We start from the raw sequence: 249,848 nt of genomic DNA on the forward strand, positions 1-249,848 counted from the left end.
ACACAATAGACTTTAACATAAAGAATGTTACAAGAGGCAAAGAAGGACACTACATAATGATCAAGGGATCAATCCAAGGAGAAGATATAATAATTGTAAATATTTGTGCACCTAACATAGGAGCACCTCAATATATAAGGCAAATACTTACAGCCATAAAAGGGGAAATCGACAGTAATACAATCATAATAGGCGACTTTAATACCCCACTTTCACCAACAGACAGATCATCCAAAAGGAAAATTAATAAGGGAACACAAACATTAAATGATACATTACACAAGATGGACTGAATTGATATTTATAGGACATTCCATCCAAAAACAACAGCATACACTTTCTTCTCAAGTGCTCATGGAACATTTCCCAGGATAGATCATATCTTGGGTCACAAATCAAGCTTTGGTAAATTTAAGAAAATTTGAATCATATCAAGTATCTTTTCTGACCACAATGCTATGAGACTAGCTATCAATTGCAGGAAAAATTTTGTAAAAAATACAAACAAATGCAGCCTAAAAAATACACTACTAAATAACCAAGAGATCACTGAAGAAATCAAAAAATACCTAGAAACAAATGACAATGAAAACATGACAACACAAAACCTATAGGATGCAGCAAAAGCAGTTCTAAGAGGGAAGTTTATAGCAATACAGTCCTATCTCAAGAAACAAGAAATCTCAAATAAACAACCTAACCTTACACCTAAAGCAATTAGAGAAAGAAGAACAAAAAAAACCTAAAGCTAGCAGAAGGAAAGAAATCATAAAGATCAAATGAAAAATAAATGAAAAATAAATGAAGGAAACAACACCAAAGATCAATAAAACTAAAAGCTGGTTCTTTGAGAAGATAAAAAAATTTGGTAAACCATTAGCCAAACTCATGAAGAAAAAAAGGGAGAAGACCCAAATCAGTAAAATTAGAAATGAAAAAGGAGAAGTAACAACTGACACCACAGAAATACAAAGGATCATGAGAGATTAGCACAAGCAGCTATATGCCAATAAAATGGACTACCTGGAAGAAATGGACAAATTCTTAAAAATGCACAACCTGCCAAGACTGAACCAGAAAGAAATAGAAAATATAAACAATCACAAGCACTAAAATTGAGACTGTGATTACAAATCTTCCAACAAGCAAAAGCCCAGAACCAGATGGCTTCACAGGCGAATTTTATCAAACATTTAGAGAAGAGCTAAAACCTATCCTTCTCAAACTCTTCCAAAATATAGCAGAGGGAGGAACACTGCCAAAATCATTCTATGAGGCCACCATCACCCTGATACCAAAACCAGACAAGGATGTCACAAAGAAAGAAAACTACAGGCCAATATCACTGATGAACATAGATGCAAAAATCCTCGACAAAATACTAGCAAGCTAAATCCAACAGCATATTAAAAGTATCATGCACCATGATCAACTGTGGTTTATCCCAGGAATGCAAGGGTTCTTCAATATAGGCAAATCAATCAATGTGATAACCATATTAACAAACTGAAGGAGAAAAACCATTTGATCATCTCAATAGTTGCAGGAAAAGGTTTCACCACAATTCAACACCAATTTATGATAAAAACCCTCCCGAAAGTAGGTATAGAGGGATCTCACCTCAATATAATAAGGGCCATATATGAGAAACCCACAGCCAACGTTGTTCTCAATGGTGAAAAACTGAAACCAGTTTCACTAAGATCAGGAACAAGACAAGGTTGCCCACTCTCACCACTATTATTCAACAGAGTTTTGGAAGTTTTAGCCACATCAGTCAGAGAAGAAAAAGAAATAAAAGGAATCCAAATTGGAAAAGAAGAAGTGAAACGGTCACTGTTTGCAGATGACATGATACTATACATAGAGAACCCTATAGATGCTACCAGAAAACTACTAGGAGTAATCAATGAATGTGCTAAAGTAGCAGGATACAAAATTAATGCACAGAAATCGATTGCATTCCTATACACTAATGATGAAAAATCTGAAAGAGAAATTCAGGAAGCACTTCCATTTATCATTGCAAGGAAAAGAATAATATAGCTAGGAATAAACCTACCTAAGGAGACAAAAGATCTGTATGCAGAAAACTATAAGACCCTGATTAAAGAAATTAAAGATGATACAAACAGATGGAGATATACCATGTTCCTGGATTGGAAGAATCAACATTGTGAAAATGACAATACTACCCAAAGCAATCTACAGATTCAATGCAATCCCTATCAAAGTACCAAGGCATTTTCACAGAACTAGAACAAAATATTTCACAATTTGTATGGAAACACAAAAGACCCCAAATAGCCAAAGCAATCTTGAGAAAGAAAAACGGAGCTGGCGGAATCAGGCTCCCTGACTTCAGACTATACTACAAAGCTACAGTAATGAAGACAGTGTGGTACTGGCACAAAAATAGAAATGTAGGTCAATGGAACAGGCTAGAAAGCCCAGAGATAAACCCACACACATATGGTCATGTTCTCATTCCAACTCTGTTGAATAATAGTGGTGAGAGTGGGCAACCTTGTCTTGTTCCTGATCTTAGTGAAACTGGTTTCAGTTTTTCACCATTGAGAACATATATGGCCCTTATTATATTGAGGTAAGATCCCTCTATACATACTTTCGGGAGGGTTTTTATCATATAAATATGCAATGGAGAAATATGCAATGGAGAAAAGGCAGCCTCTTCAATTAGTGGTGCTGGGAAAACTGGACAGCTACATGGAAAAGAATGAAATTTGAACACTCCATAACACCATGCAAAAAAATAAACTCAAAATGGATTAAAGACCTAAATGTAAGACCAGGCACTATATTACTCTCAGAGGAAAACATAGGCATGACACTGACATAAATCACATCAAGATCCTTTTTGATCAACCTCCTAGAGAAATGGAAATAAAAACAAAAGTAAACAAATGGGACCTAATGAATCTTAAAAGCTTTTGCACAGCAAAGGAAACCATAAACAAGACGAAAAGACAACCCTCAGAATGGGAGAAAATATTTGCAAATGAAGCAACTGACAAAGGATTAATCTGCAAGATTTACAAGCAGCTCATGCAGCTCAATATCAAAAAACAAACAACCCAATCCAAAAGTGGGCGTAAGACCTAAATAGACATTTCTCCAAAGAAGATATACAGATTGCCAACAAACACATGAAAGGATGCTCAACATCACTAATCATGAGAGAAATTCAAATCAAAACTACAATGAGGTATCACCTCACACCAGTCAGAATGGCCATCATCAAAAAATCTACAAAAATTAAATGCTGGAAAGGGTGTGGAGAAAAGGGTACCCTCTTGCACTGTTGGTAGGAATGTAAATTGATACAGCCACTATGGAGAACAGTATGCCAGTTCCTTAAAAATCTAAAAATAGAACTACCATACGACTCAGCATTCCCACTACTGGGCATATACCCTGAGAAAACCATAATTCAAAAAGAGTCATGTACCACAATGTTCATTGCAGCACTATTTACAATAGCCAGGACATGGAAGCAACCTCAGTGTCCATTAACAGATGAATGGATAAAGATGTGGCACATATATACAATGGAATATTTCTCAGCCATAAAAAGAAATGAAATTGAGTTATTTGTAGTGTGGTGGATGGACCTAGAGTGTGTCATACAGAATGCAGTATGTCAGAAAGCAAAAAACAAATACCGTATGCTAACACATATATAATGGAATCTTAAAAAAAAAAAAACTGATTTTAAAAACCTAGGGGCAGGACAGGAATAAAGACGCAGACATAGAGAATGGACTTGAGGACATGGGGAGGAGGAAGGGTAAGCTGGGACGAAGTGAGAGAGTGGCATGGACGTATACACACTACCAAATGTAAAATAGATAGCTAGTGGGAAGCAGCCTCATAGCACAGGGAGATCAGCTCGGTGCTTTGTGACCACCAAGAGGGAGGGTGGAAGGGAGACGCAAGAGAGAGGAGATATAGGGATATAAGTATATGTACAGGTGATTCACTTTGTTGTACAGCAGAAACTAACAGAACAATATAAAGCCATTATACTCCAATAAAGATGTTAGAAAAAAAAAGCTAGATCAATACTTGACATCAACAGGTGAATCTTTTAATGTGAAAATTTCAGGAAAATAACAAAACAGGATTGAAGAATAGATATTTTTTGAAAGAGGACTTTTCTGGTACTTATCTATAAATGTTGCATTGAAGACAATCTTTTTTAACCTATAGGAAACATTGGGGCTGCTCTTACATTAAGGAAAGACACACGAACCAAAAGAATAAAAATAATAATTTTAGATTTTGGTATGACTTCATCATTCCTGTTTTCCAAAGTTCCAATACTACCCTTTCCTTAGTTTTTGGATTAAAAAAAGAGAATGTGAATAAATATGTCTGGACATGGGATAAGAATAGAATTCATTTGGACAGAGCAAATTGACAGCTTACCTCTTCTTTTCCTCACTCAGTCACTTACAACTGTTTAAGCACTATGGAAAGATAGCCAATTTAAAAAATGCTCTGAATTTATGAAATGAATATTTTATTATTATTTTTCTGTCCAGTTTTAGAGAGGGTAATCATCATAATCACTATACTCAATTACTTATTATCTAAATGATATGACATTAGTTAGATTCCAAACTCTAATCATGACAAATCATCAAACATTAGAAGACAATTACCTGATAATGAGTCAATCTAAATAGTTTGGATCATAAATCCTTCTATCTCACCCCCTCTCTGCTTCTATATTTCCTCGAATCCATTATTCTCACTCAAAAGAGTGACCTTTCCGAAATGCATTTGATCGTGGCATTTTTGGGAAAACACTTTTGAACTGTTCTCCCATCCATTCAAGATAAATTTCAATCTCTTGAGCATGGCGCAAAGGGTCTATGGTAACTTGATGACTGCTGCCTTTTCAACCTCCCTCCCATCGCCCTCAACTAGTGCTCTGCAGTCCAGCTCCCCAACCTGCTGTGTTCCTGGGTTTTCTCACCTGTTTGTCATTTCACCTGCTTCTCTCTTTGTTTACTCTTTCTTAACCACACCATGTTTGACAAATGAGTGTAGTGGCTAAGATGAGGGACTCTGATGTTAGACTTTGTACGTTCAAATCCCAGTTCTGTCACTAATTACCTGTATGACCTGTCTCTGCTTTAGGTTTCTCATCTGTATGTATCTGCATGATAAAATTCATATCAACATTAACATCCTAGGATTGTTATACTTAATAAGTTAATATATGAAAAGAGAACATTATTTGACTCATTATAAGCCTTCAATACGTTTTAGTTATCAAGATTTAGCATAGGATCTCCTCCTCTGGGGAACTGTTCCTGACTGGGGTAGCTGCCCTCCATGTTTTTCCATGTTATCAAGTCCATACTGCACTCTATTTTAATTGACTATTACAGTAGCATCTGTGATACAAACTAGAAACATCTTGAGGATAAGAATAAGGTCTAGTTTTCATTGCATTCCCAGAGCACATCTTTGCACCAGATATACAGTAAGTGCTCTATAAATATTCAGTGGATAAGTGAATAAAAAAATGAAAGAGCTGTGTTCGACTCAAAGATTAAAAATGCTTCAAATAAATCTGAGAGAGATGTTGTTCTTATACATAAGTCAATTTGTCTGTAGTGACAATTTCCATTTCTTCTACCAACAAGTGTTTTTAAATATTGAATCAATCAGAAGCAATTTTTCATTATGAAGCCATCAAGTTTATTAATAAAAATTTTGAAAATATGAAAAGGAAAAATAAACGTTAAAAACACCCATAATTGTATTATCCAAAGACCAGTGTTATTAATATTTTAGTATATTTTTCGTCCTTTTACTCAACAATAAAACTAATGTAAATATTTTCTGTGTCATTCCAATATCTTAGTGAACATAGTCCATCCAATAGATACACCATTTTTTACTTAGATATTTCTTATTTTAGGTCACTGGGTTTGACCAGTTTTGTTAGGTTGTAAGCAGTATAAGCAATGAACATGTTTGTATATGAACCTTGTTTCTGCTGCAGAATTACTCCTTGGAATGCTATCTGAGTAACTGAACTTCCAGTTTAAAGTCTGCAGACACCCTTAAGATACTTGAAATCTACTCATAGATCGGTTTTCAAAAGATTTATATTAACATATGTTTTGTGAATTTTTCTAGTATTTCAAATTACTATTATAACTGTGGAAATTTTTACTTATCAAATATCTTCCTTTGAATTATTATCTGCACTTTCCTAGTCTCCTTTGCTGCTTACTCACATCTTGCTAGAAAATAATAATTTTCTTTAGTTATTGTGAATTAGCAAATATGACAAAACCATCCTTAATGATCATTTTTCCTTTGGTAAATGGGAGGGAAGAGTAAAGAAAGTCAGAAAACCAAAGGCACAGAGGAAGAGAATGGGATGCTACTTGGGAAGGATGTCTTGATGCTAGATGGGTCTCCTCATTGCAAGGTCTGTTCCTCCTTCTCTCAGGATTAGAAATTAAATTAAATTTAGAGATCACAGGATTGTGGGGGACAGTTTCCTGTTAAATACGCTAAAAGGAGCTGATGCATAAAAACCTGAATGTCAAATGACTAATAATCAATGATAACAATAATTTTATCTACTGCTCAAGAAATTTTACATGAGGCCAAATTATTCTAAAAAATTACTGGGTGACCATGAAGTTAGAAAACAGAGAGTTAGTTGCAATATCTATGGCCAGTGTTATCAAGCCAGGAATAGAATACAGCCTTCCCTCCTCTTGGATGTATCTGTTATATAGAACCTGTGATCCTATTATGGAGCATTGTTGGCATGTCAACAGTTGCCCATTTGGCTTATTGTTCCTCTACCTTCACAGCAAAGAAATCTACCTCGTGATAACATTGTCTCACATTAGGTATGTTAATATTTACAAGTTACAGAATCTAGTTCAGCGTCTGATAGTCATTTTGTCTTATGATGATGACAGTGCTGATCCTGATAATGATGATGATGTTGAAGCTAAAATGATGACGTAAAACTGCTTTGTGTTTTTCTGCTTTAGTCCTCTATAAATTGCATCTATAGTTTAACTCAATAATCACAATCTTTTGTGTGTGTTTTTTATTTATAAATACGTGGCTAGGATGAAGAGGGAGATACCTCATTCCCATGTACTACAAACCCCCCGTGAATATTATACAATTTCTTTGATTGTCAATATACAATTGACATGATAGTATAAAATATGGTGTAATAAGTTCCTATTTTTTTTTAAATTATAGGAAGTCAGGACAGTATAGGTAAGACCATTTATTCCCTTGCTTAGTTATAGAGTAAGCACAACTTCTCTCTTTAGAACTCTTTCATACCCAGCACCGATTTCGAATTTGTTCTTGACTGTCCTTGAAATCTCTCAGATTCTGCTGAATTTCAGAATTCAGTTGATAACTCAATTTTATATGTCTGCCACTGAAGTCACCCAAATCGCCTGAACCGTCACTGACCTTTGTCTTTCTGCCTTTCTCTTTGGCTCCTGTGGCTGCGATGGATTTATCTTTCTATTGTGTCATAATTCCTGTTTCCCAGTTGCTGTCAAGGATGAGCCTGTCAGTCGGACCCACACATCTCAGCAGAATGCACAGTGCTTGGCGTAAGCCATTACTCTGGCAGCATGTGTGAGCACTTTTAGGAACAGCCTCGCTGCAGTTGTTCTGACTACAAGGCAAGGCTAATGAAGCAGCTCCGAGAATTTTTGTAGCGAAAGCAATTACCTCGATGTGGGCTCTGAATGACAGCAACACGACCTTCCATCGTGACACTCTCTTTATTAATATTTTAATTACTTCTATGCAGATACCCAGTAATATTGGCAACATTTTATCTGGTGAATGTGTCTTTCTGCAACCCCTGGGTCATAGGTCAAAGAAACTGTTGTAGCAAAATTTGGGAGGAAAGATTCATTATATATTTATACTTACCATCATATTCCAAAAAAAGACAGCATTTTTTTTCACTTCATTAATTTTGCTGACTGCTGACTTCTTTTTGCCCTTCGTTCTAACATATACAAGAAAATGGTTATTACTTAAAGAATATAACAAAGAAATACCTATAAAGGACATAAGCCTCTTCTGAATATTTCAAAATATTGACAACGATGGCTTGCCATTTTGAGTAATACGATTATATAAAGATAAGTCTCATTTATGGCATTTGATTTATTTTCATTCATTGATAATGCCGTTTGTGGCTATCTTTCTTCTAATAAAAATTTGTATACTTCTTTGTACAAAAAGATTTAATTTACCTCTTAAGCACAAAAGCATAAGTTACTAGAACTTTTGAGGCTGAATATCCCAATATCTGAGATATTTCCGCTTTCATACAGGCTGTCCTCCCAGGATCAAGTGAATCTTAACTCATAACATAGACGTTAGTTTTGTCTTCTTGTCATGTATTCTGTGAAAATATACAGCTCGAATGAATTAAAATATAGCAGATAACATAGATTGGTGGCATGTGTGTGTGTGTTTGTGCGTGTGTGGAGAGAGAAGTGAATGTGTGTATTGACTTGTGATTATCTGTGGTGGAATTCTGCTTTATATTCATTGGCAACATTTATATTTTAACATAATTGACAGTTCCTAATCAGCTTAATTACCTGTTTGTTGACTTACTGTTTTAATTAGAAGGCCTGGAATTGCAAATAACAGAAAACTCCACTTTAATTGGCTTAATAAATAAAGGAACATTTTAGTTGAGTAGATTTATTGCTGGAAGGGGAAGGGCAGGCTCAGGATTGCCTTTATCCTGAGGTTTGTAATGTCATGAGGGATCCAGCTCTGTGTCTTTCAGCTCTGTCCATCTTTATATATTGGTTTTTCCTCATGATGACTTTATTAAAATGACTGCAGCAGATTTAGGCCTCACATCTATACACGAAATCATCTAAGGAAGGGAGCCCAGTTGCAACACTTCAACAATCCTGAGGTTTACCATTATTGTGTCAGTTTAGAATGAATATTCAGGTCTGAACCCCATGACTGTGGCGAAGAGAATGGGATGTACTGTGTCAAGGTCACATTTCCGCGCCTGAAGCTTGGAGGATGCCCAGGTCCCATTACCCATACCTGAAGCTGGGAGGGGAGCCAATTTCCCTGGAAACACTGGGATCTCTAAGTAAGAACCAGAGACTGTTGGAAAGAATTAGGATAAAAAGAAAATGCATACTGAAGACATAATCCACAAATATAGTTATTTTTTTTTTTAAATCTGCATTACCTGCTGCAAAAAAAAGTCTGTGGTACTCACACGCTCATCTCTCCTTTCTATATGGACTGACATGATTCTAACCGACATTTGAGCTATTCCTTGTGGTGTCAGAGAGTGGGAGTCAAAGAGGAATTCGGCAGGGAAGCAGAGTGAAGAGAAAGCTGGACCATTTCCCGGCTCTCTTGAGTCAGGTCTTCACAGTATGGCTTCATTAATCTCTTTGAAGTCATTTCTCAGAACATCAGAGACACATTCAAATGTTAGTACAAAAATACATTTCAAAGCCAAATAGGAATGCTTTTCACACCACATATCATTTTGGATTAACCATGTCTCTTTGATTAGGTGTAGCTATTCCTCTAGGTTTTAGCAAATAGTGGCTTCAGGTAGGCCCAGGAGAGGTAGTCAAAATATTTAACAAATGCTATGTCATGGGCTTCTGCCAATCACTGCACCCCCAGCCGATAAGATGGGCTGCCACCTACTGTCCCTAACCTGTGAGTCCTGGTTAAATGACAGCCTGATTAGCTTCTTCCGCAGGGAACCCTTGAGTAGTTGCAGTGGATTTTTAAGATTTAAGAAAGATTTATTATTTAAACCATGCAACTCTAGCGGTAAAACGGATGTCAAACGGCTTGCTATTTGTGAGTGTGAGGTCTCTTCCATCTCCTTCACTGCTGGTCTTTCACTATTGGTCTGAACTTTTCTACTACAATCAGTAAGTATAAGTTGCTGTTTTTTAAATAGATGGTTTATCAAACACACTTAAGCTTTATCATCACGAAGAACAAATAAATCCATCTACTAATTATAAATTATTTCTCCTATACCTATATAACCAACTTATTTTGTTTTTCATCTGTTGCTTCAATGTCAATGATCTGTCAATTATCTTTCATCGTTTGCGAGAATGTTTGCTGAAAAAAACCCATCATGTCTTTGACTGCCATCCACCAATTGTTTGTCTGCATTCACAGCTCTGCCAGTTTTAGAGATGAGTAATTACAGGGCCCACACTTGAGATCTGCCAAGCCTTAAGAGAAGGATCATTTTGTTAGAAAACTCAATTTTTCTCAGAGAGGCACTGCTGGTAACTTCTGGAAAAATTTTAGTAAGTACTTTTCTCTAGTCACCTATAGTTTCCTGAGGCCATAGTCACTGTTTTCAGATTCACCGTGGAAGTAAAACCCTGGAACCAAGAAAATCAATCCCCTTCGTAGGTCAGACAACATTTAGACATATTTCTCTAACATCAAGAATAAATAATATTGGCATATGTAGATCTGTTAATAGCTAAAATAAAAATCAAAGAAAGATTTATTGAAATGATTAGAACTGGATTTCCATTGACTTTAACTGCTACTAGAAACTGCTTCTTAACTGAGTCTTCCCTTAAGTTCTAAGCCAGAGAACAGAAAAATAAAACTGCTTTAAAGGATCATTTGGAAACTATTGGTCTCTTTTTTTTTTTCTCCTTCTCAGAACAGGCAATGCAGTATCTTAAGCATAGTTAAAGGAAGCACATATTGACCATACTTTAAATAAGTTTAAAAAATTCTTACTGCAAACTTTTATACTTTCTAATTCAGCCCCTTTCTCATCTCTGTAATAATTCATAGTCCCTAGAACCAATGTGTTGTCAAAAAAGAGAGAGTGCTGAGCTTGTCAGTATGACAATTATTCCCAAATTTATTTCTGTATTCTAGATATACATACTCAACTTTTTGCATTTAAAACTCAAATGCCCAAGATGGAATTAAAAACTTGATCCTCTTACATTGTTTCCTATTTAGTAAATGGCAGAATCTTGTTGCCATCTATTGCCTGTAGAAACCCAGGAGTCACCCCTCACTCCCTCACTCTTCACCCACACCCAGACAATCAATTGATAATTTCCTGTCAGTTTTATCTCTTAATGTACCTTGAATCCATCAACTTTTTATTCTTCACTGGTATTTTCCTCACCCAAGTCACTTAATCTTCTTACATTCACACTTTTCCCTCCCTACCCAATTCATTCTGTCCCAGCTGTCAGCATGAGTGTATAAAGAAAAAACGCTCAAACCTGATAAGGACACCCTCTTATTTAAAAGCATTGAGTGGCTTCCATGACTCCTAGAATGAAAAACAAATAAAACCACTGGCCTTGACATTGCACATAAGACTTATATCAGTGGTTCTCAGTCCTGGCTTCATATTATAAATATCTGGGACGGATTCTTTTAGAATATTTCAGGTACCCCTAGGGAGATTGATTTCACTCTCTCAATTTTATTTCTGATGTCCTAGGGACAGAGTTCGGTTGGTTTAACCAGACATGCTGGCTGGAGTAGACAGGTAGAGGAATAAATGGGGTGGAAGTTCCCAGAAGATTACAGAGTTCTGGCAAACCAATCAACAGGAATTCTATCACCCAGCTTGGGAAATGTTGGGAGTAGAGTTATTGGACAAATGCTGACATGGTTTCCCCTGTGTATTAGTCAGAGTTCTTCTGAAAAACAGAACCAAGAGGATTGGATCTATCTATCTATCTATCTATCTATCGGAGCTATCTCAGCTATCTCCTGTAATTGTGGAGACTTAAGTCCAAAATTTGATGGGAGAGGCTAGCAGGTTAAAGACCAAGGAGACCTGTAGTTCAAGTCCAAAGGCAGCCTTCTGGTGACCCAGGAAGAGGTGTTGTTGCAGATGAAGTCTGAAGGCAGTGTGCTGGAGGATTTCCTCTTGCTCAGTTGGGAGTGGGGAGGTCAGACTTTTGTTCTAGGCAAGTCATCAGCTGATTGGATAAGGTCACCCACATTATAGCAGGCAATCTGCTTTACTTAGAGTCCACTGATTTAAATGTAAATCTCAGTCAGAAACATCCTCACAGAAACATTCAGAATAATGTTGGACCAACTATCTGAGCACCGTGGCCCAGCCAATTTGACCCATAAAACTAACCATCACACCCTGTTTGTTCACTTTCTTTTGTGTAGCCTTTTCATAGATTGTTATGAGTGAAGGCAGGGTATGTAAAAGTATTATCTGTTAATTCTGGACTATTTGCATGAGAATTACGAGGAAAACTTGTTGAAGGGCAGATTCCTGAGTGCCAGTACAGGTTGATGGAGTCAGAAGTTGCCTCTTTTACTAACTCAGCAAATCATTTTCTACCTAGTAAAATTTGAGAATAATTTGTGTTTCTTCTGTAATACCCTAATCAAAAAGTATTTCTTACTCTTTCCTTGGGTTGTTTGCTTTGCTATGTACACAGTAATGATCAATGTGCTTGCTTTCCATTGTCAGCATTACCCTGAGCTCTCAAGGGCCTGAGCCAACAATTTTGTGAAGGATATGAATACAATCCAAGAAAAAAATATGACTTTATTACCGTTGTTGTTCTCAGGAATAGGAAATCATACATAATATTTGCTTGGAATGGCATTGGAAAAGTAACCTTGCCCTAAGTTGCTTTTACGTGCCTTGCAGAATAGTTTAAATTTAAAGAAAACTGTATAACCTTTGGGTCATACTATATATTCTTCCAATGAATAACGATGTACATGAGATGAACCTGTCTTTATTATATTCTTACAATGAATTAGTGAACCTGCCTATAAAAGCATTTTCAAAATAATTTCCTTAGAAGGCAACTCATTTCAAAAATTGGTTTGGTAGCAAAAAGTGCAGTGAATATTTTTATACTACATTGCTTTTTAAGATTTATTATGTACATTAAAGAATATTAGTGATTGTGAGAACCAGTCCAGTTAAAAAAATTATTTCATTTGTTTTTCTAAAATGTCCCAAACTGGTTTATCTACAAAAGCATATTTTTATATACCAGTATTTAACATACTTCTGAAACGTATTTTGGAAGATGCTAATTTATCAGTTCCTGTCTTTAAGTATTCATTCAATAATAACCATTTTTGAGATCCTACTCTGTTCTAGGCAATAGCTTATGCTCTAGGGCATACAAATATGAATGATATCGAGTTCTTATTCTGAGGGAAGGCACATTTTAGAATTTCCAGAAACATAAATGGATAAATTGCAAAACTATGATGTAGATGTTTAATAGATGCCTGAACAGTGAGGTACAAGGAGTTGAGGATTATATATTTGTCTTCTAGGTAAACGAGGTTAAAAATATTGTTTTAAAAAAACATAATCCTTCTGTGAGAAGTGGGAACAAGGGAGGTTTTAAAACAGGATAGGGACATGATCAATTAAAAATGCTTTCAGGAAGATCACTTGGCAGGAATTTGGTGGAGGTACTATAGTAAGAGAGCCTAGTGAGAGAAAGAACAGATGGGAAGCTATTGCAATATTTCAGATGAGTGATTCTAAATTTCTGAATTAAGGCAGTTGCAGTGGAATTAGACAAGACAAGCCAGACCCAAGAGACATTCTGAGAAAGAACTGACAAGAGAAGCTGATGTGTTGAATATGGGGAAGAAAGGAGTCAATGATGACTCTAAGATTTCCATCTTAGGGCATGGCAGGGATGGTACTCAAAACAGAAGAAGGAGCACTGATGCATCCTGGGAAAGGGGTACTGATTTCAGATTTGAACCCACAAAGTTTGATGTACTTGTAAAACAACAACGTGGCAGAGGTGTTCATATGGAACTCAAAAGAGATCAGGGTTGACAGAGTAGATCTGGAAGTCATCGACCTACAGATAATTGCATTTGAGAATGTCGACAAGAACATTTAGAGAGCACAGAGTGAGGGAGAAACAGAAACAAGACAGGGATCTGGCAAACCTAACATGTATAGTACAAACTAATGGGTGAAAGCTCTCGGAGAAGACCAAGAGAATGCAATTCAATGACACTGAAGGAGAACAAGGAATGGGTAGTATTTTGAATTACAGGGAAGGAAAGGGCTTTGAAAAATACATCAATGCATCCCTCAGTGCTGCACAGAATTTGGACTTCCCTTAACATTCTTTTCTTTGCAGCCTCCTCCATTCCCAGTGTGCTAAGAAGCTCTTCTTTAGAGATGAATATGCATCAACATCACCTTCTATTTGATATTTTCATTTTCTATATTCTTCAATCTACTGGCATTTATTTTGGGGTAAAATGTGGCATATAGGTGTAAGTTGATATCTGCCTTCCACACAAAAGTAATTTTTTTTTGGTTTCAGGTATGCACTACATCAAAATAGTTCTGCCTCAACCTTTCTGTCTCACCTGTTTCACTTGTTCCAGCCCCAGTATCTATAGCCAGGACTAACTGGGGGTAAACTATGACCAACTTCACAACACAGGCCTTCTGCCTCTTGCCCTAAGACTTCCTTATTGAAGAGTAGTGATGTAGAGGCATTTTTATTTGATGTCAAAATATGTGTAAACAGGCTGTGTGTGTGTGTGTGTGCACGCGCACACATGTGGGCATGTTGGGGGAACAGGAGTAATTAATCTCTTTGGGGCACATCCTTGACTAACCAATAATGGATGGGAGGAGGGGGCAGCTAGAGATCAATTTTTCTGCCTCATGAGAAGCCATTGTCCATACTGCCTCTTAGAAAATGGGCTTTAAAGGTGGAGCAGTTAGTCAACTCATCCTTGCATCCTCTATTGGCTTTCCCTCTTCCTGGCCTCATCCTCCTTTCCTTCACTCTTGCTATCTGGGATTAGATTCCCTTATGTAGGGGTATCGCATAAGCCTTTGCCTCTGAATCTACTTTCCACTGACCCTGAGCTAAGACATTCCTCAACAATAACAACAACAAGAGCCTGTTGCTGCTTCACTGGTTTGGAATTCTTTTATGATATAATAGATTTTTAGGTGGCTTCTGGGTATATAATGTGTCCAGTTGGTATCTCTGTAGCTTATTTATTATAGTTATGTAGCGTATTTTGGTATGAGATTTACCAGTTATCTTCACAATATCCTTTATTTTCCAAATGTTTTTACTTCTTTCCATTGATGCCTAATGTTATCAGTGTATAATGTGATCACTGTGCCATGTGATCCGTGTGAAATGTTATCAAAGTTACAGCTGTGCATCATTTGTCAGGAGCCTGGAAAGTCATGAACAACGCAGTAGTTACCAGGTCTCTACATTTCTGAAATAAAGTGCCAGACCTCTTTGAGACATGCTCAGAGATTATGAAACTGATTCAGTCAACAGTATTTCACCTGCCGTTTAAAGGGCTGTAGCGAGACAGCTTTTTAAAGAGTTGACAGGTTATTGTGTGTCCTCCTCACAATTTCCCATGAGGGAAAAAAGTAAAAGATAAAGCCAGATGGTAGGATTTTCAAGAGAATATTTTGTAAAGCTTGACATAGATTCCCTGGAGCTTGAGGGACCCTGGAACAAGAACCCGAGTCACATCTGGAAAGTGGAACGAACAGCTTTGCTTGGATAAGGCAGCTGAGGCAACGAGGTAAGAGGCCTCTCCCTAGGAGCGAGCTGCAAAGTATCTGTGGGGAGTGGAACTGGCTGTGGACCATTTTGAAAAGTCTCCCAAGGGTGCTCCTGCTTGGAAAGCAAAAGAGAAAAGAGATGTACTCCCGAGGCAGGAAGCTGAGGAAGGAACTCAAGGCAGCCAGCACAGTCCATCTGCAATCGGGGGGCATCAGCAGGGAAATTCTGAAGATTCTCAAAAGGAACACTCAGAACATCTTTAAAGGAGGACGTCTTCAATCAAAGAGGCTAATGGCCCGAGGTTCAAGCCCTTTTAGTTCTCTGTCACTTCATGAACAAGACAGTGAGGCTCAGACTGTGGTGGATGCCAGTAGTAGGGCACCTTAGAGCTGCTGAGGGGGACCAAGGTGGCTCAAGGTGAGGCACTGCTTGCCTGAACCAGCACCTGAGAGTTGCCTCTGGAGCACACCTAGGAGACTGTTTTCTCTACCCAAGGTTCCAGTTCTGGTGACTAAGATTTTCTAATCCTATATCTGTCTACCTCTGAGGAAGACAAATCTATAGTCCCATGAGCACTGGATCAGGGTAGAAATCAGCTTCCTGCCACCTCGTGGACACAGAACACGTGGCTTCTGTTGCATTATCTCTCAACCACATGGGACCACAATCTTTACCAAACTAAGGCTATGGCCTCCTCTGTGCATAAGGAAAGCAATTCCCAGTGATTCCAAGATGGGTTACCTTTCCCAGCAACGTTATCCTCAGTGATGCCACAGTAACTTCCTGTCTTGTAATGTAGCACTGGCTTTTCACACTAAAGAAGAAAGAAGGGAAATCCACACGTCTGATCTCTTGTAAGGCAATCACACTGAAATGTACCTATTACATGTGAGCTCCAGAGGGCCGCTGAGCTCTACTTAGCACAATGATTGGAATATTCCAATCAGAATGATTGGAATACTCCAGGAGGGGCAAAGACAGAGTGTATAAATGAGTAGAGAAAGAATTTGACCAATTATTTTCTTAAAACTTGAAAGAGTAAAGGTTATGCAATCTCCTTGTCTGTAGATAACCTCTTTTTTGTTGCTACTTGATCCTAGCATTTTCTTTTCCAACTAATGCAACTTCCACCATCCATCACATTTTTGATGGGAATCTTCTGGTGGTCACTTGCTGTTGTTGAGGTATAAGTCTAGGTCTGGTCAAGTAATATAGGCTTATTTTTGTTTTATTTTTCCTGCTCTGTCTCCTCTCAGGAAATGGAAGGTTCCATACAGAGGAGGAACCTGTGTGTGCTATCAACTTGTCACTTCTTGGGTCCCGCCTGAGGAATGGCACATGGAACTGCCTCTATTGGGCATTTTACTCTCCAGCTGTGACAACCTCTATTCTGAAACTGAGATCAAGATTACTCCATCTCACAGCAGCCGGGCTAGGCATTTTTTGGATACCCTAATGTTCAGAAACCAAGCTTTTTCATATTAGCTCTCTCCTGCAGTGTTAAGACTGTTCCACAAGGGTACCAAAACATGCTGTTTATACTCAACATTTTTTTTTCCCCACAGAGTTCTTAATGAAACAGCTTATTCTTTTAAATTTAGAATCCCATCAGTCCTTCCCCACACCTGCATATTTGTAAGACTCATGCATTATATTAGACCATTAGTGCCTGGATAAGAGATATTTTGTGTGACAGATAACCTACAGCAGAATTGCTCATCCCACTATGACTAAGGCTTTGTTACAGTACTAACTTCTCAGCCTCATTCCTTCTTCCCTTGGAAGGAAAGAACTTCCTTTCATGAGGCTTTTAAGTCCTTCAAGGAATTCACTTTCATCAGCTCAGCCTCCTCATTCCAAAAACGTCAGAGAATCCCAGAAGTGGACACAGCTTGGGGTGAAGTTGGCATCTCTCCTTCCCCTTGCCTCCCTTCCATTCCGTCTCTTAAATTCCAGAGTCAAGGAGGATGGACTACACCTCTCAGAGTGCTGTAGTTTCTCAGCTTTCCTGCGGACCACCATGAGAAAGGAGGAAAGGTCTGTGTTGATGAGGTTCTGTGCCCCGACCCAGCTTCAACAGGAGTAGCTCTGCTTTTACCTCTTTTATTTTTCCTTCCTCGTAAGTTTTCTTTTAAGAAGGAGTTCTAAGACTTTTTTTCTTCCCCACCTTCAATTACAGTTCTAGACGGTACATAGGGTCATGAGTTATTTAGCGTTAGAAACTATTCAGAGTAACCGTGGTGTTAGTGCAGCCAATCGTACCTTATTGCAAATAGATGATGAATACTATGCAATTTTAGAAAACAATATAAATTTTTCTTCTTTCCACAAACTCATTGTGACAGTTTCATGAAACTAATTTATTACTTACAGGTGTCCTGGCTTTTGAAAATAAAATTCCCTTGCGTTATGTCTGTATTAAGATGTTTCTTAGGAAATCGTATATATATATATTTTAATCACTGCTACAAGTTTTTGCTTTTATTTGGGGTAGACCCTGAAGTTACAGCTTTTCATACTGTTTGAAAGACATGTAGAATTGAAGTATCAGTGTCACTTTTTATAGTACAGCTATTTTGCCTTTAAATAGCACCAATTTGTTCATTCTTATGTTGGGTGGGTTTACTTTCTAAAGTCATTATTTGAAATACTCTTCTAGCGTTTCTAGATATTTTCAGTCATTTTATTTACTTATTTATTTTTTAAGGATTTATTTACTTTTGGCCGCGTTGGGTCTTTGTTGCTGTGCGCGGGTTTTCTCTAGTTGAGGCAAGGGGAGGCTACTCTTCCTTGAGATGCGTGGGCTTCTCATTGCGGTGGCTTCTCTTGTTGCAGAGCATGGGCTCTAGGTGTGCGGGCTTCAGTAGTTGTGGCACGCGAGCTCAGTAGTTGTGGCTCGCAGGCTCTAGAGCGCAGGCCCAGTAGTTGTGGCACACAGGCTTAGCTACTCCATGGCATGTGGGATCTTCCCGGACCAGGGCTCGAATCTGTGTCCCCTTCATTGGCAGGAGGATTCTTAACCACTGCACCACCAGGGAAGCCCCTGCACAATTATTTTAATAGCCTAGCCCCCCCTACCCAGCTCCAATCTCTGAATTTCAAAATGCTCTCTTCTCACTTGTGTCATTTTGTAACCCACACAGAACACAATGAAAGGTTAATGGTGATAAAGCTGATTTGGTGCAGCCGCCGATCTCTTTGACTTAGTGAGGAAAATGTTTTCAATAAACCTGAAAAACAAAATCAGGATTATAAACCGAGGGTCATTTTGGAGCCTCGTTACCCTTCACAGAACTATTCCAACTTGATTTGAACCTTATGGTTTTACCCAATCCAAAGCCCTCAAAGAGATTTCTCTGATTTTAGGGGTTGTTTCTTCCTGCATCTTTTCGCCTTTCAGCTCTTGCAACTGCAAGGACCACCTTGGTTTTGCCTTATATCAAGGGGAGTATGAATTCCAGGCACTTCATTGGCTTCAAAAACTATCATCATCCCGGTGAACTTTGTGAAGTTTGAAGACTGTCATGGGGAGGAATGATACCTCCTAGAGTGACAGGTCCCCCATCCCAGTGCTGAGGCCTCTCTCAACTCTTTCTTTCTTTCTCTTGTCCTCCTTCCTGCCTCTCAGGACTAACAACCACCTCTTGAGGCCTGACCTTGAAACAGTTCCATCTACTTTCACATGTCTCACAGGCTGCTCAAACACTTTCACTTCACAAAAAGTGTTCTGGTAAATAATTCTTTCACCATTTTGTTACAGGAATAATTTAAGGAAGGTTTTCATTTGCTTTGCTTCCAGCAGGAGTTTTGTTGTTGTGGAGAGTGAGTGGGGGCTATATTTTTGTTGGATTGTTAAGAAGCCAATTCTTTTCTTATATAGAGGCAAGGACTTGGGAAGTGGTGGTGGTGGAATGAGATGGTCGGTGGATTTTTCCTCCCATCAGTAGGCAAAGGTATCCTGAATAAGAGTGAATGAAAGCACCTGTTAGAACACAAATAGCAGAGCCAGTGTAGGGTAACTTCAGATACAGCCAACATTGACAGAGAAGCAAGAAAATGGGAGCGAGTAGGGAATGAAAGTAGGCACACTCATTTTTGTTGAGTTGAGAAAACAGAGTTTGTAACTTGTGACCCACAATGTTATTATAAAGGAGGGTCAATATATTAGAAATCTTTTGAGTTTAGTTATTGCTTTAATTTCATAATATTTCTGTTGTGGCACGCGGCCTCAGTGGTGGCTCGTGGGCTCTAGAGCACAGGTTCAGTAGTTGTGGTGCACAGGCTTAGTTGCTCCGCAGCATGTGGAATCTTCCCGGACCAGGGCTCGAACCCATGTTCCCTACATTGGCAAGCAGATTCTTAACCACTGAGCCACCAGGGAAGGGCTGTAAAATCATCTGTAAGCTAATAGCAAATTAGAAGTTCTCCATGTCGATTTTTTTTTCATTTAAAGACAATCTTTGAATTTGTTTTTCACTGAATTTGAAAATATTTTGTGCCAGATATTAGACTCTTTGCTTTATGTAGATTGTCATTTAATTCTCACATCACAGTACCTCAGTGAGGTAGAAGCTATATCTATTTCATTTTAACAATGAGAAAAGCCAAGAACAGGGAGGTTAGTAACTTGCCAAGGTCACAAAGCCAGAAATTTCAAAGTGAAGATTCATATTCCAACAATTAGGAGCAAGGGCAGAGGTCTTAGTCAGGACCCTGAAAAGCCTAGCGATTTAGGTAACTTTGAATTGTCTTTTGAGCATCCAATGTATCAGTAAGTATCAGGATGCTTAATAGAGGGAAACGTTAGTAGTTTGGTATCCCTAATAAAACAATACCTTTTAATTATTTTTTAATATTTAAAATGTATGATGACAGATTTATAATCACCTACTGATTGATTTAATAAAATATTTTCACAGTATATGTTTTTGTCCCACTGATCTACCTTTTATCTCGCTGAGTAGAGTTGGAACAGGAGACAATATGGGGATTCAGGAACAAAGGGGCTGGATATCTTAGTCACTTTGTGTATATATTGCAAAGACTTTATCACTGTGTCATTTGGGTTTGTTTTGTGTTATCCAAACTTCATTAGTGATTGCAGTCTCCTCTAAATATGTGGGCTTCATATTCAATTTCAGAAGAAGAAACATTTTGAAACAATGTGCAAATAAAGGAGAAAAATAAAATGACACTTCTCTTTCAGTATGACTATCTACTTGATAGTAGGGGTTCAGAAAGGCATTTTAATTATTAAATGCTTTGCATTAAGATGTTTAGTCGATATTTTTCTTTCAGGAGAATCACAGTAGTGTGTGCTGTGTTGGCCACTGGTAACATAGCTAATTTAATGGCACAGTTTAAATGAATTCTGCTGACTACATTGTCCTTCATCTATGTTACCTCTAACAGCTGGTATGCAAACTTTCACAGCTATAGAGGCAGCCTTGTCATTCATTGGTATTGTCAAGAAGCATAAATAATCACTATGTGACATTTTGACACAAGGGTTTATTTAGTGATGTTTGCATACTGACATTGACAGAATATGTGAGGACATTTCATCAGCAGCAACTTTAGCCTCACAGAATGCAAAAAATAATATGCACTTTACTGATGGCTAGAACTGGGCTGTGACCTCCCTCTTCCATCTTCTCTTTCTCCCCTTCTCTAATTGTTAATCCTTATTATTTGATTTTGCTAAAAACTACTGCTGAAAGAACTTTATTTCTATGTGCATGGGAAGTTAATTCATTATTTGGTCATTTCACAGCATGTTTAATTTCTTTCTTTGATTTTTCACCTTGATGCAAACCAAAAACAATACAGAGATGTAACTGTTGAACAGCAGGCATCTTCTTTATATTATATGCACAATAGATTGCTAATACCCATCCACTCTCCCTATAGAGAAATCTACTAATTAAAAAATTTTGTCAATCACCTAAGCTCTTTTTTTGGAGAAGAGACTTTCCAATTAGCAGCTAGAGATGAGAGAGGGGAAAAAAGAGTAGCTTTGGTGAATCATTACATTTAATTATTACTTCAATGCCAAGATGTTTCTAGAGCCACAGTATAATCTGTGAGTTCACAATAAATAGGTAGCAGCTCTCTATGAATAAATTAGGTACAACTTTTACTTTCAGATCAGTTTTGAACAATAATTGCTACCTTAACCGGAAATTTGAATTGCTGAAGCACCCACTTTGTAAGTTGAAAGAGGAACCACATAACAGGGAAATGGAGAGTTTTAATGCAACCCTAATCTACCCCTGGACTTTACTAATCCCCAGGGCCTCTTCTGTTATCTTATGGGGAATATGAAGATGATCTCTGCAAGACTGGGTCATCACTAACATGGGTGAGTTTATGCTGTCATTTTATTGAGTGAACACAAAGCTAAATGAAAAGTATTGAGAGTTTTCCCTGAGTAGAAACTGGGAGGGATTCTAGAAATAAGTGTGTATAAAAAGGACATTCTAGTTTCTAGCAGTTGTTGTCTTTATTTCTGTAATTCTTCTTCACTCGCTCCTCTCCAAATAATCACATAATATAAAGCAGATGTCCAGCTCTGCCTATCCCAGCTTGGCTGTCAGCCGACGTGGCCACACAGGTTCATGGGTGATGTGCTCTGCCACTGGTTAATCAGTAATCTTTGTGAGAGTTTTAATTTTTGTGCTCTTTCTTCTTCCCTCCTTTTCTTTCTTCCTCCCTCCCTCCCTTTCCCAGTTTCATTTTTAATTCATGAAAGTATGATAAATAGTGGCGAAGGAAGATTTTAAAGACAGAATTTTTACATTCACACCCACATTCGCAGAAAGCTGTAGAAACATTATTAATGAAAAAACTTAAAACATTAATGGGCTTAAGACCATTTGGCCCCAGACCCTTCCATTCATGTTCATTATTTATGAGTGTGGGTGGTAGGATTGGATGAAACCGCAGTCAACCCACACTGCCTCCTGCTTTGCCCAGGTGCTTTTCCAAGGAGGGCAAGATCCTCCTGTCTGCTTGCATTCAGATCTACACGTGTTGGGCTCTGGAGATTTGTGAGAGTATAGGGGACAAGGGGGTCCTAATCTCAACTGTCTCTCTTTGGTGCCAAAGAATGGGGCCTCTGAGTGGGGGAGAAAGATTGATGATACTTACATGCGTGACATTTCCCAGGGACGCTCCTGCACTAATAGGTATGCAGTTCCCAAAATTAGTGTTTCCCAATCCTAGCTGTGTTGTCAGAACCACTAAGGGAGTTTTTGAAAAATACTGATGCCTGGGCCCTATGCCCAGAGAATCTGATAAAATTATGGGGGTGGAGTCCCGAGGTGATTCTAATGCACAACTGAAAAACTATAAACAGGACAATCGGAGTTCAGAAAATTCTGTATGTTGTTCTACTCTTCTTTCTAACCTGGGACTCCTGCTGTGAAAAGTTGCTTGATTTCTGTTCTCAATCTCTTGATCATCTAGGATCTTTCATAACTTCTCTTCTACTCTCTTCTCCTGTCCTATGCCCAACTGTTCCATGACTCCTGTCTCTCTCTCTCTCTCTGTCAAGCCGCCTCAGTCTTGGCAGATGCTAAAAGAAGTTTTATATGTATATATATACACACACACATATATATATATATTTCTACCCTCTAGAAGACTATAAATGAAGCCAAGATCAACATGGCCATGGGCTATTACTACCCACCCCCTGCCCCCGCAAAAAAGAGAGATTCGTGTCATTGTACCAGGACAAAACTGAAGATTTACGCACACAGTTAGTTAGATTATACTAGTATTTCTGGATATTTGTAACAAAACTTCTGAAAAGACCCTGATAAAGTCCACTTCTCTGACTGGCAGCCTTGGATGTTTGCCATTTGATCTCCCTTCAAGAAAAACCTGCCTTCGGCTGGAAGGAGTGCATGGCATGGGTTGGCTTCCAGCTACGGCACCTTTCCCAGTCTGATACAGATTTCAGCCAAAGTCATGTTTTCCTGAGGGCAGCCCTCAGCCAATGACAGCTCAGCAAGCCTAGGAGGACACAGCCAGCTATGCTCAACACTGTACTGTTCCAATGGCCAACTTTTGCTCCCCATTGGCAAATTTGCATAAAGTCTGAGTGTCTCTCTATTCAATTCTGTTTTCTCTCCTTTCTTTTCATTAGTGTCAGATCAGCATCACAGCCTAAAAGCTCCTTCTGCTTCATCCTGTCCCTTCCCGTTTTATCTTAGGTGTTACCCCTAAGAAACCTTCTGCCTTCCTAGCTTTGTCTTGGTATCTGCGTCCCAGATAAACTGTACTGGCACAATCTGTCCTTCTAACATTTTAATGAAAATTACAAAAGTTGCATTTTTATTTTCCAGTAGTGAAAAATAATTACAATCTTTTTTGTATCCACTAGCACAGAAGGTTCGTGTGAAAAATTTACTCTATCACCTTCAAAATGCTACTGTTTGTATTTTTTCTTACAATATTTTAGTGTTTGTAACTTTCTATGAATATAATTTATTTCTTATCTTATTCCAATTATGTAGAAATGTTACCTCCTAGAAATCTTATTAAAATTCTATCTTCAGATTTCTAAAATAAAGTCATTTGGACAGAGGGAATTTAATGCTTTAAAAATGTTAAGTGATTCCAGTTTGATAGGTTTGGAAAATTCACCTTCGCTGGAACAATACTTCTTAAAGAGACTTGTTCTTCTGAACGTTAATAAAACAATCTTCTTCCTTTAGATGCTTACCACATTGTATTACTTATTATTACTGTTGCTGTTAACATATTTGTTGGCATTATGTTGTCATCATTTCTGACCTGCACAACCCTTGGCATGGCACCAGGCACATGGTTTATGCACATTAAATGTGTATTGTGTTGAACTAAGTAGGATTCTTGTACATATTTTGACATCTGGGACTTCATCCGTATTCTCAGGGGAGAAATCCTCAGAAGTAGTGATATAACTTCAACTGACACAATAAAGAAAGGAAATTATTTTTTCCTTCACACCCTTCCAACAAATCTTTGAGTCTGTTAAACAATTATTTCTTTTCTAACAGACCTCGAGTTCTGGAGGACTTTTTTAAAGTCCTTATTCTTTCATAAACCAGAGTATTCCCATGTATAGCTTTGGAGTAAAGAGAGGGTTTAAGTCAGGAAAACCTTGCTAAATAAATGGTCTCCAAGTGACAATGGCATTTTGCCTTTCTCTGAATCCTCGGGCGGAGGCCAGAGTTTGGAGCCAAGATGAAGGGCTGGATGAGTCATCTGCTATGGTATGGCAATGCCTCTGTTCTCAAATCTGCGCAATCAAATCTCAAACTGATTTCTCCCTTTCATTTCTTTTCCTTCTTTTTTTGGCAAGAGAGAAAATAACTTCGGTATCTTTTTTTAGGAGGGTTGAAAAAAAAAAAGGAACACCATTCTATTGCCCAAAATTGCATACAGAATTTCAAAGAGTGACCTCTTCCCAGATATAGCAGAGCTTATGGTGGTAATGGGAATGTGTCACCTTTTGAAGCGTAAGACCTTCAGATCCCAAGCCTGCCCATCTCTTCACCGGACTTTGGAGAATGGTAGGATTAGGAGTAAAGGAGTATTAAATATAATACCATTTTCACCCGGGAGTAATTAATATTTCTGGCCATGTGGACTATTTCATGGTGGGAGTCACAGTGGCAATAAGTGAATGACGAGGAGATGGACTCCAGGTATGCTGAGATGTTCAAAGGTTTGCTTTTTTCACTGTTGGCAGATTAAGTCATTTTTAGAATTTGGACTTCTCAGGGGCAGAGGTTTTTTTCTTTTACATTAAGTCTACTCTTTTCTGCACACTGTTCTGTTATATAATAGGGTGAGTGTATGTGCAAAGTCATGCTTTTTCAGTATTAAAACACAGAATCATATCCTTCATTTTTAAAGTTACAGTTATTTGTGTTATTACTAATTTTGGACACAGCAAATAAGACATTGCCAGAAACATTTCTGGGAAGAATAAATATGCAGCTTGTTTAGAACTGAGTTTGTTGTTAAATATAGCTTTGATCTCCCCTCCACCCTGCCACCACCCCAGCCAAGAACTGCTTGGTAGTTTGTTTACAATCTACCACCCTATCTTTAAATGTTGGACTCCAAATGTGTATTGTGTATTCTGTAGTTCTATTTTCCAGGTTGTTCTGGCTTTGTGGCCTTGGCTGAAATTGTGTGCCTCTCCTCCCTTTGACCCATTCTCTTCACAGTGTTTCACTTCAGTTCATCAGACAGCACCTGATTAGGTGGCCTTCTGTCATCCATTCCCTACACATCCCGCCTGGCCTCAGCACCATGGGGCTGGCTGCCATCCAGAACCTCATCATGGAAGCAGCTGTCCTGACAGAGGAAGATGCGTTTGGTTCATCTTTAAACATTTTCAAGGAGTTGGACTCAAGGTCACAAATAGGCCAAAGGCTCAGTCACGTTTAAAGTGTGACATGATGGCATCCTGAAAAATCTTTTATCAGGCAATACTCTTTCTCTCAAAGAACAGAGACCTTGAAAATGGGCAGACATGTTTTGGAATCCCTGCTCTACCATCTTGCTAGCTATGTCATGGAAATACTAACTGCAAAGCTCCAAGTAAGTTGCCTGGCACGTTAAAGTAGGCTCAGTAAATTTTAGTTCTCTCTAAAAACGTATTAAATATTTATCATGTGCAAGGCAAGGTTGGGTAGCTGGAGTGCTAGATGGTATCAAAATAGTAATAGGTGGATGCTCAGGGTGCTTACTATTTTATAGGGGAAATCTTGGTAAATTCTGAGCTCAAATACAGGCTAGAAAGTAAAAACCACATTGCAAATCTAGGGGAATGAGAATTCAGAGAAGGGATGGATTACGGCTAGTGGGAGGATAAGGTAAAGGTGGGGGAGATAGCACTTGAAGTAAAAGCTGAAGGAATTTTTCCCTTCTCTTGTGTGTACATTAGAGATGGTAATTTGGACTTTGTAGGGATAGAGAAAGAATCCTTAAGTGACAGGACTGCAGTCGAGCAAATGCAGTTAATGTTTGGGGAATTGTTAACAATCAAAGTTGGCTGGATCAGAGCCCACATTAAAGGGAAGGTAGGAGATAATTTTGGAAAGATAGGTTAGGCTATATTCTGGTGGACCTTAGATCTCAACCTGTATGAGAAACGTGGTGGAGTGGAGGGAGACCCTGGCTACGGAGCAAGAATCCTAGACTCCTTTCTAGGCACCTGGGAAGAGATAGCAGAACAACTAGGTTCTGGAGATTCATTATTTTGGGTTCAAATCTCAGAGTTTCCACTTATTAAGTCTGTGACAGTCAGCAAGTTATTTCCCCCTTCTAGCCTCTAGACCAGACCATGTCTCTTGAAGTATAAAATTATTTGTTTATAAATTTAGTTGTTGGAAAATGGCAAAGGTTTTCAATAGAAAAGTGTTTTTTTAAAAAGTGGGAATGTTTAAAAGCTTGGAAATGAAATAATTAAATGAAACTATCAGAGAGCTCTTCAGTTTCCATGCCACTGCTAAACATATACGATTCTAAGGAGACAGATCTAGTAATACTACCTAGGACAGTTTGAAGGAGTAGAAGACTAAACGCAAGAACATCATCTGACTTTGGGTCTAAAATGAAATGGGGATTTGAAGAAAGTTAGTACCATTTTTAAAAGAGAGATATTGCAGTGGGGCAGTCAAAAGGATTTGGCACCTGATAGAATATCAGTTCTAAAGCTAACAAGCACAGGAAGGATTACTTTGTTTTAATTTATATGCTCTTTTATATTAAATTATTTAAGTGACCTGATTTAGTGATGACTTTTAATTCTGCATTACTCAATGCATGTGGAGTTTCTAGTGACATATGTATATGGGTATGTGTGATTGATCCAGCAAATACTTATTGTGGACCTGGTATGTGACAGGTAGTGTTCTAGGTGTTGGAGACAAGGTCCTTGCTCTTATATTCCAGGACTCTGTTGAAGAAAATAGTGGCTAGAAAAAGAAGTGTCATGAAGATGAACTAAGATGATATGGTAGGGGGTACCTGGAAAGCTAGTGAAGGGGCTCCTTTAGGAGGACGCATTCAGGCTGAGCTGAATGACTGAAGAAGCCAGCAACGTGGAGTGCCAGGGCAAGAACGTTCCAGAAAGAGAACACAGATAGGCAAAGGTCCAAGGATGGCGAGTATGCCTCAGTGGGTTTCAGGAATTAAAAGAAGCCAGCCTGACAAAGGCATCATGATTAGGGGGAGAGTAGTCAGAGATAAGAGGAGAATATGTGTTAGTTCCCAACTTGGGGCCAACTCCAAACACTCATTCCTCATCTCTTGGCCTTGTTGCAATTTTACAGCCCAGTCTATGACATCCTTTGCAGCAAAAGGAGTTAATAAAACCACATTCATTCTCTTTTTCATGTACCAACTTTGGCAAAATGTTCAAACCCCAATTTTTCAGAGTAGAAAGCTGGGGGTCAAAGATGTTTAGCAACTTGCTCAGGGTCACACAGTTTGTAAATGGCAGGGCCAGAACTCAACCAGGTCTTATGATCCAGGCCCAGAGCAGTTTCTGCTTCCCACAGTGTCACTTTCCCTTCTTATGTAATCCTAAAGAATCACAGTCACTGACCTCTTATCAGAGAGCCCGCAGGAGATGTCTGTAACCCAGGATAGGCGTTTTAACCAAAGTGAAAGAGTCCTCTATTTATGGCTGACAAGGTACAGGGCTTACCTGCACTAAGGTTTAGAGATAGAGAATTAGAAGGGAGCACCTATTGGCAGCGAATTGGCAGAATGATTATGTGCTTATTTTCCTTTGCTTGGGAGTCCTGCAGCAGCCCCTTGCTTTCATAACCCCATGATTTGATAATTTTCCAACAAATTCAATTTTATGTGTTTGGACTGAATGGAATATTCCATAAGAGACCATAGCATCTTAGAACAAACATGAAATGTGGTAAATACACTGATGTTTATGCATGGGCACTGTATTAGCTGTTTCTGCACTTTGCCCCTCCATTAAGTTAACTGCCAGGCCTGGGCCATTACAATCCAGCCTTGTTCCCTCAATTACAGCCACACATTAACTCCGGACATTCCAAGTCTTTCCAATAGCCATTTTCAGGGAGGACCGTGAGCTTTCCTAGGAGTGCCTCCCCTCCTTTCTGTTCCCATCTTGAGCCCCCTCTGCTACTTGCAACTCTGAGTTCTGAACAGGCTTATCTCGAAGCCAGTCGGGATCCCTGTTTATGATGCATCCTCAAACCCAGGCATCCGTTTACACGAGAGCCCTAGTTAGAGAGGCATATCGTACTTCTCTCCTTTCAAAGAGCACATTTGCTGCTTGCTGGGGGCTTTCTGCCTGAGGCAGGGGGGCGAGGAAGGAGAGTTCCTTTGGGAGCAGATTTAGAGTCTCTTCTCATTGGAGGGGCTCGCTTTTTCCTGAGCTGCCAGACACTGCAGGCTCAACTGAGGCGCGGAGGTGCAATTCAGGCTGGTGAAACAGTGGAGGAAGGCAGGGACAGGCGGGGCTAGCGCGGCTCTGCAGCGGATCACAAGCACCAACACACACACCGCTCTCCCGCCGCCCCCTGCTCGAGCCTCGCTTCATCTAACCGGGGCCACAGAGACGCGGACAGGGAGCGGGGGACCGAGGAGGGGAGAGGACAAGGCAGGAACCGTGAAGCAGAGGAAAAGCTGGAGCGGAGCTGGTATTTCACCTGAGAGTCTGACCCGCATCCCGAGGCTCAAACCCCCTACAGCTGCACCGTTGTCGCCTGCTGGGAGAGCACGGCGCCAAGGAACCCCCGAGTCCCGCTCCCAAGTCGTTCTGTGCCCGGCGCGCCAGGATCCTTCTGGTGGGGGGCAGCGCGGTGCCCTCAGGAAGGTGCGGAGCTTGGGGGACCGGCGTTGGCGCCCGTCGTGGTGCCCCAGGAAAAGTAGGGGCGAGGAAAACCGCCTTCAGGGCAGAGTGCGAGGCCAGGGTGCCGCTGCCGCCGGCCGCGCCGCCTCCTGCGCTCTCGCCTTGGGTGAGTGCTCGGCTTTAGCGCACCGCCGCGTCTCTGCAGCGCTCGGGGGCGGCCTGAGGGCCCCGGTGGCGCCCGCGGAAACTCAGCGGCCCGCGGACGGCAGGCGGACGCGTCTCCGGAGTCCGGAGCGGGGACTCTGAGCCCGGAGGGCGTGGGTAGGGGCTGCTGTACCCGTGCCCGGCAGACATGCCTTTGGGCGGGATTTGGGCCAAAAGATAGGAGGCGGGAGCGCCGGAGGGAGCCGGGAGCCGTCCCGCAGGGCGGGCGATCGGGAAGCGGCGGGGAGGGGGGGAGGGTCTGGTCCGAGCAGGTAGCGCCGCTTCGGCAGCCCGGCGAGTTGGCCATCAGTCTTAAAACTGTCAGTTTGGGAGCGCTGCAGGAGAGTCAGGAGGGCTGTGGGAAGGCAAGAGGGGGCCCCCGGGATGCCGGTGGTGAGGGAAGAAAAGAGAGGCCTCGAAAAGCTTGGGGGCACATTTGCGCTCGGGTTCCTGGTCCTTGCAGCCCTCCTGCCTTGAGTGTGGGAGAACACTTTTTTTGTTTTAAGACTCAGCGTGGAGAGAAAGCCTCCGTCCCAGGGGAGGAGAGGCGTCTGCGGGGGGCAGAGACCGCAGCTACCTGCCGGGTGCGCCCCCCGCCCCGGGCACGCAGGCGTTCGTCCCCCCTTTCTCTCCCGCTCCCACCTCCTCATTGGTGCTGGTTTGCAGCGCTCGGCTCCTGCGCCTTCGCTTCGCGTTTGAATCTGGCTCGCCCCTCCGTATTATGTCTGCACTCCGAAGGAAATTTGGGGACGATTACCAGGTAGTGACCACCTCGTCCAGCGGCTCGGGCTTGCAGCCCCAGGGGCCGGGCCAGGGCCCGCAGCAGCAGCTTGTGCCCAAGAAGAAGCGACAGCGGTTCGTGGACAAGAACGGCCGGTGCAATGTCCAGCACGGCAACCTGGGCAGTGAGACGAGCCGCTACCTCTCGGACCTCTTCACCACCCTGGTGGACCTCAAGTGGCGCTGGAACCTCTTCATCTTCATTCTCACCTACACCGTGGCCTGGCTCTTCATGGCGTCCATGTGGTGGGTGATTGCCTACACTCGGGGCGACCTGAACAAAGCCCACGTCGGCAACTACACGCCCTGCGTGGCCAACGTCTATAACTTCCCTTCGGCCTTCCTCTTCTTCATCGAGACCGAGGCCACCATCGGCTATGGCTACCGCTACATCACCGACAAGTGCCCCGAGGGCATCATCCTCTTCCTCTTCCAGTCCATTCTCGGCTCCATCGTGGACGCCTTCCTCATAGGCTGCATGTTCATCAAGATGTCCCAGCCCAAGAAGCGCGCGGAGACCCTGATGTTTAGCGAGCACGCGGTGATCTCTATGAGGGACGGAAAACTCACGCTCATGTTCCGAGTGGGCAACCTGCGCAACAGCCATATGGTCTCCGCGCAGATACGCTGTAAGCTGCTCAAAGTAAGTGCTACCCGCCCCCTCCCCACCTGGCGACCGCCAGCCCTCAAACCTGGGAATTAACTCACCTGAGAGCCACCCTCAGGCTCCTAGGCTTGCCTAAAGCCACAGGTAAACTTCCTTGTTTGGGAGCTGGGGAGGGCGTGGAGGACTGGGCAAAGAGAGTACAACTGACAGTTCTGTTCTTTTCCCACCCACTCTCGTGCTCTTATTTATTTTATTTTATTCTTATTTATATTCGTCGGATGTATTTGTGTCACTTTCTGGACTAGTAACGCCAGCGGAGTGGTGTTGGCTCCTGGACCGCTGAGGTACACGAGTGCCCTATTCTCCTTCCTACCCTTGCTGCTTTGCTCTTTGGAGAGCTTTTGAGTTGTTGTCAATAGGCTACTCCAGTAAACTTGAAGTATTAAAACTGAACAGCTTTTAGTTTGAAGAAAAAGGTGCTGAAATTGCTTTAATTTTCACTTAGGGCTTTTCTTTCTTTTTTTTTTAATTTCTTTTTTTCCCCCTAGTAGTATTTAGCAGGTGGATTATTCCTTCAGACCCAAGAACATTTATTCTAACTCTATCTGTGGTCATCTTTTTTAACAAGTACACAGACCAGAGAAGCAGTTTATAAAGTGGAAAAACAACACCTGGTTGTTTTCAAGTTTTATTTTTACCAAATATTTTCCTAGAGAAATATTCTGTGAAAGCGTGAGTGCTTTTCCTGTAGAGTCTCTTATTAATTTTATTCTTAATTGCCGGTTTGTATGAAGCCTTTGTCAATTACAGATTTCACTTGAAGCTTTTCAGCATCCATTAAATAAGATTGCTTCCTACCATCAGCAGTGTAAATGCTAAAAGAAATTGCTCATGGAGTGATTATTAAAGCAAGGTCCATCTAGTCGTTAGAGGGCACCACTACAAACAAGAAGAGAAGCCCACTCTAATCACTCATCCAATTAGAGTCTAGGAATGAGGGATATGAGCCCAGTTCTCTATGTGTTCTTTACAATCCATCTTTTTGAGGGATTTGCCTTAGTTTTCAAATGTTCATAAATTGAAAAGATGACCTCAATACAGTCTTAAAAATTTATCTGAGATTGCATGGAAGAACCATAGCCCCATTCAGAACTTAGCATTAATAAAATGAAAACCTGAAATATTTAAGTTGAGATTTTGCCTTTGAGATTTCAATTTTACTCTACAGGTCCTCTATCGTTTTACACAGCCTCAGTTTATATGGTAGTTAAAAGTGGTCCAATGTGCTTTAAAAAAAATTTGTCTCTTGTGTCATTTTCATTACTCATTTACAAGGTCTTACCCTAATTATTCTTGACCATCTTGCTCAGTATAGTGTTGGACTTAAAGCAGCTCAGTTGTCCTGTCACTCCACATCATATGCATATTTACTATGCTACAGACAGTAAACAAACTAATTGTGTATAGCTTACTGGAAAATTTTCAACCTGGTTCTGCTGTATATGTTAATTAAGATAATGGTGAATACATAATTTGAGTAGATCATATTCTTTATAATTAACTCCAATGGGCTGCATGTAATTTTTTTTTAATTTAACTTAGTATCATGCTATGGACCACATTTGAACTGAGTTGTTTGGATCAGGCTAAACATGTTGTAGACATGTTTGTTGCAGGGGTGTTTGTTGTATGTGCCTATTTCTATGAATAGAACAAGATATATAACTCTCTTTTTAGGTTAGGCCTACCAGCAACACTTTGTAAATGTAGTGCAAAAGTCTCTGTCGTGGAATCCATGTTCATGTGTCACTTTGAGATTGTTACTGAAGAGTAGTTTATCATCTTGATTGGTGTATTGGAAACTTAAAATTAGACTTTAAAGGTCAGTTATTGCTGTTCTCTAGTTTTTCAAACATATAAATACGTTTATTAAAACAAATATCTTTTTGAGGAAACATATTTAGATGTTTTTAGACTATCAAATTTTATTTTAACAAAATCAGAAATAATTAGAATTAATCTACACAGTAGGTTCTTGTTTTTGTTTTTGTTTTTTTACAAAGTTGTAGTGAATCTGAAGCACCCAGTGTCTACAGTGGTTCAGGACACTGATAGTGATTTTTATGCAAGTATCACATATACCACAAGGAGTGTCCTGATCAAACAAAAAAAAAGATTTCTACTGTTGGCAAACTTGGAGCAAGGTGCTATATTAACACAAGGTGATAAAAACATCTAATTAAAGCAATATGTATAATGTTCTTATAAAATTTTTTACTTTTGATTTGTTGGGAAGATGTCAGTGCTAAAAGTAAAAATAATTGGCATGTGGAGTCAATTTATATTTAAACAAAATTATGGTGAAATTCTGTCCTGCTTTTTTTGTGAGGGGAGAGGGTTGATCAGTGGCAGCTCTTCATCCAACCAGTTACTGTAGTTTGCTTGAAGTTGATTTGTCCTGTAGCCATGGTGATTAAAATGAATTCTCATAGCTCTTGTCATTTCCTTAGACTTCATTTAAAAGGAGCCATGTTTTATTAGGAAACTAATAACATTCGGCAAAATCAGAGGGAAGATTTGCCTTTAATAAGTGACTCTCATTTTCTTTTAGGGACTGAGATGAAGTGATCCAAAACAGCCAGTTATATTTTTAAAGAGAAGCTATACCAAGATCTTAAAGTAGTAATATTTTGATATTGGTCTTATACATCCTTACTAAATATTATTACACATATTCAGTTTCTTCTCTTAACTCATGTTTGACATTTTAAATGTAAAATTTATGTATCTTTAATACAGAGAAATACATAGAATTTTAAGGCAACAAAACCATAATATTTAATAATAGTAATTACAGTCTATATGAGTTCTTCCTATTACCTAATTTAATTTCATTTATATTTTTCTATTGCTGTTTTCTTATTTGCTGACTAAAAGCTTATTTATCAGTATTACTATAAGAATTATATTTGATGATTTAAAGCACTTCTATTCTTGTAAAGAATAGAAAAATAAGAACATGCATATGACTTTCTAATCCTGGCTACTGTGAAGTTTTCTGTGCATTTTTTTTTTTTTGAATTCTGTGTCTTGATGGAAGTTTTTCTCTTATAACTTCTCTAATTTTTAATTGTTGTTAACTTATATGAAAGCAAATTTTATTTCAACTCTATTCCCATCTTCCAAGCTTGCAAATACTGAAATTTATTTCAATATTTAATTATAGATCTTCCAACTTTATGCTTGGATCAATCAGTCCTTTTTAACTTAGAAAAAAGAAAGCAGATTAAATAAAAATTTAAGAATATAATTGGAAGTTATTCTTTAAAATTTATAATGTTATTATGAATATAGCTCTAGAAAGCTCTTTTAAGATGAATGTTCTTTCTCTTTTCCTCTTTTCATCCCCATGAAGACGTTTTATTTGAATTTAATTTTTTTAACCTAAAATATAGGAACTAATGAATAGCAAGGTCATGTTAAGTTAATATGACATCCAGTTTAAAATTTTAATAAAAATGCTTGGATTAAGGAGTTGAGACTAATGGTTGATACATTGGACCCTGTAATTCAGTGTTGGGTTTAAAGGATTTGGAAATCTCACTCTCTCCTACAAATCTAATACTAATGGTTGACTGGCCTAGACTTCCATCTTATTAGGGAAAGATTTAAACTTTTTGATGCATTATTCAAGAATTTGCACACTTATTATCCAAAAACCATCCCAGTTACATGTATACATATGTGTGTGTATATATATATGTAGACACTCAGTCAAACCTTATTTACATAAAGTAAACATAAAATCAGTTATTGTTAGACATATATTTTGAAATTAAGAGGTAAGGTTAAATTTTTCTTATGGAAGTATAATTTTATATCTTCATATTTTTATTCATGGCATATAGTCATCATCTTCCTTTCCTAGGATGTCAGCTATGCAACCCTTAACTTTCACCTAATGAAAGGTAATGATGCCCAGTTATCTTCTAATATATCACATACATTATTTTTATACTCATCTTTTCTATTCTCCATTTATATGGATACTCAGAATTGAATGCTATCTAGTTTCCTCATATGAATGTGATCCAGTGCAGATGCAATAAAAAACAAAATTGCATCTGCAAAACTAACAAGCTCATCATTTTTTTCATATATCTTAATATTTTGTTAATCTTTTAACCGCAGTGATTCCTGGACCACTTGATTCCTGATTTTTTTCATATATTTATTAGTTTGCCTTCATTCCATACCTTGCACTTTAATGCAATTATGGTTTTGACTCTATATGACCCTATTCTGTATGACTGACTCTTTTCTCCAATTGGTCTTGGTCAATTTGCACTTTAGTTTTAATCTTGAGATCATTAGTTATCTCCTTTAAAAAATTAATTCACAAGTGAATATCTATTAAAAAACTTTTCTTCTGAACATCGTACAAGTGGTTAGTAAAAAGATTCAAGGAGTCTAAGACTGAGTACCCCAGAACTCTTGGGGCTAGATCTTATAATGGTCAGTGAGTGTTTTTAGGTGGGTTTATTATGTCTTTAAAAAAGAAAGTACAGTTTCTATGGAGTCTAGCTTTGCCTTCTCTGACACAAGTACAGTAATTCTGTAATAGGTATAGAACTTGGGTTCTTTTTAAAGACTATAATTACTATTCTTCTTTTAAATAGTAGTAATATGTTGTTTTGTTTGTTTTTTTATTTTTAATATGGTTCCTGAAAAGGACAGGGTGGCTTGTGCTCAGGGGAATACAGTGTGAACAGAAATAGGGACATAAAGACCCAAAAATAAACAGTAGTAGGTAAGAACAAATGATGAAGAGAAGCAGGAAAAAGCACTTGATGGATTTGAGGGTGTTTGTTTGCTGAGTAGGAGGGGAATGTGCAAGTAGGGTTACAAATCCTGTCCACAGTTATTATTATAAATTCCATAAAAAGTCCTCAAGGAATTATAAAGCTGTTCTTTCATTTAAATAGTATAGAAGCCTCACAAAATTTATTACAGGATAAATTACATTCCATCTATAAGTTACTTTCTTTTCATAAAAGTGAACATATTTTTATGGGATAATTGGCTTAGCATTAAAAATCTTTATTTTAGCCTTGATCTTGGTCATATTTTTTTCCACCTGTGTATTGATGGAATTTCAAACTTAAGGAGTCAAAAGAGGGGAGTTCCCTGGTGGCGCAGTGGTTAAGAATCCTCTTGCCAATGCAGGGGACACAGGTTCAAGCCCTGGTCCAGGACGATCCCACATGCCGTAGAGCAACTAAGCCCATGCACCACAACTACTGAGCCTGCACTCTAGAGCCCATGAGCCACAATTACTGAGCCTGCGTGCCACAACTACTGAAGCCTGCGTGTCTAGAGCTCATGCTCTGCAACAAGAGAAGCCACTGCAACGAGAAGTCCATGCACCGCACCGAGGAGTAGCCCCCGCTCGCCGCAACTAGAGAAAGCCCGTGCACAGCAACGAAGACCCAAAGCAGCCAAAAATAAATAAATAAAATAAATAAATTTATAAGAAGTCAAAAGAAATGTACAACTGTAGACAGTCCAGATGAAATTCTAGGTCCACACTTTCTTCTACCTGACTTTAATTTTGGTCTGAGTCCCAAAATCATTGCCAGAAATGCTTTGAGTCACAAGGCATTGTTGTTCTTTATACTGGTACCTGCTTTTGGCTCATTTCCAAATTTTAGATTCCATGTAGTACTCTGACCTCATTGCATGTAATTTTATTTCTGACTTCAGCATATATTCAACACACACACACACTGCACATTTAAAGAGGAGAAGTGACATTACAGATAAAATGGTGGGGAGGTGGTAGGCAAGAAGGGCTGCCCTCTCTGTCTTCAACTATGTTTTCCTTTCTGGACCACTGGCCCTCATTACCTTTTCCAGTAGGTACGTGTGAAAAGTGGTGGTGGTGGGGGGGGGGGGTGGATCAAGCCTTAGAATATTATAGAAGTACATCTCAAGAGTCAGATGTTAGAGATTAAATTTTTTTTTTTTTTAAATTCCCCTAGCTTCCCTTCGAGCTAGGAAAGAGCACAATGGCTATAATTAGAACACAATAATGGGTTGGAGAGATGGGAGAAAGGCAGCAAAGAGATTGATTGTATTGGTGAAGTGTGTCCCTGCTGAATGAATGTGGGCAACTGATCACAAATATCCCAGAAGGAGGATGGCGAAATGTGGATCTCCTTATGCCAAGGGCAGTTCTAAATGTGTATCCAGAGCGGGGTGTGTGTGTGTGTGTGTGTGTGTGTGTGTGTGTGTGTGTGTCTTTGTCTTTGGATACATACGCTACAGTCCTTTATTTGTAATAAGAAAGCTGTCTGTCTGTAAAGTACATGATGATAATAATCCCTTCTAGGCATCTGTGACTTTTGATTCCCTTTCCACCTGTAGTCAGAAGTTGTAATTTATTATCTTGCAGGCCTTTTTGGACTCTCAGGGAGTTCAAAGTCATTTGACATTAGCTGCTTCTTTGAAATTAGTACATGTAACTATAAAATGAGGCACAAACCTTAAGTTCTAGACATATATCCATGTGGCATATAATTAAAGTGTGTGTAATAGAAATACTACATTTCAATAGCAATATTTTTATTACAAAGAATAACTTAGAAATTATTGCCAAAATCTAAATTGCACACAATCATTTCAAAAAATCCAGGAGGTTCTACTTATAATGTTTTTGGACACTAAATTTAAACAAACTTTATGCCTTAGAGTTCCTTGAGTTTTGTCTTAACTCTCAGAATTTCCTATAATGCAACCAACCAGAAAGTCTTTAAAATGGCAGAAAAATCTTTATTTCCTTCCCCAAAATATTTCATACAATTGATAATAAAAGTTGTATGTTAAGTTATTCTCAAGTGCTAGTGTTTTCAAATTATGTTCTAAATTTTTAAGAATTACCAATTTTCCATGAACTGTTTTCCCTTCCACCTTTTCCCCACTTATTTATTCAATAGTTTCAAGATTTTAAATGATTATTTCATCAAGTAAAGTCAACCTTAGAAATTTTAATAATTTATTGTAGCACTCTTCACCTTAAGCAATTGTTTAGAATTGTTGTTGATCTCGACTGTATCTATTTACATATTATCCAGGAAAAGGTCATGGTTCTGTGTTCCCTTTTGGAATTAGGAGGCTTATAGAACAAGAGGAGATAATGTAGACCAGGGACAAACTGCTCTACTAATGAAAGATTTCTTCTTTTATCATAATTCTTAAGATGACATAATAAATAAAGGTTAAATTGGTTTTTACCTACATTTTTTATGCCTATTATCAAAATTTCTGGGTGAAATATGGTAATTGGTATCTAAATAAGAGAACTAGAAATGGATGAAATATCATTGCTACTGATTTATTACATACTCAAGGTACAGATCACAGTTTAATTTTATAAAGGCACATCCATAACTCCTCTTTTTCCTTTGTATCTTTTATGTATGTGTTACAGTTCCTTGAACAAAAGTTCTCTAACTCCACTTATACCAGTTGAGAGAGTATAACTTACATATGCTTCTTTTCCCCCCTTGCTCCAGAAAAATCTCTGGAATTGCCCCAGAATTAGAAAAGCCTAGATTAGAATTCCTTGTAAACCTAGAGTAGAATGTGCATGCTTCTGCAAATGTATTTGGTAGAGATATGTCAGGTTCTGGGACATCCTATTTGCCTGAGTATTGATAAGATAACCTTGCTCTGCCCAGGAGCTCAGACTTCAAACAATTCCAGTGCTCCAGGCACCTGCCAAACACCCTTTCTTCCTCTAAACAGAAAAGCTTTCTCTTTAATTCACAGTGAGTAATAGGCTTCCCAGTCTATTACAGAGTCAGAGAAACAAACAAAAATCAGGGAGGTAAGCATATTGATAGTTGAAATATCTGTTGGCCTAACAAAAAGGAAGAAGACGTGAAAGATAAAATTGTGGATGTATGTAGTACCTCAGTGTCATTTAAAGTAAGATTAAATTTATCCACTGGAAAATAATTTTTAGTGAATAAGTAGGGAATTTCACTTATCGGAAAAAAGATGTAAGTGTGGAAAACATCTTTCAAAGAAATGAAGTATTATTTTCCCCATAGTATCACAAAATAGGTGCAGTTGTCAACTTTGTTTCTGCCAAGACTTGGATAGGATATAAAGCATTTGGGAAGGGGTATAGGCATAATTTTGAGTATATGGAACACATTTTTAAAATCGAAAGATAACGTGGAATCTGGAACGTTATGGACGTTAATGGAACAGATTCATGCATATTTAAGTCTCAATTACCTACATATGAATTAACTGCTTTGCTAAAAATAAAATATTTCTTATTCTAGGTTGGCATTCTCCTGATAGCCTATCTGTTTCTAGGCCACTTCTTTTTCATGGGTTATTGAATGAGCAGAGAATATAGAAGCTAATGGCTACTCTAAGAATGAGGTGCAAGTATAAATAACAAATATATAAGTAAGGGAGATGAATTTTAGCCTTGGCGTACGTATATAAAAATTAGAAAAATATATCTTCTTTGGGGGAAATTATTTTAAAATAAATGGGAAACTGAGTTTAAAAATTATGTTTGTGAATATTTTTATTTCATGCAGAAAAAGCAGAGCTTAGAATAGTTGGTAAAATGACCCAAATTCTGATCATTAATTATAAATGTCAGAATACCACCTTGTGTTTATATAGCACCTGTTTCTTAGTAGGTGAGAGAACAATGACCCAGGATTTTTTGTTTTTATTTATTTTTGTTTTGTGTTTGACTTTTATTTTGTTACATTAATCAATACATGTTATACAACTGTGTATTTGCAAAGATGCTGGTCTCATCTGTATTTTACCAATTTGAGAATATATATAGAAAGCTAAATGAATTCTACTGGCTTAGAAATGACTAGTTTTCTCCAACATTGGTTGTTAGAGCTGCTGTTTTTATTTTTGCACCATCAGGTTTTTCCATGTTTTTTTTTTTTCTTGTCAGTAATCATTTTCTTCTTCTTTTTAAATTTTTAATCAACTAGTCATAAGGCAGAGAAGAAAAATAGTCTCAATATTTTCATTGGACTTTTTTTCTACACAAATAAAACTCCTGAGTATCACTAATTACAAAGTAGCCTCTCTAATTGACTAGTTCTGCTTTTGAGACTCTGCAATTGCTGCGGTAACAATTTGCCACCAACTTGGAACTCCTGGTTTTGTTTTGCTGTGGAGAACAGCTTACTAAACCATATTTTTCAGTATTTTCAGGCTCGTTTACAAAGCCAGTGTCTTTCCGGGAACTCTGAAAGTAAGGATTTTGTCTTCAGTCTACCGATTCATTGGACAGACCAGTGTTGCAGAGTCTGTTTTGTTTATTAAATTTGCTTTGCAAAGAGTCTCTTAAAATATATTGGATTCTTCCAAACCCCATTCAACCAGCAGCAAGCCTCCCTCCACCCTGATTTTTTTAACCCAGCTTTTATTTTATCAACATCATCATATAAATATTTGCTTATCATGATCCTTATAAGCAACATATATGAAAAATGAATAGAAAAGAAAGATAAGTTTATTTTCATGGTTTGCTAATTGTTAATAATCGTATTTAATTTTTTTTAGCATGCAAGCAGTTTGTTGAATTAAGCTTTACAGTGATTTATACTGATACTGAGTGCCACTGCCATGTGAAAGTTTTAGTAAACTACAAGTTTGTCTAATACAGAGTTTTTAAACTGCATTTTGATTTAAAGAAATTCAGTTGAGCACAAAGTTTGACTAATTTTACAATTTATAAAATAAATAGAGAAATAACTTTAATGCAGTTTATTACTAGTAGTTCGAAAGCCACTAGTTAACAGCATCTGCCTTTATTTTTATTATGTGAGCTGTTGTGTACATAACATTATTCAATATGATAACATCTTCACTATTCTATTCTAGTTTCTATCTATTTGTTACTTTTCAAAGGTCCTGGAAAAATAAATTATTATGTTTGCTTTGTAATAATGCAATAAATCTGTTTTTAAATTATGATCAACCTTTTTTAGCTTTAACAAACTCCGTAAGAATTGCCTACTTATTTGCTTTGGGAGGAAAAAACATCTGGCGTGTAGTGCATTATCATTTAGTGATTTATGTCAAGCAGTAGCACATATACACTTAGTTCCACAGTTTGTGTTAACAGCCATTGTTGGACCAGGCATTTCTCCAAAGCTCATGAGTTAGGGACTGGTAATTATAGTAAGTCGTGTATTATAAATAATGCATGTATGTTCCGCATGAGCTATGTGGGATTTCGGCCCATTTGCTAGAACATAGCTGCATAATGATTTGTTTGGATTTTGTTGCAGATGATTGATAGTGCAGAATGTTGGCAATGATGTAAATTACTGTTGGGCTGCCTTGCAAATTTCAGTACAAGTGGTGATTTCTTCTCTTTTTCTGTGTGCTTGTCTAGTCTCGGCAGACACCTGAGGGTGAGTTCCTTCCCCTTGATCAACTTGAACTGGATGTAGGTTTTAGTACAGGGGCAGATCAACTTTTTCTTGTTTCCCCCCTCACGATTTGCCACGTGATTGATGCCAAAAGCCCCTTTTATGACCTATCCCAGCGAAGCATGCAAACTGAACAGTTCGAGATTGTCGTCATCCTAGAAGGCATTGTGGAAACAACTGGTGAGTAAAAACATAGATATATCATGACGTTTCTTTATTCCATAATAACATTATATTATATGCACAATACCTATCATGGTTTGGGCTAAACGTCTCAGCTCGCAATAATGAAAGTAATGACTTGTCTGTTATTTCTTTGTAACATTAAGTTGATACTGCTTTGAAAATGAAGATTTACTGTTGTGATGATTGCATTTGTAATGTTAACTCAGAAATACTTACTGCAAAAAAAGAAAGAAAAGGAAACTGAGATGACTCCTAGAAATGATTATGATGTTCTAGTTTAACTGCAGACTTGGATTTCCTATAATCATATATTTTTTAGAAGATTTAAGGTTAAAATAAATTCAGGGTAATTAGTGAGCAACCTGAACTCAGCATGCGTATTCTTGCCTTAGGGATGGTGATTCGGGTGTCATTGACAGAGCTTTAATATGCTACTATATGCAACCTCAGTGGAAAATTCCGTGTGTGTGTGTGTGTGTGTGCGCGCGCGCGCCCGCGGGTGGGCGCGAACCACACTAAAGTAACATTTTAATTTCAAAGTGGGTCAGTAGATTTCCCCAGCTGAACCTTGACCAAAAATTTTTTGAAAAGAAATTTTCCTTTTCGGCTTTGGTATAGCTATGTGCTGTATGTTACTTCTTAAGATGTGATATAGCGTTGCTATGCTGCAATACCCACAGTTTGCTACTGTCTGAGGAGAATAAGGTTGGCAAAGGAAAGAAACAATAAATCAGAGTATATTATTTGGGGCCTAAGCATTGCCAGTTGGTTTGGAACCTGCTGGATGCTTGAGACTAATAATGGAATATTTACATAATTATATCTATCTATCTTGAGTTTTACCCTTGCTACAAGTAGTGAGAGAGCAAGAAATAATTTAGCTTTTAATTTTTTTCTACCAATATCATTCTAATAATCTTAAAGTGCTAGTTATTATGTATAAACTATAGCATTGAAAGTAACATCGGCAATAGCATAGATACAGTCAAGCCTTATATCAAGCCTTACATAATGAAAGAATCTCCCATCTTGATATAAAGCTTTGTCCAAGGGGCAGGGGGAGGCAAGCCACTGTAATCTTATACATCTGTTACATAACACCGATTTGAAATTTGGGCAAGATACTTAATCTCCGTAAACTTTTTTTCTCATCTCTCTAAAAGGAGAATGATATAATAATCACTTTGAAGCGACCTGTTGTATTACTATTATTTTATTATCATTAGTGCTTCAGTTTAAATTTAAGGTTTTTGAGAACAGTGAGTAAAGACTTAATTCATCAATCTATATCTGGGATTTGATTTCTGTGGACAATTTCATGGTTTAAATTCTCCAGTTTTTGAACTTAAAATTGAATTGATGTCATAGTATATTTCTAAAATATCATATATTGATAAATAATGAAACCAATTTATAAAGGCTTCTAGTTCAAGAAATCTTTACATTTAAATTTTAGTTTTTATTTGTCTCGTTTATTGAAGTAAAAATACATTGTTAGAGCTTAAACAGCAGATTTTTTACTGATTTATTTTTAAAGCATATGGTTCTATCTTTGACACAGCTGGTTATAGTTTATTAATTGCTTATTATTATTCTAATCACTGTCATGAGTAAAGTTTCTGTTTCACTTGACAGTCTTAGAAATCTTTCACTAGTTCTATCTATCTATCTATCTATCTATCTATCCATCCATCCATCCATCCAACCATTTTTCCTACTTATCTCTGGTTAGTGTGTATTTCTTAAGAATGAGAACATTTTTCTACAAAATCACAGTGCAATTAAGAAAAAAATCAGGATATTAAACAATGATACAGTACTATTATTTAGCTCATAGTCTACCTTCTCATTTTATCAGTTGTCCTAGTAGTTTCCATCATAGCCCTTTTTCCCTGGCTCATCAATTTAAGGATTATGCCCTCATTTGTTTACTTGTATTCTCAGTAATTTCCATCATAGCCCTTTTTTCCTGGTTCAACATCAGTTTTAGGATTATGCCCTCACTTGTTTACTTGTCTTCTCAGTCTCATGATGAAATAGTTCCTCAACCTTACTTTGTGTTCTTGACCTTGATGTACTTGAAGAGTACAGGCCAGGTATTTTGTAGAATGTCTCTCAATTTGGATTTGTCTGAGGCTTCCTTATTCATTATATATTTTGTTGATTTTTGACTTCTACATAGGCATCTTAAGGGAATATTGAATCAGGTTGTTTTTAAAATACACCTATGTATTCTTGACTTAATTGATGTGTCTTCATCAGATTTCAGAGGATCATGGTTAGTAAATGATATTCTACATAAAGTCATTTGGAGTTTTGTAACATTAAATTATTCATTAGGACTGTAGATTTCATTTTACCATTTTCTGCCCTCTCCCTTTTTTTTTTTTTTTTAATTATGAACTGGCAGAGACTACTTTCCACAGAAAATGTGAAAACTTGACTGGAGACTGAATTTCTTATTTAGAGATTGCCTTTTATGGAGAAAAGATTAAAGCCTGCCTCCTCTTAACCTCTTAACTAAGCCTGTTTTCTAGATTTAGTATAGCAAGAATAACAGCAAAAACATTATGAATAATTTTTAGAATTTATTTTGTGGAAAATGTATCTGACATTTTGTTTGTGTATATGCCCTAACTGATTAAATCACACATTATTCAAACTCTGAAAAATCTGTCTATATTTTCAGACCTCCCTGAGTCTGGTAAAAATAACATAAACATTCTTATGTCCATATGATCATTTAAAGTTATACTGAGATTTATTTAGATTCATTTTTCAGGATGTTTCCTCCTTTATCCTCCCATTCACAATACTTTCTCACAATATTTATTGCTTGGAATAAGACAAATATGATCTTTTGTGATGTTTTGAGACATCAATAATACTATTTTGGCTCCAGTGTTTTTTGTTATACAGGCTTGTGACTAAATGTTAACAATGTAACTTTCCATCATATTTAACATTAAAACACCAAGTTTTTAAATCATTCATTCATTCACTAGACAAATAACTGAATGTATGCTGTGTGCTTGGAAATATTTGAAATACTGGCAATATAGTGGTGACCAAGACAGGCAGAATCCCTTTCCTTATGAAAGTTATATTCTAACTGGAGGAGGAAGACTGCGAAACAAAACAAAAAAATAAATAAGCAAGGTATTATCACATAGTAATGTGTCAGGAATAAAAACCAAAACAAAACAAGGTTATGGAAAAAAGAGTGCATCCCAGGGTTAGGTTGACGGTTAGGAAAGGTCTCTCTGAGAAGGTGACACCTAAGCAGAGACCTGCCTGTCAAGAAGGACCTCCTGGGCCTGTCTGGAGGGAGAACACAGCAGAGGCTGAGAAACAGCTGGTACAAGGGTCCTGAGTCAGGAACCAGCCTGATTGATTCCAGGAACTAAAAGAAGGTGGTGGTGGTTAGAGCAGAGTGAACAATGTGGAGAGTGGGGTGAGGAGAAGTCTGAGAGGTCAGGGGTGGGGTGTGGGTGCACCTCTGCACTACAGATGATTGCATCGCGTCAACAGCGAGTGCTGGGATTCGATTCAAAAGCAAAGCCTGCATTTAAATGCTAGAGTAATAATTTAGTAATCTCAGACTCTATATAACAAAATAAAACACACATTTTTTTCCCCTAGTGGATTGCATGTAGTTTATTTAAAACCCAGTGACCCCAATGCCTAGGGAATGCATAAAACTTTAGACCGTTACCACTTTTCCGTTATTAACAGTACTACCTACACAGTCCCCAGCCCCCAAGACAGGCACATAATTGCTCACTTTGCTGCGGTCCTCTGATGAGAATCTTCTGATCTCATTTAGTTTTTGCTTCTTCCCTTCCTGTAGTCTCAGCAGGAGTGGTAGTGGTGGTGAGGAGAGAGATGAAAAATTAGAAGATTTCTCATTTCCTTGAAAGTTTCAGCTTCCAGCTCAGGACTCACAATAATTACTTTCCCCACTTCCTTGGAAATACTCCTCAGTGATCACGTTCAGGGATTGTTGCCTTCTTTGCTTCCAATGAGTTGGACTTTCACTTCCAACAAGGAACACAACATTTGCCTCTTCATGAATAACCTTTGCTTCTCGGCTCACGTAGCAAATTTCTAAACATAGGTTACCTCTAACTGTTGCTCTCTTTGCTGATTCTCCCGGGAGGGAGAACACTGCTAGAGGCAAACAGCATTGCAGATTTGGCTCATTAGAACCCGATGCTTTCAAACTTCAATCTGCTCTCTGCTGCTATTTGGCAGTCTTCTTAATTGTCTTTTCTGCACTCCCAGGCTCTCTCCCCATGGGATCTATTTTAGACCTTTTCTCTCCTTCCATGCCCCCAGTCCCAGCTGTCCTATCCCTTCCTAGGCCTACTACTCTCCACCTAGTTTATCGAAAAGAATGTGACACTTCAATTTGTATACATTTTTTTTACTCTCCTTATCCTTTTCTCATGGTTATATCCCCTTTTTCTTTGCTGGTGTCTGTGAGGAAAATGTCTTTATTCTTCTCCAAATGCACCTGCTTTATCGTCATGTTTATTACCTGTGACTCAAGCGCCAATACTTACTATACCTAATACCTAAAATCTCTTTGACTCTCTTTGTTCTCAAACGTGTCCAGGTCTTTCTTCATGAAAAACGTAATCCGGTTATTTATTCCTTTATACTCAAGGTTCATTCTGGGATTCAGAGACACCACATTTTCCCTCTCCCTCTTTTTCTGTTTCTTCTAATTTTTATTTTCCAGGTGTTCCTTATACCCTGCATGGCTCCCTCTTCTTGTAAATTTTTCCTGGATCTCTGCCCTTGACTTCTTTCTTCTTGAATCTAGATACTCGATTTTAAAAAATGAACCCACAAAGTATGCACAAGTTCATTATTTCTTTTATCTCAAGCTATGAAATCTCTCACCTGCTGTGGCTTTATATATGCCATCAATTTCCAGGACATTTGTCCACTCGGATGTCACTATTTTAATTCAGAGTCAACTTGTGTAAATACCAAGTAATCATCTTACCCTCAAATTACATCCTCATCTGGAACGTTTGTCCCTATTAATCATGGCTCTTTTGTCGAAGGCCTCCTCCCCTTTCCTTTCTTTTTTATACCCAATTAAGTTGTTCATTCCACAATATTTGTTGAGCACCTATTACAGGCTAAACAGTATTCTAGACCCTGGGGACACATTAGTTAACAAGACACAATTCCTGTTCTTGTGGGTATTTATAATCATATATGGAAATCAGACAGCAAAATGACGAAGTGCCTCATTTAGAGTGTTAGAAAATAAGTGCTATGGAAAAAAAGTAAAGCAAGGCAAGAGGGTTTGGGAGTGTAGGGAAGTCAGAGTAGGCTGCAATGAGAAGGTGACATTTAAGCCCAAGCACAGTATCTTGAGTAAAACAAATCCCTTTGCTTTGAAGGGGATTTCAGGTAGAGGTTGAGCAATTGTAAATGCTCCAAGGGAGCAGGTACCTGGCTTCTGCTCTCTGTTAGTGGTGTCTCTGTAATTCAACTCTTCCTCTGAGAGTTCACATAATAGTACTTCTAAATCACAGTAGTTGTCTCAGGAATGGATTTAGTATCTGCTTACATGCAGATTGTGCACTATTGAATGTTTGCCTGGTGAATGTGCTTACAACACTACTATCATGATATACCTGTGCTCAAAAATCCCTAATGACTGCCAGTCAAAATGCATGTGTTTCTTCCTGAGACAATTAGGTTGCCCTGCTTACTGTAATGTCCATACACTCGTGCTCACTGTTGATTCCCATGTCTGCAATAATACCATTTTCACTACCTAGGATTCACTACCTAGGATAGCATTTCTGTCTTCTCTTACATGGCATAAGAACTGCCATATTTGTTCAGTCTTCCCTGGGCACTTTAGTCCATGTGCTTTCCTTTAATCACTTATTTAAAATACTGTGTTTTACTATGAAGGGGCTATTAAATACATGCTTATTATAGAAAAAATACAAATATGCAAAATAAAAACCTTACTCTTATTTTCAGCTACTATACAGTTAATGTATTGGTCATTAACCTTTCAGGTGTCTGTATTCAGATATATTGTTATATTATGCTACACGTACTGTTTTATAACTTGCTTTATTGTATAATATGTTTTAACATCTTTCGTGTCAAATTACAGTTCTACACCATTCATCTTAATGGCTTTATTGTATGCCAATTATGTATCTATCTTAATTTTTATTACCTATCTCCTGTCTGGAATTTTTAGGCATTTCCTTTTTAATGAGATAAATACTCTATAGTCCATAGTTTTAATTTATTTACCACCAACTTTACTATTTTATATAAATTCCTAAAGATGGAATTCCTAGGTAAAGGGACATATACATCTGTTGGTTTTTAATATCTATTTCAGGGTTGTTATACAGAAAGTTGGTACCAATTGACAACTGGCTATGAAGGTGCCTATTTCCTCATACCCTTGCCAACAATGGATATTATAATTGGTTTCATTTTTGTCTATTTGACATTATTTTATTCTTTTTGATTACTAGCAATGTTGAAATTATGGTATCTATTGGCTATGAATTTTATTTCCTGAATTCTCAGTCACTAGTGCTCATTTTGCTTCCAATTTATTGCTGGCATAAATTGCTTGTATAATTAGCACACTATTTTGAAAAACCCTGTCCCTAGTAGTCTGTCTACTATTATTAAAATAATTTCTTTATATATACATGTATAATTTTTCACATTCATCTCTTATGTGCTTTATTACATCTCCAGATAAACTGTAAACTGCCAAGATTGACTGAGGACTTTGTTTTGAGGCTGTATTTTTTTTTTAATGTATATCCTAGGTTGCAGAAAGTAGTAGATACCAGTAAACACTTCTGATCTGTTTGTTGTTATTTTTAACTGATTTTAATAGAGTTGCTCTCTTTTTATAAGCTCGATTTCTGAGTCATAAATTGTTTTCTTATAGGAAATTGATCAACAAATGCTTGTTGATTATCCATATTATAGTAGGTGTAAGACAGTACAAAGATGATTAAGGAGGAAGTCCACAGTCCAAAGGGAGAAAGAAGTTGAGCTAAATTGAGTGTTAGCAATATGTGGTCAAACAGATGTTATGTCACGCTACAGTATAGGCCCAGAGTAGTGGTCCCGGATGGATTTGTTCTTAAGGAGTCTGAGAAAGCCCCCTGCCCCCCGGCAGAGGACACAGCATGAGGTGAGACAGGAAGGTGAAGGAGAAGGTCATACAGAGGGTAAGGAGAGCTGGGCATTCTGGCCCAAGGAACGGCAAATGAGAATTCATTTTGTTAGAGGAGTCAAACCATTTGGTATGGTCTGAGTAGAGGACAGGCGGAGGGGAATTGGCTGGAGATGAGCCTATCCTTGAGGCATGGTTTGAACCTAATCCTATAAGCGATAAAGCCCTTGAAGGACTTGAAGCAGGAGAATGCCATGATTGTATTTGTAAGATTCAGAGATCCCTCTGGCTGCAGGTGGAGGATGGATTGAGTGGGGCTGAGACTGGAGACAGACCAGGTGTTAGCTGTTACGGTAGGCCAGACCAGAGATAACTGGGTCCTGCATGAAATCGTCTGACTCAGGCAACTATGTGACTGTTGAAAATAATGAAAAAGGCCTCTGGTTCCAAAATAGTTGCTTATAATTAAACAAGAATGGGAAAAGTGCTCCGAGATCCTTCCCATTGAAGTTCCGCTCCCTACTTAGAAGAAGCTGAGACACCCAGAGAAACAAAAAGATAAATTGGGAAAAATAAATAAAACAGCACGAACAAGCCACTAACTCTTCTCCTGACTAGTGAAAAAAACAGTTGGAAATTTCCTAATGAGTAAATCACAGAGCAGAAGCTCAGCTTGTGAATAATTGAGATGTGCCTACAATTTTCCTCTATGAATGATTCTACAATATTTGGCTTTATGAGCTGTAATTAATCATTACACTTTAATGATCCTTCAGAAGATAGTGATCTGGCAAACCCCTAGTGTTACTGCAAATGAGCTAGCTCTCTCCTGACCATTGGAAATTTTATTCATCCTTCCTTATTGCAGGTTCTGAATCATTAGCCTGTGAGCTCCTTGTATCTGTTGTAGTCAGGACCTAAATCAGGGATGTCTTGTTTACTTCTCTGGTTTCCCTATTCCTGCCCAGATTGCTATTACCTTTTAAAGTAATTGCTGGTGTTTCAGAAAACTTACCTTATCAAGTAAAAGTCCATGACCCGTGGATCACTATATATTGGAACCCAAACTACCCTCCTCCAAGTAACTTCTATGATTATATATATTTTTAAATATTTATTATTTCTTAATTGTGTTTTCTTTTCTCTTTTAGAGATACCTTTTCAATAATTTGAGTCAAAATAAAACTCAAATTTTTGAGAAACATAGTTTTTCTATATAAGGCAATTTTTAATGAACAATTCCTAAATAAAATCCTAGTTTATCATTTTCTTTTGATAGCTGTTATAGACGTTTTTCCAGGGACTTTAAAAAATGAATGCCTAAATATTGAGGCATGAAGTAGGATGACCAACTATCTCCATTGACCTGAAACTGAAAGGTTTTCTGGGGCATGAGTCTTTCAGTGTTAAACCAGGAACTCTGAGCAAACTGGGATGGTTAGTCACCCAATTTAGCAGTCAGGAATGTTAGTTAAGCCTTCCTAGATATCTACTTCAATTTAATGGAGAAGTTTGCTTCATTGGTAATGGAATAGGTCTTTTCAAACTGATGATTGGAGTTACTCCACTGTTTTCCACTTTCCACATTCAACATTGAAGCCTCAAAAATACATAAAAAGAATATTTTCACATGTTATTTTCTCTATTATTTTCACTGCTATCTTGTATAGAATATTTAATTCATACAGTCCTTAGCATTTTAGAATGAAGTTTCTCATTTGTTGTGCCGGAGGGTGGTATGGGTAAATTACTGGGGATGAGGTGAGTTGGGGAGGGTTGACACTATATTTGTCACAATCTTGCCTATGGCAGATATGATAAAAGAAGTCAGCAAACCTTGTAGATAATCAAGCTAATTGTTAAATGTAAGCAAGGGGGATTGTAATTGGGGAAAGCAGTTTTGGTTAAGATGTGGCATGATCCAGTGACACAGAACTTCATAGTTTAGACATTAACTAAGTAATTTTCAGAGATTTTCAAGGTGAAGTCCTGGTACTACCTGCATTGGAATCCCATGGGAAGCTTATTAAAATGCTGACTTTGGAGCCTTTGCCTAGACTTACAGTGTTCAAATATCTGATGTTTGTGAATCAGGAAATTTGCATTTGTGATAGGCACCCAGATGATTCTTATTAAGAACATTAAAGTTTGAGAACTACTCAATTTCAGCTAGTGAAGCCACTAATATTTATTGAATTAACTACTCAGCAGAAATATTTTGGACCAATTTAGCATATTGGCATGTGGTAAAAATGAAAGAGAACATAGCTCTTTAAATTTCTGAAGTCTTCAGAGATGAAGCTTGTTTTTTTTTTTAGAATGTGTATGTATTTATTATAAATAATTGGCCTATACAATTATGGAGGCTGGTGAGTCCAAAATCTGTAGTGTGGGCCAGCAGGCTTGATACGCAGGAGAGCTGATGGTGCAGATGAAGTCCGAAGGCATTCTTCTGGAGAATTCTCTGTTGTTCAGCAAGGACACTCTTTTGTTCTATTCAGGCTTCGAATGAGTGGATGAAGCCCACCCACATTATGGAGAGCAATCTGCTTTACCCCAAATTCACTGATTTAACTGTTAAAGAGATAAAGCTTTGTGTCGATTCAGACTGTGCTGATCAATGTAGCCAAATGCAAATTAATGTGGGTGGAAAACGGTGAAAATCAAGAGTATGGATTAGAATGCATTGCTATTCATCATGATAAGGAAGAACAAGATGTGATAGCTATTGTGGAACATTGTGTGAAGATGTAATATAAATACCAAACAAGGATGTTAGTGCCACTCACTGCTGGAGAGAATTCTGATCATTGAAATCACTACACATGGATTTGACCAGAACACTGCATGCATGTATTTACCGTTTCATAGAGGGATTATCATTATGCTTAGTGCAAAGTTCAGAAGGACAATTTTTTTCATAATTTTACACTAAGACTACTGCTGGCTATTAGTCATTAAAGCTAAACTATTTGAGGGCTTTGTTTTCTGGGGTAAGTATTGTGGAGATTGCAGAGATTAAAGAGAAATATGCTTTTAATAGGAAATGGATAATGAGTAAGATTTGAGATCCAGATAGAGTGAGTTTATCTTGACAAGTAAGGATTCTAGACCCACTTTGCATTGCTTCACTTTGATTAGTTACTACTTTGTTCTAGGCTCTATTTGAAAAAGAGCTAAGATCAGTGACCCATTCAGCTCATAGAGGAGAGCTCAGAACTGCAATTCAAGTGGGAAGTCATGGCTGCCATTGTTATTGTTGCAGTTGAAAATGAATGTTGAATAAAATAAAAATATATGAAGTTATTTTATAAACTGTGGCATTTTAATATTTATTAATGATGGTAACAAAGTGCCATTACAAGATTGAGAAGCTCTCAGCATGGGGCAGGGGAGGAAGGAAGACGATTAATTCTTTGTTGTCCAAGGATGACTTACCTTTGTAACCTACATTGTGTTGGTTATAGGTGGGGTGTATTTGCTGAATGTCTTGTGCCAACAATATACTCATGAGCCTGAAAGTAGCTCTAGTTATGATCATTCCTGCTGCCTAGTTCAAAGAAGAGTGATGTCTAGACTATTTCAGAGGGATGATTAAGATCTTAAAGGCTTTTGACGAAAGAGCATCTTAGTCTTCCTAAATTACTGTCAAGCAAACTTTTCGTACACCTGTAAATAATTTTTAATTTAATTTAGGCCTTTTATTTTATTTTGTTTAATTTTATTTTTATTTTAGATTTCTTGTCATTTAAGTTGGAAAATGTCCTGATGTTAGTTTTCAAAGCCCTATTTAGGCACATGTAGCATATCTACAACTCTGTAGCATATCTCAACATTTAGATACAGGTAAAATCCGAGTCCATGAGAGGAGAACTTTCTTCCAAATACACATAATATGAGGGGATAACTTTGGGAAGTGAAGAGCGCAGGGTGCTTTGATGATTATAGAACGTTTCGACCTTAGGAACTGAGTGTATGTCTGTGTATAAGCTCCCAGCACTTTTTTTTAGTACTTTTTCGGTGCTAAGGGTTTACTTTCTGACTCATGCTCCTGATTCAGCAGTTCCCCAGAAATGGCTCCAATCCTTCCGTATTTGGCAGCACTACTTAGAGAATACAGAGAGAAAATGATGTAGCCTCTTTGTATGTGTGTATTTATTCAGATTAGCATTATCGGTTCCAAAAATGTTTTAACATGTGTTATCTGTTTCTTTCTGGTTTTGCTTTGCACTACATTTCTCCCAGTGGCTCTTTTCAAATATGCTTCATTACCCTCCATTTTAATTTGTATACATTAAATGCAAAGGTTTGTTAAGCTTATTTGGATTATTCTCTTCATTTAGTTAAGGGTTTAACATTTTATAGCCTGTAAATTACAAAATGGTAGTGACTCACCATAATCCCTTATCAAAACGTTTCAGAGCCTTAAGTTTTTAAGGCCAATTTGCTGAAATCGAGGACAGACTTTGGTCTTGAACTTTCAATGTCTCTCTTATGCAATACACTGATGGTCTATTGCTTTTTATTCAGTTATTTACTATTGTTTAAATTCAGTCTAACAAGCTGAATTTTGCTTATCTTTTAAATGTGTCTAAAACCTTACTAAAGAAGGGACCTAACATTTACAGAGTGCCCTCCTATACTCCAGGTTCTACTAGACCAGTACTACAGATATCAGTTAAAATACTGTACCTTATTTGAACTGATCATTTAATCATATCTGCCCAATATGATGTCTTCCCTGGCTTGGATATGCTTGGTTAAATCTAATATGCTATTTTCAGCTTCAAAGAAACATATTTCTTCCTTTTCTTTACACAAGAAGCCATAATATTATCAGAACCAGAGAAAGTTGAGAGGAAGAAAAAAAAGGCACATTTATGATTTTTAAAACTTAGCTGTCACCTAATTAAATAGTAGAATTGGAATGATAGTATTATAAAGATAAAGTGCACCTTAGTGATAATCTAGTTAAATCGGAAATGGAAACTCTGATTCAGTGAGGTAAAACAACTTGCCCATCTTTTCAGAACCAGTTGGTGGAAGAGTCTGGAATATATTTTTGCACTTTGACTCACTGTGGCATTCTTCTCATCACCAACAATGATTCACTTATCTAAATGCAATTCTTGCTTACCTTCTTCAAAATAATTTATAATGATGGAGATTATATTTTTTTGAAACATGTCAAGGATTTTCTCCCTATTACCAGAGTTTAAATTTTAGATCAGATCAGCTAGTTGCCTAGCTGAGTAGAGGGGAAGGCCAGTCAAGAGATATATGCCTGGGCTTCCCTGGTGGCGCAGTGGTTGAGAGTCCGCCTGCCGATGCAGGGTACATGGGTTCGTGCCCTGGTCCGGGAAGATCCCACATGCCGCAGAGCGGCTGGGCCCGTGAGCCACGGCCGCTGAGCCTGCGCGTCCGGAGCCTGTGCTCCGCAACGGGAGAGGCCACAACAGTGAGAGGCCCGCGTACCGCAAAAAAAAAAAAAAGAGAGATATGCCTTATAAATAGGCCTGGTCTTAAACAACATTGCAAAGTCCTTTTTTTGGCTAAATACGATACAGCTGGTAGTTATTGAGATCATCATATTTTTTGACAACTATATATTAAGCAACCTCTGTATTTCAAGCAGTGTTCCAGGCACTGGGTACACAGTGATGAATAAGAAAGTCTGAGGGCCGCAGCCAGCAAAACTCATGATCCAGTGAGAGATAACACTTACCCAGGCAGTGGGAGTAATGTAAATTGGGAAATAAACCATGTTAGTGGGAGATGTGTAAAGACCACAACCTATGGTTAGAAAGGATAAGGGAGTTAGCTAGGCCAAGAGGGGTGGAAAGAGTATTATTGGAAGAGTGAACAAAGTTGGAAGAGACCTCAAGTGTAACAGAAACAGAAAACTTGCTTTGTTTAAGGTACTGAATGATATTCACATGGTTAGAGATAGAATATATGTAGGGTAATGGAGAAATAAAGGAGTTTCAGGAGATAGCAGCGGAAGAATAAAGGCTGGAAAATGTAGCAGTTTTAGTCATTTATGTTTTTGCACTGAATTGTTATGAGTAATGAGGAGCCACAGATGACTTTTAAGCAGAAGGATGACATGATCATAACTGCATTTTAAGGAAAAATAAATCACTCTGGCTGACCTTATAAAAAATATTTAACAGGAAAAACTAGAGATGGGTTGATCAATTAGGGTGTTAGAGCAGTAATTCAGATGAAAAGTGATAATCTGTTGCTAGGGGAAGTTTGAAGAAGCATCCACTTTTGGCTAGGATGTTGGAAAAGATTTGTTGAAAACTTGAAGTATGTAAAATTTCATGTTGTCCTTGATGAAATTTGGTGCCTGAAGATGAAGGAGAAGACACAAGATGAAGCAGCTGCAGACCTGGGGGTGCAGAATGCAGGGACTATATAGCAGAAGAGTTTCTAAATTCAGATTTTGACTAAAGAGTGAGATGTACGAAGTGGAATAAGCCCAAAAGGTAAGGCTGGAAATGTATTGGGAGATCGTGGATAGGCCTGAGGGACAGAGCTTCAATTTATTGGGCAAAAAAGAAGGTATAACAGGTTTTAGAGCAGGAGAGCGCTATGGTCAGATTTGTACCTAAGGTCTCTGGATAATAGTATGTAAAGTAAATAACAGTAGTGTATATAACATTGTCTTTCTCATTTCATTGTTTTCTGTGTTCATTTTGTACCTCCTGGGAGAAGAAAGATAAGTAAAATGGATATGGTTTGGATTTCTTTAGCTTTTGAAAAATGCTTTACATCAATACGATATGTAAATTTTGTAAATCAGATGAGATATGCTCAATACTTTAGTTAAAATAAACGGTCCTAAATTATTATTTTCAATCAAAATTTGTTGCAAAAATTTATTCTTTAAAAAAATTTAGATACATAGAATGAGTTTGTCTTCAACATGATCTTTTAAAGATCCACTACAGTGTGGTATAAAAAATAAAGTGTCAAATTAGAATTGGAATTTAAAAACCTTTTTTAGAAGAAATCTGTGAAGATATTGAATTCATTCAGTTATATATTTGTACTCTATAATTTAAAATTAAGTTCTAGAGAGTGCTTTTGAATAACACCCCAACTGTCTTTCAGAATTCCTTAAGAAATAAAATTATGACTCTGTGAAGAAAAATAAAATCTCAGAAATTTGATATATGTTAAAATTAGATGAAAGCTTTGTGTGAAGATAAAAATGACAATTTTTATAGTTATGGAGATTAGTCTATTAGTGACAATATCTAACTAAGAAGATACTATGAGTACCTGAACTTACAAAATGTTGATGTGTGTGTTTGTATAAATGTGCTTTCTGATGAGAACACTTAAGATTAACCAAAAGCTGCTATTATTATTATAATATTTTGATCTTTGCTATTATAAGGATAACTTAGTTCAGTGAGTGCTAGGTATAGATAAATTCTGCCCTATTTTTTGAGTAAAATACATTTTAAATTGATCTAAGGGAAAATAGGTATAGATAAGTCCATTTTTCCTTGGGGTCAAGGATTTTCTTTCATTGTGTTGCCACACTGAACTTCAAGTTGTTATACATTTCCTGCTCATGCAGTGGTTTTTACTCTGCAAGCAAAAGTGAGAGTAGAAAATAACCTGTTGAAAAATGCCTTCACTGACACCTTTCATTTCTTGGAATTGTACCAGCAGTCATGTGCCCTAGGAATGGGTTTTTGCCTGTACGTGGTAACTTTGCCATGCCTCAATACAGTGTAGTTTCAAATTGGAAAATGATCTTAACTGTCTGGGCAAATAAAGTCTGATGTAATGGGTGAAAGTAAATTCTGTTCTAGTGTTATAAATGTAATGTTTCACTTTACATTATTTGTAAAGTAAAATGTTACATTTTATTTTTATCCTACATATCTACCTTTAATGTAGAGCTGAGATGTGAAGAAGTATTACTTAACTCTGAAAGAGTTTTTATGACTCATCTGGACTTTTAGTGTTTCCCTTGGGAGATTATCCTGCAACTTAATGGTTCATATTTCAAAAATAATTTTCTTAGACATTCAAAAAATCTCCTTCAAGAAATAAAACTTCACTGATAATATCAACTAAAGCCTTTTGATTTTTTAAAAAATGAAATCTTTAAGATTTTTACTGTGGTTTTTTTTGAATTTTATTTAATTAATTGTTTTATACAGCAGGTTCTTATTAGTCGTCAATTTTATACACATCAGTGTATACATGTCAATCCCAGTCTCCCAATTCATCACACCACCACGACCACCCCATGCCGCTTCCCCCCTTGGTGTCCATACGTTTGTTCTCTACATCTGTGTCTCAATTTCTGCCCTGCTAACTGGTTCATCTGTTCCATTTTTCTAGGTTCCACATATATGCGTTAATATACGATATTTGTTTTTCTCTTTCTGACTTACTTCACTCTGTATGACAGTCTCTAGGTCCATCCATGTCTCAACAAAAGACCCAATTTCGTTCCTTTTCATGGCTGACTAATATTCCATTGTATGTATCTACCATATCTTCCATTCATCTGTCGACGGGCATTTAGGTTGCTTCCATGACCTGGCTATTGTAAATAGTGCTGCAATGAACATTGGGGTACATGTGTCTTTTTGAATTATGTTTTTTTTTCTGGATATATGTCCAGTAGTGGGATTGCTGGATCATATGGTAATTCTATTTTTAGCTTTTTAAAGAACCTCCATACTGTTCTCCATAGTGGCTGTATCAATTTACATTCTCACCAACAGTACAAGAGGGTTCCCTTTTCTCCACACCCTCTCCAGCATTTGTTGTTTGTAGATTTTCTGATGATGCCCATTCTAACTGGTGTGAGGTGATACCTCATGGTAGTATTGATTTGCATTTCTCTAATAATTAGTGGTGTTGAGCAGCTTTTCATGTGCTTCTTGGCCATCTGTATGTCTTCCTTGGAGAAATGTCTATTTAGCTCTTCTGCCCAGTTTTGGATTGGGTTGTTTGATTTTTTAATATTGAGCTGCATGAGCTGTTTATATATTTTGGAGATTAATCCTTTGTCCACTGATTAGTTTGCAAATATTTTCTCCCATTCTGAGGGTTGTGTTTTCATCTTGTGTATGGTTTCCTTTGCTGTGCAAAAGCTTTGAAGTTTCATTAGGTCCTATTTGTTTATTTTTGTTTTTATTTCCATTACTCTAGGAGGTGGATCAAAAAATACCTTGCTGTGATTTATGTCAAAGAATGTTCTTCCTATGTTTTCCTCTAAGAAGTTTATAGTGTCTGGTCTTACATTTAGGTCTCTAATCCATTTTGAGTTTACTTTTGTGTATGGTGTTAGGGAGTGTTCTAATTTCATTCTTTTACATGTAGCTGTCCAGTTTTCCCAGCACCACTTATTGAAGAGGCTGTCTTTTCTCCATTGTATATCCTTGCCTCCTTTGTCATAGATTAGCTGACCATAGGTGAATGGGTTTATCTCTGGGCTTTCTATCTTGTTCCATTGATCTATATTTCTGTTCTTGTGCCAGTACCATACCATCTTGATAACTGTAGCTTTGTAGTATAGTCTGAAGTCAGGGAGCCTGATTCCTCCAGTTCCGCTTTTTTTCCTCAAGACTGCTTTGGCTATTCGGGATCTTTTGTGTCTCCATACAAATTTTAAGATTTTTTGTTCTAGTTCTGTAAAAAATGCCATTGGTAATTTGATAGAGATTGCATTGAATCTGTAGATTGCTTTGAGTAGTATAGTCATTTTCACAATATTGATTCTTCCAATCCAAGAACATGGTATATCTCTCCATCTGTTTGTATTATCTTTAATTTCTTTCACCAGTGTCTTATAGTTTTCTGCACACAGGTCTTTTTTCTCCCTAGGTAGGTTTATTCCTAGGTAATTTATTCTTTTTGTTGCAATGATAAATGGGAGTGTTTCCTTAATTTATCTTTCAGATTTTTCATCATTAGTGTATAGGAATGCAAGAGATTTCTGTGCATTAATTTTGTATCCTGCAACTTTACCAAATTCATTGATTAGCTCTAGTAGTTTTCTGGTAGCATCTTTAGGATTCTCTATGTATAATATCATGTCATCTGCAAACAGTGACAGTTTTACTTCTTCTTTTACAATTTGTATTCATTTTATTTCTTTTTCTTCTCTGATTGCCATGGCTAGGACTTCTAAAACTCTGTTGAATAATAGAGTGAGAGTGGACATCCTTGTCTTTTTCCTGATCTTAGAGCAAATGCCTTCAGTTTTTCACCATTGAGAATGATGTTTGCTGAGAGTTTGTCATATATGGCCTTTACTATGTTGAGGTAGGTTCCCTCTATGCCCACTTTCCAGAGAGTTTTTATCATAAATGGGTGTTGAATTTTGTCAAAAGCTTTTTCTGTATCTATTGAGATGATCATATGGTTTTTCTTCTTCAATTTGTTAATATGGTGTATCACATTGATTGATTTGTGTATATTGAAAAATCCTTGCATCCCTGGGATAAACCCCACTTGATCATGGTGTATGATCCTTTTAATGTCTTGTTGGATTCTGTTTGCTAGTGTTTTGTTGAGAATTTTTGCATCTGTATTCATCAGTGATATTGGTCTATAATTGTCTTTTTCTGTAGTATCTTTGTCTGGCTTTGGTATCAGGGTGATGGTGGCCTCATAGATTGAGTTTGGGAGTGTTCCTTCCTCCTAAATATTTTGGAAGAGTTTGAGAAGGATGGGTGTTAGCTCTTCTCTAAATGTTTGATACAATTCAAACATTCAAACATGTGAAGCCATCTGGTCCTGGACTTTTGTTTGTTGGAAGATTTTTAATCATAGTTTCAATTTCATTACTTGTGAATGGTCTGTTCATATTTTCTATTTCTTCGTGGTTCAGTCTTGGGAGGTTATATTTTTCTAAGAACTTGTCCATTTCTTCCAGGTTGTCCATTTTATTGGCATAGAATTTCTTGTAGTAGTCTCTTAGGATGCTTTGTATTTCTGAGGTGTCCATTGTCCTTTTTCATTTCTAATTTTATTGATTTGAGTCCTCTCCCTCTTTTTCTTGATGAGTCTGTCTAATGGTTTATCAATTTTGTTTATCTTCTCAAAGATCCAGCTTTTAGTTTTATGATCTTTGCTATTGCTTTCTTTGTTTCTATTTCATTTATCTCTGCTCTGATCTTTATGATTTCTTTCCTTCTGCTAACTTTGGGTTTTGTTTTTTCTTCTTCCTCTGTTTCCTTTAGGTGTAAGGTTAGATTGTTTATTTGAGATTTTTCTTGTTTCTTGAGGTAGGCTTGTATAGCTATAAACTTCCCTCTTAGAATTGCTTTTGCTGCATCCCATAGGTTTTGGATCATCGTGTTTTCATTGTCATTTGTCTCTAGGTATGTTTTGATTTCCTCTTTGATTTTTTAAGTGATCTCTTCATTTTTTAGTAACGTATTGTTTAGCCTCCATGTGTTCGTGTTTTTTTTTTTTTACCTGTAATTGATTTCTAATCTCCTAGTGTTGTGGTCAAAAAAGATGCTTGATATGATTTTAATTTTCTTAAATTTACTGAGGCTTGACTTGTGACCCAAGATATGATCTATCCTGAAGAATGTTCCATGTGCACTTGAGAAGAAAGTGTAATCTGCTGTTTTTGGATGGAATGTCCTATAAATATCAATTAAATCTATCTGGTCTGTTGTGTCATTTAAAGCTTGTGTTTCCTTATTTATTTTCATTTTGGATGATCTGTCCATTGGTGTAAGTGAGGTGTTAACATCCCCCAGTATTATTGTGTTTTGTCGATTTCCTCTTTTATAGCTGTTAGCAGTTACCTTATGCATTGTGGTGCTCCTATATTGGGTGCATATATATTTATAATTGTTATAACTTCTTCGTGGATTGATCCCTTGATCATTTATACTGTCCTTCCTTGTCTCTTGTAACATTCTTTATTTTAAAGTCTGTTTTATCTGATATGAGTATTGCTCCTCTAGCTTTCTTTTGATTTCCATTTGCATGAAATATCTTTTTCCATCCCCTCACTTTCAGTCTGTATGTGTCCCTAGGTCTGAAGTGGGTCTCTTGTAGACAGCATATATATGGGTCTTGTTCTTGTATCCATTCAGCGAGCCTGTGTCTTTTGGTTGGAGCATTTAATCCATTCACGTTTAAGGTAATTATCGGTATGTATGTTCCTGTGACCATTTTCTTAATTGTTTTGGGTTTGTTTTTGTAGGTCCTTTTCTTCTCTTGTGTTTCCCACTTAGAGAAGTTCCTTTAGCATTTTTTGTAGAGCTGGTTTGGTGGTGTTGAATTCTCTTAGCTTTTGCTTGTCTGTAAAGCTTTTGATTTCTCCATCAAATCTGAATGAGATCCTTGCCAGGTAGAGTAATCTTGGTTGTTGGTTCTTCCCTTTCATCACTTTAAGTATATCATGCCACTCCCTTCTGGCTTGTAGAATTTCTGCTGAGAAATCAGCTCTTAACCTTATGGGAGTTCTCTTGTAGGTTATTTGTCATTTTTCCCTTGCTGCTTTCAATAATTTTTCTTTGTCTTTAATTTTTGTGAATTTGATTATTATGTGTCTTGGTGTGTTTCTCCTTGGGTTTATCTTGCCTGGGACTCTCTGATTTCCTGGACTTGGGTAGATATTTCCTTTCCCATGTTAGGGAAGTTCTTGAGTATAATCTCTTCAGATATTTTCTCAGGTCCTTTTTCTCTCTCTTCTTCTTCTGGGACCCCTATAACATGAGTTTTTGGTGCATTTAATGTTGTCCCAGAGGTCTCTTAGGCTGTCTTCATTTCTTTTCATTCTTTATTCTGTTTTGTGACAGTGAATTTCACCATTCTGTGTTCCAGGTCACTTATCCGTTCTTCTGCCTCAGTTATTCTGCTATTGATTCCTTCTAGTGTATTTTTTATTTCAGTTATTGTATTGTTCATCTCTGTTTGTTTGTCCTTTAATTCTTCTAGGTTTTGTTCTTTAATTCTTCTAGGTCTTTGTTAAACATTTCTTGCATCTTCTCCATCTTTGCCTCCATTCTTTTTCTGAGGTCCTGGATCATCTTCACTATCATTATTTTGAATTCTTTTTCTGGAAGGTTGCCTATCTCCACTTCATTTAGTTGTTTTTCTGGGGTTTTATCTTGTTCCTTCATCTGGTACATGGTCCTCTGTCTTTTCATTTTGTCTGTCTTTCTGTGAATGTGGTTTTTATTCCACACTCTGCAAGATTGTAGTTCTTCTTGCTTCTGCTGTCTGCCCTCTGGTGGATGAGGCTTTCTAAGAGGCTTGTGCAAGTTTTCTGATGGGAGAGACTGGTGGTAGTTAGAGCTGGGTGTTGCTCTTGTGGGCAGAGCTCAGTAACACTTTAATCCGCTTGTCTGCTGATGGGTGGGGCTGAATTCCCTCCCTGTTGGTTGTTTGGCCTGAGGCAACTCAGCACTGGAGGCCACAGGCTCCCTGGTGGGGCCAATGGCAGACTCTGGGAAGGATAACCCAGAGAATCCAAAGAGCACCCTCCAGAACCCCCGCTGCCAGTGTCCCTGTCCATGTGGTGAGCCACAGCCACCCCCTGCCTCTGCAGGAGACCCCCCCTATCACTAGCAGGTAGGTCTGGTTCACTCTCCTGTGGGGTCACTGCCCCTTCCCCTGGGTGCTGATGCACACACTACTTTGCGTGTGCCCTCCAAGAGTGGAGTCTCTATTTTCCCCAGTCCTGTAGAAGTCCTGCAATCAAATCCCACTAGGCTTCAAAGTCTCATTCTCTGGGAATTCCTCCTCCCATTGCCGGATCCCCAGGTTGGGAAGCCTGATGTGGGGCTCAGAACCTTCACTCCAGTGGGTGGACTTCTGTGGTATAAGTGTTCTCCAGTTTGTGAGCCACCCACCCAGAGCTTATGGGATTTGATTTTATTGTGATTGCGCCCCTCCTACCATCTCACTGAGGCTTCTCCTTTGTCTTTGCATATGGGGTATATTTTCTGGTGTGTTCCAGTGTCTTCCTGTCAATGACTCTTCGGCAGTTAGTTGTGATTCTGGTGCTCTTGCAAGAGGGAGTGAGCCCACGTCCTTCTACTCTGCCATCTTGAACCAATCTCCTGGCTGCCTCATTTTTTACACATTATTTCAGCGTTAAAAGGAGAAAGAGGAGGGAAGAGGGAAGGATAACAGAGCTTTCTCCTAGAGAGACTTTTACATTGTTTTTAGGAAAAGACATTTCCTAGGAGATTCTCTCTCCATTGCATTGGTCAAAACCTCCTCCAACTCTCTTGTCCCAACTGGAAGAATTTTAGAAATTGAATATTTTGAGCAGTGCATAATTTCTTCGATGAAATAAATTTTTAAAAGTTAGAATGAAAATCTTGCCCTTTACATGTCAAAGTCTCCACTTAAACCCTGTGAGGTAAGCCAGGATACCTACTTAATAGGTTAAAAGGGGCTAGTACTGCACTTTGTGTTTATTTTTTTTTCCTGCCATTATGAGACTGCTTGTAGAGATAAAGCTTGGTAGAAAGTGAATTTTTCTGCCGTGTCTTATTCTGCATTTGTTTGTATTTGACATTTTGAAATGTCCTAGATATCCCAGGACAATTTTGTTGCTATGGAATTTGTCATTGTTTCTGAATTAACATAGTATTTGTGGACTTTCTCTTTCTCAACCCTTACTTCCTTTTCTTCATGGCAGGCCGTACATTTCTTAGCCACTGGTGTTTAGATAAATGAAAGACAATTGCAGACTTCAGTGGACTCTTTAGAAACATAAAAGCATCTTACAGGGTCATATTTTGGAACAGGATTCAAAAAGATTTGTGGCTCTAATCATTTTTTTCCCTTTTGTATCACCACTTGGTTTGAAGTTTTCCTTGGACGCAGTGCCAGTCTGGCAACTCAAGTAGCTCATTAGCTGTTCATTTCTGCCTCCTTTGCATTATTTCACTAACTCCCATCAAAATTCAGTGTGTAGCTCTGAGCCTGCTAAGAACAGTCTGGCCAGATATCATTCAAAAGCATGTATTATTTACAGATCACTTGAAAGTACCAGGGATTAATCAAGGATGGAAAGTACAGAATCACATTTAGCTTTTATCAGTGATTTATTTTAAAAGTGGAAAATAATTCAGATGTTTAGTGCATTTCTAGGAAACAGAGGCCAAGTCTGCCCGCCACAACATTAGAAAAAGCAAACAAATAAAAGCTTTAGTATTGATTTTTGGTTTAACCTATTGATATGTAGACATTTTGTTTCTCAAAATCTACTTTCCTTGTACAGAGTTAGAGACTAAACCAGCCAGTTAACCTATGGTAAGAACCCACTGAGTATTGAAACAGATTCTGACCCTAGCAGATTCCATTTTTTTTACCTTTTTTTAAGTTACTGTAGTATAACTGTCACTGAATTGGCTGTGTATGCTTAAACCTAATTCTCAAATGATTCTTTCTTACTCTATATTAGTTATACATTTAAATTTAAAAAGCATAGATTCTTACCTTCTATAAAATTAATCTTCAGTATTCTGCTTTTCATTGAGATATGCTACACATTTCAGTGAAGGGTCAGCTTTCTTTCCATTTTCCCTTACAGAGAAAAAAATGTCGTCCCCCGCAGGAAAATAAAATAAAATAGAAACTAAATGTGTCCTCCTGAATATTTTCACCAGTTTTAAGTTGAGACTGTCTTTTGGATGACAGAAACAGCCTGAGTAAGGGATGCAATGCAAGCCTGCATTGTCTCAGGTACATGCTTACAATAATAGAGAATTACATGAAATTTCCATATTGCCTTGCATTTTAAGGCCAAAGTTCCAAAGCTGAAATTCCTAAGTGATAAGTGCCTTACATTATAAGGTAGTGCTAGATATGCTTATGTAGGACTTTTAAAAAGATAGCAAAATTGGTGACTATTAACCCTTATTCCCAACTTTCATTTGGTAGGCTATTGTTGAGATGTGTTAATGTAGAGTATGTCAGTCTACTGGAGAGTTTTTTGTCCTGGGGCGCTTCTTCATCCCTATGGCATAGAAGATTAGAGGAGAGATCCTAGTGAGAGTTCCTATTAGAAGCTGACGTGAGTTTGTCTTCAAGTTTGGTGAGCATAAGTGAACACAGAGAGTGCTTGGAGAAGATCAAAATTTTGTGCAAATTTACTTTTGCAAAATTTACAAACTATTTGACTACATGACTATATTGCTAAAGCCCTTTTCAGAGATTTGGAAGGATCCCATCCAAAGGGCCCTGAGCTTAAACTACCTTATGTTTATGATAAATCCACCTCTTATATAAACTAATATTTGCTTCCCATTTTCTAAATTCATGGAAATTCATGAAAATTTATTGGCGATGCTTGAGATGACAGAGTTCTGCATGACTGAAAAAGGCTAATGTATCTTGAATTTTGCCTGGCAAGCATGCCTTAGTTTGCCAAAAGCTCACTGCATACCAAAGGAAGTGGCTGGGCTTCATCTCCCCTGAGGGAATCCTGCCCAAGAGGGCTTTTTGCTGGAGGGAGTTAAGAAAATCTGGGATGATTGATTCCCCATGGTCTGGAATTACAGTCCCCTTCACCGCCCCTGACCCCACACAAAGGCAGTGTGAATTAGTGAAACACCAATTATAAGAAATTGTGAAGTGCCTACACACACACACACACACACACACACACACACACACTCACACACCTCCTATGAAAGAACCAGCAACTAATGATTGCTAGAATGGAGAACAGGACAACCAGCTTGTGTTAAACGAGACGGAGCTAGAGAGGTGTCAGTGTTTCAGTCCTCTGCTTCTAAGCACTACTCCCACTGGCCTTTCCAATTTTGCAGAACCAGCGGATGGAAAGAGGGTGAGGGAGGCGATGGAGAGAGTGAAGGACCAGACCACATGCCCCTGCTGATTTGGAGTAACAAAAATTAAATTTGACATTGAAGTTTGATTTTAGACAAGACTGAGCCATTTAGTAGTAAAAGTGAATTGTAATGATCAATAAAGGGACTGTTCTCTCCCTGAAAGTTGAGATGTTGTCATTCTTTGAAGAATCAGGATCCAACAGAGTGAACTAAAAGGCAGAAAATAGAGAAAAAGGAAGCTTTTTTCTCCTGTTCACATCAAATTCAGGTTGTTCAATAAGCAGGTTCCGTTTATGTTCAGTCAAGTAATAGCATTGGCTTTAGCTCTCTGGACTTTGCACCCCATTGTGGGCCTGTCTCCAGGTCACGGGAATGAATATCTTAATCTGTGTTCCTATTGACACAAACCACCAGAGACTGTAAGGCAATCAGCCTTACAGGGTAAGAGGAGACATAATTATGTGGCAGCTTTTCTCCAAGCATGAAGGGAAACCCTGGAAATATGCTTAGTAAAATCCTACATTATTTTGTTTCCATCGGGGATATAGTTAATTAAATTTGCTTGAATTATTGATGTAAGTACAAAATATCTTTGAATGTTAAGAAATCCATTTTAAAAGCAGAACTTGGCATATGTAGACACATTGCTAATTGCTCTGAGAATTTAGTTTGTCTTTATATATTATCATAGATGGCTTCATTTATTTATCATTTTAATATTTATTTCCTTCAGAATAGTCAAACTTTCTGAAAAAAGTCACTGTTTGTGTATCTTTCACATTTTCCTCCATAATATCTTTTAAGAGAAGCAAAAGAAAACTGAGAAATTTTGATTTTGAGTGACAGTTCCTGGACTGTTTCACAGAAGGGTATTCTGGTTAGAATTTTAGCTCTATCCTTTTAATTTGATACAATAAAATATATAATAAGCTCAATTATGAATTTTAAGTTATAATTCTTGACTGTTAGGAGAAGGCTACTGTGTCCCCATAAATGTCCTAGGGCAGTGTGTACAATGTACGTGGCATTATTTTTTGGAAATTTGCAGTGTCTTCTGAATCATTCTTGCAGTTTCTCTTTCCTATGTGCCTTTCTCTTTCTCTCTTGTTGCTGTAAACTATATAGAGTTTTCCTGAACTTGTCATTCATTTGTTGGTATAATAACTCATAAAGTTAATTATTGCAGCTCTTGATGCAGGTCATTTTAATGTCTAGAACCAGAGCCTGTTTCAAAACTAAGAGACACTCAAAGCCATTACCTTCCTGCCAGCGTATCTTGCCTTTTTAGAGTGGGAGAAAGTGGCAGGGAGTCACTGGTCCTAAGTAAAAAGCAACAAAACAGGGCTTCCCTGGTGGCGCAGTGGTTGAGAGTCCGCCTGCCGATGCAGGGGACACGGGTTCGTGCCCTGGTCTGGGAAGATCCCACATGCCGTGGAGCGGCTGGGCCCGTGAGCCATGGCCGCTTAGCCTGTGCGTCCGGAGCCTGTGCTCTGCAACGGGAGAGGCCACAGCAGTGAGAGGCCCGTGTACAGCAAAAAAAAAAAAAAAAAAAAGCAACAGAACAAAACAGAAAGACCTAACATTGGATTCTGCTTGTAGCCATGCTTGTTTAACTTATGCTAGTACCACTTACTAATTCTGAGGGTTTACAATGCATGTATTTAACAAGGGAATAGAAACTGTAAAGAGTAATGAATGTGGGGAGGAAAGATCAGACTCTTACTCTTAAAATTATACATGTGAAAGAAAAAACCCCCAAAATTTCTATGCAAACAGAGTGACAGAGACAAAGTATACTATCCTGCCTGAATCATCTAAAAAGGGAATGCACTGTATTAGACAACAGTTGTCAGGACATTGGATATCAGACAAGGAAAGGCAGTGATCCCTGAGAGACAAAAAACAAATGAGGTGAGCCCACGACTGCCCCTGCTTAATGCCTGCACAGCTTCCAGACTGCAGTGCAGGGAGAGGGCACCAGGTGGGGCCTGGGGGTTTCCCTGAGGGAAGGGAAGGAACTGGGAGCCCAGACAGATGAAAGTGGAAGAGTATTCCAGAGGAGAGAGCTGCACAGAGACAGACCTTTGGAGATCTGCTGAGGTCTACAGTCTTCAGGCTCATGTGCATGGGGAGACTACCCCAGGTGAGGGAAAGAACCACTGAAAAAGATTAGAGGGACCAGTAACCAGAAATCACAAATGGCCAGGGAGAGTTCTTGTTCTCACCGGCCAGAGTGGAAAACCTCTTAATTCATGGGACCTCGTATTTCAGTCTTAGGGGAGAATGCGCATAAAAATATACTGAAGAGTACTCAGGCTAATACTTCAAGATATAATCTTCAATGTATCCTTTGACAAATATGTTCTTTCTGCCTTTATCTTGACATTGGGGAAATAATTCAGTATTTTCATTTGCGTTTGGCAACTGACTAATATGGTATTGTGTCTTATAGGCATGTATGTGAGTTTTCTTCTCTGTAAATAGAAATGAGAAGCAGTGAAGTGTAGAAATGGAAAGACTGACTGATGGGAAGAAAATCTCCTTATCAATTTGCCTTAGAATGAAATGAAATAAAAGTGGATACTAAGGGTTTCCTGGAGGGAAGTAAAATTTGAAGTTGACAAAATGTTCACCTATGGTACTTCTTTTATTAACTCTTTTCTTTGGATTATTTTTATTGGTGGTGTTTGTTTTTACTCATATATTTAAAGAGAAAAGAGGATTTATTTATTTGAGTCTTTTATAGAGCTGTCTTTAGTAGCTCCTATCTCCTTAAAACACAGTCCTTATTAATGATTTTATTTTCCTCTGAAACACTGAATAAGCTAATAACCGGTCTGGGTTACTTTAGTGCTTCTTGTCACCTAAAACACAAGTAGAAATCTATATTGTTCTTTTACCTTTTAGAAATAAAATAAGAGCTAGATTTTTGTCATTTTTCCTTTCATTTCTAGAGAATCTAGAATTACTTCTGATATTGGGGTGCTGAATAAAGCTTTATAATCCAGTTTTTCTTACCCAGTTTAGATCTTTTACTTACAAAAACTGAACAGAATTTGCAAATCACAGGGCTTTATCTTCATGTAAAAAGTCATATGATTTTCAGCTTGCATGGCTATATCGTCATACTTCCCAAACAAAGCAAAACAAACAAAACAGTTTTCTTTACATTTATGAGGTTTACTTAAAATGGAGACCTTTCTAGAGATTACCATCTGGCAATCTGTGTGCTGGATTTAGTTTATTGATGTATATGATGCCCATAGTTTTAAAATAATGCTTGATATTTCTTTTTTTTTTTTTTTAAAAAAAGAACACTTATATAACTTGGAGATTCAAATAGAAGTATGGATTTTCAAAATTTTTCTTGAAAAATGAGATTCAACAATACCAGGCTTGCTTTATTGTGCCAAGCTGAATAGCAGCCATTCTCTGTCCCTGGGTCACTCTCTCTCCAGTTTCCCACAGTCCTCCGACTGTTGACCTCACTCATTCGTGTTACCTGCTTGACACTCTTTGAGTTTGCGAGCTCTGCTTTAGAAACTAAAGCCCCAGTCAGCAAGTACAGTTTCAGATTCAGCCTGGTTGTCAAACAGCTGAAGATTATGAAATCTTAAAAGCCAAATTCCTCCTCTGATAGAAGTGAAAATCTAAAGGGACTAAAAATCCAGGTTCAACAATACTTGAGTAAGCTTGAAATAGGTTTTACTGAAGGCTTTCTGTGTTTCTGGATCATAAATTCCCCATGTAATGGTATTAATTATAGATTGTTTTTCATTTTTAATTCTGACTGCTGTCTTTGAGTTATCAGTTTTCATTATCAGGTCTCTGTCTCTGTATTGTTAAAACAGCAGGAGAGATTTCTTTATTGTTTTTCTTCAACTCTGCACTGTCACTGGAAACTATTTTTAGCATGGCTTCTGCTATTATTATTTTCCTGATTGATCATATGTTCCCTGTTGTTGCCAATGATTAAAAAAATACCTCCTGGTCTCTTGGAAACTAGTTCAATACAGATTTTACTTCCCATCCCACAAACCAATATGTTCATTTTTGTTAATAGAATTTTAGTAGTATAACTATTTAATGGAAGCCATTCTTCATTAGGGAGGGTGCTTTTGTTTTCTCCTTAATACTTTGATGCCGTTGTGATTACTGATGCTTTTTTAGAGAGAAATTGTAGAGCTCTGATGTCATGCCCTAGATGAGACTTTCCAATTTTAGCATCTGTCCCCTTGGCGTAATTCCTGGTGTTGACAGTTGGGTAAGAAGACACCCCTGGGTTTTAAGAAGTCCTCCTGCTACAGATGGTGAGTTTTTGCTTGAGTCTGCTTTAGCACTGACTCTTTAATCTCCTTCATAGTTTTTTTTTTTTTTTTTGGTTTAAGTTTTATGTAATCAAAAACTGAGAAGTTTCTCATATAAAATCAGTATAAAATCATTTTACTGTGGCATAAGATATGAAATCAACAACAAATTTTGAACTGACCAAATCTACCAGTTCTGGCTCTGCTTTTTACCAGACAGAAAGTAAGACAAATTGCAAATAAGACCAAGACAAAGAGTTCAGTCATTTTTCTTGAGCTTTTGTACTGAGTACCTAATAACAATATTTTACTCACTATGACATAGCTTTCCAGAGAATCTTATAACTGGAATAATTAAAGTTGAGAGGATATATGGTCTGTATTTCTGGTCAGTGCTACCTCTATACTTTTTGAGAAACATATTTTAATAATCTTAAGAAATATTTATTGAGCACTTATTATAGCCTAGTTCTTATTTTACGTGTTTCATATATTATTTAAACCTCTTATCTTATTAGGGAGACACTGTTTTCACATTTTACAGATGATGAAAGTAATTGTCAGAGAGGTTAACCCTAAAGCCACACAGCTAACCAATGGTGCCTTTGAGATAGGAGCCCTTGCGGTCTGCCTCTAGACCATGTGCTGGTGACCAGTATGCTGCACTGCTTAATTATCTCCAGGTTACTGTATAAACCCCTTTTGTGCCACATTTGTTTGATAAGTTTAATTCAAACTATCCTGTATAGAAATAAAAATATATTCTGTTTAACTTTGCTATAACATTGTTCAGTATTGTATTTTAATGGAAAGTTTTGCTCACCTACAACCTTAGACTTTTTTTTTTTTTTTGGTCTTCTTTAAATGGGTGACAAGGAATTGATTGTGTTACAAATTATAAGAATTGTTTTATTGATATTGGGACATGCTCATTTCTTCATTCAAATCTGTGGAAGCAGGTAGAACTGGATGAAAATTTGAGCAAAAAATATTCCCAATATCTATGTGGAAAATCATAGCTGGAAACAAAACTTAGAATATTGACTTGAGGTTTCAGATGGCAGGTTTAACATGAGTTTAGTCCAAATTTCATGGAAATGACAGAAAAATGTATGTGCAAAAAAGTGAGTCCATATAAGAATCCTGGGAAGCAGGAAAGGATACAATCAGTAAATAAGCCATTTTGATGTATTTCTAAAGTGCGTAAAACAAATGAAATGGAGTAAGGGAGGAATCAGAGGAGAGAAATTCAGAACAGAAATATCGAAACTGAAATTTGTTTCAGAGCAAAGAGACATTGCTGCCTATGGACCTCACAAAAATCTTCCCCTTAGGGAGGCTGATAGACAGGGATACTTGAAGACAGTTTGCTGAAGAGGTGGTCCATGTGGGCCCCTCTGCCCCTCTGCTTGGCTTCAGTGTTTGTAACCTCAATAAATCTGGGAGAACAGTTGTTTAGGTTAAGTGAGAATTTTCTCCTGTGGGGCTGAGGGAAAGATGATGTGGGTATGGACTGAGAGAAGAGCCAGGCAAAGCCCATCAAAGCCTCAGGACTCCACACTGCTAAACCAGAGGTGCTTTTCCTGTTTGAAAGGGGCTCTTAAATTTAGATGACACAGCTCTGAGATGCTTAAAATGACAAAGAGAAGTCAGTTAGGGAGATGAAGCTATTATAGCAAATGAATAGACAAAGATGTACCAGGTAAAATGAACTCAATGATTTTTAAAAAATCAAGTAATATATTATTTAGAGACTAATGCACCAAATAGAAAAACAATTGTTAAACGTAGCAGTCCATCAGAAGATAGGGCTTAAACCTTTTGGGTAATACATATAAGAGACTCAAAAACAAATACAAAATAATAAAAATGAATTATAAAATACAAGGGCAATTTGACAAATCTACAATGATACCATATTTCTGTCAAAAGTAATACATCAAACAACAGCAAAACTAAGTAATATATAGAAGATATTATTCAAGAAGATTAGCAAATTCAGTTTATTATATGTATTGTAAAGTGACCACGGTACCCTACTGAGAATAACTTTTATTTTTTTTTTTTTGCGGTACGCGGACCTCTCACTGTTGTGGCCTCTCCCATTGCAGAGCACAGGCTCCGGACACGCAGCCTCAGCGGCCATAGCTGACGGGCCTAGCCGCTCCGTGGCATGTGGGATCTTCCCGGACCGGAGCACGAACCCGTGTCCCCTGCATCGGCAGGCGTACTCTCAACCACTGCGCCACCAGGGAAGCCCAAGAGAATAACTTTTATAGATTTATAGAATATTTGCAAACATTAAACATACATTAGGCTATGGAGAAAGTTGCAAAATATTTCCAAAATTGATGCTCATTTGGCCACATTTCTTGCTACCATGAAATAAAAATAAAAATTCATAGCAAAAGATATATTCTTTACCTGACTAACCCCAATCTATAGCTGAGGAAATTTAAAAAGTTTAGAAAATGTAAAAATCAAACAAGCAACAATTTACTTTATGAAATTTGAGTTCAAATAATTCAAGCTAAATTTACAGACTATTTGATTCAAAATGACCAAGAATTCCACAAATTAAATCCTGTGTGGTGTGCAAATTTATAGTCTTAATAGTACCTATTAGCAAATAAAAAAAGGCATAATGAATTCAACTTAAAATAGAAAAGAACAGGGCTTTCCTGGTGGCGCAGTGGTTGAGAGTCCGCCTGCCAATTCAGGGGACACTGGTTCGTGCCCCGGTGTGGGAGGATCCCACGTGCTGTGGAGCGGCTGGGCCCGTGAGCCATGGCTGCTGGGTCTGCGCGTCAGGAACCTGTGCACCGCAGAGGGAGAGGCCACAACAGTGAGAGGCCCACACACCCCAGGAAAAAAAAAAAAAAAAAAGAAAAGAACAATGAAATAAAGCTACAGAGGTAAATCAAATGGTTAGAGAGTAAAACAGAAATTTGTTAATTAAACCTCTCCAGTCCCAAAGTAGAAGAGAACACTGAACCCCCAACCTGATTGTTTAAATGGGCAAGAAAATTGACAAATAATTGGCACAGTAGAGAGACAGAGAGAGACAGAGTGAGGGATGGGAGGGAGATAACATGCTATGCAAATGACTCTTTGAGAATAATGGTGAATAGCTATCTTGATATCAACAACAAATAAAATAAAGATGAATACATAATATAATTGTGGAATTGAGATTTGCTACTCATAAGACATGCTGCATATATGTCACCTGTGGGTTCTATTTAACTTACTTTAAAGTTTTTTAAAATTAAAATCACAAAAGGCTGGCTTTGAATTACTGATTTCAGATTATGTAGGTTTCTAAGGAAAAAATAAAGACATCTACGTATATATTGCAAGATAGTGTATTTAGATGTCTTATGTTTTCTAAAATAACCTTGCTTTGATGAAAAGTATCTGATTATATTCACATTACAGATTGGAATATTTTATTTGTATTGTTTTGTCATGAAACAAACTTTCTGTGTGCACTAAATATTTATAATTATACCTTACAGGGTTTTTTTAACTTTTTATTTTATATTGGAGTATAGCTGATTAACAATGTTGTTATAGTTTCAGGTGCACAGCAAAGCTATTCAGCCATACATATGCATGTATCCATTCTGTCCCAGACTCCCCTCCCATCCAGGCTGCCACTTAACAGTTATTTATATATATATTTTTAGAATAGTTTCACTTTTGCTAAAGTGATCTATAAAATATATATATCTACAAATATAGGCTTTTGTATACGACAATAAAAGTATCTTGACTTTTTAACAATGAATCTAAATACCATAAATAAATATATAATAGAGTAAGTGTGCCAATAAAAGGGCTTAGAAATTAACATGAATACCTCTTTGGTTCTTTATAGTATTGAGCTTAGAGTTAGGAAAAATCAAGGACTCAGTCAATTGCCCTACAATTATGACATGCCTCATAAGGATCATCTTCTCCATAAATTTCTTGTTCAAATTTGTAATGGAGTTCTATTTGATATTTCCATTAGGAAGTCCAGTATATATTTCAGGTTCAATCAGGATGAGTCTAAAAGATGTGGATCTGGGCAAACTCCTGCCTTTCATAGGTACAGAAAAAAAAGAAAGCAGATTTACTGGTTTCAAAAAGCACACCATTATATTTTAAGATGGAAATGTGATGAATGTAGTTGTTTATTTTTTAAGATTGTAAGGCAATTTAAATTGCAGAATACAAGAAGATAAGCTTTAGTCAAATATCTTCTAACCTGATGATCTTTTCCTTCTATAATGTAGACTTGGGACATGAGATTTACATGTAGACTTGATTTTTATTGACTTTTGTACAAGTAATCAACGTCTGTCACCTCATTTGATCCTTATAAAACCACTGTATATTTAAAATATTCTAATTTTATTAATGGAGAAGCTGAGAACCTCAAAGAAATTCAAAAGTTTGTGCAAAGGTACATAGCTCATAAGTGGTGGAACAACTCAATGTGCTATCCTGCAAACCTATTTACTCTTGAACTTAATGTTCATTAATGGTATTACTTATAATAAACTATTTTGCACTTGTATTGTTATTACATTTTTAAATCCTTCAGGACAGATTTTATGCAATGACTTTCCCAAGTGCTAAATATTTCTGGTAGGCTCTGCATAAATGTTCATTAATTGATTTTTTTTTTTTTTTTTTTTTTTGGCTACACTGGGTCTTCGTTGCTGCCTGCAGCCTTTCTCTAGTTGTGGTGAGCGGGGGCTACTCTTTGTTGCAGTCTGTGGGCTTCTCATTATGGTGGCTTCTCTTTGTTGCGGAGCATGGGCTCTGGGTGCACAGGCTTTTGTAGTTGTGGCTTGCAGGCTGTAGAGCACAGGCTCAGTGGTTGTGGCACATGGGCTTAGTTGCTCTGCGGCATGTGGGATCCTCCTGGATCAGGGCTCAAACCTGTGTCCCCTGCATTGGCAGGTGGATTCTTAACCACTACGCCACCAGGGAAGTCCCTCTTAATTGATTTCTGAACCAGACTGGTCCCTGGAGGGAGAGAGGTAGTTGTTACGTAGGAATTAACCTTTGAACCAGTGAAAAGTGAAGTAAGTTATGTACCATCAAGAGCAAGGTAGCCAAGTATTTGAAACTCCCAGGCAATTTTCTGTTTCCAAATGTTCTGCTTTCTGGCTTTCCCATAGTCTAGGCAGGAAACAACATTTTGCTTTTACTTTTTGACTGAGATCTCCTATTCTTGATCTTGCTTCTGACTTGACTTTTTCTCTTGATTGATCTGCCGGTTTTAGAACCATCAGCCCTTCTTCCTGATTACTTCTCTCATTTCAAGCTTTTGTTTAGGTTCTGTGCTATACAGTTGGCCCACCATATCCACAGGTTCCACATCTACAGATTCAACCATGGATTGAAAATATTAAAAGAAAATTTCAGAAAGTTCCAAAAAGCAAAATGTTGCCACTCACTGGCAACTATTTCCATGGCATTTACATTGTATTTATAACTATTTACATAACATTTACACTGTATCAGGTATTATAGGTACTCTAGAGATGATTTAAAGTATATGGGAGGATGTAGGTAAGTTATATGCAAATACTACCCATTTTATAAAAGGGAATTGAGAAACCTCTCAAATTTTGGTATCTACAGAGGTCCTGGAACCAATTACCTGTGGATACTGAGGAATGACTATATTCTAAGTCTGATTAACTCAGGCAGAGTGACTCAGAAGAAACAGCTAGGGCATCTTTCTTGCCAATTTCAGAACCAGTTAACATTTTTGAGCCTTAATTTTTTAAATTAAACTTTTTATTTTGAGATCATTGTAGATTCACATGTACTTGTTAAGAAGTAACACAGATCCCCATGTACCATTTTACCTCATTTCCCCTAATGGTAGCCTTTTGTAAAACTACAGTACAGTATCACAACCAAGATAGTGACATTGGAACAGTCAAGATACAGAATATTTCCATCACTACTACATGGATTGCTCATGTTGAAATTTGAAAGTTCTTTATATATTCTAGACGTTAGTCTTTTGTTGATTATGTGGTTTGCAAAAATTCTCACCCAGTCTGTAGACTTTTTATCATCTTCACAGGATCTTTCAGAGGGAAAAAATTTTTAATTTGAATGAGGTCCAACTTATCAACTTTCCCCTTTAAGAACTGTGCTTTTGGAGTGAAGTATAAGAACTGTTTCCCCGGCCCTAGGTCCCAAAGAATGTCTCCTATTTTTTTCTAATAGTTTTTAATTTTACATTTTACATGTAAGTCTGTGATCAATTTCGAGTTAATTTTTATATAAGGTGTAAGATCAAGGTTCATTTTTCCATGTATGCCAATGAATGTTGAATTGCTCTAGCACTATTTGTTGCAAGTGCCATCTTTCCTCCATTTAATTGCTTTTGTACCTTTATCAAAAACCTAGAGGGATAGGATAGGGAGGTTGGGAGGGAGGCGCAAGAAGGAGGGGATATGGGGATATATGTATACATATAGCTGATTCACTTTGTTATACAGCAGAAACTAACACGACATTGTAAAGCAATTATACTCCAATAAAGATGTTAAAAAAAATCAGTTAGGCATACTTGTGTGGATCTGTTTTTTGATTCTCTAATCAATTCCGATGATATATGTGTCTATTCCTTTGACAAAACCAAATAGTCTTATTTCTATAGCTTTATAATAAGTCACAAAATCAGGTAGATAGATTCTTCCCATCCTATTCTTTTTCAAAGTTGCTTAACTATTCTAGTTCCTTTGCCTTTCCATATAAATTTTAGAGTAATCTTATGTCTATAAAACATCTTGCTGAGATTTTGATACAAATTGCTTTAAACCTATAGATCAATTTGGGGAGAATTGGCATCTTTACTATCTGCCAACTCAGGAACAATATATGTCTCCCCATTATGTAGATATTCTTTGATTTATACACTCAGCATTTTATAGCTTTTCAGGACACAAATCCTGTATGTGTTTTGTTAGATTTACTCCTAAGTATTTCCTTTTTTATTGATTGTGAATGGCATTATACTTTTTAAATTGTGTCTATGTGTTCATTTCTAGTATATAGAAATAAAATAGATTTTTAAAATATTTATATTCTACCTTGATATAGACTGAATATTTGATGTCCTCCCCCTCCCCCTCAACTCATATATTGAAATCTAATCCTCAGTGTGATGGTATTTGGAGAGAGAGCCTTTGATTTGATTCAGTCATGAAGGTGGAACCTTCATGAACAGAAATCGTGTTCATATAAAAGAGACCCTAGAGAGCTCCCTTGTGAAGACACAGGTAAAATGGCCATCTTTGAGCCAGGAAGACGACACTCACCAGACAACAAATTTGCTGGTGCCTTAATCTTGGACTTCCCAGCTTCTAGAACTGTTTGTTTATAAGCCACCCATTCTAAGATAATTCTGTTATAGCAGCCTGAATGGACTAAGACATACCTATAACCTTGCTGAACTCACTTATTAATTCTAGGAGAATTTTTATTGATATGTTTTTTGTAGAGTTTCTGAAATTTTCTACATAGAAAATCATGTCATCTATGAAAAAGCACAGTTTTATTTATAAATTTCTTTCTGATGTGAATGCCATTTATTTTCTTTTCTTGTATAATTGCACAGGCTTGAACTTCCAGCGCTATGTTGATTATGAGTTATTGGTATGGACATTCTTGCCATATTCTCTATTTTAAAGAGCAGCATTCAGTTATTAACATTAAATATAGTATTACCTATAATATTTGCAGATATTCTTTATAAAGGTGAAGAATTTCCCCCTTTAGTTCCTATTTTCTGAGTGTTTTTATTATGAATGAGTGTTAAACTTTGTCAAGTATTTTTTGGCATCAATTGATATGATGCAGTGATTTTTCTCTTTTAATGGGCTAATGTGGTAGATTATATTAACTGATTTTTAAATATTGAACCAGCTATGCATCTCTGGAATAAACCTCACTTGGTCATGGTTTATAATTATTTTTATATGTTGCTGAACTCTATTTGCTTATATTTGTTAGAGATTTTGGCATCTATGTTCATGAGGGATATTGACCTGTGGCTTTTATTTTTTGTACTGTTTTTGTTTTGGTATAGAGTAATACTTGCTTCATAAAATGAATTTGAGAGTCCTTCCTTCCTCTTCTATTTTTTTGGAAGGGATTATGTAGAATTGGTGTTAATTCCTCTTAAATGTTTGGTAGAATTCTCCAGTGAAACCAGCCTGAAGATTTCTATTTTGAGAATTTTTAATTAGGAATTAAATTCTTCATAGTTACAAGGCTATTCATATTTTCCATTTCATACTGTATTTTGCTAGTTTGTGTTTTTTTAAGGAATTAGTTCATTTTATCCAAGTTGTCAAACTTTTGTGTGTAGAATTGTTCATAATATTTTCTTATTAAACTTCTAATGTCTACAGGGTCTGTAGTGATAGCTCTTGTTTCATTACTGATGTTTGTTATGTTTACCTTCCTTCTTTTTTTGTTAGACCTTTGATAAAGGTTTGTTGATTTTGTTGATTGTTTCAAAAAAACAGCTGTTTGCAACATTGATTTTTTTTTAGCTGTTTTTATTTTCATTGTTTATGCTCTTATCTTTATTATTTCCTTCCTTTTGGCTTCTTTGCACTTATTTTGCTTTTCTTTTTCTAGGTTCTTGAGGTAAGGTTTTAGAGTATTCATTGGAGGCCTTTCCTCTATGCTAATGTATGCATTTAGTGCTATACATTTCCCGCTAGTGTTGCTTTGTCTGTATTGAGCTAATTTAGATATGTTGTATTTTCGTTTTCATGCAGTTCAGTGTGCTTTTTTGATTTCCCCTGAGATTTCTTCTTGACCCATGAATTATTTAGAAGTGTGTTGTTTGGTTGTCAAGTGTTTGGACATATCTTGTTACAGGTTCAGTGGGTACTGGAAATGAATGAATATTCTGTTGTTCATTAGTGGAATATCTTATAAATGTTGATTAGCTCCTGTTGGTGGCTGATGTCTCAACTTGTTCTATATCCTTTCTAGTTTTCTGTGTAATTGTTCTATCAATGGTACAAAAAGGGACTTTTGAGTTTCCAACTATAGTTGCCAATTTGTGTACTTCTCCTTTCATTTCTGTCAAATTTTGTTTCACATATTTTTCATCTATGCTGTTTGGGTACATACACATTTAGGGTTGTTATAACTTCTTGGTGGATTGGTTCTTTTATCATTAATTAATGTCCTTCTCTGTCCCTGGTAATTTTCATTTTAGTTGTTGTGTTTTATACTTCTAAAATTTCCATTTTGTTCATCTTTATGTCTTCTACTTGTTTGCTGAGACTGTCTTTTCAATTTGTTTCAAGTGTCTTTACACTTGCTCACTAAAGCATTTTTAGGATGTCTGCTCTCAGTGTTTTCTCAGATAATTCCAACATCTTTGTCATCTTGGTTTGATATCTATTGGTTGCCTTTTGTCATTCAGTTTGAGACCTTTCTGTTTCTTGTAGTGACAAATAGACATTTTACGGGTCTCTGAACCTCTAGTTTAGGTGGCTTCCTCTGACACTGCTTGGATGGGGGAAGGTAAAGTATGAGTAGAAATCTAGGTTCTCACTAAGCCTCCATTGACATTGGAGTCTCCTCCTTACTGATGGGCAGGAGTGGGAATTCTGGCCCCCTACTAGGCCTCCACTGATACCTTGCAGGCTGGGAGGTGCAGCAAAGCCACCTTACTTCTCCCCAGGTGGCCTCCACTGACTGTATAGGTGGAGGGGTGTGACATGGTTACTGGTAAAAGTTCTGTCTCTCTAATAGGCCTCCTCTTACACTACCATAACAGCATGGGGGTGAGGGGGATACTTTGTTACTGCCAGCTGGGTATAGAAGTCCAGGCTCCCATGTGGTCTCCACTGACAGAACAGGGGTGAAGGTAGTGCTAAAGTTTTTTCTGTGGTGTTTGACTGGAGTAAGATTATTGCCTAACAGCTTTCCATCTTGCTGGGCTATCCTTTTTCTTTTCCTTTGGCTAGAGGGAGCTAGCTTTTGTTGGGGCTTTTCATATCTGTGCCCATTGGTGTTTCTTGGTTGTGAGTTCTTTTGTTCCAAGTCTGGGATATATATGAAGTAAAAAGGAAACCCAGTGAATTAATTACCTTGTCTTTCCTTGGGCCCTGAGATCCACTGCCATTTTGCCTTTTTCTTTTTCAGTTGTCTTGTGTTTGCTTTATATATAATGTCCATGGAGTTTACTTGTACTTAACTGGAGAAACAGGGATAAGTATATTCACTATATCTTCCCGGAAGTGGAAGTCCCTCTGAACTTTAATTACTTTATTTATAAAATGTATATCATATAATCTATTAGCTGGTTCCCTCCTAGAGAAATTTATGAAATTTTTGATTCTTAGACAAACATATACTAAAATTATAAAAACATGTAATGATATTATCCTCATTATCATACTGGTGGTAAGGATATACATACACACATATAATATATATTTATTTGAAATTTATTTATTTTGAAAAGGAATGACAGTGAGCACAAAAAGTTCATAAAGATGGCTGAAGTGACATAGGAAATTCATAAGCACCAAACTCTTCTCTCAGATATTTCTTGTTATAACTTCCTGGAAAATCATTTGTGAAATGTATTTCCTAACTTATTACATCATAATTATATGGACAGTGTTTTTTTGTTTTGTTTTGCAGTACCTGGACCTCTCACCGTTATGGCCTCTCCCGTTGCGGAGCACAGGCTCTGGATGTGCAGGCTCAGCGGCCATGGCTCACGGGCCTAGCTGCTCCGCGGCATGTGGGATCTTCCCGGACCAGGGCACGAACCCGTGTCCCCTGCATCGGCAGGCGGACTCTCAACCACTGCGCCACCAGGGAAGCCCTGGACAGTGTTTTTATCTAAATGAGAATAACAGCACACTACTCAGATCATAGAAATAAAATCTAGTCTGCCTGTTGTAAAATGACAGTAAGAGCTTCTAGCAAGGAAACTACTTCCGGCTGTTGCTATTGAAAGATCAGGGAAGCCCCAGAACATTACTCTTGTGCAGCAGGCGGTACATACCAAACTTGCAGTACTTTTTCATTGCATAAACCACTTTAGAGTTGTACTTTATAGTCTATTAAGTAAGAAGTGAATTGAAAATAATGCCTCTCTTGGGCTTCCCTGGTGGCACAGTGGTTAAGAATGTGCCTGCCAACGCAGGGGACATGGGTTTGAGCCCTGATCCGGGAAGATCCCACATGCTGTGGAGCAACTAAGCCCGTGCGCCACAACTACTGAGCCTGTGCTCTAGAGCCCGCAAGCCACAGCTACTGAGTCCACGTGCCTAGAGTCCGTGCTCTGCAACAGGAGAAGCCACCGCAGTGAGAAGCCCACACGCTGCAACAAAGAGTAGCCCCTGCTCGCCGCAACTAGAGAAAGTCCGCACACAGCAACGAAGACCCAATGCAGCCAAAAATAAATTAATAAAATAAATAAATTAAAAAAAAATGCCTCTCTTGAGAAGTCAGTATTACACTTGTCATAAAATGTATACCTTTTGAGCTGTTAACAATTATTCCTTTTACTCATTTATCATTGTGATTAAGGCTATATTCTCTAGTTCTTTTAGAATGATTTGCAAAATAGAAGAGTTGTAAGGCTAAAGAATTATTGAGGGGGAAATTGAGAAAATTCAATTAGAGTTCTACTTCACTTTTTATCTTTTTGATTTTTTTAAATAAAATTTATGCAACAAGGTATATTCATAAGAAGAAAATTAGTGTCCAGGATTTTTTTTATTGTTGTTGCTGTGGTCCCATTAGGGAAGAATTAATCTAATCTGTTTTCTATCCCTATTGTGGGAAAGTGGGGGGTGAAGTAGGGGGGTAAAGTGGGGTGGTAAGTCACCACATTAATGTTCTTAAAAGTCTGAGCTCTCCTTACACTACCCCCCATCTACCCTCACTACAAGTAAACAGTCTTACAATCTCATGCCTGTTCCAGATACAAGATAGAAGAGACTGTTGCTTGAATTTGAAAAGGATAAATAACCCAACATGAAGGTAATTTCTCAAGAGAAATGGGCTTAAAGCTATAGGTCTTAGAAATGGTAAAACTTTGATTGAGCCCAGAACCCTATGGAACCCCAGAGGAAGGCCAGATGTTTGATGGAGTGATATTTGGCTACTGGGAGCCAAATACCAAGGACTGTGACTTTGGGAAATAAGGTGAGAGATTCCAGTGCCCAAGGTAGGAAAGCAGCTCATCTTCAATGAACACACGAGCTTGATCAGGGAACATCCCCACAGTGACCAGTTCACACTAAACTTAAAGTTCTTCTTCAAGTTTTCTGGATAAAATATGCCTCCCTGGGACTCTAGTAAATCCCTAGAGATCATTAAGGGTCCTTGCCTCTACCACGTCCCACCCCAAAATATAATACAGAAGTAAGTTAGAATTTTCTGTCACTCTTTTGTGACAAGAAGAAATAAACCATATAAGATTGTTTTGATTTAAAAAAATAATATCTTGACTTTTCTTCCACTTGAGTTCATGAACCAAATTCACACCTATTGCACATATGCCTATTTAAACAATATTTTTTAAAAAGTGACTACTATTTTAAAATCAAATTAAAATTGATTGATTGCCTGTTTTCTTTTTTCTCTTTCATGTGCTAGAGATACAGTAGCCTTTCAAATAAAACTTCTGTAAAAATTAAAAATGTGTTGGCCTCTTAGAGGTGTGATAGCTCACCTTGATAGTCCCCTTTAAGAACTGAAAAGTCGAAAATTATACGTGGGTTCTATGGTAGAGGCTGGTTTTTCCTTTCCAGTTGTTGAGGTGTATGATATTATCCAGTGAGAGCAAGTGAGGAAGCAATTCTATGTGACATTTCTAGGATGACTGGTGCCCTTTGTCTTATATATTGGAACCAAACTCATTCAGTGGTAAGATCTAGTTTAGAAGAAATATGAGTACATTGAAAACTACATTGATTAACAAATTTCTTAGAAACCTATACTTTTCTTTATTCAGATGAAAATAGAATAAGTAATGATTTACGTGCTCAGGAAACAGTGATCAAATTCAAATTTTTCTTTTAACTATAACTTTCAGTGAGAAGACTGCTATACTGGGAAACACAAATTGTTTCATATGATTTTAGGAGATTAGACATTTGGTAAGTATACTACAGATATGGACGTATTAACAATTCTCTGTTAGCTGCTTGACTTTTCCGTAGCTCAGTGTTGAAAAATGAAGTAGCTTGCAAAGCACTGCACAGGTTTCAGCTAACCAGACTCATTGCAAGGAGAACTATTAATATTTTCATTATTCAACATTAGCAGGAGTCATTTTCATTTCATTTTTAAAAGTTACCAGATGCACTACATAAAGGGAATCACTGCTTGTATTTTGGGTTGGAATGGGCAATGGTGGGATAAATTCATGTTAGCATACAAGTCAATCTGTTCTTATAGAAGCTATTAATTTTGTATAAATTATCGTTTAGGAATTTAGCCACTCACCACTAAATAACAGATTCACCGACAAGTAAAAGACCTTTTAAATCCGTTTAGTTGATACCAAATGACCCCCCCAAAATTAAAGTTTTCTCAGATATCTGCATTTGTAGCAGGCTCATCTGTACATCCATGGAAAAGTTGGACTTGCTCAAAAGTTTCAGGAGATCTACTTTATCATGGTTCATGAAGGTAGTTAGCTTGCCAACTCTCAGGATGGTTCCCCAGTTTTCTGTCAGTGTCAATGTTCTGCGAGTATGCTGTGGACAAACAAGTAAAATAATCTTTGGTTGCATCTGATTGTCATAATGTTGCATAAACATAACCCCAAACTGTTGAACTCTACAAGAATGTAACTCATCTCAGAGGGTTGTAACCCGAGATATTTTATCATTTGCTTTTCTGTATTTTAAACTGTCGTTGAGTACTGTTTTTGTTTGTTTGGTTTTGGTTTTTTTGCGTAGTGTTATGATCGTGGTAAAGAAACATAACTTCTCTAATACTTATTTCTCTCATCTAAAATGGGAACAGATTATTTCTGAGAGTACGGTGATGAGTATACGTTAGCCACTAAATAAATATTCACTCAACTACCTTTTTATAGACTCAAAACTCTTAACATCCAATTAAGATGCTACATTTTCAGAAGTTATCTTTTTCTCATATTTCTCCCTTTGAATAATGTTTAACAGTAGACCTATATAAATATGTTCAGCATATAAATGGAAAAGAGCCATGTAAAGACCTTCTTTATATTTTATTTGAGCACAATTATATTATGCTGCTATAATTAATCAGGTGATTAATTAACAAAGCCTCTTAGCTTCAATATCTATAGGGTTTGGTTATAAGCTTTGCTAATTCATAATAGTATTGTAATACTAATTATTGCTAATATAATTAAAATATCTATACTGAACAAACTTTCAGACAAAACAAATGTGTAAATTATGGAACTTTAAAAAACTTAACCTTTTGTTTTCACTTCATACAATGGTGACATATTCCAAAACTGATTAGAATTCCTTATATGTGACGTTCTGGGAATTCTTACCTTGAAATTATACCATTTATTGGAATAGGTTCTGAACTGTGGTCTAATTCCATTGTTTCATGTCAGCCTGACATAAATAAATAGACAAACAAACACGTAAGCAACAATGGTGAAAACACTACATTATCAATTTATCCTCAATCCCGTGGATGCTTCTGCCTCTTATACAACTTTATCACAAGATAGAACTAATTAAAGACATGGCTTTGATTTACCTTTGTGGATTTGTTATTAGTCATAGGCCTTTGCTAGTTTCCTCTTCATTGCAACTCTTCATAGATCATGAGTAGAATGCTAAGATATATAAGCTGTGTAGCTAGAATGACAAAAAAATCTTCATAATTGCCTATATTTTCTAGCGAGAAATGAGTGTTTTTCACTTTTGCCTTCAGTGATAAGGAATTATTTTTCTTCAAATAAACTTTGAAAATTCGTATTTGGAACTTGGCAAATTGAGCTTGATATACGATCATTATAATGGCACAAACTCTTTACCATCCATATTGCTTTAAAATTATAAGACTCTGATGAATTTTTATTTTTCTGTTTTTTTGAGATAGAAGTTTAGCCTGCTGACTTCCAGTCATTTTTCTTTTGAGATATATGTTACACCTTTCCCTCTAAGATACAAATTCCTCTCTAAGGAAAGCTTTAGCTTTATTTCACAAATTTGGATAAGGTAGTTTTTCATTAAATATAAAAATATTTTCTAACCATTTTTAAGCTAGGATATTTAGAATTCATTTCATAATTTTCCCAAATATGTGGCATTTCAATTTAAACTTTGTTATTAATATCTATCTTAATTGCTTTCCATACAAAGAGCATACCTTATGTGATTTGCATCCATTGAGCTACAGTGTACAGTAAGTCCCCTACATATGAACCTTCAAGTTGCTAACTTTCAAAGATGTGAACATGCGTTCACATGTCCAGGTGTGTCTGGCGTACATTGTTACGTGCAGGTGTTCAGGTGTTCAGGTGTCTGGCGTACATTGTTACGTGCAGCTTGCCCTCCGGTCTCCTATTGCTGACGATCCTTCAGCTCTACTGTCTCCCACCTCCTTTCCCTCCAGTCAGTAATTCTTCTTGCCTGTTCACTCGATGCCAGCCCCTGTATGCCAGCTGTTGTACTGTCCTACTGTACTTTTCAAGGTACTGTACAGTAAGATTAAAAATGTTTTCTTTATTTTTGTGTTTGTTTTTTATGTATTATTTGTGTGAAAAGTATTATAAACCTATTACAGTACAGTACTACATAATCGATTGTGTTAGTTGGGTACCTAAGCTAACTTTGTTGGACTTACGAACAAATTGGACTTAACGAGTGTGCTCTCAGAATGGAACCCGTTCGTATGTAGGGTACTTACTGTACATCTTTATTGTGTACTCCTTTCTATGTATTTGTTACATTTCACTGTAAAAGGTTGAAAGACTAAAATGAGTTCTCATAATATGTAATAAAATCATAGAATTATATTTTCCAGAAAAAAATAAAAGACTTAATTGTTTGCTTCTATTTCATTAGTTTGCTAGAGCTGCCTCAGAAAGTACCGCAGACTGGGTGGCTGAAACAACAGAAATTTATTTTCTCATACTTCTAGTGGCTAGAAGACCAAGATCAAGGTCTCAGCTGGGTTAGACCTTGGCTTGTAGATGGGCGTCTTCTCCCTGTGTCTTTACATGGTTTCCTTCCGTGTCTGCCTCTAGTATCTCTTCTTTCTATGACATAAGTCATATTGGAGCAGGGCCCATATGTGATCTCTTTTCAATGTAATTACTCATTTAAAAGCTATCTGAAAATATAGTCACATTCTGAAGTGTTGGGAGTTAATTAGGGCTTCAACGTATGAATTTTGGGGGGACACAGTTCAGCCTGTAACATCTATTAAAATTGCTTTTAATACATTTAAAGAAATATAATTTCTTTCATTTCAATTAATTCCCTCTTATAACTATCCATGCAAACAAAATTGCATGGTGTTATCTTGAGTGCAGAATAAAATATAATCTTGAATACAGAAACAACATATTGGTGTACTCAAACTGAGATTACTTTTCTTTTAAAATATACATTATCATTAAAAAATTAATACAACAAAAAACGTCGTTTTCCTTTACAACACCAATGACCAATTAAGAAATGTGATGGAAAATCAAATCCATTCATAATAACAATATAAACTACCACACACACTACAAAATACATATGAATAAATTTAAGAAAGGTGGAAGATACACAAAAAGTATGAAGCTTTATAGAAAGATATAAAAAACTTAAAGAAATGGAGAGAGATGTTTCTAGTTAAAACTAAACTCTATGATGTAAAATATTAGTTTACTAAAAATTATCTATTTGGTGTATCCTTAACTGCAGGAATAGGAAATATTATGAAACTTCATTTGATGATAATAATGGTGATCATGGTAATGACTAACCAGTAGCCTTTCCTGAATACTTACTCTTTGTAAGTTCCTAAAGTTCTTCAAACACATATTGCTTGTTAGGTCCAAACATTTCTGAAATAGTTACTCTTTGTAAGATCCTGTATAAACCTTTGTACCTCTAAATACCTTGGTCTCCTCAACTGTAAAATTGGGATACTAATTGTTCTAGTAAGACATGAAGTGTTAGGAAGTTTGGGATTCTATTGAAACTATTGGATGTAAGGATATAGAAGTGTAATAAGTAAAGGAAGCTGTTGTAAATGTGACTAGATGCATATTAAAACTTTTGTAACAAAAAACATCATGAATAGAGTTAAAAGATGAATGGCAGTCGTAAAGAAAACATACATGAAATATGACAAATTATAATGTCTAAAACATTTAATAGATGTAACTAATCAGTATATGAGACAGTTTAATAGAAGTAATATTAAACAGTTCTTATGTACCAGTTATTGTCCTAAAACAGCAATCCTATTTGATTAGTACTATTATTGACCTCAGATGAAATCCTTAATCCTGTCTGATTGCACACAAATTTTGTCTAGTGAATTATAATATAATGACCATTGTTTTTGTAGCAAGCCTTTTTGAGCTATTGAAATATTCTTTGTAATGGTCTGCTAAAACTATAATTTTGAGGTCAAAGGCCAATAATATGACAGCTCCCCATGCTTTCAATACAGGTTATATTAGTTATACTGCCCCATAAATGTTTATTTATGTAATGTTTATTAATAGCAGAATTTCTGATTGACTTGAAGCCACTTAGAAATAGCAAGCTGGCTTATTAAAATTTTGTTGACACTAACATTAGTGAAAATGTCTCCTTTATTTCATTTGTTATTTATTTATTGTTGCCTTTACTTGGATTTAGGATGGTAAGATATCATCTTCATTGTAGTATTAGTTCTGAATCTCAGCACTGGAGCATAAATACCTTGTCCTCCACCCAAATTTTAATTTCCAGGGAGACATTTTTTTTTCTTTGTTTTGTTTTAACCATGTGAATGCCTTTTACTCACAATTTTAAAATGGCATTTTGAAAACATAGTGTATCTGAAAACCTTGAAAAAATGGAGGTGGAAAAGGCTTCCAGAGACTACTGAAAGGGTGGGGTGGGGGAGAGGAAAAATTTTGGCATTAATATATTGACAGATTTTAAACATCGTTCAGATGATATTTCGAAAAAAATTTTAATATATTTATGTCAATACTATGATACATAGCTGCTTATTTATCCATGAAATTTGTTTTATCCTTTCTTTTAAGAAACATTATTTTGAGATAATTTTATATTTACAGAAAAGTTACATAAATAATATAGGGAATTCCCACTTACACATCATCTAGCTTCTCTTTATGTTAATATCTTTTATAACTATAGTATAATTGTGAGAACCAGAAAAAACATTAACTCAATAATTCCTTACTACATACCTAATTTGAATTTTACTAGTCTTTCCACTAATATATTTTTTAAACAAACTTTTTATTTTAGAATAGTGTTAGATTAATAGAAAAATTGCAAAGTTTCCTTCTATTTCTAGTTTGTGTCAAGAATAAGTGTTGACTTCTATCAAATACTATTTCTGCATCTACTGAATAGTCATTGTTTTCATTTACTCCATTGATGTCTAAGTCACATTGATTATTGGGTGTTTAATCAGCCTAGCATTCCTTCAGTAAACCTTGAATAAAACTTTCCTTCAATAAATACTTCAATATGTGATATACTATCCTTTTTATATAATGACAAATTTGATTTAGAATTTACTTAGGACTTTTCATGTATATATATAGTATATATATATATATTTAATATCCATCCATCCCTTGGCAAGTTGGTTATGGGGTTATACCAGCTTTATGAAACCAGTTGGGAAGACCTTTTCTCTATCTGAAAGAATTTGTTTAACATTGATATTATTTCTGCCTTAAATGTTCAATATAATTCACTAGTGAAGTTATCTGGGTCTGGAGTTTTTATTGAAGCAGTGTTGCTATCTTAATCTTTTGAGGAATAATTCACAAATATAATTGGATGTATTTAAATTGTACACTGTGTTGATTTGATATATGTATACATTGTAGAATGTTTACCAGGACCAAGATAATTAACACACCCATCACCTCACATAGTTAACATAGTTATTAACCTTTTTTTCATGGTTGGAATGCTTAAGATCTACTCTCAGAAACTCTCAGGTGTACAATACCATATTATTAACTATGGTCACCATGCTGTACATTAGATCCTTAGGATTTATTCCTCTTGTAATTAAAAATGTATACCCTTTGACCTATATCACCCTATTTCCTCCTTCTCCAGCCCCTGGCAACCACTGTTCTATTCTCTGTTTCTGTGAAATCAGCTTATTTCACTCAGCATAATGCCCTCCAGGTTCATTCATGTTGTTGCAAATGGCAGGGTTTTCTTCTTTTTTAAAGCTGACTAGTATTCCATTATATCTTTTTCTCAGCGGCCATGGCTCACGGGCCTAGCTGCTCCGCGGCATGTGGGATCTTCCCAGACCGGGGCACGAACCTGTGTCCCCTCCATCAGCAGGTGGACTCTCAACCAATGCGCCACCAGGGAAGCCCTTCCTTTTCTTTTTTAATTTATTTTTTATTGAAGTATTATTGATTTAAAATATTGTGTTAATTTTTTCTGTACAGTAAAGTGACTCAGTTATACACATATATACATTTTTTAATTATTCTTTTCCATTATGGTTTATCCCAGGATATTGAATATATTCAATAGTTCCCTGTGCTATGCAGTAGGACTTTGTTGTTTATCCATTCTATATGTAATAGTTTGCATCTACTAACCCCAAACTCCCAGTCTGTCCTTCCCCACCTCTCCTCTCTCTTGGCAACCATAAGTCTTGTCCTCTATGTCTGTGAGTCTGTTTCTGCTTTGTAGATACGTTCATTTGTGCCATATTTTAGATTCCACATATAAGTGATATCATACGGTATTTGTCTTTCTCTTTCTGACTAACTTCACTTAGTATGATTATCTCTAGTTGTATCTATGTTGCTGCAAATGGCATTATTTCATTCTTTTTTATGACTGAGTAGTATTCCATTGTATATATGTACCACATCTTCTTTATCCATTCATCTGTCAATGGACATTTAGGTTGTTTCCATGTCTTGGCTATCATGAATAGTGCTGCTATGAATATAGTGGTGCATGTATCTTCTTGAATTATAGTTTTGTCTGGATATATGTCTAGGAGTAGGATTGCTGGATCATATGGTAATTCTATTTTTAGTTTTCTGAGGAACCTCCATACTGTTTTCCATAGTGGCTGCACCAACTTACATTTCCACCAACAGTGTAGGGAGTGTTCCCTTTTCTCCACACCCTCTCCAGCATTTGTTATTTGTAGATTTTTTAATGATGGCCATTCTGACTGGTGTGAGGTGGTACCTCACTGTAGTTTTGATTTGCATTTCTCTAATAGTTAGCGATGTTGAGCATCTTTTCATGTGCTTTTTGGCGATCTGTATGTCTTCTTTGGAAAAAGTTCTATTTAGATCTTCTGCCCATTTTTCGATCGGGTTGCTTGTTTTTTTGTTGAGTTGTATGAGCTGTTTGTATATTTTGGAAATTAAGCCCTTGTTGGTTGCATCATTTCTTTCTTCCTATCTCTCTCTCTCTCTCTCTCTCTCTCTCTCGATATCTATCTATCTATCTATCTACCACATTTTCTTAATCCCTTTATCCATTGAAGGAAACTTAGGTTGCAAGTGTAATTTCTTTATCAGGTATAGCACTATTCAGACTTTCTACTTTTTCTTGTAGCAATTTTGTCAATTATTTGTTTATTTAGTCTAAGTTGTCAAATTTATTGATGCAAGTATTACAAGCATTATCTTTGTAATATCTGCAAGATCTATAATGATGCCTCTCTTTTCATTCCTATAACTGATAATATGTATTTTCTCCATTTTTAATTCATCAGTCTTGCATGAGATTTATCAACACTTTAAAAGACTTTCAAAAGATAAACTTTTGACTTTATTGAGGTTCCCTCAATAAAGGTCTGCCACTTTTGTCATTGACTTCTTATTAACATTTGCCACTTTTGTCATTGACTTCTTATTAACATTCTTTTTTCCTTTTTTCTATTTCTTGTTGAGTTGGGTTACCATATTTTCCTAGCTTTTTGAGATGAAAGCTTAGATTATTGATTCTGGATTTTTCATTTAATTCAAAATGTTACCTAGTTTTCGTATGACAAATTTTGTCACATAGGTTTTCTTTTTAGAGTTTTGATGCTAAATATTATTTGAATATTTTATTTAATCTGATATTTTATGCATTTACAAACATTATTCTGCCTAAGCAATTCATACCAAAAAAGATTAAGACTCCCTGTGAATATTTGTGTCCACAAAAATTACTCAAATTCAAATAATTTTGATTTTTGGTGGAGTATATTAGATTGTTTCTCTCCGTAGTCAACATTTTATGTTCATAAAACCTGAAGGCAGAGGTAGACATTTCATCCTAATGTTCTCACTCGTGTTATTTTTCCACAGAAAACTGCTTTCCCTTATAGTTTGGTATTGAATCCAGACTAACATGTTCTTTATTGCTTTTAAGTTTACATAGAAATGAAATTACACAAAAGAAATGTAAAAAATATAACATAATTTAATCTAAAGGTTAGTGAGATAGATTGGACAGTTTGGGTTTGGAGTTTGCCTCTGGCTTCTACTAGCTTTTTGATATCAGATAAGTTAATTAAACTTTCCTAGAGTTTCTTCATCTGTGAATTGGGGATAATTAATATAGCTGTAGATATCTGGAAGATTCTGTCACCAATTCTGTTATGTTTTAAGTGTGCTATTGTTCTTCTACACCATCTGCCTCTAAAGATGTCACTTTGAGGACCTTCACTTTTTACTTTTATTCTGATGGTCTTCAGCAGTTTTACATTATGGTTCCTGGATTTCCAGACAGTTTATATCTTTATATAAATAGCATACATGCTACATGCCTCCTTATTATCAGTATTTGATCAATCCTAGAATCTAATCTCTGTCTTCCTCACTTCAGGTCAATGAGAATTTCATGTTTAGATATAGATGGTGCTTCTGTTCTACAAGTTTCTTATATTCTTCATTTTGTGTACATATAATGGGACTTGATACCAGTACCAAAGGGAGTTAGCTATTATCTATGAATATAAATAATAATGATGGTGATTGTAGCAATTATCATATATTTTAGTCACCTCCTATATTTAAAGTTCTATCTTAAGCATTTTATATTCATGTTATTTTATTTGTCAAAACAACACTGTACTGTGTACTCAGGAGCTGATATCCTCTAGTGTAGTTGTGACTCATGTTTGATAATTCAGTGAATATTGAATAAATTCATATTTTTATGTATTAGAAATCCATACATTAGATTTCTATAAACCTGCTTCTGTAGAAGGTTCTATGTTCATAGTGCCATTTTTTATTAAATATGCTATGTGGTATAAGAGAACAAATACCTTTATTTTCATTTTAATTTAATATTTAGGACAAAAGAATTTGTTAAAATTTGTAAATTCTAAGAAATTTATAGTAGAAAGAGCCCAAGATATATGTGAGAGGATTTTCTCTGAGATTTACTGGGGAACTATATGATCTTGGAAAAGTTATAAAACTTAACAATTCTAGGCTTCTCTATCCTTGAAAATTAAATAAGTAAAAAGAAAAATGATCGGCCACTAGAAACACATTAATAATGAATTTAAAAGGTACTTTTAAATGACAAGGCATTATATAAATATTTTCACAGCAAGTATGAGTTTTTTTAGAGTGAAATACAACATATTAATAGATAAAATATTACAAATGAAGAATATAAGTCAACATATTTGAATGCAACAGAATGTTCTTTCCATTCCTCATTTTTTTTTCTTTTTGGCTCTTACTTTCTGGATGAGCAACTAAGGAAAGCTGCTGATTTTGTATTTGTGAGCAGCAGAGCGGTATAATAAGTGAAGTGAATATTTTGAGGGAAGAAGGTTTAGTATTGCGACATCTGGTTCAGGCTGTTCCCTTTATCAGAAATAGTGCCTCTAAACTATCAAAAGTAGGAATAGGAGCTTAAAATACAATTTTCACCCAACCAAGTAAACTCTGCCCTTTTTCTCTTCTTATATTCGTCTCTGTATCTCCCAACTTACAAATGTGCACATTTTGGCTTTTTTTTCCCCCTTCACATGAGATCTTATTAAGTAGTATGAAATAGAAGAAAGATTTGGATACTTCACTCTATTTTGCAAGCTTAGTTTTAATCTCCAATTTTGATGGTATCCTTAAAAATTCTCCCCTTAAAGTTGGAGAAATGCTCAACATTTCAAGCTTATTGAATATAATCTTGACTAAGTAAGTTTCCTTAATTTGAGGCATTTTTGTAAATCTCTTGACAATAGAGAATCTTTTGACAGTTATTCCCTACATCTAAGTAGAGTGCTTTTGCAGGGATGTTGGTGGGGAATCCTTCAGAATTTCAGAATTATTTTAGTGTGGGGAGGATGGCACTTGGTCAGCAACATTGTTCAGAATTTATATCAAGTTTGACTTCCAGAGAAGTGGTAGTATTTGAAATGCAATTGAATACAAATTAAAGACATAAAGCACACAAGTTAGTGATGTCCGAGCTATTTCTAACCAAGTACATTTGCTTAGTACTGTTGGGTGTCCCTGGAGGGATTGCAATCTTGGACAACAGGTGAGATGTGACAAAGGGAAAAGCTTCTTTTTTGCCATGAAACAAATGCTGATTCTCTTAATTGGATTAAATAATAAGCTGAATATATAAGAGGACAGTTTAACTACTCAAAAATCCAGTTTTAAAGAAAAGGGTACTTCTAGATTGTCTTGACAGCTCTTTTTTTAGCCTTTCTTCAGGGCATTATGCTAAGTGATTTTAAGTTTGCAGCTTACACTGTTGATTGGACTCGAGTTTGTCTAGAGGCCTCTGACAGCAGTAAAACAAGGCTCATAAGCAAAGAATTAAAATAGATGATGGAAATTCCCTGGTTTTGCTGACTCACGAACAGATGGTGCTCCTCATCCTTCCATTAAATGCTTTTATAACATTCTTGTCTGTAGCCAACCCAGAGTGAGTCTCGTGGCTGTAAAGCCCAGGTTTGTGTGGAATTAGGCTGAATTTTGGAACAAACTCACAGTGCTGGGACACTAATGTCAATTTTAGTCCTTTGTACAGTTGAACTGCACCCCAGTCTAGTGTTTGGACTAAGATGACTGACTTTCAGAGGTACCAGAAGGATGTTGCACTTCTGATATCAATGTGGTTCTAAAAGTCCATTGATTTGCCATTTGAGCTGGTTCCTTTTGCAATATACTTTAAGGGCCTTCTTCATATTGGTTCTATTTCAATTTAATTTTATTTATAAAATATTTCAAACATATGGGTAAGAAGAAATATTTGTGTGTCCACTATCCAATCTTAACAATTGTTTACATTTTGAAATGTTTGTTCGAAATTTTGTGTTTTAAAAACACAAATCGCTAAGACCTAACTACATTTTTCTTTCCACATTCTCCTTTCCCCAAGGAAATTACTATTCTGAAATGACAAATATCAATACCATGCACAGGTTTTTATTTTCATCTTATCTGTATGCATCCATAAAAACAAATTTTGATTATTCTGTTGATATTTAAAATGCAAGTAAATTTGCTACTTGCTTTTTTTTTTAACTTCACTGTATGTGTTGAAAACTTACATCAGCTTATCAGTTTCTGGAAAAAAGACTCTCTGGAATGCTGATTGGAATTTCATTGAACTTTTAGATTTATTTGGGGATATTTGAAATTTTCATAATATTTATTTGGAGAGACTCATAATCTTCATAATATTCCCATCCTTATATGTTTTCAATATTTTTTCTTGTTTTATTATGCTTTTTAGGACACTCATGTATACTGAATAAAATAGATGATATCCTTTGACTTTATTACTATTCTGTACTTTGAAAGGAGTGCTTCTAGATTTTACCATTAAATATGAATCAGATTAGGTTTTTTTAAACTTCTTAAAATAACTGCCTCAGAGCTTGTGAGAATTATGTAAAATGTGGTTATTTATTCTACTTGCTTTTTAAAATTTACCTTTTGTGGTAGGCAGAAAAGTGGCCCCTCAAATATGTCCATGTCATAATCCCCCAAACATGTGAATATATTACCTTACACATCAAAAGGGGCTTTGCAGATGTATAAATTAATGATTTTGAGATGGGAAGATGATCATGGATTAGCCAGATGGACCCAATGTCACTTCAAGGGTTCTTATAGTTTAAAGAGGAAGGTAGGAGGTAGAGAAAGAGTTGTACTGACGGAAGGAGACTAGGTTGATGTGGCCACAAACCAAGGCATGTGGGCAGCTTCTGGAGGCTGGAAAAGGCAAAGAATGGATTCTCTCCTAGAGCCTCTAGAAGGAACTCAGTCCTACCAATTCCTTGGTTTTATATTTCTGACCTCCAGACATGTAACATAATAAATTTGTGTTTAAACCACTAAGTTAGTGGTAATTTTTTACAGCAGAAATAGGAAACAAATATGCCTTCTGCAGAAATTGCTTTGCAAGGCTCTGATCTGATTCAGTGTGAGGAAGAAAATACCTTTAATATTATGTATCAAGTAACAAATGCTGTATCTACTTTTAAAAGTTTTTTATTGGGCTTCCCTGGTGGCGCAGTGGCTGAGAGTCCGCCTGCCGATGCAGAGGACACGGGTTCGTGCCCCGGTCTGGGAAGATCCCACATGCCGCGGAGCGGCTGGGCCCGTGAGCCATGGCCGCTGAGCCTGCGCGTCTGGAGCCTGTGCTCCGCAAAGGGAGAGGCCACAGCAGTGAGAGGCCCGCGTACCGGAAAAAAAAAAAAAAAAAAGTTTTTTATTTTGGTGAGATTGATCTAGAGGTTCATTCAGTCTTACCAAGTGTATATAGGTGATGTATCCACGTGCCCCCCAGAGAGTGGGCCAGCATTTTAAGACTGGTTGAAGGTGAGGGAAGCAGTTACTTGTTGTAAGTGAGATCCGGACTAGATGTTTGAAGACCTGACAGTTATTTATTTACAAAAGTGTCCCCAGCAAAACCAGTTCACCTCCTGGGAACTTGGTTTCCATTTTTTTGTGCAGCAGGATTGATAATATTTCCTATTTCCAAGGGTTGTTGGCAGAAACGAATAGGATTTTGTATATAAACAGTCAAGAGATAACACAGAGGGATATGGTAAGAGGGTCTCTAATCCTGGAGGCCTGCACATTGGGAAATAGTATCAAAAAGAGAAAACAAATTGAAAATCAAAATGGATGAGATCCTTTCTAACTGTGGCTGTCATATTAAACTTCATATTGACTTGAAAAATATTGTAGGTAACCTCCACTGGTTATTGAGAAGGCTGGGAAGCTTTGGAGGAAATGGGTTGGGGAGGGGTGGGAAAGGGTTCCCTGCAGATGGTCTGCTGAAAGTGCAGAGAATTCCCCATTCTACCTTGAATTATCTGCTCAGGCAGGTTATTTAATTCTCCAAGCCTCAGTTTCTTCATCTGTAACACGAGGACAATTCCAAAGCTTTCCAAAACTGTTGTGATGATAAAATAAAGTAATGAAAATACCTAGTCCAGTACATTTATATTAGTAACTTTGGGATTTACACTTCTGGCAATCAATTTTGTGAGATTTTCACTTGGTTATTAAAAGGTTAAATATGTTATACAGTGCCTTTCTAATTTCTTTTTTATGCCATGACCAGAATGAATCTAGTCTGATTTGGACGGGTGACTTCTTGTATGGCCTCAGTTTTCTCTGCCTTAACATGAGGATGTTTGAGAAGCTGAATATAAACAAGTGAGAAGATGTAGCTCTAAACCTATCACATACAAACTAGATGTTTAATAGGAAACCACATCCTTTCTCTTTCTCTTCGCTGTTGTGCAGCTGCTCGTATTAGGAGGACTTTTTAAAGAGTGTATTCTGCTTATCATAGCCTCTGTCTGACGGTTTATAGCTGGTGTATGGGGATCCCACCTGGATTATCCAAAGCTGTCGTTTAAACAACGAGTCTCTCTGTATTCAGTTGTGGCATCAGTTTCTGTTGTCAGCTTACTACATCACCAAATTAAGTATGAAAATACTGTAACTATATCAATTATATTCTGGGATAAAAGAAATACCAGTGTTAAAAGTAATGGAAGTAATCATTTAAAATGGAAGCTAAAGGGTGAAAGCATTTCTGATCATAAAATGCCCTCCTTTCTTTGTCCCTTTAGGTTTTTTGGTTTGACCAAGTTATGCTTGATCAACTGTAGAATCTCACAGCTGCTCAGAGACCAACACAAGCCATGATACAGCCATTTAATCACTGTGTAGGCCTTTGTGTAGATAACTTATTTTCCTCACTGTGTCACATTTTACAGCAGAAGGAAAAGTTGAATACCACATACATGTAGCCTGGCATTTCCTTGAATAATTAAAATTACAGCCACTAATCTCTTCTTCCTTTTACCCTAAGGATTATTCAGACAGAATAGCCTTTTGATCACATTTTCCCCTACCTTTCTTGAGCGAATTTTGAGAATTTGCAATTGTTTACACTAGCCTCCATCTATACGAGCCCTCTCTTGGTTCAGTGGATGCACTATATTCTTACTATTTAGGAGTCTGCACGTGCTGTTCCCTTTTCCTGGGATGCCCACTGATCCCCGCTGACCCCAAACACACACCCACATGCATACCTATTTAAAAGCTTCTCAGCATCGTCAACATTTTGGGTCAGATAATTCTTTGTCAGGGTGGTGGTGCATGCAGGCTGTGCTATGCATTGTAGGATGTTTGCGGCATCTCTGGCATCTACCCACTAGAGCGCCTGCAGCGTCCCTCCCAGTCATGACAGCCAAAATGTTTTCAAGCTTTGCCAGATGTCCCGTGGGGAGCAAACTCACGTTCCGTTGAGACTCACTGCTTTAGTGCTTACTGCAACTGTTACTTCTTTTAAGGAGGACTTCTTGGACCCCTTAAAGTAACATGACTCCCTCCACCCTTATCTATTCTCAAATCAGCCTATGCTATTTGTCAGTTTCCTTTGTAGCACTTACCACAAATAAAATGACATCATGAATATTTATTTAGATATTTTGCATTAGTTGTTTTTGCTAGAATGGAAACTCCAGGAAGGAAGTGACTTTTTCTGCCTGGTTCTGCACCATATTCCTAGTGCCTCATGCTGCTGCCCACATATGGCAGGCACTCAATATGCATTTGTCACCTTAATGATCTTTGATGTTCATTTCTTACTGCATAAAATTAATAGTTTTTAAATGAATGATTCTTTTTTTGTTGTTTGTTTGTTTTCAGTGTTTTTTTTTTTTTTTGGGCCGCATGGCTTATAGGATATTAGTTCCCCGACCGGGGATTGAACCCCGGGCCCATGGCAGTGAAAGTGCGAAATCTTAACCACTGGACCGCCAGGGAATCCCCTGAAATGAATGATTCTTTGTGATCCCTAGAGTGCCAACATTGAGTTTTGTTATTGTGATTATATTCATCCTTAGCCCTGTGGTTCCCCAAACCATGTGCCAAGGTACCCCACTGAACTCACAGGGGCTGTGGAATATTTTACATTTTCAAGGAAAATACAGTAACATTTGCCATAAACCCTGCAAACGACTAGCTCAGCTTAGTTCAGTTTTAACGTTAGACTGCATTACATTACTTTTGATGATGTCATATCTTTGTGAAGGGTAGGTTTTCGACAGTGCTGTGATATAAAGCTATTACCAGAAGGAAGGTTAGTGTGGAACAGAAAATGGAGGTAGTGATGTTCAAAGTGATTACAGGATTTGAGATATGGTGCCAAACAGGTGTGCACGTGCCAAGAGTAAGTACCTGTGGTTATTTAGGAATGAAATAAAATGCTATTTTTCTTTTGATTTATGTTACTAGTTTTTCAAATGCCTACCAAGTTATTAAGGACGTAAATAATGAGTAAGTTGTTTGTATTTAACTATTTAATGAACAGCATAAGTAGATATTTCTTTTGGATAAAAGGGTAATGGAAAAATTACTGAAACAGGAAGGGAACAATGAAGAAAGAAAGTGTGGAAATCTCTGCATTTGCCAATTTAACCATTTTCATTCTAAACACTTTTTTAAAAAATTGACACCAGTTTCTAGTTCCTTATATAAACAGTAACGTACTCTAAAGGGTCAGACTATAATATATTTCTGACATGATACATCATTATGACTTGTAAAAGAATATGTGGTAAGAAACTTAAGATGGATATGAACTGCAAATTTTCTTCTGCCATTATGCTAAAGCTCAATCCTCAAAGAAAATGAGATTGGTTTTAGAGGATTTTCTAAGTTACTCAAAGTAGAAATTTTAGTGAAAATAATCCATTCTTATTTATAGTTTTCATTTTCATAGGGAGTGTCTGTTAATGCTGAAACTGAGCTATTATCTTAAGTATGTGTTAGACCTTATCATTGTATCTACCAGAGGGTTACTAAGCTGCTCGTAGGTTATTAATATCTTGGCTGTACTAGGTAAGGTTCTTGTAGGAAGTTATTTGGAATGGGCCTTAACTGTCACTTTTAATTAAACTCCAAATCTCCTTGCTTTTGCTTTTTCAATAACTTTTACTAAATTGTGCCATAGATTGCATAAATGCCATTATAATTAAAGCAAATTTATTTTAGCTGAAAATCCAAATCCTATTTAATTGCTTGGACATTCTTTCCATTTGTAATAGATTCTATATACCAATCCCAACATTCTGTGGTTATATGAATTACTGCAGATATGGGTGGAAGGGAAGCTTTATGAATCCTGAAACTATTAATCAACTTTGCTTAGTCATATTATTCCTCTATTGGTAGTTTTAATGCCAGTAAAGGAATAATATGAAATAATAATATATACATTTTCAGTAATAAATTGAAGTCTTTTAAAAGAAATTTTTAATTGTGATTATGTCTACAGACTTGTATTATCACCAGCTCTGGAAAAGTACTACAATGAGAGATGAAATTTTGAATTGAGTTCCATACTTCGAGGAAATTCAATAATTTACAATTCTCAGTATTAAACATATTTACAAAAATATAATATTTTTACGCTTTCACATGTACTTTCCATTAGTTCATATCTTTGCATTTCACAGCTGTCTCAACAGTCTTCTTTGAAATTCTAGATATTGTGCACCAAACAAATTAGTTAAGAATTTGTGTCACTGAGACTTCTTGGAAAGATGAGTAGAATTCATGTTGGTGAAATCTTCCTAGTCCTATATTCTGCTCCAGCACAGCTCTTGGAAACTGGAAGCAATGTATATAGCAGATTGAAGGAACTGAGAAATAGGATTTTTTTTGCCTCTGTTTTTAATTTTTTTTTCTTTATCTCTTTCTTGCCTGCAGTGTTTTAAGGATGAATTATTGTATCGTGATTATTTTGTACCATTTCTAATTAGATGATTTTCTGATTTAAGGGGGTTGTGTTTTGTTACTTTATTCATTTCACGACTGATTAATTTTAAAATATTGTTCTTGTTATTGTTTTGAAATATTGGGGAGGTAGTTAATTAGGGTTAGGTTAGGAATCATAAAGATCCTGTAATTTTCATTATCTAGTTTATTAGAAGGAGTTTTGCTTTTCCCTACTCTAGTGTCTGTATGACAGCTCCCTTAGAGCAAAATACTGAAACCATACTTTTGAAGGTGTCAGCAGAATTTAGTTGATGTGATAAATTTGTGATAAAATAAATGTTAAATTTCCTTTCATAAACAATAAGCCTCATGAAGATAAATTTTAAAAGTTATTCGTTAAAAGTAATTTGTTCAGAAGATGAAAAAAGAAAAAAAAAGCATTTAGTCTATTACACACACACACACACAAACAGGGCTTTTTAATAAATGATACAGGGCTTTTGATAAATGATGCTGGGACAAGTAAATGGTCGTCTGGAAAAAAAATAAATTTGAATCTATAGCTCACATACATGAGGTAAATTGCAAACATATCAAATATAAGAAATGAAGTTATGAAAGTACTAGATAAAAATATTGAGAGATTGCTTGATGAATGTGGAATGAGGCTGTGGAAAGCTAACTTGATAGCAATAAGAAGGAATCTATATGAAAGTTTAAAATTACTGGGGTCAGATAGCTGGAAAGATAAAGGTAAGGAGGCAGAATAGGACAGACCTAACTTTGGGAATTGAGAGGTAGTGTATTCCAAAAGGTAGAACCCGTTATACCTTGGGCCATTTATCAAGCCGTTGTTCTCCATTACAGTTGGTGTCAGCTGTATCCATCATGGTCACAGTGTTCTGAGAGTCCAGTGGAAAAGAAACAAACACTTTTCAAGAGGAAAGTAGACTCTAGGTACTAGACAATGCCATTGATTGATGGCAAGACCATAGCCTTACACTGAGGTCAGGTGGTGGATTCCTCTAATCATTACGGGATAAATTGATACTAGCAAGGTGGGTTATACAAGTTACGAAATAAAGAACTTGGAGCACAAAATTAGTGGTGGCTTCACACAAAGGGTGACTTGTTACAAAGTATCAGGAATAATATGCTAGTTTGAATGACTTTTGTTTATGTTTGGGATTAATAAGAGAAACCACATAGGGTCGTGGACATTTAGCCCATGTGTGCTGGGAAACAGATACCAAGATGGAAATGAAAGAAAATCTGTGTCAGGATGCTGGAAATACATAAACTGACACTGAGAAAGATGACTGGTTTTGAGTGAGGTCATAAGCCAACATTGACATTAACCAATCGTCTGTAATGAAAACTTGAATTTAGGGAGAAATCTAAACAGAGATAAAGGATTTTAAAATTGTTTGCAAAGATGCAGGAATGTTTTCGTATTTTATATACCAAATAGTATACTCAGTGGATCAGTCTCATTCCCCTATCCCCATCTCCTTACATTTATTTTCTCCCTGGGATAGTACATCAAAAAAAGAGAGAGAACAGAGATAAAAGCTGAGAATGACTATGGTAACAATTTCTTTCTTATCTCAGTTATTTTTTAATTTGTTGCATACTCCTGGAATAAAGAAAACTGTAAAGTACAATTCATGGGTATTAAAAATGCATCATGGAATTTGGAATGGTTGAAACACGGTAATATAAAATCTACGTTAACAGTTGCTTTTGTTCTTGAAATATGGTTTTTGACGGTATGATGATGAATGGTAATCTTAACCTTTTACTTTCCTTGTTACTTTCCCTTAATTGGTGGAAAAGAAAGTGTACTTTGGCAAGTAAAAACACGTCTAAAATATTTGATTGATTTTAAACTTTACCTCAGAAAATCAGAGCAATGCGAAAGCTGAGAATCATTCTGAATTATTATCCTTAAATTTCTGCTTTCAGAGGCCATTTCTTGTAGTTCGGATCAGAAATGGCAGTGGCAGTCTTTTCAAGCCTTCTTGCCTTTACCAATCTCGGTGTCTAAAAAAGCTCAGAAAGTTATAATTATTCGACTGTGCAGTTAACCAAATGTGTTGAAATTTCTTTTTCGAAAACACTTATACTAACTCAGTATTGTGTTAAAATAATATTTCCAAGTTTAAATTTACTTTATTATCATTCCTGTGAAAATCATTGGATAGTTAGTGCTTTTTGATGTACAGATCATCGGCCTTTAGGAAGTCCGGTGGCAAATTCCATTGAACAGATTGGGACAAAGCAGTAAAGTGAAGTAAACATGGGGACTAAGAGGTTCTGGGTTCAAAGTTATATTCAATATGGGGTAAATGACATATTTCAACAATTGCAATTAACTTTTAATTTATATTAATTGATTTATACTTATTTTAATGTAGTCTTTGCTTTCAATACATAAGCACCTCCTTGAATAATTTACTGAATTTCTTCTAAGCATGACACCATGGGATTGCTTTCTGTTTTGATAACTGCTGAGATTAGCACCAAAAGATGAATTTTAAGAGTGTGTCTGAGGGATGGTGTCTTAAATCTGGCATATTTTTGGACCATGGGCCATTGTACTAGGTAGTTAGCTTAAGTGTGATTCTTAAAATAGGAATTCGGGAGTAGTCTAATGGAAGCATTAGAATATTAGGTACCTAGAGTTTGGGGAGAGATTTTGTGCTCCAGAGTCTCTTTGGAATACTTTTTGGTTTTGAGCAGATCCGTGGTGCTGCCAAATTCATTTCTCTCCCACATGTCAAGAACTGTTGAGCTAAGAGTTATGTGAAGTCGTGTTTCAGTTAACACCTTTTGTTTCTGATGTGGTATCACTAGTATTTTCATGTTATTTTAATAATTCAGACCTTGCCCTTTGGGGTTGCATATTTTTCTTTTATGCACTTTTAAAAGTTTTAAAGGGTTATTAAAGTGACTGAATGTCTAATATTCATACTTGAGAGCATATCCTAATATGTAAATTATGCCTGCTAAAAACATTTGTGTAGTCATTATGAGATGTTACATTATTTCTTTAATACTTTGTCAGAGAATAATTTTTAGATACCAATTCATTAGTCTTCAGCTATTTTTATACTTACTATACAACTGTTAATACCACCAATGCATAATTGCTAGAGGGTTTTCTTTAACTCTGTCCTTTCCTAAGAGTTCATATTTCCAATTATGGCATCCCAGTGAGCTGCAAAAAACGTCATCAAATGTAGTTTTGTCACATTAAGTTGGCCAAGGATGGATATTGGTCTCCGATTTTATTAAATTAAAAAATTTTGGACACTAAACTTTAATATTCTAATTATTTCCAAGTATACCTTCTATCATTTGCCAATCATAATTTGCTTTCAAGCACATAATTTCTGGAATGACACATATCCTCAAAAAAACCAAAAAAAACTCACTGGTCCAGGACAAATGCTTTAAAGGAAATGTTTTAGAGTAGAACTAGTTCCCTCAGATGGAAACTAATATCCATGTCTGTAAACTCTGCTTCATTTCATCTCCAACACTGACTTAACAGCACTTGGATAAAGAAGGCTATACTTATCCATTTGCATTTCTTCAGTGTTTTAACTTGAAGTAGTTTATGGTCAGATGAGTAAATTTAATATTTTGTATCAAATATTTATATACAGTACAATCATTATTATACCCCAATAATATAAACATTCAAAGTAAGAGAACTGATTGGTTTAGAGTTTTTTATTCACAAATGACTAATATTATAACTCCCTGCAACATCTTTGACTTATTTTAGGATTTAATTATTTAAATTAATCATTCATGGAGAAATATTTATTTTTTAAAGCATTATGTGCTTCCATTATTATAAAAAACTAACTGTAGTAATAAAGGGGCAAATATTTTGATGAAATGGTGAAATCAGGTGGGAACACTATAATTAACAGTTGATGGAAACCAAGTACCCTGCTTAAAATTACCAATTTTATAAGTAATGTGTTGAAGCAATTCTGTAATTAGAACTTAGAATTCTAAACATGTTAGCAAAAGCAAATGCAAAGTAATTTTTCGAAACCATGATTAGCTTTTAAGGATGTCACTTATTTTTAGCATTTATAATGACAATATAATAATCAGGCACTTTTTTGTTATTAAATTCAAATGAACATCCCATGCAGCTATTACTCTTTTTTAACCTCTCTCATTGAATTTTATTTTTGCTAAATTTTATTTCTTCTAAGATAAAAGAATTGCCTTCTTTATAATACTTATTGAATATCACAGAACAGTGTCTTTCCTGTTGGGTGAAATTTTAAAAAATAATTTCAAAAAAGCTTGGTCAGTTTATTTTGTTATTCAGCAACCAGTATTTTGTAGAAGAGTTTTTGCTAAACCACTCATCTATGTTATTTGTATCATATTCCTGTATTACAGGGCTGTTTGCTTCACAGAATTGGGTGTCTATCTTTTTCTATGTTGGATGTTTCCTAAATACATAAATTCTTCATTTTTTTTCTTTCCTAAAAGTTACTACTGCTAAAAAATTCAAGATTGAATTTATAGCATATTTTATAAGTAAACATTAAAAATAATCACATAATAAGATTTTATTAAATATACTAATTGAATTAAAATACATTTTATTAATGTCATTATGTAACACAACATTCATTTTAGAATCAAGGGAATTCAGTATGTGTCCCTTTGGAATTGTATAGAACTTTTCTGCTAAATGACTGGGCATAAGTAATTGCATAGCATTGAAAGGAGAAGACTTTAAACCAGGGCAACCTGGGGAGATGGGAAAAGTACCAGGAGGGAGGGAGACAATGGAGTTTAGGTACACTTGACTTGTCTATGAGATAGACGAAAATTCTCTTCAAAATGCTGAGCTTGCTTTTTTCTTATTTTGTTTTGCAGTTCATAGCAAACTGCAAACTGAAAAAAAATTTCTATGAGCATTTTTAAATGGAACAGGAGAAAGGAATTCTTAGGCCTTCTTCCCTTCAACTCTCTCATGTTTTTCTTTCTCATCCTCCCTCTCTGCCTGGAAGTTTAGAGAATAGATGGGGAAGGAACTTGAATAAAGGCAGTTGCTCACTGTTGGTCATGATAAAGAAGTGCACAGAATATATTGACATACATATAATTAAGGAATTAATTTATAAACTATTTAATTAAATTTAGTGTATTTGAAACTGAAGATTTCAGACATTTCATGGTAATTTTCAACCATAATATTTAGTAAAACATGTTTTTTCCATACCTAATACAGGAAACATTCTTTCAATTAGGTGATCATATCTCTACAATATGATTCAGTAAGGACAGATAAGTACTTTATAAAATTATTCTTGATTATATTGAATTAATATCCTAGTCTCACTGAAGATATAGTTCAATGCTGATAATACTGGAAAGAGATGACAGTATTAAATGTTTAACAATGTTCCACAAGATTATTAAACTTTTATTATTTTTTGTCTTGTATATTTTTGTTTTGTAGTAATCCATTGGCAATAAATAGGAGAAAATCCTTCCACATTAAAAAAATTAGATTTTCAGAAGAGTGGAATTATGTTCTGATGTTTTATTTTAAAATGACATCACACATACCAATCACTCAGTTTCTAAATGTTCCAAAGAAATTTTTCCAGAAGTCTTTTCAACCAATTTTCACACGCACACACACACACACAAGCACCATCATCATCATCAAATTGGAAAGATGCAGTTGGGGCATGAGTTGACTTTGTCTGCCGTCAAAAATTACTGACCCAGTGCAAGCCAGACAACTGTCAACAATCCTGTGAAAGTCATAAGTTATCTTCCTCTTTTCTGTCACTTTGACAAATTCTCTTTATCTTTTGTTTCTATTTCACTATGCCCCACTTTCCCATTCACTGCCAGTGACCTGATACTTTTTATAGCTCTGCATGGTGAAGGATGTTGGAAAGTGATAGTTATTATTATAATGTTACTTTTATTTCATCAATATTTATTAAGTGCCACCAAAAGCTCCAGTTACATGTTGAATAGATTGAAAAGTGATAGTTGTACCATTCTTGCTCTTGAAGGGATCAAATTCCAGAGAGGAAGAGAAATGAGAGAGAGGGGAAGAGAGGAGAAGAGGCAAGAGGAATGCGTGTGTGTGCATGTGTGTGTGTGTATGAGAGAGAGAGAGAGAGAGAAATGTGGGAACACATATTCCAGCGTAATGTGATAATCTCACTAATAGAGTAATATATGCTGTTATATAAGGGGATACAGAAAAGGAAAATCCTACTTGGAAAGGCCAGGGAGGAATTTACTCACGAGGAAATATTTGAACCGAATTACTAAAAGGAGTTTTTGAGGCACACAAAGAAGGGATTTTTATGAAAGGGAAAAAAGGTACAAAGGTAGGAGACGGTCTGGCAAATGTGCACAATAAGTATTTCAATATGGAAAGGTGTGTGCACGTGCGCGCGTGTGTGTGTGCGCATGTGCACATGTGTATGTGTATATGTTGTGAGAGAGAGGGTTGTGTGTCAAGTGATTTGACTGCTGGATACTGAGGCAGATTACTTTCTCAAATGACTTAGTTTTATCCCGTAGGTGATGGAGAACTATTTTAGTCAGAGGGGATGTAATAGGATTAACGTCATAGGAACTGACTGTCATCAGTGGGAAGGATGTTAGAAGAGGAAAAGACTGGTAACAGTGAACAGGGAGAGCAAAAAGAAGATGGGCTTCAGATCAAGGCAACAGAAGTGGGGACGGAGTAGAAGAACCTGATTATTGCTGAAGTGGGTTAGCTGGAGGGAGAGGGGATGGGTCCAGTGAGAGACACCTGAGTTCCAGCTTGCACAGTCTCTCAGGTGTGGGCTACAGGAGGTTTGTGGTTGTGATGTTCTTGATTTATCCATAAGTATTATTCATATATGTTATGCACATCTATTTAGAAGCTATCCCCAGGATTGCCGGCTTCCTCAATAAAGCTATCCTTCCTTTTACCCTCCCCCCAAATAAATAAATAAATTAGGGAGAGTATCTTGAGTTATTTGAGGCGGTCCAGTGTATTCACAGAGGTCCTTAAATGTGGAGAAGAAAATCAGAAGAGTCAGTGTCAGGGTGATGAAATGTGAGAAGGACTCAAATAACCATTGCTGGCTTTGAAGACGGAAGGGGGCCATGAGCCCAGGAATTAAGGTAGTTTTTAGAAGATGGAAAAAATCAAGGAAATTAATTTCCTCTACGGCTTCCAGAAAGGCATGCAGCCCAGACAATACCTTGATTTTATCCCAGAGAGACCCATTTCAGATTTCTGGTTTATATAACTGTAAGGTAATAAATTTGTTTTAGACTACTAAATTTGTGGTAAATTGTTATAGCAGCACTAAGAAATTAATTCACCCTGGAAAATCAATGAGCCTTATGACTGTAACTTTTTCCCTACAATCTTGTGCTCAGTTATTTACATGCAGATTACAAGTGTTACATTAGTAGTAAAACATCAAAAACCTTTGAATTTTAGTCTTTTGTTGACAGTAAAAACAGTCTAGAGAAAAAAAGAAGCAACACAATAATAAAACAAAGATACAGATGCAAGAATTAGCCAAGAGGACTCTGTTTAGAAATTTGTACTTAAGTAATATGCATTTTAATTACTGAAATGATAGAATTCCATAGCATTCAAGGTCTTGGCTTCTGATTGGCTTGCTTCTTGGCTACTGAAGATATAATAAGATAAAAATAGATCTTAAAGGAAAAAATAGATATTTGGATACTTCTTACTTGTCTGAACTGTATCATAATTTATTTACTGTAGCTATATCTACATATAGAGATGAATGATCTAAGTGTGCAACTCATCTGTGACTGTTTATTTCTCCCACTTTGCCTACCTTATACTTAGTGGTAGCTCAGTAGAGACTTAATGAATTCAATTGCTTTTATTCAGTGTTTTATTGGGTCAGGCTCACAATGGTGAACCGGTGTGTACTGCTGGGCAGAACGTTCAGTGGTTTCGAGTTCTGTGAAATGTTCTCAAATGGATACATAATTCTTTGTGCCTTTTAAGCTGTTCTTGTGATTATTTGGCCTGTCAGTGAAATTGAATTAAGCAAATTATTGTTTAATTTGTGATATCTTAGGAGCTTCTTCTTGCTCATGTGCATAGTGATTATTGGTTAGTGTTATCTGATGAGGTAGTTTAAAGAAGCACCATAGTGCTTGAGAAGAAGAACTATGGGGCCAGAATACCTGGTTAAATGTGGTTCTGCTATCTGCTTACCATGTAATTCTGGGCAAGTTCCTTATCCTTTCTATGCCTCAGTTTCCTTATGTGTAAAATAGCGATAGTAACAGTGCTTATCTGAGAAGGATGTTGAAAGGATTAAATGAATTAATATATTTAAGATACTCAGGACAGTGATTGGCTCATGGTAAGTGCTAGACAAATGTTAGCCATAATTATTTACTCTCCATGCGATTGAAAATGGGTGAAACATCCATTTTAAACTGTTGTGAAACATAGCATAAGTATTCATATGTCTACAAAGCCCGTGCACACACACCACACACACACACACACACACACACACACACACACACACACACACACACACACATACTTTCACCTCCAGCATGCATTTTACAGATCTGAAAATGGAGGCAAAATGACATGATAAACTATCTGCTAATAAAACTATGTCCCCAACTGCCTGTCTGGTGCCATGCATGGGAACTAATAAAATGTTCCCTTGCAATCTGCCTCAGTGAAAGATTTGGAAGAGAGATAGTTTCTTACAGTCTTCTACTCAGATCAGTCACTACAAGGTATTTCCGTTTATTTTGTTTCCTTTCTCAGTTGACCAGGGTGTGTGAAAATACAAAATGAGAATAAGGGTTAAACTTACATTACTTCAGCCAAAATTTCATATGCCTTTTGAATGAAGAGCTCCACATTTAAATCATGAAAGAGTACTTTCAGCATGTTTTGGTGAAGAAACACTCGGAGGCGACTTTGGAGCAACAAAAATGGCTTGGATTTCAAGAGCGTTGGAATAGGCACAGACGTTAAAAGATTTTTATCTGCATCCCCCAGTGCATTTTGCATGATTTCAGGATTTCTTTTAAGTAATGTTCACAGATCTGTTCCTTGTTTTTTGGACTTTTTGTTTCACTTGGAATCAGACAGAAACAAGGAAACATAGGAATACGGTTTTTCATGACACAGTAAGAGAACAGCTCTCAGTACATGTGTTTCTGCCACCACTAACTTCCTGTATTAACCACAAAATTATAATATTTCTATGTCTTTAAAAAACATATAGAAGATACCATGACTAAATCACAGTTTTAAGTGACTTATAAATGTTAACTTGTTAAATCATCATAAAAACTCTGTAGACACTAGATTATCCCTATAGAGCAGAGGAAAATGAGGCACAAAGAGGTTAAATAACTTGCCCAAGATCTCACAGCTACAAAGTGGTGGAGTCATATTTGAACTCAGGTAAGCTTATACTCTAGGTTTCTTTTCTTTTTCTTTTTTTTTTTTTTTTTTTTGCGGTACGTGGGCCTCTCACTGTTGTGGCCTCTCTCTTTGCGGAGCACAGGCTCTGGACCCGCAGACTCAGCGGCCATGGCTCACGGGCCCAGCCGCTCCGCGGCATGTGGGATCTTCCCGGACCGGGGCATGAACCCGTGTCCCCTGCATCGGCAGGTGGACTGTCAACCACTGTGCCACCAGGGAAGCCCCTACTCTAGGTTTCTGAACTATAAGACACAGTGTTTCTTTTCCATACAAGAAACTCATTAGTAATTATTTCAATTATTCTATTTTTTAAATGCCTAGTTTAAATTCTATGTATGCTACAGCCTGGGAGTGTATTTGGATTACTACTCTTTTATTGGATTTGGTGCAGTAAACTATTTCTCAAACACATATCATAATGAAATTCAACTTGGATATATGAACAAATGATGTAAGAGTTTGGTACTCTTTCCATTTTATAAACTTTAAATTAAAATCCATTTTTAAAAATTTTTTTCTTTATGGGAGATAAAGTTGGAAGTTCATAATATACCTCATTAAATTTTAAGGTATTTTAAGGTATTACTTTAATCATATAGCAATAACTGTGGCAAGGGTAATTTGGTTTTCCAATTGGTAATGTTACCAAGGATTTTCAAACAATGTTTAATATTTACAAGTTCTCACTTATCACACAAATATTATTTATGACCACTTCTAAACTGGACAAAATTTATATTTAGCTTATCTATCTGAACCAAAAAGTTATTGACATTATATAAAAGAAAAAAAAAGAACTTTTGAGTAGAAAACAGATATGACTTTTATAAAAGATTTGGCTTTTATAATAAAGCCAAAATGGAAGACAACTTCACTTTCTAAAAGGCAGAGTGCTATTTTTAAACCCTATGGTGTCAAAAATAGTCCCAGTCCGGCTTCCCTGGCGGCACAGTGGTTGAGAGTCCGCCTGCCAATGCAGGGGACGCGGGTTCGTGCCCCGGTCCGGGAAGATCCCACATGCCGCGGAGCAGCTGGGCCGGTGAGCCATGGCCGCTGAGCCTGCGGGTCCGGGGCCTGTACTCCGCCGAGGGAGAGGCCACAACAGTGAGAGGCCCGCATACCGCAAAAAAAAAAAACAAAAAAAAGTCCCAGTTGGGCTGCCTGGATTTGTGCCTTTGACCAAGTTACCTACCACCCTGTGTCCATTTCCCAGTTAATAAAATGATCACAGTAACTGTGGAACCACAAGAATGAAGTGATTCAGTATGTAAAGCATTTAGAATAGTGCCTACAACATACTAGTGAGATTTTGTTGCCGTTGGAATAGTTGCTGGTGGTGGGGAGGAGGGAGAAGAGGAGGACTAGGTGTGGGAGAGCTTTCCTGGACTGTGACCCAAGTGTGCTAAGAGCAGATAATACAAGTCAACGTTATGTAAGTGAAACCTACTCCAAATGTTGCTATCAACTGTTCTCTCATAGAGAATATTTGATGATTAAATAAAATGTGCAGTTTCATGTATAAAGATGTGTGGTAAAATCATTGTATTCGTTTACTACGGCTGCCATAACAAAATACCACAGACTGGGTAGCTTAAACAAAAGGACTTTATTTTCTAACCGTTCTGTAGACTAGACGTCCAAGATCCAGCTGTTGGCAGGTTTAGTTTCTTCTGAGGTCTTTCTCCTTGGTTTGCAGATGGCCACTTTCTCACTGTGTCCTCACATAGTATTTCATCTGTCTGTGCTCATCCTTGGTCTCTGTGTCTGAATTTCCTCTTCAGTCGGATTGGAGTAGGGCCCACCCTAATGGCCTCATTTTACTTAATTACGTATTTAAAGTGCCTATCTCCATATGTAGTCACATCCTGAGGTACTGGGAGTTAGGGCTTCAGCACATGAATTATTTATATAAAAAAATGCAATTCAGCCTTTAAGAGTCATATTTAGGGCGAATGAATTTAAGACTAATGACTAAATGTCTGGACCAACTTTGAAATGTCACCATCTCCTTTCAAAGTTTCAATCTTGAAATTGATGGGTATCTGTCTTTTAGGATTACCTGTTGTGATATGAATGTCATCTTCTAAGGAAATGGATTGACTATAATATAATCGCTGTGCTCACTCAGAATGAACTTATTTTAAAAATATGATGGAAACTTTTGAAATAGAGTTTTGACTCCATATATTTAGAACTGAAATGACCACTAGTTAGAAAATTGTGTTTACTTTTTATCCCCTCACTTTAAGAACTGATGTGAGAAAGTTATAAAATTTTCCTTCTATAGACCCTTGGGAACTTAGGGACACTAAAGGCCCTTTCTGAAAAAAAATTACTCAAAGTTATAGATATTTTACTCATTTATGGGGTATTAGACAATAGACATGAGGAATGTTTTTTGGATCAATGATGTTATCCACCAAAGCTACAAAACTAACAATTGGTTATTGGACACCATTTATATGAGGAATGAAATGTCATTCCCCGTGTTACTTCCAGTCAGTCAAATTGTTTCTTAGTACTCAATGCTATTGTATTTTGTACCATTGAGGTGCAGATATATTTTCAAGATTCCTCTGTTATTTATCACACCGGCCCAAACAAAACAAATCAAAACCTTTTCTGATGGCATCAAGATTGCTGTGCATCATTAATAAAGGTATTATCATAAAAAGAGTTTCATTTTAGTCAAGTGAATAAAACGGGAAAATATATATACTCCTTTGTTTAGCACAGTATTTTCTAAAAGCTGAATTATAAAGTGTATTATTATTATTATTTACATCTTTATTGGAGTATAATTGCTTTACAATGGTGTGTTAGTTTCTGCTTTACAACAAAGTGAATCAGTCATACATATACATATGTTCCCATATCTCTTTCCTCTTGCGTCTCCCTCCCACCCTCCCTATCCCAGCCCTCCAGGCGGTCACAAAGCAGCGAGCTGATCTCCCTGTGCTGTGCGGCTGCTTCCCACTAGCTATCTACCTTACGTTTGGTGGTGTATATATGTCCGTGCCACTCTCTCACTTTGTCCCAGCTTACCCTTCCCCCTCCCCATATCCTCAAGTCCATTCTTTTGCACTGCTGGTGGGAAAGTGTATTATTTTTAATGAAGAGCAAACCAAGGATGAATTAGCCATGTTATATCAGTATAATGCGTATGTTACAAGGGAAGCAGAAGATTTAATAGTTATGTTTGCAAATATAAACCAGAGAATATTCATTTGTTATTTTCAAATTTAGTTTACTATACAACTTAGAGGACTCGAGATATCAAGTGGGAACAACTGGTGATATTGCTTGGCTTTTTTTTTTTGAGTCTTCAAATAAATGTCTTTTCTGCCACTCTAGAGAATGTATGTCAATTTAAAAACAGTTAAAAAATATATTGAGATGAAAAAAATTTCCATACTTGGAACATGAAGGAAACATTTTTTTGTATTCTGTTTCGGAATTAAGGTTCCATTTCATTCTCCTTGCATTTTCTGTAACATGAAATATTGCTGACATTGCATTGTCTTCCTCTTGTTGTTTTTCCAGCTCCTCCATTCACTAATGGCTCTTTCTCCCAGCATTCTTTCTGAAAAAAAATTGATTTTCAAAATAGTTTTTTCTCTTATTTGCCCTTTTCACTGTCTTTTTGAATAAAACTTCAGTAGAATTTCAACATATCTTTATGGAACTGCTCCGCACCAGGGATTGAGTCAACCTTGTTTGTTCTTCTCTCCTTTTGCCTTTCCCCTTTCCCCACCACAGCAACCATTGGATGCTGCTTAGAAACCCTAGGGAACTAGGAGCAAGATATGAATGTGACTGCTCCAAGCATTACAGAGGTGTTTATTTACCTCTTCTTTTTTTTATATATAAATTTATTTGTTTTATTTTATTTATTTTTGGCTGCGTTGGGTCTTCGTTTCTGTGCACAGGCTTTCTCTAGTTGTGGTGAACGGGGGCTACTCTCCCTTGAGGTGCGCGGGCTTCTCATTGCAGTGGCTTCTCTTGTTGCGTAGCACGGGCTCTAGGCGCACAGGCTTCAGTAGTTGTGGCATGCAGGCTCAGTAATTGTGGCTCAGGGGCTCTAGAGCACCAGCTCAGTAGTTGCGGCACGTGAGCTTAGTTGCTCTGCGGCACGTGGGACCTTCCCGGACCAGGGATCGAACCCATGTCCCCTGCATTGGCAGGCTGATTCTTAACCATTTTGCCACCAGGGAAGTCCCTATTTACCTCTTCTTATTCTTTCAGTTTTCTCAAACTTCCCCAAGTCCAATTCTCATGACGAGCAATTTAATAGATACAAAAGCCATATCTGGGTGGATTTAGATGTAGATAAGTGTGGCATAGTTTCCCCACTATTCAACCTGTATTTCTCAGGTTCCTTGAACTTACACTGTGTCCTTCTGCATTCATATTTTTTTCCCCATGATTTTCCCTCTAAGTGGAAAACAACTTCTTCTATCTGCCTTTTGAGAAGCCGTATATCCTTTGGTGGTCATCTCAAGTATTCCAACTATCATTCCATGGTGCTTTCCAACTAAATGAGATTCAAAGATGTTCATGACTGTAATCTTACCCTTCCTTGTAATATAATCCAAAGTATACTTGTGTTAATTGGTCAAAAAACTCCTTGAGTAGAGGGAAGAATGTTCAGGAAAAGACTTAGGCATTTGTCCACACCATTTCTTCAGTTTGGAAAGTTAAGAAATTTAAAAAAGAGAGTGGCTGATATTGCCATGAAATGCATGAAAAGTGAGATGAGAAGAGCCTTGAAGATAACCAATATTTAAGATACAGTAAAGGAGGCCAATCAGAGAGAGTAAGAAGAAACACACACATACCACATATCTATATTCTTCACTGATAAATAAGGTAAGTACAATCTACATGAATATAGTTCATACAAAATGTGTACCAGGCAGAACAGAAATATTGAGAAGATATAATAAAGAAACTACAAATTATTGTATTCAGTTGCTTTTGGGTGGATAGGGGTTACTTAAATATGAACTCATGAGTGGTCCTGGTGTACACCACAGACTGCTGGTATTCTAGAATTTGAATTGTGGTGCTGTACTGCTACAATTGAGAAAAATGGCAGTCTTCTCATTTTACAGAAGCAGCAATGTACTGTATAAATTCTTCTTGCATCTAAATGGATGTTTTGCCATTTTCTCTTATTCCTTTGATACCACAGCTTGTCTGCTAACAAATGTAGTCTTTTATATAAATATTGATGGGAAAATTTGAGGAGGCTGGTGACATTTATAATAGACAGGTGTTTTGCATGGCTACGTGTTCTTCTTATTTTTAAAATATTAATTTAAAATATATTTATGTTTTCTGATATTAGTATTGCTATAGTCTGTAAGATTGAGGAAAAGATATCTCTAGATGAGTTTGAGATATTTTTTAACTCAAGTAGGAGAACAACTAGTCAAACATATTTGAAAGGATAATTTTCAAAAAGTGAGGTGGCATGCTCCGTGAAAAATGGGGAAATCCTGGAGAAAACATGTTATCCAAAATTTGCCTTGGTGTGAATAAGAGGGTTTTAAACAAAACTATGTTATCGTCTCTTGATTTAGAGTGATTCGTGATTCGTCAAATATTTGTTGATGTGAATTTTAACTTTTGCTATTATTGGTTGTCCTGTGTTATATTGTTTTCATAACCCTTAATTAGCTGAAGGCTCAGAGATTATTTTACATTTTGTAAAATATATTACTTATGTGGAAAATGGTACATTTTTGTCTTTGGTTTCAATTCAATTTTTAAAATGTTTATTAAGTACTCATTATGTGAAAAAGTACTGTGTTTGCAGCTCTAGGAAATGCAAAGATACAATTTCAGACTATCTCCTGGAGTAGATACACTCAAATACCCTTAACTCTGATAAAATCAGACTGGGAAGTATACTCTATATGAGTAAAAACAGCAAGTTAAGACATGCTAGGAGCATTCTTCAGTTGAAGTGATCCTCTCAAGTGTGAAAGTGATAAATAATTTTGGAGAAGGTAACCTGCTATATTCTTGAAATCTTTATACTTTAAGCACATCATTATTCATTTCAACATTGTTAGAGAATAAGGATTTGTGCATACATAAATTTTCCAGACAACTGTTGCTTACCTCCTCAAACACCAATTCTTTTTTCAAGCATGATTTTTAAAATTTACTTAAAAAGTAAAATAGAACAATATAAAAAATGAAAACAAAATTGTTAAAATCTCACTGCTGGGACTTCTAGCTTTAGCTTTGACATAAAGAGCTTGAGACTTTTTCTTAGTTGTATAATATTGCAATAAGAAAAAGCACAAGGATTTCTGAGTATTAGATTTATTTCTAACCAGCAAGCCCAGAAGTTACCGTGTACCTAGGGCCTAATAGTAATCAGGCTAAAGTGAAGAACTCATTGGCCCCAGAGGAAATTAAACCCACTATTTCTTTGAATTTACTTTGTTTGTTGGAATATCATGGGGCTCTTATATGAGGAAAACACTAAGGATACATATTTACTTTATCTAGGAATCTGAATTGTGTGAGTTTGCTTCACGAAAGCCTTTATTGGAAAAGAGGAGCAAAGGGATCTTGGAAACTAGAATTACTTTCTTTGGAAAATACTAACTCTATGTGTTATGATCGTAATAGACTTGAATAGGGATAGAAGTCTGCTCTGATTGTTGAGATAATGCATTCAAAAAAGCCTTGAAATATACAAAACACCATTCAAAGGTTAGATATCATTATTTTATTAAAACATAAACTCTTCCTGACAAAATGAAGAATTAGCCATAAAACATACATAAAGAAAATAATTTTCTTTATCCTCTCTTCTCAGCATTATGGATATGTATATTTACCCAGGTATTCCACATTGTCCTCTAGAATCTAATATCTTTGTTGAAATTCTGTGCAGAAATGTGTAATTTTGACATGGAAGAGCCCAAACAGGAAAGGCTTTGGATATTCAAAATAAATAGGTAGATAGAAGAAAAAAGTTTAAAGGCAGTGTGATGGAGAGAATAAAGATTTGTGACAGAGAGCATTTGAAGCAAAATTTAAGTAAATAAAATGAATACTAATGTGATCAGAATTCTCTAGTAAGAATATTATTAATAATACATCCTAATATTTTAGAAATTCAGAGAAATCAAGTTCCATCCAGTCTGTTCAATAACAAGCAGCTGTTTTACTATATGTAGGAAAAGGGGAAGGCAACTGATCTGTTTCATAAATACCACTGATATCATGGGGCATGATCTTGGCTCCCTTTCATGAACAGATAGATACCAGATAGTATTCTGACAAAAGTCCAAAAATAGCACAACTTTCAAGACAGGTTGACCAAATCACACAAAGTAATACAAAGAACTAAAAAGATATCCTATTTTGCCTTCACAGGTAATACAGTCATGTATGGAACAAACCTGAACTTTAGTGAATCTAACTTTGACAACCAAATTACTAGGGAAATAGAGCAACAGACACCAAACATAACTTGTACCTTCTTCTGACACTTTTAATGTTTTCCTAATTATATTGTTGCATGAACTTCAATTATCTCCTCCACTTACTAGGGAAATAGAGCAACAGACACCAAACATAACTTGTACCTTCTTCTGACACTTTTGATGTTTTCCTAATTATATTGTTGGATGAACTTCAATTATCTCCTCCACTTGCTTTCATTATTCCTGTTACTACTCGTCCTGAAATGGACACTCTTAAATTACTCTGAGGCTTCTCAAATGAATGATTAGCGAGGCAGGATGATAGATACACTAACATTTAGCTATTTCGTTTATCTTTCATTTCTCACTGTAATTTTGTTGTGAGGTTATGTACTTTGCAGAAAGTTGCCCCCCGTTCAAAAAACTCAAACAGCTTTATAAGGGTAATCATAAAATTTAAGAGTGTTTCCTTCTTTTTGATTACTAAGATTCTGGGGTTTGAGGGGATGAGTTTCCAATTAGAAGGCATATGTTTTCAAATCTATATGCCTCCAAAGGTGGTGGTCCTAGCAGAGAAAAGCTCTCTGGAATGTACAGCAGGAGTTGAGTAAGAGTCCGGAGGGTTCTGCTAGGGAGTTTTTGCTCCTTCTGCCTAGGAATGGGATAGTGGGAGGACCCCAGCAAGGTAAGAGGGTGATCTTTGAATAAATCAGAAAAGTACCCCAATAGAGATGACTAGTATTTGGATTTCGACAGCCTTAGTTAAATAAGACTTTGAACTTATCCTCTTGTTTCTCCTCACCTTCTTCAGTCTGGGGAGTCAGAAGATGTCAAGTGATAAGAGGCTAGGAGGAGGTGGAACTTAAAGGAGGAGGGGAAAACAGGGAAGAATACCAAAAAAAAAGGGAAGTCCCGCCTCCACTGTCAGCCTCTGGAAATTATTAGTTGTGCCTGATCTAGGGCAGTATTGCAGTTTCAATTGGTTAAGATTAAAGTTTTAGTAGTTTAAAATATGTAATATAAGAACTGCTTGTTAATTAACTTCTGAAAGTGGTTAAAAATCAAAAGTGTGTGCCCCAATTTCTGTCCAGGGAAGAGGAGGAAAGGGGCATACAAAGTTCATTTTGGAAAGCTATAATGTTAAAAACATAAAGTTTCTTATTGCTCGTTGAACTTTCTGAGTCCATCCTGTTCAGCGAACTGTTGACACATGCTTTACCTCATTTAATTTTCATGAGGTGGATTATATTATTATCATTTTAAATAATGTGAGTCGAGGAGAGATTACAAGGCCTGTCTGAGTTCATACAGCTAGTGATTAACTAAATCAGATTTTGAAACTAGACTCTGACAAGAAATCTGCTCTTTTAACCAATATGGACAGGTGTCAGAGCTGGTAGAATAGGAAGTAAGGAAGTACAACTGTAGAGAACAGAAATAAACTCCTGATCTAAAAGCTCTGAGGGAGATAAAGGCAGGAGAGTTAAAGCAGGGGTCTGGGAACCAGGGCATCCAAGCAGAGACCAGAAAGCCTTTAGTATTATTTGACAAGAACAAGTCACATTTTTTCACAGCCAAGGATGGTGATTCAAGCCGAAAGTACACCAGATCAAAATGGTTAATCAGCAAGATGCCTAATAGAATGGGACAAATGCACTGGCAAACAGAATTTATTTATTCATTCGAGAAAAATACATTAAAAATATCTAAACCTGCAATTACGGGCCAGGTTCTGTGTTACTCCCTGAGATTAAATTAATCTAAAAAGCAAATAAAAGCTCCAGTCCTTATGCAGCTTCTTCAGAAGGCAAAGTGGAATTAGAAGTGGACAGGTTTTTCTTGAACTTTTTTTTTTGGTATTGGCTTGTTATGTATTTTAGATTTCTCAATCTAAGATATTTTCTTTCTTTTTCCTCTATTTTATTGAGGTGTATTTGACATTTGGCACCCTATAAGTGTAAGGTGTGCAGCATAATGATTTGATTTACAAAACTTCATGAAGTGATTTTTTACAGTGAGTTTAGAGAACATCATCTTGTATAGATACAAAATAAAAAAATAGAAAACCCTTTTTTCCTTGTGATGAGAACTCTTAGGACTTCCTCTCTTCACAACTTTCATGTATAACATACAGCAGTGTTAATAATATTTACCATGTTACACATTACATCCCTAGTACTTATTTATCTTATAGCTAGAAGTTTGTACCTTTTGATTACCTTTCTCCACTTCCCCTCCCTTCACCCCCCACCTTTCGTAACCTCTTTTTCTATGAGTTTGTTTGTTTTTCATTTTTAGTTTATAGGGTTTCCCAACTGTAGGTACATACAAATCAATTTTCAGATCTGTTGCACAGCAGTCCACTGTGGTCCACTTGACGTCTTACATGTGTTGCAGAATGTGCCAAACCGTCCTTTACCTATGCCCCTTCTCAGGATTGTTTATGCAGCTGCTGATTCTGAAAAGTAGGGAAATGCATCCTAGGAGTGCATCACTTAGTCCTGAACTAGACTTGGTCTCCCTGTGGGCAGAGCAGAAACTCACCTCCTGCTTGCATGTAAGAGCAGAGGATTCCCTGAGCTCAGAGTTCCTCTCTGATGGCATGTCCCACTGCACTTACAACTCCACATAGACCTTTCGGTTACCTTGTGGAATTTAGGGCTCAGGGAACTAGAGCACCGATGCTCAAACTTTGGCTACTGACTTTGCTGTGAGTAATAAAGTTAATTGTCCTCGATCCAGGAGTCCTGTGTCTTCTGTGAGAATCCATGGAGCTGTGACAGGCTAACTTATGAGCTCATATAGTTATTTCAATGTGAATTCTCCTGCTTCTAGCACTTAATCACACTTATTTAAGTAGTGTAAAATTCTATTTGGAGCAATGCAGATTTTGTTTAAATCAGTCTATCACAGGTAAGTGATTGTATTGGCCTGAAAAACCATTCTGTATTTTGATCATAGCCGAGGGCAAAGATAGAGGTCTTGTGGCCTCACAGAATGATTGACCTTGTTTATTTATTTCTCCTTTAGTTATTTGTGTGTTTTTAGACGTGACTGTTCTATCTTAAAATATTAACTTAGTTTATCGTGCTGTCAACCATACTTCAACCCATTTGAATAGAGAAAGGTCTTCTGAACAAAGTTGCCATTTATGATTTTAAACAAAATCACGGAATAGGAAAAAGATAAAGGAACTCTTTATCACAAACTCCTAGCATAATTTTTCAGAAGGGAATTAAAAATAAAATGAAATTTTATTGGAAATGAAAACCCGGAGTTGTACTAAATAGAGCATTGGAAAGTGCTTCTTAAAATGGTCAGTTTAAACTTAGGCACCGGGCTGACTCAATTTTTTCTTTCCTAAGAATATAGTATAGTTTCTAAGGATTCATATCATGGCTGTTGAAAGTAAAAGACTGCAAGTTCTTGGGGAAATAAGTGAGCTAATGAAAAATGCAAGTCACATCATAAGAATTATATTGGTGAGCTTGCGTTGTGTTTTCCCCTCTCTTTGAGGCAGTTCAATACCTGCAGTCTGCTTTTCACCACTTCTTTTTGCTCCGTGGAAAACATCCACTGATGACATTGAATCGTTTTGAGTAATCAAAGGCAACTGCATAAAATCCATCAGGATTGTGCCTTCCAGGCACACGCTCATCAATTTATGGTGAAAGCTGGAAACCGTACGCATATATCTGAGCAGATGAAAAAGAGGAACACTGCGGTGCTCGAGTGCTCTGCCTTTTCACATCTTTTTAAAATCATGATTTCTAGGACTATACTATACCACAAAAATTCAGAAAAATGTGATTGCGAGACTTTACCATGACTACACGATCCTCAATCTTTATTATAATCCTTACATGCATAAAGTTTTCTAAAGTTATTTCAAAAAGCAGTATGTGTCATTTAAAACCTATAAACAGAAATCTTCTGAATGAGAACATTGCATCATACAATATTTATCATCTTAAGCTTCTCAAATTTTAGGTTTGCCAAGTATTGGCTATTGGATAGTTCTTTTAAATACACACACACACACACACACACACACACACACACACACACACACACACACACACACACACACACACACACACACACAGAAGCTGGGCTGGGATTTAAGTTTCCAGAAACTGGTGACTAACCTTTAGTACATATGTCTGTAAGCTCAGCAGCTAGTACAAGGAGCCTGGCATTTAACAAATATTTGTTGGTTGAATGAATAAATGAGTGAATAGTACCACAAGAAATGGCCATAATTTGAACATAGGTAATTGGATTTAATGCCTCTAGGCACTCATACTGCAGATTCTGAGCCTTGACATTATGGTAATTCTTTTTTTTTTTTTTTTTCATGAAGCAAGTGCCTTGCTATTTTCAGGGACTGTTGTGTGTTCTCTTCCAGCAGTGTAAGGTGGAGGTGTCTGGAAATGCCTCCAAGCTTATCTATGAGGAAAGTTTGGTTTTGCTGAATTGGGAGCTGACAGTTCAAATCTAATTGGGAGAATCAGATTATATATAAATTTATATCTTGGGCCACTAAGTAAGAACTTCTGTTGCTTTATTGATAGGAAGCTATTGTTCAGATTGAGTTGTTTTTGTCAGATAGGAGAGAATATATATTTTGTTGTCATTTCTCTTTGATGTTTTTATTTCCTTTAAGAGAACTGATTTTACTTTAGAAACTTTTGTTCTTATTCAGTATTTCCTTTCAATGTTCTTTAAAACATATCTGCCAAGAAAAATAATTCACCTTCTTGCAAAATGTTAACATTTTCAATTTTAAGTAAAAGCCACCTTGCCAACAGTGTTATTTCAAAACGTTTGATTTGTCATGATATGTTCAGTCTATTTTTAAGGTTCTCCAAATTGAATTTTGAAGTTGGTGCTTGTTCCAAGTTAAAGCAGTGTGCAATATGTTGCAGTACAACTGAGTGGAGGAAAAAAAGTGATCCAGGAATAAATATATCTAGAAGAGCACTCACAGCTACATTCTCTTTTTTCATTTCCCCAGCAAAGGGGATTAACCTGCCAAGTGGTATCTTGCCCTCAAAGTCATACTGGATCTCATTTATGAACAAGTGTAATCATTACTTTTGATGAATATTTCCACTTATGTGAAGCACTAAATATTGTTGAATAATAAATAAATCTTCTGAATTCTCATTCTTTTCAATCAAAGGTAATTTTGTGCCTAGTTCTGTTGACATAAATTTGTAAACAATACTCAGCATGTAGTAGATGTTCAGGAAATATAAATGAATGATGCAGTGTTGATATCCATTTTAAAAAGCCTAGCACTTTCCCTATCAAAGAATGATTGCAATGTATTGTTTTCTTTCCTAATTCCCAAACTGCATGCTAGCCACTGTGTAATGGGATATAAAAATGAGTATAAAACAATGTTGCAGCCATCAGGAAACTCACAGTAAGCCAGGGATACAGGTCTGTAATACTAAGGGAGAAATGTTACACAGGACACTTCATCAAGGAAGGCTATCATTTTAGTAACATTTGCAAGTATTTGGGAATAATCTGATTGAAACTACCATTTTGAAGAATCTACTTTTCGAACAACCATAATTTTCTTTTCTCTATGAAGCCTATATTTTAACTTTAGCAAATGAGTATGCATAGTTGAACAGAAACATGCATGTCCCTTGTCACAAATCAATGCTCTACAGTAAGTAACTTTGGTTGACATCGTGTAACTTTACTAGATTATATTCAGATTTATAATATTGAAAAATATATGCTGATTTCATCTATGCATAACCTGTTTCAATTTTGTTAATTTTTTTCTTCACATGTTCTATGCCTAAGGAAGCCTATTATGTTGACTTTCTCGTTCCTCCTTTAATTGGCTTGGTGTACAATTATATATTTTCTACAGTTTTAGAGGAAAATGAGTGTTTTATAAAATTGGAGATCATAAATCTATCATCTCAAATTAGGAAAATAAAAATCAAGTCAAACTGTCTCTTTGAAGCTGAAATTATATTTTACTGCCTATTGTATATATGAATATTACATACTAGGTGTTCATATATACATGTATGTGTATAGTGAGTGTGTGTATAGTGAGTATGTGTGTATGTGTGTGTGTATATATATATATATATATATATATATATATATATATGTATTGCTTCTCGTTTAGTGGGCAATCAACACTTAAAATTAATTCCCTATGGCTATTTCACTATTCTAATATAATAATATTCTTTATTATACTTCTTTTTATAAATGTTTCAGAAACTTTAAATGCCAAAACTCAATTTGTTTCTTTTTTTTATTATCTTCATGTATAACTTTTTTCCTATTTAAAAATTTTCAAGTCTTATAGCTTCTTAAGGGCATTTTTATTTAGTATTCCAGAGCCAATCTAGTAGGCTAAAAGTCTTTCTTTTAAGTGCTTTATAATATTGATTTGCTACCTGTCTAGATGAAATAGGTTATGATTGGTATTTTTGTTCTTTAGACTCTTGAAAAGCAGACCTTTTTTTGGAGTAATAAAAGAAACCCTGGTGTTTTATTTTTGCATTTCTTTGTGAGGTGATTTTCTTTTTATCCTCCCTGTTAAATCAGTGTGGAGCCCAAAGCATCATTACAGAGTAAGGAAAGACTTAAATAATTGGATTTCTACCTGGGAAATTGGATTTTGAGGAATTAGATTTCCCCATTGGAGTGTGAATGTCAGTAACTCAAATTCTAGGGGAAGGGCATCCTTTGGAATATCCTTGCAGACTAATTCACAAAACCCTGGACCATTGTTATTTTCTACTAAACTGCAGAATTTTTCATTGGCATTTCTCCTACTATCACTTGCATACCATGGGTTATGGATTAAACAGCAAACTATGCTGAGTGTCTGAACAAAGATTGTGACATAGTGCTGAATTACATAATCGTGTGAGGTTATCTGAAGTAATTGAAGTCTATCTTCTAGGTAGAAGATTTACAAAAAAGAGACTCATTTTAGGAATGACACTCAGGATATACAGTAAGAAAAGAAAAGATGCCAAACCAGGTAGATACTCAATAGAACTTCTGTGGATTTCTGTGGATATAAAATATCCTGCAGAGTATCTTCATGCAAAAGGGAAAAAATGCAATTTTTCCAATTATGTTGTCTAGACAATGTTTAAGTATCCCAGTTAGCTGCCTTTATTATTTTCTCCCAGTGATTCACTGATACGTTGACATAATTACTTGTTTTGTGTCTTTTAAACAGTAGCCACCTTGTTCAATGAAGTGACACCTTTTGGTCCTTACTCAGTTGCTGTTCCTGGGTCGTGTTTTTCCATCAAATGCAGGCAAAGTATTTAATATTTGAAAAGCTAATATGGAAGTCTGTGTTGCTCACTCATTTTTGAGTCACTGAATTAAAATCATGTGTTAAAAGATTATAATAATAATTATGAAATAATAATTTGTGATAGTAATTATGAAAAAAGATACTATATAGCAGAGTTGAATGGCTCTGTGCAGACACCATTTAAAGTAGGTTACCTGGGTTATCAACTGAATACTTTGTTAGTTTTTTTGCTGTTACTACTTAAAATTTGGAAGGGTACTTAAGAGTCATCAAATATATTTATTAGGAGGAACAATAAATTCAATTGTGTAAACTATTCCTTTAAAGATAGAAAAGTCTTGGGCTTCCCTGGTGGCGCAGTGGTTGAGAGTCTGCCTGCCGATGCAGGGGACACGGGTTCGTGCCCCAGTCCGGGAGGATCCCACATGCCGTGGAGCAGCTGGGCCCGTGAGCCATGGCCGCTGAGCCTGCGCGTCCGGAGCCTGTGCTCCGCAACGGGAGGGGCCACAACGTTGAGAGGCCCGCGTACCGCAAAAAAAAAAAAAAAAAAAAAAGATAGAAAAGTCTTTTCAGAATACTTCTTCTGGATCTGTGGCTATAGCTGGCTGAGTCTACTCTAGACCCATTCTCGAACCAGATTTACACTGATGACCAAAAGGCACATAGCCTGTTCTGGAGTGTCTAGAAAGGGCTCACCTGCTCAGGGTGTAGGAGAAGGAAAAGCCTCATCTAAAGCCTCAAACTAGATGTTTAGACTACTGGCCTATAAATATAATCCGTCTCTTATTTGTGTCATTGAGCACCTACTGAGACATACTATGCATCACCTAATGTTCTAGCTGCTTGGCATATACAGGCAGCTGTCACCTTTCCGGTGCCTAAGCATTCCCATTACACCCTAGGAGCATCTTCTGACTTCTTCACTCATTTTGTAAAATTGAATATTAACATGTGTGATTGTGTTTCACAAAGTTGATGTGAGACTTAAATTAGATAATGGATATTCTTCAAAAAGCCTGAAATTTGATACCATGATACATGTACAGATATACATTTAATTACAAAAGTAAAACATGAAATATGTCCTTTGTTTAAAATTTCCAGTAACACAGAACTCTGTAAAATAAAAAGTGAAGTCGCTCTTTCCCAAACCTCATTGTTCACAGTTTAGTGTGTTCTCTGGTGTTTTTAGCCATGTCCATGCATACAATGCAAATACATTTATTTTTGTTATTGTTCCTGTTTTAGTGTTACTATTTTATAAAAATGGGAACATATTTTATATGTATGTATCTATGTATATATATATATGCACATGCATACATATATACATGTCCATTAATATCATACTATAACTTGCTTTTTTTTCCTGAAAGATATATTGTGGGCATTCTTCCCTATATACCATATTTTATGGTATGTATGATGATTTATTTAACCATCTCCCTTAGGTTGAACATTTAGGTTGTCTCTACTTTTTTTTAACATTAAATGAAGTTGCAACAAATGTCATAGTTCATTTATGTTAATGCTCAGCTTCCAATATTCATGGGCTTTATTGTTTTTCATTGACTTATTTCTGCACTGAAACCACACTATATTAGTCACTGCAACCTTTTGTATGTTTTGATATCAAGAAAGGCTAGCCTTCCTTATTACTCTACTTTTTCCAGAAATATCTTGGCTGTTCTTACACAGTTTTTTCTTCCAGATGGACTTTAGAATCAACTTGAAAAGTTCTACAAAAAAGAAAAAAAAAACCCCACAAAAACAAAAAAAACCTTGTTGAGATTGCCCTGAATTTTAGATGTATTTGGGAAGAGTTCACATAATTAAAGTGTTGGAACTTTTGTCTAGGAACCTTCAAAGTTTAACCATGTGTCTTAAATTTGGTGTGTGGTGAGCAGGATTGCTGTGGCTGAGAAACAGACTGTGTGTGTGGTGAATGCGTGTGTGCATGCATAAGTGTACGCTGGGCTGGGAAAAAAAGAGGGCTGAATACATAAGATTGGCGTCTTTGAGGATTCTATGTATGATTTTACAAATTTGTGGGAGGGTGGCATAGAAGAAGGGGATGGATAGAGAAGCCAATAATGTGGTCAGGTCCTAGATGTTTCCCAGGCTCTGCTTGTTGGATTCAAACATCCACTCTTCTTTTACCTTGGACAACTCAACATGTAAATCCTATTGTCTCTAGAACTGTCTCCAGAATTCTTAGAATAAAATCCTCTTCCTCATTATTTGACTCCCATCTACCATGCCAGCCACTTTTCTGGTTCTTCTCCAAGTGTAGGTTCTTGGAACCTGATATTTCTGTGTATGTGTCCTGCCCTCTGACCCCTTCCTGGGCATTTTACTCCTTAATAAAGCTAACACTTAACTGATACATAATATGTGTCAGGCACTGTTCTCTGTTCTTGGGACTTATCACTGAATAGCACAAAAAATTCCAATCCCTCATGAAGCCTATATTCTAGTCATAATATATAAGAAATTATATTGTACATTAGTATGTGCTAAGCACTAAGCATAAATAAAAACAGAGCAGAGTGGGATCATGTAGGAAGTAGGTTGTAATTTTCAATAGGATAGTCAAGACAGAGTCAACAAAAAGGTGACATTTGTACCAAGTCTTGAAAGTGGCAGGGGGATTAGCAGTGCAAATATCTGGGCTCTACAGTAAAAAGCTTGCTTTCATTGAAACTCAAAAACAGGTCAAGAAAATATATACATATTCCTTCATTTGTGTTATGTTTGTCTAGTGTTCAGTGACTTATTTTGATCTATAGGTTCAGGTTGGCCCCCCCGCCACCATTCTACTTCCCTCATATCTATTATATTTACTATAGCTTTTTTTTCAGTGACTTTCTTCTTTATGTTCAGCATACTTATGTTTTTCCTCTACATCACTAATTTTCAGTTTTTATTTCTGCTCTTTTTAAAAATTTAGGTTTTTTTAAATTTGTTTTTATTTTTAAAATTAATTTTTTAAACAGCTTTATTGGAGTATAATTGCTTTACAATGTTGTGTTAGTTTCTGCTGTATATGAAAGTGAATCAAATATACGTATACATATATCCCCTCTTTTTTGAATTTCCTTCCCATTAGGTCACCGCAGAGCACTGAGTAGAGTTCCCTGTGCTATACAGTAGGTTCTCCTAATTCTGCTTTTTATTGCCTTCGATATGGATTTTAATTGAGCTTTAGTATTTAGGATATTTTGCATTTTCCCCTTATTTCTGCCAACTTCTTTTATAATATCTTGCTCAACTTAGCTTGTCTTCTCCTTGTGGCCCATTTTCTTGTTTCATAGAGCTTGATGCTCTTTGATAATACCAAACAATTATTTTCAAAAGTATATTTGAATCCTATTTAAAAACTATTTTTTTGTTTTACTGTAGTGCTTTTCCATAGTGCCTTTAGAGGAAGTTTTGGCTTGTTGTGTAGATTATGTTTTAAGTTTAAAAAAATATAAAAGCCTAATTAAAAGATGGCTGTGCAAAGCAGGACACTTGGTATCATCCCCGTCAGAGGAGCAAGCTCCCATGACCTTCCTGTCCCCAAGAGCCTCCTGCCTATCTGTATCCCACATGACTTGGAGGAGGCAGCCAGTAGTGTTTTTAGAATCTGTTGTAGACATTCTCACTTTCTTTAAAGCCTCAGATGTAGAAGATAAAGTGAATGTTAAGCCTGTGTACTCTGCCACATGCCTGAGTTTAAATCCCACTTTTGCCCACTTGTGTTCACTGCATGACCAAGGACAAGTCACTTACCTTAACTTGGTAACTTACTTGGCTTCATTATACTGATCTATAAGATAGAAATAGAATGCCACTGACTATAGAGGGTTGTCGTTAGGATTAAATGAATGGATATATGTTAAATATTTTAAAGAATAATTAGCACATAGTGAGAATTTAGTAAGAGGAACACTAACTCTAAGTGTTAGCAAATTTATTCTTAATTTTAACGATTATGTATAGATAACAGAGTTTTTACTTATTGTTTCTGTTTACTCAGCTTTAAAAGAGAACAACACATGTATCAGTCGTTAGCTTTTGTGTTTACCTATCTCAGTTTTCCCAGGCTCCTGCAATATTCCCCCTTTCGTATTATACCTAGAATTAAAACAAAGCAGAACCTCGAAAATTAAACTTAGCCCCATCTTCTTAGTATGTGTGAATGTGGTTTGGATGTGTATGCTGCTGCTTTGGAATTTGATCCTGCTCTGACTATTTGATTCTGACTGTATTTCAGTCAGGGCCAATGTGTAAATGTTTATATGTGTCTTTGAAGAAAGAACCTGCTACCCATTATGTGATGTTATCAGGGTTTTAAAAGGGGTTTTGTTTTTTGTTTTTGACAACAACTCTTCAGCTGTACTGTGCCTGTAGTCTTTTTGTCTATAGAAAGTTCTGGTGGGGACAGAAGAAGAGTCGCCATGTGGGGAGGCATGATTCAGTATGGCCAGGGGGAGGGAGCAGAGTTGTGCTGCCTGGTGTTCTGGTCCCTGCTGTGACTTGGTTCTGTTATCTCATACATACTTTCAGTTACTATTGCCAGTTTGGAGCTGTGTATCTCCAAAGTGTTTTTGAACAGAGAGCTTCAGAGAAAAACTTAGAAGATCTGGATCACAGGTTCTTAATCATGATTTTATCCTTCATTCTTGAACTAAATTATTGTATCTCCTTAATCATAACTTCAAAAACCTAGGATTTAAATTCTGGCTACTAAAATGCATACTTTCACATGGGGGTGTGCTGACTTTTTTTTATCCTCTGTCATGTATTTGAAATCAGAGTGAAAATAGTTAATTAGAGCATCTCGTTAACAAGATGCCTATAGAAACAGATGTATTGTGGCATGAAAAGGAAATGTAGTCAAATTAATAGTGACATTTGAGCTGAAGTATAATACAAAATTAGTAAATAATGCTGATTACCTTGTAGATGAATAATAATGCTGTTCTTATTATGAAAATTATTCTATTTTAAATATTATTTTTGAATTGCAGGAAAAATTAAAAAGAACACAAGAAAGATTACAAAATCTAAAAGTTGTGATAGTATCTTAGTATTTCAATGCATTCTATATTAAAGTATTTTTTAAAGCTTTTATATTTCTAAGAAAGATTTATTTCAGGGTTATTAGGGCTATTTAAAAATTTAGAGGGCTAGAATTTTATTAGCTAGGATTTTTCTCAAAACATTTTATTTTTTGAGCATTGGTTTTATTTATAAAATAATGAAAATAATACCTACTCCAAAGAATAGTTTTTCAGATGCAGTGAACGATGATACATGAAAAATAGCACAACACATCATGTGGCACTAAAGATAGTGAACATTAAATTTGATTCTGACTGTATACAGGCTTGTGGGATACCTTTAAGAAAATAGTTATAAGGGTTTCAACTTAACAGACAAGTGCAAGTTTTAGCTAAAAATCTAATCAGTAAATTTACTGCAGAGCTATTTCTGATATCATGTCATGTGCTTTGCTCATCAGTCACACAGGCCTTTCTTTATTTCCTCCATTGTCCTTATTTGCAAAAATTCTGTATTTCCAGATTTTCTAGCAGATATTTCACATTATTGTAACGTAGAGAAGTGGTCAAGTAACTGAGGATGAAGGAGAAATCATATCCCACCATATTCTCATGATAAATTTTCTGCTGAATTTCTCATGAGATAATAATAGCTCAAATATACTCCGCTGTGACGAGTAAGTGCCAGGTACCATGCAAGGTGCTATTTACGTAGCATCCAACCCTGTAAAGTAGATGTTATCCACATTTTACTGATGAATAATTCCAGAGGGAGAGAATGGAAGAGTTTATCCATGTGCACATACTAAACAACAATGGTGTTGAGGTTGAAATCTGGATAAGTTACACTCAAAACCATGTTCCCAATTGGAGGAATGCTTGCCAACGTTTGACATGTTCTTAACGTGTTGTTGTTTTTTTTTATTGGAGTATAGTTGATTTATAATGGTGTGTTAGTTTCAGGTGTACAGCAAGGTGAATCAGTTATACATATACATATATCCACTCTTTTTGTAGATTATTTTCCCATATAGGTCATTACAGAGTATTGAGTAGAGTTCCCTGTACTGTACAGTAGCTTCTTATTAGTTATATACTTTATATATAGTAGTGTATATATGTCAATCCCAATATCCTAATTTATCGCTCCCCCCCCTTATTCCCTGGTAACCATAAGTTTGTCTTCTACATCTGTGATTCTATTTCTGTTCTGTAAACAAGTTCATTTGTACCCTTTTTGTAGATTCCACATAAAAGCGATATCATGATATTTGCCTTTCTGTGTCTGACTTACTTCACTCAGTATGACAATCTCTAGGTCCATCCATGTTGCTATAAATGGCATTATTTTGTTCTTTTTATGGCTGAATAATATTCTATTGTATATATGTACCACATCTTCTTTACCCATTCCTCTGTTGATGGATATTTAGGTTGCTTCCATGTCCTGGATATTTTAAATAGTGCTGAAATGAATATTGGGGTGCATGTATCTTTTCAAATTTTGGTTTTCTCCAGGTATATGCCAAGGAGTGGGATTGCTAGGTCATATGGTAGCTCTATTTTTAACTTTTTAAAGAATGCTCCATACTGTTCTCCATAGTGGTGGTACCAATTTAAATGTTTGAGGTTCCCTTTTCTCCACTCCCTCTCCAGCATTTATTGTTTCTAGATTTTTTGATGATGGCCATTTTGACCGGTGTGAGGTGATACCTTATTGTAGTTTTGATTTGCATTTCTCTAATAATTAGTGATGTTGAGCATCTTTTCATGTGTTTGTTGGCCATCTGTATGTCTTCTTTGGAGAAATGTCTATTTAGGTCTTCTGCCCATTTTTTGATTGGGTTGTTTGTTTTTTTGATATTGAGCTGCATGAGCTGCTTGTATATTTTGGAGATTAATCCCTTGTCAGTTGCTTCATTTGCAAATATTTTCTCCCATTCTGAGGGTTGTCTTTTTGTTTTGTTTATGGTTTCCTTTGCCATGCAAAAGCTTTTAAGTTTAGTTAATCCCATTTGTTTATTTTCGTTTTTATTTTCATTACTCTAGGAGGTGGATCAAAAAATATCCTGCTATAATTTATGTTATAGAGTGTTCTGCCTATGTTTCCCTCTAACAATTTTATAGTATCCAGCCTTATATTTAGGTCTTTAATCCATTTTGAGTTTGTTTTTGTGTACGGTGTTAGAGAGTGTTCTAATTTCATTCTTTTACGTGTAGCTGTCCAGTTTCCCTAGCACCACATATTGAAGAGACTGTCTTTTCTCCATTGTGTATTCTTGCCTCCTTTGTCATAGATTAGGTGACCACAGGTGCATGGGCTTATCTCTGGACTTTCTATCTTGTTCCATTGATCTATATTTCTGTTTTGGTGCCAGTACCATACTGTTTTGATGACTGTACCTTTGTAGTATAGTCTGAAGTCAGGGAGTCTGATTCCTCCAGCTCCATTTTTTTCCCTCAAGACTGCTTTGGCTATTCAGGATCTTTTGTGTTTCCATACAAATTGTAAAATTTTTTGTTCTAGTTCTGTGAAAAATGCCATTGGTAATTTGATAGGGATTGCATTGAATATGTAGATTGCTTTGGGTAGTATAGTCATTTTCACAATATTGATTCTTCCAATACAAGAACATGTTATATCTCTCCATATGTTTGTGTCATCTTTCAGTTCTTTCATCAGTATCATAGTTTTCTGAGTACAGGTCTTTTGCCTCCTTAGGTAGGTTTATTCCTAGGTATTTTATTCTTTTTGTTGCGATGGTAAATGGGATTGTTTCCTTAATTTCTCTTACAGATCTTTCGTTGCTAGTGTAGAAGAATACAAGAGATTTCTGTGCATTAACTTTGCATCCTGCAACTTTACCAAATTCTTTGATGAGCTCTAGAGTTTTCTGGGAACATCTTTAGGATTTTCTATGTATAGTATCATGTCACATGCAAACAGTGACATTTTACTTCTTTTCTACTTTGGATTCCTTTTATTTCTTTTTCTTCTCCAATTGCTTTGGCTAGGACTTCCAAAACTGTGTTGAATAATAGTGGCAAGAGGGGACATCCTTGTCTTGTTCCTGATCTTAGAGGAAATGCTTTCAGTTTTTCACCATTGAGAATGATGTTTTCTGTGGGTTTGTCATACATGGTCTTTATCATGTTGGGGTAGGTTCCCTCTATGCCCACTTTCTGGAGAGTTTTTATAAGTGGGTGTTGAATTTCATCAAAAAACTTTTTCTGCATCTATTGAGATGATCATATGTTTTTTATTCTTCAGTTTGTTAATATGGTGTATCACATTGATTGATTTGGATAGATTGAAGAATCCTTGCATTCCTTGATCATGGTGTATGATCCTTTTAATGTGTTGTTGGATCCTATTTGCTAGTATTTTGTTTAGGATTTTTGCATCTATATTCATCAGTGATATTGGCCTGTAATTTTTTGTGATATCTTTGTCTGGTTTTGGTATCAGGGTGATGGTGGCCTTGTAGAATGAAATTGGGAGTGTTCCTTCCTCTACAATATTTTGGAAGAGTTTGAGAAGGATAGGTGTTAGCTCTTCTTTAAATGTTTGATCAAATTTGCCTGTGAAGCCATCTGGTCCTGGCCTAACCTGTTTTAACATTAAGCATAAATAGGCTATAATAAAAAATAATCACGCATTATCAGTTTTCCATTATTACATCATTTGAGTTTTTCTATATTTTAATATAAAATTTTAGGCAGTTCCCAAATTGCAAATGGATTCTCTTCCAAAAGTTCATTTCCAAATCAGACTTCAAAACATGAGGATAAGAAATAACTTTTATTTAAATTTGACAAAAAGCAACTATTGACAGAGGAAATAAAGAGTTAGATGGAGCTATATAAAACTCCAAAGAGGGACTTTTTTTTTTTTTTTTTTGCGGTACGCGGGCCTCTCACTGTTGTGGCCTCTCCTGTTGCAGAGCACAGGCTCCAGATGCGCAGGCTCAGTGGCCATGGCTCACGGGCCCAGCTGCTCCGCGGCATGTGGGATCTTCCCGGACCGGGGCATGAACCCGCATCCCCTGCATCAGCAGCTGGACTCTCAACCACTGCGCCGCCAGGGAAGCCCCAAAGCGGGACCTTTTTTGACGTACTAATGAAAGGAATCCTGAGAAGAACAAACAATTTTCTTAGGAAGTCCCTTCAGCAATTGGAATATGCATGCATGTGAAAAGTCATAATCTATAGGTATGTGTACAAAAGAGGTGGGTTTAATACCTGGGAAAAGACTTTTAAATATAGGGCTGAATGTGCAGTATTTTGTACAAACCCTGACATAACAGGCTAAAGAGAGGACTGAAAGGAAGTGATGGACATTTGGGGCAAAATAATTTCCTCCTGCGTTCCTGAGGTGGTGCCATCAGTCTGTGGTGGCTCTGTTGTTGAAATGGTGTAAGTGGCTGGATAGGAGCAGAAACCTGGAAGGATTAGAAGAACCTTGGGCTAAGATGAAGTAGAAGTCTTATGAAGATGACTTATTTTGTACTCAAAATAGGGTATCTGTAAGTATCTGTATTTTTTTCTTTTTCTGCTTCAGAAAACATATCAATAACACTTTGAAATGATTTTAAATTTGTCTTTTTCTCCTCTTGATTAATTTGTCAATGGTAGTACAGGGATAATTTCAAAGTGGCCTCATCCTATGAATTACAAATTGTAAGAAGTAACTGAAAGAGTGTATTTTTACTTTGTAAACTCTTGGTATCTAGATTTCCGGAGCTTTGCAATGAAAGGACTGTAATATAAATATTTTTAATAGTGAATCAAACTCCTTTTAACTGTTTGCTTTATTCAAATGACAGAATGTGATATGAAACATGGGCATGTTGCAGTTACATAGTGTGTTTTAAAAAAGTTTATATATCATATACAAATTAAAGAGAATGATGATAATATTTGTCAAATTTAAATAAAGTGATTACCAGTTTAGAAAATAGGACTTTGAAAAAGTTGATGTTTAATGAGCTATAAACAGGATTACATAATGCAGACATGGGAAATTTACTAAATAAAATGCAAAATATTCCAATGTTTTTAAACTACATTAACATACAAGGAAATACAGGAAAGTAGTTAAAAATGTGTTCTGTGTCCATATTTGTGGCTCAAATTCTAGTCCAGCTACCTTATAGCTAGTGTGCCTTTTATGAATTATAAGGACGTATTCAGGTTATTTTTTTGGAAGACAATGAAGAGATGTTTAAATAGAATACAGTTATATCCCATTCAAAATAATGTTGTTTCTCTCAAGAACTGTGAAGGTTCTGAAACTTGATTTTACCCTATTTGCAAGCTAACAAGCCAGCTGACCACCATTACATGCATGCTGGCAGAAGGCACAAGACTCCTCAATTGGAGACAATGGACCTTATTACACATGGCACAGAAAGCAGCATGAGCATCAGCATATTTGTCTGTCCCCCATGCCTCCCATGTCCCATTAGGGCCATGCAATGGGCCCAGAGAGATGCTGCACATGCAGTGGGTTTGTTTCACAGCTGAGGAACCCAGGGACAAGTACTTTTTGAGCAAGCAGAAAATATCACAGCACATGGAAGAAAAGCAGATCCCTCTTCCACTGGAGAGCAAGCAGCTACGTGGTTGTCACAGTCTGGTGGACTTGGCCTACTTAGTTGCTTCTGTGACTAACTAGAAAAACTGCTCCCTATCAGGAGATGGATAAATTCTGCATTTGGCACACTCAGCAAGAACATGCAGGGATGCTCAGAGTCCTGGCACACTGCCTCTCCCCTCAAAATACCCTTTAACCCTACACTTTCTTATCTGTATTCAAATTTTTACATGAATATTTCACCCTGTGGGCCACTCTGGTTAATCTGATCAAGAGACTAGACCTATATTAGTTCCATTTGTCTCATAGAACATTTAATTAAAGCCAGGACTCCAAGCAGCGGCATGGAGCCAACCTGCAGTATTGACCTCAAACCTGACCCCCAGGGTCGTCCCAGACTCAGCCAGCTGAACAAATTCCATAAAAACCAGAGTATATATATACTTTAGAAAGGCACACAACTTTCTCTTTAAGTCTCTGCATTAACCTTTCTTTTTTTCAGAGGAATTACTCCAGGTACAGAGGTGTATTAAGGATTTCACCCGTTCCACCTTGGTCTGAAAGAAGGATTTGTAGAACAATCTTCTGTAACAGTCTTGGCCAGTGAGTTGAAACTGACCTAAATACCTTCTATGTTCAAAGTAGTATCATTGATGACTTCATCTAAAGTTAGGGACACATTTCTTACCACTTTTCCTAATTGGATGGCTCCTATTGTAGGGATAACTACCCAATGAGTAAATATACCAGACGTCAGTCATTCATCCCTCCTGGGAGCTTCCCATGTAACTAAGGGTGTCCCATTCCCAATAAATCTCCACAGTCATCTGAGAACTACGTGATCCACTGGTAGTGTTTCCTTAAACACTTGAAGGGCTCTTATGACCACTCCTAAGGTACAAGTCAAAGCAATTTACAGACAAGTTAATGTCTGGCTTCCACAGAACTAGTACAGTCCCAGAGGCAAACATGGTGCCCCTGGAAGGAAGGTGTTAATTGCAATGCTTGTTCACCCCAAGTATGATCTACGTCAGTCAGGGGACACAGGGTAACAGTATTTCCAACGTGGCCTCCTGGCCAGCTGGTAAATCTTAAGTTCCCCAATTCTAGTTCAGCCTGTGTCTTCAGAAGGATTGTCTGAAGGCAGTCAGTCTGACCTATAGTATTTTTCTAAACCACATACCAGGTAGGTGGCACTCATCCATCCCGTGGAATAACCTAGTGAGAGAGATGGGAATGGAGGTGGGGAGACACTTAGAGGTGCTGAAAGGCATTTTGCCTGGGAGCTGCAGGAGCTGGGACCACCTTCTCATGCTTCTGATTGACTTCTCTCTAAAGTTATAGAACCTGGAGATCAAGTCAGGGTCACCACCATTTCATGGGGAATGGCAGATCTAGGAGTCATTTACATGTAAGCAGTTTACTACCCTTTGGAAGAGTGTAAGGCTGTTTTTCTTTTTTTGTGACGAAGCCTCCAGAATGGCTTGTAAAGGCGAAAGATCATTAATGTCCCTCCCTGCTCTGAACCTCCTGAGTTCTAACGTGATCCCTCCCCAGATGTTGGCATTGTTACTCTCCCTGTACTCCTATAAAATCAGCATATCTTGTTCCAGTAACTATAAATTCACCTTTCCTCTAACCATCCTCTCCATGCATCCAGACCTTTCATCCAGAGTGTCAGATGGAAGAGGGTTTCAGATGCATTAATAACACCCCCCCTTGCCTCACTTGGGTCTCTGTCATGGACTCAGACATCAGTGTATTCAACCTAGTGATTATTATCTTTATGACCTGAGGACCGTAGCAACCCAAAAATAGAATTCAGGTGGCTGAACCAGAATTAAGTTTGAATTCCATAGGCCACATTTTGGCCAGGCTGCCACTCAGAAATTACCTGCCAAGCTGGCCTGAGGCTGTTATTAGAGGAGAAAAAGAAGCACTGTGGGCAGGAATGGTACGACGGGATCTGAAAGTTTCAAAAAGAGGTCTATATAACTCCTCAACCCTGTGGTCCTCATCGTTACCCAAGAGATGACCAAGAAAAGATGAACTATTTGGGAAAACTGCCATATTTAGTAAACTGCCTTTACTAAGGTGTGTGGATCAGAAGAAGGTGAGGGAGGTGCAATCAAAAATCTTTTTCAGGGGCTTCCGTGGTGGTGCAGTGGTTGAGAGTCCGCCTGCCGATGCAGGGGACACGGGCTCGTGCCCCGGTCCGGGAAGATACCACATGCCGTGGAGCGGCTGGGCCCGTGAGCCATGGCCACTGAGCCTGCACGTCCGGAGCCTGTACTCCACAACGGGAGAGACCACAGCAGTGAGAGGCCCGCGTACCGCAAAAAAAGAAAAAACAAACCAAAAAAAAACAACCTTTTTCAGAGTAGTTTTTCAAAATCCACGCCACTTCTTAATGACAATAGCATTTAAGGATGACGAGAAGCGTGAAATGTCCACCAAATACCTGGACTGCTGGCTTAATGCTGGGCAGTTTTTGTGGCAAATGTTGTATCATTGTCAGAAGTAGGTAGATAAGTTGTCTGGAAAACTAAACACATGACACAGTTTAGTTTCATAGGTCACAGTGATGTAGCTGGGGTTGTCTAAGCAGATTGGAATAGTAGTTGCTTCATGCTCCCCCATCAGCTTATTTCACCATCTCTAGGCACTGCAGGTAACCCTGCCCAGAGTGGGCATCTTACCACATAGCAGAGGAAGGGCAGCAGGACGAAAACCTTCAACTCCTGATAAGTCACCCGGTTCTTTCTTCTGATCTTCCCAGTCAGATAAGTAAGACCGGGTGAGAGGGATTTCCCCAATATCTCAGATCGATGAGGACTTCATTTCAATAGGCAGAAAACTGGGAAAAGGGGGGAATGATATCGCCTAAACAACGCTAGACTACACAGTAAGCAAATTACATAAGATAATCAGGTTAATTGCCAAATTGAGAGGCAAAGTGAATTGTCTACAAAAGCAATTATCAGAAACATGCATACAAGGCTGAGAATAAGTAACATTGGATCGACAGAGTACTCAGGTTTTTGTTTCAGCAACATCTACCATAGAAAGCTTTGGCTTGGGGTTTTTCTTTTATTCGCCACTTTTCTGTCAGAAGCAGAGAGGTCAATGGTGTCTTTCTTTTTTTTCTTTTAAATCTTTATTGGAGTATAATTGCTTTACAATACTGTGTTAATTTCTGCTGTATAACAAAGTGAATCAGCTATATGTATACATACATCCCCATATATCCTCCCTCTTGCGTCTCCCTCCCACCCTCCCTATCCCAGCCCTCTAGGTGGTCACAGAGCACCGAGCTGATCTCCCTGTGCTATGCGGCTGCTTCCCACTAGCTATCTATTTTACATTTGGTAGTGTATATATGTCAATGCCACTCTCTCACTTTGTCCCAGCTTACCCTTCCCCCTCCCTGTGTCCTCAAGTCCACTCGCTACCTCTGTGTCTTTATTCCTGTCCTGCCCCCAGGTTCTTCAGAACCTTTTTTTTTTAGATTCCATATATATATGTTAGCATACAGTATTTGTTTTTCTCTTTCGGACTTACTTCACTCTGTATGACAGATTCTAGGTCCATCCACCTCACTACAAATAACTCAATTTCGTTTCTTTTTATGGCTGAGTAATATTCCATTGTATATATGTGCCACAGCTTCTTTATCCATTCATCTGTTGATGGACACTTAGGTTGCTTCCGTGTCCTGGCTATTGTAAATAGAGCTGCAATGAACACTGTGGTACATGACTCTTTTTGAATTATGGTTTTCTCAGGGTATATGTTCAGTAGTGGAATTGCTGGGTCATATGGTAGTTCTATTTTTAGTTTTTAAGGAACCTCCGTACTGTTCTCCATAGTGGCTGTATCAATTTATATTCCCACCAACAGTGCAAGAAGGTTCCCTTTTCTCCACACCCTCTCCAGCATTTACTGTTTGTAGATTTTTTGATGATGGCCATTCTGACCTGTGTGAGGTGATACCTCATTGCAGTTTTGATTTGCATTTCCCTAATATTAGTGATGTTGAGCATCCTTTCATGTGTTTCTTGGCAATCTGTATATCTTCTTTGGGGAAATGTCTACTTAGGTCTTCTGCCCATTTTTGGATTGGGTTGTTTGTTCTTTTGATATCGAGCTGCATGAGCTGCTTGTATATTTTGGAGATAATCCTTTGTCAGTTGCTTCGTTTGTGAATATTTTCTCCCATTCTAAGGGTTGGCTTTTCGTCTTATTTATGGTTTCTTTTGCTGTGCAAAACTGTTAGTTTCATTAGGTCCATTTGTTTGTTTTTATTTCCATTTCTCCAAGAGGTGGGTCAAAAAGGATCTTGTTGTGATTTATGTCATAGAGTGTTCTGCCTATGTTTTCCTCTAAGAGTAATATAGTGCCTGGCCTTACATTTAGGTCTTTAATCCATTTTGAGTTTATTTATTTGCATGGTGTTAGGGAGTGTTCAAGTTTCATTCTTCTACAGTAGCTTTCCAGTTTTCCCAGCACCACTTACTGAAGAGGCTGTCTTTTCTCCATTGTATATTCTTGCCTCCTTTATCAAAGATAAGGTGACCAGATGTGTGTGGGTTTATCTATGGGCTTCCTATCCTGTTCCATTGATCTACATTTCTGTTTTTTTGCCAGTACCGTACTGTCTTCATTACTGTAGCTTTAGTATAGTCTGAAATCAGGGAGCCTGATTCCTCCAGCTCTGTTTTCCTTTCTCATGATGGCTTTGGGTATTTGGGGTCTTTTGTGTTTCCATACAAATAGTGAAAATTTTTGTTCTAGTTCTGTGAAAAATGTCATTGGTAGTTTGATAGGGATTGAATTGAACCTGTAGATTGCATTGGGTAGTATAGTCATTTTCACAAGGTTGATTCTTCCAATCCAAGAACATGGTATATCTCTCCATCTGTTTGTGTCATCTTTCATTTCTTTCATCAGTGTCTTATAGTTTTCTGCATACAGGTCTTTTGTCTCCTTAGGTAGGTTTATTCCTAGGTATTTTATTTTTTTTGTTGCAATGGTAAATGGGAGTGCTTCCTTAATTTCTATTACAGATTTTTCATAATTAGTGTATAGGAATACAAGAGATTTCTGTGCATTAACTTTGTATCCTGCTACTTTATCAAATTCATTGATTAGCCTAGTAGTTTTCTGGTAGGATCTTTAGGATTCTCTATGTATAGTATCATGTCATCTACAAACACTGACAGTTTTACTTCTTCTTTTCCGTCTTGGATTCCTTTTATTTCTTTTTCTTCTGTGATTGCTGTGGCTAAAATTCCAAAACTATGTTGAATAATAGTGGTGAGAGTTGGCAACCTTGTCTTGTTTTTGATATTAGTGGAAATGGTTTCAGTTTTTCACCATTGAGAATGATGTTGGCTGTGGGCTTGTCATATATGGCCTTTACTATATTTAGGTAGGTTCCCTCTATGCCTACTTTCTGGATAGTTTTTATCATAAATGGGTGTTGAATTTTATTGAAAGCTTTTTCTGCATCGATTGAGATGATCATATGGTTTTCCTCCTTCAATTTGTTAATATGGTGTATCACATTGATTGATTTGGATAGATTGAAGAATCCTTGCATTCCTGGGATAAACCCCACTTGATCATGGTGTATGCTCCTTTTAATGTGCCATTGGATTCTGTTTGCTAGTATTTTGTTGAGGATTTTTGCATCTATGTTCATCAGTGACATTGGCCTGTAGTTTTCTTTTTTGGTGTCATGTCTGTCTGGTTTTGGTATCAGGGTGATGGTGGTCTCATAGATTGAGTTTGGGAGTGTTCCTCCCTCTGCTCTATTTTAGAAGAGTTTGAGAAGGATAGGTGTTAGCTCTTCTCTAAATGTTTGAGAGAATTTGCCTGTGAAACCATCTGCCTAGGCTTTTGTTTGTTGGAAGATTTTTAATCACAGTTTCAATTTCAGTGCTTGTTATTGGTCTGTTCAAATTTTCTATTTCTTCCTGGTTCAGTCTTGGAAGGTTATGCTTTTCTAAGAATTTCTCCATTTCTTCCAGGTTGTCCATGTTATTGACATATAGTTGCTTGTAGTAATCTCTCATGATCCTTTGTATTTCTGCAGTGTCAGTTGTTACTTCTGCTTTTTCATTTCTAATTCTATTGATTTGAGTCTTCTCCCTTTTTTTCATGATGAGTCTGGATTGTGGTTTATCAATTTTGTTTACCTTCTCAAAGAACCAGCTTTTAATTTTATTGATCTTTGCTATCATTTTCTTCATGTCTTTGTCATTTATTCCTGATCTGATCTTTATGACTTCTTTCCTTCTGTTAACTTGTGTTTTTTTTTTTTTTCTTCTTTCTCTAATTGTTTTAGGTGTAAGATTAGGTTGCTTATTTGAGGTGTTTCTTGTTTCTTGAGGTAGGATTGTATTGCTCTAACTTCCCTCTTAGACCGGCTTTTGCTGCATCCCATAGGTTTTGGGTTGTTGTGTTTTCATTGCTATTTGATCTAGGTGTTTTTTGATTTTCCTTTTGATTTCTTCAGTCATCTCTTGATTATTTAGTAACATATTGTTTAGCCTCCATGTGTTTGTGTTTTTTACAGATTTTTTTCCTCCTGAAATTGATATCTAGTCTCATAATATTGTAGTTGGAAAAGACACTTGATATGATTTCAATTTTCTTAAATTTACCAAGGCTTGTTTCATGACTGAAGATATGTTCTATCCTGGAGAATGTTCCATGAGCACTTCAGAAGAAAGTGTATTCTGTTGTTTTTGGATGGAATGTGCTATAAAAATCAATTAAGTTCATCTTGTTTAATGTGTCATTTAAAGCTCGTGTTTCCTTATTTATTTTCATTTTGGATGATATAGCCATTGGTGAACATGGGGTGTTAAAGTCTCCTACTATTATTGTGTTACTGTCAGTTTCCCCTTTTATAGCTGTTAGCATTGGCCTTATGTATTGAGGTGCTCCTATGTTGGGTGCATAAATATTTACAGTTATTATATCTTCTTCTTGAATTGATCCCTTGATCATTATATAGTGTCCTTCTTCGTCTGTTGTAATAGTGTATTTTAAAGTCTATTTTGTCTGATATGAGAATTGCTACTCCAGCTTTCTTTTGATTTCCATTTGCATGGAATATCTTTTTCCATCCCCTCACTTTCAGTCTGTATGTGTCCCTAAGTCTGAAGTGGGTCTCTTGTAGACATCATATATATGGATCTTGATTTTGTATCCACTCAGCCAGTCTATGTCTTTTGTTTGGAGCATTTAATCCATTTACGTTTAAGATAATTATCAATATGTATATTCCTATTATAATTTTCTTAATTGTTTTGGGTTTGTTATTGTAGGTCTTTTCCTTCTCTTATGTTTCCTACCTAGAGAAGTTCCTTTAGTGTTGGTTGTAAAGCTGGTTTGTTGGTTCTGAATTCTCTTAGCTTTTGCTTGTCTGTAAAGGTTTTAATTTCTCCGTCGAATCTGAATGAGATCGTTGTTGGGTAGAGTAATCTTGGTTGTAGGTTCTTCCCTTTCATCACTTTAAATATGTCCTGCCAGTCCCTTCTGGCTTGCAGAGTTTCTGCTGAAAGATCAGCTCTTATCCTTATGGGGATGCCCCTGTGTGTTATTTGTTGCTTTTCCTTTGTTGCTTTTAATATTTTTTCTTTGTATTTAATTTTTGATTGTTTGATTAATATATGTCTTGGCATGTTTCTCCTTGGATTTATTCTGTATTGGACTCTCTGCGCTTCCTGGACTTGACTATTTCCTTTCCCATAATAGGGGAGTTTTCAACTATAATCTCTTCAAATATTTTCTCAGACCCTTTCTTTTTCTCTTCTTCTGGGACCCATATAATTCAAATGTTGGTGCATTTAATGTTTTCCCAGAGCTCTCTGAGACTGTCCTCAAGTCTTTTCATTCTTTTTTCTTTATTCTGCTCTGCAGTAGTTATTTCCACTATTTTATCTTCCAGGTCACTTATCTGTTCTTGTGCCTCAGTTATTGTGCTATTGATTCCTTCTTGAGAAATTTACATTTCATTTATTTTGTTGTTCATCATTGTTTGTTTGCTCTCTAGTTCTTCCAGGTCCTTGTTAAACGTTTCTTGTATTTTCCCCATTCTATTTCCAAGATTTTGGATCATCTCTTCTATCGTTACTCTGAATTCTTTTTCAGGTAGACTGCCTATTTCCTCTTCATTTGTTTGGTCTGGTGGGTTTTTACCTTGCTCCTTCATTTGCAGTGTATTTCTCTGTCTTCTCATTTTGCTTAACTTACTGTGTTTGGAATTTCCTTTTCACAGGCTGCAGGTTCGTATTCCCATTGTTTTTGGGAATTGTTTTTGTCCCCAGTGGGTAAGGTTGGTTCAGTGGGTTGCGTAGGCTTCCTGGTGGAGGGGACTGGTGCCTGTGTTCTGGTGGATGAGGCTGGATATTCTCTTTTTGGTTGCAGGACCATGTCTGGCAGTGTGTTTTGCGGTGTCTGTGAACTTATTATGATTTTAGGCAGCCCCTCTGCTAATTGGTGTGGCTGTGTCCCTGTCTTGCTAGTTGTTTGGCATGGGTTGTCCAGCACTGGAGCCCACTGGTCATTGAATGTAGCTGGGTCTTAGCGTTGAGACAGAGATCTCTGGGAGAACTCTCACTGATTGATATTATGTGGGGTTGGGAGGTCTCTGGTGGTCCACTGTCCTGAACTCAGCTCTCCCACCTCAGAGGCTCAGGCCTAACACCCGGCCAGAGCACCAAGACCCTGTCAGCCACATGACTCAGAAGAAAAGGGAGAAAAAGAAAGAAAGAATAAATAAAATAAAATAAAATAAAGTTTTTAAATGAAAGATTAAAAAAATTATTAAAATTTAAAAAGTAATAAAAAAGAATGAAATAAGAGAGCAAGGAAACGAATAAACAAATCCAGCGATAATATCAATTACTAAAAACTATACTAAGAAAATAAATAAAATAAAATAAAATAAAAGCGGGCAGACAGAAACCTAGGACAAGTGGTAAAAGCAAACCTATACAGACAAAATCACACGAAGAAGCATACACATACACACTCACAAAAAGAGAAAAAGGAAAAAATATATATATATATTAAAAATAAAGGAAGAGAGCAACCAAATCAAGCAAATCAACCAATGACAATAAGCTCTAAATACTAAACTATGATAAACATAATACCAGAAACAAATTAGATACAGAAAGCAAACCCCAATTCTACAGTTGCTCCCAAAGTCCACCGCCTCATTTTTGGGATGATTTGTTGTATATTCAGGTATTCCACAGATGCAGGGTACATCAAGTTGATTGTGGAGATTTAATCTGCTGCTCCTGAGGCTGCTGGGAGAAATATCCCTTTCTTTCTTTGTTTGCACAGCTCCTGGGGTTCTGCTTTGGTGTTAGCCCTGCCTCTACATGTAGGTCGCCCTCTGGCGTCTGTTGTTCACTCAGACAGGAGGGGTTTAAAGAAGCGGCTGATTAGGGGGCTCTGGCTCAGGTCGCGGGGAGTGATGGGTACGAAATGTGGGGCAAGCCTGCAGAGGCAGAGGCCGGCGTGACGTTGCAACAGCCTGAGGTGTGCCATGTGTTCTCCCAGGGAAGTTGTCCCTGGATCACGGGACGCTGGCAGTGGTGGGCTGCACAGACTCCTGGGTGAGGAGGTGTGGATAGTGACCTGTACTTGCACACAGGCCTCTTGGTGGCTGCAGCAGCAGTTTTAGTGTTTCATGCCACTCTCTGGTCTCCCGCACTGATAGCCGCGGCTCATGCGCGTCTCTGGAGCTCGTTTAGGTGGTGCTCTGAATCCTCTCCTCGCGAAACATTGGTCTCTTGCCTCTTCGGTAGCTCCAGACTTTTCCCCAGACTCCCTCCTGGCTAGCTCTGGCACACTAGCCCCCTTCAGCCTGTGTTCACGCAGCCAACCCCAGTCCACTCCCTGGGGTCTGACCCCCAAAGCCCGAGCCTCAGCTCCCAGCTCCCGCCTGCCCCGGCGGGTGAGCAGAGAAGCCTCTCGGGCTGGTGAGTGCTGGTCGGCCCTGATCCTCTGTGCAGGAATCTCTCTGCTTTGCCCTCTGCACCCCTGTTGCTGTGCTCTCCTCCGCAGCTCCAAAGCTTCCCCCCACCTCCCACCCCTGTCTCCACCAGTGAAGGGGCTCCCTAGTGTGTGCAAACTTTTCCTCCTTCACAGCTCCCTCCCAGAGGTGCAGGTTCCATCCCTATTCTTTTGTCTCTGTTTTTTCTTTTGCCCTACCCAGGTACGTGGGGAGTTTCTTGCCTTTTGGGAAGTCTGAGGTCTTCTGCCAGCATTCAGTAGATGTTCTGTAAGAGTTGTTCCACATGCAGATGTAGTTTTGATGTATTTGTGGGGAGGAAGGTGATCTCCACGTCTTACTCCTCCGCCATCTTGAAAGTCCCCCACTGTCTTTTTTAAAAATTAACTTTAAACTGAAACCCATAGCCTTCTTGACTGTGTGCTAATATAGATCAATAATAAACATACTTCCTAGAATAAAATATTTTTATTTTATTTTTACCTGATATTCAAAGAACTAGTATTACATACCTAGTTTATACAAGTTTTTATACCTTTGTATGACTCTTCATAAAGAAATAACATTACCTATTTCACATAATGAATATGAAATTTCACATCATTGAAAAAATGTGTATTATATATATGCATATTTATTTAACTTACATTTTTATGTTATTTACTTATATTTTTCCAAAATTTAGTTCCGTACCACATATATATGTACAGGGCACTAAATATGGTTAAAGGTGATTAAGACTTGTTTTCTACATTAAGGTTAAAGAGTAAGAAAAACTGGCAAGACAAGAGCACATTTAAAAACATGTCCTACTGGATAGGCCAAATTAAGGGCTAATTATTAAAGCAACTTATGAAATTAAGAGATTATGTTCTTAAAATAATACTATCATAGGAACAGAAAGAAAAGTTAATCAGAGCAGAAGACCCAGAAATAGATTCAGCATATCTTAAACTTAGCATTTCAAATCAATATTTATTTTTAAAAAATCATTAAATGGTACTGTAACAGTTGGTTTACTATTTGAAAAATGTTCAAAAATATAAAGTTCACGTGAAGAAAAAAATAAAAATCAAACCAAAATTAACTAGATGGAAATGTAATTTAAATATTAATTTGAGCTCAGTTGTGAGTAAGCTATTAATTAGATCTGTAAAAAGAAACTATAATAGATAAATACATAAAACTTACTTTCCTGGCAAGTGCTCTGGTACTCACTCTCTTATAAAATTTTATCAGAATAAAGGCATTTTATTTGCCAGTCGTCATGTGTGGTCCTTCCGCTATTCCAAGTTAAAGCTTATTTTAGAGTTTATTATTATGATGTCTCTTGCATTCTCTTGTCCAGAGCAGAAATAGGATGACTAGGTTTTTTCCTGTGTGGAATAAAGCCTGGATAACTTCCTTTCAACCTTTATGTATTTATTAATTTAACTGTATATTTACTATGTTCCAAGCAGTACTCTAAGCACAGTGTAAAAGACTCACTTAAACCCAGTATACTCTGATTGACACCTGGATTCAGATGAGGGACCTGAGTGGGGAAAGGCCGTGGGGAAAGACAAAGAGTCTTTTGGGGACACCTAAATCTGAAATTCATGGTCAAAAGAAAGATAGGAGACATGGCAGGTGTTAAATGATAGGTTGTGGACTTTTTGATGATGGGCATTCTGACCTGTGTGAGGTGATACATCATTGTAGTTTGATTTGAATTTCTCTCATAATTAGCGAAGTTGAGCATCTTTTCATGTGCCTTTTGGCCAACTGTATGTCTTCTTTGGAGAAATGTCTATTTAGATCTTCTGCCCAGCTTTTTGATTGGGCTGACTTTTTTCTTTTTTCTTTCTTCCTTTTTTGTTTGTTTGATATTGAGCTGTATGAGCTATTTGTATATATTTGTACATACATTTTGGAGATTAATCCCTTGTCAGTCGCATTGTTTGCAAATATTTTCTCCCATTCTGTAGGTTGTCTTTTCGTTTTGTTTAGTTTCCTTTACCGTGCAAAAGTTTTAAATTTAATTAGGTCCCTAATACAACATTGTAAATCAACTATACGTCTATTAAAATATATATTAAAGCAAGAAAATATCAAATGAACCTGAAAAAAAAAGAAAAGACAGCTTGTATGAAATGTGATAGGGATGAGAGAGTGATGCCTCTAAAGTGGTTCCTTATGCTTTTATGCTTTGGGAGCCTCTGCTAATGAAGTAGTTCCTCAGGAAAGATAGGAGTGTTTGGGAATAGTTTTCAACATTGTTTCAAGCCCCAGCATCACTTCCTTGGAGAGCAGTAGCTTGGCCCCTATCAGCTAACCATGACATCCCCCCCACACACATTTTGTCCCTTCTTGTCCCATCACCATGAGTTGCTCCAGCAAGACTTCAAGTTTCAGAAATGTCCAGGAAAGAAGCAATTTTCAGTGTGCTTTGAGCTGTCAGTGAAAAAGGATAGGAGAAGGAGAATTGCAGGTGTGCAACATAAACTGGTGGTATTTCATCCAATTCTGCCACACTTAATAAGCCTGGAGGAAGGGTTTGGTCCCTGTTGCTTGAAATTCTCTTTAAAATAAAAATTTAAAAAAATGCTAAAAACCTCCTTGGGTTTTAGATTGTTCCCTAGGTGTCAATTGATGGGCAAAGGGAAAAGTCTCACTTAGCAGCATTTCCTGCTGGTGACAACTAGATAGAAAATTCTGTAAGAGGAAAACGATTTACTTTACGAAAAATACAAAATACCTTGAATCAACTTGAAAAAAAAATTTAGGACCTATTCTAAGAGCATTACAAAAATAATTGAGTAGCATTTATTTATTCCTTAGACTGATTATTAAACAAAAGAAAATTTGAATGTCATCACCCTCGATGAGAAGAACCAATATTAGAATTTAAGTAAAACTTTACTTAAATTGATCTCTAAAATGAATGCAGTTGTAATCAAAAGCTCAGTAGAATCAAACAGGCACTTATATAATCAAGGAAATTTTGACAGACTGCCTTGCCACAGTGTGGAGGATAATGAAAGTATCCTATTTGTTAGTTGAAAAAGAAACATAAGGACAAAAATTAATATATATATACATATATATGTGTTTCTATATATGCATATGTATTTTTTTAATTTTAAAGAAATCTTAAAAAAAAATCTCGATCCAAGCTTTCCTAGTGTATTATGACCATTCTATTGTAAAAGCTGCAGAATATTTTGAGTTCTGTTAAGGAAAATTAGAAACTTTCTAAAGCTGTTTCATATTTCTTGTAGGATATTGGTTTCATGGTAAGACAGTGATTCTGAGTCTCCAGGGTAACCCCCTTTTTTCAGACTAAAGAATCTTTTTAAACATTGACAGATCTTTCTATTTTCTCGTTCTTATAGGCACAGTACAATTCTGGGAGTTGATGTGGGCTCTACAAAAGTTTGTTTTGATTAATTTGGTTCTCCCAAACCCAGGTGAAGAGACGTTAGCTTGTCTACACTTTAGTTCGCTATGTCATATGTCAGATTGCCTAACATATGACATAGTCAGTGAATGAAGCTGGAGAAGGGGCAATAAAAGCTTCATTACACATATTATGGACATTATCAATAATAATGATCAAAACTAACATTTACTGAGCACTTCCTGTGTATCTCATATATGTTACTGCTTTTCACTCAATGTCTCCGTTAATTCGGGCAGTATCCACAAGCTAAATATTATTACCGACATTCCTGTTTTTCAGATGCAGGAATTGACATTAGTAAGGAATTGAAGTTAACTTACTAACCCAGGTTACACAGAGAGCAAGTAGCTGGATTTCACACCCCTAAGCATTGTTTCAGATGGCTAGAGTTTCTTTTGTATACTTAGTCATCAGCAGGGGCTGCTGTCCCATGTTTTTTGTTTTGTGTTTTTACTAGCCTATGTGCCCTCATTAGTAACCAGCTTTCAGCCATGCCCCAGTTTCTCTCTGCCTGGCACAGCGGTCTTTTCCAAGTGCAAACCACAAGCCTTACTTGAAGAGTAGCTGACATGAAGTTTCTTCTTGGAGAGCATGGTATTCATGGTTCTCTAAGAGCGGCTCCACTTGTTTCTGGAATCATGAATCAGAGTCACCTTTCCATTGTCTGATTCTTTCCACAGTCTATTTGCCAGAATTTACTTCTATTAGGATCTGGATTTAAGTCATTTTTTTCCCCTTTTTCTTACATGTGTTTGCTTACTTTGGTGAATTCTGATAAAGCATAACTTTAGATAGATATGGTAATATGCCACTGTTGAAGATACATTTGTTATTATTTGGGGTCAGTTTTATAATTTTCTCAGCAAAATATGAAATAACATGTATTAGATGTTGACATCATCCAGTAAGTTGAAACAAATTTCACTATAGAAACTGAAATGCGTAACTCTTGTGATTGATCTTATAAATGCAACTTTTTGCCCTAAGGACAAAATGTTAAGAGTGGAGGAGATTTTGAGTTACAAACTCTGATGGTGTCAACTGGTATCTTCCTCACATATAAAGAACTACGCATTATACCCCGACTGTGTCAGAGACAAATGCATTATCCTTATAATAGTGTGTTTCAAAATTGGGTTTACATGCCCCAGATAAATAGTCACAACTTGTAGCTTTAAAGATGTGTATACTGATCAACTGGTTGTGCTGTCTACACAGTTGCCACTCACTGTGCAGTTACTACATTTCTCTTTAACTAAATGGTGTCACTGATTCCAGTCTTCACACATTCTCTTCTATCCTGTCATTACTTCCTCAAAACATCTGCCAATATTATTACCTGATGCACACATTTTTTAAAGAGTAGCTTTTCTTTTTTAACTAAATTGAGTGATTTCTCTTGGTTTTTACTTAATTGTGTGACTTTTGACATAGATGACATAGCTCCATTCCTAGGGGACAAATGTCATTTTATGAATTACAAAGCTTTCGAATATATCATGCTTAATATAATGTACAGGGGTAATAATTGTGTAAGCCATGGTGATTTGTAGAATATAAAAATAAAGTATGTTAAAGGAGGAAATCAATATAGTAAGCTGATAAAATTATTTTTGCTCACTTTTCGGTCTATTTCTTTTATAATTATCTCAGTAGAAATGCCTTCCAGGGCCTTTGGGTGAAAATATACAATCAGTGATGTTAGGTGCATTATTGTGAAAGGTGACCACCCAGGACCATTTTAAGATCTTTGTAAATCCTAGGAATACAGTGGTAACAAAAGGATTTATTGTAAACTGGCAATTTAACAAAATACTTTTAGAACCAGAAAGCAATTCTGGAAAAGATTACAGCCATAAATAGGTAAGACAGTTGAAGTAAGCACCATGACTTCTACAGAAGCAAGGCTGGTGTATTTATGGCATGTTGAAAGTGCAGGAATAGCTGCTGTGGCCCCCAGGAGTTAGGCAGATAGGAGAGTAGAGTTGCCTAATTTGTTTGACTTGTATTCAACATAAACATTTCCTTTAAAGCTATATTTCAATATAATTAGTTTTCTGTATCCTTCTTTTTTCTCCTTAAGGAAGAAGTTCTTCTTAGCTTCTTCAATATATGTTTTGAATTAAACTCAGTCCTAATAAGGTAAACATATATGGTTATTAATTCTGCTATAGAGAGTACTCAGGAATTTTTAAAATATCAACAGCTAATTCTGTTCCAAAGACCTGTATTAATAATTGAATAGCAAATAGGTTCTCCTGCATTTTATTCAGTTCTTTATGTCCTCTTTTTGCTTTCTAAAACTGCATTAGACATTAATATTGATTGTAGAGTCAGCTTTCAACAGTGTCCTTCTTTGTAATTGATTTATAGGTTTATTATACATGCCCTTGTTCACCAGAAAGAGTCAATGCTGAATAGGTGGAAAATGTATAAGTCAACCCAGTTTTGACCTTATGTGTACTTACATGTAGGCATATTTGAAGCACTCATGTGGTTTGACTGGGGACAGATCCCCTTCCTGTCTTCCTCATATCCTGGTCTCCTCCCTTCATTCTACAAGGTCCACATGAGCAGACTCCCTGACTTCACTCTTAACATTCACAGCCTCACACTCTGCCCTTCAGTCATACAGGACCCCTTACTGTTGTTTATACTTGCCAACTTTACACCCACCCAGGGCCTTTGCATTTGCTGTCCTTTTGTTGAACCCCTGTTCTGCCAGATATTTTGCTGGTTCCCTTTGCTCACTTTATTTATACATCTGTCCATCAGGGAAGGTGTTTCTTGACACCCGACATATGGATGCATACTCTATCACACTGCTTTATTATTCCTCAAAGAGCTTATCATTGCCTAGCATGATGTTATTCAATTATTTATCTTTTGTCTCTCTTCCCATTAGAATATGTATTTCATGAGGGTGTTCCTTTGCCTGGCACATAGTAGATTCTCGAAGTTGTTTATAATTGAAATAATTAAGGAATCCTTTAGGAGAAATTCAGAATATTTTTAATGTAAGGGAGTAAATTAGTTAACATAATCAAACAAAAAGATATAAAAACTACAGTAAATGAGAAAAAATTGCTGTACATAATGCTATGCAAAACGGACTCTTGATTGTGGGACTTAATCAAAGGTTTTAAAAAGTTGTACATTTAAAAAATTTTTCACACTACAGTATGATTATCACTGACTCAAAAGAAAAGAAATCGTAGTTGTTTTTGGTTTTGACTCGTTTTTAACTTTTCGTGTGTGTTACATTTTGAAGCCTGCTATCTATATGTAGCTATAGATACAACTATAGATACATACTTACATATACATATATTTATGCCTCTATACCTCTATATCCATCTGTCTGTCTACCTATCTATCTATCTAATCACACAAGGTGGTGTTTGGATAAATGAGATTCCTAAGCCAAAGGAAGTCATATTCGAGTTGGGGAAACAAAGCACATCCACAAATATTATTAAAGATATGTGAACTGTTGAGAATATAAAAGAACTAAAAATTGACTGTAATAAGTTATATGTGTGCTAGTTAATAAATGTAAATAGGTATGTATTGATTGACCAGCAGCAGTATTCTTTATAACTCTGGGTTATAAAGTAATAGAAAATTATGAATACATCAGCAAATGTTATAGTAAATAACTTACCATTAAACTTTCAGTTTATGGAAGTCTTGGAAAAACAAATTTCCATGGGATGACGTTTTCATATAAGTGTGGATAATTATTCTATAGATATATTCTGAAATATGGATTTAAAGTGAGTTAGTCCTTTATCCTTATTGCAATTTCTCATTTACTTTTACTTTCGTCACTAATAATAGTTTCATATCTAAAAGACAAAGCCTTGTGAGAGGTTTTAAACAGCTCAGGATTTTGTTTTTGATCTCCTGGCAAGTCATTTGGCCCTGAGGCATTATGTCACATCCATGCAGGTCCTCAGTTATAGAAGTGACTAATGTGAGAAAACAAGAGGATGCCACAATCATTTTAGTGCATTAATTGCATTCAAGATACAATCTTTTTCTTCCCGCAGATAATAAGAACCCACGTTTGTTTTTCTTCCCATTTATTTCATGTTCCTTTATCATCCTAATAATAACCTGCAATCTGCTGCCTTAATCATGATAAGCAGTCTCAAGTCACTTTGTCTCATCACACTGTTGGATAAACACTTCTGATTTAAATTTCAATAATTCTACATTAACAGTGCTGATATGAGCCTTAGATGTCTGATGGAAATTCTGCACAGGGATTACTTAGTAATTATTGGTTTCATTGAGGTTTATGTTAGAGCTGTAGTTATTGCAGTGCCAGAAGTCCAAGCCCCAGAGAGCAAGCCAGGCCAAGCTTGCATGATCACTGCAGTTCACCTATTAAATATGCCATAAAAAATGAAATTAAAGTCTCTACTGGGTGATCAAACTGTCTAAAAGTCATATAGAATTTTAGAATCATGGACATTTAAAGATGTGACAGCTCTATTACATTATCTAATCAACCTCCCACCCCTATCTTTCTCTTGAGAGACTGTTCTCTTAACGCTGTTTTTGATTATTTTGTCTAGTCTATTTGAAATGACTTGGCCCATAAGCCTTCTATACTTCCCCCAGGAGAACTTTCCCTGCTCTAATAGATTTCATTGTTAGAAGTGCTTCTTAATTGCTAAATCTTTCCCCTTTAATTTCATGCTATTGTCTTATTTTAACCTTTGTTTTATTGTCTGGTTGTTTCTATACTTTATATACAGACCACATCTCAAATAAGTGTTACATTTATCCAATTGGGATTCAGAACATGGGCAACAAGAAAACTTATGAAAGGTAAAACTTGGTCAACCAAAGTCATATTTATTCATCAACTAAGTAGTTCTATTATTTAATATGTCTGTTAGATACTGAAATCATCATTTTTATGTAATTGTCTCTTCCTCCATGTTCGTATATTAAAATACTGAGCCATGCTTGGTCATTCAGAGATGTTCGTCCCCTCACCCTTGGTGGTGGAGGGAGAGTTAGAACAAATATTCCACTGACATGTGCTGTGGACTGAATTGCGGCCCCTAAATTCATTTGTTGAAGCCCTAAACCCCAAGGTGACTATATTTGGAGATAGGACCTTTAAGAGGTAATTAAGGTTAAATGAAGTCATGAGGGATGGACCCTAATCCAGTAGGACTGTTGGCTTCATAAGAAGAGGAAGAGAGACACCTTTCTCCCTCCCTCCCCCCATCTCTCTCTCTCTTTCTCTCTCTTTCTCTCTGCCCCCGAGCCCCCCCTCCCCTGCTGCCGTACACTCAGAGGAAAGGACACAAGAGCCCTTATTGAGAAGGTAGCCGTTTGCAAGCCAGGAAGAGATCTCTCCCCAGGAACTGAATTGTCTGGTGCCTTGATCTAGGACTTCCAGTCTCCAGAATTTTGAGAAAATAAATTTCTGTTGTTTAAGTCACCCAGTATGAGGTATTCTGTTGTGTCAGCCCAACCAACATGATGGATGCATCTGACATTTTGTTTGTCAGTAGTGTGCTAATATAATAAAAATCCCATAGCACTTGCATTTTAGTTGCAAAAGCTTTTTTTTTATTACCTTGTGAGATTCTCCTGCAGTCCTCATAGTGGGCACAGAGACTGCCAGGCAGCCCTCACTGGTCATGAGGCAGTTGGGGCACTCAACAACAAACAGCCAGGGAACGATGCGGAACGGGGCTGAGAATGAGCCCAGAAATCTGTTCTGGTTGTATGACCAAGCAAAAGTTAAAGAATATAAACTTTTTAAAAACAAACACAGATGTGGAAAGGATGTTATAATGAACTCCCATATACCCATCCCCAGATTCAACCAATATCAGTGAAACATAATCAGTGCTAATTTTCCTTCCTGTAGAATTTTAAAGTCAAATCCTTGACATCATAACATTTATCTCTAAATACTTCTGTATTTTTTTTTGTTTGTTTTTTAATTTATTTTTGGCTGCGTTGGGTCTTCTTTACTGAGCGCAGGCTTTCTCTAGTTGTGGCGAGCGGGGGCTACTCTTCGTTGCGGTGCAAGGGCTTCTCATTGCGGTGGCTTCTCTTGTTGCGGAGCAGGGGCTCTAGGTGCACAGTCTTCAGTAATTGCAGCACGCAGGCCCTAGAGTGCTCAGGTTTAAGTAGTTGTGGCACATGGGCTTAGTTGCTCTGTGGCATGTGGGATCTTCCTGGACCAGGGATCGAACCCATGTCCCCTGCATTGGCAGGCGGATTCTTAACCACTGAGCCACCACGGAATTCCCCTTTATATTATTATTATTTTATTTTATTTTTTTGTTTATTTGTTTTTTGGGCACACCATGTGGCATGTGGAACTTCCCTGACTAGGGATCAAACCCGTGCACCCTGCAGGGGAAGCGTGGAGTCTTAACCACTGGACCACCAGGGAAGTCCTTTATATTTGTTTTTTTTTTCCAAAAATAATTTGTTCTTCTACATTCATAATACCATTATCATACCTAAAAAATTAAGTATATCTAATACTGAATTCATATTTGAATTTCCCAGATTGTCTTTAAAAATGTCCCTTTGCAGGTGATATGTTCAAATCAGGAGCCGAATACACTGTGCACTTTGCGTTTATTGTCTCTTTTTTTTTTCACTTTCAAATTTGAAATAATTTTAGTTATTGAAACATTGCAAAATATTACAGAAAGTTGCAGAATAGCCTTCACTCACCTTCCTCTAATGTTACCATCTTACATAACCATAGTTTAATGATCCAAGGAAAGAAGTTAGTATTGGTAAAAACTATACACTTCATTTGAATTTTACCAGTTTTTCACTGATGTCTTTCCCCTCAACCTCAGAAGCCAAAGGGTCCCTTATATATACAGCCCAATCTCCCACTCCCTTACCCCCAGTCAACTAAGTAAAACAACCAAAACAATTGATGGGCAGAATGTCCTACATTCTGAGCTTGTCTGAATGCTCCCTCATGGTCTTACTGAATATAGACCTGCATCTAGTGTATTTTCTGAGAACTGGAAATGAAAGTCAAAAAATTAATTCAATTTAGGTTTATCTTTTTGACAAAAATATTTCAAAGCTACTACTGTGTACTTAATGTCATATTACGTCAGGGCACACATAACGTCTGCTTGTTCCACTTTAGTGATGGAGATAGGTTGAGGGATGCAGGTGGTCCCAGCCAGGTTTTTCTATTGTAAATTTCCCCATCAACTTTTCTCATGACTTTAGTATCCACTGACGATCATTTCCTGAATCATTATTTCACCTGGGGTTGCAAAATCATGGTAATTTTCTAATTTTGTAGTTTCTTTTATAATTTGATATCTGGAATGATACTGTAAAGACAAATTTGCCCTTAATGACTAGAGTTTTTTAGTTACCTTGTGTATTAGTTGGCTAGAGCTGCCATAACAAATTATTACCATGCACTCAGTGGCTTAAAAACACTCTTAATTTTTTTTTTTTTTTTGGTCACAGTTCTGGAGGTTGCAAGTCCAAGACCTAGATGTCAGCAGGTTTGGTTTCTCCTGAGCACTGTCTCCCTGGCTTGCAAATGGCAGTCTTCTCACCATGTCCTCACATGACCTTTTCTTTGTGCTCTTGCACATCTGGTTTCTCTTTCTCTTCTTATAAGAACACTAATCCTATTGGCTTAGAGCCCCACGCTGATGACTTCATTTAACCTTCTTTACCTCTTTAAAAGCCCTGTCTTGTAATACAGTCACATTCTAAGGTATGGGAGCCTAGGCCTTCAGTTTATGAATTTTGAGGGAACACAATTCATTCCAAAACACCCTGAATTTAAATTTTCCATTTAATTACCAATTTTTTATAGTAAAGGGTTGGTGCTTCAGCTACCTCCAATGAAAATGAGAAATTTTATTTTTTCTCTTTTATTTTGTTCATTTGAACACTTTGTCTCTCTTTATATCTGCATCTGTCTATATCTATTTATATAGATAGATATGTTTTTAAGTATTATTATGAGTTCATGGATTTTTGTACATTCAGTGTTTCTATTAATTGTACTAATTATTCTTTTTCATGCTGTAATTACCCATCTCTTATTGGTACTAACCCTATCAACCTGGTTCCAGTGGTCTTTTTACACACTTCCATTAGATTTTTTAAAAAATATATCTTTATTGGAGTATAATTGCTTTACATTGTTCTGTTAGTTTCTGCTGTAGAACAAAGTGAATCAGCTATACGTATACTTACATCCCCATATCCCCTCCCTCTTGCGTCTCCCTTCCACCCTCCCTCTTTGTGGTCACAAATCACCGAGCTGATCTTCTTGTGCTATCCGGCTGCTTCCCATTAGCCATCTATTTTACATTGGGTAGCGTGTATATGTCAATGCCACTCTCTTACTTCATCCCAGCTTACCCTTCCTCCTCCCCCTGTCCTCAAGTCCATTCTCTACATCTGCGTCTTTATTCCTGTCCTGCCCCAGGGTTCTTCAGAACCAGTTTTTTTTAGATTCCATATATATGTGTTAGCATACAGTATTTGTTTTTCTCATTCTGACTACTTCACTGTGTATGACACATTGTAGGTCCATCCACCTCACTACAAATAACTCAATTTCGTTTCTTTTTATGGCTGAGTAATATTCCATTGTATATATGTGCCACAGCTTCTTTATCCATTCATCTGTCGATGGGTACTTAGGTTTCTTCCATGTCCTGGCTATTGTGAATAGAGCTGTAATGCACATTGTGGAACATGACTATTTTGAGTTATGGTTTTCTCAGGGTATATGCCCAGTAGTGGGATTGCTGGGTCATATGGTAGTTCTATTTGTAGTTTTTTAAGGAACCTCCATACTGTTCTCCATAGTGGCTGTATCAATTTACACTCCCGCCAACAGTGTAGGAGGGATCCCTTTTCACCATACCCTCTCCAGCATTTACTGTTTGTAGATTTTCTGATGATGGCCATTCTGACCGGTATGAGGTGATACCTCATTGTAGTTTTGATTTGCAATTCTCTAATGATTAGTGATGTTGAGCATCCTTTCATGGGTTGGTTGGCAATCTGTATATCTTCTTTGGAGAAATGTCTATTTAGAATTCAGCCCAGTTTTGGATTAGCTTGTTTGTTTTCTTGATATTGAGCTGCATGAGCTGCTTGTATAATTTGAAGATTAATCCTTTGTCAGTTGCTTCATTTGCAATTATTTTCTCCCATTCTGAGGGTTGTCTTTTCGTCTTGTTTATGGTTTCCCTTGCTGTGCAAAAGCTTTTAAGTTTCATTAGGTCCCATTTGTTTATTTTTGTTTTTATTTCCATTTCTCTAGGAAGTGGGTCAAAAAGGATCTTGCTGTAATTTATATCATAGAGTGTTCTGCCTATGTTTTCCTCTAAGAGTTTGATAGTTTCTGGCCTTACATTTAGGTCTTTAATCCATCTTGCATTTATTTTTGTGTATGGTATTAGGGAGTGTTCTAATTTCATTGATTTAAATGTAGCTGTTCAGTGTTCCCAGCACCGCTTATTAAAGAGGCTGTCTTTTCTCCACTGTATATTCTTGCTTCCATTATCAAAGATAAGGTGACCATATGTGCGTAGCTTTATCTCTGGGCTTTCTATGCTGTTCGATTGATCTATATTTCTGTTTTTGTGCCCATACCATACTGTCTTGATTACTGTAGCTTTGTAGTATAGTCTGAAGTCAGGGAGCATGATTCCTTCAGCTCCATTTTCCTTTTTCAAGATTGCTTTTGTTATTCGGGGCCTTTTGTGTTTCCATACAAATTGTGAACTTTTTTTGTTCTAGTTCTGTGAAAAATGCCATTGGTAGTTTGTTAGGCATTGCACTGAATCTGTAGATTGCTTTGGGTAGTATAGTCATTTTCACAATGTTGATTCTTCCAATCCAAGAACATGGTATATCTCTCCATCTGTTTGTATCATCTTTAATTTCTTTCATCAGTGTCTTATAGTTTTCTGCATACAGGTCTTCTGTCTCCTTAGGTAGGCTTATTCCTAGGTATTTTGTTCTTTTTGTTGAAGAGGTAAATCGGAGTGCTTCCTTAATTTCTCTTTCAGATTTTTCATCATTAGTGTATAGGAATGCAAGAGATTTCTGGGCATTAATTTTGTATCCTGCTACTTTACCAAATCCATTGATTAGCTCTAGTAGTTTTCTGGTAGCATCTTTAGGATTCTCTATGTATAGTATCATGACATCTACAAACAGTGACAGTTTTACTTTTTCTTTCCCCATTCGGATTCTTTTTATTTGTTTTTCTTCTCTGATTGCTATGGCTAAAACTTCCAAAACTATGTTGAATATTAGTGGTCTTGTTTCTGATCTTAGTGGAAATGGTTTCAGTTTTTCACCATTAAGAATGATGTTGGCTGTGGGTTTGTCATATATGGCCTTTATTACATTGAGGTAGGTTCCCTCTGTGCCTACTTTATGGAGAGTTCTTTTTATCATAAATGGGTGTTGAATTTTGTCAAAAGGTTTTTCTGCATCTATTGAGATGATCGTATGATTTTTCTCCTTCAATTTTTTAATATGGTGTATCACATTGGTTGATTTGCATAGATTGAAGAATCCTTGCATTCCTGGGATAAACTCCACTAGATCATTGTGCATGATCCTTTCAATGTGCTGTTGGATTCTGTGTGCTAGTGTTTTGTTGAGGATTTTTGCATCTATGTTCATCAGTGGTATTGGCCTGTAGTTTTCTTTCTTTTTGACATCTTTATCTGGTTTTGGTATCATGGTGATAGTGGCCTCATAGAGTGACTTTGGGAGTGTTCCTCCCTGTGCTATATCATGCAAATTTTGAGAAGGATAGGTGTTAGCTCTTTTCTAAATGTTGGATAGAATTCACCTGTGAAGCCATCTGGTCCTTGGCTTTTGTTTGTTGGAAGATTTTTAATCACAGTTTCAATTTCAGTGTTTGTCTGAAATTGGTCTGTTTATATTTTCTATTTCTTCCTGGTTCAGTCTTGTAAGGTTGTACTTTTCTAAGAATCTGTCCATTTCTTCCAGGTTGTCCATTTTATTGGCATATAGTTGCTTGTAGTAATCTCTCATGATCCTTTGTATTTCTGCAGTGTCAGTTGTTACTTCTTTTTCAGTTCTATTTCTGTTGATTTGAGTCTTCTCCCTTTTTTTCGTGATGAGTCTTGCTAATGGTTTATCAATTTTGTTTATCTTCTCAAAGAACCAGCTTTTATTTTTATTGATCTTTGCTGTTGTTTCCTTCATTTCTTTTTCATGATTTCTAATCTGATCTTTATGACTTCTTTCCTTCTGCTAACTTTGGGGTTTTTTTGTTCTTCTTTCTCTAATTGCTTTAGGTGTAAGGTTAGCTTGCTTACTTGAGATGTTTCTTGTTTCTTGAGGTAGGATTGTATTGCTATAAACTTCCCTCTTAGAACTGATTTTGCTGCATCCCATAGGTTCTGGGTTGTCGTGTTTTCATTGTCATTTGTTTCTATGTAGTTTTTGATTTCCTCTTTGATTTCTTCAGTGATCTCTTGGTTATGTAGTAGTGTATTGTTTAGCCTCCATGTGTTTGTATATTTTTACCGATTTTTTTCCTGTAATTGGTATCTAGTCTCATAACGTTGTGGTTGGAAAAGATACTTGATGTGATTCCAATTTTCCTAAATTTACCAAGGCTGGATTTTGACCCAAGATATGATCTATCCTGGAGAATGTTCCATGAGCACTTGAGAAGAAAGTGTATTCTGTTGTTTTTGGACGGAATGTCCTATAAATATCAATTAAATCCATCTTGTTTAATGTATCATTTAGAGCTTTTGTTTCCTCATTTATTTTTATTTTGGTTGATCTGTCCATTGGTGAAAGTGGGGTGTTAAAGTTCCCTACTATTATTGTGTTTACTGTCGATTTCCCCTTTTTGGCTGTTAGCATTTGCCTTATGTATTGAGGTGCTCCTACGTTGGGTGTAGAAATATTTACAATTGTTATACCTTCTTAGGTTGATCCCTTGATCATTATGTAGTGTCCTTATTTCTCTGTAGTAGTAGTTTTTGTTTTAAAGTCTATTTTGTCTGATATGAGAATTGCTACTCCAGTTTTCTTTTGATTTCCATTTGCATGGAATATCTTTTTCTATCCCCTCCCTTTCAGTCTGTATGTTTCCCTAGGCCTGAAGTGGTCTCTTGTAGACAGCATATATATGGGTCTTGTTTTTCTATCCATTCAGCCAATCTATGTCTTTTGGTTGGAGCATTTAATCCATTTACATTTAAGATAATTATCGATATGTATGTTCCTATTACTATTTTCTTAATTGTTTTGGGTTTGTTATTGTAGATGTTTTCCTTCTCTTGGGTTGCCTGCCTAGAGAAGTTCCTTTAGCATTTGTTGTAAAGCTGTTTTGGTGGTGTTGAATTCTCTTAGCTTTGCTTGTCTGTAAAGTTTTTTATTTGTCCGTCGAATCTGAATGAGATTCTTGTTGCATAGAGTAATCTTGTTTGCAGGTTTTTCCCTTTCATCATGTTAATTATGTCCTGCCACTCCTTCCTGGCTTGCAGAGTTTCTGCTGAAAGGTCAGCTGTTAACCTTATGGGGATTCTCCTGTATGTTATTTTTTGCTTGTCCCTTTCTTCTTTCAGTATTTTTTCTTTGTATTTAATTTTTTGTTAGTTTGATTAATATATGTCTTTGCAGGTTTCTCCTTGGATTTATCTTGTATGTGAGTCTCTGCACTTCCTGGACTTGACTCCCTATTTCCTTTCCCATAATATGGAAGTTTTCAACTATAGTCTCTTCAAATATTTCCTCAGTCCCTTTCTTTTTCTCCTCTTCTTCTGGGACCCCTGTAGTTCGAATGGTGGTGCATTTAATACTGTCCCAGTGGTCTTGGGGACTGTTCTCAATTCTTTTCCTTCTTTTTTCTTTATTCTGCTGTGGTAGTTATTTCCACTATTTTATTTTCCAGGTCATTTATCTGTTCTTCTGACTCAATTATTCTGTTTTTGATTGCTTCTAGAGAAGTTTTAATTGCATTTATTGTGTTGTTCATCATTGTTTGTTTGCTCTTTAGTTCTTCTAGGTCCTTATTAAATATTTCTTGTATTTTCTCCATTCTATTTTGAAGATTTTGGATCATGTTTACTATCATTACTCTGAATTCTTTTTCAAGTAGACTGACTATTTCCTCTTTATTTGTTTGGTCTGGTGGGTTTTTCTTTGATCCTTCATCTACTGGGTATTTCTCTGTCTTCTCATTTTGCTTAACTTACTGTGTTTGGGGTCTCCTTTTTGCAGGCTGCAAGTTTGTAGTTCCCGTTGTTTTTGGTTTCTGCCCCCAGATGGTAAAGTTGGTTCAGTGGGTTGTGTAGGCTTCCTGGTGGAGGGGACTGGTGCCTGTGTTCTGGTGATGAGGCTGGATCTTTTCTTTCTGGTGGGCAGGACCACGTCCAGTGTTGTGTTTTGGTGTGTCTGTGAACTTATTATGATTTTAGGCAGCCTCTCTACTAATGGGTGGGGTTGTGTTCCTGTCTTACTAGTTGCTTTGCATGGGTATCCAGCACTGGAGCTTGCTGGTTGTTGAGTGGAGCTAGGTCTTAGTGTTGAGATGGAGATCTCTGGGAGAGATCTCGCTGATTGATATTATGTGGGGCTGGAAGGTCTCTGGTGGTCCAGTGTCCTGGACTCTGCTCTCCCACCTCGGAGTCTTAGGCCTGACACCCACCAGAGCACCAGGACCCCAAGTACATGGGGAGTTTCTTGCCTTTTGGGAATTCTGAGGTCTTCTTCCAGCATTCAGCAGGTGTTCTGTAGGAGCTGTTCTACATGTAGATGTATTTTTGATGTATTTGTTGGTAGGAAGGTGATCTCAACGTCTTACTCCTCTGCCATCTTGATGGTCCTCCTTCGATTAGAGTTTGACAGTTTTCTTGTTTTTCAGCACACGAAGTCAGAGTTTCATCTTGTGCATTTCTTTTCCAAGACCTGGAATGTGAAAATTCTTCAAAATACCCAAGTTCTTTGTGGGTTAAAATGATATTGGACACATGAGTCAAAAACATGGACACTATCCCCTTGAAGTGCACTATTTTCATGGACAGTTGACTATTGTACAATTACTGGGCAATTGACTATTAGAAAGTAATCTACTGTAATGGTTTAAATGTTGAACATATTTAAAAGGAATATTTTCCTGTATCCTTTCAAAATCAAGTTATCTACAAATCATTGTCTGCAGAGTACTTTAAACAAAATTCCATTAGTTTTATATTCCTCCTTTCTAGGGATGGCTTTCTGATTTCAAGAAAGGAAAACCAGCCTCAGTCATTGGATGGAAACGCTTGCACCAAAACCTTTCCAAGAAAGAAAACAAGAATGCACTGATTTTTTCAAATAAGTGTGCATCTCTCTGGCAGAACTACACCAAAGACTGCCATCATGCTACTTTTTAGTCTATGGACTTAGAACACCTCAGCATGCCACTGTTACTCCTCACTCCCTACAGTCCACTTATCAAAGTTAATGATGTTGTTCTCCACAAAAACATTAAAAACCAGGTGCAGTGTAATATTTTTCTGACTCCAGTATTTAAGTTTGGAGCATGATCTCTGCGGATGTTTACAAATGAAATTGAGCAGGTTTTTAAATATCTGAGGTGGAGTAAGTCTGTTACTTTTTTTACTGTGTGAAATTAACACTACAATACTAAAGAAGGTATCCATACTACTTTCATCTCCAATCTCTATGCCTTATAATTATCTTGAACCACTGGGACATTTCAGCAGCTCTAACTGACCTAGGACAACATTTAAATATGTTTTATTCAATTTCTGTCATTGACAAAATGAAATATTGAGTGTGACATATACTAGAAGAATTGGACCCAAGACAATCTGTTTATTGTTATCCAGAAAACCAGTCTCTTTCCATTTGCCTTTGCTTCGTTGACAAGGAACTGTAACCAGTTTAGCCACTGTAGTTGAAACTCCATGTAGCACAGTTTCTGAACATTGTATTGTAATGATGGATACTATGTTTCCATGGGAACAGAATATACCTATTAGATTACAAAAGTAAGGTTCTAATTGCCACAAGTAAATGAATCATTATTTTAATTAATATGCTAATAAGATATTGTTAAAACTATTGCTCAAATTAGTATAGCAAAAATATCTTTTCTAAAAACATCAGCATTTGAGTGTACAGCATACCCATAAAGAGTAGGATAAAAAAATCTGGTGTAGTAGAAAAACAGTTCATAGTACTTTATTATAAATGCTTTTAGCTTGACTAAGCAGTAGCTGAGTCTATAAGTTAAATTTAGCATTGAATATTTTGTGAAAATATTGAAGTTTGGGATTTTTTCTAACATGAAGGATATTATTTTAATGAAGTACATGATACTATTATATCCATTTTTTTGATAGCTTGGAACTTTAACAGATGATTCTTCACAATTTATATTGCAAAATAATATTGATACAGCACTAATAGAAAGTATGCCATATAAATCAGGCATATGCAACATTGAGTTTTCTTTTATCCATTTACTACTGTACACTAATGTAATTTTATGAATAATAATTGAAAGATAATAATAAAAAGACAGTGATACAACGAGGAACAGTTAATGTTGATATAGAATTAGAACATTGAAGGGGAATAAAAAACAAAGGCCAGGGTGAAGTAAAGTGGACTGAGATACCATAGAGACTTCCCATATCTAGTCAGTGAATGAAGTCTAGTAATAATTCATGATTTTATTTATTCAACCTTTTCTTTTTTCCCCTCAATCAACAAATATTTTTCAAGGACCTAACATATGGTAATCTCATAGATCCTAATGCCTTTGTCTTTCGCATGTAATCACCTGTCTCTAATTTTACTGCTTTCATTAAACCTTGAATATATCATATCCATTCCTTGTCTTATATTGCCCCTCTCAATCATATAAGTTTTCCATATATTTTAAGCTCAGTTCATATGTCTCTCCTTTTTTTTTTGGCTACGTTGCATGGCATGAGGGATCTTAGTTACTTGACCAGGGATTAAACCCACCCCCTCATCAGTGAAAGCATGGAGTCCTAACCACTGGACCACCAGGGAATTTCTATATGTCTCTCTTCTTGAATGGTGTTTCTGATCTCACCCACAAAGACCAATATTAATTACTTTCTTTTCTGTTATCTCAATATGTGTACATTTATTTCTTACTTTATTCATATTGCTTTTTTGTGAGCTATTTGTTTATAATTTTGCTTCTATATAAGGCTGTGATGTCCATTGAATTAGGGGTTTTGTGTTATTTATTTATCTCTGGTCTGATGACCTTTAGTATTTGGCACAAAGGAAGCACTCACATAATTGTAGAATGAATGAGTGGATTTTTGGTGTGCAGTATTTGGCCTCTTTGCTTTGGTTTTAAAGGAATGTGAATTTGAGAAAAGTTTATTTGGTCTTATATTAATTATTAATATATGAATAATTAAATATAAAGGTTGAATATATAAATTAATAAAATTATTTATTTCTTGAAATACTCATGCCAATCTCCTTAAATATTAAATATCAGCCTTCTTCTTCTTCTTTTTTTTTTTTTTTTGCGGTACGTGGGCCTCTCACTGTTGTGGCCTCTCCCGTTGCAGAGCACAGGCTCCAGACGCGCAGGCTCAGTGGCCATGGCTCACGGGCCTAGCTGCTCCGTGGCATGTGGGATCTTCCCGGACCGGGGCACGAACCCGTGTCCCCTGCATTGGCAGGCAGGCTCTCAACCACTGCGCCACCAGGGAAGCCCCAGCCTTCATTTTTAACAAAGATTTGAATGCCTAATGTAATAGATATCAAAGTCACACTGCACCAGATTTTAGTCCTTTCAAAACTATTTAAAAGTCAAGGTTCATTGTGGGTCTATCACTGAAATAAAACCAGTGAACAATCTATAAAGAACTTAAGATATACCTCTTGCTTACAGTGGTGTTCCTTCTATTTAGAAATATTTAAATGCATTTTAAAATATAGGGAAACTGTATATATATATATATATTTATTTAATTAATTAATTAACTTACTTAGTTTTGGCTGTGTTGGGTCTTCGTTTCTGTGTGAGGGCTTTCTCTAGTTGTGGCAAGTGGGGGCCACTCATCATTGCGGTGCGCGGGTCTCTCACTGTCGCGGCCTCTCTTGTTGCAGAGCACAGGCTCCAGACACACAGGCTCAGTAGTTGGGCTCACGGGCTAAGTTGCTCCGCGGCATGTGGGATCCTCCCAGACCAGGGCTCGAACCCGTGTACCCTGCCTTGCCAGGCCGACTCTCAACCACTGCGCCACCAGGGAAGCCCGGGAAACTGTATATTTTTAAATTTTATGACACAGATCATAAATATGCATTTTCATGTATAGAAATCAGAAAGCAGAATCCAGCCACAAGAAAACCAGATGAGGAATTGTGAACTAGAAAATGGCTTATATCAAAAACATGTTTATAGTTAACCTTCCAGGGGATGCAGGCCAAAGCAACTACTGTAAACTAATGACTGTAATAGAGTCTTCTTGAAAGGGCTGTAGTAAACCACACGTGAAATCCCTTTAAGGGAAAATAGTCATGTGGATTATTCGGTGCTAACAGTCCTGTGCAATCTACTTAAGGGAGATTTTTGAAAGGGAAATCAAACAATTCTGAAAGGGAAGTGATCACCTGCTAGGTATGTGACACATTTAAAATTCTTCAGTGCTTATGTGTTTCCCTTAAAGTTCAATCTGCTTAGTATGGTTTCATGCCTATGACCTGGTTACTACCTACTTATTTGGTATGTCATCATTGCTTCCTTATTTTTAATAGTATGTGTTTGTCCGTAACTGGTTTTCTTCAATATATTCGATGTGTTTTCTGGCTTCCCCTTTGGGCACTCTAGTTTTCCTATCACTTGGCTTGGAATAATCTTCCTCCCAATTTACCTTTTCATTATCATCCCTCTGTGTACTCTCTACCATTGGAGACCTTCTTTCCCTGACCTGAGTGGGTGCCTCAGCTTTGTGTTCCAGAATTTCCTAGAGGGAAATTATCACATTTTATTGAAATGTTGTATTTAGAAATATATTCTTTGCTATACTCTTATATCAACTAGAGTGGGGAATCAAACCTCTTTTATTGATCGATTTGTATTCAGTGCCTAGTACAATGGTCAATACCTAAATGCTTGAATAAGTGTATTAATGACATAACTAAAATATGAGAAATGTTAAGTAGCAAGTTGCAATCTTGAGGAGTTAGTCATGGGAATGAAGACTTGGGGCCCCAAGGACCCTGCAAGATTTTTCATTAGCCATCATCTATCACAAACGAGCTTAATCGTACATTCACACTCAACCAAGAATACAGGGCTGGGACAGAAATTTTAATAGTTAAAGATCAGTGGTAAAATTACCTAACATGAACTCACTCACCATTTGTTTTGTTGAAAACGTTCTCAGTAATACTTCTCTCTTATTTTTTGGCCTTATAGGGAAGGCATGGTACATATTTAAATTAGAGGGGAGAGTAAGAGAGAAAGAGAGACTGACTGAGGGTCTGACTCACTTCCCCATATCATCCTTGGTCACTTGGGTACTCAAGATCCATGAATTGTTTTTTGAGGGCCAAAAATGCAACTAGACTCACCTGATCATTACCAAGGGTACAGACGAATAAAGAATAGTCTTTGCCCAGTGAGGTATGTGAAAATGTCCCTAAAGAGTAGTTCAGAGGACATAGCATTTGACCAACAACAGATTTTTTTCCTAAAATGTTATTAGCATCTGAAAATTTTCTGATACTTATAAAATATTTATAGAGTTTTTAACCCTATGTTATTTTCTTTTTATTTATATAAAAGGGAATTTGATGAAGATATTCATTTACAACGTCAGTTCATGGAGTTTTGCTAATTTAACTTAATGTGGATACAACTATCCCACACAGATAAAAAACTGTTTCCACACATATAATTTAAGGATTGTCACTAACCTTTGTTTTTCAGAGATAAGAGATGTTAAAGTTAATTTTGTATTGAACTAGAAATAGATACATGTAGATACTTTTGAACAGTTTTTTCTCTTTGACAAGAGCACTTCAATAATCAGGGTATTTAGATTAGGTATTATGGGTTCCGGCAACATGACTTGCTCTGAAAATGCTGCACGATGAGTCCAGAGAGTACCAATTCTGTTATGCATATTTTGACTGGACATTTTATTTTGAAGATAATCCTACCTGTACATGTATTTGTATATGTGTAAGTGTGTGTTTGTTTAGGGGGATATTTTTTGCAATTTCATTTTAATGTAAAGCAGATACACTTCATGCAATAGAATAACTTACTAAATTTGCATACATTTGTAATTACTGCTCAAAAACAGCATACATGGTTTAGGGGCCCCTGGTCATCTTGTACAGTTTCGTTTTCAAGAACAGGTTAGAATGTGTAAATCTCCATTCCTTTTATGTGTGTGTACCTGAGCCTCCAAGATCCCCATTTCCCTTTATTACTGGTATGTTCTGTTCTCTAAGATGATAACCTTTTGCCAAATCAAATCCTTCACTCCTTCCAACTTAATAAATCTGCCTTTATTCCACATTCTGATCGTGTAATGTAAGCATAGCTTTTAATTAATTTATATCCTCCTTGATTTACTGAGAAAAACCTAACTCCTCCAAGCAAAGTGTTCTAGACCTGAGCTGCTTTTTGGCTTAGTTTTTTGGCTAGTGCTATACATTTCTTTTACACTTCAATTAAAGAAGTTCTCAAAAGAGCCCCTCATTCCTGTTGACTTGTGTGTTGATAAAATCTATCACTTTTCTGTGGCTCAGTGCTCTGAGAAATTTCCCTTAAGACTTTTGAAAGGTGATATTTTTCCGAAGTCAGCTTAACAGATATTCTACTAAATAGGCTGCTCACGCTGATGACTCTCTCTACTTGTCAAGTATGAAGAGACCATTGCCTCTTTCCAATGATGACCCCTACTTGAAATACAATTTATAGCAGGCGCTAAACCTCTAGGTGTCTCACAGGATAATGATATTTGGAGGACAGAGGTTCAATGGGGAGGAGTAAACAAATTGAAGACGGAAATGTATAGCTGCTCTCATATGTTCACAAAATTATCAATTTTATTTAAACAGGTACATTTAAAAGATTTCATGCGTAATTAGTTGTTTTTTTGTTTTTTTTGGCGGTACGCGGGCCTCTCACCGTTGCGGCCCCTCCCGTTGAGCAGCACAGGCTCCGGACGCGTAGGCTCGGTTGCCATGGCTCACGGGCCCAGCCGCTCCGCGGCACGTGGGATCCTCCTGGACCGGGGCACAAACCCGTGTCCCCTGCATCGGCAGGCGGACTCTCAACCACTGTGCCACCAAGGAAGCCCCGTAATTAGGTTTTTAATATAGATGCTATATCCAGTGTAATATATTCCAATCTAGTAGATTTTAATAGACATTTATAAATATAAATGCACTTTATAAGGCATACAGTTCATGATAAACATAATAAGCAGTCTTGTTCTCTGATGTCACTATTAATGATTCTAATAATCAGATTCTGGAGAGGACAATATTTTTTCTGTAATTCAGATTTTAGAAAATATAAGCAGACTGTCAGAAGACTAATAGTATGTTAGTATGTTATATATACACCATATCCATATTATATATATAATATTCTGTTATATATATAACAAAACATATGTATATATATATGCACACTAACATGTAATATGTTAGTACAGTCTAACAATATGTTAGATTCAAGAACACATTTTTGAGTGCATTTCTATACTCTGTTAACCTTCATATGAATTAGATGACATGAGTTTGACATTTGCATTCTAGTTGTGTTAAATTAAGTCCTAGAAGATTATATAAACGGCCAGAACAGAATGACTCCATTTTCAAAATTTCTACTACTTATCCGTTAGCATATGCATTTAAAAATTTTAAAGCATGCTTTTCACATGATCACTGGGTGTGTAGGTTTCATTGACAAGAGCCACCCTCTGAAAACCTCATGCACCTGAACCTTGGAAAACCTACCCAAATGTTTTAATAGATATCAAAATCTTTAGGTAGCCTAGTAGAACTCCCAATGACTTCAGCCCTGCCCACTTCCCACATGCAAGAACAACCAAGGTAGAGTAGGGTAGATTCTCAAATGCTGAAAGAAAGGAAGTTTGAGTTAAAAGTTTCCAGTATGTTTAAGATCATCAGTTTGCTGGATGAGGGAGGAGTGCTGGCATTTCTGGGTATTGATTTGGGAAGATCGGTTGAAGAATTTGAAGTAATCAGATTCTTCTTTAGTACCATCAGGGTTGAGTAATGTCAACATGGAATGACAATGAGAACAGCAGTTCAGATGGACTCTTGGTTCAGTTAAAACAGAGCTATTCTATTCTAGCTTGAAGCACAAGGTTAGGACATAGACTTCACTCCCAAGCTGCTCCCTTGAATGGTGCTGCCTCTAGCAGAGGTGGGAAATCTCTTATTACTCTCTCTTTTTGTCCATGTCTTTGGATATGTAAAATCTTATATCCTTTCAAGATCAAGAACTTGATCTAGGGATAAAATATTTAGTTTGAATTTTTCAAACAAAAGACAGTGGAAAGTAGAATTTACTTAACCAATTCACGGTATTAAAAAATGTGTCATGCCAACTATGCTGTCTTAGATATAATAGATTTTATGTAATATTTAGGTCTAAAGTAATAAACTTTAAAAAACCCTCTATACCACCCACCATACCATCCTGGTTCTGTTATTTGCCTCCTTGCCCTAGTTGAAAGTAGCTGATGGGACCTCGGAAGAGGTATACCAAGGTTTAAAACACAAACATTATTTTAAGATGGCAGTAAAGAGAGAGACAGATGGCTGTTCCCTTCACATATTCTATTAACAACCAGAACTGTTAATTAAAATAAGAGGTAACTCAGAATGTAATTAAACCTATACTGAGAATGGAATTAATCTGGATGACGCAGATAAGATCACAGCTCTCTTCATTTTAAAGCAAAGCTTTGTTTTAGATTGTGTTCAAATTAGGTGGTCATTGAACTCACATTTCCATTTCACTTTTCTAGTGTTGAAATCATCTATAAATTGAATCATGTTATAAATGAAAATAGGTGAGGCTGGCACCTTTACAGGAAGTTGCTCCTGTACCTCAATTTTCCTCTTTGACATAAAGTAGTGTTTTAGATTATGTTTCCTATGGCCTGTCTAACTCAAATTATTCTGAGTTTCTTTAATTGTGCTATTCAGGCTAATAAGATTGTTCAGCTTACTGTAGACATAATTCTTTGTCAGAGTTCTTAATAAAGTACATTTTTTCTTTGCCTATTTTGCTCTCCTATTCCTGGAAAAGGAACAGTGAATCGTGGCTGTATTCCAACAAATTTCTATTGATTACAGGAAAGTTAATGGCTTCCATCAAAACTATATTTTAACACCACCAAATCACTATAAGATTATTGATACCTGTTTGTTCAGAAAGGAGCCTTGGAAAAACAATTGCATTAAGATGCACTTCATGTATTTCAAACTCAATGTATTTAATCTAATTAGTTGGCTGAGACCCAGCTGGTGCTTTGTCAGCAGATCGGGAGTAAAACAAAGAAGCTATAATTAATGAAATTAATGCTGGATATAGAAACTTGAGGTTTGAGGAGACATTTCAGTCATAACATTTCCTTTGAGCTTAGCAGAATGGAGAGACAGTTTAGTTGGAAGTAATTGTTCTTAGTTTAATGGTACATGGTTAGATGAGGATGATTATTTTTCTCATGCTACTGGCTGCTAGGACTCTAAGTTGGCAGGCATGATGGTACAAAACTGTCAGACAAATTTAATCAGAAAGTTCAGAAAATAAAAGGGTATGATTTAATTTACTATTTTTATCTTCGCTTTCCTATGAGAAGTACAAGTAAAATTTCATGGTATGTCCATCCATCTTCGTCATTCTAACAATATGAAATTGTGGTCTCCAGTCTTTCTCACCTTCTAAATCCAATCGGTTTTCAAGTCTTGTTAAATTTGCCTTCTAAATGCCTTTTCAATCTATCTCCACAGCCATTGTCTTTTAACACAGCTTCCCAACTGGTCTACTTGTTTTAGTCTTGCCCTGATCAGATATTTTCTCCACGGAGCAGTCAAGGTGATTTCTACAAAACGCTGCCAGACAGTGTCACAACCTCTGAATAATACACATCAATTACCCCCCACTGAGTGGAGCTACACATTTTTTTCAGGTGATATGTACAAATTTCCCTCAATATAAAACACCAGATACTTCTTATCAGGTAGAGGTTTTTCAGCATTCCAAGGAATTGAAAGAGTTTAACCTTTCACTATAAAAATAGTTTTGTATAATAAGATCTTGGTTCTTGAAAATTAATATTAAAATCTTGATAATAATATTAGTACTAATAACAAACATCTATTGGGTTCTCCATGAAATCAAAGAATGGAAATTGTGAGGAAGAGACCTCAGGCTAATTGCCAGGTGCTGTGGAAGGCTGTTTCCTGCACTAGCTTTGGGCTGGGGAAACATGATGTCAGATGAAGAACAGTGTTCAGTGGGCAATCTGTACGGATAAGATGTGTACTCGAGGTGAAATAGGGAATGCCTATAAAAGGTATGCATGTGTAATTTCCTTCCAAAGTTAATAAATATTAAGAACAGATAAATTATAAAACAATTGCACCAAAGTAATGGCAAATCTTTTTGATTATGCATGCAGTCTATGTCACTGAGCCTTGCTTTGACTGCATGTTATAGCGCTTTGTGGGTGCAAATCTAGGCAGGGATGGATGCTTGCATAATTTGGGGAGGTCTTTTTTTTTTTTTTTTTTTTTTTTGTGGTACGCGGGCCTCTCACTGTTGTGGCCTCTCCCATTGTGGAGCACAGGCTCCGGACGCGCAGGCTCAGCGGCCATGGCTCACGAGCCTAGCTGCTCCGCGGCATGTGGGATCTTCCCAGACCAGGGCATGAACCCGTGTCCCCTGCATCGGCAGGCAGACTCCCAACCACTGCACCACCAGGGAAGCCCTGGGGAGGTCTTTTTAAAGAAGAAAGAATACAAAATTATGAAACCAAGTGTATGAAAGTGAAAAGGACTTGTGCTAGTGAAAGTCCTTGATGCTTAAGCTGCATAAGTATCAGCTTAAATCCACCTCTGGCATATTGAGGTTTTGAATGTTTACTTTCTGTTTCTCTTGAAAAATAGTCTATGTACATTTTCCTCTCTCTTATGGTGATAGGAACATTTCTTCATTAAGATCCTCGAATATTTTCATAACAGTCCTAGACTTAGAATGTATATGATAAATACTTTATAATAAGTTCTACTTCTTCCACTGTTTATTAGATATTATATGCACTTAAAGAATTCATGTCTGAAGGAAGATTAAGAAAAGAGTATATGTATCGATTAGGGGAAGAAGTAGATTAAAAAGAGCATGAGAACAGCCTAAAATAACTAGGAGCTGTCAGTATCAGAGGGAATGGAGCCCCTGTAGATGGTATAAGCAATAATGATGGTTTAAAATTACAGAGGGGAAATTTTGTTTATATTTTTTAAAGAATGATTACATAACTATATCTTTGTTTGAGGAAACTTTGGCATTAAACTTAGGTTTTGAAAATTAGCTTAGTCTACATAGAAGACATACCTATTTCTTGCATCCATTCATTTTGTGGAGATAAAATACAGTCGCAGTAAGAGAGATGTGCCCACTTACACTTATGTGAATAGGCTAGGTATTGCCTAATGTGGTGAGCGGGGTGTTTAGAATATACAAATTTAAGAACAACAAAATAGGGTGTTTGATTATGTGATTTTTCATTCCACCCTTAAAAGTAATGTTTTAAACATTTTTTAAGTGTTTAAGACCCCTTTATGGATTCTAATAATCAAAATTTAGAAATTGTTAAAGAAAACAGATTTGGTAGTACATCTCTGTCAATAGTTTTTTTTTTTTTTTTCCCACCATATGCATCATGGTACCTAGGTTCATCTTTAAGGCATACTGAAATGGTTGAAATGTAACATATAAGCATAGATAAGGGCTCCTGAGGTGTGAAAAAGTTAATTCCCAAAACAGAAGTAATCTGGCTTCATCACTTACAATCAATGTACCGACATTGACACATCCTTGTCAGCCTACGTCCATAGTTTACATTAGAGTTCACCTTTTGTGTTGTGCATTCTAAGTTTTGACAAGTATATAAAGACATCATACAGAATAGTTTTACTGCCCTAAAAATCCCTGGTGTATCAGCTGCTCATCCCAAAATGCTGTATTGATTAATCTTTTCACACTCTCCATCATTACCTTTTCCATAATGTCATATAGTTGGAATCATAAAGTATGTAGCCTTTCCAGATTTGCTTATTTTCACTTAGTAATATGCATTTAAGTTTACTCCATGTCTTTTTGTGGCTTGATAGCTCATTTATTTTTATCACTGAATAGTATTCCTTTGTGTAGATACACACGAGTTTGTTTATCCATTTACCTACTGAAGGACATTTAGGTTGCTTCCAAGCCTTGGCAATTATGAATAAAATTGCGATAAACATTTGTGTGCAGATTTTTTGTGGACATAAATTTTCAACTCATTTGGGTAAATACCAAAGAACCTGATTGCTGGATCATATGGTAAGAGTGTGTTTAGTTTTGTAAGAAGCTACCAAACCGACTTCCAAAGTGGTGGTACCATTTTGCATTGCCATCAGCAGTGACTGAGACTTCTGGTTGCTCCACATCCTCACCAGCATTTGCTGTTTTCAGTGTTCCAGATTTTGGCCATTCTAATTGGTGTGTAGTGGTATCTCTTTGTTATTTTACTTTTCAGTTCCCTAACAGCATACAATGTGGAGTATCTTTTCATATGATTAATTACCATCTGTATATCTTCTTTGATGAAGTGTTTATTGAGATCTTTTACCACCCCCATTTTTATTAGGTGCAGGTTTATTAGCTGAAAATGAGATAGTAACTACTTCACAGGGATTTTGAAAATAAAATAATTCATTTAAATATTTTAGCGTAGACTCTAGAATATATGTACATAAATTTTAGAGGATATTGTTATAGACTCTCTACATTACATCATAATAACATGTCTGAAACAAAATTTACTGCCCACACCTCATCCCACCAATCAGCTTCCTTTCCCATTTTTTTAAATCAATAGCACCAAAATTCTTCCTTTTGATTTTGTTTAAAAGATTTCTATTATTCTTGACTCATCCCCTAAATGCAGACAAATTTATATCATTTTTCCTATGGAAGTTTTGTTAGATAAAGACATAAATTAGTGAATAAAAGTCTTAGAATAATTTTGGATACCTTTATGTTAATATCATACATATTTCATATATTTTTCAGGTCAATCGAATGAAATATAACCTTGTTTAACTTTGAGAATGTTTATCAGGAAGAATAAAATATTACTTGAAATAAAATAACTGCATGATGTTATTTTCTAATCCTTGTTTTTGTTGTTCAAAAAGTGATGTATCTAAGGATGAACATCAGTAGCTGCAAGTCTATTAAAATAGGTAGAATATATAAGAAAGTAGTTTCTAATTATGACTTATACAAAAATTGATACCTGTGGGTATGTACAGTCACAAAATGAACCTCTTCTTTACCAATTATTAATTCTATCTTATGATTCCTAAGTGGGCCTCTGGCCAGAGAGCTTGAGTCTTAATATTCCAAGTGGATTAATTCACTTGCCTTCTTTCCTTTCTCTTTCCCTTCCTTATTTAGACCTTGGTTATTACGTCCTAATTTAGACCCTTGTAATATTAACAAGCCTTTGAATATTAGACAGTTTTATGTATTATATATCTTAGCATCTTTTATATGATATAAATAATTCTGTTCATAAATGTCAAAACTTTCTGCAAACATATATACAATAAAATTTCCCCACAAGGTCACCAGGCCAGTTGAGAATTTTGCCTCCAGATCTTGGATACCTTAACAGAATGCTGTAGACAGATCATTTTTTACTTAAAACCTGGGGAAAAAATCTAGGCTGTCTTAGGAGTTGAACTATATGTTAGCATAAACTTACAGAGTTTTGTTATCACTTCCTTTCTGAAATGTCAATTTTAAGGAAGTTACTATTTGCATCTCATATGCTATTTTCCTCAGCATTTTTATATCGTTGACTTTTACTTTAAGTGATTTTATTTTGTTTAATTCAAATAATTTAAAGTACTGTCCAAGGAGATGAGAAACTATGTAGTTTAGGGAAACATTTTTTGTTTGTTTTCATTTTTATTAGAGTATAGTTGCTTTACAATGTTGTGTTAGTTTCTACCATACAGTGAAGTGAATCAGTTCTATGTATACATATATCCACTCTTTTTTAGACTTCCTTCCCATTTAGGTCACAACAGATCACTGAGTTGGGGTTCCCTGTGCTAAATAGTAGGTTCTCATTAGTTATCTATTTTATACATAGTAGTATACATATGTCAATCCTAATCTCCCAATTCATCCTCCCCTGCTACTTCCCCCACTGGTATCCTTATGTTTGTTCTCTACAACTGTGACTCTATTTCTGCTTTGCCAGTAAGTTCATCTGTACCATTTTTCTAGATTCCACTTATAAGCGATATTATACGATATTTGTTTTTCTCTTTCTGACTTACTTCATGCCGTATGACAGTCTCTAGGTCCATCCATGTCTCGCAAATGAGAAACTATTTTGTTCCTTTCTATGGCTGAGTAATATGCCATTGTATATATGTACCACATCTTCTTTATCCATTCCTTTGTCGATGGACATTTAGGTTGCTTCCATGTCCTAGCTGTTGTAAACAGTGCTGCAGTGAACATTGGGGTCCATGAATCTTTTTGAATTATGGTTTTCTCCAGATATATGCCTAGGAGTGGGATTGCTGGGTCATATGATAGCTCTATTTTTAGTTTTTTAAGGAACCTCCATACTGTTCTCCATAGTGGCTGTACCAATTTACATTCCCAACAACGGTGCAAGAGTGTTCCCTTTTCTCCACACCCTCTCCAGCATTTATTGTTTGTAGATTTTGTGATGATGACCATTCTGACCTGTGTGAGGTGATATCTCATTGTTTTGAAACTTTTAATATTTTGACTTTGAAATACCTGTTTATGTCATGGCAGAAAAATTAATTCTTTCAGAAGACTTGTACATACATGTTCAACCCAATCATTTTCCTTTAAAATACATGTGCTAAAATGTCATATATTTTGTGATTATTACTGTGATATGGCATTTTTCATACCTAAAATAAAAGCCACTCAGTAATAGTTCCCATAAAATTATAGGGACTTTATTTTTCATTTAGTCTTTGTAAATAACGTAACAGCAAAATTACAAGCAAAATTCTCTGACTTTTTACTGAAAAGCATAGAACCAGAACAACTGCTGAATTGCAAATATTTATTCAGGCTCTGTTCTAAGCCTGCAAGCAGACAAAATGTATTTGAATTTCTGCCAAAGAAGATGTTAAAAAAATAGATATAGTTTGTGATTGAAAAAGATATAGCAACCTATATAAAAAGTCAGTCTCATGAATTAAGGGGAAAATAAGTTTTCAATTGTCAGGTAAAAATGGATTTGCTCCATTTTCTAAGGTGATCAGTTATAGTTGCATAAGGGATAGTTTCCTCAAAACTTTAGATTTAACTAGAGGTCAGGTATTCAAGTGTATCAAAATATTCAAGTAATTTAATTATCGTATGGTTTAACGGTTAAATGCAGATAAATCTAACTTCTAGTAAATATATCTGGTTGTACATCTGTCAGTGTATAATTTCAAAAAAATGTAAGGAGAAAACAGTGGTTTCAGTGGATAACAGACTGGTTATCACTGAGTGTGATTTATTATTAGCAAGCGTGTCTTGCTTCTTTGTGCAAGAATCATTCATATTCTATACAGTGATTATATATATTTTAATATTCTTCCCTCCCTACTTTACTAATTAAAATAAGAAGCTCTTAGTATAGATGTTTCAAAGTCAATTTTTGAGTTCATGTGTTGAATTAATTAATAGATCATCACCTTAAAAGCAAAGAAAAAATCAAGATTGACATATATCTATTTCATTAATAATTATATCCCTTCTTTTTTTGTTGGTGACAATCTCTACTGGTGGTGAATAAATTACTAATGGGTATGGGAGCTCTGATTCATTCAAAAAGTTGACTTTTCCTGCACTGCCATTTTAACCTTCCCATTTTTCCTCTTCCTCCGTTCCTTCTACTGTCTCTCCCCAAGAAAGCATTGAGCATCTAATACCTGGCACCATGTTGGATACTAGCGATGCCAAGGTGGATAAGAGTTCTCCTAAGAAGCTTATTCTAATGTGATATTTGTCTGTAACCGTAATGAATGAACAAACAGGAACTGTATCCTAAATTCAAGTACAACTGGTTGTGCCCTTACACAACCAGATGTGTGCACAAGTCTTTCCCCACCCCAGAATGTGTTTTTCTCACATGGTAGATATGGACTATGTGGTAAACTACTACTCATTTTTCAGAACTAGGTTTAAACATGGAGGTCGAGAGGTTGATCCTTCAGTCCATTGCCATAGTACCTGGTAATTCAGCACCTAGAAGAGTGCCTGGCAGAAAGGAGATGTTTAACATGTTAATAAATGTTAAGTATTATCACTGATTGAAGTCAATTATGTATGTCATTTACAACACCTAGTGGTCAGGGAATATTGATGTGTGTGCCTGTGCATACGTGCATGACAATAAGACACATTTAAAAGACAATAAATTAAAATAGAAAAATCGGGAAAGACTTCATAGAATTAATGACACTTTGATCTGAGCTTTGAATATGAGGAATTATGTCAACAGGTAGAGAGATGGAAGAGGACATTTTAAGCAGTTGAAATAGCATAAACCAAGTAATATATATGGAAAACAGTACTTACTAATAGGAAAGTCATCCATTTAAGAAAATTGGAGCAGAATAGAATAGAGGTTAAAAAAACTGGCTCTGGATTTACCATCCTTTGTTATGTGACATTGGAGAAGCTACTTCCCCCTCCTGATACCTCAGTATCGTTGTCTGTCATATGAAAAAAGAATAGTACACACTTCATAGAATGGTGGGGAGAATTATACGATAATACATATAGAAAACACTTAGGATCCGGCATATGTATTTTACTGTGTTGTAGTTATTGTTGTTAAGGTTTTTAAAGAGCTAAAACTATAGCGGTAACTTAGAGCTAGATTTTGAAGGAACTAGGAAGACATGCTAGTAACTGTGGGGTTTGTTTTTTATTTCTTGACTAAATTTTATTTATTTAGTTTAAATATCACATATTCAAAAGTTACTAAGACCCACCGCCTAATATCATCACATTAGGGTTTAGGGTGAAAATTCAACCTATGAATTTTAAGGGAACACAAACAATTGAGTCCCATACATTATAGAAAGTGGTTCTGAGTGACATTTTAAAGCAAAGTTTTAAGAATATCTTTTTTTTTTTTTTTTTTTTTTGCGGTACGTGGGCCTCTCACTGTTGTGACCTCTCCCGTTGCGGAGCATAGGCTCCGGACGCACAGGCTCAGTGGCCATGGCTTACGGGCCCAGCCGCTCTGCGGCATGTGGGATCCTCCCAGACCGGGGCACGAACCAGTGTCCCCCACGTCAGCAGGCGGACTCTCAACCACTGCGCCACCAGGGAAGCCCAAGAATATCTTTTAAAATGGGTTAATCTAAGCATTTAATTGCTGTAATTTGTGTGCAATATTTTTTTAAAGTTGACAGGTGGTATTGCTTCAGATAATATATCAAAAGTTTTTCTTCCCAATGACTAGGGATAATGTTCACCAAAATGATTAAATTCCAGCGTTATCTGAAAGATGTTCTGTTTTCTTTTAAGCTAGAAATTTATTACATTTTCCCTTTGAAAAATATCTTTTATAATGTAGGATATTTCCCAACAGTAATTAGGTTACATTATACCTATACCATTAAGATGCTTTGGAAGCTAAAAATCATATCTTAACAGGAGAAAACAATAGCATGAATGGATTTTGGGAGCTTTGTTTTGTTTCTGTCATTGTCAATGCAAGAAAGTATGTTTTAATAGGTACCATGAAGGAAGAGAGGAAAAGATAAGCAAGAGTGGAACACTTCTACAGTTAGGGTAAGGGAGTTATAATCATTTGAAAGTGTGCTGGGTAAATTCTGCAATGCTTCTGTATGAAGTGAGAGTGGAGGGCTGAAGATAGTGCCTTGTCAACAAAGTAGAGAAGTTAATTGTATTTTGAGGGAAATAGTTGCTACTGTAAAGTTAGTCACACTTGTGCAGGGCAGGCCAGGTTGACAGTGCTAGAATTGACTCAGTTCATTATGTGTGTAATATAGGCCTTTCCTCATACTCCAGATAAATATAGACAACATGGTCTATATCAAGTTAATAGAAACTAACAAGATGAGAATTATTTCATTTGCCTTGAGTTGATTCTAAGAAAGAAAGTGATCACTAAAGAATTGAAATATATCTAAAATGACCTTTTAACTAGCTGGAACCCCAATAATAATAATAATTGATAATAGCTACCACTTATTGAACCTTTATTATTTTAGATATATGGTAGACCCATTAAGTAGGTATTATTTATAATCATGATAGCCTTATAAATATGTTATTATCCCTTATTACTATTGATATTTTTTAGTAAACAAAGTTCAGATCATTGAAATAATATGCCTAAGGTCTTACTAATAATGTATGGTTAAAACAGCAACAATCTCATTTATATTCAAAACCCATGTTCTTTTGCTTAATATTACCTTGATTCTCTTAAATATATTTTCAGCAGTATGATAATGAATTCCCTGTCATATTGTCCATCTGCCATTGACCCTTAGCACCTGCACTTATAGTCCTTTCTGGAAATCTAACATTTTGTTCTGTTGGTCATGGTTAAAAGTCTATTTTCTTTTCTTTTGTTCTTCTGGGAACTTAGAAACCTAAAGTAGTACATTTGAAACATTTATTGCTAAATTTCTTATTGACACTTTATTTTCTTTTTTTATTTTATTTTATTTTTTTAAACTATTTTCTAACAAATATAATTGGCTTTTTCTTCTTGTTTTTATTTTTAGTTTTTTAGATTTCTTTGACCTAGCTTAGGGAATAATAGCAAACTGATGTCTGAGAACACATTGTAAGACCAAATGCTTGTAAATAATAGAGGATAATATTGGGTTGAATGTATGCCAGAAACTTCTACTCCGCACTAAAAGTCTGTCTGAGCAAAATATGTTGAACTTTGAAAGTGAAGAGATTCCATTTCTTTGAAAACTGCAGTTTCTGGTAGCCATTTATGTATTCTTAGTTAGCTTTTCAACCAATATCCCAGAAGAGCCTGGTGCCATGACCTTCGTATTATTGAACAGCAGTGTACACGGGGTCTTTGTATTTTGTAAACAAGATAAAAAGGTCCCAAACGTCATGTGCTTCCTCAAAAAGTTTATAGTTTAAATTTGGGTTCAGCTCAGTGCAACACAATAGAGAGCATGCAGAGAATGCCAAGTGAGCCTTACAGTTATTACATCTAGGGGGATGGGTGAAATTTTGGAAGTGCTTTAGGGAAGTCACAGCTACAGATCTTATTCAATAATCCTCAGAGCAGTGCATAGGGTGGACTAGGAAATTACTTTGTGATATAGCCCATGCCTATTATTATTATTACGACACGGCTCGTTTGAAGGAGATTTGCTTTTATTTTCCTTTTTGTTTAGTGCACACATGATAAAGTGCAGCTACAGCCACCATGTTATTGGAGAACTTCCCACCCCCCCACACGCCCTCAGCAACTTCCATACTGAGTAAGCTTTAGATAAAGCCTCTGCTGTGCAGAAGTTATCGATTGCTTGGTATTTTCTGTGTCGCAGCATCCAGACATTCCCCTTGGCCTGTAGTTATACTGCATTTAACCATCTTGTGCTCATCTCACGTAGGTGACATATGCACCATCTCTGTTCAGAAGAAACAATAGAAAACAACTGAGTTAGAGGTATTCTGAAAGTTTAATTAAGGACTTGTCAAAATAACAATTCAGTTTGCCATTTTCACTCAAAAAGCTTTCATACTTCTTATTTGAATTAATGTTCAATTAAGTTAGGGAGATGAACTTAACGATGTAAAGGCAGAATCAGGAAAGAGAAAAGTCAAAAATAAAGAGATTAGACTACATTGCCTCTATCATTTTAAATTGAAACACTACTTTGGAATAAATTAAACAACAACATATAGTTTCTTTGTCCATGAATCAAGGCACAGGATAAGTCATTTTTTCACAAAATGTTTTTCATCTAAGGATTCAAAAGTCCCAGCTATTTCCAGTTAAAGCAGCATCTGTTGCTTTGCCAGTTCCCACAGAGATGAGCTCGTGTTGATTTTCATCACATTTGTTCAAGCCTGGAATCTGGTTAAAACATGCAAACAGTCACATTGCCAGTTAGGAGGTGCAATCATATAGTATCTTTTTACCTGCATTTATTTTGATTCAAATGGCATTTGTAATTATGAATCTAAGCATGGATTATTTTAAATAATTTGGCTTACAGTAAGTAGTATCATAAGATAAAGCGTTCTAGAAGGAAGAATACTGTAATATATTCATGTTCTTAGAAAACAATTATATTTACTTTAAATCTTCTCAATTGAAATCTGTATTCTATATTTTCAACACCATTTTGGGTGTTACTTTTTTGGGATAACTTGTAAAAAGAAGTAGTTTCTCAATTACATCTTATTTTAGTAGATTGTCTAAACTGCAGATTGACCACCATAGAGATCTTCCTGTTATCCAATTAATAATGTTTCCATATCATTATCCATATGTTGATTGCACATTAACATTCTGAGGTGAAATCAGATTTTAAAACGATGATGTTGTTGAATTGGAAATGTCTGATAGTTGTGTACCTACTTTTAATGAAAGTGTAAAAGGAACAGTAGAAGAACAAACAAAGGTTAAAGTGCTGGCAAATGTTCTTCATTACCAAAGTATTATAGCGGACTGTAGTCACTCACCTTGCCGAGGCCTTTTTAATACACCCCAAGTTTCCATACTTAGTCTTCGCAGCTATTCTAGATAATTAGGTGGAAAATGTTGAGAAACCCTAAAAAGTGAGAAGATGAGTAATGTATCTTCTTCTGTAGTTTTGAAATATTTTGAATGTTTAGTTGACCATTTCAAAAGAAAATTGCTATGTGATACCTAGCAATTTTTAAGTTTAATATCCTATATTACTAATATGGGACAAATTACTAATATGTCAAAATTCTCCGCTTATATGAATGCATTATCACTAATTTCCAGGGAAAACAGGAAATGCAAATGATCACCCACAGAATGATAAAAAGAAAAGCAGTTATGATGGAGCATTGCCTGATACCAAACACTGTTTTGTACACTTCACTTATCTCAAAGTCTCAACAGCTTTGTAAGAGGATATTGTTATCCTTACTATGTAGAAGAGTAAACTGAGGCTCAGAGAGCTTTAAGTGATTTTTACAAGCTGTTTAGTAGTGTAATAGGAAGCCTAATTTATATATTTTTCAATTATATAAAAATGTTGCCTCACCAGTATTAGTTTGCTATGAAAGGAAGTAAAGTCAATTTCATATAGTAGAATAAAATCCCTACCTTCCTTTTCAGTCAGAATTATCCACTGGCATTTTAGTAATAATGCTTACAGGTATTTTTACATGAACAAACATTTGAAATACCTGTTTCCATTGTGGATGTTATAGTACCTTAATTATCAATATCCTGTTTCCTCAAAGTAAAAATTTTACAAGATTTTATTTCCCCCATTTTTTTCCCTTCATTTAAGGTTCTCTAGTTCTTCTCTATGACTTCTGATAACTACATATGAAACAGCTCAGGGTAGGCATTGGGGATCAGCAACACAGTACATTATAATGATAAATAATGGGGACAGAATTTTTATTTTTAATTTCATAGTCCTTTCTTAATGTAAAGAAAAAAGTCGCTAAATATGGGCTAAGAATGTGATAGGAATCAAATTTTGTTTCAATATGTAATCTACTGTTGTTAGAAATAATTGAACAAAGTTCATAATCTTAATTTACTTCAGCTCTTAATATATACATGCATTTATAGTGATCCTTTTTCATAAATTTATATAAATTAATACCCTGAACTGGCAAGTATACATAAAGAATTCATGAGAGTGATTGCTCTTGGAGAGAAATTAAAGGGTACTTATTCAATTAAACAATAAAGGGTACTTACTCATTTTATTGTTTCATATACTAATGGATAAAAACATCAATATTTGTTCTTTATCCCAGGTAGTTTGCTTAATATTTAAACATCTCAAAATAAAACCAAGTAAATATATTGGGAAATATACTTTTTATCTTCTCTAAATAAGTGATGTTCTATAATTTTTTCTCATGAAATATTGTCAGAAACTAGAAATCTGTTTGAAAATACAGAATGATACTGTGTGCATGTCTATAAAATGTACAAATCACTTTTTAGTCTAATTTTGTTATCTTCACATATAAATATTTCTGGGTGCTACTCCTGATATGATAATGATTATGAAGACTAGTATTGGGTCGCTGTCAGATTTCCACCATGACAGTGAGATTGATACGTTGTTTAGAATCAGGTTCCCAGCTAAAATACTAGAGACATCATGGCAAAGTAAAAACAACAACAAAAACAGAAGTTAGAATAATACCAACTTTTCTCTACAACTTCCTAGATCTGTGTGCCAGGAAGGGCAAGAGATTTAAACTCTCTGAGCATTATACTCTTTGTCTTTAAAATAGACATAAAAATATTTTCTTATCAAGATGATATTGATGATTAGAAATAATATGGAGAGAGAGCACCTAACATAGTGCCTGAGATGGGCATTTATTTTCTACATAAATTTCTTTAAAAGCTGTCTGGAAAAAGACAATATATATATCAGAACAACTGATTCCCTGGTAATATAGAACTGATAATAATTATAAGGTAAGATTTTGGAATGATTCAGTGAAGGATTTAATTTATCTTCAGTATGGTTTTTGAATTATGCAGTTTATTTCTAATTCTAAGTATTGCATGTGTGATTGCTAGTCAGAGGAAAAAATACAGAATATCTCTTTATCCAAACTATACCAGGCTTAAACACAGTAGAAATTATTTATAAAGTGACAAAGGGAGAATAGAAATGAAAGAAGAAAGACTGTCATTACTTGTTTAAATTATACTTAACTATTGGAAAGATGCATTTTTTAAATTCATCTATTATTTTACACTTTAATAACCTTTAATAGATGTCTGATAGTAAAGGTAGAGGACAGTAATGACTTTTGCAACTTATAGAAAATTGTACCTTTTGACTAATATAAAACTGAAATGTAATATATGGCTTTAATTTATTCATATATTTCCAGTCTTCACAAAGGAATATTCAGAGGCTGACTGATTTAAGCGTAACTTAGTCTTAACATATGATTAATGAGAACAGAATTGAGTTGATCAGAGTAGCATAAGGTAAATGATATCCAAGCAACATAATATATAAATGGCAGCATTTCACATCTTATATCCAGCATCCAGTTTCAGAAATTTGTATAGCAGGAATAGAACTTGCAACATCACAGTGGCCCAGATTACTGATTTTAGCATTGGATTTCTGAAACTTGAACAAAAGTTCATTCTGGCCCTAAAGGTCCAGAAGAAGGGAATCTCTACAATGACTTTACATTGTACAACATAGAAATATTTTCAACTTTTATTCATTTAACAAATACTTGGGATGGTTATCTTTGCTTTCATTTATAAAAGCCAACTATTTTGGCTCGTTTTACATTTCTGTACGTGTAATTTTATTTCATGATCACAGCAGTACTGTAAGACAGGTGTTGCTTTTTATATTTTACTCTACAGAAGAGGAAAGTGATACGCAGTTAAGTATCCTTCTTAAGTTAACAAGCAAAATGAATTCCTTAGTTCAAAATGCCTTAACATGTGCTTCTACTATGCGTAATTTATCAAGGACTTCCTTTTTGCTTTCAGGGATGACTTGTCAAGCTCGAACATCATACACTGAAGATGAAGTTCTTTGGGGCCACCGTTTTTTCCCTGTAATTTCCTTAGAAGAAGGATTCTTTAAAGTTGATTACTCCCAGTTCCATGCAACATTTGAAGTCCCCACGCCACCTTACAGTGTGAAAGAACAGGAGGAAATGCTTCTTATGTCGTCCCCTTTAATAGCACCAGCCATAACTAACAGCAAAGAAAGACATAATTCTGTGGAATGCTTAGATGGACTAGATGACATTAGTACCAAACTTCCATCTAAGCTGCAGAAAATTACTGGAAGAGAAGACTTTCCCAAAAAACTCTTGAGAATGAGTTCTACAACTTCTGAAAAAGCCTACAGCTTGGGCGATTTGCCCATGAAACTTCAACGAATAAGTTCAGTACCTGGCAACTCAGAAGAAAAACTGGTATCTAAAACCACCAAAATGTTGTCTGATCCCATGAGCCAGTCAGTGGCTGATTTGCCACCAAAGCTTCAAAAGATGGCCGGAGGAGCAGCCAGGATGGAAGGGAATCTTCCGGCAAAACTAAGAAAAATGAACTCTGATAGATTCACATAACCAAACACCCCTTCAGGCATTATTTACTGTTTGATTTGGTAATAGTCCAATATTTGGCTGATGAGGTAATCCTCTTTAAGGAATCTGAAAGGTACATTTTTTCCCCCAGTCATATATACATATTTGAGAACCTTCCTTTTCAAGTATTGCTAATGTGCAAAAGATAAAGTTGTAAAGGGAGGACATCAGAAGGAAGTTCTTATTAACGGGCATGTATTATCACATCAAGCATGCAATAATGTGCAAATTTTACATTTAGTTTTATGGCATGATTTATATATGGTATATTTATATTGTATATTATGGAAAATGTATATATATATATTTAAAGGGGTAGTACCCTGCACAACATTTCTAACATACGTATTAAGCCAAACATGAATTGATAGCTTTCAGGGTGATAAAACTATATATATATATGTGTGTGTGTGTGTACACATAGTTTTATATATACACACACATATATGTACATATATACACATACACACACACGTACATACATATATCTGATAAAATTGTGATGTTTTGTTCAAAGTTGTAGTTCTTGTGCATGTTTACTTTATTAGGCTAGGAAGGCTTCTGGCATTAATTATTAATACCAAATATTTTAGCCTTAAATTATTTGTCATTTTAAAATCTGATTTAATGTTTTCTGCTGTTTAAGGTCCTGGAAGGTTTTCAGTTGTTCTTTATACGAGGGAGTCACACAAGTCTGTGCTACTTATGGCCCTGCAAAAATATAACCATTATATGTTTAACTTGTAAATTTTGAAGCATACTAATACGCTGACAATTTCTTATGATTTTTAAAAGTTGCTAGTACTGGGAAAAAATAAATATTGCCATTTTGAGAGTTGGTCCTTTCCTGGACTGATTAAAGTCTGGAAATCTCTTTTACGTACGATCTAATACAAATATGAGCTCTGAACAAATGTTGAATCACTGTAATAGTCAGTAGCGAAGTTATATTGAATATATTGGAATCTGTGTGAAATTACATAATTAATGGTCCCTGTTTCAAACTGAGTCAATTGGTAACATTTTCACTCTTTTTCTCAAACTTTTGTCATTTTAAAAATCAGTAATTTATCTTTGAGGAGATAAAACAATACAATGAAACAGATGATAGGTATTTATGTGTAAAATCTGTATGTCTCATTGAGTCTCTTTTTATGCCATTCTCCTGTTTGTGGCACTTGTTATAGCAGGACAGACTCTTTTCCTCACCTGGGGAACCTATTTCATCCCTTGCCTGTCACTCAATTCCGAAGGAATGTTTTGTATATACCTGAGAGAATTTAAAATCAGATAACTTGAAGATATTTTACCCATGTGAGTTTTTTGTTTTGTTTTGTTTCGGTAAACACTCAATTTATTGGTGTCTTGGATCTCTGGCCCACCAAAATAATTTTAGCAGTACTATTTTTTGAACCCAAAGGTTTGATATTTATGACTCATTAGTAGGAATCAAAACTGTTCCTCAGAAGAACACATGAAAAATAAAGATTTGAAATGCAGAGATTTTAATGAAAATTTACAAGTGCTTCTTGTCAGAATATCATGGATTTTCCTATAAAGCTTTTTGGGGTATTGCAATCTAAGTCTGTCCAGAATTAATCTACTTCTCCTTATAAATTGTAAATCCTTAATAGCTGGTTTGGGCTCCCACCATTTCCCATTGTTTTTAGCAATCCTGTGATGATTTTCGTATTGGAAAATTATTACATCAACAATTCTATCATTGACTACAATAATACCTTCTGGCTACCTCTGTATCAACCAAATTCTGCAGGTGCAAACATATACCAGGGAATTGTTACTGGCAAAATGATCAACCTTGAGCATCCAACCACTGTGAATAGAGCTGGTTGCCCTAACCCTTACCCCCAAACTTTCTTATTTACTGGATATAGGAAATGAAATAGTAGCAGAGAGAGAAGGGGACCCAGGGGTCACAGTATATTTATTATCAGTGGAAGAGACTGCACAGATCATTTAGTCCAACCACTTAAAACTAAACAGAGCCATAATTTAATTTAGAGAGTCATTTTAATTTGTTTTTGGCACCAAGAGGATTATGAGACCAAAAATAAACTCTCCAAATATATTCATTCATTCATTCAACAAAATTTTTGCATGTCTTTAATGTTCTAGGCATTTTTAGCTCCTGTAGATTTGGATATGACTAAGTCAGAGGAGGTCACTGCCCATTCAAACACTGCATATCAGTAGGAGTGGGGGGAGGGGAGACAAAAAACAAATGACACAATTTCAGAGTCAAAATATCAGTTAAGGGAAGGAAAACGGTAACGTGATGGAAAATGACTGGGTGAAATAAGAATTGATTATTTTAGAAGAGGTGACTGGCTTAGGGAGGGGGTGATCTTTGAACAAAGACCTGAATGATGAGAAAGAACCACTGTTGTCAAATTTTTCTTAGTGAATGCTGTTCCTTTAACTTTCCCACATATGTATGGGAAAGGTATGATTTCTGCATGTAATTGCAGTTTAACCCCTATTGCTAAGTTGATCATAGGTCCCGGTTTACCCAGGAGAGTTCCAGTTTATACCTGTTGTACCTGTGTAATTATTACTAATACTCCCTTTCACTCTTATAATGTCCTGGTTTGGATGATATATGGTGACTCTACGTTTTTGTTGAAACTAAATTATGAAGTCTGATATATTTGGATAAAAATAAAGAATTGCTTTTTCTTCTCATTTTGCTGATTTTTTTGACACTGGTCATTCCAAGCAAAGTCATCTCAGTTTCATATATTTTAGCCTGTAGGACTTCTCATCAAAGTGATTTCCTGTAACATTTGTTCAATCTGTACATGACATGTTTTCCTAGCAGTGAAAAGTTATGCATTTTATTGACTGAATAAAAAATAAACCTCTGGTGTTTCCATTTCAGGAATTTGTAAGAGCTCACATCAAAGGGAGTAAAAGTCAACTTAAGTCAAGATAATTTTCAGCCCACCAGTGTGGTGACTGAAAAAAAAAAAAAAAGCAAAATCTAATGTGTTCATTGAACTGAATAATTCAACTTAACTAGAAACTAGTCCCTTTTAATGGGATTTTCATGGTATAGCTCCTGTCATGCTAAAATATTTCATTCTGTTTATCAAAATGATGTAAATTAAAAAAACACAATTATTTTGATAATGCCTATTTTCAATTTAAATATCCTCATAAATATGTGAATATGCTTTTGTAAATATATATTAAACTAAAAATAAGGATATTTTATTATTGATTATTTCTGAAGAAATTCTTATGCTGTTTTAAATTCATCCATATATGGCATTAAATATTCTGAAAAATATTTAGTTGTCTCAGTACTCAAGAGCCACTTTGTGGAAATAGAATGGAACCATAATGGATGATTTCTCTGGGAGGAAAAGTGAGATTCTGGGGAAGGTGGCTTACATTCTATTTGAATGAAAGTTTCTACCATTTCATACCATGAAGAGAGTTCAGTGTGACTGCACAGCACATCTGTGAGCTCTATTCCGAGTATGTGCTTGAGTTCTGTTGTACATATTCAGATTAGCATCAAACTAATTGCATTGTCCAGCATGCATTTTATTATTATTTAAATGTACAAGGTCATTTAGGTTACAAAAGCAGAAACTTATGTAATCAATACTGCAAGTTCAGTTTTATAAAAACTGTATTAAACTTTCAAAATATGATTGGGTTAAATTTCTGTAGCGTGCTCATCATTTTTCTACTTCCCAAGAGTTAATTACTCACATTACTTGATTTGGTTTATCATAAGACTTTTAACTCCTAAAAATCAATGATTAAATGATTGAAAACTTAAATCATTATAAGTCATTCCTTGAGGGTTACTTTTATTTTGGCTCCTTACTGGTGAGATGCTTCAGCAATATGGAACCTGAATTTAATAATACAGATTATTTGAGACCTGCATTTCTTGGAGGAAGCTTCATGACCATCTTACCCTTTGCTGAACCTGAGTCTCAAAAGCCACAGTAAGTAAAGCAGACAAATACACTGTTTTCCTGATTTTGTTTAAATATCAAATCACCTTTTAGAAAAGCGCTCAGTTACTTTTTCTGACAGTGTTTCAAAGAAAAAGTGTTTTCCTAATTTTAGATCAGATGAGTTCAATATGTCATATGTCCAACTCTCTGACACCTCACAGAATTAATCTGCAAAGCCAAGTTCCCGTAGCTTCTGACCTAGAGGAGTTCAAAAAGGATGATCCTCCTCATCCAGTAGAATTTTTTTCCAAATCATGATTTTTTTTACCTGAAAAGTTTTCTTCAAATCATGGCTGTTTCTGAATATTCAGGCTGTGTAGGATCAATGAACAAAAGATATGGTAGGGTCCATTATCTCTTCTCATTGCTTACTAAGATCAGTATCCAATATAACTCTTGCTTATCCTTTCCCAGCTCCACGAGTCAATCACTTGCATGCTGATTTGCACATAGTATTTGGATCTTCACAACAGTTCTACATGGTAGAGATTATCCCCATTTTACACTTGAAGAAACTGATTCTCAGACAGGTTGTTTAGAGAATCCGCAAACCTGAGTAGTCTCTGCGCTCTTTGGTGGTTCTACTGATATGCAATTGCTTCTTCTGGATTTTCCATTTGGGGGCATTTTCTGTTTACTTTACACAGTGGTAGATGAAGATCTGGTTCTATTTCTAAAACTTGCTGCCCACCATACCTCTACTACATACACCCTACCCTAAATTCCCAATATTGTTATATGGTTTTCATATTTTTAATTAGATTAATTATCAGTGTTTTAAGTTCTACTGCATTTGAGCCCATATGTTTTGATCATTTTACTCACCCTTACAGCCTTTTCCTCCCTAGAGTTGATAGTCATTTTTTCTTTGCTTATTTATACATGTACTTATCGCTAATTTAGCCACAGCGTCCTTTCCGATTATAAATACTTTCCTGTTAATTCTTCAAACACATAAAATATTGGAACAGTTTTCTCTTCTTGACGAAATCCCTACCAAAGCATCCTGATCTGCTCAATTTTGTAAATTTCTCTCAATTTATAGCTGTTGTCTTGGGATCTCCTTTTATCATCATCATGGGGATTCCATTCACCTCTTTCTAGGTATAGAAACCCTGTTTCATGGTAAATATGCAGTTTTCTTGGTTTACTCCTTGGTTTTCCTTTTTCTTTTTTTTGTTTTTTTGGCCATGCTGCACGGCATGTGGGATGTTAGTTCACTACCAGGGATCGAACCCGTGCCCTCTACAGTGGTAGCGTGGAGTCTTAACCATTGGACCACCAGGGAAGTCCCTAATCCTTGGTTTTGATAAAGCACATTTTCCAGGAGTTTCTCAGGGGGAAAAAAAAACCTGGTAGTAAACTTTTTGAAACCTTGATTTCTTTAAATAAATTAATTCTTCCCTAATAATTAATATTAAGAGTCTGGACTAGTGTAGAAATGGCGTTCCTTCTGAATTTCAGCAACATTGTTCCTTTTTCTCCTAGTTTCCAGTGTTGCTATTGAGATGTCTGATGCTATTAAGTTTTAATCCCTTGTGTGAAACTGATTTCTCCCCTTAAAACTTATAGGATATTCCAATCTTCCCTGGTGTTCTAAAATTTCAAAATTTCTGCCTAAATGTGCATCCATTTTAATCTTTTGCCATGTGCTTTCAATCTGGAAACATGCCCATCAGGAAAATTTTCTTAAGTTTTTTTCCCTTTATTTACTCCCTTCCATCTTCCTCTGTCCTCCTTTCTGGAATTTTCATTATTTGGATGTCAGAACTCTTGGAATGATTTTCTAATATTCTCATTTCCTCTTTTATTTATCTCTTTGTATCTTTTCTCTATTTTCTTGGAGATTTTCTTAATTTTATCATCTATGACTTTCATTTATATCCATCTATTTGATTTCACTTAACTTCCAAGATGTTCATTTCTCACAGAGTAGTCTTAATTTTCAAGAACTTTTTGTTGTTCTCTAAAGGTTTCCTTTTTTAAAGGGTCTTTTTCTTGTATCATAAGTGAAGAATTTTAGCTCTCTCAAATTTTTGATAGTGTGTTTTAAATGTTTCTTCTACCTTCATTCTGTTTCTAATATCTTTTAATACATATGATTTTGAATTTATTTTCTATGGAGGCAACTAAAAAGATTATTGAGGCTCTGTGCAATTGTATGCAGTATGTCCAAGCATACGTAGTCTTCACTTTTCAGTGACATGGTAGGACTATTTATGGAAGTTATTGATAGTATCTTTAGGTTTCTTCTTTAAGGTCAATGACATTGCCCAGATAAGACTCTTTTAATCACCTTCCTAAAGAGGAGGTACCTGGCCGCCATTGTTCTGAGGACCAGTTGAGTTGATTAAAACAAAGGAAAGTCTGCTTTTTAAACAAACTTTCAGGAGTTCTTCTTGCTACTGTCTCCTTTCCTGACCTTTATTCCCTGCTATGCCTTTAAAATTCCTCTACTATTGTTTCAATAATTTCAGGAAGTAGCAGTAGTAAATACTTATATTTAATCTACCATTTTGAGAAGACAGGCCAGCTTAAGTGTATTAGTTTTCTATCACTGTTATAATCAATTACCACAAATTTGGACCATAAATAACACGAATGTATAATCCCACAGCCTGTAGCTAGAAGTTTGACATGGGTCTCACTGGGCTAAAAATACGTTGCTAGGGCTGCAATTCTATCTGGAGGCTCTAGAAGAGAATTCATTTCCTTGATATTTTCAATTTCTAGAGGCCATCCATATTCTTTGGCTCATTGCCCTCTCCTTGCATCATCAAAGCCGAGAAAGTTGCATCTCTTTGTGCCTTTCTTTCATAGTCATATCTTCTTCTGACTCTTCTACCTTCTGCCTCCACTTTTAAGGACCATTGTGATTACACTGGGCTCACGTAAATAATCTAAAATAATCTTCCCATATCTGTCCTTAACGTAATCACATATGCCAGTCCCTTTTGCCAAGCAAGGTAACATATTCACAGGTTCCAGAGATTATAATGTGGATTTCATTGGGGACTGTTATTCTATCTCACTAATCTTTCTTACTTATCCCCTTTTATATAAAAAGAATGTAGTTTCAACAAAATATTTTTCCCCATATCTAAGTATATTTAAAAATAGGGGCAGCATTTATTTTCATTAATGACGTCCTTCCTTGTGAAGAAACGTATTTAACAAGACATTATTTAATTATTCTCTTAGGAGTCTATTTTTGACCTAGTTGTGAGAAAATGTCTGACCAGGCTTTATTTTCCAGTTCTTCACAGAAGTGGAAAAAACAAAATAAAACAACAAAGCAATGTTTCATTAAATAGATTGAAAATAACGTCCATAACTTCAATGTCCTGAATCTAAGCTTGTACATCAAGTCTGCTTTTCTTGGTTAGCGTCCTATGCTTTGGTCTTAAAAAATATCAAAGGTGGATTTAAATTTCAGTACATAACTTAAAAGCTAGTGTCAGTATTTGTTGGCAGAAAAATATGTGCCACATAGACACTTAAAATGTACAAAAGCTTGTGACCTAGAAATTAATTTTAGAAAATAAAATTCCATTGTATTTTAACCAAAAGAACAATGAACTGTATGCAGAGACACTGGATGGGCCCCTGGGAGTTGGTATTTTGATCAAGGTTTACGTTTCAGTAGCTGACTGAATGAGAAGGGGAAATCAGAAAATGTCACGTAGATGAAGTTTTATTTTTATAAATCAAAGTTGATAACATGTCTTCTACCCAGTATTCCATTATTACAATGATATGGACTTACAGTGATAAAGACTTGTAAAGTCTATGAGATATATGGCTTCCTTTTTTGTTAAAGCTTCCTAAATAAATGATTGGTTTTTATAATCAACTTTTATCTCTTCTCTCTCTTACACTGATGAAGTGACTTCTTGGTTTCATAAGCTATTTGTATTAAAAGGAAAATTGTGCACAGAATTGTTGCAGGAAGGGGGGCCCAAGAGTGGGCTCTTGTCTAACACTCGGAAATGAACTGTCCGAGGAGACACACGTGCTGACAAAGCAAGAGATGTTATTGGGAAGGAGCACCCAGGCGGAAAGCAGCAGGGTAAGGGAACTCAGAACTGCTCTGCTGTGTGGTTTGCAGTCTCGGGTTTAATGGTGATGGGATTAGTTTCCGGATTGTCTCTGGCCAATCATTATGACTCAGGGTACCTTCTGGTGGTGCATGCAATCACTCAGCCAAGATGGATTCCAGCGAGGAGGATTCTGGGGTGTTGGTAGGACATGTGGACTAGCGTCTCCTTTCTCCTTTTGACTTTTCCCGTATTCTTGTGGTTGGTGGTGGCTTGTTAGTCCTTGTTAGTTCAATCTCTGTCGTAAGATAACTCATGCAAATTGTTACTGTCTTTGCCTGGCCAGGGCAGGCGGTTTCAGTCAGTGTTTCCCCTAACAGAATAATACAATTAATTATATTATAGACTTGTATTTTTGTATAGGTTTGACTTCACTGGCTCTCACTTTCCCTGTATGTAAGATTTATAGTATGAAACTATATTACATTACATTCTGAGATTTGTATTTCACATTATTCAGAATTTTTCTTAAAATATCTAGATTTGGACATGTGAATGAACTCTCTCATCCACCTGTGGTTTTTTGACTAAGTTGACTCATGTTTATTGTCAGACACTTTCCATTCTTGATGACTTACAGAGTTGATATTTAACAGTAAAGAAAACATTAAGTGGCAGATATTTGGTAAATTGAGATCTATTCTGTGATAAAGTATACAGTTTCTTAAAGAAAATAAGATTAATGATAAATCTTAGGCTAGTTAGTGGATAAAATAATTATTGATGATTAAGTTGGAGGACAAAAAAAGTTTACATGGAGAAGTATACATTACAGTTAGTCTTGAAGCAGGTAGTTTCCCTCTTGGATGAGAATCAAATGTTGGTACAGTTGGAATGGAGCACTAACTGCGAATGACCAGTATTTATACCAATAATGTATTCTGAATCCATAAGTTATTTTTTAGTCACTGGTTATATATTTTATCTTGTTTCTTTTCCCAATACCTTATATTAATATTTTCCAAATTGTCAAGCATGCCTTTTATATAAGGGAGCTCTTACTTGAGGATGATGGAATCAATTTTACCTTATGCAGAATCTGTACCACCTGTGTCCATTGACATGAACTTTCTGGGCACTCATCCAGTTTGAAATTAACTTCAGGGTTGCCACCTCCACAGAGACCCATCATCTTAAAAGCTTCAAATCAATAAACACTTGTTTGGTCAATTTTGTGTGCCTACTATGTTGTAGGTGTTATGATATACACTAGAGTTATAGAAGGTAATAAAAGCTTTTCAAACTTGTTAGAAATGACTTAATGAAAATACACTTCTGAATGTTTTGAAACATAACTGCATAGGATACTATGGGCACACTGAGGAAGAAAGTGATCCAATTCATATCAGGTGTGGGATTGGGGTGGGGTTAAAGAGGGTGGAAGGATCTTGAAAAGCATTTTGCAGGAAAGGTTACTGGGATTGTGTTTTCAGAGATTTGGAGAAATTACATAGATAATGAAAAGGAGAAGTAAAGGAAGCAGTGTTATAGATTCATAGAGTTTGGAAAACATGTGTTGCAAATATAAGTAGCTCAGAAAGACTAGAACATGGGGTATGATCATGGGGTACATTAGATCATGGAGTACATTAATATAGGAGATAATCAGACAGGTAAGTAGGGACCCATTCATAAAAGATATTATAGCCCTCAAAAAATAGTTGGGTTTTTATGTGGAAGACAACTTTTAAAGATTTTGAAAGGACGATGGAATCAGATATGTATTTTTAAAAGTTCATTCTTCCAATATACACAAGGGATAAATAAATAAACTCCACAATTTTTATTTCATTGGAACCAATATATTTTTCATTATACTTTATTTACAGCTTACATCCCTCAGAATTTATGAGGCTTGCAAAATGTTATAGGAGAATATAAGTAAGACTGAATACACAGAGAGATGAGGAAAAAAAACCAAAAAAACATATTCTTACTGTAAAGTTAATTTAAATACTATAACTGAATGTAATATTTCACTCCTGGCAAGTAGGGGGAAAAAAAGAAAATCATTTTATGTAGTTCCCCTTATCTGAAAAGGAAAACGCTAGAAATTCCCCAAAGAACAACCAACAATTTCAGATCTTTTTAGCTCTCATTATACTTTCACAACATTGTCTCTTTTCTCAACCATTGCAATTAAGCACTCCAAATTACCTGAACTGGTCCCCAAAGGAAAGTGTTATTTGAAAGTGTATTTCCTCTCTTTCATTCACTTGATGCATTTAAGAGCATTAACTTGATTTAAAGAAAGATGGTAAAATTCAAACTCTGAAGAAGCAAATATTAAAACAATATAACAGTTTTAATATTGGCAGCTTGCTAATCAAGAGGTCATTTTTGTATCAGCTATGTGTTTTAGAGGAAGAACTCCTTTCATCTCTAATCCAAGACGGAATTTCAGAAAAAGCAATATCTGGTGTCGGCACATAAATTTGAGGAGTCTGGAATAATATTATAGACTTTCCATTATTTAAAATTTAATAATTAAAGATTCACTGGTTAAATCACTAGAATTTAAAATTTATGCAACAAAATGTCTTTTTCCGATAATTATTTGCAAAGAAATAAAATCTTGATTGTTATTAGACACCACTCAAAGAAATAAATGTTCTTGCATTGACCCTTTCATTCAACCTTGGGATTCAGCATAGTGACCCACCAATGTAGACCACATCCCTGGAATGGTGTGAGCTTTGATAAGATACAAAACAGAGTTGCTGCTTTACAATTTTAATTTATAGCTTTTACCACATCTAGGGAAAGAGAAATAAAAACAAAGCCAATCAATGGTATATATCTTGGTGTCCCCCAAATCATATAGATCATTTGAAATTTCAATAAAATTTAATTGACCTCTCTAATCAATATCTGGAATGATGGGCACAGATACAGTGTATTCTCTGAGTATCTTGGTTGGGTTAGACAAATGCCAACCTCCACTTGGTTTCACCATATAACCCTGGCTTAATTTATATATAGTGAAAAGTGAAATAAGCATGGCAGACATTTTTTTTGCCATACTAAGATAGATTTAATTTTAATTAAAGGTTTAACTTTCATTTTCTTTCAGAATAATTCTTCAACTTAGTGTGCTTTCTTGGAAGAAATTCATTCCTGAACTATCTGAGTATTCAGTATGTTTACTGGTAGCTGACTTGGCCAAAACCAAACAGGAAACAATAGTGAGAAGCCTGAAGATAAGAAAGCAAGTCAGCCAAACTCCATCTCAAAGTAGTTTAAAAACATCTGAATCTCTGATCACCATTCCAAGTACTTGCTTTAATTAGTGTTAGAATTCATACCTATTCAGTGCATTAAAAATAACTAGATCATAGTTTAAAAATAATAAATGACCTGATATATTTTGGTGTACATATATTTATACACATTCCCAGAAAGTTTGAAATGTAGAAATAATACTCTTTGTTTGAGAGGGAGGAAAGAGACTACAATAATTATTTTAGCTGTTTGCATTCACATATATAAATGATTTCAAAATAAATACGCAAGTTGTAGAAGAATTATAAAATACTCATAATTTTTTAAGACAAGAGGAGGACTATTTTTGTATTTATCTGTGAATGAGACACTCAGGTCATAGAATAATTTTAGTTGAGTCTAGAAGAGGAAACTAGTTCTAATGCAGAAAATTCAGTGACTCTAGTCTGCACCAGACCTCCATGTAAACAAACTGAATGGTTTGAACAGATTGCCACATACTGTGACTTGACTGTCACTAATTCTTTACAGGAAACAGGTGACCCCTTATTTGCCAAAGTGTAGAACCATTTTTTGTTCCATATTCATCTTCCAGATAGAAGTTACTCCTATGCCAGTGAGGACATATTGGTATTGAATTACATCACATTCTCTTCCAGGACTATGGTACTGGGTGTGCAATTACAGTTCCAACTATCCTCAGAAAGTTTTAGATACATGCCCACTGAACTTTTTTTTTTTTTAACATCTTTATTGGAATATAATTGTTTTACATTGTTGTGTTAGTTTCTGCTGTATAACAAAGTGAATAAGCTATATGTATACTTATATCCCCATATCTTCTCCCTCTTGTGTCTCCCTCCCACCCTCCTTCCAGGTAGTCACAAAGCACCGAGCTGATCTCCCTATGCTATGCAGCTACTTCCTACTAGCTATCTATTTTACATTTGGTAGTGTATATGTCCATGCCACTCTCTCACTTCGTCCCAGCTTACCCTTTCCCCTCCCCGTATACTCAAGTCTATTCTCTACCTCTACGTCTTTATTCCTGTCCTGCCCCTAGGTTCTTCAGAACCTTTTTTTTTTTTTTTTTTTTAGATTCCATATATATGTGTTAGCATACAGTATTTCTTTTTCTCTTTCTGACTTACTTCACTCTGTATGACAGATTCTATGTCCATCCACCTCACTACAAATAACTCAGTTTTGTTACTTTTTAATGGCTGAGTAATGTTCCGTTGTATATATGTGCCACATCTTCTTTATCCATTCATCTGTCAATGGGCACTTAGGTTGCTTCCATGTCCTGGCTATTGTAAATAGTACTGCAATGAACACTGTGGTGCATGACTCTGTTTGAGTTATGGTTTTCTCAGGGTATATGCCCAGTAGTGGGATTGCTGGGTCATATGGTAATTCTCTTTTTAGATTTTTAAGGAACCTCCATACTGTTCACCATAGTGGCTATATCAATTAACATTCCCACTAACAGAGTAGGAGGATTCCCTTTTTCTCCACAACCTCCCCACCATTTATTGTTTGTAGATTTTTTGATGGTGGTCATTCTGACTGGTGAGTTGTGATACCTAATTTTAGTTTTGATTTGCATTTCTCTAATGATTAGTGACATTGAGCATCCTTTCATGGGTTTGTTGTCAATCTGTATATCTTCCTGGGAGACATGTTTATTTAGGTATTTGGCCCATTTTTGCATTGGGTTGTTTGTTTTTTTGATATTGAGCTGCTTGAGCTGCTTGTATACTATGGAGATTAATCCTTTGTCAGTTGCATCGTTTGCAAATATTTTCTCCCATTCTGAGGGTGTTTTTTTTGTCTTGTTTATGGTTTCCTTTGCTGTGCAAAACTTTTAAGATTTATTAGGTCCCATTTGTTTATTTTTGTTTGTATTTCCATTTCTCTAGGAGGTGGATCAAAAAGGATCTTGTTGTGATTTATGTCATAGAGTGTTCTACCTATGTTTTCCTCTAAGAGTTTTATAGTGTCTGACCTTACATTTAGGTCTTTAATCCATTTTGAGTTTATTTTTGTGTATGGTATTAGGGAGTGTACAAATTTCATTCTTTTACATGTAGCTGTCCAGTTCTCCCAGTACCACTTATTGAAGAGGCTGTCTTTTCTCCATTGTATATTCTTGCCTACTTTATTAAAGATAAGGTGACCATATGTGTGTGGGTTTATCTCTGGGCTTTCTATCCTGTTCCATTGAACTACATTTCTATTTTTGTGCCAGTACCACACTGTCTTGATTACTGTAGCTTTGTAGTATAGTCTGAAGTCAGGGAGCCTGATTCCTCCAGCTCTGTTTTTCTATGTCAAGATTGCTTTGGCTATTTGGGGTCTTTTGTTTTTCCATACAAATTGTGCAATTTTTTGTTCTAGTTCTGTGAAAAATGCCAGTGGTCATTTGATAGGGAGTGCATTGAATCTGTAGATTGCTTTGGGTACGATAGTCATTTTCACGTTATTGATTCTTCCAATCCAAGAACATGGTATATGTCTCCATCTGTTTGTATCATCTTTAATTTCTTTCATCAATGTCTTATAGTTTTCTGCATACGATTTTTTGTCTCCTTAGGTAGATTTATTCCTAGGTATTTTATTCTTTATGTTACAATGGTAAATAGGAGTGTTTCCTTAATTTATCTTTTAGATTTTTCATCATTAGTGTATGGGAATGCAAGAGATTTCTGTGCATCAATTTTGTATGCTGCTACTTTACCAAATTCATTGATTAGCTCTAGTAGTTTTCTCGTGACATCTTAGGATTCTCTATGTATAGTAGCATCATGTCATCTGCAAACAATGACAGTTTTACTTCTTCTTTTCCTATTTGAAATGCTTTTATTTCTTTTCATCTCTGATTGCTGTGGCTAAAACTTCCAAAACTACGTTGAATACTAGTGGTGAGATTAGGCAAACTTGTTTTGTTCCTGATCTTAATGGAAATTCTTTCAATTTTTCACCATTGAGAATGATGTTGGCTGTGGGTTTGTCATATATGGCCTTTATTATGTTGAGGTAAGTTCCCTCTGTGCCACTTTCTGGAGAGCTTTTATCATAAATGGGTGTTGAATTTTGTCGAAGGCTTTTTCTGCATCTATTGAGATTATCATATATAAACCAGAAGTTTTTATATGTTTAAAAATTAAGAAAGCACTTCAAATTGTCCACCATTCATAGAAGAAATTGTAATGGGGATTAGATTATATTTAAGAATGCAGTTAAAGCAAAAGAGAATTTAATACCTTAAGTGCATGAAAATATTAGAAGAGGAAAGTAATTAAAATTAATGAGCTAAGAATATCTCTCAAGAAGTTAGCTATTTAAAAAGAGCATAATAAAAGCAAAGAAAATCAGGTGAATAAAATAATCGAGAAAATAGCAAGAATTAATGAATCATAAAGCAAATAAAAATTAGTGATTATTAGCAAATTTAAAAATTTGACAACCTATTGCAAAATTGATCAAGAAGGAAAAGTAGGTACCAAAACAATATCAGGAATAAAGAGGTGAGTATCACTGCAGATGCTGCAGTTAATAAAAAGATAAGAAAAGGAAATTATGAACCATTATTTTGATGCCTTTGAAGATTTAGATGAAATGGAAATTTTTTCTAGAAAATATTTCAGTTGCCAAAATTGACATAGAAATGTACAGAAATTATAAATCTATAATCATTATAGAAAATGAATCAGTAAATTAAAGTCTTTTTAATATTTATTTGTTTGGGCTGTGCTGGGTCTTAGTTGTGGCACAAGGGATCTTCGTTGCAGCACGTGGGATCTTTAGTTGTGGCCTACAGACTCTTAGTTGCAGCATGTGGACTTCTTAGTTTCAGCATGTGGACTCTTAGTTGTGGCGTGTGAACTCATAGTTGTGGCATGCATGTGAGATCTAGTTCCCAGGCCCCCTGCATTGGGAGTGCAGGGTCTTACCAACTGGACCACCAGGGAAGTCCCAGTAAATTAAAGTCTTAAGACAAAGAAAACTCCGTGGATGGATGGTTTCTCTAATAAATTCTATCAAACAGTCTTGAAATAATTTATTTAAATATTAAGCAATTTCAGAGAATAGAGAATGAGACACTCCAGATTGTTTTAAGTGATCAGCATAATCTTAATACTACATCTAAAACAACATTTTTAACTTTGCCACTGTTTTAATAAAAGAAATTTTCCCTGTCTTTCCCCAGAAGTGATGTCCTTGTGATTAGGAGGGGACAGGCAAAAATCTTGCATTTTGTTTTAATTGACCCTTCCATTGATCCAAGCTACAATCTTTACGGTCTTTGTTGAAACTTAGAAACAGATTGGGTTTATAAGTGTATTTCAACTTTGGACACCATAAAAGGAAGATGGGGGTATCAAATTGTGGTTCTTTCGAGCTGATGTTGTCCTTTAAGTTTACTGTCTCTCTGTATCTTTAACTATGGCCTCCTGATAAACAAATACACTACTCAATGGTAAAGAGTTATTGGTTGCCAAAGACCAAATACTTTACCTAACACATTTCATTTTTAGTAGGACATTTTCTGTCAACACCAAGATCTTAAGCCAAAGCAATCACAATAATTAAAAAAAAACACACACAAGTATATGTGGGTAGGCCTCTTGTTGTTCTAAAAGCACAATATATAGATAGGTAGGTAGATAGGGTTTATAGATAACTACCATTTATATGTAATATACCAAGTTGGAAAGATGACACCTGGAAGATAAGACACCTAAGAACTGCCTCCTTAAAAAATTGCACAGAAGATAAAAGAAAGGGGGCTATAAACAATACTACCCATAATGGACAATTCTCTCTATATTTTGATAACTCAGTTTAGTATGCATCATTTTTTTCAGTATATTTCATTAGACCTTTATCTGATTTTTCAAAGCCAAAGTCTAAATCACCAAATAGATAACAATACATCTCTTGAGAAGATGCATCACTCTGAATGCACTAATGGGTATTCTAAAAAAGTCTGTCCAATGTCATACAGAAATACAAAAGTATTTTATGTGGTATTTCCCAGATATGCATATTATAAGCAGATCTTTCTTGGTAACTTCCAATAATTGTAATTTCTTTTTCTATGTCCTTTTAAATTATTACCTTAGAGATATATGATAGGAAGAAAAGGATACATAAAACTGATGTTCAATGAAAGAGTAGCTCTAGCAGTTAAAATTCTTTGTAGACAAATTAATATATTAATTCAAATTCCTTTCCATGGTAACACAGTCCTCAGTGAACTGACTCTGGCCTATCTCCAAATTTTCAGTTTCTCCTCCCACTTCCGAATCCAACTTGCCAGGCCACCAAAATATATTTCTTGAAATAAGCCTCAAGCGAGTATTAGTAAACATAGACAGAAAACAAAGTTTTAATAGGTACAGAATTTTTGGAGAGCAAAGTCATATACAGGTATTAACCTCTAAAAAGTACAAAGACACGTGTGATTCATTTAAGACATGCATGATTCATTTAAGTCATGCATAGTCATGATTATGCTACAATCACTAACTCATGATATCACACAAAACACTTTGTGTTTCTGCACTGAATTCAATGGTAATGCTTTGGGGTTCACATGAAATTTGGTTTTTAACCCTTTTGGTTTAAGTGCAGTTTACATGAAATTCACTCATTCTAAACACTCAAGCAATGACTTTTAGTAAATCCACAAAGCTGTGCAAGAGTCACTTAATCCAATTTTAGAATCTTTCCATTATCCTCAAAGATCTCCCCTTTGCAGTCACTAGTTTTTCCAATCCCCACCTGCAGGCGGTCACTAATCTCCTTTCTGTCTCTTACAGATTTGCCTTTTTCTGAATATTTCATATATATAGAGTCATAAAAAATATAGTCTTTTGTGTCTAAATTCACCCACTTAGCATAATACTTTAGAGGGTCATCCATGTTGTTACATGGTACATCAGTAGTTTCTTTTTTATTGCTGATTAATAATATTCCATTGTACAGCTATATCACCTTGTGTTTATCCATTACTCTGTTGATGAACATTTAGGCTGCTTCCAGTTTTTGGCTACTGTATCATGAATAATACTGCAATAAACATTCTCATACAAATCTTTTTGTGGTCCTGTGTTTTCATTTTTTTGGGGAAGAATCCCAGAAGTGAATTTGCTGGTTTGTGTGTAAATTTATGCTCAATATTTTGAGAATTACCAGTTTTTCAAATTGGGTCCACCATTTGACTGTTCCACTAGCAAGGTGTGAGGGTTCCCATTTCTCCATATCCTTACCACACTTACTACTGTCTGTTTGAGTATATATTATCCTAGAGGGCATAAAGTGATATTTTATTGTGGTTTAACTTACATTTCCCTAATAACTAATGACATTGAGCATTTTCTCATAGCACTTAGTGGCTAAGTATATATTTTCTTTGATGAAATATCAATTTTAAGATTTTATTAATTTTTATTGGGTCAAAATTGTAATTGTATATATAAGATACAAATAGTTTTACCATATCTGAATTATAATTATTTTCCCTTTTGTTTTTCATTTTCTTAATGGTGTCCTTAGAAATAAAGTTTTTAATTTTTATGAAGTCCAATTTATCGGGGTTTTTTTGTTTTGTTTTGTTTTTTTCGGTACGCGGGCCTCTCTCTGTTGTGGTCTCTCCCGTTGCGGAGCACAGGCTCTGGACATGCAGGCTCAGCGGCCATGGCTCACGGGCCCAGCCGCTCTACGGCATGTGGGATCTTCCCGGACCGGGGCACGAACCCGTGTCCCCTGCATCGGCAGGCGGACTCTCAACCACTGCGCCACCAGGGAAGCCCTATAGTATTTTTTAGTGCATCATGCTTTTAGCATCACATCTTAGAAATCTTTGACTAATCAAAGTCATGAACATTTTCTTCTGTTTTCTTATGAAATGTTTATAGTTTTAACTCTTGCATTTAAATCTGTCAGGCATTTTAAGCTAATGTTTGTGTATGGTGTGAGATACATATAAATATCTGCATGTGTATATCTTATTGTTCCAGGATGTTTTGTTGAAAAGTTCATCTTTTCCCTTCCAAAATGATTTGACACCTTTGTGAAAAATCAATGTACCACAAATGTAAGTGTTTATTTTTGTATTATCAAACCTGTTCTATTGATCTACTTCTCATGATATGATCAGACTGTCTAGATTATTGTAACTTTAAAATTAGCAAGTTTTCAAAGTGGATGAATAATTTAACACAGGCATACAGTGTTATGTATCTGTGTTCATGTGATGAATTTACTAACTAAATCATCACATGAACACAGATAATCTTTCTATTATTGGAAGAAATGCAAATTAAAATAATTTTTAAATTCAAATAAATTCTTATTAAACTATAACAATGAATTAATGAGTTATAAAACCAAAAATCAACTTAGACTGTGCATTTTTATGTTTGAGTCTACACCCTGGAAATATATATGAAGAAAAAAAAGCTTTTTAAAAAATCTTTTAGCAAGGAACACAATACAGTGTACTGCATGAAAGTAAAAAACTAGACAAGCAAAAAGACTGTCCCAAGCAACCAAAAAAATTGAGGATAAACCATATGGAATACCACAATGTCAATAAACTGAGAAAAATGTGTACTCTGTCAGACATGAAAATACAGTATAAGAAATATATTAAGTTGCATAACCAGAGCTGAAAATAAAACAGAAATAGTGATTAGAGCATTTTACTATATTGCTTTGGATAAATGACAAAGGTCAGATGTAAATTTGGTGTGATTAAATAGCTTTATTAACCTCATGTTTGTTTGCCTTGTAAATTTACCTAACTTTCATTGGATGTACTTCTTCTGTATAATTGCCCAGGGTCATAATTATTACATACAAATACATATTGTTCACTACACCTATTCTACATTTCTCCTGTCCTCATATCTCTTATTATCTCCAGGCTATTATTGTTGACTCCATCTTTGAAATGAAAGATGTTACCATAGGTTAGGGTCTCAGCACTACAGAGCATCTATTAGCAAGAAACCCAAGGGATAAATAGCAAATGATTAGTGTGTCTCATCCGTCCTCTGAGGCTAAGATAGCACTATTAGTGCTTTTTCCTACTGTGAAAAGAAAGCCAAGGACCAAGCTGAGATTTAGAACAAGAGATTCTGGTAAAGACCTCTGTTGCAGTGCAGTTTACTTTCCGGCATCCCAACACACAGAACACTGACGTGCTCTGTGCAAAAATTTGATATCAGGAGATTTCAGAAATAGGCATTGAGATATAAAATCAGACAGTTTTTTCCTAACCATGGTGAATTTCTGTATTATTCTCCTAATATTGAGTTACTGCTGTGAAAGAGGGAACAGAAACATTTTTTCTTGCTCATGAGATGGCCATTATTTAAACAGTTTCATACAAACACATTTATTAATTGTGATTTGACTCTGGCAAATTTGATGTGTTTTTTAAAAAAATCTTCCTTTTTCCCTCCTATAATCATCCTATGGACTGACATGTTAGCGTAGTCTTTTCCATTGTTCTAACAGCCAAAAGTAACCTGTATTCCTTTTCCATTTAGGTCATGGAGGTTAATTGGCACTGTGCCTACTGACTTATTAATAACAGCTAGCATGCAGAGGACTTTTTTTATTAAACCATTCTGCATTCAATTTATGATGCCTGTGACTCATTATGACGTTGTAATAATGCTGTAATGTAAGAAGAGTATTTATGATTTTTGATTAACAAAAGAAAGATTAGCTTCACCTTGTAATGTCAATTAAAAAGAAGAGAAGGTCTTCACTGGTGGCACAGTGGTTGGGGGTCCGCCTGCCGATGCAAGGGGACACGGGTTCGTGCCCTGGTCCGGGAAGATCCCACATGTCGCGGAGCGGCTGGGCCCGTGAGCCATGGTCGCTGAGCCTGCATGTCCGGAGCCTGTGCTCCACAATGGGAGAGGCCACAACAGTGAGAGGCCCACGTACCACAAAAAAAAAAAAAAAGAAAAAGAAAAAAGAAGAGAAAAGCATAATGAGTCTTCCAAATATATAGTTCACAACATAGTTGTAAACACTTTGATCTCTAAATCAATGCTTCTGTCCAAGAGAAAACATAATTGCCTTCTACTACTAAATTTAGCAGTTACCAACAATTTTAATTTTTGGTTGTTAGTCCACAAAGTATGGTGAGATCCTTTAAGACACAGTTCTGTAGTTATCTTAATGATTTGCATGTTGGCTTTTATGAAATAGTTTTAAGTTTCTAAAAGGTCTGGTTTTACTGATTGCTTTTGCTGATTACTTGGGAATGAATTCATTGCTTTTGGAAAAGCGTCATTCAATAGATTTTCACTTTTCTGCTCATTTATAAATTTTAATGTCGAATATAAAAGTCACTAAAATGATTTAATTATAGCTATATGAGATTATACAGAGGTATTCCCTGGATGTATCTGAATGAGAAGATGACTGGTCTCCCTTCTTCTGCATATGTATACGAGTATATGGTTCTATTATATTTATGTTTCCATTCCATTCCAACGAATAGTACCGGAAGACATTCATTAGCAAGTAGGGTGGAAATAAGGGCTCAAATATAGGGTGAAGAAGAAGAATAAAGAGGAATAAAACAAAACTGAAGAAAAAAAGAAAAATACTCTCTGAAAATAAAAACAATTTGGTATGTGGTTACATTATTTTATTCAAGTAAATTAAATATACTTGATAATATATATGTAAATATAATAATTAAATTTTTTATTTAAAATGCTAAGATCAATCAATTAAAAAACAAATTAATCAAACTGATTTTAAAGCCTTGGTGAGAGACAATTTCTTTGTAAATAATGAGAGCCAGCGGGATTCTTCTTTGCAAACCCTAGTGACACACATGGATTTGTACTATGCATACGTTTGACAATAAAGAATGCATATTCTTTATTATTTGGGTAAAAAATTTATTTTAACTATTGTCACAAGAGAATCCATGAAGAAGGAATTTTTAAAAATTTACTTATTGTTTCTAATTTGGGAAGGGTACTTTGAGTGACTGCCCTGGGAGGGGAAGTCTAGGCCTTTGATGCCTTGTTCTGTACAAAACAAAGTAATAACCATACTGTTATTCATAAAACACTAATAAGGAATTTGGAGTTTGCTGTAAGCAGGGAGAAATTGGAGTGTGGGAAGGGAAGTAGTCAGGCAACAAGACACATAAGGCTGGGTTTCTGGGGAAGGATGGCCAGAGAAAAATGCCCACTTATGATGAGGCCAAAGATCTTTTAAGGATAACTGGACATGCAAGCTTTTCTGACATATAAAAGTTGTTCACCACTCAAAATATTCACTAAAATTTCCCATGCATTAAAAACTTCGGATGCAACAGTTGGGGAAAAAATGAGCAAAAGTGATTTAGTTGCCTGTCTAGGTTAGTGTTGTAAAGCAGAAAGCAAGTGCTCATGGAGAGAGCGGTTCAAGTCAGAATTAGTTTATCAGAGGTCACAACTGGTAGTTCAAAATTGCCATGAAAATGTAAACTGTCAAAATTTTACTTAAGATTTAAGGAAAACTTTCCACTTCCCACAGTTGTTTCTGAATAACACTGGAAGTCAAAATCAACTCAAAGACTCAAGTAGATAATTTGGGGTTTGTATGTTGTTTCACATGTTATTTTGTGAATAACCTTCCCTGTATGTTAACAATGCCACAGGTGTATCCAAGTGCATTAAAGTTTTAGAAGCCTAGTCCTATAGCACTACAGGCCAGATCCATGCTGTGCTCTATGCAGAAGTGAGATAAATGTTAATCCCTCATGATTTCTCATCTGGAGATCTGAGAGCTCTTTATGCCTTGTGCCTGGTGTAAAAACAGTTTTTTATTTTCAGCCTAGAGTTTGTGTCTCCTTAAGCCCTCAGGCACAGGTTCATTGCCCCTGCCAGGGAATTATTATCCAAGACAGCACTATGCTATCTTCAGCACAGAAATCTTTTCTCTAATTCTTTTTTTAGGTTAAAAAAAAAATCTGTCTTGCAAATAACTCCTAGTGGACTCACCAAATGTTCATCAGACAGGCCTAGAAACAAGCTGACTCAAAATCTTGTGACACTACATCCAATTATAAAGTGATATAGTGACGTGATTGGGATAGATCTCTAAAGCTACATTGCCTGGATTTGAATCCTTGCTTCTTCATTTACCTTCTGTAAGATCTCGGGCAAACTACGAAATATTCCCTCAAGTCCCCATCTATAAAATGGAGCTAATTATAGCACTTATAGATTAATTGAGTTAACCTATGTGAATGTAAATATTTTAGAAACTTTCCCAGAATAGAAAGCATTAGACAATATTAAATATTAGAAATATTATATACGAGAAAATGTTGAATGATATATATTAGATAATATTGTTTCTATAGCACAGCAATATGATTTAGTCACTAACAGTGACCATGTTTCTTTTTTTCTACTTTAACTTTTCCCTTGGATCCCTGGGTCTTGAAAAATATCATATGGGCTAATTAGGCAATGAGCTAGCCATTAGTACATGCAATTAGGATGTGAGCGGTAGTCCAGGGCCTTCATGCACTCATATACTCAACAAGTATTTATTGAGCTCCTAATATGTACTATGACTATGCTAGTGTCTAGGAACACAGTGATGACAATAATTAATCCCCGTCCTCAAAAAAGTATGCAGTTTATTAGATAGGTATGCAAATTAAAAATTATAAAGACACTAATAATAATGAGAATAATGTATGAGAAGAGGTGGGAAAATAATCGAAGAAGATATTAGGTTGATTTGTAAGAGCAACATAGAATGTCACAGAACAGGCAACAGTAACCTAAGACTTGAAAGAAGAGTAAGATTTTTTCCATAAGTAAATCAGGTTGAGTATTTCTGAGAAAAGAACAGCAAATGCAAAGATGGTAATGCAAATGGGAATTGTGCTTTGGAGACTGCAAAGAATTACAAATTCCTGTAGCATAAAGCTTGGGGGTGGTAGTGGTGGGCAAGGGGGCCAAATGACAAAGGCCCTGCATGCCATGTAGTAAATGTGAAAATTTCTCTTTCAGGTGAAGAGAACCATTGAAGAAGTTTGAACAAGGGCGTGAAAATGATGTGATTTACATGATGTCTCCCTGACAGACGTGATGACAGAAGGACTCAGGTACCAGGAACCAGTGAGGCAGCTATTGGGTGTTCAGGCAAAGTATGATGATGAGTTCCTTGGTTAGAGGGAAGCTAGTGGGATAGAAGACAAGGGATTTAAGAAATACGTAAGTGGGAGAATGGTCTCAACTTCATGATTGTCTGGGTGCTGTGAATGTGGAAATATGAGGAAAGAACTGCTTCTGTGTTTCTAGCTAAATGCTGTTGAATAGATGGTGAAACTGACATGAGGTTCTAACTTCACTTGCCTTATAGCCTGAAACGCTCGGCAATGTGGATGACCTTTACTCTACAAGGTCACTTCAAAACTGCATAGGAATGACCTACACAAGGAGGACTGTCACCTGCCATTTCTACCTAAGAACATATTAATACAGTTTATCACATTAATCATCACATTGAAATATATCTTTATAGCAGAACCTTGGAAGTATAAACCATATGGCACATTTAGGATTTAGGTCTGTAAGACAGCACTGTGAGAGCCCTGCTTCATGAAGAGCAGAGACTTTACTGGAGGTGGGGAGTGGGGTCAGATAGGCTAGAGACTATGCAAATAGATACACACATATACTGTGAAAAGTTAGGAATAAAGTGATAGAAGAAGCGATGAGTAAATTAAAACTCATAAAAAAGTAAATGAGGGTCAGAAAGTTCTCAAAACTTTCATACTTTGTGGGTCTGTGCTGATTATTTAGGCAAGTGAATAGTAGACAGTATACAATAGTAATGAGAAAAATGTATATTTAATTGACATTATATAAAATAGTTTAATATTATATAATATTAATGCAACAAATAATGTATTATGTTATAACATGTACCATATATAATATAATAAATACATAATAAAAATAGTAAGCAAAGAGACTGATAGCATTTAGGCATGTTCATATGAAGTAACTACAACTGGCATCAGTTCGCTAGTCAACAGTATTGCATCTACATTATGTCATCATCAGAGAGAAATACAGGGAGGTCAAGGTTGATTTCTCACCTGTGATTCTCAATACAATCATTTTTCTCCATTATCTTGTAATATATAGAGTTTTAAAATATGTTCCTTTTATGATTTTTAATATACAGTTTAGCTTCTTCATGATACATTAAAAGTGGTTCAGGAAATTATTAAAGTGTTGGGGTAGATTTGGCTACACATATGCAATTAAATTCGGAAACATTTATCAAACCCTGGCTGTAAGGCTCCAAGATATTAATAATTACATATAAGAATGTGTGATAAAAATTGAACTTTGGTTTTTTTTTTGGATACATTGATTGGCTTTATAAAACTATTATACTAGTGGTAAATCAAATTACATAAAATCTATATGGGCTACCTTACTCATAGAAACATTTTATTCATATCCTTAAATTGATTATGGTAATCCCTGCACCTGACATTAAGGTGGTTTTAGGAATTTGAGGCATTTTCCCCTTGATCCCAGGAAACATTTACGGAGTAACAACCATGTGTTAGATAATAGGGCACAGAGATAAGACATGGTTTCTGTACTCAGGGAACTTACAGTTTAGTGGGCAGACATAGATAATGCAGTACATAATAATAATTCAGCTTGTTAGGTGATATCACCTGTAAGGACCAACTTTATGATAGACACTGTAAATAATAGTTATTTATTAGCTTTCTTGTGTCAGGCACTATATATAACATTATCTATAATTACCACAGAAACTCTGCAAGGCAGGTTTTCTTTTGACTTTTATAGATAAGGAAAAGAAAGATTAAAGAGGTGATAGATTGTTAATGTCATAGCTGCAAAAGGATGGTTTCAGTCAGGATTACATTCCAGGGCTACCTGACTGTGTTTACAACTTTGTGAGCTGCATGTCACCCTCTATTCCATGAAACTATTTTTCGAAGCGTAATGATATAAAGGCAACTTCTATGTTTAAAATTTATTTTCTAGGATTATCTAAATAATTTGTATGTGATTGAGCCACTAAAACTGCTATATCCATCCAAAATAAAGAATAACAAACTCTAGACTGTTTATCAATAAGTTGTCTACTACATTTGAAGAATTAAAGCCTTTTTCTTGATGATATTTTTTGAAGCTAGTGAGCTTCTGTTGGTGTCTTTCTATCTTCACTGGGATTTGCTGAGCTACAGTAAGTCTGTCCCTTTCAAAATCTCTTTGCTTTCAGAAAATACCTCGGATCTAATGTGGAGCAAAGCAGGACATAAGCCCAATGGCTACATGTAGAGAAGCTCTAGGAGGAATGAATTGGGACATGATCAATGTAACCTGACGGCTGAATCACTTGGCACTAAAATTAAACTCATCAGAATTATGTTCCCCAAAACTATAGGCTGAAAATATGTAACACATTGCTAATTTGAGACAATAACACACAGATGATTTTTTTGTTATATTAACTTATCTGAAGCAATGTAATCATTTGTTGTTTGCAGAAAGCAACCTGTCCATAAACTACATTAACTTTACACCATTTTGGCTTGAATTCTTTGTTAGGTGTTTAAGCAGTGCAAATTCCCTCTTTCCATCTTTCTGCTTCACTCTGTGTTATTCAAACTTGAAAAAGTTCTCATCACTTGAATACCCTTAGTCTCTATCACAATAATGGCTAGCAATTTTACACTGGGTTTGTCAAAGTGAGTTTCCTGGCTAGTGGCCACTCCTCAAGGTCTACTAATACTGGATACATGGAAACATTCACATACTTTTGATGGGAAGGTTCTATGACAAACTTTACTGGACGGCAATTTTGCAGTATATTTCAAAAATTAGAACATACTTAGCCCCTAAGCAATTTTCCTGTGAGAATATATCTCACAAAAAATATGGAAGAAAGCATGAATAAATATGGATAGGAATATTCATCAAAGAAACATTGATATTAGTAATAGTAGTTGGGAAAAATAAATGCAAAAACTGAATGGTTGTTGTTAATATAAATGATACTATTAATAACATTAATAATGCCACATACAAATTAACACTTTAAGCATGATATAATAGTAACATCTCTCTTTACAAAAACTGTAAAAAATCCACGTGGCAAATGTCTTTGCAGATCAATAAGATTTACACTTGTTCAATTTATACTTGAAATATACATATATTTTTTCAATAAATGGATGTTACTACTGTATTTTCAAGTGCATAAGATAGATTTCATTGACATAGTTGAGATGTAGAACATTTCCATTACCACAAGGATCCCTCATGCTGACCTTTCAGAGCTACACCACATCCTTATATGTCCACTCTGTCCCTGACTCTTGGTGACTACTAATCTGTTCTCCAGTTCTATAATTTTGTTATCACAAAAATGTTATAGCAATAGAAATATAAAACAGGTAACCTTTCGGGATTGGGTTTCTCATCCACAGTTGTTTGGAAATTTATTCAACTCACTGCATGTATCAAAAGTTTGTTATTTTTTATTGTTAAATGATATTCCATGTGTGAATGCAACACAGTTACAGTAGTTGCGTGTTTAGTTTTTAAGAAACCGCTAAACTGTGTTCCAGACTATCTGTATTCTTTTACATTTCTACCGGTAGAGTATAAGTTATCTAGAATTTCCCGCTAGCATTTGTTTTTGTCACTATTTATCCTTGCCAGCATTTGTTTTTCTCATTATTTTTAAAATTTTAGTCATCGTGATAGGTGTGTAGTGATATCTCATTGAGGGTTTCATTCCCTAATGGCTAATGATGTCAAACTTTTTTCATGTTCTTTTTGCCAACTTATAGTCCCTTTAGTGAAATATCTGTTCATATTTCTTTCATAATTTTGTCCTTCTATTTTCTTTATGACATTTAGATTTACAACTCTAGCATCCTCAATCAAAACAAAAGTATTAATAAAAACATAATCATATCTTAGCTTTCAGAACAGTTTAGGTAATTTTCTCATTCAGTTGAAAATAGTGTGGAGTCATATGGGCCAGAAAATAAAATTATAATACCCCAAGACCTCAGAAATATAGATTAGCCAAATGTTTGTATTTAGATGGACAAAAAATGTATATTGTGAAGGGTCAAATATGTAATTATTGACACTAATATATAGTAGGATATTTCCACTGAACTCAATCTTTATTTTATGAGGCAACATTTTTATCTCTTTTTTTCTTAACATCTTTACTGGAGTATAATTGCTATACAATGGTGTGTTAGTTTCTGCTTTGTAACAAAATCAATCAGCTATACATATACATATATCCCCATATCTCCTCCCTCTTGCATCTCCTTCCCTCCCACCCTCCCTATCCCACCCCTCTAGGTGGTCACAAAGCACCGAGAGGATCTCCCTGTGCTATGTGGCTGCTTCCCACTATCTATTTTGCATTTGGTAGTGTATATATGTCCATGCCATGCTCTCACTTTGTATCAGTTAACCCTTCCCATTCCCCATGTCCTCAAGTCCATTCTCTACATCACCATCTTTATTCCTGTCCTGCCCCTAGGTTCTTCAGGACCTTTTTTATTTTTTTTTTTTAGATTCCATATATATGTCTTAGCACACAGTATTTGTTTTTCTCTTTCTGACTTATTTCACTCTGTATGACAGACTCTGGGTCCATCCACCTCACTACAAATAACCCAGTTTCATTTCTTTTTATGGCTGAGAAATATTCCATTGTATATATGTGCCATATCTTCTTTATCCATTCATCTGTTAATGGACACTGAGGTTGCTTCCATATCCTGGCTATTGTAAATAGAGCTGCAATGAACATTGTGGTACATGACTCTTTTGGAATTATGGTTTTCTCAGGATATATGCCCAGTAGTGGGATTGCTGGGTCGTATGGTAGTTCTAATTTAGTTTTTTAAGGAACCTCCATACTGTTCTCCATAGTGTCTGTATCAATTTACATTCCCACCAACAGTGCAAGAGGGTTCCCTTTTCTCCACACCCTCTCCAGCATTTATGGTTTGCAGATTTTTTGATGACAGCCATTCTGACCGGTGTGAGGTGATACCTCATTGTAGTTTTGATTTGCATTTCTCTAATTATTAGTGATGTTGAGCATTCTGTCATGTGTTTGTTGGCAATCTGTATATCTTCTTTGGAGAAATGTCTATTTAGGTCTTCTGCCCATTTTTTGATTGGGTTGTTTGTTTTTTTGATATTGAGCTACATGAGTTGCTTGTATGTTTTGGAGATTAATCCTTTGTCAGTTGCTCCATTTGCAAATATTTTCTCCCATTCTGAGGGTTGTCTTTTGGTCTTGTTTATGGTTTCCTTTGCTGTGCAAAAGCTTTGCAGTTTCATTAGGTCCCATTTGTTTATTTTTGTTTTTATTTCCATTTCTCTAGGAGGTGAGTCAAAAAAGATCTTGCTGTCATTTATATCATAGAGTGTTCTGCCTATATTTTCCTCTAAGAGTTTTATAGTGTCTGGCTGCAGAAAAATATAAGACACTGATGAAAGAAATTAAAGACGATACAAACAGATGGAAAGATATACCATGTTCTTGGATTGGAAGAATCAACATTGTGAAAATGATTCTACTACCCAAAGCAATCTACAGATGCAATCCCTATCAAACTACCACTGGCATTTTTCACAGAACTAGAACAAAAATTTCACAATTTGTATGGAAACACAAAAGACCCCGAATAGCCAAAGCAATCTTGAGAACAAAAAGCAGAGCTGGAGGAATCAGGCTCCCTGACTTCAGACTATACTACAAAGCTACAGTAATCAAGACAGTATGGTACTGGCACAAAAACAGAAATATAGATCAATGGAACCGGATAGAAAGCCCAGGGATAAACCCACTGACATATGGTCACCTTAGTTTTGATAAAAGAGGCAAGAATATGCAATGGAGAAAAAACAGCCTCTTCAATAAGTGGTGCTGGGAAAACTGGACAGCTATTTTTATAACTCTTAAATGATGTTTATTCAATTAACTTTATTTCACACCTAGATTGATGAGAATTTTATCTCAAAGTTCTGGCAGATTATTGCATAATTTTTGCATTACTTTTATTTTTTAGGGTGTTTCATTATCAATTTCTAAATATGGAAGAAGATTCTTCAAAAACATGTTATTACTTGTTAAAATGCTAGAATACAAATGTGATATTATTCACATGTTAAAGCCTTATATTTGAATGAGAGATAATGTAGACTTAAAAAAAATTTTGGTATAATAACCTACCACTGCTGACCATTTTTGACCTTTTGTCACAGAAGGATAACTAAGACCAGTATGTAAACTGTTATAGTTTCCATCTTGAGTTCATTGTTAAAGTAGACTTATAAAAGATAATAGAAAATTATAATGGGCTTCATATATTATTATTTTTTAATTTTGCCTTTATAAATAGATTCTCTATGAAGTTAGCTATAGTCCCTCCTTTTGTGCATTAACCTCCATCCCCCACCTACCCAGGGACATCATGCTTGGACAGGAAAATATAAGATTTTTTATTTGAAGACTACAATGAGACATTGGGAATTGAAATTAAACAATACTTCTTATAATAATATAGAGAAGATGGAAGATTTAGAGATTTCTACACTAAAACCTGCAAAACATCGTGGAGATAAATTAAAGAAGACCTAAGTAAATGCAAATATGTACCATGATTGGGGATTGGAAGAAAATAGTGTTTAGATATCGAATTCTTTCCAAAATGATCTATAGAATCTGTGCAATCTCAACCAATTTCCTGAATTTTTTTTGTAGAAATTGACCATTCAATTATAAAATTTATATGGACAACACCAGAACGGCCAAAGCAAATTTAAAAACTAACAAATAAATTGGAGAACACAGAATATTAAATCCCAAGACTTGCTGTAAATGAAAACATTTCAGAAAAACAAAAGCTAAGAGAATTCAAGGCAGCGTTGTTTTAGAAAAGGAAAGACATATGTATCAGTGAAACATAACAGAGTCCAGAAATATACCCACATATATAAGTTTATTGATTTTTGACAATGGGGTCAAATTAATTCAAAGGGAAAAAGAATAGTCTTTTGAACAAAGGGTGCTGTAATAAATGAACTTCCATATGCAAAAAGTAAATTTTTACTTTTACATCACATTATATACAAAATTAACTTGAAGACATAGATCTAAAGGTAAAACATAAAACTGTAACAGTTTTTGTACCTTAGGTTAGGCAAATATTTCTTAGAACAAAAAGAACATGAACCATAAAGAAAAAGCTAATAAATTAAACTTTATCAAAATTTAAAATGTCTGCTCTTCAGAAAACACTGTAAAAACATATTTTCTGCCAGTGGAATGGCAGAAAATACTTGCAAAACACCTATCTGTTAAAGGACTTTTGTCCAAACTATATGAAGAGCTCTTACAACTCAATAATAAAAATGAAAACACCCCAACAAATTACAGAGCTAAAGATGTGAACAAAAGAGCATATATGCATAGGAAATAAACTCATGAAAAGATGATCAGCATAATTAGTCATGAAGGAAATGCAAATTAAACTCATGATGAGATAATTCTACACATCTGCTGTAATGTTTAAATTTAGAAAAACTGATAATTCCAAATCCCGGTGAAGATGCAGAGCAACTGGAACTCTCCTACATTGTTTTGGGAAAACAGTATGGTACAGCACGTTGAAAAACAGTTTGGCAGTTTCTTATAAATTTAACTATACACAACATATGAACCAACAATGCCACTTCTAGGTATTTACCCAAGAGAAATGAAAACTTATATCTACATTAAGACCTGTACACAAATAGCTATAGCAGTTTCATTCATAATTGCCAAAACTGGCAAAAATCCAAATGACTAACAACATGCAATGGATAAACAAATGTGGTTTTTCTATACAATGGAATACTTCTCAATAATCAAAAGGAATGAATTACTGATATATGCAACAATATGGATGAATCACTAAAGCATTAGGCTAAGTGAAAGAAATCATTTATAAGCCTACATACTTTATGATAGCATTTATAAGACATTGTGGAAAAGACAGAACTATAAAGACAGAAATTAGATCAGTGATTTCCAGGGATTTGGGACAGGTGGAGGGAATGAGTACAAAGTTCATGATGGAAGTTTGAGGTGATGAAAATGTATCTTGATTATGATGTGGTTTCAGTAGTATATTCATTTGGCAAAACTCATTGAACCACATGCTTAAAAAAAGGTGATATTTACTTTATGTAAATTATACTCCAAGAAACATGACTTAAGATGCATTAAATTAAAATAACCATAGTGCTTATAAAATTTGGGTAGATGTTTCTGATTAATAGATTTCATATAGCCTTCTTTGTTTCTTATGATTATGGCCAATCCCCAATAGCATTTCAGAGGGCAGAGAATTCTAAAATGAGATAGTCTATTTTCCATCCTTTGGGAACTCGCAATATGACAGATATCATTATAACTGAGGACATTTGATTATTGTCAAGGATTAAAATAATATGATGAAAAATCAGTGGTATAATAAATGCTTTGGAAGTGGTAATGCTCTCTCTATTTTTTAAAATTTATTTATTTATTTTTGACTGTGTTGGGTCTTCGTTTCTGTGCGAGGGCTTTCTTCAGTTGTGGCGAACGGGGGCCACTCTTCATCGCGGTGCGTGGGCCTCTCACTGTCGCAGCCTCTCGTTGTGGAGCACAGGCTCCAGACGCGCAGGCTCAGTAGTTGTGGCTCACGGGCCCAGTTGCTCCGCGGCATGTGGGATCCTCCCAGACCAGGGCTCGAACCCATGTCCCCTGCATCGGCAGGCAGACTCTCAACCACTGCGCCACCAGGGAAGCCCAATGCTCTATATTTTTATTATTTAAATTTGTAAGTCAATATTTGCGTTATTTCATTATTAGAATTCTTACAGTTAATTACGCAGTGCTTTCTAATTTTAGAATCCCTTTTCAATTAATGCAACACAAGGAGTAGAGAGCTTTCTAACAACTCTTACTCTAAAATTTAAGGAACAAAATGCTTATTTAAGAAATGGATATTCTGAAACCAAATTTAATTTAAAATTACCTTTCTATTTTGCATTAATCTGCAGGCATACTATACATAAATATTCAGATCAGGTTGAGCAAACAAATAAGAGGAGGTTACCGGAAGAAATGTAAAAGAAATATCAGATGGAAAAGCAGCAAACAGTTAATTATTCTGAGCACTTACCATGTGCCAGGGTCTATTATAAGCGCTTAACAGGTATTAATTTACTTAATGTTCAGAAAAAACACTATGAGATAGATCTTTTATTATAAGGAGGAAACCGAGAATCTAAGAATGTAGTAAATTGCCAGAGGTTGTATGGATACTAACAGAACTCATATTCCAACCCAGGCAGTCTGGTTTCAGAGTAAAAGCATCTATAACTGTCCTTGGAAGATATAGAGTCATAGTTATATGAAAAGAAAAAAAGTTCATTCCTAGTATAAACCAGCAAGAGGGTGGGGAGTGAGGGAATTAGGGAAGACTATGTGGGAGACCTGGGGAATGTCCAAATCAGATATAAACTCATAAAAGTCCAGGAAAAAGGAAAGATCAGGAGATAAAACACACTCTTACCAACTCAACCACATGGTACTGTTTTGGAATAATCTCTGGCTCCTTTAATCAGGAAATTATTAAACTTCCACTGAGATACAGATCTGTATTTCTAATGGGAAACAGATTTGGGGAGTAGAAAGTTAGGCAGGATTTATATTATTAAAGAGTAGAAGCATCATCCTCGTTCTCATTCTGAACTAGCCTGTATCTGACGATGAAGCTTCTGGACAACAATAAGTTGATACCAGAATTCAGCCTCTCTGGAACCACCCCCATTGTGGGACCAATCAAATAAAGTCTAATTATAAAGAGAGATTAAAGTTGTTGAAACTAGGAAATATATACACATCAACTACTAATGTCTCTGACAAGTTTCAAGACCCATGAACGTCTAATACCATCTTTTAAATCCCTGGTTATCTCTCACTTTGCTCCAGAATACAAAATCTGTTCCTTTTAAATGAAGCTCCTCGTTAAATAGACCCTAGTAATGTTCACTTTGCTGACTTATCTAGTTTCCTTTTCTTGTAATGCACTTGATTGCTCTTTTCAAATTCTTTGATTTTTGAGGCTTATTTGAGATTACAAATTTGTGCACATTTATATTGCCTTCACTTGTGTCAGTTTCTTCTGCCCTATTACATTTATATTTCATATTCATATATCATTGCATTTCATGTCATACATTTATATTTCATAGTTCATGACACTTATCACTTATAATGATGTAGTATTGCTTGAGAATGAAGATAATATTTTATATGTAATGCTTACTCTTTGCAAATAAATTTGCACAGAATAGACCCTTTATATGTAGCTGTTGATTCAAATAGAAACTATCAAATTAAATAGGTAAAGGGGCATCAATTATGAGATGCAGCCTGACACAAAGTATTCTTATTTTGATACTTTGAAAATTAATAATAACAATAGTAATAAAATACAGAATAAAATATAACTGAATCCATGTATGCCCCACTAATATTTGTCAAATGTTAATATATAATTTTGCTTCAATTTTTTCATGAAAGTAGAACATTATGCATAAATTTTAAATCTATTTTTTTCTCCACAGTTCTGTTGCCCTTTTACTATGTATTTAGTAAGTATTCTTTTAGATCATGAGTATTATAAAAATCAGATTAGTTAATTCATATAGTCTTACAGTTTATGGCTTTATCACATATATATATCAATTAATATATATATCAATTAATATATATATATATATGTGTGTGTTTATCCTATATGTACTTCAACAAGTAGAATACATATACATATATATATATATATATATATATATATATATATATATATACATGTATACATATAAAAGCAAGAAAGATACCGAGGACATGGTCGAGGAAGCTGAGAAGTACAAAGCTAAAGATTAAAAGCAGCAGGAAAAATTGTTTTCCAAGAATTTGCTTGAATCTTATGCATGAAAGCAGCTGTTGAAGATGAAAAACTTCAAGACAAGATCAACAATGAGGACAAACAAAAATTCTTGATAAGTGTAATGAAATCATCAACTGGCTTGAAAAGAATCAGACTCCAGAGAAGGAAGAATCTGAACAGTTGCAGAAAGAGCTAGAAAGTCTGCAATTCCATCATTACCAAACTCCAGAGGACAGGAGACAGGCCAGGGGACTTCCCCGGTGGTGGAGTTCTTCCATCTGGTGTGGCCTCCTCTGGGCCCACCACTGAAGAGTTAAGTCAACCTTAGCATAGATTTAACATTGTTCCACACAATAAAACACTGAAGGACCCAAATTTGTAACAAATAGCATTGCATCTTAATCAGTCTATTCTAAGTGGAAAATGCAATGTCTTAAATAAAACTGTATTTAAACTTGGCACCATGAAAATGTATACATATGTGTACATACGTGTATATACACATATATATATCAATATATATGTGTTTATATTATTTCCAAGTTTCACTTCTTTTCACTATTTCAAACAATGCTGCACCTAGCATTCTTTACAGCTCTTCTTGTGTACATGTTGTGTTTCCACAAGGAGAATGACTACCAAAATTACATTAGTTATATGCATTGCAAATATTTTTCTGACTGTAGATTTCCTTTAACTTTATAGGGATAATTTTGTCCTTTTTTTTTTTAAAAAAATCTTTCTGCATTGATGTCACAAAGATGCTTTTACTTATTTTCTTGTAAATGTTGCAATGTTTTGCTTTTTATGTATAGGTATTTAACCCATCTGGAACTTATTTTTGAGTATGTTATGAGGTAGGTATCTAATTTATCATTCTCCATATGGAGAACCAGTTGTCCTAGTATCATTTATAGGAAGAGTGTGTCCTTTCCTTGCTGATGCATAGCATTCTGCCAAAATCACCTTCCAAAATATTCAGAGGTGTGTTTATGCCACATTGCCATGAATTTTTTGTGTGTCTTTTACTAGTCTCTCTATTTTGTAGCACAACTATATACTTGGCTAACACTACTCTGAAACCACATTGTTTTAATTAGTTGATAAATTTTGAAATATGATGGACAAGTTCCTGTTACTTATTACTTTTTAAAATTGTTTTGGCTACTCTTGCATTTCTTTATATGCCTTTTAGATAGCTTGGTAAGTTTTATGAAAAACCCTGCTGGTATTTCTTTTGGAGCTATGTTAAATTTATGAGTAATTTGGAGAGAATTATTATCTCCAAAGTGTTGAATTTTTCCATAAAATGTTGTATTTCTCATTCTTTACTTTCTTTCATGCCTTTTAATAAAGCTTTATTAATTTATACATTTAGATGTTGGACATTTGATTTCCTTATTTATAGATATGTTATAGTAATTTAGGTATTTAGAGTAGGATTTTAAAAATTATGTTAACTTGTTCCTGGTCTATAAAATATATTAATTTTATATAAATTTTATAACTGATGATATTGCTGAATTTCTCATGAATTTTCATGATTTTTTTTTTGTTTTTGAATTTTTCTGTGTTTAAAAATCTAACATCTATGAATAATTACAGTTTTTTTTCTTTCAATCCTTAAACCTCCTAAATATCTTTTGCTAATTAATTGCATTGAGAAAAATATCCTCTTGATTCAGTTTTTAAAATGCACAATTTAGATTAAGGAAGTAGTTCTTTATTTTTCAAATTTATTTTTGTAATGTGGTTTATAATACTTTCTTATAACTACATATAACTATGTCTATCTCAAGCATTACTTTTTAACTTTTTATTGAAGAATGATATATACACTAGTCATAAATGTATGATGATAAATTTATATATATATATATATATATATACACCCAATTTTCTAGTGTTTATATCAATTTAAACTCCTGCCAGAAATGTACAAGAGTTCTAGATGTTCTTCCTTGGCATACATCTGGTATCATTAGCCCTTTTAATTATAGTTTTGTGATGGGGTATAATGATCTCCTGGTTTTACTTTGAACTTCCTTGATGACTAATGATGTTGCACATATTTTTCCATGCATGCTGAATAATTTTATGGATATATTTTATTCAAATATATTATTGCAATTCTGATTTTCCTTCTTATTCTCTTATTATTATCATTTGATGAACAGAGGCTATTTAAATTGTTTTTCTTTTATGGTTACTACTTCCTGTGTCTTGTTTAAAAAATCATTACTATCCCAAGGTTATGAATTTATTGCCCTAGGTTTTCTTCTAGCAAGCTACTGTTTTATTATCAACATTTAGGTCTAAGATCCATCTCTAATTAACTTTTATGCATGGTTTGAGATAATGGTCAAAGTTTTGCTCTGTTTTCTTTTTTTAATAGATATATAATTGACTGAGCACCATTTTTTGATAAAGACTATTGTTTCTCCACTAAATTGTGGTATTTCTTTGGTCATAAAACATGTCACTGTATATGTTTGTGTCTATTTTTGACTCATGTTCTAATTATTTGTTTTTCTAAACTTATGCCCAAACCACCTTCTTAAATATAATAATTTTGAATAAATCTAGATATCTATTAGTCTACGTTTTTAGCATTTTATTTTCATGTTTCTAAGAGTATGTAGGTTTCTTGTTTTCTAAGTCAGTCTCACTTTAATTTTTTCTCTTTCATGAGTGTTTTCAAAGAAGCTTGTTTTTCCATTTTTTTGTTATTTCTTTTTTTTGTCCTTTCCTATTTTAATTATTCCTACAATTATCATTATTTCTCTTCTTTTTGCTTTACATGTTGTACTTGTTTTTTACTGTTGCTGTAAAAAATTACCGCCAACTTTGTGGCTTAAACACACATGTTAGCTTATAGATGTGTAGGTTAGAAGCCCAGGTGAGCATTACTGATTCCTCTGCTCTTGGCCACACAAGGAGAAAATCAAAGTGTTGGCTCCCTGGGCTCTTCTTGTCTGAGGGAGAATCTTCTAAGCTCATTCATGTCATTGGCAAAGTTCAGTTTCTTGTGGCTGTAGGGCTGACATACTCATTCCCTTGCCCTCTGACAGCTAGGGGCCTCTCTCAGCTCTTTAAAGCCATCTGCATTGATGTAATGTTGAGCCCCTCCATCCTCAGAACAGCAAGTCAAGTCCTTCTGGTGCTTCAAGTATCCCTGACTTCCCCTTCTGCCACATCTCTTCTTCTTCCAGAAAGTTCTCTACTTTTAGGAGCTCAACACCAAACAGAACATGTTATACAATTTCATCTATGGTTATAAAAAGGAGATCAGTGGTTGCCAGGGCCACAGTAGAGGGTTAGAATTAATTGGGCAGGGTTGGGGAAAGATTTTGGGGGATAGAAATCTCCTATATCTTGCTTATGTTAGTGGTTAAAAGGTATATGCATTTGACAAAACTCTTGAACTGTCAACTCAAAACGGATTCAATTTGTATAATGCAATTTATACCTCAATAAAGTGGATTTCACAAAAACATGGTTCACTGTTGTTTAGGTGAACAAGTTTATAAGTTTGATCATTTGTTTTGAGAGATGTCATAATGTACTAGAAAAGAAAGGTAGCTTTGTTTTATCCAGATATACGTTATAAAAGTTTTAAAATAAATGCTATATAGCAGAATAATTTTTTTTTTTTTTTTTTTTGCGATATGCGGGCCTCTCACTGTTGTGGCCTCTCCTGTCGCGGAGCACAGGCTCCGGACACGCAGGCTCAGCGGCCATGGCTCACGGGCCCAGCCGCTCCGCGGCATGTGGGATCTTCCTGGACTGGGGCACGAACCCATGTCCCTTGCATCGGCAGGCGGACTCTCAACCACTGCGCCACCAGGGAAGCCCAGAATAAATATTTTTTGATTATAAAACAGAGGAGTGTTCAGAAAGGAAAAAAAGCTTTAATGTCCTTCAGGGCCTCAGGCTGAATCCCAGCAGAGAGAAAAGATACAAACATTCATTCTAGAAATTTGGAGTTCTGAGAGTTATAATTGTCTGTACTAGATTATGCATTTGCTATGCTTTTCTATCTAAAATTTATTTTTTGGACTCCGCATTTGGAGTGTTTCTTCCACAGCTTTAATGACTTATATGCCAATAAATGCAAAACATTTTAAAATAAGAATAGCTTCTGAGAAAGTCAATTTCAACTCCTTTTTGGATGTCTTGCAACATATTTTCCATTTTGTGCGAACTACAATATTGATGATTGTTTAGAGCAATAGCAAATCCCTCTCTATAATTAAAATGTCCTATTTTAAGAAATAATCGTCTCAGAAAAATTCCTTTGATTTGATACATGTTTAGATACCCTCTAAACAGGTTTGTTTTTCAATTTTTCATTTAATTTTTAAAATTATGGTAAATTAATGATGCATAACCATACATAATGTACAATATACCATTTTTAAAATTTAAGAGTATAATTCAGTGACATTAAGCACATTCACATTGTTGTGCAACTATCACCACCATCCATCTTCAGAACGTTTCATCTTCCCAAACTGAAACTTCATAATCATTAAACAATAAAGTGTCACTCTCCTTTTCCCCAGCCCCTAGCCACCATTGTTCTACTTGAATCATCTCTGTGAATTTGGCTATTCTAAGCACCTTATAAAGTGGAATCATATATTTGTCCTTTTCTGAATGACTTATATCACTTAGTATAGTGTCTTACTATTTAATGTAACAGGATTCATTCATGTTGTAGCATGTATCAGAATTTCCTTCCCTTTTCAGGCTGAAAATTTTCCATTATATGTGTGCACCTTCACGTATGACCCAGGAACTTTGTTATCTGCTGCTTCTGTACTGGGGGTTGGAGCAAGTGAGTTTTTGCATGCGAACTTCAAGTGCAAATTCATCATTTCCTACAGCCCTCCAGGTCTCCCAGATGTAAGCCCTGCTGGCTTTCAAAGTCAGACATATGGTGGTTCACCTTCCCAGTGCAGGTCCCCAAGGTGGGGAGCCTGATGTCGGATTCAGAGCCCTCACTGTCCAGGGAGGACCTTTGAGGCTATGCACCCCTCCTGCCTGTGGTTCATAGCACCAGGGGTGTGGGTCCCAGTGAGACCATGTTGCCACTGCTCCTAAACATCTCAATGTGGCTTTTTCTTTTTACCCTCGGTTTCAAAAAATCTTTTCTGCTAGTCTTCAGCTTATTCTCACAGATAGTTGCTTTACAAGTAGTTGTAATTTTGGTGTGTCTGTGGGAGGAGACAAGCCTAGGATTTTCTTACTCCACCATCTTCTAGCATGAATTTCTTTTTTCTTCTTCACAATTTCACAGATAGATTTGTTCTTATCATAGATCTTAGCCACCTCAGCGTATGATTATTTTCCTTTCCTTTTCAAGTAGAGAACTTTCATCTTTTCACTTAAAGGAAGCACTTTATTGCTTTCTTTAGCATATCTGAATTGCCAATATTACTACTTTTGCACTTTGGGGTCATTATTAAGGAAAGTAAGGGTTCCTTGAACACAAGCACTGAGATATCAGAATAGTTGACCTGATAACCGAGATGACTACTAAGTGACTAATGGGCAGGATGCACTGGGCAAAGGGATGATTCAGGTCCCAGGCAGAAGGAGCAGGACAGCATGAGATCTTATCGTGCTATTCAGAAAGGCCTGGCCTTCAATTTAAAACTTACAAATTGTTTATTTCTGGAATTTTCCAATTGATATTTTCAGACCATAATTGACCACAGATAACTGAAACCACGAAAGTAAAACCACAGATAAGGGGGGGCTACTCTATAAACATAACTCACATTTTATACACACATATATATAACTACCTAATACAGATACACTGCCTAATAAAGATACTAGTATTCTAAAGCTGATTATTGAAAATATTAGACACATAACCTACAAATTACCAGTGAATAGTTATCATCATTCTTCAAGTGTGTATTTTTCTCTCAGTTGGTGATTCAGTGTATCTCATTATTATCCATCTGTTAAATTAGCCTTACTTATAATTAATGTCATCTCCATTCAAAATCTCCTACACTTAAATACAACAATGCATTAAAAAACCGGAAGTTCTTTTTTCTAATAAATGGAAAGCACTTCAAGTAAAAATTTGAAGCAGTATTGAAAATATCATTTCCTATTAGTAGGTTGCATAAAAATTATATTAAATGAATCAGAATGGCTTGAGTCCTCTCCATGCTTAACAAGTTGGACAGTAATGGAGGTGTGATAACCCTTCACAACCACTGTGTTAATGCTTACTTCCAGCTCATATATCTGCCTAGGACAACTCAAAACTCTGTGATGGTGTTAATGATAGAGAGAGAAATCCGAAAAGAGCCTGCTTATAGAGTACAGTCGTGTAGATTCTTACACAAGTCTTACACAAGATAGCAGGAACTTTCCTGTTCGCAGGTTTCCAATATCTGGGATTTATTTCTGGTAGTGAGTTCTGGTTTACTAGTTATGATAATGTGAATATATAACCACATCGTTTATTACTTATTTTCTTCCTCTCTACCAACCACTTTGCCACCCAAGAAAATGAAAATGATGTTAATAAAGGGAAGAACCATATTAATGAAAAATGTTTTATTTTTTAGATAAGAGGCATCATGCTAAGAAGTTTACCTTCATTAGCTCATTTTGACCTGAGAAAACTGTGGCTTAGGAAGAATAAATGTTAGAGTCAAACCTAAATTAGGAGTTAAATAAATCTGATTTTGTTAGTTTGTCATAATAAATGTAATGAATATCAACCAAATATTCTAGAAGAGTTTGTGGTTAAGATCATGTCTTTAAGACCACCTTTTCCAACTGCAGTGCTCCTATCCTGAGGCAAAATTCTAACAGTCTTTGTGTTTTAGTTTCTTTCAGTGATTTCTTCCATATTTATAGATAATGCTGTTTAATGTTAATTTTTTAAATATCTTTACTGGAGTATAATTGCTTTACAATGGTGTATTAGTTTCTGCTGTATAACAAAGTGAATCAGCTATACATATACATACATACCCATATCTCCTCCCTCTTGTGTCTCCCTCCCACCCTTCCTATCCCACCCTTCTAGGTGGTCACAAAGCACTGAGCTGATCTCTCTGTGCTATGCGGCTGCTTCCCACTAGCTATCTATTTTACATTTGGTAGTGTATATATGTCCATGCCACGCTCTCACTTCGTCCCAGCTCACCCTTCCCCCTCCCCATGTCCTCAAGTCCATTCTCCATGTCTGCATCTTTATTCCTGTCCTGCCCCTAGGTTCTTCAGGACCATTTTTATGTTAATTTTTTTTATTTCATCAACTTCAGGCAATACTTCTTGACTGCTCTTATAAAGCTAATGATTTATCTCATTTTACCTCCTCTTTCTTTGCCCTCTCATCTTCTCAGTGTTTGATAGTTATATTATTATTTTATTGGTACTTATTGCTTACTTAACTTTAAATATTATAATTGCATTTTTATGTATTCTTTTAGTCACTTTGAAGTATTTATTGACATCCTTGTTTTGAATATGAGAATGATAGTGTCTCTAAAATTCTTTCCCTTTTCTTCCCCCTTTCCATATACTGTCTTTATTCTTTTTAAGCTTACATTGTCAAGGTAATTAATGTTACATTATAGCCTTGATCACAGTTAAATCTATGTCTATACTTTGGCTCTGAAATTTGAGGATAACTTTAATATTTTGATTAGGCAAATATTGTTCATCACTAGCATGCTCACATTCAATTTCATTCTAATGTCACTGTCCCTGAGTAATCCAGTTAATTCATAGATAGACCTTCATTTCACTGCATATACATGCTAATTTTAGAACCTCGATCCTCTGCTGGGTTCTCACCAACAGTCACATGGCCCTACCTCTTTAGCATCCATGCAGTAGCTTCTGGTTTATATTTTCTAGAAGTTTAAAAAATCCTATTCTATAATAGTCACTCCTATTCACTCTCTTTGCTGTTATGAATTTATTCCTTCTGTGTACTTTTAAGAAGGTTTTGTGGCTGAAAAGAGGGCAGTGCATTTGCACAGTCTGCCACCTACAAAAGAAATTCATGAAAATTGTAACTTTGCTCAGCTGTCTCTATGATCCCATATTCTTCTAAATGAATATGGATTCTATACACAGAAAATCCTAAAGAGGCCACCAGAAAACTACTAGAGCTAATCAATGAATTTGGTAAAGTTGCAGGATACAAAATTAATGCACAGAAATCTCTTGCATTCCTATACACTAACAGTGAAAGATCAGAAAGAGAAATTAAGAAAACAATCCCATTCACCACGGCAACAAAAAGAAAAAAATACCTAGGAATAAACCTAACTAAGGAGGAGGAAGAGCTGTATTCAGAAAATTAAAAGATGCTGATGAAAGAAATCAAAGATGACACAAAGAGATAGAAAGATATACCATGTTCTTGGATTGGAAGAATCAATATTGTGCAAATGACTACACTACCCAAAGCAATCTACAGATTCAATGTAATCCCTAGCAAATTACCAAGGACATTTTTCACAGAATTAGAACAAAAAAATTTACAATTTATATGGAAACACAAAGACCCCAAAATAGCCAAAACAACCTTGAGAAAGAAAAATGGAGCTGGAGGAACCAGGCTCCCTGACTTCAGACTATACTATAAAGCTAGAGTAATCAAGACAGTATGGTACTAGCACAAAAACAGAAATATAGATCAATGTAACACGACAGACAGCCCAGAGGTAAATCCACACACCTATGGTCACCTAATCTATGACAAAGGAGGCAAGAATATACAATGGAAAAAAGACAGTCTCTTCAATAAATGGTGCTGGGAAAACTGGACAGCTACATGTAAAAGAATGAAATTAGAATACTCCCTAATACCATACACAAAAACAAACTCAAAATGGATTAAAGACCTAAATGTAAGGCTAGACACTATAAAACTCTTAGAGGAAAACATAGGCAGAACACTCTGACATAAATTGCCGCAAGATCTTTTTTGACCCACCTCCTAGAGTAATGAAAATAAAAGCAAAAATAAAATAGGACCTAATTACTCTTAAAAACTTTTGCACAACAAAAGAAACCATAAACAAAGCAAAAAGACAACCCTCAGAATGGGAGAAAATATTTGCAAATGAAGCAACTGACAAGGGATTAATTTCCAAAATATACAAACAGCTCATGCATCTCAATATCAAAAAAAACAAGCAACGCAATCCAAAAATGGGCAGAAGACCTAAATAGACATTTCTCCAAAGAAGACATACAGTGGTCAACAAACACATGAAAAGATAATCAACATCACTAATTATTATCACCTCACACTGGTCAGAATGGCCATCATCAAAAAATCTGTAAACAATATATGCTGGTGAGGGTGTGGAGAAAAGGGAACCCCCTACATTGTTGGTGAGAATGTAAATTGGTACAGTCACTATGAAGAACAATACGGAAGTTCCTTAAAAAACTAAAATTAGAACTGACATATGATCCAGTAATCCCGCTCTTGGGCATATACCTTTAGGAAACCATAATTCAAAAATATACATGCACCCCAATGCTCACTGCAGTACTATTTACAATAGCCAAGACATGGAAGGAACCTAAATGTCCATCAACAGAGGAATGAATAAAGAAGATGTGGTATATATATACAATGGAATATTACTCAGCCATAAAAAGGAATGAAATTGTGCCATTTGCAGAGACGTGGATGGACCTAGACCCTGTCATACAGAGTGAAGTAAGCCAGAAAGAGGAAAACAAATATTGTATAATATCACTTATATGTGGAATCTAGAAAAATGATACAGATGAACTTATTTGCAAAGCAGAAATAGAGACATAGATGTAGAGGACAAAGGTATGGCTACCATACCTTTGGAAGGGTGAGAGGGATTGGGAAATTGGGATTGACATATATACACTACCATGTATAAAACAGATGACTAAATGAGAACCTACTGTACAGCACAAGGAACTCTATTCCATGATCTGTGGTAACCTAAATGGGAAGGAAATTTTAAAAATAGGGGATAGGTCTTCCCTGGTGGTGCAGTGGTTGAGAGTCCGCCTGCCGATGCGGGGGACACGGATTCGTGCCCCGGTCCAGGAAGATCCCACATGCCGCGGAGCGGCTAGGCCCGTGAGCCATGGCCACTGAGCCTGCACATCCGGAGCCTGTGCTCCGCAACGGGAGAGGCCACAACAGTGAGAGGCCCGCGTACCGCAAAAAAAAAAAAAAAAAAAAATAGGGGATATATGTATACGTATAGCTGATTCACTTTGCTGGACAGCAGAAACTATCACAACATTGTAAAGCAACTCTACTCCAATAAAAATTTTTTAAAAATTAATATGTTAGTGCTGGATTCAACATCTGGACTCTTTTTCAATTATGTGTGAATGGCACTGGAAGTTTTCCAATACCACTCTTCTAGGAAAAGTCAAAAAGGTTGGGTCAGGCCTCAAGATATCATGTAAACAGGTAACATATGTACTATGGTTAGTGTTCCTGGGATGGCAAATCAGTAATTACACAGTATTCTTTCTCCCTATTCCTTCTTACCAGCTTACCCCAGGGAGCGGACTTAATTCTTGCTATTATTTTACACCTAAGAGTAGTGTTGGGTTTCCAATTATTGTTAGCTTACTACTTTATCTTGCTTAGGGAGACTAAGAATAAAAAAAAGCATACTATTTTATTCTTCATATAGAACTGACCAGTAGAGGCTTGTTGCTTTTTTATTGATGAGAAGGCACAAATGTAAGATCACTATCCTTTAATAACCTCCCAGGAAAAGAAAATAATCACAATAAGATTTCATAATTACTGTTTCTCACTGTAGGTAGGCTGGTGTCAGACACAGAGTACTGAAAATCCACAGGGGAATGGTGACTTGAGGGAAAAGTAAGCAAAAGAAAAAGGAGAAACACCAGAGTGGGACAGGTGACCTCTTCTGTTCTGGAAGGAAACTAAGATCCAAAAGGATAAGAGAAACTAAAAACAAAAAAGGAAACCAAAAATTCCAAACAGGTTGGCTTCAGGCATTTAGAGGAACCACTTTTATAGGTAAGAGTTCAGGGTTAGGTAAAGGGAAAATGTTGTATCATTTCAGCATTTGGACAGCATTATTTAGAACCAAATTTAAGTTTGTGTTGATTACAGGAATGTCCCAATAAAGATGAAAAATATCAGAATACGGTCCCGCACTAGGAAATAAGGTAAATGACAAGAGAAAAAATGTGGAAGGGCTCTTGTTCTTTGACCAGCATACAGATTATGTTATTTGAACCAAGGAAGTGGGGAAACTTTAGACAGAATCTACTAACCTGAGGCCAATGCTTCCCATTGCATCTCAGTTCTGTTACGCCGTAGGTTCTCTGTTCTAGAGCATAGGACGACAGACTGCTTCCAAACCCCACTTGTTCTTGGCAATAGATTTTCTAATACTCTGCACTCCCATCTTCTTTGGTTAGGCTGGGAGAGATGTGGATTAGTAATTTACCTTTCAGCTTTACAAAGTTAAAAACTTACTTAAATATGATTGTAAAATTCTTCTTTAAATTTTATCTAAGTGCCTCATGCTACCATTTTATTTCAGTTCTTCCTTTTTAACCTCTTTACTGCAAATTCTAAAATCAATCCTTGAATACACAATGCTTTCCAGCAGGTATCCACAAGGACAAATCAGACACCCCCTCATTTCATGCTCCGTGAACTCTATATAAAGGTAGATAGAAAGGTGAATTGACACAATTAATCCTCTTTCTCTGATTTTCTATTTCCTTACTTTTTCCCCCATATCCTACATTAAGCACCCACCCAAAAGCTTTATCAGAAAATGTACAACGTTAAAGAACAACTTGCTTCTTTAATGCTGTGAGAATCTATACCATATAGAAAGCTAATGTGGTAAATTCAGGATAATTTCAGTCTGATGAACATGTAAGACTCAATCTGACTTCAAGAACCAGATCAATCTAAAAGTTTATCATAAATCACTTGGGTCCAATCTGTTTATTATCTAGTGCTATCACCTAACTTTTTAAGAATCTCCTAAAACCAGACTTAATTATGGCAAAATGGGGTTATCAAATGTAGAATACCAGATGTAAGCTAAAACTGAAAAATTGTATGAAGCTTGGATCGAACACATGCTGCAGGACAAAAGCACGTAATTTAGTAACACGTTTTTTAAAAATATAATTTGTCTCCATTTAAATGCAGCAACATATGTTTATGAAAAAATGGAAAATATAGACAGGAAGAATATTAGAATGTTTAAAACAATAAGAGGGTTTTTTTCGTTGTTGTTGTTCCTATTTCTTTTGTTTGTTTGTTTTAAATCCATTGACATGCCCAGGGCAGAGACTTGCACTGTGAAATTTTGCAAAGAATTCCACTTCTAGAAAGCAACCTACATTAGGCCTAATGTTTAAGAATAGCTTGAGTTTTATAGGCAAATGGTGGCAAAAGTACTTTAATAAAGCTCACCCATGCTGTTCATGCTGATGGTACCTCCTGCAATGCATTAAACCTTCTCTGTGTGCCAAATAGCTGTGGTTTTAATCCACGATCATTAAAATACCGAGTTTTAAAAATCCTGGAGGCACGGAGCTTATAACTAAGAAATATGAAAAAAGAATAACAATGTTCCAAGGAGGAATCCAGTTATCTCTAAGATCATCATGTAATTATTTCTAATTGGTTGGCTTGTGGACAAAAACAAAAACGTGGGTCTCCCCTGGTGGCGCAGTGGTTGAGAGTCCGCCTGCCGATGCAGGGGACACGGGTTCGTGCCCCGGTCTGGGAAGATCCCACATGCCGCAGAGCGGCTGGTCCCATGAGCTATGGCTGCTGAGCCTGCGCATCCGGGAGGCCACAACAGTGAGAGGCCCGCGTACCGCAAAAAAAAAAAAAAAAAAAAAACCCAAAAAAAACAAAAAACCTGGATTCTGTCAAAGAGTATCTAAAAAACAGATTTTTCTGAATTGAGTTTTAATTTTTTGTTTTTATAAACATTGGTGGTATGTAATTAAATTACTATGAAATTCGCATATTTGTCCTATAGAAAACTGCCAGAAATTTAAAAGATGATAGAAACTCTAATTTTCCCAGTTAGACAAAAAGTCAAAATTAGGGATAATATGGGTTGCAAAAATGGATAGAGAATTCACATTTCATAGTCACCCCAGTATTTCAAATTTAATCATTCTCACCAGCATAGAATGTTTTCTTATATTTCAACTAATATGAATTTATTATTTATCACAGGTGACACTTTCTATTTGCACAGCCTCATTATAGACCAGTAAACACTATCAGTTTAAACACTTACAGGTGTATGACTGCCTCTTTTTAGAATTAGACAGAGGTTGCATTTCAATATGATAAAAATACTATTGATTATCTAACACTTAAAATGGTTTGGTAACTGGACTTGAAGTGGTGATCATTTTGTAGTGTGTACAGATGTTGAATTTTAATGCTGTAAACCTGAAACTTATATAATAAAGCAATGGTTTTAAATGATGATGGATCACATGTAATCCTGTGCCAGTTGATGGGTCCAAATATAAATAAGCAATGCATCTTTACTTGATTTGATATTCACAGCTACTATATTTAGCACAAAGTCTCTTGAGTACAAAGTACAATTCTCTGGTAATTTTAACTAACAAATGGTAAATTCTTAACTTATTGGTCATTTGGAATTGTTTCTAGTTCTTCTGTTTTCCGAGGTATAGACAGGTTGCAATATTGTGGTATAGTGTAAGCTTTTATTTACCTAGAATACAATTTCTTTTAGTCTAAATCTAATTTAATTTCTCATCTAGGGATCCTATACTAATCAGAGATCAAAAAGCAGCTTGAGTTATTCTATCATCAGCTGCTCAAGGTGCTGTTAGCTCTCACTATAACTCTGTGCTAAGGTGGGGAAAAGGCAAATATGGGATGAATTAAGCAAACATCCAAAAAAATTAAATATAGAATAAAGATATAAACTCAGATATTGCCTATGAATCTTGAATGGTTACGTTCTGACAGGTATGAGGAAGCACTGCATTTCCATAATCAGTTTTCACTGCTTAAATATCTAATCACACACATCATAAGTGGGGCACTTAATTGAGACATAGAAGAGAGAGTGTTATATAAATAATCTGTTTTGCTGAAATATCTGTATCATAATCTTCTGCTTTCTTTTTTCCTTTTCTTAACATTATAATTTGAAGTTAAGCTATTATTTGCCTACAATTGGTTTTATAAAATTAAAGATATTTGATATTTAACAAGAAGATGTATGATAATACAGAAACATATTTTATTAAGTTCAGTAGATCTGTCTTTTGAACAGAGGTGGCTGCCTACATTCTAGTGATTTCATTTGTGATATCAAGTTACACTTAAGGAATACAAGTCTTAGCGATCATGTTTTGGTTCTGCTACTGAGTCTCTAAGAAAAAATTGGTAAGAGTCAGACATAAATAAAATTTTATTTAAATTAAGAATTTTTTAAAAAAGGACAGCTCATTAATTATTTGAAGGGAAAACTATTATAAAGTCAAAATCAATGAGTACAGATCAATATAAATGGAATTGGACCTTTGAACCAGGCTGTATGGGTTCTAATCCAATCCTGACTACACTACTTAATAGCTATGTGACCTGGGACCAATTACTCATCTGCTCTGTGCTCATCTCTAAAATGGGGATAAAGGAGTATCTACTTTGTAGGTTATTTTACAAATTGAATTTGTCAACATATAGAAAAGATCTTAGAGTGTACTTGATATAAATTAGTATTATATGAGTATTCCTTCTTATTGTTATTATTATTTATTTAAATGAACTATTTTCTCCATATTGCTATATAAAATGACCCCCTAGTTCATGTTCAGTGGGCTGACTATGAATCTAAGTGAAGATAACAGATGTGAAAGCCTTTATGCAAAGGATTAGCACTTTGTATTATTTAATACCTAGCCTAATCCAAATGTTTTTGATATGCTGTATGGCCCTTGCAGTCATTTAATATTATGATGTGATACAATGGAGAGAAACTTCTACCCAAATCAATCTTCTAAAGTATTAGGATCAAAACTCTAATGTCTTTACAAAACATGAGAAATTTCAAATCTCATTCCTCCTTTCCTGCATGCCCTCTAATTTACCCATGCCTCTCCTTGTCAATAAACACTGAGACTCTGTTTATCTGATAACAGGCTTTTGTAGTACACTCCTCTATTCTTTGATTGAACCCTATGTGTTCTCTGTGCCATAGTGAACTAAAAAATACATTTATTGTTGGAGTTGTTATTTTATAACATATATTACACATTTTATTTCAGAAAGAGATACTTCAATGTATTAAAGGTTAATATCTTTCTCGGGAAGATTGCCTATCTCCACTTTGTGCCTATGCTTCTGGCTGCTGGTTAGCAGGGCCTGATCACAAGGCAGCTGTCTGCAGGAGCCCAGGGGCCCCTGGAGCTGGTGCTGGCTCACTAGTGGGTGGAGTCAGGGTTCAGAAGCCTCTGGGCCTGTTGCCCACCCGCAGGTGGGTGAAGCCAAGTCCTGAGGTTACTCCTGGCAGGCAGAGCAGGATCCTGGAGTCTGGCTGCAGAGCCCAAAGATCAAAAGCTGGTATCAGATTGCTGGTGGGGACACCAATTTCTGACAGTTGGGTTTGGGGTCCCAGGTGTCCTAACGCTTGCATTGGCCTGCTAGTGGGCAAGGCCTGGGCCCAGCTGGTCCCAGGATAGGGTCTGACCTTCTGTGGTTAGATCTTCAGGCTGCAAGATTGTGGTTTTCTTGCATCTGGTGCCGGCCTCCTAGTGGCTGAGGCTGGTCTAGAGGCTTGTACAGGCTACCTGTCAGGAAGGGCTGGTGCCTGCCCACTGGCGGGTGGAGCTGGGTCTTGGCTCTCTGGTGGACAGGGCTGTGTCTAGGGGCGTGTCTAGAGGAAGCCGTGGGCTCAGGAAGTCTTTAGGCAGCCTGTCTGCTGGTGGGTGGGGCTGTATTCCCACCCTACTGGTTATTCGGCCTGAGGCGTTTCAGCACTGGTCCTACAGGCTGTTGGACAGGGCTAGGTCTCGGTGCTAATGAGCGACAAGGAGGCGCCCACGATGGCGGCTGCTCCAGTGTCTCAGCTGAAAGGAGCTCCCAAGTGAGGCGGCCGCCTGTGTGTATGTCCCCAACGCGAGCTGCAGCCAGCCCCTTGCCTCTCCAGGAGACCCTCCAAGACCCGCAGGTAGGTCTGACCCAGGCTCCTATCAAATTACTGCTTTTGCCCTGGGTCTCCATGAATGTGAGATTTTGTATGCATCCTTTAAGAGGGATGTCTTCGTTTCCCCCAGCCCTGTGGGGCTCCTGAAGATAAGCTCTGCTGCCTTTGCCTCACACTTGTCAGAATGGCCATCATCAAAAACAACACAAACAAGAAATGGTGAGGGTGTGGAGAGACGGGAAACCTTGTACACTGTTGGTTGGAATGTAATTTGTCTTTTCCAACTTCCACAGTATGGAGGTTTCTCAAAAAACTAAAAATGAAACTGTGATCCAGCAATTCCACTCCTGGGTATATATCTGAAACAAACAAACAAACAAAAAACCCCACTAATTTGAATAGACACATGCATCTCAATGTCCATAGCAGCATGATTTGCAAAGATACAGACACAACCTAAGTGTCCATCAATTGATGAATGGGTAAAGATGTGGTATATATATATATATATATATATATATATATATATATATATATATAAAATGGAATTCTATTCAGCCATTAAAAAGAATGAAATTCTGCCATTTGCAGCAACATGGATGGATTTGGAGGGCATTATGCTAAGTGAAATAAGTCAGACAGAGGAGGACAAATACTGTATGATATCACTTATATGTGGAATCTAAAAAACATAGCAAACTAGTGAATATAACAAAAAAGAAGCAGACCTACAGATATAGAGAACAAACTAGTGGTTACCAGTGGAGAGAGGGAAGGGGGGAGGGTTAACAGAGGTGTAGGGGAATAAGAGGTACAAACCAATAGGTATAAAATAAGCTACAAGGATATGTTGTACAACACGGGGAATATAGCCAATATTTTATAACAACTATAAGTGGAGTATAACCTTTAAAAATTGTGAATCACTGTACTGTACACCAGTAACATATCATATTGTACAGCGACTATACTTCAATTTAAAAACAGTAATATTTTTATAATATTGTTATTTAGGAACTATGAAAACTATTAAAATGATTACTTTATATAAAACACAGTCTATTGTGTAAGTGCATTATTCCAAAGAGCAGTCTTAAGGAATAATAATAATTTTCTTACAATATATACAATAATAATTATTACTTTATTTTAAGTATCTTATTGATAGAGAAAAGAATTTGTACTCTAACAAGTATAATTTGTACATGGATTGAAATGACCTTTGTGTGGTTTAAAATAACATTGGATGGAATCACATGAAAATTACAAGCCTTAAGGATATTTAATGTCCCCTCATCTTCGCCAGTACATCTTGGTTTGTTTTGTCTTTTCTGTTTCTATTCAATGAAGAAACAAGTGGTAACAGTGTACCTCGAGTCTCTGTTCTCTATTTGTCTGGGACCCAAGGTTTGAGAACTATTGAGATGAAAATCTTATCAGGTTCCAACTGCATATAGAGTAAAGCAAGATGGACCTCTATTGAACTTTAGTCTCAAAAAAACAAATCTCAGTGGCATCAAAATGTCTCTGCTCTTCCCATTCTTGTTTCCCTTTTCAGTAAAATGCCTCTGCTTAGGGCAAGAGTAAAGTGCTCCTCTCAGTTTCAAGGCCTATTAGTCATCAGAGTAACAAATACCTCTATGACACCGGAGTTATTATTGCTTCAAAAATGTTTCCTATTTTCTTAGGAAATAATAATGAGGTAGAATTTTAAAAACAAAACAAAACAAAGAATTTGTAAGTATGGGGGCATTAAAAAAATCGTCCTGGGACCTCAGTTTAAGTTAGAAAAAGCCCAAATTTCATTAGCCACAATATCCATACACTTTGCACGTAGTCTGCACCTACGTATTTTGTCTTAAATTCTTAGTATTTATTTAACACTTTTCTACATAATGGAGAAACCAAGGGCCTGAAGACTTTCATAAATATGCAAGCAATTCAGTCTACAGTAAGAATAGGAAAACTCAAGACTGTAGGCAACAGTGGGAAAGGCATGAAAATTAATGCCATGTAGGGTCATATTTTAGATAAGGCTTATTATAACCAGAATGCAGCAGTTCAAATGTTTACAACCCATGGTGCGTAGCCTTGAGAACAAAAATAATTGGAGATAGACAATATTCCTTTAGCTGGTTATTTTACAAAAACCCAAATCAAGGAGCTTATCTAGAGAGAAAGTAGTCAATCACAAAATCATGTCACAGGCGGAAAAAAATCACAATTCATAAATTGGTGGCTCAGCAGGTGGAATCCACATTAGAGTATGCGGGTTTGAATCCTTGATCTTCCACCTGCTAGTTGGATACCTCCAGGAAAGTCATTTCACACCTCTATGTTTCATTTTTCTCATCTATACAATGGTGATGATAATAGTAGCAGTACTTTCTTATAGGACCATTCGAAGATCAAATTAAGTAAGAACTGTAGGGCTTCCCTGGTGGCGCAGTGGTTGAGAGTCCGCCTGCCGATGCAGGGGACGCGGGTTCGTGCCCCGGTCTGGGAAGATCCCACATGCCATGGAGCGGCTGGGCCCGTGAGCCATGGCCGCTGAGCCTGTGCGTCTGGAGCCTGTGCTCCCAACGGGAGAGGCCACAACAGTGAGAAGCCCGCGTACTGCAAAAAAAAAAAAAAAAAAAAAAAGATCTGTAAAGTGTTAAAATATCTGATCCTTGTAGGTATTTGATGGTTTATTGCTATTAATGAGTGAAGAAAAAAATGAAGAACTATCTAATGAGAAGAGGAATGAATATGTAAGGCGTTGGCAAATTTTAAGTAACAACATCATCAGAGCATGTCCATTGTTTTTGCTTCATTTAAAAAATCACATTTAAAATAATAGATTCAGAACAATCTAAAAAATTTATGTAGGGTAGATTAAAGGTGATATTTTTGTCAATCAATATATTTAGTTCAATTCTTATAGCATGTGCAGATCAGAGTTACAGGAAAATTTATTACAAACATATTTCAAGGTTTATCAAATTTTGGAAAGTTTATGAATATACCTTTCCTCTCCTGTATCCCTTAGCCTTTTTACTTGTCTTCTATGCTTCTCAGTTTATTTTTTGATTTTGAGCACACTTTAATATCCAAATTATTTCAACATCGCACACTAAAATGTTATTTTTCCCCAAAGACTGCCCTCATGATGTATTTTATATTATTTAACTATTGCCTAGGTTCATGGTTTTATTTTGGTCAATCATAGGTGATACCAAAAGTTAACTTTAGGTTATTATATAGCCTGTTCCAAAAGTATCTGGTAGAAGGACCTATGGGTCCTTCGGTTTTTTCGTGGGAACTCTAGTTGCATCAACATTCATTAGTTTTCATACAGAATTACAAATTCCCTGGAACAATTTTAATATAAATTTTTCCCCTATTTTCTTTTATAATTTCACATTATGATCTGCATCATTTAAACGAAGTATAAATAAAGCAACTGTTCTGAACAAAGCAGACAAAGGAAGCAGTCGCCTAGCAACAGAAATCACAGAACAGATCCTGAACTCCTACTCAGATGGAAGCTTCCTACCCCAGCTCCGTGGTGAAAGCATTTCTTAGTATCCATTCTCTCACCGTGCATGACCCTGACACTGGGAGAACAGGCACCTTTTGATCCTGCAATTAGATGGAATTGGAAATTAATAGGCTTCACTAGAGTTTGTACCATTTTCTTTGAGGTCCATGAATTACTATACTGAAGATGATGAATAAGTTACATGCCTGACATGCTCTTACTTTTGTTTTAGAGCTGAGTGACTGTGTACCTGAGAATTATTCTGAATGCTCAAGGGATGACCATATGGGCTGAGATGGAGATTAAAATGCATCTGAATCTGTGTGTGAACAAATCCAAAACAAGCACTGGGACAGCCTAGAAACCAAATCGGCTTGATGCACCCTTATTGAGAATGCTGTTGTTTACAGCTCTGGGAATTACACGTGAGGCTTTGTGAAACCATGCAAATTACAACTAATTTAGATTTTAATTCATATCATAATTCGCTGTGTTTGAACATAGCAATCTTCAAAAATGATGTCAGAGTTTGTTGTCTTGCTTTATGTGTGTGTGTTTTAAATTTCTCTCTGAAATTAGTATATTAAGTAAGACCAATATATTTTAAAATTATTTTGAGACTGTAAGTTAAGCTTTTTTTTCTTTATAGATGTCAGGTGCACATTATTGAACTGGGTCAATCTTAATTTCTATTCCTTGTATGATATCATCATTCGTCCTTGTAAGGCCCCCTGCATTTAAAATATTTACTTAGCTAGCAATATTTTTTGAGTGCCAACTATATGTCTGGTTGCCTCATGAATAATGCAAGCCTGGTCACTGATGCTAAATCTGTGGGCCAATTCATGTATAGTTTCAGGGTGGATGAAGCTGGAATGCCCTCCCACGTAGGCAAACTAAAACTAATTCAAATCATAAGTACCAACCTGAGTGGAACATAATTGAAAAAGATCATTTTTAATGCAGTATGAAGTGTAAGGGGAGAGCATGTGAGACAACAGACAAAAGAGAAAGACAATAGAACAGGAGCCAAGTTGTTCATGGAAGCATGAAGACAGTGTAAAGTGGAATGAGGGATGTGGTTGAGGACCCAGACCATGGATTTTTAGTGGGGACTGTCTATGTGGGTATGGGGAGGGGGCAAGTTGGTGGCTGAAAGTACTATGTTCCAGTTGTGCCAGGCGTTGTGTTCCAGGTTTTGAAGATCAAGTGAATAAATAAATAAAATATGGTCATTGCTCTCAGGAGTTAATGGGAGAAGATGAGCACATAAATGAATGATTCCTATAAAGTATGGCAAGCTCAAGAACAGAGATATTCCCAAGGTACGTTGCAGAATAAAAGGGAATTAAGGGGGAATAACACTGCAGACGGGAGGTGTAGTCAGAGTATAATTTGCTTACATAGACAGCACTTTCTGTCAGTTCCAGAATAGTTCAATTCAGCATGATGGTAAGGGATTTCCAGGTATCTCTTCACAGAGATTCAGTATCCACTGCACAGCGGTATCTACTTTCCAAAGACACGGCTTCCCACAGTTCCTAGAGTCCTATCAGTTTCTATCATTATGTACCTTTTCTCACCTGTCCAAATTAGAACTCCTCTAAGGCTTACCCTCTCAGAGCAGTTGGCTTTTCTCCCTCTTGAAGATAAATGCCAGTATTCTTTTCCAAAGTTCTCTTTCATTTTAATAAAGTAGGTTCTTTCTTTAAAGACTGCACAAAAGTAACACAGAATGTGAACAGCTTATGGGCACTCAACTAAATGTTCTTTTTCATTTTATGATTGTTTTCATAGTTTCAAACTTGCTGTGAAATGAAAACAAGCATAAAGCTAGAAAAAACTACTGGAACTGGCCAAAGTGCTAATTATTTATTTTCCTCTCACCTCTTTAATTTATTGTGGTGAAAGGCATGTGATCAGCATAGGGATTCATGGCAGGTAGGTGGCTCCTCTGATAGATTGTTCTGCCCACATCATTAAAATCTCCACATTTCATAGACTCATCCTGCTTGAACCTCCATCTTCCACATTGTTTAGGAATGCAGAGTTCGTTTGGATTGAACATTAGGATATTTTCCTATTCCTAATGGTTTCTTCTTTCAGTATGGCATATAATATTAGAAGGCACCAGAGGCTCCTTGAATTGGGTGGAAGTTAAACTATGATCAGTGACATTAAGAATTATTCATTTAGCTCTGAAGCAATATCCTTCCATGAGGGATAGCAGGGTGAGAAGAAAATGCACAGGAAACTGCAGATTTAAAGTGGTGTTTTGACTCCATCATTTATTTATCATATGGGTTTGTTAGGTAGTTGAGGATCTAGGAGCTCAGTTTCCTTTGCTGAAAAATTAGAGTAACACCTAGTTCTCTGTGTTGGTATCAGAGGATGCATTTTTTTTGGCTGCCTGCAGCATGCGGGATCTTAGTTCCCCAACCAGGGATCGAACCCATGCCCCCTGCAGTGGAAGCGCGGGGTCTTAACCACTGGACTGCCAGGGAATTCCCTCTGTTGGTATCAGGATTAATTGAGATAAGCAGAACAAAAGGTCACATAAGTGCTCAACAAATGTTGGACTCCCTTTCGTTAGTTTCCCTTTTGCTTTATCCTGATGCTATCAGTCTTTTTCCTGGACAAGACTTTGGTGGCATATCTATTAATTACTGTTAATGTGTGAATTTAAGCACTGAATATTGTCGCACCTCTGCTCTAGTGAAAAACTACCTGCTGAAAGATTTGCATCCCATCCTTCTAAATTTTGTGTCGTCTAGTTTTTTTATTGTTAACCTGACATTCCAAGTGCATTCTCCTTAATTTTCAGGCCCCACTTGCATAGCTGGCAAGTGGAGTTTTTTCTGGAATTTACAAAAATCTTCAGCCTTTGCCATGATATTTACACATAGTGGTATCTATGACAATTAAACTTGGCCTTCGGAATTCTTCCTCCAGCTACATAGGGAGAGCTCTTGACACCTGAGAAGAAATGTTTCATATACACTGATAAGAGAGCATTGGTAATTAGGGGTCTGTCCTCTCCCAAATTTTGACAGAGATATTTCCCTACATTTGTATTTGTTCATTTATTACTTACTTGTTCATCAATCGTTTAATGAATGCTGATTATATTACAAAGGCCTTGCATTTGCCAGGCTTTATGCTGTAAGGCATAGACTGTGACTTTTGCTTTCCCATAGTAATGTACTTAGTAAAATGTCTTACACATTAATATCTCTCAATTATCCTGAAAATGATGCTTGAGAAAGAATTGCTTTAATAATTTACCATTTTCTGGCTCCCTATGAGCTGATGGATAACACACGAAAGGAGATGGATTAGTGGCTTTTATTAACATAAAGGGAGTAACTTTTACATTTTCTATGTTATGTGTACTGATCTTTCATTATCAGAAATTGGTCAGGTATATTGCATCATACTCATGCCACATCTTTGTCAATTCAGTATTCCAGTGACATTTTTTAATAAATAGAAAAATTTAGTAATTGACTATAGAATAATGCAAAGGTCAGATTTCTTTGGGATCTGGAAATACCCTCGTATGAATTTTACAGATGATATCAGTAAATGCCAAAGGACAGAAAGATCAATCATTGACCATCTTAGGGCCAATATAATGTAATATAATGACTCTCTCTCTCTATCTCTGTCTATCTCCCCCTCCTCTCTCTCTCTCTCTCTCTATTGAGAAAGAGAGGGAGATTTTTAACTAAGTGATATATTTTCAAAATATCAATTCCATTTCATTTTTTTTAACATCTTTATTGGAGTATAATTGCTTTACAATGGTGTGTTAGTTTCTGCTTTAAAACAAAGTGAATCAGTTATACATATACATATGTTCCCATATCTCTTTCCTCTTGCGTCTTCCGCCCTCCCACCCTCCCTATCCCACCCCTCCAGGCGGTCACAAAACACCGAGCTGATCTCCCTGTGCTATGCGGCTGCTTCCCACTAGCTATCTACCTTACGTTTGGTAGTGTATATATGTCCATGCCACTCTCACCTTGTCACAGCTTACCCTTCCCCCTCCCCATATCCTCAAGTCCATTCTCTAGTAGGTCTGTGTCTTTATTCCTGTCTTACCCCTAGGTTCTTCATGACATTTTTTTCCTTAAATTCCATATATATGTGTTACCATACGGTATTTCTCTTTCTCTTTCTGACTTACTTCACTCTGTATGACAGACTCTAGGTCTATCCATCTCATTACAAATAGCTCAATTTCGTTTCTTTTATATGGCTGAGTAATATTCCATTATATATATATGTGCCACATCTTCTTTATCCATTCATCTGATGATGGGCACTTAGGTTGTTTCCATCTCTGGGCTATTGTAAATAGAGCTGCAATGAACATTGTGGTACATGACTCTTTTTGAATTATGGTGTTCTCAGGGTATATGCCCAGTAGTGGGATTGCAGGGTCATATGGTAGTTCTATTTTTAGTTTTTTAAGGAACTGCCATACTGTTCTCCACAGTGGCTGTATCAATTTACATTCCCACCAACAGTGCAAGAGGGTTCCCTTTTCTCCACACCCTCTCCAACATTTATTGTTTCTAGATTTTTTGATGATGGCCATTCTGACTGGTGTGAGATGATATCTCATTGTAGTTTTGATTTGCATTTCTCTAATGATTAATGATGTTGAGCATTCTTTCATGTGTTTGTTGGCAGTCTGTATATCTTCTTTGGAGAAATGTCTATTTAGGTCTTCCGCCCATTTTTGGATTGGGTTGTTTATTTTTTTGTTATTGAGATACATGAGCTGCTTATAAATTGTGGATATTAATCCTTTGTCAGTTGCTTCATTTGCAAATATTTTCTCCCATTCTGAGGGTTGTCTTTTGGTCTTGTTTATGGTTTCCTTTGCTGTGCAAAAGCTTTGAAGTTTCATTAGGTTCCATTTGTTTATTTTTGTTTTTATTTCCATTTCTCTAGGAGGTGGGTCAAAAAGGATCTTGCTGTGATTTATGTCATAGAGTGTTCTGCCTACGTTTTCCTCTAAGAGTTTGATAGTTTCTGGCCTTACATTTAGGTCTTTAATCCATTTTGAGCTTATTTTTGTGTATGGTGTTAGGGCGTGATCTAATCTCATACTTTTACATGTACCTGTCCAGTTTTCCCAGCACCACTTATTGAAGAGGCTGTCCTTTCTCCACTGTACATTCCTGCCTCCTTTATAAAAGGTAAGGTGACCATATGTGCGTGGGTTTATCTCTGGGCTTTCTATCCTGTTCCATTGATCTATATTTCTGTTTTTGTGCCATTACCATACTGTCTTGATTACTGTAGCTTTGTAGTATAGTCTGAAGTCAGGGAGCCTGATTCCTCCAGCTCTGCTTTTTGTTCTCAAGATTGCTTTGGCTATTCGGGGTCTTTTGTGTTTCCATACAAATTGTGAAATTTTTTGTTCTAGTTCTGTGAAAAATGCCATTGGTAGTTTGATAGGGATTGCATTGAATCTGTAGATTGCTTTGGGTAGTAGAATCATTTTCACAATGTTGATTCTTCCAATCCAAGAACATGGTATATCTCTCCATCTATTTGTATCATCTTTAATTTCTTTCATCAGTGTCTTATAATTTTCTGCATACAGGTCTTTTGTCTCTTTAGGTAGGTTTATTCCTAGATATTTTATTCTTTTTGTTGCAATGGTAAATGGGAGTGTTTTCTTGATTTCACTTTCAGATTTTTCATCATTAGTGTATAGGAATGCCAGAGATTTCTGTGCATTAATTTTATATCCTGCTACTTTACCAAATTCATTGATTAGCTCTAGTAGTTTTCTGGCAGCAACTTTAGGATTCTCTATGTATAGTATCATGTCATCTGCAAACAGTGGCAGCTTTACTTGTTCTTTTCCGATTTGAATTCCTTTTATTTCCTTTTCTTCTCTGATTGCTGTGGCTAAAACTTCCAAAACTATGTTGAATAAGAGTGCTGAGAGTGGGCAAACTTGTCTTGTTCCTGATCTTAGTGGAAATGCTTACAGTTTTTCACCATTGAGGACGATGTTGGCTGTGGGTTTGTCATATATGGCCTTCATTATGTTGAGGAAAGTTCCCTCTATGCCTACTTTCTGCAGGGTTTTTATCATAAATGGGTGTTGAATTTTGTCGAAAGCTTTCTCTGCATCTATTGAGATGATCATATGGTTTTCCTCATTCAATTTGTTAATATGGTGTATCACAATGATTGATTTGCATGTATTAAAGAATCCTTGCATTCCTGGAATAAACCCCACTTGATCATGGTGTATGATCCTTTTAATGTGCTGTTGGATTCTGTTTGCTAGTATTTTGTTGAGGGTTTTGCATCTATGTTCATCAGTGATATTGGCCTGTAGTTTTCCTTCTTTGTGACATCCTTGTCTGGTTTTGGTATCAGGGTGATGGTGGCCTCGTAGAATGAGTTTGGGAGTGTTCCTCCCTCTGCTATATTTTGGAAGAGTTTGAGAAGGATAAGTGTTAGCTCTTCTCTAAATGTTTGATAGAATTCGCCTGTGAAGCCATCTGGTCCTGGGCTTTTGTTTGTTGGAAGATTTTTAATCACAGTTTCAATTTCAGTGCTTGTGATTGGTCTGTCCATATTTTCTATTTCTTCCTCATTCTGTCTTGGCAGCTTGTGCATTTCTAAGAATTTGTCCATTTCTTCCACGTTGTCCATTTTATTGTCATAGAGTTGCTTGTAGTAATCTCTCATTATCTTTTGTATTTCTGCAGTGTCAGCTCTTACTTCTCCTTTTTCATTTCTAATTCTATTGATTTGAGTCTTCTCCATTTTTTTCTTGATGAGTCTGGCTAATGGTTGATCAATTTTGTTTATCTTCTCAAAGAAACAGCTTTTAGTTTTATTGATGTTTGCTACTATTTCCTTCAATTCTTTTTCATTTATTTCTGATCTGATTTTTATGATTTCGTTCCTTCTGCTAACTTTGGATTCTTTTTGTGCTTCTTTCTCTAATTGCTTTAGGTGCAAGGTTAGGTTGTTTATTCGAGATGTTTCCTGTTTCTTAAGGTAGGATTGTATTGCTATAAACTTCCCTCTTAGAACTGCTTTTTCTGCATCCCATGGGTTTTGGGTCGTCGTGTCTCCATTGTCATTTGTTTCTAGGTATTTTTTTATTTCCTCTTTGATTTCTTCAGTGATCACTTCGTTACTAAGTAGTGTATTGTTTAGCCTCTATGTGTTCGTATTTTTTACAGATATTTTCCTGTAATTGATATCTAGTCTCACAGCGTTTTTGTCGGAAAAGATACTTGATACAATTTCAATTTTCTTAAATTTACCAAGGCTTGATTTGTGACCCAAGGTATGATCTATCCTGGAGAATGTTCCATGAGCACTTGAGAAAAATGTGTATTCTGTTGTTTTTGGATGGAATAACCTATAAATATCAATTAAGTCCATCTTGTTTAATGTATCATTTAAAGCTTGTGTTTCCTTATTTATTTTTATTTTGGATGTTTTGTCCATTGGTGAAAGTGGGGTGTTAAAGTCCCCTACTATGGATGTGTTACTGTTGATTTCCACTTTTATGGCTGTTAGTGTTTGCCTTATGTATTGAGGTGCTCCTATGTTGGGTGCATAAATAATTACAATTGTTATATCTTCTTCTTGTATCGATCCCTTGATCATTATGTAGTGTCCTTCTTTGTCTCTTCTAATAGGCTTTATTTTAAAGTCTATTTTGTCTGATATGAGAATTGCTACTCCAGCTTTTTTTGGTTTCCATTTGCATGAAATACCTTTTTCCATCCCCTTACTTTCAGTCTGTATGTGTCTCTAGGTCTGAAGTGGGTCTCTTGTAGACAGCAAATATATGGGTCTTGTTTTTGTATCCATTCAGCCAATTTGCATCTTTTGGTGGGAGCATTTAGTCCATTTACATTTAAGGTAATTATCAGTATGTATGTTCCTATTCCCATTTTCTTAATTGTTTTGGGTTCGTTATTGTAGGTCTTTTCCTTCCCTTGTGTTTCTTGCCAAGAGAAATTCCTTTAGCAGTTGTTGTAAAGCTGGTTTGGTGGTGCTGAACTCTCTCAGCTTTTGCTTGTCTGTAAAGGTTTTAATTATGAATGAGATCCTTGCTGGGTACAGTAATCTTGGTTGCAGGTTTTTCTCCATCATCACTTTAAATATGTCCTGCCAGTCCCTTCTGGCTTGCAGAGTTTCTGCTGAAAGATGAGCTGTTAACCTTATGGGGATTCCCTTGTGTGTTATTTGTTGTTTTTCCCTTGCTGCCTTTATTATGTTTTCTTTGTATTTAATTTTTGACAGTTTGATTAATATGTGTCTTGGCATATTTCTCCTTGGATTTATCCTGTATGGGACTCTCAGTGCTTCCTGGACTTGATTAACTATTTCCTTGCCCATATTAGGGAAGTTTTCAACTATAATCTCTTCAAATATTTTCTCAGTCCCTTTCTTTTTCTCTTCTTCTTCTGGAACCCCTATAATTCGAATGTTGTTGCATTTAGTGTTGTCCCAGAGGTCTCTGAGACCGTCCTCAGTTCTTTTCATTCTTTTTTCTTTATTCTGCTCTGCAGTAGTTATTTCCACTATTTTATCGTCCAGGTCACTTATCCGTTCTTCTGCCTCACTTATTCTGCTATTGATCCCATCTAGAGTATTTTTAGTTTCATTTATTGTGTTGTTCATCGTTGTTTGTTTCATGTTTAGTTCTTCTAGATCCTTGTTAAATGTTTCTTGCATTTTGTCTATTCTATTTCCAAGATTTTGGATCATCTTTACTATCACTATTCTGAATTCTTTTTCAGGTAAACTGCCTATTTCCTCTTCATTTGTTAGGTCTGGTGGGTTTTTATCTTGCTCCTTCATCTGTGGTGTGTTTTTCTGTCTTCTCATTTTGCTTATCTTACTGTGTTTGGAGTCTCCTTTTTGTAGGCTGCAGGCTCGTAGTTCCCGTTGTTTATGGTGTCTGTCCCCAGTGGCTAAGGTTGGTTCAGTGGGTTGTGTAGGCTTCCTGGTGGAGGGGACTAGTGCCTGTGTTCTGGTGGATG

General features: G+C 36.1%; 1 protein-coding gene across 1 annotated transcript; it reads left to right on the forward strand.

The window, feature by feature from the left end:
- The first annotated feature begins 30,276 nt into the window (after positions 1-30,276).
- KCNJ3 (potassium inwardly rectifying channel subfamily J member 3) lies at positions 30,277-187,052 on the forward strand. The gene is made up of 3 exons (XM_079923460.1): positions 30,277-31,105; positions 41,526-41,742; positions 186,072-187,052. Exons 1-3 carry the CDS (start codon positions 30,404-30,406, stop codon positions 186,656-186,658), a joined length of 1,506 nt encoding a protein of 501 aa, XP_079779586.1. The 5' UTR covers positions 30,277-30,403; the 3' UTR covers positions 186,659-187,052.
- The last annotated feature ends 62,796 nt before the right edge of the window (positions 187,053-249,848 follow it).

The sequence above is a fragment of the Stenella coeruleoalba genome (assembly GCF_951394435.1).
Source record: "Stenella coeruleoalba genome assembly, chromosome: 6".
Taxonomy (NCBI): domain Eukaryota; kingdom Metazoa; phylum Chordata; class Mammalia; order Artiodactyla; family Delphinidae; genus Stenella; species Stenella coeruleoalba.

Excerpts from the sequence above, each read along its gene's own strand:
- KCNJ3 (XM_079923460.1), top strand. The coding sequence starts at position 30,404 with ATGTCTGCACTCCGAAGGAAATTTGGGGACGATTACCAGGTAGTGACC. Across the intron at positions 31,106-41,525 it reads TACGCTGTAAGCTGCTCAAA|TCTCGGCAGACACCTGAGGG; the intron begins GTAAGTGCTACC and ends GTGCTTGTCTAG. Across the intron at positions 41,743-186,071 it reads AGGCATTGTGGAAACAACTG|GGATGACTTGTCAAGCTCGA; the intron begins GTGAGTAAAAAC and ends TTTTGCTTTCAG.